The sequence below is a fragment of the Gallinula chloropus genome, assembly GCF_964237585.1.
Source record: "Gallinula chloropus genome assembly, chromosome: 12".
Lineage (NCBI taxonomy): Eukaryota > Metazoa > Chordata > Aves > Gruiformes > Rallidae > Gallinula > Gallinula chloropus.
Genome location: NC_140097.1, coordinates 12612697 through 12862947, shown reverse-complemented (window position 1 = coordinate 12862947; position 250251 = coordinate 12612697). Strand labels below are relative to the sequence as shown.

Here is a 250251-nt window from a genome sequence, read left to right as displayed (position 1 = left end):
CTTTCCATCTGTCTGATTAACTGGTGGCTCTCACGGGTCTTCTTTCACACTATTACGGTTTCATTTCCAGAGAAAACAAACTGATGGATGTTGAACTCCTGCATTGTGGCACCACTGCAAAAAATCCCAGAAAAATCAGGCTTCTGTTCATACCAAAGGGCTGGCAATACTCCCTTCATCACGTTGTGTAGTCATTGGAAATCAGCAGATATTTTGCCTAAAAGCATCCAGCAGTGCAGTACAACTCCCTCATCAGGGGAGCGGGGGGGAAACCTGCCTGTAGGTGCAGTGAGAAGCACTGGTGAGCAGTTGACTTTGGGGGCTTTCTTTTGCCCCTTTTATTGTTTTTTTTTTAAGGTTGCCCGAATTTGTTGGAGACTCTTTCATTTAAAAAGCCTACAAATTAAGCAACATCTAGCTCCTAATGTGTGAAACTGCAATTTGCATACATCATGGCAGCTGCTGAGTCGGTCCTTATTACCTCCACTGGAGTGTTAATTTAACCACAACTTCCTCATTTATTTAAATGAAAAAGCAGCGGGTGGCTGGCATGCCACATTATCTGTCAGGCAACCTGGGAATCAGGTTGACAGAGCCAGAGAGAGATTTCAATTCAGAGGGTCTGCAGGGGTGCTGCCCCCCTGGACCGGTGGTCACAGGCAAGCTCGGGATTGCCCTTGGTCTGCTCTAAAGGTCAGTACTTACCCTAAGGGGGGAAAAAATATAAAATCAATGTTGTGTTTGCATTGACATAAGAGAAAAGATAATAGGATTAAACTGGAAACCTTTTTCTGTTTTTTCTTTCCCTGTGTATCCAAACTGTCTCTGTATATATGGATATGATAACCAAAACATCGGTACTGGCTCTAACGATCCAAACAGAATCATCTCCATCATCTCCATCTAGTGTATAGAATTGTAGAATCATAGACTGGTCTGGGTTGGAAGGGACCCCAAGGATCACAGAGTTCCAACCCCCTGCTACTTGCAGGGTCACCAACCTCCAGGCCTGGAGCTACACAAGGTTGCCCAGGGCCCCAACCAAACCCGCCGTCAGTGCCTGAATGCTCTGCAGCTTGCTGCCCAAGCAGGAGGATACTGAAGCCACCCACGTGGGATGTGCCGGGCAGAGGGAGTAGCTGTGGCAGTGAGTGGCGCTGGTGCCATCGCCGCTGCAGCCAGCCTGGACATTTCTCTTCATTCCTCCCAGCTCAGCAATTCCCAGGCTCGTCAGTCTCTTTTCCTGGAGAGTGAGACAGCCCCGACGTGGGGACCAGCGCTTCACATTTGCACTACTTCCACTGGGGTGTCCATTCACCCACTTGGCCTTAGCCAGGAGTGGAAGCTAAGGCTGGTCCACACGTCGGGGCTGTCTCACTCTCCAGGAAAAGAGACTGACGAGCCTGGGAATTGCTGAGCCACCCCTGTGCATGGAGCCAAGCAGGAGACTCTCCTCTCCCAAGCTATGACGTTTTGTCACCATTTAATGACATGCCTGTGCAAAACTATGTCTTTGCCTTTGGAGAATGAGCCAGAGCAAAACTGCAGAACTGTGGTAAGAGTGGCAGAGCAGCTGAGTTCAGGGTGATGGCTGCAGTGCTGCAATGGCAGCCAAAAACCGCCATGTCCTGACACCAGGTGGAGTTTAACTGAGCTCAGCTCATGTAGGTCTCTCCTCAGGTTCGGCTCTAACTGACCATGGCATGTGGTTCCACTCGCAGGTTGTGGTGTAGCTTCACCTGTGGATGGTTCATATGCACCCGCCCAGAAAAACAGGATGAACTCTATGTAAAGAGAAAACTGCTCTTGGGAAGTGGCCAGCCCTTTGCCCACAAAGGGGGTGTTTTTCAAGCAGGTGAGATTTAGAGATTTCAAGCCATTGAGATTTAGACTTTCTTTGTTCACGCCACACCAGAAGGTACTATGTGATCTGTGCCATGCAAAAACTGTTCTGAAATGTTAAATTCAACACGTATTTCCTAAACGCTGATGCATTCACATCAAATGTGTCTCTTCTGTCTCCGACACCTACTTCTTACCATTGTTTTAAAACACATTGTGTTGAAAGATCACCCGTTTGTTGTATTACCACAAATACTCTTCCTGTTGCCATTAACTTAACGAAGTTCAGCGAAAACTTTTGTCTTCGCCCACTTCTCAGGCATTCATTTTTATAATTAAAATCACCATGACAACAGATAATGATATCAGAATGAAAGGATTACGATTTAATTACACAAAGAAGGTGAAAACAGGCTTGGCTTACAGCAGAGAAAGCTTTTAATTCTAGCAAAAATATCGGGGGCCTGATTCACCACCGTGTCACTCCGTTAGTGTAATTACAAAGCACCGCTGAGGGCTGCCCAGCGGTTGCTGTCCCACAAGATGGGGCGTCCTGGTTAACTCAGTGAAGTGCAAGGGCAATATTCAGAATTTCACAAGCAATTAAAAGAAGGAATTTGTCTTAAAAGCATTAGTTAGTGTTTTTGTGAAACAAGCTCATTAGAGATGAGCTGAAGAAACGCGCTCATAAAGGGAATGTGCCTGTTATGGTAGTGGAGTGGTTTCATAGAAATAAAATTAATTACATAAACACTGCATGTTAACCATCACCATGCTGTAAATTGTTCCACGTAGCAGAGGAATGAGGCTATTTAGGGGATGTGGCCTGTTTTTATCACAACTGTGGCATTTCCCCTGTTCACTGTTCCATCTTGGCCTCTGTCAAAGCCATGGGATCAGACTGGATATTTTTACTTCTGAGATAAAGCTGAACTTTTAATAAAAATAATCTGGGAGTTTAGACAATCTGTATCTTCATAATCTGAACTATCACATTTTCTGACGTAAGTAAACTTTAATCATTTTGATTTTTTTCCTAGTTTTGTTCACTAATGATATGAAATATGCTTTTTTAAAGCCATGTACATCTTAACTTCCTCCCTAAACCCAGCAAAACAGTTGAACATTCCTGAACACTCCTACTATGGCTTTTGGAAAAACTCTGTAATAAAATAATCAGACAAAAAATCTAAATAGGGCAATACATTTAATTTTCAATTTTCTAAGAAGCTATTACGATCAATCAACCAATTAGTAGAGCAAATAAATAAATTAATGCCATTTAAAAAAGAACATTCTGAAAATGTCTTTCTCAACTCAAAGTATAGGCTCAACATTAATCAATTTTATAACCCTAATTTTTGCTTAATCCTTTTTCCATCTTTGCTTAAACATACAGAGATATAAATAGTGTGTTATGGCCCCCTCTGTTCCCCTTTAATTTGCAGAGTGAAGGAGCTGCAACTGATGTAGATCAGTGCGGCCCTGCTGTTCTGGGCCAATTTAGTGGATCTGTTTCTGATTTACATCAACACAAACAAGAAGACAGTCGGGTCTTATATCTGATTAAAATATACAGATAACACTTATATTCAGTCAAGAATCAAGATTTTATAGACAACTTCAGCCCTTAGCAATCTAGCAAGGGCAGGAGGAATAGTTCAGCAAAATCCTTCTCAGTTGTAGAGACAGTGGCCTTGGTTTTGAGAGTGATTTGGACAGGATCAACAAGCAACAGCATCTCCTGGGGTTTGGTACCCAGATCTCAGTGGTAGGTGGGAGTCAGATGGATCATTGGCTACACTGGAACTGCTTCAGTCACTCAGAAACAACTGCGACACAGAGATGTGCCTGGTCTTGTGCCCATGGCAAGGTCCATGGGGAGGACATAGCTCTTTAGGTGGGGCGCCAGCACAAGTGGTGGCTGTGCCATGCCACGGAGGAGCCCACTGCTTTTTAGCACCAAGCAGTGCCAGCAGCAGGCCAGGCAGCATATGGGCAGGGGGGAGGAGAGCAGCACTAGTGCCAGTCGGCCGCGTCCTAATGTGCCCCTGAGCATGACATTAAAGCAGCAAATTGTCCCAGCCAGGAGCCCAGAAAGGACTATTTATAGCCCTGGCACCTCGCTGCTCACCAGAAGCTCCATGCTGCTGCATGAGATCTCTGTTTCCCTCTCCCACGCAGTCTTGCAGACACCTGCCGCTCCCAGCGTCGGAAAGGTACATTTAAATCCTTCCCCCCCCCCCTCAGAGCAGGAAAGAAAAGGGAGTTTGGTGCGGAGATGGTTGGGCAACATGGAAAAGCCAGGACCAGGCTGCTTTGGGTTTCTGGGTGCATGGGAATCTGGGAGCAGGGGTACTTCAATGTATATCTTGGGAATCCTTAAAGATGTACGCAGGGATGCAGGGTCCCTACAAAACAGCTACATGGGGACAGTGTAGAAGGACCCAATCTTGGTGTCAAAACTGAAGCCCTCTTAGTTCCTCTGTCCAGTTCATAAAGGAAACATAAAAGATTAATTACAAAGTTAGGGTCAGGAGCCCAAGTGATGACAAACTTGGGGTCTGTTTGCAGCTATATAGGATTTGCCAGCGGTGTGGAAATAGGATCAGTGTGTGATGCAGAAATTTCAGTGTCTGGGGTCTGTGCATGGCGAGGGCTTTGCATACTGCACAAGCCTGCAAACCTCTAGACTTGCTTCCAGTAAGGAAGCTCAGAGAAGCTTCTCCCATCAAGGTATCTAGGTGTGTCTGCGGCTGGTCCTCACCATCCAGGGGCTGAACATTTTGGTGGTTCAGTGGGGATGGCAGGTCTGATAGGTATCGAGCACATGTTGGTGCAGGGGCTGCTGCAGAGGTGGTGCTGTGTTGTTGCCACGGGTTGCTATGAAGTTTCTTTTCTGTGGGTATGGACGTACCCAGATATTTGCTTGATAGTGACTGAAATCAAAACTAGGGAAATATATGGGGAAGGCTGGATTTGAACAGTAACTAATGGAATGCTGACGTCAAGTTATAAGGGTTTACAACTTGCAATTTATTTTAATCTCCCTGCTAAGTGACAGGGATATTAAAGCTTTCACGTACTAGCATTTGCTCACCAGAGAGATACATACTTCAGATTTTTATGTAAATATTAGCAGTTAGAGTTCACAATCTTTTCTGTTGTAAAAATGCAAATAGAGCCTAGTTTGCAACAAATTATTGAATTACATTTCTTTTAATTGTGATACAATCCAATTTCCACTGTATGGTATAATTGTTCCAGCAGGTAAGCATGTCTTGTACTCGCCTGTATGTTTAGATGAATGCAAAAGGAGAAACCTCTAAGACCTTTGCTGCTTAAAGAGCTACTGAAATACATTTAGAAATGCATTTTCCTTCTGCTGGCATCTGTCATTGGATATATAAAAACCTTGTGCATCCTCCTTCTGTGAATGAGCACTGTACCATTTCAATTAGCTTTGATATGTAAGAAGAATGATCTGCACATGTGAACTGTAAAATAAATGGGCTCTGTATGTATATATTTAGCTTCTATTCTTCTCATGCAATTAATGCACATAATTGGCTCAGGCTGGGATTTGTTTATTGGCATTTGTTTGTGAACAGAGCCACATGCATTTTATACTTAAATCGTGGGATTCTTTTGACTGACTTCACTGAGCTTTGAATCAGAGTAAGATTAAGGTCAGGTGAAGGCATATTTGAAAAGATGGCCCACAGGGTCTTTCATTTTCAGCTGCTTTGATTTTTTTCATGAATCTATAACAGTTTAAAGAAAAGAAAAGCCTGGTATTTGCTGAGATAGGATCAATATTAATCCAATCCCACATCTAGGCCTCTGTCTTGGCAGTAAACGGAGCTCAAACTGTCAAATCTTTCCAGAATCATAAACTACCCAAAGGCTTTGAAAACTGATCAAAGCATCTTCAGGTCTCCGATGGTCAAATGTGCTCCCAAACACAGTTTCTGAAGCTTTGCAGACCGCTTAAAGATCTCACTGTTATGTGTGAACCTTCTACTAGCCTAAAGAGCATTGTTAACTCCCATTTTATTTCTATTTTCAATTAAGCACAACAGAATGAGTAAGAAAACAAATAAGCTACTGCAGAAAGGACAGGCTGACTGTAGCAGTCTGACTGGAGATTATTCCAGTCTCTGCTGGCAGTGGGATGCTTACAGCAGCAGGGATGCAGTGATGCACACAGGAGAACACACCACTGCCACAGCTGTCTACACCTATAGTAGCACCTCATAGGTCAGCAGCCTGTCTTTCTGCACAGAGAGCATCCTTTTACACCACTTGCAGACTGTAACCGATGAAGAAAGGTCCCCTGAGCATGCCTAGCAGCACAGGCCTCAGCAGGAGGTAGCCCATGCTTGGATCTCGTGAGACCTCAGACTGCCTTGACTTGGGTGCTGTCAGGTGGCCTGTGAAAATAAACAAGGTGCCACAGGGACTGATGGAGAACAACAGCTAAAAATCTGTCTCAGAAGGATTGTCATACTTTATCGTATATAGGCCAATGACATCATTTGATTTGGTATGTCCGTGGTTTCAGAACCTCAAGATTCCTCCTTCGCTGCCAGCAATAAATCAGTGCAGATCACCTGAAACATTCCTGCTCTGGGGCTGATCCAGAGAGATCAAGAGGTCTGAGGAGGAGAGTTCTGTCTCTGGCTTCAGTGGGAAGGAGATCACATCATCTGGCAAACCTATTGAAGCTGCCTAAGCAATTTAAGGATGAAGTTTTACCTTTAAAAGTAATGCAGAGCTTCAGTTCCTAAATTGCTCAGTGAGCTAAAGGGCTTGGACTTTTAATTAGATCCCTTTGAAAAACTGAAAATCCTAAATCTCTGAGTAACGAGCAGCTGACAAAAGGCAGAAAACTTTAGTAAAGGACCCCTGGCTGCTAGTAGTTATGGTGATACTTGAGACACATCCAAACACTAAATGTCTAATTATCACAGAACCATTTATTAGAGACACTTACCTGTATGCCCTCTCAAACTATATACACATAAATTTCGAAACTATATAGAAATAAATTTCATAAAAGCATTGGATGTTCTTCCACTTAATGCTCTGCCACAAGTTTGCATATTTTATTAGGACAGAATGGATGAAATTAATTCAATAAATAATATATAAGTGAAAGTAAAAAAGTAAGTGTTCCCTGAAACTGAGTGACCTTTTCAGCACAGATCTCTAGGCACAGAATAAAATGCTTCCCAGTCTGACCCCCCAGCCAACTGCTCTTTGAATCTCCTTTTCCAGCCAGTTGGGCATCTAAATTATGTTGATTTAGTCACTTGATTTCATCACAATTTGTTTCTAATGATATCATGTAGGACCATATCAGTAACTTCACTCAAGACAAAGTATCTAATTTATCCCCAATTATCTCTGAAAAAAGTGAAGAAAATTAGATTGGATTGACACAACTTGTTCCTGATAAATAGGTGCTATAGCTGCTTTTATCACCTTATTACCCTCTAACTTCTTATAATTCAATCATGTAATAATTTCTTCCAGCATCTTGCAGGTATCAGAATTAAGACCTATAAATACAGGAACATCTTTAATTCCCTGGAAGCTTCCTTTCTATATTTTATTCTTATTTTATCTTTTCCTTATATCAAGATTAACATTATTCTTTGCCCTTCTCGAGCACTGTGGGATCTTTTGTGCGGTTTAAAATCTTGATCTTAAATGCCAGCACAGCCTTCATAATTAAACCCCGAGATTATAACATTATTATCATCTGGGTACTGATTTCTGCCTCACTGTGGCTGTCAGCCAAATGTCATAATGCATACAATTAACAGATTTGCTTCTCAGCTTACTGATAACAAAGGGAGCACAAATAATTCATAGGCAGAGGCACCGGTTCTTTGATGTGACTGAACTCTGATCCTTTCAGCACCTGAAGGGAGGCAGGCTGAAGACAGAGCAGCCTCATTAAGGCAAAGAAAAAGAAGGGAAAAAAAAAAAAAACAGAGGAGGAAGAGGAGGACACAGGAGGTAGGAGCTGCCCCCTGCCCCATGCTGGGTGCTGTGACCTCTTCTGGGCCAGGTCCTGCTGCTCCCACACTCCCACTACGGTGTAGGAAAGAGGAGATTCCTTGGGACCAAAGGCTGGGGGTGGGGGGGCAGGGGGGAAAGACAAGAAAAAATCCATGTCCCAGACACAAATACAGACAAAATAATGTCTCTAATTACAAGGTAGATAGGGTTTTTTTTTCCCAGAGGTTAAGGGAAATTCCTGGTGAGATCCTTCCATCTGGTTTACAGTCCCTTTGCGCTGGGGCAGTTCAAAGAGGCTGCAGTGTAACTGAGAATTGAGGACAGCATTTATTTATAGTTTGATAGCCTCATAAAAGCTGTAGAGCTGAGCTCACAGCAGTGCACTTATTTATGTTTTGAACTGCTCATGCAGCACCCTACTGCCTTGCAAACTGTACGCTGTAGCTCCTGCATAAAATTACATGAGAGTCTTCATAAGGTTCATGGCACAAAGGGGGAAAGAAGTGGTGAAATTAGACTAACAAAACAGCTGATATAAAAATAAAAGTAGGAGTCAGAACAGGAGGAAAATTAACAGCATGGCTCTGAAATGAAGTAACATCAACTGAAGATTTGCACCTGAATCCATTTTTCACAATAGAAGAGAAAAAAAAATATCCAAAAACTCTGAATAAGGCGATAACTCTGATTTCAGCTCCTGGTGACATTACAAAGGATTTAAGCCTTGCACTGGAGGTTTTATAATGACAACCCAGCCTCTGGCACCATCTCAGCATAGTGTCTCACTGCAAATTATATTTGTATCACATTTATCCTTTCTTTTAATATCAATGTTCCATCTTTTTCCTCTGTAACCCAGAGGGGAAAGCAAAGCAGCACCATTTCATTATTACCCTTTAATAGTCTTTCCTGTGATATAAAGGGGAATATTAATATCCTTCCAATGACCTCACCTAAACACTGCTAAAAGCCAGGAGGGGAGTGACGAGTTTGTAGCTAATGCACAGGGATGAATTTCTGAAGTTAATGAAAGGATTTCACCCCTGGGTTTTAATCCTGTTTTCTTTTTAACCTTTTAGCTTCAGTTTCCTCAGCTGGATGAGATGGAGAAAGTAGACTTGCATGCATGCATGATTTTATTGAGTACTGTTCAGTCAGGAACTTGGTGAGCTATCAAAGTGAGGAGATGAAGGTGTGTTCTTATAAGGAAGGGCAGCTACTGTCTTCTTGAAAGCAGAAGCTAACCAAGCCCTGCCTGTAGCTCTGGCTGGGGAAGCACCGTTCCTCTCCAGACCTTGGAGTTGAAAGACTGCAGGCAACCCTGACTGCAAGGTGGGGACTCCTTGCACAACTCAGCCCTGGGATGAGGTGATGTTTGGGTATGGACCAGCTCCAAGAGAAGGCTGTGAGTATCTCTGCTGCTCCTCCCATGGAGAATGCCCTTAACCAACTCACCAGCTTTGTGGGCAGCAGAGGAGACCACCCCATGCTGGGTGCAGATGGACAGTGCCTTCTATCACCTGGGTGGTGGGTGTAGGATCTATCCATCAGATAATTTGTGCCTGAAGTAGTACATAAATGGCAAGAGTGACGTTGTGCTAGAAGATTCCTATTGCTAACGTCTTTATGATGAAAGAGAGGAGAACACGGCTGTGAACATGTTGTGCCAGACATCTTAATCACTGTTAAATGAAGAGATAAAATTCACAAGTCTGCTGAACAGTGCAATCAAAGACAAAGTGTTGCTCTTAAGAAAGCTAAATTAACAGTGAAAGAAAATTTAAAGGTGACCAGCAAAGGAAGTGAAATCATAATTGTTCTACACACTGCTTCTTCCTGATCTGTACAGAAGTATGGGAAGGATGATGATGTTTAATCATCTCACTTGTTCTTCACATTAGAAATGCACATTTTATTCATTATGGAAAAGCCAGAGGATGTGTGAAGCTCTGACATCACAAAAGAGAAAGGAGAGAAGTTGATCAATTTGGAGGAAACGCCCTGGTTAGTCAGAATGCTAAACAGCACTGGGGTCTTGTTGGTATCTGTAAACACTTTCATTAAGTTTGAGAGTGAACAACCTGGTTAAAGACACTACTGCTCAACTGCTTAAGCTATGTGTGTACTTATAATGCCTGATCTTTGAGATATGGTATGGGTCCTTCTCAAAATGCAGTGAAGATCAAATATTACAAGGTGATAAAATAGAAGGGAAAAACAATAACCCATCCATCCTATTATCATGTAGGATTAAAAAAGGAATAATTTGTCTCAAAAAAGGCTTCTACTGACTGTAAAAACTGCTCTAGAGGCAGATGATGTAGTTTTAAGACCTACACTTTCTCAAACGCAGTATTTCATTTTAATGTAGCCAGCAAAAAAAAATCATCTAGATTTTGGAAATACCATCGCTTTATTTCTTGTACTAAACTTACTGCCTTTGATTGATTTTTAAAAGCACCATAAGAAAAGCTCAGAGCTTGGCCCACATTCAGATTATGAAGTTAATGTTTTGTCTTCCAAATCCATTTTTAAAATCTGGTAATAACCCAGATTCATTTCTCAGATGTATTGCTTCTAGTTCCAGATTTGGAATATGGAAAGAATTGATAAAATCAAGGAAATGCTAGTCTTCAAGCATGCCTGGGTTTTTATTTAGCACTCAAAGTGAGGAATCTATATAATTTGCTAAAACAGAATGATGGCTACATCCAAAACCAACTGAACAGCTAGAAGAGTATGTCTGAGATTGATGGTACAGCTGTACATTTCCTTTTCACCTGGGAAATAACTATAATATTTTAAAAATTCCATATATCTAAATCTGTAGAGAAATCTGGACTGTTGTGAAAATGCCTCTAACAAATTTCATATTCTTATTTTTTTTTTTATTTGATGCATATCCCTTTATGAAACCAAGGCTACTCTTTCTGCTTCCAGGATTTGAGAAAACCAGTTCAATCTGTCCCACCAGTCCCTGATCCTGTGAATACTTAAGCTGGAGAGGAATGTTACTCATTTAAGAGTCCCACAGCAATTAAGCATGTTTGCAATGTGTTTCAAACATGGTTATACCAGGACTTTAGGACTTGCCTGTGTATTGATGGTTCATGACATGGGTCCTTAATTGATTTCCACAACAGAATTGTGTCATTACCACGCTGAAGACAAGCACTGTGTTAATCCCTTGAGTGACAGGTAAACATCATTCTCCCACTGACAGCTCTACCACTGTATCTCCGAGTGCAGCTTGCTGATCTGAAAGCCAGGGAAGTTCAGTAAAGTCTCCCCCCCACTCCCCACCAAAATGGAACCATGAAGTTCCTTCTGTTTTCCCCATAAATAAAACTAGAGGGAGCATGTGAATAATTATAATTTAATTAAAAATCCCACTTGAGTCTACAGTAAATAGATCCAAAGCTCTGAATCTGCAGCACTTAAACGTCCCGCTGAGGAGCGTGGCGACAGCCCCTATTTACTAATCCTTTATTTATCCCAAAGCAAACCAGTAACATCTCTGTAGAAACCAGTGACCTACACTTTGGTGTGAGCAGTAAAAAATCTGGCCAATTGGACCAAGTTGCTTCATGCCAATTCCACCACCGTACGTAAGGGGTGGGAGCTGTCTCTGCCCACAGCATTGTCTTGACACTTTCAGGCTGAAGCCTGGGGTGAAAACTACTGGTAAAGTGGGAAAACTACTGGTAAAGTGGGGTGTGATGGGGCAGGGAAAAACCCATCGGTAGAGTAGCAAGGCCGCAGTTCCCTAACTGCTTTGCAAGGCTGTAAGCACAGGGCTTTTGAATCAAAACTGTTCTGCAAGCTGGTAGCCAAGTCTGGTGGAAAGGCAGATGGTAAAACATCTACACATCTGCTTACACCTCTGTAAAACACCAGTGAGCTGGGTCTTACTAGTGGCTTTATTTCTCACCTGCTTTGCAGGGATGTAGATCACTATAAAAACTAATGCTGGGATGTAGATCACTGTCAAAACTAATGAGAGAACCAAGTCTAATGTTTCCCCCCCTTTTTTTTCTATTTTGGTAAAACCTTTTCTGTGTAGGCATAACTCATAGTTTGGGAGCAGCTGTGAGCACTGAAGAGGCACTGCTCTGTCTAACCTAAGGTGCTACTGAAAAGACAAGGTGCTTCCTCATCAGAGGAAGGACTAATGTCCTTCAGGTGCATGTGACAGACCAAACCTGAATAGCCAAGTAACTAAGGGCCTGACCTGGTGTTTATCAGCCAGTTGAAGTCTTTCCCTCAATTTTAATAGGCTCAGTATCATGGAAAGCAAGAAGGCTGCTGGAAAAGACTGTTCTGAAGGGAAGTCTGTAATTTTATTTAAATAATCACAAAACTTGGAGGGGTGCTGTTGGAGATAGTTTGAAGTATTGTGGAATTTTGTTAATTTTTGTTTGGTTTTCATTTTGTCCTTGAGATCTTGAGCCTGAGACCTCACCATAATTTTACATGGTTTTGTGCACTCCTGATTTATATCACATCCTATAGAATTAGTATCTTTAGATATTAACAGCAATACTAATTTGCCCAATAATTTATTCTTATTAGACAATGCTATGCTTCTACCTCCAGAAACATTCCCAATGAAGACCTTGAATTCTGAGAAGATTTAAAAACTGGAAGTTTGGGGATTGACCATGGCTCATAAGGCTGAGGAGAAAAGAAAGCAGCGCCACAGCTTGACTTTATTGGAACAAGTAAAGAGAATGAAAGAATCCACAGAGATAATTGATGTGGTCCTAGTTGCAGAAGGTGAGAAATTCCCCTGCCATAAGGTGGTGCTGGCTGCCTTCAGTCCCTATTTCAAAGCCATGTTTACTTGTGGCTTGGTTGAATGCACACAAAGAGAAGTGGTCCTGCATGACACCTCTGCAGAGAGCATCTCTGTAATACTCAGCTACATGTACAGTGCAGATTTGCACCTCACTACTCACAACGTGCAGACTGTTGCACTTGCTGCGTATTTCATGCAGATGGACGATGTTTTCAGTATGTGTCAGCAGTACATGATGGACCATATGGATGCTTCCAACTGTGTGGGCATCTACTACTTTGCAAAGCACATCGGGGCAGAAGATTTGTCTGATCAAGCGAGGAAATACCTATACCAGCATTTTGCTGAGGTGAGCCTACAGGAAGAAATATTAGAGGTTGAATTCCAGCAGCTGTTGACTCTCATAAAATCAGATGATCTGAATATTTCCAGAGAGGAGAGCATTCTAGACCTCGTCATCAGATGGGTCAAGCACAGCAGAAAGTCACGTGCAGAATACCTTACTGAGCTCCTGAAGCAAGTGAGACTGGTACTTGTCAGCCCTTCTTTTCTCATGGAAGCCCGGAAGAGGAACACAATGATCCTGTGCAGTTCAGAATGCAATGAAATGTTTGAGGAAGCACTGAAAACCATCAAGCTATCCAACCACCCTTCTCTTGGCTTGAGATACGGCATGGAGACTACCGATCTCTTACTCTGCATTGGCAACAATTCTCTTGGCATTCGGTCGAAACATGGTAGCTATGCAGATGCCAGTTTTTGTTTCGCTCCTGCAACAAGAAAGACTTACTTCATTTCCTCTCCAAAGTATGGAGAGGGCTTAGGATGTGTTTGCACTGGTGTTGTCACTGAGAAAAATGATATTATTGTGGCAGGCGAGGCAAGTGCTGTCAAAATGTCTAGACAAAAGACCAGGAACATCGAAATTTATAGGTATGTACCCTCTGGCAGAAAATCAGAAATGCACCCATGTTCAAGAAAACCAGCCATTTTCTGGGTTAAGGATGAAATTAAAAAGTGGTGGCAGAATTTTCAAATCCAGATGCCTAAATTTGAGGAAGTAAATCCATGCTGAGACAGACAAAGTGACCTTCTTTTAGGCAGTGTTGAGCTCTCCTCCTTTGCACAGTGGAAACTGTGATTGAGCAGCACATGCAGAAACAAAAGATTTCTTACCTTAATTGGGGTCACATATCTTTGAAAGCATTTCTAGGATTCCTCATACTAAAAATGCTTGATCTTGTAAACATTTGGCTGAGTTTTATAAGTTTAATGTGAAGGGGAAAGCTCCTCTTGTCATGGTACCACTGACTAAATAGACATTGATGGTGAAGGGGATAGCATTTCAAAACAAGCTGATGGGACCTCAATAAACCGGAGTATTTACAGCTTTGGATTTTTCTACAGGTACCACCAGCGAGGAAACCAGTTTTGGCACAGCCTGTGCACCACTGAGCTCCGTGAACTCTATGCATTGGGTACTATCCATAACGATCTCTACGTAATAGGAGGGCAAATGAAAGTGAAAAATCAGTACCTGGTCACAAACTGTGTGGAGAAGTATTCGATGGAGCAAGGCTCCTGGAGAACCACAGCACCTCTTCCAGTACCATTGGCCTGCCATGTGGTGGTAACGGTGAAGAATAAGCTCTACGTACTGGGTGGCTGGACACCTCAGGTTAAGAAATGTGCCAGCTATTTTGTTTGTTTTATTTACTAACAAGCAGAACTATGCTTGGCTTATGAGATCTTAAATTTTGTGGTGCTTCTCACAAAGGAAAAGTACATAAGTGATGGCAGAAGATTAAATTTCTCACATTGCTCTGATTAAGCATCTTTTGTAGGAAAACCAAAGAGGATGAAGAGAAATAATACCCATCTTAGGCCATGCTCACTGTAGATACCAGCTTCAGGAAGGGCAGATATTTCAGAGATGTGCACAGTGAGCAAGAGTTTAAAATACATTTTCAGTATCAAGCTGGTTTCCATTTTACATAGCTACTGGGTTAAACACCTTATTTTTGGGGGGAAAAAAAATGAAAAAAACCTCAACACCTGGAAATAACTAGGATAATACTTAGTAGTTATTTGGCACCTTTTGCCATAAGAGGCTGTGAAAAGTTAGATTGACTGCGGTCTCTCGTTATATACCACCCTCTTTATTTTCCTTGGTAACAGTTAAGTAATGGTATTTAAATCATTCAGGGTCCTTAACTGAGCCTTGTCTTCAAGAAGCGTGTACACAGGTAAATATCAGGGACAGATTTATATCTGAAATTTAAAGTTCATCTCAATTTCTCAGGAAACTGTCTTGGCTAGCTGAAGTTCATTTATTTGATTTTCATTATATTATATTTTAACAGAAAAGTCAAAGCATTCTCCGGAAAAGAGATTCCTTTAATCAATCCATTTATCTGTTTCAGTTGCATTGTTTGGCCATGTAAAGTTTTAATGGGAATTTTCAGCAGGGCCACAGATACCCTGTTCAATAGTACAGGGAACGCACAGAACTGTACCACAAAGAAGATGGATGTCAGGAGCAATGCTTGTTCTCTCCAGTTGCTCCCAGTGTGAAAGACCTTTTTTTTAAGAGCATAGCCCATTCTTATTTACTGCTCAGTGCAGTTTAAATTTGAGCATTCAAGATAAAACCCCACATTTACTTGACAACAAAGTAGAGCATCTGTAATCCTTATTGCCGACAGCGGTATGTTCAGCCTGTCATCACATCTCATTGGGTTGTGTTCTCGCGAAATAAATTGCTGTTTAAAGTATTTAAAAGTGAGATGCATTCAGCAAACAAGATTTACACCTCTTTGGATATTTTGAGTGCAGGAGTCCCCCAAAGGAGACTACAGAAAGATCAGAGAGTATTTCTGGTACAGAAACAACAGAGCACGGATACCTTCCTGCTTAGAGAACTAAAATATGAAAACACTTAATGTAGAAACAATCTGTCTGCAATAAACCTTGAACTGAAAGATATGAAGTCAGACAGCCAGTTTTGTCTCTCTCAATGGGTCTCCAGAACAGATTGTAAAGGGAAAAGGGGCTTCGAAGAACAAGTCAGGATTACAGAACCAAGAATGGTTGTAAAACAAAGGCACCCCGCAAACACCTGAAGTGGACACCTGCCAACCAGCACTGTCAGTAACAATGTGTGGGAGCTTATATACAAAGAGGGTTGAGATGAGCAGATTAACAGTAATTGATTAAAAAGGAGAGCTTTGCAAGATTGTAAGTACCTGAAGTGATAAAGACAAATTAGCTGAAGCTCTCAAAAAAGGTGCTTCAAGACCAGCACCACAGGGTGCTGAATTCTCCTGGTACCATATATGTCCCATGCTCCTGTCAGATGGGGCGACTGTGTATGTGGGGCTACTGCAGCTGCACTGTGAAAGCAAATTAGTTTGTCGAGCCAGGAGTTGTCCCTGTGCTTGAACAGCACTGAATGTTCTGTCAATCCTGAACAAACACTAACGATGCAGCATTGATAGAGTGCTGTAAATGCGTGTGTCCATTACAGGACAGAGATAAATACATGTTCCCTTCCCACTCAGGCTTTGCAGTTGAAACAAGAAAAGACAAAGTCAAGCCAGGACATAAAATGACAGCTTAGGAGGGCAAGCGCTCGACTCACTGCAGTGTTTCTCCAGCTCAGCATTGGTCTAGGCTCACTGATACCAGCAGAGTTAAAAACCCGAGCAACTCCAGCCGTATGCCTTTAAAATGGGGCTCTTAAAACAGAAGAGAGCGTTTGGTGAGGCCAAGAGGATGGCTTCAAACCCTTGTGACAGAGAGAAGGGCTGCTGGAGGTAGCAGTAGGCTTATATTCAAAGGTGTCATACCCAAAAGCCATAATCTGAGTTCCTTGTACCATAGGAGTCAGGCAGAGAAAGGGAAGAGGATTATAAAGAACAAGAGGAGTAGGAGTGAGTATAAAAAGAGTATTATGGCAGTAAAGATGCAGTGGGGGGTCAGGAGGTTATTATGAAAACTATTGAGGGAGAAGTTACAGCAGTTGATCAACATTAGTCTGTTTTGGCTGGGTAAATAAATGTGCAGGTGACTTGGGAATAAGTTATGTGTATATACACAGGGCCAGCAAAGTACCTCGCTGAGACACCAAGCACAGCCCAAGTAACAGTGGGAATAGATTCCAGCCTCTAGCAGGAAGACAAAGTGTCAGGTATGGTTCTCCCTCTATTATTATTAAGATTTTACAGCGGCCTTGTGTAAGAGGTACGTATTGTTATTACCCAAATCCTTAGCTCTATTGCTGCAGAATACCAATGCCTTCGTATTCGTTTGCCGTCCGCAGCGTACTCCCAGCCACAAGTCATGGGTACTGTTAGACCCTAGCGAGAGCGAAACACTTTGCAGCCATAATTGATGTGTTTATGCTATTTATCTGCTCAGCTGTCTGCTGTGATTAATTGCGTGCAGGCGTGTGCAGAGGGCTCCAAATGTTGTATTATTATATGGCTGTCATATTTCATACAGATGGATCTGCCTGACGATGAGCCGGATCGATTAAGTAACAGAACGTTTCGGTACGACCCGGGCCAAGACAAATGGACAGAAGGAGCGCCAATGAAGTACTCCAAATACCGCTTCAGCACAGCCGTAGTCAACAGCGAGATTTATGTCTTGGGTAAGAGGAAACAGATTTTTAACAGATAGCACCATGACTTTTTCTTCTTTCCAGCAATTTGCTTCTGGGAAGTGCAATATCTCACCCTTTGCTATAGACCGTAGACAAAGTATGTTGGACTGAATGGATAGCGTTTGTCTAGAGCTGGTTTTTCCACCCCACGTAATTTCTTCCTTAATTCATGTAGATTGAATTAAGTGGATGTGAAGTGCTCTGGATTAATGGAACAAAGATAGTTTGCTTTTTAAACTACTTTTCTTTAGAGTACCAGTGTGTGCTATATGCACTAATGAAATTTAAAAGATGGGTAGAGAAACCTTGTTAGCACCACTTTGCAGGTGAGCAGTGAAAAGCTAAAGGACATACCAAGTACCATGAAGAAATGGCACAAGAATCACATCTCCCAGTCAAAAACAGTATTATTTGTGGATTTTAATAGAATCAGACTCTTCCACTCACCTCAATAGGGTGCAGTTTTTATAAAATACAGTTATTTACTTTGTTGTCTTTTGATAGATTTTTTGGTCAACATACTGTTTTGCACAGAAAATAATAAAAAAACCCTATCAAACAAGGGAATTTTCTGAAGAGAGAATGATGAAGTAAGGCAGGGAAAGGCAGAAGAAGAAAGTAATTGGGGGCATTGGGTATGATATGGGGAAAAAAGCTGAAGGGCCATCTTGGAAGGAGAATTAGAGCCAGAAAGGTGACCGAAGGAAGTAGAGGAGGATTATAGATGGGTGCATAAGTGGAAAGTACTTGAAGACGTGGTGAAAAAATTTCATACAGTGAATTAATCCACAGGTGGGCTGTGGGTTATTCATGCACTTCCATGCTCTGATGGGCAGGGTCAGACATGAAGAAGGTAGCAATCACCTCAGGACCTTTCAGTCCCTTCTGCTTCAGACTACTCCTGCTTACAAGGTTATCAAAGTGAACACAGTAAATATGGTCTTATCAGCTAATACACCTCCCGATTACGGGGTGGTGTGGTTTTGTTTGGGTTGCTATATACCATGAATAAAGGAGAGTTTGTTCCTCACATATAATACAGAAAGAGTCTTGTGGGAGTTGTATCTAATACAGGGCTCTGAAGTGGAAGAGGAAAATGGCTTCAATGCTGCATTTGTTTTCTTTTAGAGAAACTTGCCTCTCTTAAGTGACTTGACACAAACCCATAGTCACAACCAGGAGAAAGGGTGAAAGAAACTCATATGGAAAAAGAGGGCTTTGCAAACAGAAAATTGTTTATTTATTGTCAAAGATTAGTGATAGAGCACGGGAGTGTTGGCTGCCCAGGTTCAAAGGTACGTCAAAAATGTGGAAACGCCATCCTCTGTAAAAGGTTAAATATATGTAATTATTTATGCTGACACTGATGCTGTAATAGGGCAGCAGAAGCAGCCATAATAGTTGGGAAGAGAAAGGCTGTATTCATGTGTTTCAGTAAGAAGTGCTCTGAGATCAAGACCACGAATGCTGTGATGACAGAAGGGAGTCAAGAAGGAAAAAAAAAATAAGCCGCCTTGGGATGTGATAAAACAAATTGACAGTATTCTTCACAGCAAGCCTGACACCAAGACAAGGAAAAGGAGTGGCTAATAAGGAAAACTGCATCCATTTCCTTCCCTCAAGATCTCACAAAGCAAGAAGCATATCTGAGTGATTACAGTAATGAAACGTACAGATTGAACACAAAGCACAATATTAAATCTGAAAAGAGCCTGTTTAAATGGCATTGAGGAAAGTTCATGGTCTCACAGACCTTTACAAGCATTTTGCTAGCATAAAAAAATAAAAAGCATCGTTTCATTATGTATAGCTGCCAGTGCTGCAGTATTCAGGGAGCTGAACATGGGCTTGAATTCTTTCTTGCATGCTAGCCAATACCAATAATCTTTTTTTTGTGAGAAAATCTTTGTTAACAATCAGATCGGGACGTGGGCCAGAACAGGCTCTTGTTCTGTCTCCACCACTTTGTTGGTTCACACACCTTCCCACGAGCAGGCCTTAGTCGAGCAGTCCTAAGGGAACCGACACATGTAATCCTGAGATTAACAATGTGCTGCACTGGACCCTTCGTTCTGGCACTAAATGTAACTAAAGGTACGTAAAGGTGGTGTTTGTGCTCAGTATTGATGGTGTAAATCTGGGGTAGTTTCACTGTAATGAACAAACTTGCTTGTGATTTATACCAACGGCAACCAAGCTCACACCCTGCTCCAGGCACCGGATTCTGGAGAAGGACTGTGCTGTATTCCTCACCATGTTTCTGAGCCTGCCTCTGTTCTGATGCTCTGTCCACTCAAGGTGTAACTGCAGCAAGCCTAGACATGACTGAGTTACCATCACATAGCATGAGTATCGATTGCAGGGAAGCCACTTTGACCTGGGTCTGGGGTGTTTTCACAATCTCCTGATTGCCTGTTTTCACAAACATCAAGAGGACTTTAATGTCCATAAATCTGTAAAACTTGGCTGAAAGAGGCCAGCAGGCACAAGAGCTATCAGAGGCAAACAAAATAATGTGAACACAGATACAGAACACACATGTAGTGAGGGTAATTGTGTAAGTCTTGTTTCCTTAGGAAATCAAATAACATTAGAACTAATTTTTTAATTGAGAGGCAAACCTGAGACTGAGCCAAAAATGGTTTGTCAACAAATTCTACCTTCGAATATGCTGGTTTAAAAGCACATTTGACAGTGTGTTTGGAAATGAAGATTTGTCTGTTAAACTGAGAAGACAGCATGGTTAGGAAATGTTAACCATTATGGTCTGAAAACTCTCTGGAAAAGATTAAAGCATTTTCCAAGACCTTTCAAATGATGAAGCAATTTCCAAACGAATTCTGTTTGGAAACAGTGATACAGTCACTGATATTGGCATCTTATTCTGCTGATATCACACATGGCCTCATCTCTGGCTGCAAACTCGCACTCAACAACTGTAAATTAAAACCTAACATAGAAAAGCTACACTCAATGGTTCTGTTTGGGGTGACAATTTCTTGTTACCTTGTGAGATCTCCAGCTGCTGGGCTGCAAGGTGGGTAGCTTTCCTTTGAAAACAAATGTGATGATAACCCCAGCCGGGTGAAGAGGTGATTCATGGCATTGAAAACAGTGAAAGTGTTCTTAATCTGGTTGATGTGGTACTTGGTCATGCAGATGACATTCAGGAGTGAAAGGGAATGGAAGGACCAGAGGTTGATGCTGACAGACCAAAGAATAGCAACTGTCATGGGGATGGTAAAACCACTGCAAGCGTTCAAAGCTGTGGATCCCTCAGACATCACCCTGCTTCACAAGGAATGGGAGCACTGTGGGAGTATAGAAGAATGCTGTCAAGGGTGATTTGTGCAAAAAGACATTCTGAAGAGTATTGCAGCTCATAGCATGTCTTCATGTCGTGACCTCAGAGATGTCCATGCCCAAGTGTAATCATTAAGCTTTTGTGCTATAGATGAGAGACACTTTTATAAAATCTCTGCCATTGCATTTGTATCCCTTTCCACTCCAAACAGGAGCTCCCTGTGGTGAAGTGTGAGTGTAGAGAGCATTAATGTCTAACAGGCTCCCATGGAGCCCGAGTCACAGGACAGTCAGGGAAGGGGCAATTCAGCAATGTGCTTGATATCAGTGCTTGGATTCCAGCAAGTCTCACCCACTTCTCAGATCATACTCATGCATTATGTGGTGCACTGTCTCCACAGGCTTCCTGCAGCCTGCGCCCATCTAAGATCCACTGGTGCCTGCTGGGCCAGAGAGGAAGGAGAAGAAGGGAGGAAAGGTAGAAGCAGGGAAATGCAAGATACCTTCTGTATGCTACAAGGGCCAAGCCCTGCTTCCCAGAAGTAAAGCATGAAATAGAGAAATATATAGCTCTGGCTGGGTGCATAAGGTAGTGTTGCAGAGAGATTAAAATTTCTCTCAACCAACTTTTGAAAACAAAATCCTTAGATGAAGTTTGTCAGCTGTTTCAGGCAGGGTCTCTGTCTTCCTGTATAGTTCATACAGGTGTCAGCACATTCAGGATTAGGTGGGACTCCAGGGCATAAGTAAATAATCACTGCACTAAAGTTCGATCCTCTCTAAAGTCTCCAATGTGTGAATGCAATTTCTGTCAGGTAAATGAAGCAAAAAGCATAGATGGAGCACTAGCTTTGAATAAGATGCAGTAGCACTCTTTGATATACAAGTCTAATTTTTGCTCTTATCCATGTAGGTGTAAATCTGTAGTAAGTAGTCTGCTGATCTCACTTGTGTTGTGTCAGACTGATTTTGTTCTAACCCCGATTGGAATCTGTCACTTTGCCTTTGAAGTGTTAATTTCTGGAAAGTCCTGTTGGCACAGAACAGAGAGTGCACAGTCACTGTCCAAAAACTCTTCCCAGCCTAACTGCCAGCTCCAGCGTGTCAAACCCTAATGACTTAAATGGAATTATTTTAGAGTCACACTGATGGAAGGAAAATGAGAAATAGATTAGAGTTTTTGGTCTGGGTAATAGCATTGTTCAGGAACCTGTGCCATGTGCCTTAATCAGCAATCCTGCAATATAATTGTCTGTTTGTTGTGTAATGTTCCTAGAGAATCCTACACTATTTATACAGTGTACATAATCCTCATAAGTAGATGAACAGCATTTACTAAGGCTCAAAATCCTTTCTCTTATTCATCCCATCTGACTGATCTTAGCTCTTTCTCTCCATATTTTCCCAGGAACATAACTATATTTGTTAGAAAGCCCAAGAAAGAGCAGTATTGTGTTCTTAATGACAGGGGCAATTGAGACACTTTTGGAAGAAAACCAGATGGGAGGGCTCTATTTAGGGTCATGCATTTTAATCTCTTGCTTAAAAAAATATCCTTTCCAGCTAAGTCTCTGCAAACTCATTACAGCCAACAGACAAATTAGGAAAATTGATCCCAATGAATCCATTTCAATACCATATTCATTAGCTTATGTTAAAATGCATTCAGAAGAACTATTGTCTCCAAAATACAGGTCACTGGTTAAAAAAGTTGTATCACCATGACAGCTTTAACCACGTGTTGCTTTTACGTTATGTAATTCCTGCTTTATAAATAAGAACATATAGAAGGACTTAAATGAGAAATCTTATTAGGGAAGATTTAAGAATCAAAGAATTTTTGTTTATCCTCCTTAGCTTGGCATTCCACCTCTTGCAACTTAGTTTTTTCCCCTGGATTCTTGCTGAAAGCTTCTTTCAAAAGTTTTAAGCAGTTAAATGAGGTGCAATTAAACACTGAATGTCTCCATCACAAAATACTTGAATATGTACTTTGGGGTCTCTCTCTGGAAAGGAAAACTTGTGTAGGAGGGGCTTGAAGGAGACATTTTTGCTTTCATGCTTGAGCAATAACTGTGCATTTGAAGAACACCTTCTAAAATAAACATGGCTATTTATAAATATGACTTGGACTTCTGACAAACAGCAGATTATGGGGCTGATTCTGCTCTGTTATACCTGTGTAGCACCCTACAGAGTGCCTGTATGCAGGGAGCAACAATAAAGGCCAAATTTGGTCTCATGGAATCAGAAATATTCCCTACTTGCTTAAAGATTATCAAATGAAATGAAAAAAAGCCATTACAGGAGAAAGAAGGATTGACCATGTTTAGGAAGACAATCACCTGTTTTTTCAGCCCTGCTTCTAATCAATCTTTTGCCCTCATATTTTCTACAAGCTGCATTACCTCATCTGTTATGCTCTGTGTTAGTAAAGAGTGACAGTGCTTCTCGGTTTCATCTTTGGAAGTGCCTGCCAGGGCTAGCTTTATTGCTCCCTTACTTCTCTGAGAAACCAGCTACACAGCCCTGCTTTGCAGAGAGCAAAGAGAGAGCAATGTAAGTGCTGAGACTCTCAGCTTGAGAGCTGTTAAAGAGTAATGAAGGCAAATGTTACATAAGAGATTAACTCTATTAAATCCATTGTGCATTCCAGAGATCAATTTAATAGTGAATTATTTTACGGGAAGCAAAGCTTAGGTTTCATTTGCTTATTGGAGAATTACTCCATTTCCCATGTTCCTTTAGATAAAAATTCAAAGAGGGACTAGTAAGAATACATGTTGCTCACTATTGTGATTTGAGGACTTAATTATATGATAAAGAATTCCAGGGTCAGTGTCGTGAGGGCACCAATAGGTCTTGATCATCCTGACCAGCATCACCTGGGGGCTTCACCCACCCCTCTGCTCATAAGCCCAGGAACATCATTTAAACAGAGGCCTGGGGGCTTAGCTCCTCCTTGTTACCTTGCCTTTGCACTGCAACTACTGGTAGGGACCCTCTGCAATCACCTGCCTTTGGCTCTGTGGAGCTGTGCCCTGATGGTAAGTTCACTATGGTTATCTTTCCTTTGGCAGTGGCTCTGCTCTTCTTGTCCCCTGAAATGCTGCCCTGGCTGAGGGAGTGTAGCTCATGTCTAATTTCACTTGTCTGTTAGTGGGGAACAAAATTCAATGCTATGAAGTCTGATGCTCAGCTGTCACCACCTCCCTGCCCCTCTCAAGGGAGTACATAAGCTGTTCTCAGTCCTTTCTGGAATACCAACTACTCTGTAGGTGTCATTTTGGTCAGCCATCCTGTCTGCAGTGAGCAGTCTAGGCTTGGATCTGTGTGTCTCCTGGGGGGGAGAAAATGTCTGTTGGATTCAGCTGCCTGGCAGATTTAGCTGTGCAAGAGCTTGGTGTGGATGAGACTTGGAAGTGCAATCGCTTTCCACCACTACCTGCTTTTATCAGAGATGTGGGTGAAGTCACTGGGTGCATGCAGGTAGGAATACTCTCCATCTCTTGAAACTCAACTCTCTGTCAGTCTCACTCCTATAGAAATATAAAGATAGACATAAGGTGCTTACTTCCTTTGCACCTGCTGAACTAATTAGCACCAGGTGCTCTGTAGCACTTTGCTGCCATTACAGACCATAGAATTGCTTAGGCTGGAAATGATGCTTAAGATCATGAAATCCAACCATTAACAGAGCACTGCCAAGTCCACTGCTAAACCATGTCCTCATGTGCTGCATCTGTGCATCTTTTAAATACGTCTAGGGATGGTTGCTCAGCCTGTTCCAATGACTGACAGCTCTTTCCATTTTTTACTGACAGTTTTTTACCCAGATGAGAGTACACCTATCCAAACTGAGCAGCCAGCTTCTCCAGGAGAATGCTGTGGGAAACAGTGTCACAGTGCTGGAAGGGTGCTCTGTTATTAGAGCTGATGTGGCTCAAATGGCAGTGGCCTCTCAGATGAGGATGGTATAAGGAGGAGGCAGTTGAGTTTGGCCAAAACAGTGTGTTTTGCCTTCAGCCAGCTACAAGCAGTGTGTGGGTATAGAGAGGTGCAGACCTGTGCCTCGTTGAAATTCTGAAGGTGTGCTAATCACATCACCTACCCTGCTTTGCTGTCTTGCATCAAAGCCTTGTCTTCTCTACCCTGATTTCTTAATAAAGATCATGTATTTTATTTATATATTTATTTTACTAATGGAGTTTCATGTTACATTTAAAGTCCATTAGAACCACTGCTTACAGGATGCCCTTGAAAGAATGTTTGATTGCAAAATCATCCAAGCGTGATACGGAAAGCTCTCAAGCATTAATGGGTTTGGGAACACAAAGGTGGCTTTGCTGGCTTTCTTAGTCCTTCAGTGGCATCTGAAATATCTCCTAGGGAAAGCACATAATGTAAAAAGCCTAATGTGTTGAAAGGGTGTATTTGTAAGGGGCGGGGGAAGACTGAGTTCTGGGATTAAATCCTCTTGTGTGATGAATGTGAAAATGACAGACATGCTCAGAGCTCCCAGTGAGAAATCCATCTCCCCTGCACAATGGACATATAATTGGGCTTTAAGCAGAGAACTAAACCAGGTGGTGTTGAATTCACCCTCTCTGTGATGAGATAGGTGAGTGTGGCTTAATGAAGGACGCTTCCCGGCATCCATTCCCATCCAGACATGGAAATCGTAATTGCCACCTTTCACACCTGTTGGGACTCCTGGGAGGCTGCAACTGCAGCATGTGTGTTTTAATGACCTCACCTATACTTCTGGATGGTTTAAGGTGCAATGGTGAGCACAGATGCATGCACTGCTGGCAGGTCACTTAGCACAAGACTTGCCTTCAAATGACCCTATGCCATCTTTACTTTACTGCGCTCTTTAAGGTTTATGTAGAGGCTTCTGTAGAAGCTGAGCATGAACTTGGTTGTTCAGGTAGTCTACCCAGAGGCCATGAAATAAAGACAAGCTTCACAGTCTTAACTGTAATTCCATGTGTCTCCACTTCCACTCCTAACGGTTTCATAAATCTGAATGAAGAAGGCAGTGGGGCAGGATCAATCTGGAGTCGTGAGTGATAGAGCACAAAGCAGCCTTGAATTGCCTGACACAGCAAGTTTCTTTCTTTTTTTCCTGACAATTTGAAGTTTGCATGGTATACACGTTGTAGATGATGGATAGCCTGATTAGAGGGATGCTTCCACTTGGTTGCAGATGTGATTTGATTTAAGTTTGAGAACTACTTCTGTTGATTTGTGTATTTGGCTCTTTGGGAAGAGGCCTGAGACCTCAGCCTCCACAGAAAAAAAAGAGTATTGTCTCACAGGAGTATTTGTCAAATACCACATCTGGAACGTGGCAAAACAGTGCTGGTAGAGTCAAATATCCTTCAGATTCCTTTGTTAGCAACATTTCAGTGTTAGCATTGCTTTAGAAGAGGAGATAGAAACTCTTGATTTCTTGTTTTCCAGAATACTGTTTTTCTAAGGTTGAAACTTAAAACTTTACTCCTCTCTGATTTTTTTTTTTCCCTTTTCATTTTCTATTTGCTGAGAACTTAGCTTTGCCTTTGCAAATTGAACATGAAATTGGGATTTACCCAAAAATGGCTGTGGAAGGTGTAAATAAAAAGGAGTTATTTTGTACCTTCAGGACTGTCTCTGGTAATGGCATGATTAAAGGATGTTAAACTTAAGTTGCTTAATCCAATGAATGTTTCATAAATGCTTGAAAATGCAGTAGCTCTTAAACTTTAAAAAAAAAAATCTCAGTAGGTCATTGAAGAGTACTTCCCTAATAAGTATACAGGAAAAATGTTTGGAGGTGGATCATCTGGGTTGATTCTGAATGTCTTCATTAGCTGAATGGTAATGGTGGTGATTTTTTTCACAAAGTCCCTGCCTGTGCTGTATCAGTGTTGTACCTGCTTATTTTGTTCTTTCTGAAGTTACTGTGCCCCACAGTTACTCAATTTAGAAAATTACAATAAAAACGCCCTGAGAATGAAACAGCAATTATGCTTCTAGAGGAGTTCGGGGGCACTTTGTCCACTGCCCCCCTTGAAATATTGAGGCAATCAGAAGAGCTATTGTTGTGTGACTGTGCCACGCGGCGTGCCCTCCCTCGCTGGTACCATTCATCCCTCCGACTGAACAAGATGCTCTTTCATTCTTTGTATGAAGGCTTTTCCTGGGGGTAGAGTGCGTGTTCTTCAGTGGGCTACAGTAACACCTGGGCTAATTTTATAAAAGCTGGTTTGATAACCAGCAGCAGTCTGTCTTTGGCACCACAAAGCTGTCTTTTGAACAGATCAAATGAAGCCATGGGGAATTTTAATGTTATTGGTTCCCTGTTAAAACTTCCTTGAGTCTCCCTTTCTAAGTTTCACTGCACTCTATAGACTGCATGTACCCAGGTAACAAATTGTCCTGCACACTATGCTCAGATTCTACTGAAGGATGCTACAGAATCAGGAAGACTGTGATAAGCTATCAGATAAATAGCCTTATTGGTGAAAAATGTGTTTGATTAGCCCTTAAAACTTCTCTTGATAAACGCAAGGAAACAGTGTCCTGTCCTTAGAGTGGCAATTCTCTTAGAAGCCATTAAGGAGTAGTGGAGAATGCCACACTGAAGAGCATAATGCTCCAGGCATAAAGAACAATACGATAAGTAGATGTTTGACTTCTGACGTTTATTCTTGTTTTCAAATAGTCCTAACGAATAGCTCAGTGAGGCTCCACTGTGAGGGAGGCTCAGCATGACGATGCACACAACTCCCTTTCTGGCATGGAAATGATTAGTAAAATTCCACTGCCGCAATCACTCCCTACCTCTGCTCTCCTAGGTGAATCAAACCTCAGAGGAGGAGCCCAGCAGAGCAAATGTTGCTTAGCTGAGGCTGCTAAGTGAGTAACGAAAGCATCTGGATGGTGGTCTTGTTTAAGCACGTGTCAAAGGGAACCTGATACAAACTGCTAGGACCTTGCTGGTCAGCATTAGGGCAAGTGAAGATTGGTTGTGCACAGAAAAGGAGCTGGGAGACAAACCCAGTGAATATTTTTTCTATTTCAAATGCTGAATTGAAACAAATGCTGGTAAGTTCAGCTGAAGGAAAAAATCCTGAGCTTGATAACAGATACTGAATTTGGTCCTAATTTTGCTGCTCTGATCCAGGTACAAATGGTACCTGATTCTAAAATACAGATTGGGAATACAGTGGTAGCAAAAAACATTACAGTCCCTGTTTACACACTGTTCTTTCTTGCAAATACCTTTGAGAATACACAAAAGGCTGAAAAAATAACACAGTCCATATTAAGAGGTGGATGGAAACCCCTATGCAAGTAAAACTGAGCACTAAGGGCTTGTTTCTCTGATGGACCAGCTTAACTCTGCTGGGGGCAATGGATTTTAAAAGCAGTCCCAACAACCTTGCACAGGTTGTACTTGCAGTCCTTTCCCTTGGCATATTCAAGGGCATCATTACATGCCATACAATGCATTTTGGAGTTGCACAATTGAGTAGTCCTACACGTGTATCTGGGAAGCTAGCCTTCATGTGGAAATTGCTTGCATATTGCAGTCATTTTATATTTAAAAGTGGCCACATCCACACACATGCACAAAAGAACTGCTTCAGCGTGCCATCAGCGCTCATTACAGCGTATTGTGTCCATTGGCACAGATGGAAAACCTGTGAGGGAACGTCAGCATATTAATTCTTGAGAACCAAAGGCTGTGAATTAAAAATCTGGGTTTGATCACTGGAAAGGATTTGGAAAGGCAGCATTTACACTGATTTCTGTGTACAGTGTTTGCAGCATGCACCAAGATCTCAGGAATGTCTGCAGCCTGTTGCAGTGTGTCCAAGCAAATGAAAACCAGGATCTGTTTCAATATGAAAACGTACTTCAGGCACCCTAATTAACCCTTCAGCAGTAGGGCTCACGAGCAGCTCTATTAGTATTTCTGAGTATTGGGCGGGTTTGTATCTGGAAGTTGGTTTTCCTGAAGAAACGGCCATAATCTTTTTATTGAAGATAACTAACCAGCAAATCCAAATACTTGTTGGCTGAGTGTGAGAGGGTTAAATCTGGTAGTGGTTATTGGAGGATAACTTTTGATCCATTGCACCTTAATGATAAAGTAATTTCTCATGTAATTACAGGACAAGTAATTATGACTATTTCTACTATACAGGCAGAAAACAAAACAAAATACCTTTGCGTTTTGGATACATGCTGCTTGTCCTTCCTTTGATCCAAGACTTCAGAAAGGATCTTGCTTCGATGTCTGTAGATAACGTGCAGCAACCTCTGCTTTGAGTTTACTTTCTAAAAAATTTCTGGAGCTGTAAAATTGAAAAGAAAGGGAGGATGTTGAGGACATGTAAAAAACCCAAAATTATTCAACCAGCAATATATTTTTCAGCAAAACCTGGGACTATGTTCACCTTGCATATCTTCTGCAGGAGGAATCGGGTGCCTTGGTCCAGACAGGGGACAGACACGGAAATGTCTTGATGCAGTGGAGATTTATAACCCTGATGGAGACTTCTGGAGGGATGGACCTCCTATGCCTTCTCCCCTCCTCTCCTTAAGAACAAACTCTACCAGCGCGGGCTCCGTGGAAGGGAAGCTGTACCTCTGTGGAGGGTTTCGCGGAGCAGGTAATGAAATGAGCCTGATTTTCTCTGCATAGTTGAAATAGGTTTCACTGTACACAGACTGACCTGGTGACCAATCAACCCTATTGGATGTTGCTGGCATGCCCTGGAACCACAGAGGTGATTCAGCCCTTTGGACTGTTAATGTCAATATGAATCGTGTTCTGTTTGCCCTCTGCTTTTTTTTGTTAACAAATCACGGAAAATTAAGGATGTTTCTGATCTGTGCTAAACCTGGTCAGAGCTGTTGAGCTCAGGAGCTTGGTGTGTTATGGATATTAAAGAACTTGGACATGTTTGTTGAAGATTAAGATACTGTCCATCTGTCCTTAGCCAAGCTATCTGGCTTTGCCCTATTTACTTACGTGCTTTGGGGGTTGGACTCGATCTCTTGAGGTCCCTTCCAACCCCTACAATTCTGTGAATCTGAACTTTTCATAATAAATGTTGAAAAAGGTTGTGTATTTAATGAGGTACAAAGACTCAAATTCCAATCTGATGATTTGAAATAATCCTAGCTCTGTGGCCACCTTTTTCCTTTTAAGTCATCTTCCTCCCAACTGTGCTTCACTCTAAATCTCCAGTACTGATGACCATTATTTTGTTCATTATAAATGCAAAGAGTCTCTCAAAACATGCACACTTAAACTCTCCTGCTCCATAGCAGCTGCTACCCCCATTTCTGTTCTAGGAGAAAGCAGTAATACAGTGCCTTATCTTCTGCTAATAGATGTGGCAGGCTCACTGTTGCCCAGGAACGGCCACGTGTACCACTGGGTGACATGTCCTTCACATTACACTGACTCCAGCTGCATCAACTTTTACTTGCGTAACAAACTCTAAACATAAAGCTGCTGTTATTTCAGAATTGTGATTTTCATCAGCTGGTTCACAACTTGCCTTCACCTCCCTTCATTTGATGCTGTTTGAGGAAGCTGCTTCTGACAACAGTTGTGTGGCAGCTCCCTTGCGGGCATGTTCGTGTCATCTCTGATGGTGACCTCAGAGCGATTATGGTTATGATACATCACTGTGTTTCCATAGCAAACATTGTGCCATCGTATTTGTCTTTTTCTCAGCAGCATTAGGAAAAAGTCTAAGGTTAGTGGGCACAAATCTCAAAAGGCCGATCATTTGCACTGTCAAATGAAGCAATTTCATTCAAGATGACTAACAGATTAGCATGAGATTTTTCTGAATAAGGTAGCTTCAGAGCCATAAAACTGCTCTCTCTACAATGCCACTGTGTTCTGTCACTGACTCATGTATGAAGAGTGGTGGTACTGGGAGAGGCTGAAAGTCTCCCTGTGGATTTCAAGACGGCCATCTTTTGTGTGTTTGTATAATGCCAGCTCAACGGGGGCCAGATTCCTGCCCATACTATTGCAATCTATATAATTATGTACAGGACTCCCCTGCACTGAAAGTGTTATTTAGATTGGAAAACAAGGAGTCAGAGTCAGAAAATGCCAGTTTTGCAGTTACCTGTGCAACTTGAATTCTGACCCCCTATGTGTGCGTTTTGTATACCAGCAAAGAAATAGTATGTGATTGTGGTGTCAGATGCTGTTATGATGTCTATTAACAAGGGAGCCAAAATAAGATTCTCAGTGCCAACTGTAAATCAGACATATCTAAATGTCTGGGGAGTTGAGAGGAAGCTGTGCCTAAAAGACAGCCTTCTTAATGTGGTATTAAAGGGAAAGAGCTTTCTCAGGCTTCATAACAGCAATGTGTAGTTACACCATCAAGGAAAAGATGGGTGGAATCCATAGGCTGAAGCTGAAGAGGTTATCTAGCTGTCTTCTCTCCCTGGCCCTGTCTCTGTGTGCTGGAAAGAGTTCTTGCCTGATCTGCTCTTTGGGGATGAAGGGTAGATGGAGTGAGATAGAGGGGTCTATTGCTATCAGATGGGAACTTGGAGAGGGTGGCTTGGCTCTGCTCTTTCACAATTACAGATGCTCAGCAGCTTCAAGACATTCCCAGAACAGTGTGTGCTGCTCCTGCTTTAGTAGCAGATCGGGTTATTTTAGAATGTGCTTGTTTGGTTTAAGTCTCTTGGTTTTCTTGGCATGTCACTTCAGTTTTTGTGAGGGATGCAACCAAGAGAGGATATTCCAGTTCTGAAAAACGTTGTAATTTAGTTCAACCGAGTGGAGTTGTTGGAACAGGCTGGAGACACAGCTGTAGTCTCTGGGTTTTCTGCCTGCTGAACACTAAAGGGCTGCTGTGAACATTCAAGAACGAGTGCTTCTTGAAAAACCAAAATAAGCCAAAAGCACTGCTGCGATGGAAAGTCTTAGCCATCGTACATAAGAGAACTGCAACCAGCTGCCTATATACTATAGATCTGTCCCAAACTCCCAGCTTTAAATCTTTGCTTAAACCCGCTCTCGATCCAGCAGTGTGAAAGTTGGCCTTCCAAGAACACTGCATTTTAATTTTACTCATGTGTCTGCCATGCTCTGTAGGCATTTCTGCATGGGCATTGACCTAAATGGATAATGAGAGACCAGAGATGCTGTACACAAACACAAAGCTGAAAAGCAGCTGTCAACTGCTCAAAGGGCAGTAAATTTGGATGAAAATAAAAGTACTGCTCAGCTACCATTGCTTTCAAGTGTCACATGTGACACTTGAAGTTTTGTGATGGCAGTATTCCCATCCCATATATATTGCCTCTCACAAAGTTTTGTCTGTTTTGAGGACAAGGGGAGCAGCACTAACAGCCTCCCCAGGAGCAGAGGAAGAGAAATTACAGCTAGTTAGTCTCCGTAGGGAAGTCAGCTTGGCCAGCTAAGAGCAGCATTTGAACAATGCAGAGCATGGTCTCTCTAAAGGAGAATTAGACTCCAAAGTTTGTCCAAGCTTCATCAAGAGTGAGCTTCCTCTGAAGTGCAAGGAACACTGTTTGGTGTTGACCTGTGTTGGTAAACATGGCTTCTAAGTCTTGCCCTGCTGAGGCTTCCTCACGTTAGGAGCTGATGTTTAGACACTTATCTGGAGTGCCTATGTTAGACCTTAGTGACCACAGGCTCCCCACAGCATGTGGAAAAGCACCGATGCTTCCAGAAGGCGACTCAGGTCCTTCATGCTTTCATCTGCTCTGGGTGACTGGGTGGCCACTCAGAACCCTGAGGACCTCTCCTGTCTCTTGATGCTCTGTGTTTTGGTCAGAATAGGAGGGAATCTCACCTGGTTTACCCAAGGTAAACACATTGGGAGCTTGATGTCTGGTGAGAGGGTACCAACCACTCACACCTCTGTGTTGTATTGCTAGCTGACAGATGTTCTAATGATCTTAAGTACCCTAAAAAAAAATCAGTTCTGCTGGATATGAATTGTTTCTTCCTTAGCAAGACTTGCAAGACTTCATCTGTTACTCAGTAGTTTATAAGAATTAACTTATTTTCTACTAATTTTTCTGTGGCAAAGGGGAACCATGAATCTGCCTGTCTGACAGCTGCAGCTCACACAGCCTGGTGCTGTGAATGTTGGTGTCATTTGTCAGCAATGTTATACCGTTCATCAAGATATTCAGAGATGTTTCAAATGGTTGGGTCTGTCCATCAGCTTCTACTTCTGTGCAGCATGAAGACAGTAGCCAAGGCTCAGGCTTGGCTGCGCAGGAGCCAGCCAGCTTTCTGCTAATTGTTACAGTATGTTGCTGCATTTACTGCTCCAACTCTGGATTTCAAACTAGCCTTTGCAGCCTGACTGTATGATGCTCCTGGAGACGTGTTTGATTTCCTCTGCCTCCTCACATTGCTCAGCCCTGCCACCTGCTCAGGCTGACAGCTATTAGCGTTAGCTCATTAGTGTGCCTGGCCTGAGGAGGTGGTGAGCAGCTCTGCAGGTATGCAGTGCTGCACATGTGGAAGATGCCTGCCAGATTGGGCTCCCTTGCTCTTTGACTGCTGCTGAGCATTAGAAGTGTTTCTTGCTGGTGGAAGTAATGAAGGCAAGGGTGCGTGCCTGCTTGCTGGGACTGTCCTCTGCTGTCCCTGCCAGCTTGCAGAAGCACATGTGTTGGCTTTGTGGTATTGCTGCACAAATACAGATCTTGTAGCCTGATTCTGGGGCCTTGGGTCTGGAGATCGAGTTTGAGATTACAGATGTTGGTCTGATTGTTTGTCTCAGACTTGAATTACTAAATTCAAACTTGGAGTTGATTTTTTTAAACTTGATTTTAATTAGAGTGCAGTCTTTGCTGTACACCCACGTGACATCAGCTGATGTGAAAAGCAAAGGGACAACCACATTGATGCAAATAATGCTAAACAGGTCTCCTATTAGTAACATGCATAACTCTGCCTCATGGTTTCATCAGCTAATGGCACTCGGTGTGGGATTCTTTCTCTGAACTGGTGGCTTTGCCATCTCCCTCTGAAGTAGTTTATAGCAGAGATGAGTGCACTGCTCCCATTACACACGCTGAAAAATTCTGTCATGTGTTTAGCACCATGTGTAGGACCAGAGCTGCTCAACTGAGTTTTTACTTACTGATATCAAGTAGAAATTATTTTTTCACTGAAGTGCTATTGCAGTCAAAGGAAGGGGAAGGGAAGAAATATCTATGAACTCAGCATGTCAGAATCTCTATCTTGGGTTTGCAACTGTTAGACAAGATAGGTGACATTGAGTCCTACCAGTGGGTAATTCTGATTTCTACCAAAAAAAAGCTTACCCTAGATTAATTTTCTGTCCTCTTCTTCCTCATTTACATAAATTGCAATCCATACATTGAAATAGAAGCAGCGCTGCTTGCAGCAGTGCAGGCCCATGTAGTAATTACTGTATTCCAGCTGAGCTAATGACTTTGTATCTCCACGCCATCCTCTCCTGACAGTGGACTAGCTTAATAGTTATTTATTTTGACTAATCTTCCATAAAGGCTGCTCCCCCTAGTCTCCTCCATTATGTGATTTAGATGGAGAATCATTCTAGTGCTTGGTTTTTATTATAGTGGTTATGGAACATTACTGGAATCAAATTAAATTTAGACATATTAAGGAGTCTGGCACAGTAAATACTGCACTTGTGAAGTTTGGGGGTTGAGGGATAGGAACAAAACCTGTTTCTCCAGCACCTTCCCATGTTCCCAGCTAAATTAAGCAGAGGGGCAAGCCCCGGGCTGCCTATCTGCAGCACTGTTTCCCTCTGTTAGAATTTACTGGGCAGCGATGAATAATTAAAGTTCTCCTGCCCACAGTTGTTACCATTTCAATAAATATTCCCACCAATGAAAGCGATTCAGGGTGCCTGTGTTTGACTCAGCATAGAAATCTGTTTGTGGCATCACCCCAGCTCTCCATCCTGCACGCTGAGTCCACCCTGAAAAACGCTGCTTGACCTTTTGCCTAAATCCCCCCCGGCCCAGGGGTGAGCTGCCAGGCTGCTGCGGGGAACCGGCCTGCGGGAGAGGGCTCTTCAGCCTGCTGCCTTCCCAGGGAGGGATGCTCGTTTACCCCCTGCTCATTAGCTGGAAACTCACTGCTGTAAATAAGGCCAGCCCAGGTCAGGGGAATTGCTGGGCAGCAGCACCTGCTCGTTTCAGATCTAAATTTGACCCAGTATCTCACAGCACAGCGTTAGTAATTCTGTTCTCCTTACTAAGACCCATCTATAGTTTGTAAAGTGTTAATGAATGATTAATAGGTATTTTAATGCTTTTTAATTAATTGCTGAAGAGGTCAATAGGTTGTTTAGAAACATGGCTTGTAGCCATGTATGACATCTTCTATTGTGTTCATAACTGCCTGTCATGCATACAGTCTAAACACGCTTTATATCCTCTATTAATAATGTATTAACCCATCGCAAGGCATTTAGAAAGCAGTAGGTGAGGATGGTCTGAGACCAGCAATTCTTATTCTGATCTTGCAGCTTTTAGCCATATGAATGGTGCAGTGACTCCAGGAGCACTGATCCTGCTGCTGTGGCAATCTGATCCTATTGCCTCCGGCACAAGCAGGACCAGTGCTTCTAAGATTATGTCTGGAGGAGGCCTTGCCTACAAACAACAGGCAAAATCTGGAAAGATTTTAAAAAACTGAATAAGCTGGAACAATCCCAAGAAAAACAGTTGAAGGTACTAGAAGCTCCTTCCTGTAGGCTATCCCATTCTTTATAATTTTTTTCAAAAATTTATAATATATACTGATTTGTGAATGGGTGGATCATGAAACTGTGGTCCTGAAGAATTATACACAGAACAAGAGGATATAGGTCCTGTCTATGAGAGTGAGTATCTTACCTTACTCCACGCAGGTGCTCTGGAAGCAGTAAGCTGCCACAGTTGCAAATTCATGCCTCAACCTGCCTCCCAGCAGTGCTGTGTCTGGTGGGATACAGGATGCTTAACATGGCGAAGGCTGGCCAGCATGTTAAACAGCCAAGCCAAGTTCCCTTTCCTGTGTATTCTCTGCTGGCTTCTGCCCACAGGCATAGATGATGGATGTACTTGACCCCACAAAGGATGTTTGTCGTGTTACGTGAGCAAGGCTGGTGGAGTTTGGGGGCAGCTCACATATGCAAATGGGATTGAAGCCACAGACCTGATGAACTTATTCTTTTGCCTACTGAAAATTAGGAGCCAGGACATCTGGTGGTAATGATCTAAATGTGCTTTTATCCCATTGCAACACAAACGTGAATTCCCAAGTCACCTAAACTCCACATCATGTAATTATGAAAGCAGCTATTAGTGGCGAGGAAGATAAGTAGCAGAGGCCAGTCCCATATGTTTAAAATCATTCTCTGGTACAGACCAGCAGTGGAGGCTGAAGTGCTTCAAGGCAGCTCCGGGGTGGCTGTTTGGTGACAGGAACTGGGGAAGCCAGTGAAACAAACACCTGAGTAAACATTTTGGAGACTGCTGGGGAACTGGCAGGCACCTTGTGATGTTCAAGTGCTTATTTTTCCATGGAAAGAGCAGAGCAGCCAGTTAAGAGTTTAACTGGTATGGCTCTGGTGTCTTTTATGAACTGATTTATGCTGATAAGCACATCAGCAAACTGGAAAGGAAAAGGTGCTGTGACAACCTGAGACATGAGATCAGCAGAAGCCAGTGTGAGTACGTACCAGGGCACGGAGCTCATGGGCAAGGTGAGGTGTGACACAGACTGCCCTCCACTGCATGACGTGGTTCTGTGCTGAGATACTTGGCCCTGCTCGGGCTAAACCTGCACAGGTACCACAGGGTGTATGATGTCACTGTAATGATCACAGAATGACTAGATTGGAAGTGACCTTTAAGATCATCAAGTCCAAACGATTCTACAGCTAGTAGGCAGGTGAGCTTATCCAAAACTACTTTGGATATCTCTGCCCTGTGCTGACACAGAGGCACCACGACTTGTGACTTGGCACATGCTCTCACTACCTCCCTACATCTGTTTCCTTGTTTGTGATGTAGAAGCAAATGTACAGGCTGATGTCCACGGGCTTCTGTAAGAAACAGTGAGGCATGGACCACACTTCTGCAAACTTGCCATAGATTCAACTCCAACTAAAAATCAGCATGGTTTTTCACTTCAAGGGTCTGGACCCTAAGCAGCCTATAGCAGAGTGAATTTATTTGTGTTGGCTTACAAACATAATAGCAGCATGGTTAATTGCCCTGGATGAACTATGGATTTTTGTACCTGTTAAGCGTGTTGCTTAATTCTTCTACATCTGCCTCCCTTTACCTCTCCCAACCCAAAACCTAATAATTGTATCTGAATGTTCAGTTTCAAATAGCAAAAAGAAAGTAAGGTCAAAAAATCCCCAAGTGGTAATAAATACTATATTCATGGGGAAAAAAGTTGTTCCTCCCCCCCAGCCCCCAAATCACAAATGGAATGCAGTTAAAAAAAGAAAAGGCAGATCAAATATTTATGTTGCCTGCAGTCATACTGGGGGTCTTTCCAAGAATGGTTCATCTTGATTTATGGTCAATCCTGATTCAAATGACGTGAGAAAACTTACAGCATAAAATGAAGTCTGGCCATATTTGGGGAATGAATCATACTTGAAAATAAATCCTCCAAAGTGAAAATGTGATTGTTTATATGGACTGTAGGCAATCACTTAGTGAAAATTAGTATTTTTGTTGTTTTTTCTGCACATTCAAAGAGAATTTTCATGTGAAAAAAATTGTGGGAAAGTGTTTTGTTTACAGACCAGAATATAAAAGAATTTAAAGGTCAGATTCCCTTTTGCTTTCGGGGGACTTTATTTGCTGATATAAAATACAATTTTTAACACTTATAAGTTAAACATTTTTAGGTATAGATCAAGTTCTTTCACTGGGAATAGATGGGTTTGTAGGCTCACTGTTAGCTTTCAGTCCGCACTTGTACATCAAAAAGATATAATTATACCAGAAGAGCTCTGACTTTCTTTTAACATACCACGATTTCTTGTGGAGTTAAATTTATGCTGGAATTAATGTGCCCTGTGCTGGTTTAGCCTTTTCCTTTCCTCAACAAGAATAAGCCATACAGCTATAAACAATGTTTTACTGCTTAAAAAGGCTCTGCATTAGGGTTAGGCTTGTACTACCTGAATAATCATAATATAAAGTGGTGTAACTCCTGTGCAGAAAAGTATAAAGAAAGTTTCTTAAAACTTCTCACAGTTAAATGAGAATGCACAGAAAAATGCTGCTTTGTTTGGAGGGGTGGGGGGAGCATTTGGAAAGGAGTGAAATCCTTTCGTTAGGTGAGGTGGTTGTCTGGTAAGTGATGCAGAACAATGACAGGGAGTTCTGAGGGGTGGCTTTTTAAGCAAGCCATCTGTGTAATACAGCCCATTCCTTTTTGTAGATGTCACATTGTTCTCCTGTAAGAAAAACTGGCTGCTAAGATATCCTTAAAAAAACAGTATGATTTCAATTAAATAAGGTGAGCCAATGAGGCAGAATCTGGAATTATTTGCTCCTCAGGCTTAAAACTGTTTACTGGGATTAAAGCCCAAATCCAGCGCTATCAGCCTGGAACGAAAGGTGCTATTCTTTGAAAAACATCACTTTCTCTATTCTCCTAACCAAGCTGGGGGAGGAGGGTAGTAAAAGGCTTAAGAAATGATATGTTTTAACTCTTTTTCTCTCATTAAACGAAAGGGGGGTGCGTTTTTTTTCCCAAGCATGACTGTATTTTGGAGCAGTGTTTTTCCTGAGCTGAACATCCAAAGGGTGCTGCTTCCTTTCACATTAAACAAGATAAGGCTAGAGAAATGATTGCTTCCTTTATTTCAATGACATGGATTCTTTGTCTCCCAAGGGTTAAGAGTTAACTAATACACCATGTGCTGGAAAACAGACTTTGAGTGGCACAGCACCAGTTACAACACCCCATGGAAAAGGGAAACAAGGGACACTGAAGGTTATGAGTCACCAGGGTCAGAAAAAGCACAGCAAGGCTTGTAAGGAAGGGGTGCTGAATCTGTCTTTGATGTTTTAATTATGATTTTTTTTTCCTGAAGTGCTGTGATGAGCCACAGAATGTCTCAGTTCCAGGGTCTGATTCTTTCCTGCGATTGTCTCATTTTTCTCATCATCCATGCCAAAGAAAATCCAGGCATAAAAATTTATTGCATAAAGGAGATGATCTAATAATAAACACAGTGACTGGAGCCTCCCATGTCACAGCTTAGGCCTGTTTGTGTCTCTGTACTTGCCTCTTAGGAAAAACCTGCTCACGCTTGCAGGGTCATACAGAAACAAGCTCTTTACTGGTACTGGCATGAGCTACTTGTGAGCAGTTTGTCAGTCATGTCTTCTCCTCACATGTCACTGGGATTTTTAGCAGTTTTCTGTCTTCTCTCTTGGGTGGATGCAGCTTTCCTACATATCATCATCGTTCTCCTTGAATATCCAGGTTCAATAAGCAAAACGTTGCTACTGTTTCACCTGCTGTGAGCAGCAGAAAGGAACAGAACAAGGACTAAATCTTGAAATCTTACTCCAATTTTACCCAAGCAAGCTCCTAGAGATCTGGGTTTGGACCAACAGAAAGTGTCCCAATTAATTAATTGTGTCAGAACTGAAGGGAAATGAGTACAGGCTGTGGGGCTGAAACACTGTGCTGCCTTCCTGCATCAGGTGAGAGGGGGGCAGAGATGGATAATGGTTTGCAAGTGGTTTCTTTAATAAACATGACAAAATTGTGTAGAAAACTTCAAAATGCCAAGACATCCACAACTCCTGTGCGTGGGCAGGACCTGCTGTGAACAGGACTGTCCCGAATCTGCTCAGCAAGGAAATGGATCCTGGGAGGGGAAAAGCTCTTGTTTCCATCTGACCTCCCCACATCCAGAAGTTACTTGCAGAGAAGCCCTAGAGGTATTTTAAATCCTGTGATGCTATGTCATCATACCACCACTGCCAACTTTGTGGAACACAAGCCACAACAGCACCATTGTGGGGGTACTAAACCCCCAGGGTTGCTGGCCTCTGGAGGAATATGTGGTCCGTCTTCCACAAATGAGAAGCAATATATGTCTCTGGATGATCTTCTGCATTTGACTCCTCACCTCTTCCCCCTGGCCCCAATCTTTTGCTGGCGATTCCATGGGGCAACATCCAAACAACGAGTTGCAGCCAGTAGATATCAAGGATAGGGTTGTTTGCTGTTGGTTTTGTTTTTTTAAATAAAAGTTTTCTAGAAAGGACAGCTGAATGGGAACCTCAGTCTGAGCCCTATAAAGTTTAGCCTGTCACCAGTCTTAAAACTCAATGAAACAGTGTTTGGTATACAATGTTTCTTGCTATGATGATTCTTACCCTCCTACCTGTGAAGTGTCTGTGACTGGAAATCTCTGAGGCCCAGCTTCTAATGCATCTATCCAGAAATTCATCAGAAGGAAGCTGACAGTAAAACACGTGTACATCCTTAGCTCAAAGTAAGAAAACTCCAGACTAAGGTTACCTGCTGTGAGAAAGCACCTTTAAGGTGAAAAGAAAAAGTGAGCAGAAATGAAAGATGCTTTTTATTTTTAGTAGAGAACTTGGCTTTGAGTAACAATTGCTGGAGCAGTCAGGACTTCTGTCAGCAAAGAATGTGTTTGTGTTCTTGTAAGAAGTTCAATACAGCACTGCTGGTTGACAGCTATGGTTCTCTGCAGCACGGTGATTTTTTTGTTACCCTCAGTAAAAAGCTTCTTGTCTTGAGACTGGCTGTGGTTTAATGGCATTCTTCTAACCTGACTGTTCACGACAAATTCCTCAGCACTTCAGAACAGCTGAAGTACATTTACAGCCCTGGAGGTTTCTTTCTGTCTTTTTATTTCTCCCCGAATCACAGGATGTCCAGGCTTCACACCCAAGAAAAGCCATAGTACTGGAGTGCTTCCAGGAGCCCGAGAGCCGTGTTTTAGTCGGGGCAAAGAATAGAGAGCACACGGCATGTAGGCACAGTGATTAACAACAGGCGATGCTCTGTCTATAAAAGACATGTGTTTGACAGTTGATTGCACAATGAAATGCCACCTGCATACTTGTACCAAGATGGAGCACTTGATGCTTTTGTCCCAGTGGCTGCACCTGGAGCCCAGAGTGTGAGGACTGAATGCACCGTGCAGGACTCCATCTGCACTGTTTGCTGTACGCTGACAGCTCGCACACTCCTCCAACAGCAAAGCTGTTAGTTCCACAAAGATTACCTTCTTATTGCCACGTTACAGAAGGGTCATAATAATAACTGCACAAACCTCTTTGGTCCTGTCTGACTGGACTCCTGATGCCTGCTGATGTTGCTTCTGTTTTTCAGCCCGTCACGAGGTTATCACCAAAGAGATCCTCGAGCTGGATACATGGGAGAACCAGTGGAACGTGGTGGCCATCAACGTCCTCATGCATGACAGCTATGATGTTTGCCTTGTTGCTAGGCTGAACCCACGGGATCTTATCCCTCCTCCTCCAGATCTAGTGGACCAATAGAAGTTCAGTGACTCTCTGCTTCCAGATTCTGCAGAAACTGAAGAATTTAGAGAAATGCTGCATTGGCTCTGGGTGACAGCTGAGTCCCACACATGCTTAAGGACAGAATTACCTTTGAACTGCGCTTCTCAGATGATGCTTAATTTGCTAGTGCTGTTACTCTGGACTTCTATGATTGAACATCGAGGTTGCCCAGCCTTTGTGTGTGGCTCTTCCCCTTCCATCAGGCTGTGCAAGCTCCAGTTGGGTGCAGCTTGGGCTTCAGGGCACAGTGGCAGCCCAGGGCACACTTCACAGCAGAGCACAATATGCAAAAGAAAACTCAGGCCAGGGAAATCCCTCCTTTGCTGTTCATCCCTCCTGGTTCTACTAAGACAGTGAGGAAGCTAAGAAATACAACTGGTCACAAGTGATTCTTCCAGCAGGGTGAGCAGGCAGCTGGCACTGAAGCCAAAAAGCATCCTAAATTTTCCTGTAGATCTTACCTGTTACAAGGTCTGGTGTCACCAGAACCCGCTTAGAAAACCCTCTTCCTTTGAAAGATGGAGAAGGGGATGTAAATTTAAAAGTGACAAATGAGATCAGTGTTATCAGCACATCAGCTCAGGGAAAGGATTGATGTGCTAAATAGCCTTTATATAAGGATAGCTGGATTTATAGAAGTAGCTTTAATGAAGTAGCATAAGGTAAATTCTATACCAACAGAATTGGATATAATTGCAGGGAAGAGGAATAATTCAAACTGTGTTTCTTAAGGCAGTGTCAGCCTTTATAGGCTAGAAAGAAAATTGTGACTAGTACCACTATCCCACTCGAATTACGAAGAATTATCCATCAGGTCTCTGGTGCCTGCTTTACAGTGTATCCGTCTGTCGCTGGGCAGCAGGGACGAGAGAACTGGGAATCTCAGTCATGCTCTTGGGCCAAAATTGCAGATGATAGTATGCTGCAATACTGTGTGAATGTCAGAGGTAAATTAAGAGTATAGGAGTAATCACTGTCAGCAAGAAGTTGCTTTTGTTGGCTACAACACCAGCAACAAAACTGGAAGGAAATAATTGGCCAAGAGATGAGAGAATCCATCAGGTAGTTAATCTGCAGTTATGTGCAGGATTTGTGCTGCAGAGCATCTTGATTTTCTTCTTCAATCACATCTTAGGCTGCAATAGTGCTAGCTGGTTTGTGTTGGGTTATTTTCTTGCCTGCAATGCTCACAGCAGAGGGAGATGGAGAGGATGACCCAAAAGCCCTTCCCCAATTTTGGCTTTTCTGATTCATGAGCTATTCTCTAAAATAGCCAGTGGGGATATTAAGCTGTGATATAAAATCAATTAGCAGGAAGGTCACTAAAGTTTACCTGATAACTGCAGTACCACACTGAGGACTGCTCAGACAATAAGGGACTTGGCAGGGACGAACTAAGTAAAACATGTAGAAAGGAATAAATCTGTGAGCCTTAGAGCTAATCTCTTGTCTCCCTTTATGCTTCCCAAGCAGAATGAGAATACCTTAAACATGTACCCTTGTGTTTGTATCATTTCTGTATCATCCAGTCATTCTTTTTCCTTTCCATTGTTCATATGTAGGTCATCTGTCTAGAACAGTTGTGACAAGCATGAACTTCAGGGGTACAAATCAGTTCTGGTTGCTAAATGTGGTTGTAGGTGTAAGACCGAGGAGGTATTAAAACTCTGCTTTAATATGTTGGGGTTTTTAAAGTAAGTAGAAAGTTCTTCCAATTAACTATACAATATTGGAAACTCTTTTAAACTTTTGTTGTTACTGCAAACTGAAGGTAATCTTGTTCTAATTTCTCTACAGAGCTCTTGAGTCAGCTGGAAGCAATGCTCTTGAGCATCAGTTAAGTGCTTCCTTGTGAGACTCCAAATTCTGCAATTATATCTACTGATTTTTGCCTTTTTTTACCTTTTTGTCTTAAGGAAGAATGTTTTAAAGGCTTTTGTGTGTTTGTTTTTTTCCCTTCCATCATCTGTGGTATATTTCTCACAATTCAAATCCTGCTGTGGTTTAAAACCTGCGTTAGTCTATTTGATTTCTCTCTGACAGTCCACTTGGGATATTTCAAGGGGAGAAAGGAGACTTTTGCAGGTTTTCATGTTATACCTGAACATACATGCAGAACACAGCTAAGACTCCTGTATTAAACTTCTATTCCAGTAGTAAGCTGGCTGCTTCTTTCCCATTTCATATACTTTGCTTTTTAGACTGATGCTGTGCTGGATGGAAAGACAGTATGTACTCTGAGGTCTGTTTTGATAACCAAGGAGAATAATTGCATAGGTTGTACATACTTGCTTGTACACCTTGTAGGAGTTGTGGTGGGCAGTTAACAAGTGTTTCTTTGTGTGCCTCTGGCAAGTGACCTGCTCTGGCATGCGCCAAGCATTGGGTGCTACCCACAGGGTCTGTTAGCCAGTATTTGTGTGCCCATGTCCCTCAATTTCTGCCCCAGTCTGAATATCTAGCCCTATATATCAAGCAGGGAATTGTTTTCCTCTGGATTAAATATCTAGAATGGAGACACTAACTTCTTAATTTTGTGTGGGCCCTGTGTAGTTAAGGGTTTGCCCTCGGGGCGACTACAATTTCTAAACCAATACTTGGAAATGAAAGCTTAGCTGAGAAAGGAAAGCAGAAAGCAAGCTTATTGAGAGGTATAGATCTCTGCCAAAACGCTTCTGAGAGTATGTGAATACTGCATGTCTGATATGTCCATGGGTAGTCTCACATTGCTAGGAAAGTCCTTAAGAATGTTTTTTCTTCTATTACAAAGCCTGCAAGAAATCCAGAAATGCAAGGAAAAAAGAGTTCACAGAATATGCATTCTCCAAGCTTCTGAGCTTCAGTGAAATGGTATTTTACTTCAAGCCCTTTCCATCCGAGCAGTAGTGAGCTGAGCGTTTAATCGAAGCTGTCTTGACATCATCCATAATTCTAAAATGCAAACAAAGCAGGGCTGGCAAGCTGCCAACTATTTAAATGAACAGGGGGCTTATTAAGCAAAGGCATACGCTTCAGTTTCACTTGAAATGCCAAAGTACATCACTGGTTGCCAAATATGAAGAAAAATGTAGGAGAGGTACCTGGTCACGTGGCACATGGGGGGAGTAAAGCAAAAAGATGAAATGCTGTGAGAGGCTCATGGAAACTCTCTGCTTTTATCCCCAGTGGATGTTTTAGTGTGGTATTGTCCATGTTTAACTGATTTCATAAGGGTTCCTGTAGAACTTTCATCTCTGTTTTCACATGTGTGCTCATAGGAACTGATCACACATGCAAACCATCAGGCATCTGCCTACCCACCCTCACGTGCCACCCCTGTGAGTGCCTGTGGCTCAGCCCCTGCCTGTGCCAGGCAGACACACGTGTATGCTTGGTATGTGTGAGATACTGACACTCATGGGGCAGTTTCTGTTGTGTCCCAGCTATACTGTGCCACTTGAGAAGCCTCAATTTGTCACCAGGAAATCACCTTGGTGCACACATAGCTGTCAGCTCCTCTCCCAGGGCTCCCAAATATGCCCCAGGTAAGAGGTGGTGGGAGCATCAAACCCAAGAAACAGGCAATGGAGAATAGAGGTGCTCCTACAACGTTACAACATGCTGCAGAGCTGGAGTGGGGTGGAATGATCCTCCTGCTCTCTTCCTAGGAAATGTTCATTTGTGAAGTTTTGGCCCTGGATCCTCATCTTGTACTTTTTCCTCTACTTGAAATGTGTAATGAGATCTTCGATCACCTGAAAAGCAATGAAAACAAATGCTAGAAAAATATATTTAACAAAAAATAAAGTAATGAAGATCTATATTGGTTTTCTGCTGATCAGGAAGACAATGACATTCTTTTAATAAGCTTTTTACCTAGTGATTGCTATCTTGGCTACAGTGACGGTCTGCTTCACAGGCTTTTCTCCTAATGGATTATGTAGCTCCTCTGACAATTTGCTTCATGAATCACAGTGCATTGAATCACTAGGTCAGAATTTCAGTTACTCGTCTGCAAATTTCCGTGGCTCTCCCTACAGCTTTTCAAGTGGACTCTAGCTTCAGCTTCAAAGAAAAGCTATTTCACCCCCAGTTGTGCTCAGCTGGAACTAGTACATTTGCAATTTACTATCATTTGACATGTAGAGGTTGAAAGCAAAGGGAATATTGGGGAATGGCTAAAATATACGTAGAACGTACGCCGAAAGCACGCTTCCCTTCTTTTCTTGGCAACTGCCTCCTCTGTGTTTACAGCCCTGCCTGGGTGTCTGACGGAATGATTTACTAATAGCCTATGATTGCAGCCACAGCGAAGGCCATGCTGGGGCTGCGTGTTTGTGCTGCCAGAGCAGAGAGAACCAGCGTGGTGCAGAGCTGTGGCTCCCGACAGGCTGGCCTGCCTCGCCCTAAGAAATTGCCTTCAAACGAAAACGCATTTGAATGCTCCAGGATGTGTACTCCTCTGTGGTTTGTATACATATGTATAACCTTATTTTTAGAAGTTCTTTACTGACAGCAGTAAGATGCTTTTTTAACACATACCTGGCAACTCTGTCTTCTGCATAACTCACCAAAGTACTTCAGAAGAAGTGCTGGTCTCTAGATACATAGAATTATTCCAGGCTTCAAGCCAAAAAGAACCTTAAATTCCTTACTGAACCGGTAAAACCCTTTAGTCCTCTCCCATGTCTCCTTTATTCTCCAATTTTTCACTGGCTGCAGTTCTCCCCTCAGCAGCTCAAGAGTCCCCTTGAAAGCTTTGTGCAAGCCTGTTCTGTTTCTCTCCCCCAAACCCTATTTCTGCCTCAGCCCACTTGCCTGACCAGCCCTTGAACTTCTCCTTTCCCCCCCTTCATTTCCCCAGGAGATGGGAACAGCCACTCATAGTGTTGACCAGGCTCGAGACTTCTCAGAAGCCTATCACTCCAACAACAAATTAGCTTTGAAGGATGGAAGGAAGACTCCTGGGTTGTGTGGATAGACGAGCTCCCTGGATTTGAAGACCCTCCTCTTTCAGCAGGTTCTAGCACCAACCCAAGGTCTGTCATTCAGTCTCACTGTCTGTAAAACCTGCCTGCTCCTCAGAGTCGCTGGCCCTCTGGCTATGGCTGGGTTGGAAGGCAGGTGACCTGCAGCCTACTTGGTCTTGCCGCTGTCTCGCTGCGTGACGCTGGTAAGTTTGACATTAAATGCCTTGCATACTGTGCATGCCATGGCTGTAATGATTGCAGGCAAAAGCCATTATCATTATTTCTGATTCCTGAGCACTAGTTGCTACAAAAGCTGTCTGAAGCACAGAGGGAGGCGTCTTCATTATTGCATTACAGCTCATGTCTTAAAGCCACATTTTCTCCTGCAGTGTCAGTCAGGCCAGGTTTTCACTAAAGAACCTGGTCTCTAATTTAACAGGTTTTAGGATTGGTATTTTTTTTCTTCTCCACTTTGCCCTTTTCTAGTCATTCTTTATAAGAAGGCAAGTGACTTCACCAGCTTTTCTACGAAATGCATTATCCAAACTGGCCTCCCGAGGCCGCCGGCTTTTCATTATCTGGGTCGAAGTACAGCCACTGAAGTGCCAGCCAGCCACACTACTTTATTTTCTCACTCAGCAACTTCATAGTAGAGGAAATGTATTTCATACATACATACATACAGTAATGTGAGAGGAAACCACTTCCCACATACACAAATTCCTGACTCATTCCTTTCAAATGTGGCTGAAACAACTGCTGAATCCTCACACAAAAAGCTATGATACCCATTCAATAGGCTTTTCCAGGCTTTCCAGCGTGAGGAGGAGGACCACAGGAAAACGTCTTGCAGCTAGAGCACAGATTGGAAAGTTGAACCTCTGGGGTTTGTTTCCAGTTCAGTTATTCTTTTTACTAGTCTTTGGCATCTGGTCTCTGTGTCTAGATTCACCCATGTAAAATAGTTTTAGTAATACATAATACTTATAAACTATTCATTTCGGGGCTCTGCCTTGCTGTGTGTTTAGAGGGGGTGTCTCTCAGATGTCTGTAATGTTATGTTGAGATCCAGAGATCAAAAAGTGTTATACAATGGTAGAACAATCGCAGTATTGCACTGTTGTCATCTCCCTGAGTCTTGGTAACACAGTTGTCCACAGCACTCAGAAACTGAGCCTGGAGAGGCTGGATGTTTGCAGCTAACAAGGGTGTTTTGCATACTCTTTCAAATAAAAGCAATGCAAGATATCTAGTTGTGTAATACATTAAGTAGAAGAAGAAATCTAAGGCTTATTTGCCTTCATAGCCAGTCACACTTCTACACAGGCAGAACTAATCTCAGCAAATTGAGAGGTCACTAATTGAGGCTAAATTTGAGCAGCAGTAATTAGAAGAATGAGTGAACTGTATTTTTTCTCAAAGCAGATTTGATTTAATAAATTATGCTGCTTAGATTGCCACAGTTGCTATGAAGCAAAAAAGAAAAAGTGCTTTACAGAAGTATAGTAGATTTACTGGGTAACTGAGACCTGAATTTAGATGATCTACTACAGATTTGATAGGAAAGCTTTAACTCTCCAGGGATTCTCATAATGAATCTGTGATGCATTTAACTAGCCACTAAAAGGCACTGTTGCATCCAAGGAATTACCTACAGAATATGCAAAAGAGGGATTTTAGGATATTGCTAAAGTGTAAACAGTGTGGCATCTACTTGCTGAATTACTGAATTGATAGTAGGGATTGTGTTGCCTTCCCCACCAGTGTGCATGAGTAAATAATCTTAGTTGAACTGACAAGTCACTTATAATACTTACTGACAGGTAATTTATAATACATTAGGTCTGAGATTCCAAAAATCTTAACCTAAAAGACAAGTTTTTCAGGGTAGAGCACAGTTGTTACTAAGCAGACACTGAGACACACTGGCATTTCCCTGCAGTTAAAAAGCTCCAACAAAAGAACAAAATAAATAACTGCAGTTATTTTGCAGGACAGCACTGAAGGAAAGCTGCCTAATTCCTTTGTTTCCTTTTAGTATGTCAGACTGGCAGCCTATGTGTGAGAGCTGGTTGGCAACCTTTAAAAAAGCTGTTTGGAGAGTGTTACATGACAAAAATAAAAAATAGGACAGATCCTTCTCTCACACACATCAGCATGAGTCAAATGTAACTATTTTCTTAAGTCAGTGATGAAGCAAAGGTGTGAGAACATGCTCAGGAGTAAGACCTACCTAAGAATCTCTCTCCACCCAGGGGAAGGCTCACAGTGTTAGGATTTCACCCTTCTGGTGAGATGAAAATGCAATGAAGTGAAAGATGAGATGTGAGACTGGTAATGGAGACCTAGACCCTCCTTTCTACCCATAAGGTCAGACATAGTGCAGGTCAAAAGCTGCTGAAAGTTGGTCCCTGTAGATGGCTGCCTGCAGACCACTGCTAAGCACGTCACTGCGGTTATCCCCTATCTAGAGGACAGAGAATCAAACTGCTGATAAACACCCCACCAAACACATGAACAGGAAAAAGAACCCATTATCATGGCTGGCCTCCCTCCTGGGATCCTGAATAGTAAGGTCAAGGTCTAAATAACCTGTAACATTCACCTTCCAGTCTCCATACGATTCCCGTTAGCACTGTTACAGATACCAGGCTAAGGAATTTGCACTAGTTTTGTCTATGGACATTAGAGGTAGAGATACCACAAAGAGATAAGGGAGGTGAAGTAGAGGCAGAGGTGAAGAGAAGGGGAACAACTCCCAAACTAGCCTCATCTTTAAAATCATTTCAGATGTGTCTGTTCTGTTTATTCTCTGTTCTGCCCCTACTCCCAGTTAATTCACTGTAGCAATACCTCATCAAAACCAAAGGGAGCAGTTCCTTATTTAAGGTCAGTTCTAACCCCACAGGAAGAAAGCCCATATTTAACCTAGGTCCCAAGTGTCCTATCATCTGTGTATATTTTTCTACACTCCCCCAAGAAGACTGACTAGATGCTCAGGCTGCTCTCTCTAAATCTCTGAGAACAAAGCATTTGAATTCTACTTGATTGTGATGGAAGTCACCCAGAATAGGACAGCATCTCCCTAACCACATTCCCACCCCCCCACCCCCCCCCCCCCAAAAAAAAACCTGTATGTGGGGGGTTTTTTTCTTATTTCCTAGAAGGGAAGCCAATGAGAGGACTGATCTTGCTAAGTATTATATGTAGATATGGCTGACTACTCTAGTGCACACCGAAATAACAACATGCTTACATCCATAGTCCTCTTAAAACCACAGTGGTGAATATTATGCTCCATGACAGCTGGTGGGATGGGCTCTGTCTTCCTTTTTGCCTTTGAGAAGGATCAGTGGAAAGGACTCCACATGGATCTTGTCCCACAGATTGTGTGCTATTCACAGGGCAGGTCTTTCCAGCTTGCAGCGAAGTCTTAAATTCTGGCTTGAATTCGGAAGATACAAAGGCTAAAGGGTTCTTAACAGGCTTATTCCTCACAGCATCCATCAGTAATGATGACTTTTAAGGTTGTGTTGCCCAATTTAACTCCTTAGTCTACAACACCACAAAGTGCACAGGGAAAGGAAAGAAGACAAAGTAAGAAGTGGCCTTTTAAGGTATCTGGTAGATTCCAGCTCTTCTGTCATCCAAGACACACCTGGACATAGGTGCATGTTGATAGCACAGCTATAACCATATTGCAGTTGAGATGTTACTTCAGACCGAATAGACGAATCCAAGCCAGATCTAATGATTAGCAATGAAGATTCAATGGTCCAGGTGTCAGCTGCCCTAGCAATTCAGTGTGATCTCTAGCTGGCTTGGACAGCCCATGCTGAAGCCCAAGCTGTTACGTGCTCACTGCTCTCATTAATTACCTGTCTCAGCTAAAGCTAAGTCAGGTATTCCATCAGGTTGCAGTCAGAACTCCTAAGCCAGTATGAAAAAAAGACTAAACCAGCTGCAGAACTTGGGAAGGTCTTTTGCAGCCAGATTGTTTTGTAGTGCATGTTGCCATGAAGCTACAGACTCGCCTGTACTGGCACAGCACAGCGAGAGGCATAGAGACGAGAACAAGTGCTGGCTGATGGGTGAGTGGTGTGGCAGCTGCTTGTGCCAGCACTGCCACTTGAAAATTCATTCATCAAACGGTGCCTTAGTGTGCCAGCCTTCACCTCAGCTCTGGAGCTAGCCCCCTGCGAAGCCTGCTCTCTGGACTGCTTTAAGGGGACAAACAGAGACTGAGACTTGCTGCAAAGCCTCGCCGTGACTCACGTGTTAATAGCTTGCTGCTTGGTGGCTTCTCATGCTCTCATACAAAGATGCCCAAAAGCACATGAGCAAAGCCATAGGATAGGAAGTTCCCCCTCTTTCCGGTATTCATCACTGATAGAACCTTCCTAAAGGTTTTTGTTGAGTACTTTTCAAAACGGATTAAGAATCCGCCCCTGCTCAGCACTGTGACATGGAACAGTCACCTGATGCACAAAATAACAGTTACCTTGCCAGGAAATGTGCTGTACTAATGCTGCTGTCCTAAGCAGCTCAATCTTTAATCTGATTTCTTTGTTTCTTATTTCAGGCAAGCTGCTGTAACAGAAATGTTCAGCAAAGGCTGCTAAGCCACTTGGCACGTCTGCAAAACTCAGGCGTGGTAACTATTCTCTTGCTCTTTCCAGTTGGCTGGGATCCTGCTTGCCTTGTATTTAAGAAGGACTTTAATGTGCTTGTACTTCTATGATATTGCACAGATCAGCTTGTAGTTACTGTTTTATTTTCCTAGCTGAGCTAGGTAAATATTGGTAAAGACTTATATGGGTTAGTTTTATAAGGAAAGTAAATCTTTATAAGCAAAAATCCAGAGTAGCTTGCTTTTTTGGAACCATCTGCTCACCGTGATTTTAATCATATTTCTGTTGTTATTGGATTTACTGGATACATTTTATGAAGTGCATTAGGAGATCCACAGGGATGTGGTCCACTCAGAGGATGTGACCCAGCAGGATTTTTGGCCAATGATTGTAAGAGGAGTGGGATCAAACCAAGCCTGTCACCCTGTTAGCATTTCCAAAAGCCTTCCCTGAGACTGAGAGATGAACAGTAATCAAAAGATGATTAAAAAGTGATATTTTGTCAGTAACTTATATCCAGTTTAGATTTAAACAGCAATTTTTAGAAGGAATGTCATCAAGAGCACTTTGTATGTCTGACCCAAATACAAACCTGAAGTTACCCAGCTGCTCAAAGTCACCGTTGTTCCACTGAAAAATACAGGTGGATCAATTCTAGAGCAGGAACCAAGTACTAGGAATGCCAGTACAGAAATCACAACATAAACCCTGCTACTGAAACACCCGCAAAGATCATCTGCTCTATTTAAATTAGTGTAGGGTTTTGAGGGACACTTGTTAAAAAATCTACAACAAATGTCATGTCAGTAATACAGCTGAGATGAAGCTGGAGTCAAAGCAGAGTGGAAATACAGCTGCTGGGGGACTGCCCCCAGTCAGGCTGCAGAAGTGCTGGTCACTGGGTTAATGACAGGCTGAAACCCTTCTGTAGTACTGGAGAAGAAAATCCATTAGAAAAACCTACAGAGACATCTAGCTCTGTTACCTAACATCTGCAGTTGTCTGCCATACAGCGGTGAGCTGGAGATAAGCAAGCAGGATAAAAATGTTACAATAACCTTTAAAAATGGGAGACTGGAAATACAATGCTGTTTTTACTCACAAAGTGTTTCTCATGCAAGTGTCCCTGGGAGATGTTTTATAATAAGGTTTGAATGAAATACAATAAGAATCAAATCAAAGCTCATTCACTATATACCGAACAGAACAGCTCAAGTTTCAGCTGTGGTTTTAAAGCCAGGAGGAGAATTTACTTGATGAATTTCTACTGCTGCTCAGAATTTAAAAAAAAAAAAAAAGGGCAATAGCTCAGAAGGTAACTTGGAAAGAGTTTGGATTTAAAAGCTGATGTCAAAAGATCAGAAAGGAAAGACTTGAAGAATTATTCAGCAAGCTGCAAATATCCATAAAATAAACAGAATTCAGGTCTATTCCAGGATCGAAAGAATAATTTTACATGTATGGCATTTTCTTTCCAGGTGTGTGTATGACAATTATCACATGCAAAAATATTAATGTTTACCCTGTTTTCTTCACATGAAAAATGTATGGAACTGCCAGCAAAGCTCAGTGCCCGCTGCGTGTGCACCCCAGCAGTCTGTGCTCCTGTGCAAATGGAGAGTGTAACCCGATGTCATTGCGTGCATGAGGTTATCCAAATTAAATATCCAAACATTGATTTGAAAAGAACCAGCCCGTGCAGACGCAGAAGTCCAGTGTCCCTGTTGTTCTTTATCTGACCACTGTCAGAAGATTCCGGCTGGACTAAAGGAATCCAGCATCATTTACGATTTGATGACTTGAAAACCAGCCAGCCTCCTCTTATTGGTACTTTTCCATTCCCAAATATAGGTCCAATGTGTTTTTAGCACAAAAGGTATTTTTGCTAATGCCTCATAAAATTCTCAATGAAATGAATGTTCCGTGCCAAAAGCCGGAGCCACGAAGGTGTAAAGGCTCTCTCAGCAGGTTGATAGCGACGAATTCTAGTCCTGGCCAACTTCCACATGGTGACCATTGCAATCAAGCTGGCAGTGATTTTTATGTCAATGAGTCCATTATCAAAGCTATCTGTATCTGGTTGCTGGACTATAGGCACTTAGAGGAAACTGGTATCTGTGTTTCCAAGGCAAGCACTTTTTTTTTCCTTTATGGTCCAAATGCTGCTGTTTTGGGGTTGGTTTTTTTTTCCCCTCTGAACACTGGTTCCAGGTCAATAGTTTGATGATGAAAAAAAACAGATCATCTAAGCAAAAGCTAGTTCTTAGTCCCTAGAAATAAGGACATCTTTGGGTTGGTTAGCTCTATTAGACTGTTTTACAGCCACAGTAAAACAAGTAGGGCATGAAAAATAACCATTCGGTGGGGGGGGAGGGTTATGTGAAAAGTATGTTAGAGACTTCAAAACCCCTTAAAAAGGCAGTAAGAGAACATGTGGGAAATATTTAGATGTTAAAGAGACTTTAACCTTGTATTAGCTGTGGGCTTTTTAGTCTTGCTGAAATATTCACCTGTTGTTTCACCGTGTACTGGTATAATTTGTAGGCTGTCAGCTGAGTAGGAGCCATTATCCATCAGGTCTGGAGTCCTGTGGCCAGCAGTAGCCAACACCGCACCCCTCAGGGCAGGATTTAAACCCTCTTCATTCTCTTTGCATGTATTTCAACTACCCATAGCACATGTACTGGCAGGGGCAAGTATCTCCCTGACCTTGTTTGCTGCTCTGCATAATTTTACCATAATTTGCCATAATCCATCCCCTTTGTGGCCCGTTTTAGCAAACAGAAGGTTTATTACAGAGCTTTTTGTGAATCAGTGGCACCGCTCTCATTGCAAAACAGCACGATACGTTTTGTTTCTGCTTGAAATATTGAGGCTTCACTTGAAGATGTGGGGTGAAATGCTGGTCCTGTTGAAGTTTTGTTGTTCTCTGAGAAGATCAGAGTTCAGCTGCTGGGTCTGTGCGTTACACAAGTGTGTGTTATTTAGCAGGGCTGCCTCATCAGAGCGAGAAATCAGGAGCCTAGTTACTGAGAAAGCACTGCTGTAATACAGCCAGCTAAGAGCAGGGCTGATTAAAGTTACAGCATTATAAAGTGGTTTAGATACCTTATTAAGTACTGCCATAAATGCACGGAATAAAGTGATGTTCTAGGAGCGCCTGGGTGAGCAAATTGGAGAAACGGGGGTGTGAGTCATAACAGGAGTTTGGGATTCAAAACATTCCATGCAAAGCAGTACAGAGACATTCAGTTAACCTCTCGTGTCCTGATAATGATGTTGGAAAGTCTTTTGTGCATTAGCAATATTGGACTTATGCCCGGTGGGGAAGCTAAGCTTACTTCTTTTGATGTATCTAGGGCAATTCTATTTAATCAGTGGTTTGGGTATCTCAGTTTAGATATCTAAATTGGAAATTTTTTGCAAAAACCCAGAGTTATGAAACACCCTATGATCTTCAGGAGAGGATAAAATTTTGCATTTCCTACCCATCTGGACTTAGGAGAGATGAATTTCATGCCTTATAGAAATTGCAGGTTTCATCTTTTAGAGGTATTTCTTCAACTACAAATCAGCTAGGCTAGAAGGAATTCACATTTTTTTTTAAGCCCCTTCTGTTATAGAACCAGAGGGTTTGATTGGCTAAATAAAAACTCATTCACTCATTTCTTTGTTCCAATTAGACAGAAAGACCTTTTCACATGGCATCTCCTGTTGCCCTGTAATTAAGTTCAAACCTATGTGAGAAAATGTTACTCCATGATCCTTCAACTAGAAATGAGGCTCTCAGCATCTCCCCAGTACAGAAGATTCCTGCCTGGCTTTTTGCAAGCTGTTTCAGGTTTCTCAGGCAAACAGAGATTATCTCCTGGCACAGACTACAAGGGAAGCTCTAGCTCTGTTGAAATCAATGGAGTTTGGCTGTTGGCCTTAAAGGAGCCAGCAGGTAAATCTCTTTTAAGTTAGTAGCATAGTAAACAATTTGTTTTGGAAATGCTGTCTACTCGGGGTTCCCTGAAGGTCATCCTTATGTCCATGCTCACCTGCCATTCAGTTCATGAGCTTCCAGTTGTGATCTGAATTGTTTCATGCATGCTACGGGCTCTTGAGCCCATCAACCTGCATGGAAAAATCATTAAGGACATCTGACAAGCAGCCACCAAACAGCTGGAAAGACAGCATGGGGGTAGCAGGCAAAGGGGAGGTAAAGTATGTCATGGTTGTGGTTGCTCCCTGCAACGCTCTGTCAGAGGGCTGGAGATACAGCTGCTACATCGGAAGGCGTCTGCATGGAGCTCCCCACGTGCCCATCTCTTCAGGGAGCCTCTCTGAAGTGAAGGGATCTCTGGCAGTATAGCTCTCTGTGCAGAGGAGGAGATCAGCGCGATTTCCTGAAGAGCACTGGGATCTACCTGCAGGAAAGGAAGCTCCTGTATCTATGGCACGCTGGGCACAAGGACTTCTGGTCCTGAACGGGACCCTTGGGCACTGATGCACTGTGACAATTCAGCAATGATAGCGACAAACCTCGCCTGTGCAGCCGTGTGTGTTTCAGGCAAGCCCAGATGGCATCATAGGTAAGGCACTTCTTCCACCTGGTGGTCAGACAGACAGACCAGCACCCGCAGAGTTTGTACATCAAGGATCACAGATGCTGCTGTGACACAGACCCTGCGCACCAAGGTCTGTTGCTCTCACAGAGCCCCTCTTGCAGACCAATGCTATAAATATTAACCAGCTCTATTTTGTAAGGTTGAATGATCCTCTGTGTGTGTACCAGCATAGGGTGGGGACTGGGCTGTTGGACAGCAGCGTAGGTGAGAGGGACATGGGGGTCCTGGTGGACAGCAGGATGACTGTGAGCCAGCAACGTGTCCTCATGGCTAAGAAGGCCAATGGCATCCTGGGGTGTGTTAGAAGGGGGATGGTGAGTAGGTCAAGAGAAGTCCTTCTGCCCCTCTACTCTGCCCTGGTGAGACCACACCTGGAATATTGTGTCCAGTTCTGGGCCCCTCAGTTCCAGAAGGACACAGAACCCCTTGAAAGAGCCCAGCACAGGGTGACCAAGATGGTTAAGGGAATGGTTAAGGAATAAACCTTCCTTATGGGGAAAGGCTGAGGGAGCTGGGCCTCTTTAGCTTGGAGGAGACTGAGGGGTGACCTTATTAATGTTTATAAATATGTAAAGGACGAGAGTCAGGAGGACAGAGCCAGGCTCTTCTCAGTGATGGCCAGCGATAGGACAAGGGGCAACGAGTGTGAGCTGGAGCATGGGAAGTTCCATGTGAATAGAAGGAGGAACTTTTTCCATGTGAGGGTCACAGAGCCCTGGGACAGGCTGCCCAGAGAGGCTGTGGAGTCTCCTTCTCTGGAGACATTCAAACCCGCCTGGATGTGTTCCTGTGTGATTTAGTCTGGGTGATCCTGCTCTGGCAGGGGGGCTGGACTTGGTGATCTTTCGAGGTCCCTTCCAACTCCTAACGTTCTGTGGTTCTGTGTGTGTACCTGCACAAGTGTGTAAAGAGGGATAGATTTGTAATGCCCTCTAGCGATCGCAGATGCTACGAGACCTGGTGTCACAACAGCTAGAGGGGCTTCTTTATCCTCCTCGGTAAAATAAATTCAGTGCAACACGCAGGCTTTAACACACTGATAACACATGCTGGTGTGGGAACAGGGTGTGAGGAAGCTGTGAGCTTTTCAAACAGAGAGTGTAGCTGGTTTCTGCGAGCAATGCCACCAGAAATGAAAGGAACCATTTGGAGGCAGTGAAAAAATCATTTATGCTTCTCTCCCCATTTCTGCTCTCCGTTCTTATTTTCTGCTTTTTGCCTCTGGCTGATGGAGCAGCCATATAGCCTTTGTTTGCATCAGAGTACAAGCCAGCATGATTGGGTCCAGCGTCTGTAGTCAGTCGCCACAAAGTGATTTCAAAAGCAGTAATTAAATGTCAATTTTTTACTAGTGCAACAGAGGTATATTGAGATATATAATTTTGCTGTAAATGCTGAAGATTTGCACTGTGTGAAATAGTGGAATACATTGGCTAACAAACTTCAGAGCCAGTAAGTGAATATTAATGTTTTTAATGGTCCTAAATTACACTATTTCTGAAGCAGGATTATATAAGAGGGAGTGATTTGGTCCAAAGAACAGCGAAGCATGAAAAGAACAAGCTGTTTAAAATTACTCCTGTTTCTCTGATGTTGCTGTTTCTCTAAAGAGCAGTTTATTAATTACTTGCTATCCTCCTCCTCACCGTCATCATTCCAGTTGTACCAGCTGGCACCACTCTGCTCTGACTCCTCTTGCAGTACTAGGTACTCCCCAAACACAGTGTAACAATCAGCCCTGGTGAACTCAATCCATTCTTTTGCCACTCTCAGTCTGGAGCTGCCAGAATAGTTCCCGAGATAAACTGTCAGTTACATCAGGCCAGTATTTGACCCAGTGTCTCACAGGGCTTTCCTGTGATAATTCCCCAATAACACTCTCATCAGTTTCTTTCGCTCTTCTGCCCTGCTGAGTGACAGCTGATCATACAAAAGAAATTAACTTGGCTCCTCTCTGCATGTTTTTTTATTTCTGTTGGTAAAATAGGGTGGGTTTTTTTCCTAAGTTCCTAGGAAAGCTACCTTTCATCACTCATTTTTTCTACCCAGAATTTAACTTGGGCAGCAGGTTTCAGCTGTAGCCCGTACCCAAATTGGGACTGGCCCCAAATGTGAAGTTGTTCAGACCCAGAACAGACAAAATAGAGGTATAACCAAAAAACTAACAGTTTTCAGCCTCCCTGCCTAAGTGTACAGCTCTATGTAATTATCTTTCATTTTTATCCCGAGTGCCGCTGCAACATATCGATGTACCCCGGCTTCTCTGACACGCGGCACAATGTTCCACGTTTCCATTCTTTACCAGAGCCCAGCTCGGTCCAGCTCTGGGCCTCAAACGCGGCCTCGGGCGCTGCCTGACACCACCAACTGCCGCTGGAGGGGGCCGCGCCGGGAGTTTCTTCCTGAAAGAAAGGCCGACAAGCATCCCACGATAAAAGCACAAGGGCAGGAAACAAATTTTCAGTGTTGACTTATGTATTTACCAGCCGGAATCCAGCAGCTGAACCGCGCGTCCCGCACACCCACCCGCGGCCTCGACACCGCCCTTCTCAGGGGCCAGCCCGGCACCTCGCTAAGATGGCGGCCGGAGACTACAACTCCCGGCAAGCCGCGCGCCACCTCGTCATCTGATTGGCTGCATGAACCCGCGGGGAGCCAATAGGCAACAGGGGTCCTCTGCCCGCTTGGGAGGGGGCGGTTTACCTTGGTCGTAGTGCATGATGGGAGTTGTAGGCGCTTTGCCGCCGTGGGGTGGTGCGGGCGGCAGCGCCTGCGCGGTGGCGGTGGCGGCGTCCGGCGAACCCGGCGCGTGGCAGGAAGCGGAAGGGGGCGGCCGGAGCGAGCCCTGACGTGTCTCTCCGAGGCAGCCGCCGCCGCCGCTCGCTCTTTGCTCTCGTCCGGCGGCCGCCATGGGCAGTGAGTACCGGGCCGCTTCGGCAGGGCGGCGGCGGGCCGCGGGGAGGGGGGAGGATGGGGTCTCCGCGGCGTGCGTGACGGCCCAGGGACCGCGGCTCGAACACCGGCTCCCTTTCCGCAGGCACCGAGGGACGGGCCTTCCCCTGGGGCGGCGCGGCGGCCCGTTCCCCTCCGGGCCGGCGGGCGGTCCCTCTGAGGGGCCGCCGCTCTGCTGTGGCCCTCCCCGGGGGCCCCCAGTCGGGGCCCACTCCCTCCGCGGCCAGCCCTCCCCCGGTACCCCTCCCTCTGGTTTAGAGGCTCCCTCTGGCTGTTCCTTCCTTCTTATTTTCCCCTTTCCCGGCGAAAGGGCCGTTTCCTGCTCGGGGCAGGCCTTCCTCGGGAGGCAGCTGGCTCTCAGGTCCCGCTGACCGGGCCGCTCAGCCTGGCGGGCGCTCTGGAGCCCGGTCATCGCAGGCTGGAGTGTGCCGGCTGCGGTAGGGAGCTGGGGGAGACGAGCGAGGGGGCTGTGACTGGCCGTAACGCCTTCACTGGCGTCGCCGGAGTAAGCTATAAAGGGCGATCTGCGGTCTAGAAGTAATCTGAGTGAGTGGAAGTCTTCCGAGTCTGCCACCCGAAGGGAGAGCTGCTTGGAAAGCATCTTAGTTCCTTGCTGTATTGCTGCAGGTGTAGGGAAGAATCATGATTTGCTTTAAAATGGAAGCTGCAGCCCAGTGTAACTTTCTGGGCAGTTAATTGTTTGAAATAAATAATTCATATGGGCTGGTCTTAAAGCATTAAAAAAATGACACTGAGGTTGCTGCCTTCCACAGCAGGAAGCCCCTGATATTTTCAGTTCTTCTGTGCCATCTTGCACTTTTTAATTCAAATCAGTGCAAAGTATGTGTGCAGTCTTAGGTTTGTCTCAAGAGGTTTAGCACTAATCCTGTTCAAAATAGGATCCTTCTTCACGTAGGAGAATTTGCAACTTTGCAGGTATCTTTTTTGTATGTTTATTCATAGACTGCTACTCTGCTGATCTAAGGATAAATCCATCTGGTTAGGAGAAGGTCATTGCATGAGATGCTCTGTAAAGTAACTTGAACTGTTGTGTGTGAACAGTGTGTAAGAATCCTTATATTGTGTAGCCCTGTCTTGGGTATTGTGTTTCTCAAATATCAGGCTAGGGGAGAAGCTGTTGCAAAATAAGAATCAGGGATATTGATAATCTCATGCAAAACAGTGGCAGGGGTGGGTGTTTTGCTCTGTCAACCTACTCAGTAACACAGAAAAACTCTTGACTAGTTTTGTTGCTCCTGTTTCCAGTCCATACTCTACTTAGGTTATACTAATTGAATCTCTGTGTATTTAGAACAGAGAACAATTTAATTTCAACAAAACCAACTAAACTTTGTCCTTAACAGGAATGCTGAATAGTTAAAGTACATGTCCAAACTAAATTCTACTTGAGTTTTTTTCCTGTTTTATGTATCTGTGTATTCACTTTGGTTTTTAACTAATTTCCTTACAGTAAAATTTCTTGAAGTAATCAAGCCCTTCTGTGTGATCTTGCCTGAAATCCAAAAGCCTGAACGGAAGGTAAGTGAAGGGAATTATCTTCATAGATTTGTGTTTCTGTAACATAAAATGCTCACAGCTTGCTTTGTATTTGTGGGATTTGGGTTTATTTCCCTGCTGGGGGAGTGGCAGGTTCAGGCCTGGTCAGTTTCAGTGGAGTGCTTTATTGTCTGATAAATCCTGTGCCCTGGCTACGGTTGTACAAGTACCTGTTTGCTGGTAAGTGCCATGGTGCAGGTACAGCTGTGCCCTGTCAGTGAGTGGTGAGAGGTGAAAGCAGTACATATTGGAGTGTAATCTGGAGTAGTTTAAAATAGCACCTTGAAGGGCTCTGCTGCTTAAGTTCTAATCTATGGCTATTTGCTAAAATAAGCTGCTTTGTATTGGTTTTTTTTTCCTCCCTAGAAGCTCTTTCTTCTGAAAATGTCAGAGTAATTTCTGTGGAAGCACTAGAATTATCTTCCATTGGTGTAAGCTTGTTTATGTGGATTAAAGTTTCAATAAAGCTTTGTCATTTCCCTTGTCCTTAGATAGTAGAGAAGGAATGAACACTGAGTTATTTTCTTTAGGATGTCCTGTACTTTGTCCCTCCATGGAAAATTAAGTGTGCTTTAGCTACTATGAAAGTTTGCCTGACTAGATCTTGTTATCTTGACAGCTTTATCATCTTTGGTTATTTGGCTTTGGGTTTGTTTTTTTCCTTTAGATTCAGTTTAAGGAAAAGGTACTATGGACAGCTATCACACTCTTCATCTTCTTAGTATGCTGCCAGGTATGTTTCTTTCCCTTGTTTTTAAAGGAGGGCTGAAATGTTTAAAGGATGATTGAAGTCTAATTTAATCTTGTTCTCCTCTGTTGGTTGGAAATGCAGATTCCTTTGTTTGGTATCATGTCATCAGACTCAGCAGATCCTTTCTATTGGATGAGAGTGATTTTGGCATCAAATAGAGGTATGGTCAGTCTTTCAGGACTTTTTTTTTTAGCTTGAGTCAAAACATTTTTTGGACTTCTCATATTGTGCTCTATTTTAATGAAAATGAAAACTAAAGTAGAGAGGGAAAAGTAATTTTGTGCATTGTGTAAAATCATAAACCACTGTGGCATTAGGAAAGGTGCACTTTTGTGGACAATATTGTTGGCAGTGGGCAATCTAATATATGTATGAAAAATAAGGATCATTTTAGAGGGAAAATGTATAAGGAAGAGACAGCTCTTAATTACCTGCATCACTGCTCTTGCAATCTTCTGTGTATATTTAAAGCTTTTTGATTTGTATTTCAAACCATACTACCTGTGTCCCTGCTTTTATGGGTAACATCTTTGTCTCACAGAAGATTAAAATTCATGATGGTTTGTATGAATTTCAGTTTCTTGTAGAGATTTTCTAATGCAGGTATGAGTTAAGAATGCCAACACTTCCCTGAATTCATGTTATCATTATATCATTTGGCCTATCTGTCAGTTTATATCACCATGGCATGTGTGTAGGTGCATACGTGCAACTTGATGCACTCCTGAAAAAGTGGTGTTGCCTGTTTAAAATGAAGAATAACAAATTGACTGATTGTTGAAGGCAGAAAGCAAATTCCTACTTTATTTTATATGGAGTTAATCTGGTCCTGACAGCAAAAGTCCTTTTCAGCAAATGTTGGTTTTAAAGTGCTGAGAGTTCTGCATTACTTATCCCACTGACTTTTAACAAGCTTCTGATACCACTGAAACATTATGTGTTCATGGGGATTTTGAATTTTGTATCTTCTCCATCATGATGTAAAGGGTGGAAAAAACAAAACTTTGAACATCAAAGGTGCCAGGGTATGGGATAGCCCATTATTTTAATTCCTTGTTTTTCCTGTGTCTGACAGGTACATTGATGGAGCTGGGCATTTCACCTATTGTCACCTCTGGGCTCATCATGCAGCTCTTGGCAGGTGCGAAGATAATTGAAGTTGGTGACACCCCAAAGGACAGAGCTCTCTTCAACGGAGCACAGAAATGTGAGTAACAGCTGATATTTTGATATAAAAAGGTTGATATTTTAGAGCATCCAGTGCTATCAACAGAAAGTGTAAACTCACCATGTGATGAATGTTGGAGTTGGGTAACTGGGTTTCTGTCATGATACGTGTTCTTGTTATGCCACAGATCCGTATTCTTGTTATGCCACAGATCTGTATTCCATCGGTCTCTTAGAGGCTGCTGGCTGGCTTCTCAACTGCTAAGCTTCAGAAAAGTTTGGAAAGGAAAAGTATCTGTGCAATTGGCATTGCTGCTGTAGTCTCACCAGATAAACTACAAATACATAGAAAGACTCTGGGGACCCAGCCTTTGAACTGCATTGGTCAGTGTTAACCCAAAGAAGTAAAGGTGTTGCAGCTGTTGTTACCTTGCAGTTTCAGGCATGGCTCTTTCTTAGCAATAACAGATCTCTGGTCAGTTGATAAAGTTATTAGAAAAATCTGAGTATTCTTTAGCTGTTTCATGCTGCACCACAGTACTTCCCAATCTGCTTACTGAAAAAAAAAATAATCCTGAGCTGCTAAGGTAATATCTTAAGACTTTCACAGTTTTCACTATTTAAACCCATCTTTGATAACCAAACCCACTTGTCCAAGTGTATCTGTTTCCAAAGTGGCTCTGTGTGTGTGTTGTATTTTCAGTTCCAGTTTTCAAACAACAGACTTGCTCTTGAATTTAAACGTCCTGTGACTTATGTATTCCTTCCCAATTTTCTCTAAAAAGGAATTTATATTTCTCTAGTTCCCCATTGACAAATATCCAAAATAAATGCATACTTTTTTCTTTTTATTCTGCAGTGTTTGGAATGATTATTACCATTGGGCAGTCTATTGTCTATGTAATGACTGGAATGTATGGTGACCCATCAGAGATGGGTGCTGGTATCTGCCTGCTTATCACAATCCAGGTAATTTCTGGTCTTTTCTACTTTCTCCCTCTGATATGTTCAGAAAGTCAGCCTGAAGGACTTCCTGTCCCACCTGCAGAGAAAAAAGGTCAAAATTTGCCTGCTGCTTCCTATTTCTTTAATTTTTTCAGTTTCTCCTGGCCTCTTAATGCAAGTTATTTTTAAATAAAATTAAAAAGGTGATTGGACTAATGCTGGGATCTTTTTGTGGTTTTGTTTGTGTTTTTTACTGTAGCTTTTTGTTGCTGGATTGATAGTTCTGCTCTTGGATGAGCTCCTACAGAAAGGATACGGTCTTGGTTCTGGCATCTCTCTCTTCATTGCTACCAACATCTGTGAGACTATTGTGTGGAAAGCATTCAGCCCCACCACAGTGAACACAGGACGAGGTAATATGGCAGCCTGGGGGGGTTGTACTAAAAAGCAAAATACTTCTCTTTCCAGTGTGTGAACTTAAAAGGCAAATTCTGTTACTAGCATCTTAGCTGGGTAGTTGCCATGTAGTGAATCCTGTTAATACAGCAAGTGTTCCTATGCAAGGTGCAAGTACAAAGACGTTTCTTTTTAATTTTATACTATCTCACAGGATTGTTTCCTGCACTTCAATTTCTTACAGTGCCCCCATTAAAACTCAGTAGTGATAGATTGCCATTATATTGCAGGTGCTGCCCAATTTACTGAACAAGTGTCATCCATTTCTCATCCTTGCATTTTTCACTCTTCCCCCTGAAGACCTTAATCTCTAAACCTGATGGGAGGTGGTTTTTGTTTGGTACTGTATAATGGAAAAATCAGTGAGGTTTCACTTTTGCTGTGTCTCACCAGGAATTACCCTAGGAGGCATGCTGCCTCAATTATTTTCTTTGTGGGGAGGAGGAAAGGGGGAAAGAATATCAAATGTTTCTAGTTACCCCATTTGATCATTGGGTTATGATTTAGTTTCTAGGCCACTACTGGGAGATTAAAAAAAGACATTTTGGAAATAACAGCTGATAGGAAGGGTGACAGTAGTAAAAGTCTGAGAGTGTGCTCAAGGTGCAAGTTTGGATATAGTCATAGCACACCTAACTTGTTTTTTCTTTTCCTTTCTAAGGCATGGAGTTTGAGGGAGCCATCATTGCTCTCTTCCATCTCCTGGCTACCCGTACAGACAAAGTCAGAGCTCTTCGTGAGGCCTTTTACCGCCAGAATCTTCCCAACCTTATGAATCTGATTGCCACCATCTTTGTCTTTGCCATTGTAATTTATTTCCAGGTCAGTTGGAATAGAGGACTGTGAAACTGTTTGTGTGGAAGTAGATCTGTAATCTGTTTCCTTCTACAGGAAATGATATTTTCACTTTCTAGTGCCCCCAGAAGACCTCTTTTTGCACCTGCACCATCTGGATGTTCATTAAACAGCTTCTCTTCCAGGCTTACTGTAGCCACACAAAGGATTTGAGACTTAATTTGGTCTCTGGAAAAAAAAAAAAACAGAACAAGCAGATGAATGTATACATGTAATATTGCCTAACCTAAATGCTTCAGATTTTTCCTGGGGAAAAAAAATTAAATTTTTAAGTCCATGTGTCTCTTACTGTTTGCTGCAGCAAACTTCTGGAGAACATGGAAAGTTTTAATGTTCCTTCTACTGGATGCCACGTTCAGTCTCATTGAAACTTTGGATTTCTTCTGATGTCTGTGTTACACCTTCCTATATGTGTGTATTTAGACAACCCAGCAGTATTCCAGGCCCTTTGTGTAAATGTTTGCATGTGTAGCCCTCTGGGTAGTGTATGTATATGTGCACAAAATGTTTTCAGGTTTTTCCTGTAGCTGTCAAGTCCTTGCCCTTTATGACCTGTGGTGCAGAGTTGTGCTCAGATATAATGGGGGACTTTATTCTGAAAACTTTTCAGGGCTTCAGAGTGGATCTTCCTATCAAATCTGCTCGCTACCGTGGCCAGTACAACACCTACCCTATCAAGCTGTTCTACACTTCCAACATTCCCATCATTCTGCAGTCTGCCCTGGTGTCAAACTTGTACGTCATCTCCCAGATGCTTTCTGCTCGCTTCAGTGGCAACTTACTGGTTAGCCTGCTGGGAACATGGTCTGTGAGTATCTGGTCTAGTCTTGCATACAGCTTTTGTAAGAGCAGTGTAAGTGAGCACATGGTTTTAAAGGCACACTTCCCCAGACTGTCATGTGCACTAAGTTAGGAATTTGTTTAAATTAATGGTTGAGTATGGCATCTGTTGCATTGTAATGTAGCTGTTAGATCTCCTTTTACCTTGGGCTGTTGTTAGCCCTCCTAGGTATTTTTACTCTTCTTTATTGGATTCCCTTTCTCCTTCAAAACATCTTGTGGTAGTAAAGTTGAATCTTTGTGTGCTGCTCTAGTGGTAATGATACATGGTGACATGAAGGTGGTGTAAACCCAGGCTTTGCTTAATGGCTAAAAGAGTGAGGAAGTCCTGACTGTCTGCTTCCTTCTTCTAGGACACATCATCTGGAGGCCCTGCTCGTGCTTATCCAGTTGGTGGACTTTGTTACTACCTGTCACCACCAGAGTCCTTTTCTTCAGTGCTAGAAGACCCCGTACACGCCGTTGTTTATATTGTATTTATGTTGGGCTCCTGTGCTTTCTTCTCCAAGACATGGATTGAAGTCTCTGGCTCCTCTGCCAAAGATGTAAGTTTAAAATGATAAATTACATAAGCTTACGTGATGAAAACAGATGGGCTGTTGTAAGAATAAGAGTGACTTTCTGCTGAAATAGCTATTATGTGAATAGTCTTCTTGGTAATGTTTATTGTTTGTATAAACAGTGACTGGTGGAGGTTTTTGTAAGCAGGGAGGATGAGGGCAAAATGGGGGTCATTTTTTTGCCCCCTGTTTTCATTGGTGCTTTTTCAAAAACAACAACGAAACTCAAATAATTTCTCTCATGGGCATTAGGAAACTTTGAGTATTGCTGTGTAACATCTGGTGAGTGTGAGGGCAGGCAAGGTAACAGGAAAGGTGTAAAAGTCTTTCAGTGCCAAATGACAAATGCACCATGTGCAAGCCAGTTGCCACCTAAGAACTGGAAGAAGCTTGAATACCCATGCCTGGTGCTCTTAGCTTCTTAAGATTAACTGGAAGTTATTTTTAACTTGAGAGCACTGAAAAAGATAATACAGTGCAGTGTATTAGTGTACCTGAGCACAGCTTCTCAAGTCTTCATTTGCTACAGGAGATTTGATTTCAACAGCTATATCATTCTGAAATTGGAATTGGAAAACAAGATGGAAAATAGTTGTCATCGTGGTATGTTTGTATTGTGTGGTTTTGGGTAGGAAATCGAGTTTGGCAGCCATATGGAATGGTTTAATCCATTCTTTAACAAGTATGTAATAGTTGCACAGTTCCCTAACAGCATGAACACTCTCTTGTTTTGGACTTGCATCTAACTGCTGCTTGTCAGGCACGCAGGGAGGCACTCACAGCCCTGTGCAGCCAGACTTCTATTTCAGTATCAACCAATGTACAGCTTTAAACACTTCCATATGGCTTCCTGGTAACAAATAAAATGATTTTTCATCCATGTAAGTAAGGTCAAAAATAACAATTGATAAATCATTACTTAAGTGTTCACTGTGTAGTGGAAAACTGGAGGTTTCATCATTTGAAAGTGTTCTCTCAGTACATTTCTCTGTGACAAGCTCCTGCAGAAGTTCCCTTGCTAGAGCTGAAGCTCCCCGTAGTTGTTAGGGAAATGTTTGCAAGGGCTCTATTGTAACCCTGTACAATGCAGAAACACAATTTAAGAATAATGTTCCAAGAAGGGATTCTTTCTAGGTCATGTAGTTTCTAATATGGCCCCACAAAATAGCTACTAACTGAATGGGGGAAGCTGAAATGGGGCACTTCATAGGATGGTTTTGCTAACATCCACTAAACCTTAACCAGGAGAGGGGCAGGTGGCAAAACCTTGGAATTGAGTTTCCAGATGTTCCTTTCCTCAAAAGGACTAGAGTTACCTGCAGAGTTTCACGTAATTGACAGTGTGGGAAGGTGCCTGTGACTGCAATCTGTCTGAAGTGGAAATACTGGATATTTTAAACTCAGATGAATCATATAAAAAACACCTCAAATTAATAAACCACTCCAAACCCAGCACCATTTACTGAATTGTCTTGCTTCTGTTTTCCCATAGGACTAAGTTCTGTGGCCTTGGCAAATGACTAAACTTACATGCTCTGTGCCTTCATTCAATGCAGGTTGCCAAACAGTTGAAAGAGCAGCAAATGGTAATGCGAGGACACAGAGAAACTTCAATGGTACATGAACTGAACAGGTGAGCTACTTGTGCAGGTGTTATGGAGAGACACATCACAAATCCTGCTTTAGCTTCTGTTTTCCAGATCCTAGAACACAGATGCTCTTTCAGCTTCAATGTTTTATGTGTGAAGCATGTAATATTGTCTTATTAATGGAAGATTTCTACATTCTCACCTTACAAATAGAGAATGTGCCTAAAATTCTACAGCTTGTGTTTTCCTGGTGTATTTGTTCATTTTTATACTTACAGAAGAGCAAATAATGAGCACTTGAAGTGTACTTTACTATAGCAAACTGATGCACAAGTACTTCTTACTGAAACATTTGATGTTGTTATGTCGTGAGTACTGATCTTACGCAGACCTTGCTTCTAAGACAAGTAGTTCCTTCAGTCTACCAGGGCAGAGGTCAGCAAGGGTTGGTATCTCTAGGTTTTCCAGTTGCAGTGTAGGACCATGTTACAGAAATGTTACCCTAACTTTAGACTTTAGTCATCTGCAAATGACTGGAAGAGCTCAATAGCCATAAGCTTAATCTTTCTTCTTAATTGCATGGAGGACTGTAATACCTTCTCCTCTTAGCTTAGCACTTTTTCTCTCTCCAGTCAGGCTGAGCTTTTTGTTTCCTTACCTAGTATGCTGGCAGTATTGCACATTCTTGATCTTGGGTTATAGACCTGAGAGAAGAGGGTGTTCTGCCGTTGGCTTTTTTCCATTCATGTAGTTTTTGTGGTTAGATTATCTTTGTAGTGTTCTTTCTGTTCTCAGGGGGTTAGTTTCCCATCTGATTTAATTACTTTCCATATCCCACTAACCTTGGTATATTTGTTAGTACCCTGAGCAAACTCTAACAGCCCCTTTTCCCTCCTCACTTTGTGTTTTACAGGTACATCCCAACAGCTGCAGCGTTTGGTGGTCTCTGTATTGGTGCTCTGTCTGTGCTGGCAGACTTCCTTGGGGCCATTGGGTCTGGAACTGGAATTCTGCTCGCTGTCACTATCATTTATCAGTACTTTGAGATTTTTGTAAAGGAGCAGAGTGAAGTTGGCAGTATGGGAGCTCTTCTGTTCTAAACCTAGCTTCTCATGGACCCAGGGAAGAGGGGAGCAGCATTCCCAAAATATAGCTGGTCAGGTGAAAAGGAGTAATGTAAACTTGATAATGTCATCCTACAGGAACACGTATTTTAATAATGTTTCCAAAGCGCATTCCCTTACGTTCAAACTTTTCTAGCCTCCTGTTTGCATTTTATAAATTGATGAGGAAAAATGTGCAAAAAAGGGTTTTTTTACAAAAAAATTGTTTTTTAATTACGTGTCAGAAGAATCAGCTTTCTGAATTGGGTTTAGTTCAATGACTTGAAATTTTTTTGAGCCCCTTTCAAATTTCATATGCCTAAAACCTTTACAGGTTTTAATAAATGTTTGTTAAATGAATGTTTGGAAGGGATTTTTTTTTCCATTTAACTTGTTTTTGCAGCTCCTTTGCATTAGTGGTGAGAACAGTCTCTCCCTCTGATGCTCAAGTTCTATAATTACGGTTGTAAGCACAAACAGTGCTTAATATGTTTGGGTTTGTGTTTGGGTTTTTTCAGTATGGCAGATTTGGAAGGCAGTTGTTTCTTTTTACTAAATGATATATCTAATTCCAAATGTTTTGTCCTGTGATTACTATGCTAGACCTTGTCAGATATTGAATATTGGCTTGAGACTGTTGTCAAGTTTCTGTCTAAGGTAGCAATGTGTTCTTTTCCACCACCTCTCCTCCATAAGCAGAAAACTCAGGTCAATCTAGATTCTGCCAGAGTCTGTGCCTAAGACTTGCGACTTTGAAACTTGGTCACGTCGTCAGCTTTGTAAAACCTTCTAATTAGTTTTCATTGCCACTAGCAGTAGTACTTCTAGTTCTGATGCTGGCTGAAAGAAATGAATGTCATGGCTGCTTAGATGCAAATCTCCTTGTGCTCTTTGCTAAAGCTGAGTTTCTCTCATTGGTAACAATTCCTGGTCTTGTAGCAATCAGTTGTTATCTGACCACTCGTATCTAGTGAATTTTGAGTCTTGTTACCACAAAGGAGTGGGAAAAGAATGTATGTTACTTTTCCATAGATTTAGACATGAGACCCTTGTCAGATAACTCTTGGAAGCTGTTTATGTAGAAGGCTTTTCCATCCTTTAATCTCATGGACTTGAGTGGTGCATAGAAAAGCACCTTTCCGGAAGTTACTGGAACAACTGCTTTATTTTGAAGATCGCACCTTCGCATTGGAGAAGCTGCTGTGGAAAACTTTGATGGACCAGAATAATACTTAATTTTCCATTTTGACTTAGATTGTCAGTACTAAGCAGCTTCCTAGGACCAAATGCAAATTACTGTGTACGAGTCTTGTAAATACGGTTTTCCTTAGTCAGTGTTGGACTGTGTGGAAACCAGAAGGAGGAGTTACAATGTTGGAATGATTCCCTACGCTGCATCAGGACACCTTCTGTCCATTCCTCATGCTGGGCTTGACAGTATATGAATTACTGGTTTTGCTTGGAGTGATGGGACTCTTGTTATGTACCCACGGAGCACAGATGGCATCCACAAGCTCTTGTTAATGCACTGAGCTCTAACACCAAATGCGTGAGGAATCTGCAAATTTGGAATGAGATACCCCTGTCAACATGAAACTCCTGGGGTGATGATCACAATCAGAAAAGAAACAGAAGTGTTGGGATAAAGTCTCTGTGAAACGCTTGCTGCCAACTTCACTATTACCTCACACTGTTCAGTAGTTTTTCTGTCCTTCATTAAGTACTAGTGTGCCACAGCGCAATCCTGACGTGAAATAAGGACAGTGAAGAAGTGAGAGGGAAGGAGCATGGTGTGGTGGTTCTGCCTTGGGGATTTCTTTTCTTATTGTTTTTCCAGGAAGCCCGATACAAGTTTTACTTAGAAATAAAAAGGACTCCACTTTGGGGCACGCAGCTCTGGCTGGGCTGGAGCTGTGCTCGTGTTGTTCGTCATATCACCTGTTTGAACTGGTGGCGGTTCAGACGTTTGGCTCTTCCCTGTATGAGCAGCACGTTGTTCTCTGCATCCCCCTTTCTCTTGTCTAGTGGTGAAACCTTTGTCAGTTGTCAGGCGGGTGTGTCCTCACAGAAGGACCCGCTGATCACATGGTGGGTGTTCACAAAAAGAAATAATGCCTAAACAATCTGCTTTATAATGAAATAAAAGTACATCTTTGGAGCTAATGCTTGGCTTCTGGTGTTTTTGAGTGCTGCTACGGGTCTGACACACGCAGAGTAGTGTTACCTGTGAGGAGACTGAAAGTCATCCCTCTCAGAACAGCTGTTCAGTGTCCTCCACGTGAAGACAAATTGTGCTCACTCTAAGGTCGTCTCTCAACAAGACCAGAACTGTAACCATTCCTCAGGGCTTTCCTGGCCCAGAGGACTCCAACTCAAAAGGTGCCTCACGATTTAATAGTGGGAGAGGGAGGTAGTGATGCATCAGTTCTTGGCAAAGTCTGTGTTTCTATATGAAAGACAGGGCCTGCCGCTTTGTAGCATGGTAGGGGTAACAGGATATTCATTGGAACAACCCCAACCTGATGATATTCCTAATAACTGTTTTGCTCTCAAAAGTTTTTAAACTTAGGTAAGGAAAAATTTTATCCTCCTCTTAAACAGAGGTGTACTTAAAAGCAAATTGAAAATGCTTGTGCCAAATTTAAAATACTTGCACCAGGTACAAGAAATTTGGCCAATATTTTGGTAATGTATGAAGTAGCTTTTAACAACAGCTTGATGTATCTCTTGCTGTTGTGTTTCTCCCCAGGAACTGTGCATTAATAACTGGAGTTGCTGTGGGAATGTTAAGTCATCACGTGATCATAGAAGTGTTTGAGGTCACTGTAGTTAGGAGCTACCACCCAGGCACTGAGCTGAAATACTAACACCAAGGCAAAGCCTGAGCTCTCTCTGCTGGTTGTACTTTGTTAGCTCTTTGCAGGGCCTTTTCTTCTGTGGTGTAGAGTCCACATGAAGGCTTCTGCTGCAGCACCTCAGTTTGATTAATGTTTGATTTTTGTCCCTGCTGCCACTAGTGAGGAAACCTTAACCACTTGGGTTATTCTAGTTCACTTACTAGAGATAGCAGAGAGGGGAACATTTATTCTTCATTCCTTGAACACTTTGTTGTTGGGTTGGGTTTTTTTTTTTTTATATAAAAAAGATTTGGCTGCAACTATAACGGTCGTTGCTTTGCTCTGAAACATTTCATGGCTGTGCTTGCTTGATTTCATCTGGGAATGACCCCGTCCCTGTCCCAGAAGCAGGCTCTGATGTGTAAAATAGATTTCTCAGCCAGCTTTTGACAGAGGAGGAAGCTGAGTGGCCCAGTAGCTGCTTTTCTTAATTGTTCTCTTGCAGAGAGGAGTAACAAGCTTTAGTTGGCCTTCAGTCTTACCACAGCTTTGGGGAGTTTCGTGCCGGTTTTTGTAAGCTGCTGTTTGCCTCCCCATGTGGTGTGACACAACTGACAGGTCCTCAATCAGCCCTGGCTGCCTGGAATACTAAATCCCCGTGTACGGCCGGGTGCTGGCTGAGCAGCACAGCCTTCCCCACAGCCGGTGCCCGTCTGTCCCAAGGCGTGATGGCTGCAGGGTGTTATCTCCAGTCCCGAGCGCGTCCGGGAAGAGCGTGCAGGGGAGGGAGACCAGTGACATTTCTGAAGCTCCGCTTTGCTTGGTAGGCGGCTTGGCCGGCCCGCCGCCTCCCCGTCCTCCCGCCGCTGCCTCCTGCCAGCTTTCTGACATGAAACCCCAGAGCCTTTCCCGGCTTCCTGCCTAAAAAAGGTCACGGTTTGAACCGCGGCCAGCGGCGAGCGGCACCACTGGCACCCTCCCAGCTGTACGAATGGGGGGAGTGGGGGTTGGGGGAGATGTGCAGGTGTTCAAACAATGCCTGCTTGTTTAGGGGGGTCTGGCTCTGCGGAACACGGGCCCCTCCAGCCTCGCCAAACCTCCCCGAGGCCGGGCCGAGGGCAGCGCTTGCCCGCCTGGTGGCAATGTTACACCGCGAGTCACGGCTCCGCGCCGGGCTCAGCGCGGCGCCGGTTAAAGCGCTTCCCTCCCAGCGGGGATGCTCTGCGGCCGCTGCGCTGGTGGCTGTCCTGCCAGGTGAGCAGTTAGGAGCGGAGTTCACCGGCGTTCCTTTGCGCTTCCTGGAATGGGGGCCAGGGGGTTGTTAAACTGAAATGCTGAAAATCATCTTCTTTTAGGGAGTTTCTAATATTTATAACGTTTTCTGGTATTTTTCAAGCGCACCAGGTGCCAGGGGCAGTTCCAGCTCCTCAGCCGGCTGAACGTTGCTACCCGATGTAAGCCTGGGCACGGCAAAGCAGGCGAGGAAAGCAGCTTTTAGAACCAAAATCCATATTCTAAGCTGGGGACCTAATTAGTCAGCGAGACTTTAAGCTGCTGCTTTATAATGTGCTGCTGGATGGATCCGCTAAAATGGAAACTCTTCGGCGGGCCAGGTCCCAGCAATCCTCTGGCTGCTGCCGATGTGCCGCCAGCCAAGCTGGCAGCGCCTGGCAGAGAGGAAATACCCTGGCAATGGCACCTCCGCTGGCAGTTGTATCGAAGGGGCTGTAGGCTGGATGAGCACAGACATGATATACTTTGTCATCGCAGTGGGCTGTCAAGGTCAGAGATGGGATGCCTGCTCTGAGATAATTCTTGTGGGAGAACTAGAAGACTTGGGCCAGTCAATTTTCCAGCAAAATTAATAACCGAGAACTTAAAATACAACAAATAAACCAGAGAACAATTAGTATATACATTTTTTAAAAGCTGTTCCAGATATTTTTGTATTGACTCAGAGAAAATCAGGGTACATGGCATGTATAAAACCCCAGATTCCCCTTCTTGTATATCCAGGCAAAACTGGATGGTTCCAAAATCAGTGTGAGCACTGTTGGGGAATATTAGCTACCTGAGATGAGTATTATCCACATTAGCCTTCTGCATGTCTTCAGCCATTTGATGTTCTACCTGTGGTGTGAAGCTTTATAAAAGAAACAGGCAGCTCCAGATACATGGGAGCGGGAAACAGTGCACAGAACATTTTGCATGATTAACTTCACTATGTAAGTGTGAATTTTTTTAATTATTCTTTTTAATTGTTTTATCTTTTGGTGTTTCAAGAGCAAGGAATCGCTGCTGCTGCTGCTGCTGGATTCCCAAGGGCTGCAGAACTCCACCTAAATGCATCTGGAGTGAGGGCTCCCTGTGAGCACAGATGTAATCACTTACACCGTGACTGGGAGCTGCAGAGCCCAGCTGTGGGAACTAACTGGTGGGTGGATGGTGAGAAGCCATAGCTCCTCAAAGGCATTGTGGGAAAAGGTGATACAGAAGTTGAGGCTGTGGGGAGATGTGTCCTTGTGGAGTCAGGCTGCAGTGGTGTGATATTCTTATGCTTAGGAGGTGTGTGCATCTAAGGATGCTCTTGAGCTCCAGGATCTTGAGGACTGCTGACAACAAATCGTGAGTGTATTGTCTGATGGGGATGGTGATTAAAAGTGCAAAGGGGTGGCTGCCTATTAGATGTCCTCAGTAAGAGAAAGCCCAGAATACTTGTGTGCTATAGAAATTGATGTTTTGTTTAACCTCAGTATCCCAGCCTGACCTGATGTGCCCTTTCCACTGTAAGAAGTTTTCTTCCTGTTCTGCAGACGTTGAATTTTGTAAGATTGGGAGGTGTGTGTGCTAAATTAATTACTTGTCTGAGGACTTTTATCTCAGATGTTTGAGGATAGAGCTTGAAATGGTGATGTTTAAGTTGCAAAAAGAGTGTTTAATGAACCTGGCCCTTCTTGCATTGAGTAATTCTTGAAAGGAGGTGAGATTTACAGGCCAGGGATGGTGTGTATTTAACTTCTTTAGGTAGGTAGAAAAGTGCTGCCTCTTATCTTAGTGCCTCCCATTCCTTAAGCAGTACAGGCTAGTGGAAACAAGCCAACATTTGGGACAGGGCTTATCTAGTTTAATGATGGAACACAGCAGTGCAAGCCAGGGGGGTCTAACACAGCTTTCTGCAATTGAGGCACACTGCTGTCATTTTTATTTTGCTTTAAACACTTGTATCTACCTTTTTATATTGGGCAGCTGGAAGCTTGCCTGATCCTTTAAACTGGAATGGTGATGGGGTGTTTCACATGTGAGAAGAGCAGAGCCCTAGTTGTAGAGCAAATAAACCAGAAGCGTGTCCATCATTATGAAGTGGATTCCCAGTGGTTACTTGTCTCACAGGAGTTTCTTGTTTGGCATGAGGGTGCCTGTTTTGGTGGGTACTGGCTGTAACTGCCACCTGAGAGGGTTTTTTTTTTTTGGCTTTAAAGAATTTATGGTCAGAATAAATAAACACCCTCTACAGCCATTTAAAAAACAAACAAATAAAAAACCCACAAGCAACGCTGTAAAGAAGGACAGGACTCATCCCTGGTTGTACAACTGGTCTCAGCAAGGGTCCTGGCTCAGATACAGAAGCATCAGAAAAAAATGCTAACTCTGGAGAGATTGAAACACAGGTCCACATTGCACACGTGCATGTACATAAAGTACACGCATTTAAAACCTGAGTATGAGGAGTTGCTTAATGAAGAAGCATCCTTCATTCTGCCCTTAATCCCAAAACTCAGGGTGTCAGCAGTGAGCTTGTGCCTGTGGGAAAAAGAGGGTCAGAGGATCGAGTGGTCCATGTGCCAGTGTGGTCATGTTTCTCTTTGCTCATGCAGAATTGCTGAGAGATCACAGCCCTGATATTATTTCATCCTTGTAGAATATCTCTGCTTCTCCAGAGACTGTTTCCTTTATGCAGAGTCCATTAAGTGATGGTCAGAGCTTTGAGTGCCTGCAATTCATCAAATTTAACACTTTCTGTTTACTGTAGGAGGAGAGAGACCCATTTCTCTGTGGTTTAAGTTGTTAAAAATAATTGCTATGAAGTCAACTCAAATCTGGATCATGTCCCTCAGCAGAGCTGATGGACTGATGCTATCAGGGTTCTAGAAGGTGTACCTGGGGACACGATGAAATTGCCTGAAGGCTGTTACACTTGGGCTGTTCAGCCTGGAGAAGAGGAGGCTGAGGGTATAGCTACCTGAAAGGAGGTGGTAGTGAGGCAGGTGTTGGCCCTTCTCCCTAGTAACTAGCAATAGGACAAGAGGAAATGATCTCAAGTTACACCAGGGTTCAGATTGGACATTATGAAAAATTTCTTCCTATTTCATGTATCAGGTTCTGTTAAGTGCTCTGAAGCTTTGGTGTGGGCAGAGTGGTGCAGTCTATAATGGATCCCTCCTATGGATTTTGCACCTCCTTCCACTGAGTGTTTCTATTACTAATAACACTCCATGAGTTACCTGCTACCCTGAATAGTGGACAGCGTCCTGCTGCCCCATGGCTTTCCTGTGTGATCTCTCACATGGAGAAGACCTGACCAGATAAAACCACCTGTGCTAAGTGCAGCCCTGCAGCACACACAGGAAACTAAGCTACAGCCTGCAGCCCACCCTCCCTTTTCAGCAAGTCTGGGGGTGCTGCACAGCCTGTAAGTTTGTAGGAGCTGAGCACCAGCTCCCAAAAAGTCAGCTCCTCTCCCTGCCCACCAGCGTTCACCCACGATGTCAGAGCTTTCTTGCACATGTGGGTGCTCCAAGTCGGCATCCCCCAGCCCGGAGCCCTTCCCACAGGTACCTCCATCATTCCGGAGGGATGCTGCTTCGTTCCATTACGGGCAGAGCTGTTACTGCAGCAATAAAGCGCAGATCTGACTGGGCAGCTTTGCCTTTCTCCTGTAAATCCTCTGGCAGGAGCCTGGCATGATTCTTGCCAAATACCTCTGTAAGTGTTAGGAAGACCCGAGGGGTTTCAGGAGCAGGATGAATGCCCAGAGAGGTGGGCAGCAGAGGTCAGAGAGGGCCTTTCTTCACTCTGTGTCAGAGCTTTGTGCTCACAGATGTCTGCTGGAAGGCACAAGACCTGATGCCCTTGGCTCCCAAGTCAGATGGAGCACAGGAGCTTTGTAAGCTTGTCCAATGTGACATTTTAAAGGGCGTGAGATGAGTTCGTACGATTTGTTTTCATCTTACCACAACAGCAAGAGCACTTGACTTGATGTAGAAGTGTGTTGCTTTATTTCTGTCTAAAAGGCTTAAGAATTCCTGTGTGTATGTTGTTCATTTTCTTGTGTTCTCCTATTTATGTGTTCCATGGGTCTTTAACTGCCACGTGATATCCACTCACCTCCTGTCCCAGCCTGCGTGGGGTGGGGTTGCCCTGCTCTGATAAGGTTGGTGAGGACGGGTGGCTGGTGTTTCTGAAGACAAGTGATGACGTGTGGATGCTCCTGGCAAGATCCTGCCTTCTGGATTGGACAACACAAATTCATCCTCTGAAAAAATCTATCCAGAAGGACAGGACCCTTTAGGAACATATAGTTATCAGTCTCTCTAATCTTAGGTGCCTATCACCTGTATCCAAGTGGTATAATATAGATGTCCAGAGGGGCCAGAGCCGCTCAATAAAGCTGCTGCTATAGTTCTTTACATTAATACTGAGTTTAAGCGCATCGCTCCTGTGGTCAGTGGCCTGGCAAGCTGCGTCAGCTCCCTGACCTGGAGAGCATTCGGGATAGTAAAAGAAGGGACAGGCTGAAGCAGGGCTGGGGTCCCAACAGCTACTGCTGGGACCCCAGGAAAAATGTTTCCCTGGTGCTGGGGGATGGTCTTTGGCGTCTGTGGCAGCAGTTGGCTGGTGAGTTCCAAGTATTTACCGAAATATATTTCGGATTGTTGCAGCTCCTATTGTTTGTGATAAAGGGCTGGACAAAAGGTCCATTGATCAGGCAGGTCCTGCCATCCGTCTCTGTCTGCCTCTCCAGACAGCCAGTTTGCGGCTGCAGTGAGACGGCAAAGCCGCTGCGCTGCCCCGGGCTGGCACAGCCGCGCTCGCTGGGAGGGAGAGAAGGTGCCAGAGCTTGCAGGTCCTCTTGCTCTTCTCCCGGGTGAATACGCGAATCATTGTGTGGTTGTGGTGTGAGGTGACACGGGCTCTGCTCCAAATTCAGCACCAGCAGTGAACTTTTACTCCCATGTTTGAGTCTCCCACGCAGGGCTTGGATGCCACGTGCACTCAGGGTTGGCAGCCTGTTCCCTGCGAAGCTACTGTAAACAAAGATGCTCAATATTATAAAAGTTTATAAAGTAAAAAAAGAAATTGAAGGTAATTAAAGAGTGGAGAGAATCACATTTCTGGAAAAAAGCCACAGAGTTTCTTAGGAAAAGTGAGTCATAGACAATACTGAGTTGGAAGGGACCTGTAAGGATCACTGGAGCTGTTGCTTGAGCTAAACTTTGCTTTTCCAGTGATGAAAGATGGTGGTTGGTACAATTAGACAGGGTATGGAAATAGTCATATTTATGAAATATTTTTTATTTCTTTTACTGTGTCATATTCAAAACACAGCATTGGAATTGAAATTGCATCACACACAAAGATTTTTTTTGTGCTGACAGAGAAATGAAATACTTTTATCCCTAAAATAAGAGGGAATAAGATATTGAAAATAAAAAGCATCAATATTGCTAACGTGCATACCGTAAAGCAGTTTATATCTTGTGATGCTGAAGTAGAATTTAAATCCAGGCACGATGAGGCAGATTCACAAGAAACTTCTGTTTCGGAGAACTAGCTGGGGGCAAAAGAACGTGAGGTTGCAGTATAGATTCATTATAAAGTAGTTAACAAGAGTGTGGTATTAAGGACTGACAGTAAAACTGGCCAGAAATAACACACTGAAATGATTATTCATTTTATAGAAAGGTGGGTTTAAAATATAATGGAGTACAGAAGTAACATTATAATATTAAAAATTAATGTGTGTAGAAGTATGTTGTTATATTTCCCTAGTTATTTTATAAATTGTGCCTTCCCTCTTTCTGACACCTCCCATTCCTGATCCTGCCACGGAGGTCATACAGCCGGACCTGGGGGCTCAGCCCCACACTTAGTGCTGAAACACCAGCTGTGTTGGGTCTGGGAAGATGTGAGTGGAATCCACTGAGCGTGGGCAGGCAGGGCCTGTGGGAGCCAAGGCAGAGCTCCCAACCGGGCACCTGGAAAAGCTGCCGCCTGGGTGCAGCCCTGTGTCTGGTTACAGGTAGGGCTGGAGCAGGGAGGGGAGCCCATGCCTCCTGGTGACCTCTATACAGTTTGGATGTGTCCACTGAAGCTCCTCTCATCAGCTCGCCTGTTAAGTGTGGAAGCTGTTAACTTCACCCAGATGGAAAATTCGTCTTGTTCTCCTGCTCTTGGCGGGAGCCTGCGATGGCTTCCTCTGCGCGACGAGCGCGCAGTGGTGGCCCTACCCACTGCCCCTCACCGACCTTCTGGCTCCTTCCTCCCGTCCCTGCTCTGCTCTACTCCTCTGGTCTCTTCTGTCATCTCTCGTTTGCGATCCCTCACATCTGCGCTGCGCGGGGTCGGGCGCAGGCCCTGCTGACGGCTCTTGCCAAGGCTCTCTCATCGTTGATACGCGCAACGGGAAGATCAAGGGGCGCTCTGACAATGGGGACATTGTGCCCGGGTTTCTGCACCCTGCCTGGGGAACGAGCCTGCCTCCCCATAGCGAGAGACACGCTACCTGGCTGCCCGTAGGCCGGATGACATGGTCTGATGTCGCAGGCGTGTGGATGGGGTGGTGTAGAGAGGCTTTGGTGGGGGTGAATTGTGACGGCTTTTGGTAGTGAGATAATTGAGGGGAACAAAGCTGTGTGAGCAAACAGTGCAATAGAAGGGGGGGAGCAGGATTCGAGGTCCCCTGTGCGCCCTGATTTGGAAAGCGTGTAGCATGGAGGTCTCTCTAATGCAAATTGAATGCATGATTTAATTCGTCACTTGAAGTAAAACCCCTGCCTGGGGTTTTGGTGGATTTCCTTCTATACTCAACACTCTTTAATTCTTTTTTAATTCTTTCTTTTCTTTTCCTGGCATCAGCTTCCTGGGAAGAATGTTGCCAGGGAGCCTGCTGCATCTTCTCAGGGGTCTGCTTCATTTTATGCCTTCTCTGTTTCCCCTTTCTACTCTGACTCTTTCCCGTCTCTGCTCTCTTGCAATGCACAGCTTTCTGTCAAACGCCCCAGCTCTCTTCTGCTTCTCCTATTGCTTTCTCTGGGCTTGCACTCACTATGCAGAGGGTTTATTCCTCCCCTCTGCTTGTGCTTTCTCTTGCATTTTGCTAGCATATTCCCACCTTTCCCTTTTTCTTCCACATTCTCTAGATTTTTCTCTTCTTCCTCACACTCTCTTCACCTAGTTTTGGGAGTTTTCTTTTCCATGCTCTTCTTCCTCTTACCTCACTGTCTTTCCATCCTCCCTTGCGACATCTGCTCCTTGCTTACCAGCCCCTTTCCTTCAGTCCCTTCTGCCATCTCCGTATCCCCGAAGTGAGATAATCCAGCTCAGGGGACAGCAAGCTGCAAACAGACTTGCTGTGTTGCTCCATTGTAGACTTCCTCTGCTTGGGCTCCTCCTGGGCAGCAGCAGGGCACCAGGCTCTCTGTTTGATGGCTCAGTGACCCACCCTCACCATGGAGCACTGGTCCCTTGTGCAGTCCTTAAGGGGGGCAGGGGAAGTTGGGTGCTGGTTCCTCTGCAGGGCAAATATCTGCTCACAGACACCCAGGCAGGGTGATAGTGAAGAAAGAAGGTGGGACACAGGGAGATCCCTCCTTTATTCATTTCAATAGCATCATCCTGCTGAGCTCATCCAGCTGAGGCGTGAGATAAGGTTTTGGCTGCTGCTCCTCTCCTGTGAGGTACTGGGGGAGTGGATTGTGTATATGGATTGAAGGATTCATACAGTTCTCAAACAAGTCCACATGGCTGGGCTCCCAATAGGCAACAGAGGTGAACTCAAGTACCACAGCCAGGTTGGAGGTGCTGCCCAGCCTGACAGGCAAATTGTGTGGTACCTGGTGCTGAGACCCAGGTTGGCAACTTTGTGTGCCACGAATGGCCAAATGTGACATGTTGGTGTTTGCACTGTCCTGCCAATGAAGTTATCAGCCTGAGGTCACTCAGAATTATGTCTACTGTGGGGGCTTTCTTCTAGCACTGGTGGAGGTAAGATGGAATCTGCCGGTTAGCCTGACTTCCCAGTCTGGAAGAAGCAATGTTGACCCTGCCCACACCAGTGTGGTGGAAGTTGGGACAGGGTTGTATTTTTTTTTTTAGGCAGTCTGTTCCCTCTCCAGTCATCCAGTCAGACCTCATCACCCAAGAGATGTTGGGATTCGTCAGCTCAGACAGGACACTTGCTGCAGGCGGAGAGATGGTGCAGTGAGTGGTTGAGCTGAGGGACATCTTTGTTCTTGTCAGAAGTGTGTGATGCTCCCATACAGCCATGAGGCTCCTGTGCTGCAAGAGGTGCCATGAGTCACTTGGGTCCAACATCATGGCGCTCACAGCCCCACGCATCCTGGTGTTGCTTGTTGTAGTCTGGTGAAACCCTGTTCCTGAGTGTTCAAGCCCAGTCTTGATGTTTCAGGAATATTCCCTACTTTCTTTGTCGGGCTGTATATTTTTCCAGAGTTTTCCAGAGCGTGCAGCATTTGTCTGCTCCATCAGACAGTCACATCTCACCCTGGAGATGGCTGTCTCTCCGTGACAGAGCGGTCCAAGTGCTGCTGAATCTGGGCCACTCATTGAAGAGGGGTGTTGTGAAGAGTACTGTAGTTCTTTTGACCCCCTTCCTTTTTTTTTTTTTTCTTCCCTCTTTCTTCTAGGAATATTTCTGCTCTTTAATTAATTTTAAGTATCGCTCTTCCCAGAGTTTTTATTCCAGCCCCACCGCCTGCGATGCCTGTGGGGTGAGGGGAGGCTGGCTGAGTGACAGGCTAATAACCTGCTCCGGCTCTCGCTCCGAGCCCAGTGGCAGGTGTCCCAGCGCCCCTATTGAATGCCACCATCCAAAAAAAAAAAATTATCAACAATCTTCCTTCAACAATGATTTATTATTGCCATAATTTGCCTTGGTACAATGAGCTGCGGAGCCTATTTCTGCACCCGGCTGACAGGGATTTGATGGCTCCAGGTTTCTGTTTTATTTAGTCTCGAGCCTAATATGATTTGGTTACCCTCGCCCCCTCCTTCCCGTCCCTCTCCTCCCTCCCCACCCAACCTTTTCTCATTTTGTTTTGTTTTCTATGAGTGTGTGTTTCGCATAACCCTGGGCCGGCTGACAGCGCTTGTAAAAACCAGAAGTCGATCTTGCAGTGGCTTTTCACCATTAATCAAGCTGCCTGGAATTGGAAAGTAACACTGACAGGCTTTTATCTTGGAGAGAAGGAGGATGGCAGATGTATTTTATGGTGGATGAGCCTTCACGGCTTCTATTAGACTGGGACTTCAGTGGTACAAGGTGGTGGTTTGGGGGAGGAGGGGAGCGAGGGGGAGGAGAAGCCGGGGAGCAGCCTATAGATAAATAGATCCGTCAGTCAGGCGATGTGGAGGTCTCCAGGCGGCCAGCCATTGTAGGTGACAGAAAAGGCAATCAAAGACAAAACAAATCAAAAGGTACATCTTATCAGCAGCAGGCCAGCTGGACTTCCACCGCACTCGGAGGCCCCGCCGAGGGCAGGAGAAATTAATCGTGCTGTCGAGGCCAGAGAAATTGTCGCCGCTGAAGGTCCAAGTTCAGGCGAGCGGAGGTGGCCAACATTAAAGGAGAGGGAGAGCGGGGGGCGGGAGGAGAGGAGCGAGGAAGCGAGTGCCGCCGTCCCACCACCTCTCTCCCTCCCTTTCTCCCCCGGCCGCCGCGGGCTCCTGACAAGTGCATTCATCGTGCGATGATAGCTCGGCACCTATGATTGGTACCTTTAATAATATAGCCCTCGCTCAGCTGTCACCCTGAAAGAACAATTTTTCCTCCCGCTTTCCTCGATGCAAAGATACATCTGTAATGAGAAGGGTGACAGAAAGTGGGAGCGCGGGGAGCCAAGGAAAGTTTGGAAGAACATTAATCAAAAAGTGAAGCTGGAGGTGATGCCGGCGGCTCAACGTGCCCGTGCCTCCGGCGAGGAGCTGGCGTTGGGTTTGAAGCTCCGGTTGTGTTCCCTGGCCCACAGTGCTTCAGGGTGCCCTGGACAGGGGGAGAGGGATCCTTCACCCACTGTCAAAGAGAAGCAGCTCTGGAAGCCTCCATCCATCTGCATGGTGGAGCTGGTTATGATGGGAAGGACTGAGGAGTAGCCCCATGTGCAGGGAGTCCTTGGTGTGGACCAGCACAGCTCAGTTGCATGCAATGGATTTACAATTAGATCTCTCTCCACCCCTGCAGCCTGGAGAAAGAAGTAGGTGGTTACAAGTCCTGTGAGTTCTCCGGCAGCAGTGACTACTTGTGTGCTGCTCTGGGTACCTGGGACTCGCCTTTCGGATCCAGCTGGGCTCCATCCCCAAAACCCCCTTAGCAGCACTGTGCAGAAACTGCCTTGTTTCCCCCAAAGGAGCTCTGTCTTCCAGGGTGTTGTGCCCTCATCTTGGGGCTGTAGATGGTTGGCCCCCAGCCCATCGTGCTCTTATGGCTCCCTGTGCGTGGAGGAGGATAGGTGTGTGTTAGCCCAAAGCCCTGAGTTACGGACCAAGTCGCAGTGTTGTGTTGTTTGCAGCTGCTGCCCAGGTGCACATCAGCACCCAGCCCTGTGTCATTGTGCCCGGCGGCTCCTGTTGCAGCCACCCAGCTTCACGTGCACCCAACAGCCCCTCCGAGCAATCGTGTGTCTGGGGGTCAGCTGGGGAAGCTTCTGGGGGTGTATATCCCTCCCCTGGCATAAAAGAGAGGCCGGCGGCCCCGTGCCGGCGGGCTGGAGAGAGCAGCAGGCGCGTACATCTGCGGGAGGCGTGGAGGGGGCTCGGGTTTGTTGTATTTAAGGAACATGTCTATTTTAATTTTATGGATAAGAAGCAAGGTCCTCAAATGCGGTTATCTCCTGTGGTTTTTAGCAGCTTTCCAGGCTGCCTGGCTCTGCTCTGCGGTTGTCAGTCCCTCCCTGGGTTGAAGCCCTTGGGCTAGAATTCTTTAGCATTAGCATTTGGCAGTGGGTTCCCTTCATTCTGCCTATTTGCGCTCTCGTACCTACAACCGATTTGCTAATCTGCATCTGTTTTTGTTTTTATCCTAATAAAAGCAGGGATTATATGCGGATCTGGATCAAACAGGTTTGTCTATAAAAGCTGGGGGTGCTGGTCTCTGCGGTCCACCATCTTGAATCCCAGAGGATCAGAAGGAAAGCAGAGAGGGTTAGGCAGCATCTCCAAAAGTAGTTTGTTCTATATGGTTTCCAAAACTCCAGCAGTGATTACTTTCTGCCTTCGCCGTGAAAGCCAATAACTTCTGCAGACAGTAGTTGGCGGGTGTGTGACCCATATGGCTGGGATAAATGTTGGTAATAAGTGGTGGTGAAAACAATCCTTGAGGAACATTTCCTTCATCCATACAGAGAAGATGAACCCAGAATGCAGCTCAGGAAGGGCAGTGGAGCTCTGGTGTTGGTACAGACCTCCTTAGCAAAAACACCCCGAGAGGAAATGAGTCCTGGACAGTTGACTTGATCTGTCTGCCCAGGAGCTTCAGAGGATGCATAAAGAATGAACCCTTCACTTATCCTTCACTTTGCTATTATTAGCAAAGGTGGCACAGGTGCAGTTTGCTGGTGCTAAAATGAGGAAAGAATGTTTTTGCCTGGTAACACATTCTGCAGTCTGTAGGCTGACCTGGAGCTGTAAGAACAGGCACATTTAACTGAAATTCCTGAGGTTGTTTTAAGCCCCAGCTTCACTGAGACTTGGGCTGCTTCTAGGTACTGAGGTGTTCTAGGAAAACACAAACCCAACATCTACATCCCTGGATTTTTGCTAATGCTATCAGCCTTAGCATCAGAGCATGTGTAGATCTGAAGCTTGGGGCTTGCAGAGGTACTGCACATTTTTAACTCTTGTGTGCTATGATCTCTAAAAGATCCAAGGCAATGGGTGCTGGGAAGCTGTTACCTAAGAGAATGACTCGTTGAAGACTGCAGTGTAAATCAGGAATAGAATTGGGTCTTGAGATACCAGGACAAGCCTCCCAACTGCATTTCAGCTGTTACTTCTCCAGTGGAAGGATGTGCTGTCTGCATGACTTTGGGCTTGGCTTCGTGTTTTCAGAGCTTCTCATCAAGGACTGGCTGTATGTCTAGCATCACCATGTTTACTGGGGTTTGCAACCTGGCAACAACTCTCTGCCTGGTGTCTGCATCCAAATCTGGGAACTTGAGAAGCAAGTCCTTTTCTGGTGCACACAGTCATCAGGCTGACGTTAATTTTTAGCCTTGGCCTGAACACCAGGGGTTTGGGGCTAAAACCCCAGGTCTGTTGGGGAATCCTGCACAAACACCCTACGTGCTGCCAGGGGAAGCAGCATCCTGTCCTATTTATGGACAAGCATCAAAACTATAGTCCTGGGAGGATGTTGCTGACATGCAACTGCAATGCAACCTTCGTGCTGCTTCATGCTGTACTGTGCTGCTTAGGCAGGTGCAGAGTGTGGGGGGCCAGCTGCTTCAGCTGAAAATGGCCAAAATGATGGTGCACAAAGTCCATCCTCACTGTCTAGATCCCCAGTAGCCTCACGGCAATCAGTAGGGGTTTGTAATGAAATAAGTGGAACCAGGGCTCCATTCATGGTGTAAATCTGGTGAATTACAAAACAAAGCAGGTTTCAAAGTGCTTTCTTGGTGTGTGGCTAATCTGTCGCTAACTGGAACTCTGAAGTATCACACCAAAGAATACTTCACTCTATGGAGTCTAACCAGAGAGGCTGTCACCTAAGGCAAGACGTATTTAAACACAAGATGAGGTCATTTTTGCATCATACTTATGGTTATAGCAGTGTGCAGATACGTGGCAGCATTCTGATTGCTTCTGTAGCTGGGATAAAATTGTCCCTTAATCATGTTACAGAAATCAGGTTAGGAGCTGGCTGCTCTAGCACCATTCCACTAAGATGATTATGAACAATTTGGTCCTGTCTGCAAACATCTTAATGAAATGGGGAAACTACTCAACGTAGTTGAATTTGCAGTGTAAAAATGACTCAGTCTTTGGGCTCCTGCCCTCACCACTCCACAGTGCTGATCTGCTGGTTCTTATTCCTGAAAGCAGAAAGTCACAAGGGAGCAATTCCCCTTTCACCTTCGCTGTGTGATGATTACTGTTCTTGAATCCTGGTGTTAGTAGGGCTGAGAGACCCCAAAGTGATCGTCTGCTCTCTTCTGGCTCTCAACATGGCAGGAGCTGAACTGTGCGCAGGGAGTTGCTATGTTCAGTTTCCCCATGGTGTGTTCTTCATCCCGCTTTTGCTCTGTCCTTGCTGGAAAGGGGCTGTAATTCCCTGTGATATGGTGGGAAATAGTGTCACTATGGCAGTGTGTTTGAATTTTGGGGTTTTTTGCGGTTTTTTTCTTACCCTGGCCCAACCTGAAACACTTCAGCTGGCCTGAGCTCTCACCTACTTTCCCTCCCCAGCAAAGCTCAGCACAGACCCTTCCCAGCTTTTGCTGGGAGTGCCTCAGCTGCACCTCCCACACATCCTTGTGGTCCACATGGGGTGGTTGGTGGTCAGGACTAGGAACCTGTTGCAAAAGTCAGCATGACACCAGACCATGGAAACCACAGGGTTTTTTTAACAATATATTTCAGCCCACGAGATTTTGTTTGGGTTTTTTCCTTCTTCTGAAGAGAGCAATGCATTTTCTAGTCTCAGAAGGTACATTTCAGGAGCTGGTATAGCCAGTCCCCAGGATTATCCCTGCTAAGAGCTGCATTGGAGACCAATACACTGCCTATCTTCACTGTAAAGATCAGAAGCTCTCCAGGACAGAAATCATCCCTGGATGTGTGGGCACATGGCATCACTGCCAATGGAGCCATGGCCCCAACTGGGACCTCTAGCCACAACCAGGAAACAAATCAAGGAAATAGTATGTGCTTGGCAGATGTCTGATTTGGGACAGACACAAGGTTACTAGAGAGTTTTAAAAATCTTTTCTCGTGTGTTTCACCTCTGTTGTGATTCTCTGGGGCTCAGTTAAGTTGCCTGAACACAGGCCTTGAGGTGAGGCACGTGCTGCTGGGCCTCCACGGCAGCGCCTGTGGCACATGGAGCAGCATCTGCAGCCCCGTCACTACCCGCTGTGGCTTCATAGGCAGCTGCTGCCCTCCTTGGGCAATGTCTTTGCTCTTGCAAGCTGGAGTGCCCTGTGACCTGGGCGTGCTGCTTGTGCTGTTCTTGACTGAAGCGGTGGGTTCAGTTGGGTCTGTGGGAAGTCACAGGTTTTCCTGGAAGCAAAATCCATTTTGTCATTGGGATGGCAACACACTCTATGCCTGCCAGTTGCTGCTGTTGTTTCTGAGGGGTTTTTACAGTCATGAGTGTGTTGAGCACCTGGTCAGGCAGAGCTTGTTGTGGCTGGGGGAGTTCAGTGCCACGGGGGATTGCCAGCTGTGGGGATGGAGGAGGGGGTCAGGCATGCATTAGGAATGCTGCTTTTGTCCCTGCCGATGCTGGCTCTACAAAGGTCCTTCATGAGCAAATGGACCTTGGTAAGGAGAGGGCAGAGCCAATCCCCTTCCTGCTTAGCCAGCAGCAGCCCCTGCCAGGAGCTCAGCCCCCAGTCAGCCTGGAGAGCAGCAGCCCGCAGCCAGGGACCTTGGTCTGGAAGTTGGTTGGGGCACTAACATGTTTTTGCCACAAGTGCTTTCAACAGCTGCCATGGCTTCCACCTTCCCATGAGAGAGGGAATCCCCATGAGCCCATGGGATCAGGGGCTGTGGTGAGCAGGCAGTAAAATCTCAGGTTGTGCCATTTCCTGTTTTTCACTGGAGACTCAGGAACGTGAGTTTTCCTTCTTTGGAAAAGAAAAAGAAAGCATCAGCTGCAGATGTTGAGAGGCAGATGTGAGCGTGCTCTTTGCTTCCTTGCCCCTTCCTATGCCTGGTTTCCGATGCGAAATGTGCTCAAGTCTCTCCTCTTTCTTCTTTGCCTGGTTTTACACCAGCAAACCACCAAACACTCCTCCAGCTGCTGGCAGAGTTGCAGGGCTGTCGGCCAGCAGAGAGGGGCAGTGGCAGAGCCGGGGGCTGGCGCCTGGTTTGGAAATCAGAGCAGGGACCCCATCAGAGCCATGCAGGCTGCACAGTTACAAGATCAAGTGAGCAGCACTAGGTCCTCTCCTCTTTGGAAGCCTTTCATCAGCATCCCAAAAATCTACCAAGTGAGGGTTATTGAAAATACTGTTTGCAATAAAAATAAATTGCTGCTTAATTTTTATTGTTTAGAGTAAAAAAGTTTGTTCTTTCCCTGTCCTGCTCACTTGATCAAAACATTCCCACTAAATGAATTCTGCCACTGTAACCTCGTCTGCTCCCAGGATATTGGTGCTGTCTCTTTGCCTGGTGTTAATGACTCATTTGTACCTGCACAATTAAAATCTGTACACTGAGGCACAGACTCCAAAGCTATGTCAGCAGTGGAGGTGTGGATGAGGAATGGAGAGCCCCAAGTGTGTTTATACTGACACAGAGCTGGGCACTTACATGTCCTCCTTGTAAAGGTATGGAAACATTAGGTGGGAAAAGCTCATGTTTGCTTCTGGGAGCTCTGAGGCTGGATGAGAACAGTGGAGTTTAAAATAAATTCCTGCTAGTAATGGCCCTGGGTTACCGGGGTATCCCCTGCCAAAACAAGGATAAGGCATCATTGCCTTCCCCTCTCTGGGGCATATCCTGCCCTGAGGAACACTGCTGTAGCTCCCGCTCCGAGTGCATGCACAGGCATCAGCAGAAGAAGGGTTCCCCAACCAAGCATTTTGCTGGCCCTGCCATGGCGCAGGGTCAGAAACAGGTCGCTGTTGTAACATTGGCACATCCCTTGGCTCTCCCATACCCCTGAAGCCAGGTTACCACTTGTCTCCTGCCTGCTGGCCCTCCACAAACTGCCCACCCTGCCGTGAGCTTCTTGGGGACACCCTGGTGCTGGTCCCTGTTGGTGCCCCAGTTTCTAGCAGTGAAGGCCAGTGCAGGAAAGGAATCGTGAAGCTTTTTCACTGAGGGCACCTGGGCCACTTTTTCAGATAGAAAGATTTTAGGATGTGGGTGGTTCTTGAGTTTTCTTGACATCACTGATCTCCTAGCTCAGGAGGTCACTCAGTTTTTAGAGCATCTCCCATTTTTCTCCATAAAGGTTAATTGTGTTTTAGCTGCTTCTGGCCATACGAGAACTAAAGACGTGGCAATTTCTCACCTCGGTGCTTATAAAGAGGGGGAATCAACTTTCAGTCGCTACCACCCTGTGGCATCTGCATAGGAGGCACGTACGCTGGATTTATGTGCATCCACTGTCTCGGAGCAAGATCCGAGTGTGGCACCGCTCCACACTGAAAGGAAATCACAGCTTATAATATTCAACTGGTTACTATAACCCCCACCCACCCCGGGTTTAATATTAGAACTATTTTTCACGTTGAAACCGAAATAGTACAAAATATGGGCTTGCTGTAATTGTTGTTAGATTATGTGTCAGCCTGATAAGATGTAACAAATATTTTCCTACACAGCAGGGCCCGTTTCCCTGCGAGTAATGGATGGAGAAACTTCTCATAGTGTGCAGGCAATCGGTCGTAAAAACTTCGCTGAGAAGATTAATGCATGAAGTGCAACCTTTGTGGAAAATAGGAAGAAAAGAATTAAAATAATAGTTTGCTCTTTCATGTTTAATATTAATAACCAAACTTATTTTGTGGGAATGTTCCTTGCTGCGTGTGCTTTCCCCACTTCAAGGAGCAGCTTTGTGCCAAATAAGTGTTTCTGGTTTTCTCTTCTAAAGATCCCTCATCAGTAGCTGCTGTATACAGCGCGGTGATTCTTTCAACAGAACTATTTTTATCAGTAATATGAAAGACTATTTTCATGGGCAAAGCTTTGACACCAATAAGTCTGCCGGACGTCACTTAATAGGCCAGATAAACATTCGCTCACCATTTAGCACAGAAGGATTTTCCCTTTGTATCGCAGCTTTACGTCTTTCACAGGCCCTTAATGGCCGTGAGAGAGATGGCACCCTTGGGAGAGCTCTCCAGAGCCGCTGCGCAGTGGGAGATGAGGCAGGGGCTTGTTTGCTGATGTAGAACTGGTGTGCAGAACGAAGTGAGGCCCTTCTCAATGAGCTGCTTCTGTCGGGTCCTTCAGCAACAGAGCAGCAGGTTTAGGAGCACATGGGCGGGTAACCGCAGCCCCTCCTGAGCACACCTTGCTCCTGCCGCTGCCTGTCGGAAAGGCTGTGGCTCCTTTCTGGGGATGGTTCGGTACCAGCCACGTGCGGTGGCTGCGCTAACTTGGGAGATGTAGGGATGGTCTTATGTGAGGAACCAGTGAGGGTTTTGGTTTAACTGGTCAAGGTTTGGGAAAAATGCCGATTTAGATTGAGTGTGGCTGCTTTGTGTCGTGTGTCCCTCCCCCCCATGTGTATTTTGAGATCTTGTTTTCTTCCTAAAGCACGTGTCTGTACCCATGGTCAGTCTCCACTGACAGGCACCACCAGTCACAAAGCCAGCTGTGAGGCGCACAGTTCGCCTCTGGCAGGCCTGTATTGCTCCCTGAGGCCTGTTTGGCTTAGGTCTGGCTTTACTGCTTGTGAGAACAGGTATTCCTTCCCAGTTTTACAGAACTTGAGTTTTCTACAAGGAACACCTCATAAACAAAGAGGTGATTGGCTTGCTGAAGGAGAAGCAGGCGTTCCTGCCCTCTCCTGATGACCAGCAGTGGGAACACTGGTCTTAGGACTTCAGCACCCTTCTCTGCCCCAGCAGGTGTTCTGCTGCTCTGCCAGCAGAGCCAAATCTGCCACTAAAAAGCCAATTTCATCTGATGTTGGTTGGGATGTGAAACTGCTCTGGCATTCAGAACGATTCGGGGCTTATTTCAGCTTTCTGAATTGGTTAGGTATTTCAGAAGACTCAAAGAAAGATGGCACTCATATGGTTAATTAGCTGCACTCATCATTGCCAAGAGGGATTTTCAAACTGCATCAGGATAAAGCTTTGGCCACTGGGTCTCTCCATTGTTTCATCCCACTAGAACAGAATTTTCCATCCTGCTGCTGTAAAAAGATGTTTTAGAAGCGCTGTGAAAATGAGCCTGATGGAGTAGTTGTAATCTTTATTCACTTGGAGTCAGTAAGAGGGAGGGGGTTTAGGTTTGAGAGCAGCATTGCTCCTTGGTCAGAAATATTCACTGATAAACCAAAAATCACTCATTAAATATCTCTGTCACTGCTGTTTAGTTTCAGATGTAGAGAAAGGAGTAGATAAATTATTTAAAGTACAAAAGCTAATTAGGGGTGGCTGACAGAGTGCTGAATTTTCCTTTGAAGAATGGGACAGGTTTTTACATGGCTGAGATGGTAGAATGTGATCAAAACATGAGTAAATCCAAAGCACCCAGCTTCCAGCCCCGCTTTCTCCCTGTGCTCCCTGCTCCCCCCAGCAGTCTCTGCTGCTCAGTCCACAGGTTTTTGGAGATGAAAAATGATCCATTTCCACAAACAGGACTTCTACACAAGGGAGACAAACCTCTAGAGCGTATGGGGGTAAGGACAGTGGTGTTTAGCAGCTGGATTCTTTCCCCAGAAAGAGGATTGCTGAGCTTACATGTTAATTGTCATGGCAGAATTCTGCAGTTTAACGAGGAAGCTTTGCTGCGTTTCCTACAACGCAATTAAGCGGTGAGAATGTACGTGCATGCTCTGGCTCTTGCAGACCTATCAGGAAAGCAACATGAATAACAGAGATGCTTTTTAACTTTTTAAAGAAAAAAAAAGTTAAAAAAGCAATTGCCAGTGTCTGCCTCATAATGCCAGGTTGATTCTCCCCTGTGAGGGATCCAGGACTTTCCTGTGCAGGTTTCTTGGAAGGCAGAGTAGTTTTGTGTCTGGCGCTGGTCAGAAAGCACGTGGATTAAAATTTTTGAGCTAAAAGTATTAATTGAAAACTTATCTTCTCCCCTTTGCAGCTGCTAAAAAGGGTACTTAAAATGGTTTTCTGTGACAAGTTATTATTTTTTTCCTTCCAACCCTACCCAAAGAACTACACTTATGTGAGTGTACACAGTGTCTCAAATCACTACAGGTTCCAATAAAGACTGTGAGGTTAGTCACTTTATGAAGGGTCTATATTTTTTTCCTAGTCCATCCATTTACATGGTTACATAGATTGGTATTTCAGTGTTACAAGGATCTCAATCTTTAAATCATTTATCCTCAGAGTGCTGTGAAGCAATCACGTATCCTTGTTTTTCAAACCAAGGAAGTGTACTTTGTGAACAAGAGACTAGGGCTGAGTTCATACAATGTCTGTGCAGAGCAGGATTTCAGGCTTTAATTACTGGGTTATTCTTTTCACTATCGTTCTGCTTTAATTTTTATGTATGAATATTCATTCATTTTTACTTTGGAATTTTTTTTCCTACCATGGGTGATTAAGAAAGTGGGAACAGAACATGGTGGAAAAAACAGCTAACCAGGATGGAAAGCAATTTTTATTTAATCTGCTTCAAGAAAATGTAAGGAAAGGGTAAGTTAGTTTGGAAGAAAGTCTTTCAGTAGGGCCAAGATAATCACTATCATGTATTTCTGCATTCTCTAAAGAAGTCTTCTGAAAATGAAAAGCAAGACCTACAAAAGAGTAAACACTTTAAAAAGGCCCTGTTACTATTTCTTTCCTTTGCTGTACATCCAAGTTTGTGTTGCAAATCCATTTTATTCATACTTGGCTTTAACTGCAACTGATTTTGACTGTTTCTTTAGGCAAGTCAACACTCGGGCCAAACACACACAAGTTTCCAATATTCTTGAAATATTTTATTATAAAGCACTTCAGACCAACTCTGATTGAAAAAAAAAAGTTCTCATCTGTAAAAGGAAACTATTTTAACAACATCCATAAAGAAAATAGACTGTTCTTAAGCATCAACTTCAGTTAGGGCTCTTCTGTAATGAAATCTAAAGGCAAAACCGATGGGTCAAAAGCTATTCATTTCTTATATACTTGTAAAAGGGAGACTAAGATGTTAAACAGACATCATAGAGCATCTTATTGTTGCTAATGAAATAGGAACACGCGATAGGTAATTCTGGCCTGACAAAGCAGTCCAACTTTTAAATATTTTCCAGTCCCAAAAGAGACAAACCATTAACATTTCTCATTCAACTATTAAGCCAGCCCTAGGTAAGGGAGGGGTAAAGCCACTTCAAACACTTAACACAATAAGCTCTTCATTTCATATACTTGTCCTGTTGGTCAGCCAAGATTTTTGCTGAGGATTTGGCATCATAGAAAAGTTCATTTATTTCTTCAATATGCTCCTTCTCGATGCTGTCTTTCCCATTAATCTTGGCAAGCAGGTTAGCTGGGGTCAGTAACTGCACAGCATACCTGGGATCAAACAGAGGTGGATGAATAATTATAATTCAGTGCATCCCAGTGAAATGAATGCACGTGGGGTGGAGATCTGCTAGGAAACACACAGCTCTATCAGCAGGGTAAAGTTTGAAAGACACTCCAGCATATACAATCCTTAAAGAGGAAAGAGTAGGACTATCATGCTATTTTACTGCCAGCACTGTTCTTAATGTGGCTTTATTGTATGGGAGAGGTTTATCTCGCTTCCAAGTATGAGTTATCCTACAGTGTTTTTAGACCCAATCACACTTAAGAGAGAATCCAACTGTGCTCAACTTACCTTAAGGTTGTCTTGGTACCAATTTCCCCTAAATGGTTCAGAGCTTCTTCGCTGATATTAATCCCTTCTGTCTGAGCACGAAGTTTTATGATCTGTTGGGATGAATGAGTAAGTGAGGTACAAGCCCAAACAATTAGCCAGCTATACTACTTAGCTTAGTGCCTGGAAACTCTGTCAGCTCACGGTTGAGACATGCTATAAAACAGGATGGTGTGGAGAGTTTTCCTAGGGTTTCTTACCAATAGACGAGACAGAACTTGTAGAAAGATTTGTCAAGTGTTTGAATAGGCAAATGCAGCACTGACAAACTGATTATCACAAAAGACCAGTAAAGTAACTTCCGTCCTAATAACTTGATGGTTACCAAAGTTGTCTACTAATAATGAGCAGAGTACAGGAATTTATACAAGAAAATTGCAGAAGTATGCAGGAAGTGACAGCTGGAGTCCTGTGGACAGTTAGTTACTACATTTTGCAGTGTGTTGTTGCCACTGTACAGAAGAGCCCTCCAAAAAGCTACACCCTTTCCATAGCCGCTCACAACACACTTTTTATTCAACTGACAAGAAGATAGTAAAATAAATCAAAAAGTTACTTTCTATGATTCACCTATTCCTGCAAGAAGAAAAAAATCACTAAGAAGAATCTAATCTTTCAAGAACAGTCTCAGGCTTGTACCAGTTTGAAGATCCTTACAAAGTTGGAGAGCAAGATATCACCAATAAGCCTGAGCATATAAAGCTGTAACAAAAGTGGCACAAGTCTCTCGGTAGTCCGTATTACCAGCTGAGTGATAAGGGGCAGACTGGATAATGATGTTGTGTTGTAGTGCTGAGATAACTCTGGAACTGCAAGCCTCATATAATACAGGTATTTTTCACTTTGGCAGCTTTGTAAACAAGATATCAAGAAGCACTCGTTTAAATTAAAGCCATAAAAATGCACTCGGGGAGGCAGGGTAGGGAGCAGAGTGGAAGAGAGGGGCTTGAAATGGCAGGAAGTTGTGCTACAATATTAATAGCAAATATTGAAAATGCTGCTGTAAATTGCAATTTCAGATTGAAGATTTTTTTTCTATCTTTTAGATAGCCTAAACATCACCTTCCCTTCATTCACATACTGCTACTCCACGATTCTCCTGCTAGAAACAGGGCATCTTGAAGGCCACCTCTTTAACAACCTTTTTTTAAATAACTCTGATAGATAGTATCATCTTGACAGAGCATTCCTGAAGGATCGGGTCCCAAGCCATTAACCCAGGAAATACATAGGTAAGCAAGCTGCAATGAAACTGGAAAACAAGGGTTTATCAGCTAAAATACACTAGGAACAAAAAGTTCCAGTTACAACCTCTAATATCTAACAGCAGGCAGGCATGTATGTAAAAAAAGTTTGATTACAAAAATACCTAACTAGAAAATCCATAAAAGTGAATTTTCTCTCTGTTTTGGTCACACTAAGGTAACTGTGGGTCTTAGTCTTGGAGCAGCACTACGCCAGGGGATTTCTGATTTATCAACACAAGGAGAATTATTTTGAACTGGTTATGAAAAGAGTCGCAGTAGATAAATGGACAATTCTTGTGCTGATAAACAAATGAAGTGTGAAGTGCCAAGGCAAAGTGTCTCACACAGAAACATTAGTAGAAAACTCCTTCCTAGTGTGAAAAGGAAAATGGGACAAAACTAGAGAAATAAACTTATGAATGTCTCATTTTTACACCCCCCCTCAATTGTTTTTAATTAGAAACCGAAGTTAAAGAGTAACAGCTTCCCCTCCCAAGAAAAGCTGTCATTCAAAACCCTTAATTTAAGTGAAGATGAGATGTGACTATGGGAACATGTATATCTGGCCTCTATTTTTAGCTTTAGGAATTGCTACTGTAAACAATTCTTTTCCCTCACCCCTGGGGAGAGTGGAAACCGCAGCACTTACCCAGCTCTTCTGAAAACCAGCAGTTCAGAAACTAGCTCTTTAACAGCGTATTATCTACGTGATAATGCAGCACACCAGGCAGGTATTATATACAGTAATGCCAACAAAAAGGAACTGAGAGGACACGGTGGCATTCCCCAAAGTACACAAAATTCACACACGGCATGAGGAAGTCCAGCCAACAGTCTTTATCATCTCCAGACTGAGTAAAAGTCACACTTTAAAATTCATTTTGTATACAGACAAAACACATAATCGTATTATGAAATTACTGGGTGCTTCTACTATAATCTATACCTCAATGCTTTTAGGTAGGAAAAAGTCATCCTGAGAATGGCTCACAACAGCCCTGTGTGAAAAGCTCCTCAAACCAAGTGAAAGGAAGCTTTGCCTCCACGTTTATATTCGATAAATGCCTCAGCTTCACCTTGGCACTTATCCAGCAGCAGGAGACTATTATCTCATGACAACGCTCTCCTCCATTGACACTATCTCTTAAATAATACAAAGAATTGACATGATAAACCGTAATGTCTTCTGCATTGTGTCACATCACAGCATTGAGACGCTAATGAGGGGGATCTTTGACACGATGCATCATAATGGCACCCAAGCATTATAATCGATACACAATACGCTGTGATGGCCCCACAGGAAAAGTTTCAGGCATTCAGAAACATATCTCTGCAACACTTACTGTGCTTACATTTCCAAACTTGACTTGGAGGTGAAAATCCTCCCAGTTCCAGGAGACAAGCCTAGCAGGTTACAGCTATAGTACAGGGCATAGAGGCAAAACCAGTGCGTGAAGCTGCATTCCTCAATCCCTCCCATCTCTTATGTGGAGGAACAAAGGTCCCAAAATGTGACACTTCATTTTGTACCAACTGGAAAAGCACTACAGTGTGGAACCTGCAAACTCTATGGGAAAGCACATCAGTGCAAGAGATAAGGTCAGCTAATGGTTCGTGCTATTTCATGCAAGGCAGAGGTCAGCTCTAGAGATGGTTATTAATACAACCCATCAGCAGGTGGAAATCAACAGAGAAACTGCGTGCACTATTTTAACCTGCTTACTGAAGCAGCCTGTGTTTCAGAAGCAGTAAGTTTTCTGGCACAAACCCTGGTGACAAGGTGTCAAAACAGCTCTATAGGAACAGAATATAGAGATATAGCAGTCATGCCCCTAGACTAGAACTCCAGGGATGGTTTCGAATTGATTTTAAAATGCTGTGCATACCTGCTTCATTTCTTGGGGTGTATACAGCATGGTTCGGATAATCATCACTCTATCCAGCAGGTCCAGTGGTATTCCATGAGGAGACACTACATCCTCTGTGCCTCTAAAGGAGAAACCAAACCATAAAGAGATCACATGCCATCCTAAGTTCAGTGCATTGATTTTACGTAAATCAATTGCAAGTGACTACACATCTACTAGTTCACAACTCTTGTGTCTTCCCACAGAGACACACTGCCCAGACAGACAGGAAACATTCTAGTCTGAAGTTCATACTGGTCAGTCCAAGGGAAACAAGTACTATTTCTGGAGCTCTTAACCATGCCACTCAAAAATACTTGGACGTGGTGCTTTCCTTCATGTTTCCCTGCATTGTATCTTACAATACTGTCTTATCTAACATTCCAAAATATCTTCCAGCAAGGAACAAATCACTCTAAGTTGTTCAGCAGTATGAGTGGAAATAATATACACTATCATCCATTTGGAGAATATCTCCCCCTGCTGAGTAAGCCATTACTCTGTCTGATCCTTCCCCCAGCCCTGCCAGCGTGTACTGCAGCGGTTCACATACCATGCTTGCAGTCCAGCAAATTCCAAAGTGGAGGTCTGTGCAGGAAGGGTAGAGTAGGATCTAGACCCCCCAACCATTTTATCTGTTTGACATGCCACACCCAACAACAAAGGCTGTAAACATCTACTCTTGATTATCCAAGACCACCATGATTTGCTGAGGAGTCAAGAGCAAAAGATAGCCAGGCTTCATGAGACCTATAGAGACTACAGGTAAAAACACTGAAGGGGCGGCAGAGAACTACAGTTTTGAGTTCAGTGTGGTCTTCAGGCACTGCAGCTTTAGCCATGATCCTCCTGCAAGCAAAATTCCCTGCAATCATCTGCTGTACTCTTAAGCACTCTCTTTTCTGAAGTTGATTCCTTCTCTTATGAGGCTGCAGAGTAAACTATATATGCACTTAATTTTTCCCCAACCCTTTTAAGAACCATCAGCAGGTAAATCAGAACATTGCCACTTCCGATAGTATTCAATTAAAAGTTTGCTTTTAAGGACTTAATTTAGCAACATTAAATACAACTATTCTACAGAAATCTTCCTTTCTTAAATCACAGTTTTTTCATAACAAGACCTGTAGCGAGTTCACGCTGACAGATCTCTCTTTGCTCTACTTTTACAAGACAGCCTTTTATCCCTCTGCAAAGAGCACCGCAATGTCCGCCTCAAACACTTCTGAGGGGCTTATCACCTTAACTCTAAGCAATGCCAGCACACAAAGATTAATACCAGATGAGCCACTAAGAGGGAAAGGAATAGCTGGTTATACAGCTGAATTAAGACAGTTTAAACAGTAGTAATCATTGCTAATGACAGCTTGTTTAGACATAATTAGATCTCAACCACAAATTGCCAGTGAAACTTAAGGAAGGATCTGAAAGAGGAGAGCACTTCTACTGAACATGCAAAGAATGCGTTGTGTGGGTGCAAAGTATCCAAGTGGAGGCACGAACTGGAGCGGAGATGAGACATAAATTAGTTGGCAAGACCAACACAGTAGGAAATGACAACGGGCAGGGAGAGGCTGAACTGTGCCATGCTTGAACAGTAGTAACAGAAAGCTTAAATCCGATGCAATTGAGGACAGCAAACAGCAAAATGATCCAGGAGCAGCTGGAAACTATGATACTAAAGGTTTGTAGCCCTGGTGCTCTTGATGCCTGTTATGTGGAAGCAACAGATGTGCTGAGGCATCCAGTGAGAAAGGTAATTGTTACAGATCACCCAGGAAATAAGACAATTCAGAAGCTGGTAGGGAAAGAGGAATGTGTCAGTGGAAACGAAAAGGGGAATTCCATTCCACTTTAACTCAGCCTGGCATTAAATACCTGTCCCATCATTAAGCTCAGAAGCAGTTCTTGAGCACTGATGCAGCTTGTAACCCAGAGATTACTCTATCCGTCAGTATCAGAAACAAAAGCCTTCAAAGACAACAACTCTGCTGATACAGCTAATTTCAAGTTTTGTGGACTAATGCGAACTGGAAAATTCAACTTGAAACATCATACCTGATAACACAGTTTCCTCGATTGGAAGCAAAGATGACAATGGGGGAAATAGAAGATTCTAGGGCTCGGTGCAGGTATGTGAAACATTCAATATCCAGCATATGAACTTCATCTACAAAGAGTACACCTGGGACCAGCTCTGCGATGCCTTGATCAATGTATTTATTTACCACTTTATTTATCTCTCCTCGAAGTTTGTCTGAGAACAAAAAGAAACTGTTAGCTGTCCTGTTAAAGAACTATAGGTCTGTAAGAAAAACTTAAAGCAAATGAAATTCTCACCTGAATTTTTTCATGGTTTGGTATCTTACTGCCATAGGGAAAAAAATAACAAACCTCTGTGACACTAAAATTCTGTGGCTTTTACTATTGTAAAAATCTGTGTAACAAAGTATTTCTCAACTGAACTTCTAGGACTTAACTGGAGTAGTCTGTCCCCTCACATGGTGTGGGAAATTCTTGTGGCTTTGGAGAGTTTAGTGGGTGGGGGGGAAAATCAGTAAAAGCTCAGTTTAAAACCTGAAACTTGACAAAGTTTCCAAGCACAGCTGAAAAGAACATCACTGAAAGGGTAAAATATTGCTGCTGTAAAGAAGTTGTGTTTAACAAAAAAAAAATAGGGCCATATAAATTTCTGTGAACATACGGATCTCAAAGCTACACAAGACGTTGCATCAATAAATCTGACATTTGAATAAGCAAAGTGACCTCTGGAACAGTCAAAATACTTCAAAAGACCACCGTTCAAGTTCAGTATTGGAACAGACTTTGATCTAAACTTAGATAGTCACTTACTGCATCATCTTTTCTTTCAAAGCAAAAAGGAGAATAGATCTTTATGTAGATTAATTTTTTTCCCCTCCAATGTTCTGTAGGTAGGAAGAGCAGCAGTGCACTTAGAGCATCAAGACAGCTGCTATGGACTGGTCTAAACCAAACCAAAGTTAAGAGTCTTTTCAAGCTATCTTTCTACTCCACAGAAGTTCAGTATGGTTACTTCACATAAGCTGCATCCTAATAACGTTGTTTTGATTTTGTTGTTGCTGTTGTTCAGTTTGGCTTTTTGTCGAAGTGTGAATCCCACACTCTCTGGTAGAAGTGTTTTGAGAAACAGGGACAGCACTAGTGTTCTAACCTCCTTCTCCCCAGGAAAACAGGTGCAGAGCAGAGTATATATTTTATCATTCTATGTGTGAACCAGTAACACGTTGTGCTGTTTCCAGCCATTGCAATTCTAGCAGAGGTATTTTTGAAAACTTAGTATTTATGAATAAATATTATGTAGGCACTCATTTAGAGATGGTGCATGCATAACCTTGGAATTAATCCTTCTCTAACTGGCAAGCATACAGGTTATATTGGTCTAGAAATATCATGCAGGATTCATACCAGTAATTTCAGTTTTCTTAGGCTTCATCAACTGTCCCATCATAGAAAGGATGTCTTGCCCACCCTAGGAAAAAAAAAATTACAGATCAGCTATGAGGTCTCACAGAGAACACATTACCACAGGAGTTTTACACATCAGGAATTGTTTAAAGAAGTTGTTTCTTGCAGTTGATACTTTGTATCAGCAGTGGCTGATCATCTGTCAAAGGTTAGGTCACTTCACTGCAGCAGTATTCTGAACACAATCATTTAGCTAGCTCCTCACCCTTTCTTTAGCTTCATTCATTTGGATAATAGAAAAACCCCAAATGAGGTATCCTCTTTAAAAACAAAACAAAAAAATTGTCCTAGAGACCCCAATAAGGACTAAAACTGAGGGGACACAGAGGCTTGGACTGCCTGCATGCACAGTAGGTGTTAAGCCTGTAATCACAGGAACAGCTATGCTGCTTTAAGTGTTTTGAACACCTTGATAGTTATAATGTAAATGGCTTTGTTGGACAAAGGCTGTTTATTTTGAAATGGAGCAGGTTAAGGGCTTGTAATATCATGCTGTGGGGGTGCCAGCTTTTTAAAGATACTGTATTGTTAGTGGCTTTCATTTATGACATAGATGGAATTCCCTCAATACTAGGTTTATGTTAAGATACAGCCAGGAGTAATTCTCCTATTTTAAATTATGTGCAGCAGTATGTTGAGAGCTCCACTGAAACTTCCAAGGAAATTTAACAGGAGGTTATGAAACATTTTTGAAGGAGGCAGGGACATCCAAAGAATCCACAGCAATCAAAAATATAGTGCATGCTTTTTTCATTTCATGGCCACAAAACCATAAACACAGAGAAGATTAATTTGTATTCAGAACTTCTGATAGATAAAATGACACAGATCTGGCTGCTGCTCATAGCTGTAGGCATCTTTCCTTCTCTCTACAAAGTAATAATCTTTTCCTGGTCAAGAGGAGCAGCCCACACTTTTTCTGCAGAGCACAGTGGTGGAGGGAAGGGGAGAGCAAAGTCTAGATTATGCATTAATTGAGGAGGCAGTGGATCCCACATACCCATATGAAAGCTCTGGTGCGGCTATAAGGCTGTTGTCTGTAGTGTTAGGAAACGAACTCTGATAAATATTCCATGACCAGGTGCATGAATCCTAACCTAGCAACTGCAGGGCCACTAAGGTAGCCAACTGCAACATGATCTCCCTCCAGAGAGGAGAGAGAGACTGGCCTTCACGATGTAACACCTTCTGCTTTTCCTGTAGCGGAATCTTTGAGAGCAATTTAGGGCAGCTCAACTTTCTCCATCTCCCTGATGATTCTAGTAACCATCACATCTCTGTCAAATCATTATTCTGTAAAGACTCCATCTGTGGAGTCAGGTACCTGAGGTCGAGCGTTGGCCACATCCAAGTCATGCAGGGTGACATCCTGAATAATTTCCTTTTTCTTGTGCACGTCACCCTTTGGCAAGGGAACATACTCTTCAGCTTCAAGGTCAAATTCCGTAGCGTAGATATCACACCTGCCTTGCCTCTGAAAAAAGGCAAAGCAGAGAAACCCAGGTATAGAATTAGTTTCAGCGCCAAAACCTTGAGTGACGCAAAGTTGATAAAGATAAAGGATTTGTGGCTCACAATGCCAGTCCTGACAAGCTTCAGCTGACAATTCAGACATCCCACTCCCTGCTTAGCAACAAGCATATGCTATCTCCTGATCAAAGCTCAAAAACTCTGTTGAAAAACACCTGATATTTTCAGTGGTAAGAATATTCCACTCCTCTCTCCCCTTCTTTTAACCGTATGCAATTCTTGCTAAAGGACAAATCCAGCAGATTAACTAGAGATTGGAAGAACTGTTCAAGACTCCTTTGTAGGTGGGTGATTTATTATATGATACAAAATATTATGCTCATCCATTAAATAGCAAGTATCTCTGTACACTACTTTCTGAATCAGATATAAAAAGAATGCTAACTAATGCAGTATTCCCTTCTACATGTATATATCTTGTGGAGAAAATACCAGAGCGATAAAAGAAAGATTAAATACACTGCACATGTCAGCCTGAAAATGACTAAAGTTGCTTGGTTTTTTCCCCTCTTCCCTTAAAGATGTCTTGATCTTACAGAAACGAAAACTCATCCAGACAGAATCAGTGATAGCTTCCTTGCCAGATGACCTTAATTGTGAACCAGATGACCATGTTCTTTCAGTGCAAGAGAGAATTTTCTCTCCAGATAAGGAAAACACTGGGCTCTTTTTAAAACTTCCATGTAACCATCTCATGTCAGTTAAGGTTAATAAATCAGAGAGCCTTCTGACAGGCAGAGAAAGGTCTGCAAGGATACATACACCTGCATAAAAGTGCAGAACTTTTCTTTTACCTTGACGGCTCCGCTGTTTGCTTCAATGTATATAACGTCACCAGTCTCCACCCGCTCCTTCTGCAAGCTTTCAAATATGCTTGGGTCCAGCTGCAGACAAACAAACACCACAGCTGGTCAAAACAGTTCCATGGTGTCATGGTACATCAAGGAAGAGAAACTTACTCTAAAACTCACTTCCACCAGAAAAAATGAAACTGCAACTCCCCCCAGCAATACCTCTAGGATTTTATAAAGCTCTAACCTTTAGAGTGATAGAGAATAGGTCTGGAAGATGCACAGAACTTATTTTCTTACCAAAGAAATATCCCATGTCTGAAGGAAGTGACAGTAAGTGCCAGAACATGATACCTTTTACTAGGACGAAGTATGTCTCTGTAATGTGACAATGTATTTACACCTAGGATGCAGTACTTCTCTTGCTTTCTAGCAGTTGTGTGGGGTGCAGCTGCTGGATGGGGTTAAACCATGACAGAAAGAGGGAATGTGGAATACATTAGATGCTTTTATTTCTATCAGTACATGTTTATTCACTTTTGCTCTGCATTTTCTTCTTTTCAGAGTGAACAAGTTCAAGATTATAGTTAACAACAGAGACAGCTTTCAGTTGTCTTGTGCTCTAACTGGCAAGGAAATTGAACAACATGGACAGAGACTTGTACAGGGAAACAAAGGGAAACTGGGTCTGAGCTGGCAACATACCAGCTCAATTTCCAGTTCAAATCAAATACAAACTAGAGCATATCCTCCCATATAGAAAGAAGGGATATAACGTAAAGAACAATTTATACCAAAGCAGGCAAGATTTCCCCAAGTCATCCTCAAAATTTCAGTGGAGAATGAAGAAAACAAAACCAAGCAAGACCTTTCTTGTGTGTTTCTATCATGGACATGAATTTATAGGCAGGGTCTGTGTGAGTGTAATACAGACTGAGACACATCACAGTTCAGATTCAAAACTCAGCTTATTTCTCTGTGGTACCAGCAGTGCTGAAGAACTGCATCAGGATCTCTCCCTGCTTAAACTCTCTTTAAACACACTGAAAACATGTAAGTGTGTGGTGTCAAACAGAAAAATAACAGGGGCTGATAACTGAGCAATGGGTTTATCCCCAGTTTCAATTAGTAGGAGGTAAGACTAACAACTAAATATTCTACACACAGCAGATAAACATACGTGTTCGAGGAGTAGAATAAAGATGTTCAGCAAAAGAAAACAGCCTCCTGCTATCCCCACTCTACTGAGATGGGGATCAAGAGCTTGGAATGGAAATAAGAAGTGCAAAAAATAGAAGATGCAGACCTGAAATACTTAAAGGAATTTCTGAGATTCTACCACACATACCTTCAGCTGTTTGGTTCCCTTTGCAGTTTTGAGTCCTATGATTACGTGGCTGATGGTCTTGCCATACCCCCCCATTGGATTTTCGGTCTCGCACGGAGTTAGTTCTGTGACTTCTCCCTCATAAACCTCCTTGGTCTCTTTAATCCTCAACCCTGCAAGGAATTGTTTGAAATAGTTTCAGTAGACAAATCAGTGGCTGTGTACACTCAGGAGTGCTGCGTTACTGCCAACAGAATGCAACGTTATTAAGCTGCATCACCATGTTTAAGAGTATTTTTTTTTTACTTTCAAAAGTAGAAAGATCAAATTTTGTTCTCTTCCTCAACATTAAGTGAGAATGTTCATCCTGTGCCACCACAGCAAAAGTTAAGCCCAAGTTCTAACCTGCAGAGCAGTTTATTTAACCCCAAAAGTTATTTTCTTTCTGAATGTTATTAGTAATTCTTGATGCAAATATCAGTATTGTCTCTCTATTCCCTCCCCCAAAAATGGGATTTACTTGATTTGGTCCATGCTGCTAGCCTGAGAAACACTTCATCTTTTGAAACAAAAGATCAGTGAGACTAACATAACTGAGTTTTACACAATTTTGGTACCTCCAGAAAAGCCATGCAAAGTGAGAAAAAAAAGAGATAAGATAAAAAGTAACTTCGTAAAAAACTTTACATTTTAGCAACTGAGTTAAAAATAACATAAATTAAGAGGTACTGTGTTAGAACCTCGTAAAATTTAGAAGAGCTTTATGTATAATTTAAAATATTTTTCAAGTTAATAGGAGAATGTGAGAGGCAGAAAATTTAGCAAAATCTGCTGTAATGCAAATTTAAAACTACTTCAAAATAGCTGATAAGGACACCCTTCCTTTGTTGGTCTTCAGAGCAATCATTACAGTACCTGAGTATCTTCTATCCTAGTCACAACTATTGTAATTAACTAAGTTACTTTAAATTGATGAATAATAGAGCTGAAGAGTTTTACGGTTAGACTGTTCCAAAGAAAAAACACTATCATCACCACCACCACTACAATTATGCAGACATTCTAACTACATAAAAGTTCAAAGAACCCACATCTGAAGAGACTCTATAAAGTATTTTATGAGACACACATGCCATACCAAAAATAATGAATGGGCTGTAACAAGATATAAGGAAGTCATCCTGCCTGGGCTGAGGCTCTTAGGACTTTATAAAACTTTCCTTGTTCCATAACTTTTCATTTTGCTTTGAAATAGATCAGACACTTCACCAGTAATCTTGAGTTGCTGATAGGGAAATATAAAGAACTGACAAACGTGAGTCTGTCTCCCTCTACTGGACCCAAATTAAGGGCAGGATTTGAAATGTGAGAAATAGGTTAATTGTGGGTAACGTGGTAATTTCTTGGTAAGAAATGTTTGCTTTCACTTATTTATCACTACATAAAAAGTTCTATCTGAAAAGTTAATTTCAGCATCTGTTAAAATGTTTTCCAGGTGTGCCAAAACATCAGACAAAAACATTAACTAACCTTGGAGTTACAAGAATGACCTAGATGAGGCTGCACCACATAACCTACATACCCAAGGAACGTGAAGAAATACGGGAATCTGTGCAGTAACGCTGGTGCTGAGCACTGCACATTCACAGGTTTGGTTCTCCTTTTTGTTTTGTTTTAAAACTTTCAGCACAAGTTCTGTTCTGCTCTGAAAAACTGGAAGGTCACTTGTGTTTGGGGGCTATTTTCTGTGTCACTAAAGCACATCTCCCAGTTTCAACTCCTCTGAAAAGAAGCCAGTTTGCATGCTCTGAGTCTGCTCCACAACACAAACCAAAGCCAAGTCAGCAAGGACAACATAGAGATCTGCTGCAAAAGCATGCCTCTAATCTCAACTGATGTGCTTGTATATGTGTCTGTAGAAAACATTTACAGATAAACATGATGTGGACAAAGGCAATGGCTTAGGAGTTGCTGCTGATTATCCTTTGTTTTGAAATGAATCTGCATGTATCAACTACAGACTTCATCCTCCAGGGAGTCAGACACATCTCCTACTTATAAATCAGACACACGAGTCTAAGGCAGCAATTGTGGGCTATTTGATGTGCTGGTTCAACAGCACTGTACGGAGTTAAACAGCGCTCGTTTGATTTACTGGCAGTTACAGTTTGGAGACACAGGGAACAGATACGCTATTTAACTGGCTATTCCAGCAGTTATTTTTTACTGCAACTGAGCTCTAACATTAGCTACTGTCATCATCCTTGCCAGCTGCTAATAAGCTCTATAAAGGATTAATCTTTCCTGGCTGAAGTTTTTTTAACCCATACAACAATTCTGTCTTCTCATTTCCCACTCTGTCCTTTTATATTTCTTACATATTATAAATGCTCTGTTATGGCCCAAATAGTGTTTGGCTGTAAGGTCACATCAAGTCTCTCATTAAAACTCTGAAAACTCAGAGTCACTCCTGTCTCCTTATATAGTGAGGCCAGTCAGACTCTGTTGTTTTCATGAAAAAAAAAAAGTTAAAAATTGATGGTAACATCCCTGATCATTTTTATAAATTGAGATAGCTAAACTCTCTGAAATAAAATGTACAACAGAAGCAACAGATGATGTGTACAGAACCTGTTATTAAAAAATCATACCCCCAAAAAAACCCCAAACCCAAAAAACAAACCAAAGATTAAATAAGTACTTTAGGTACTGGTTAACATGTGAGCTGAAGCTTCTACTGCATCCAGTCACAGCTGACACTACACTGTGCATGCAAAGCATTTTTTTTAAAAAACCCACACCTTTGTAAATTATTTATTTACCAGGCAGGGCAGCTAAAACATAACTGAGATTTAAACATGATTGGAAACTCTTCCATCGTGAGAAATGGTAGCTATTAGTCTTTTAAAATATGTCAGAATTGTTTTGGATTTTCTTTAAGGCTCATAAAAATATTCAATAAAGGTTGTGTTATGAAAATGTGACATAGAATTCAACAGAAAGGAATAAAAGAAGTTCCATCTTTCATTAACACCAATATTTGTTTAGAAATGTCTCTCTATTGACATTCAGGGAATGCAGGGAACTAACAATGTAGCTGGCTGTTAAACCTTAAGAGTTAAAATACTGCTATCTCTAGAAATGACAACATGGATGGCCTAAGTTTCATCTGTTGGTTCAGGTTTCCAAATCTCTGACAGGGAACTTCATCACATCAAGGAAATATTGCAGACTACTCAGTCTCTGGCTTCCCTCCCCCAGGACGTGCCAGATTCATGGTAACTAGAAGACCAGAGACTACTGAGAGTTGCTTTCTTACAAAAGTCAATGGAATACTTTTGTTTCATTGCAGAACTGAGACACTTCTTCACCTTAATGTCACCGAACGTGCAGATAAAGTCCAACGGGAAACATGGCAGAGAGAACAGGAAAATTAACTGTTAATGTGTTCAGCACTAAGCTCAGGTAGGCTATCTTTAGCCAATCCTGATACAAACAAGGGCCACTTCTAACTTCATTTATCAGCTGTCAGCAGCAATCATATAAGAGATTTTAGGTTGTGCTGCAAATTTAACCAATTTACATCAAGCTTGTAAAAGCACTCTAGAATTGAGGAAGACATCAAGTTATTTATTTTGTTTGTATGGAACCTTCTATTTGCTCACTGGAACACTAAGTACTTAGTAGGGCAAAATCACCAAAATAAAAAAGGAGAGAGCATTTTTCTGTTTACAAGTATTTCTGCTAATGTACAAAATTAAAACCAGTGTTTCTTTCAGCTTTATCCAGTCACAGGTAAAACCAGGAGATGAACCTGGGAGAGGACAATCTGGGGAAGTAGAATAAACAGTGATACAACAGTTAAATTGTGGTTTAAAACAGAAAACCAGACTCCAGTAAATGTGGAAGAGATTAATTAAGATCAGCACTACAAAACAAACATACAATTACCTGAAAGCCACTGTGGCCACTTACAGTTTTTCCTGTTTAGATGACTGGCAAAAAGCAAAGTAAGTATCATCCAAACACTTAATTCTTCTGGTTTTCTGAAACTTACCAATCGCACGTCGGAAGTTTTCCATTAGAACTTCTGTTTTCTTGATCTCAGTGGAATAGACCTCACTTCCAACCATTGGACAAAAAGGAACTTTACTTCCCAGTTCCTGAGCAATAGCTAAAGCCAAAGCAGTCTTTAAAAAAAAACCAAAACAAATAACACACACATTAATTTTTATGAGAATTAACAAAGGATTATTTCTGCACAAAGTTGAATTTCCTTATCACCTTTCATATATCAACTATTGGTTTAATACTAAGACTATTCTGTCTGACATACTTCTTACACACAACAATCCTCCTGCCCTCCAAGCAAATTAAAACACATATAAAGTGACTTTTATCAAATACTTATAAAATCTATTAAAGAAACAATACTGGGCTTTTGAACTGGAGATCTGATACAACTGTAAAAAGCCTTAAATAGCACGGAGAAAAAAATGAACAAAGCAAAACCTATTTAGGTTTTTCATATTAAATTAACTTCTGAAGACAGCTGTTCAGACACCGCATCACCTATGTGCTGGTAACCTGCAGGGAGTAGTTTCAAACTAATGATGCCCACTGGATGGTGCCAATGTTGATGACATGGCAAATCAAAAAAATCAAAATATAAAGCCAGAAAATGTGTCAATACACTGATTAAAAAATAAATAAATCCAGTAGATGAAAACATTATGTAACTGCTACCCGAAAAATTATTTTGACAACAAATTAAAGTAAAATATTTTTATTTTATATTGAAAAAGAAAAATACCTTGCCAGTTCCAGGAGGTCCTGCCAACAGCACAGCTCTGCCAGCCATTTTCTTGCTTTTTATTAGTTCCACTATAACCCCACAAGCCTGTAAATTAAATAGTCAACAAAAGTATTGCTATAGTATCTTTCACTCTGATATTGCTAGAAGTGTTTAGAAATATTAGCTCTTGTGAGCCCACTACAAATAAAAGGGATTTCCATTTTATACAAAAAGGAAAGATCATAAAAAAAATCAGCTTCCTACAATCATTTTTTATCCAACAGAGACACTAAAAATCACAGACAAAAAAACTCAAGCCTAAGAGCACAGAGTCCTTTCCCCTGTCGGGGCTGCACCCACATATCAAGATGTGCATATATATATATATATACACACACATACATATATGTCCATGTATATATATATACACACACATATAGATACATTTTAAAGCAGGAAACGTACTTTGGGGCTTCAGCATAACGGATTAGCTTAAGCACCAGCCCAGGGCCTGACATCAGACCGAAACAGAAGCTCCGCTCGCCGCTTGCACCGTATCCCTGTCTCCCGGTGGGTTTCACTGCCCTTGGTACCCCAATCCCCACTCTGAGGCCCGGGAGACAGTCCCCCGTCCCTGCCACCCCCCAAGGCAAAACAGCAGCGGCGCAAGGCAGAGCCTGGCTTGCCCCATCGCTCCTCGCACTGCAGCGGGGCACACGGAGGAGCACGAGCAGAGACTTTCGCTTCCTAACGGGTTAGGGGCCTGTGAGGCATCCGCCTCAACCGGGGCGGAGGCTGCAGAGCCCCGGGGAAGCCTCGGCCAGGCCCCGCCGCTCCCCTCGCTCACCTCCCGCGCGTTCTCCTGCCCCACCAGCCCGGCCCCCGCCGGCTTGGCGGTGCCGCTCTCGTCCAGCCCCAGCCCCTTGACATGGCTGTGGGCGGCGATGCGCTGCGTCTTCGAGGTGCTCTTCACCTCCTCGATCTTCATGACGGGGCAGAACCGTCCCCAAGCGCCCGCACTCGCCACACGCGGCCCGCGCGTTACCAAGGCTCCCGGCGCGCGGCCACCTCGGCCCGCCCCGCCGCGACATTGGCCCTTCTGGAGGCGCTCTCCATTCTTATTGGACACGGCGTACGCCTGTCACCGGCAGGGGGTAGACTTCTTTAGGGTCCGCCGACTCGCTTCCGCGTGCGTCGTTTACAGAGGGCTCGGTCGAGTGCGGGTGCTGCGAAGGAGCCGGGCCGGGGGACAGGAGCCGGGCCGGGGGACAGGAGCCGGGCCGGGGGACAGGAGAGCCCAGGCCCTCCTGGAGGGGGAAGGCAGCTTTTCCTTGCTCGGCAAGTGCCTTAGTCCGACACCGACACCTTCTGCCTCCGCTACATCTGCTCCGGGCTTGGAGCCGGTGCTTCTCCCCGCTGCCGGGCCGGAGGGAGCCCGGAGTGTCCCCTGGCTCGCCCTGGCGCTGGGTGCCCGGGCCGGCTGGCCTGGGCCTGGGAACCACGAGCAGTGCTTTCTGAAAGGCTCTGCTGGGCTTTGCTTGCTAAATTAAGCTGAGGTTTTGCAGGGGCATACGGGCAGCCTCTGACCTGCTCAGTGTTGCTCGCTGGCTTCCAGCTTTCTGTGTGACTGTAGAATACTTCTGTATGTCCGAAGCCTTTACATAAGCATCTAAGGCTTTAACAAGCATGTACCTCATAAGCCTTGACCTACTGAAATGAGTAGCAATGCTGTACCTTCTCAGCAGGTAGTTTGGTGGCCTTGCAGACCGTTCCCTTGTTTCCTCAGGTCTGTGGCACTGCAGCTGTTGGGATTTTATGGCTCTTGACTGTGGTTCAGCTGTAGCTGTGCTGCATCTCTTACGTAGCGCTCAAATGCCTGAGAGGGAAATTTTAGATGGGTTTTGGGAACGTGCAGTTCCTGTGACTTTTCTTTGTAGATCACAGAATCACTAGGTTGGAAAATAGCTTTGAGATGGAGTCCTACCATACCCGTCCTCTACTAAACCATATCCCTGAGCACCTCATCTACCCATCTGTTAAATACATCCAGGGGCAGGGACTCAACTTTCTCCTTGGGCAGCCTGTTCCAGTGCCCAGTAACGCTTTCAGTGAAGAACTTTTTCCAAATGTCTGATCTGAACCTGCCCTGGTGCCGCTTCAACCCATTCTTCTTTGTCCTATCACCTGTAGCTTGGCTGAAGAGACCAACCCGCACCTCTCTACAACCTCTTGTCAGGTAACTTTAGGCAGTGATAAGGTCTCCCCCTCAGCCTCCTCTTCTCCAGGCTAAACACCCCAGCTCCCTCAGCCACCCCCTGTAATAGTTGCTCTCCAGCCCCATCCCCAGCCTGGCTGCCCTTCTCTGGACACACTCCAGGAACTCAATATCTTTCTTGTAGTGAGGAGCCCAAAGCTGAACACAGTACTCTAGGTGAGGCATCACCATAGGGGGAGATACTGGGATAGTTTCGAGATATTGGGACCTTTCACACACACACAAAAAAAAAAAAAAAAAAAAAAAAAAAAGAGATAGAAAAGAGAAGAGGTGACTCTTCCCATGAATAACAGTGTTTTCTGTGTTCGATTATAAAACTACGGCTGCACCATTCAAGGCCAATGGATTGGCATGGTGTGATGCAGAACTGCTCTCTGTGCAAAAGGATGTGCCATCTCCCGTGTGCTGCCAGGGAGAATTGCAAAAGCAGCCCTGGGATGGTGCGAGCGTGGAGAGTGGCTTTTAGAAAGGATGGGGGTTATGGTTCAATTTGCAGAAGCCCAGTGGACAATATATATATGCTATTCATTCCCTTTTTTGTTTAAGAGCTTCCATTAGTTTTGTTATAAGTGTCATTTAGCAGAGGAAAGACTCCACTCTTCATTGCTTTCTTTTTCTGTTAATTGTTCTGTCAGTTTATATTTACATAATCTAGTTTAAAATTGTAATTACAACGTAATTGCACACATATGTAGTTCAACACCTTTGTAAGCATATCCTGTTATACAACTGTTTAGCTAAGAATTTTTGAATCTAACCAATATAAGCTATCCTTTAAATAATTAAGAAAGCATGTCTACTATTGGATTCTATACATCCTCTCAGGGTCATATTAGTCACAGAGTATAAATGCCTAATACGTACTGAACTCAAGGCTCTTTTCTTTGTAAAAGAGCAAATATACAACTTTGATTTCTCTAGTGCATTAAACTGCCGCAAGTCTTGTGGGTAAGTCTGGTCAGAGTTCAAGTTTCTGCCAGTTCTGGAAGAATAATTAGCAAGTCTTCTACGAGCTCTGAAGGCATGATGCTGTTAATAAGAGGTCTGGGCCAGGCATGGCCCTCTTTTTAAGAAGGGCTAGCAATGGGTGAAATACATAGTCTTTTGTTAAAGTCTGACCATATGCTCCATGTGATCTTTGATGTTGCAGTCCTATTTTTGAGATTATGGCATTTCAAAGACTATTTAATAATATTTTCTTATTCCTTCTTAGTGAAAATCAGTGTATAGGCATGATATACACTGCCTATATTTTTGTGTGAGCAGTGGAATTCCTGGATGACAGGAATAGACAATTGCTGTTAATTTTCATTATGACTTAGAAGGAGAATAGAAATGTTCCATGTATTTAAAAATCCAATATGCAACGTAAGGTTCTTTAATTCAATTAGAGATTTTCCTGATAAAAGTGAGTAGCAAAAAGAAGTTGTAATTGTTTTTCTACAGCAATATGAATTGGAGCAGAGCTCAAAACTTCAGTCTGCTAGTGACCATTGGTAAGTAAAATCCACTGCCATGATAAAGGTACAATTTTACTGCTGACCTGCAGATATTGTTATGAAACTGGTTTGGGTTTGTATTTGCAGTAGAAGATGATATTTCAGTATTTAAAAAACCCCAAAACCCAATCAATTTGCTCAAGTTAATAACAGCGTTTACAATCATCCATAAGCTATGAGTGGTTTGGCACATCATCTATTGATTGTTTTACTCATTCCATATGTTCTTTGACCATTGTACTGAAACTGCAATTAAGGAGGCAGAGAAGAGTATGTTTGGGTGAGGAGAAAATAAACAATAATCCTTTAGACCACACAGAATTAGTTGTTTATTCCCCAGGAAGAGCAGACTACAAGTGGAACTACTGGAAAGTTTAGAATTGAACTCAAGTAGTTTAAATGGTCTTTTATAATTGATATCTGATGTGTTATGATGCATCAGCAGTATAGGGAAATACTGAACCTCAACCTTAACATATTCTTCGTGATTTTTTTGAATAGCTACCACATTGGGGGGGGGGGGGGGGGTAAGAAAATGTGTGGCAAAGCATGAGTCATCTTTCTCCTTCACCCATGCCACTGGATGGAACACAAGTAGGTTGTTCGACTGGTCTGTCCATCTCATGTTATAGAGGCTTTGAGTATAATTTAATATTTTACTAACCAGAAAAAATAACACCTGTCACTAACAGTCTGAACTGTTATTCCCCAGGTTTAATCAACTCATTTTACCAACGTTTCTTTTGCCCCCCTGTCTGAGGTCTCCTATTTGGCACAGACGTCATGCGATACCCGATGTGGGAGCTGGAGACTTGAGAGCTGTTTTCCTAGACTAAATGTTTGAGGTTACAGGACGTGGCCTAGTTTCACATAAGCTTTCAAATTTCAGTGGGACATGCTGAATCCTGAAACTGTCAAATAGTGTATTATTTTTGGAGAGAGAGAGAGTATGTGTGTGTGAGTGTGTGAATGACCTTTACATTTTTACCCTATCCCAAACGTCTGACTTCCTGCCCTTTCTCCCATGAGTCCATAAACTTTAGCAATTAAAGGGAACACTTTTTAAGAAGAAATTCAGTATAGGAGATAACAACTGGGAAGGAGAATAGCATATTAGGGAGAAAACAAGGAAAACAGCTCAATCCTATAAACTGCTTCATGAGGGACACAGAACAATCTGGAGAAATTGAGGGTTTTAAATTTTGCCAAGTTCCCCTCTCCATCTCACTAATATCAAGATGTGTGTGCATGTGTGTTGTGTTCTGTTTTATTTCCTGCAAAAAGAAGCAGAAGGGTTTTTTCTACTCTTCACCACAGCAGTAGGAGTGACTGAATCTTACCAATACCATTCTTAACTTCCAAATCTGTAATTGATTCTAAAACTTGGTAAGCTAACAGAATGGATCTCTCTAAGCACTGAATAAAAGCACTTCTATATCTCTATTAAATTTCTCCTCCTTGATATCGGTGATGTAAGTGTATTCATTTCACAGATGCCATGTGCACACTGATCTTGCAAACAGCTGTGGCTTTAAGTGATATGTTGCAAAGCCAGATCTATGCACTCTAATATCCTGGAGACGAGTATGTTCTGAGTGGTAACAACAAAACTGTAGGCATTACAGCAAATTTACCTCTGTGTTGGATTTTTTTCCTTCCCACTGCACAAGGACAACTGCCTTCCCTCTCTAGAGAGCTGCAAGTCTTTTTCTGTATCTAAAGGAAGACAACTAAGAACAAACCCACATTTCTAGCTGGTACCCCTCCTCCTTGCAGGTCACTCATGAGTATAAAGTTATAAAAGAAATGCCTCTATTTTTGTGTGAGCAGTGGAATTAAGTCCATTTTCCTATGGATTTTTATTTCTCTTCCTTACTTCTCCCTGCCAAAAAGAATTCTATTTTTGGTCCCATGAGTTCTATCTGGTATCCCTCTAGTTACTGTCTGAGCAAAATGCAGCTCTTTGTTTCATTGGTAAACTGGTAGCCCAAGCACAATGGATCACACCTGAGCTCTTGCTGTAGCCTCTTAAGCTGTGGGCTGCTGACATGGGCACCTCCTCTACCTCAGTGCCAGTTTTCTCAAGAGTTGTAGGAACTTTTAGACCTCTAGACTTTTGTCAAAGCTTGTTGAAAATTGCAAGCTTTCAAATGCTTTGGGAGGGCTTCTGGATAACGCTTCTTCTGGTTGGGAATCAGACCTTGTCTCACATCTTCTTTCTGAACTCATCTAGTAATTAATGCTAAAATAATGTGAGTGGTCGGTAATGTGATACAGGGATTTCTGTGTGGATTATAACTGCATAGGGCCTTTCCTTATGGGAATAGATGTGCACTTTCCCTTCACTTTGCAAGTATGCATTGATATAACAGATTGAGACGTTCAGGGCAATGAAGTGTACATGAGCCTTATGATTTAACAGGAAACTATTCAAAGCCTGGGAACTTTGTCTGAAAAGTGACATTATATGCTTAATTTGGCTCCCATGACAGAGCTCCCATCAAGCTGAGCTATTCTGCTCAAGAAGCTGATTAACCAGGCTAGTTTGGTGCATTGGCAGTACTCCTCATGAGTTCATTACTTCCTTTAGGGAGCCAGTTGTCTCTCAAATACCACTGAGTGGTTTTTTTGTTTGGGTTTTTCCCCCTCCCATCACTGATTCATTGATTCTGTCACTCTGACTTCTGCATGTTTGGGAAGAAGGGGTAATTTGTACCCAGCTTTAAAGCTCTGCAAACTCTTTCATATTATAACTGTTGTTATATGAAGCAACTTTTTTTTCGTAAGAAACCCCCTGGAATTTGGAGTCAAAGCCTAAAAACTAAATCCATGGTGGTGACAGTAACCTTAGGTGAGTCATAGAATGGTCTGGGTTGGAAGGGACTCCAAGGCTCACAGAGTTCCAACCCCCTGCCACAGGCAGGGCCACCAGCCTCCATGCCTGAATCTACACAAGTCATCTTACATCTCATTCCTCAGTTATTCAGGTTTGAATGCTAAATACTATTAGCAATATATATTACTGCATAGGGGGAGGAGGGAAAAAAGCAACAACACTGCTCTATAAGAAAAACATCCATAGAATATAGCACAAGTCTGGTCTGCTTGTGGGCACCCATGGGTGGTGAGTAAACAGTGTGTTATCATTTCAAGTGGTACTTAGCTACTTGGTAGTCACTTAAAAGTGCAGAGCACATGTGTTAAGCTTTATGGTGTAACGCCCTTGGCCCTGTGTGCCACCTGGGCTGGTGGTGAAGCCAAGTGACTTACACTTGTGAAACGTGCTCCTGCCCTCGGCCTCTCCAAGGCCAATCCACCTGTTGGGCTCTGGAGTTTTGTTTTTAGTTGGCTTGCAGGAAGGCTGTACATCACTGTGGGCTTTTTACAGAGGCATCCTACCCAACATAAATACACTTTTACAGGAAAATTAATTATGCAAACCCAGGAATTGGCGATTAACTGTAAGGGGAGAGAGTGGTCCAAATCTTGACCTGCTCTTCCACGTGAATTGGCGATGTCCCTGTGAGTGGAATCAAATCTCAGCAGCAGCAGCAGCAGCAGGGCGGGGCTATCCTCGCAGGGGGGATGGAGGTGTGCTGTGGCTGCCAGGGCTGAGCAGCCCCACAGCGGCTAATTAGCGAGGGCAAGACGAGGGCAAAGCGTGATGCCCAGGGACGGTTACAGTAACACCCCCCCCCCGGGGCTCTCCGCAGCCATCGGCCCTGCCCCCTCCTCCTCCCGCAATTCAGCCTGGCCCCGAGCAGCACCTGGGCAGGAGGCACCGGCTGCAGGTGTGTGGCCATGGCTGGAACCCGCTTTAATTGCCGCTCCTCAAGGGGCAGCCTCAGATACTGGGGCAAACCTGTGCGGGGGTGCTGGGCCGGGCTGCTGCTCCGCGGCGCGGGGACACCCCTCTTTCCCTGTCCGGGCCGCCCTTCGGGGTGCGTGCCGCTCTCCGGGCGTGCCTTAGCGCACTTGGTGTCGTGGCCGTGGAGCCTCTCTGCGTGCAGGGGAGCGGTGTCACTCCCGGCCCCGGCGTCCATCCTGACGGTGACCCTGACGGTGCCGGGCCGGGCTTTCCGCCGGCCGAGGCCGCGGCGCGCGGAACGGCGGCGACGGGGCCCGCGTTGCCGCAGGAGCGCTGTTGGGACGGACCTGCCGGGTGCAGCGCCGTCATGGCCGCCGGGTCCGCGGAGCCCCGTGTCCTCAACGTGAATGTGGGCGTCCTGGGCCACATCGATAGCGGGAAGACGGCGCTGGCGCGGGCGCTGAGCACCACCGGCTCCACCGCCGCCTTCGACCGGGCGCCGCAGAGCCGGGCGCGGGGCATCACGCTGGACCTGGGCTTCTCCTGCCTGCGCACCTCCCTGCCGCCGCAGCTGGGCCCGGGGCCCGGCGAGCTGCAGTTCACGCTGGTCGACTGCCCGGGGCACGCCTCCCTCATCCGCACCATCATCGGCGGTAAGAGGAGGTGGGGGGGGAACGGGGTGGCCGCCCCTGCCCGCCCCGGCGGCGGAGGGGGCCCTGCCGGGGAGCTGCCGCGCCGTGACGGGACTCGTCGCGGTGCCTCGGGTCCCCCCAGCCCTCGGCGAGGTGCCGGCTCCCCGCGGTAAGGCGAGCGGGGCTGTGCCCGGCCGCCTACGGCTGTCCGCGCTGGGAGCTGCGCTGCGGGCAGGCGGGCTCCGCTGCTCTGGCCGCCCGGCCGTGCCCCCGGCTGGAAGGCGGCGTGGGTGCCGGGTCTTTCCCGGGCCTGGTGCCCCTGTTACACGTCTTCGCTCCCGTCCCTTAAATAAAAGACCGGTACTCGCTGAGCAGCGGTTGGTAACGCGAGTTCCTTGGCTGCTCTTTGGACAGTGAGGCCCGTGCGGTTTTCTTAGGCTTGCTTAGAAAAAAGCTTTCTTTATTGAGCGTGCAGCCCTTGCTCGTGATATTAAAGGTCAACATTGATTTCTACTTTCACTTGTGAAGCTGCTGGAGTTTGATATTCCCCGAGTTTGAGAGCTGTGGTGTACTTGCTGGACGTGTTTGTACCCAACTTGTCTTGGGAGAGACTGGGGAGTTCCAACATGATAATCGTGTTAAGGAAGAGCGGTGTGAATTCTGCTAGTTTTCCCCTTTAGGGGTGATATTGGAAGGGTAATCTGATTTGTGTTAGAGCTCACTGTAAGTAAGTTCACCTTGTTCTATGAGGAATAACATGCCCCCCTCCATCTCTTGCAGAAAGAGCTGTGAGGTGGTTGGTGCTTGAGCAGGGGTGGCTGCAGCTGCAAGCTGTTCAGAGTGATTTGCAGGCTGATGAACTACAAATACAGCGACCTCTGAAAATTCAGTCCCTGGGCGTTCCCTCTGCTAGTGTCTCTAATGTCAGGTGGTAGTTCTGCAAGGTGATAAGCGTTTCTTCTCACCTAGACTGAGGTTCAGCCACAGTTGTTTCCTGATGTATGAATTAACCTCCTTTTGAACAGATATATTACTTGTAACTGGTGTTAGCAGTAACTGTGCTGTATTGCTGGTATTCCTTTTAGATAGGTTAATAACCTTTTACTTATTTCTCAGTTTCACCAGCAGTGAAGTGCTCTGCAGGTGCAAGGGAGTAGGGTCTGTGTACTGAATTCCAGAAACCTGTGGTCTTTTAGTCCTCTTCTGCAGGTTACAGTCAGCTGTGACTCTGAAGTAATTGTAAGCACCTGACTAGTTTCTAAAGAACAAAGTTTACTGTGGCAAACAGTAACTTTCCATGGATGTACTGAAGAGTCAGTTGTAGCTAAACATTCATTTCTGTCAGAAACAGCTCATATGGGGTAAACTTAATGAAGGAGACATGGGAAAACTTGGAAAACCAGCTTTTTTATCACTTTAACACTTACCTGAGTGGATTATTTAATACATAGACACCTTGTTGCTTCATTTCTTTGTTGTGAAGAACTTCAAAGCATTTAGTCACAGCTGTCCACGTTGGTTGAATAAGTTATTCAGTTCCCCTTATTGCTGGGGAGAAGAAAAGATGTGGACAGGGGACTAGGTGGTAAGAAGGAGTTTTCTTCCCAGCAAAAATGGTTCTTTACAGGTGGCAATTCAGACACATAAGCACATCAAACTCACTTAGTTCCAGTTATATCTGATTATGTATCTTAGTGAAAACATTTGATTGGCGTGACTTACTGCAAGTCTGTGCATTAAGGAAGAGTTGTGGAGCAAATGCAGTATTGTGTTAATACATAAAGAGTCAGTGTCAGTTTTCTGCTTGATAAAACGTGTATATTGAGAGTGGATGCTTTCCTTTTTTTTTTTTTACTACCAGGTTTAAAAGGTGAAACCTTGATGATAAAACCTGACCTCTGTCTGTGGGACTGTTTGGGTATTTACAGTTTTACTGTGTTTTGGTGAAACTCAAACTGAAGTATAGCATATCTTCTGAAACAGGATACATCCTTCAGTATTTAAGTGTCAGTATTTCAGTATTGACAACTGTTCCAGCTCTTTGGGAAATGCCAGGCCTCCCAGATAATGATACTTCCAAAAATTAGACTGTTTTCATCGACTTCCTAAGCATGTGTTTGGGGTTCACTAGTCCAGTTGTTTTCTTTGCAGCCAGGAGTGCTGCTTTTTTCTATTCTTTTTGATGGAATCTGTGGTCTCTCTGTTGCTGCAGATTTCATATACGCTGTTTTTAATCAAAATGTAAGTGCAAAGTACTTTCTCTGCCTGTGTTTGTTCTGCACCTCACATTTCCCACAAGTCTTTAAAATACTGCTCTTCAGAAACTAACTCCTGGGATAGCTGTAGATGTGAGTTAATCTGCAGAAAAACTGGAGGTGGGAAGGCTGTGGGAAAAGTAGCTGGATGTGAGAAGTCAGAGGGTGGAAAGACAGCCAAGGACCCTGAAGCATCCCTGATACGTTAGTCATGTGCATGCAGCCTTTGCAAGAGAAGCTACAGGTTTAAACTTGCTGTTCATTGAAGGTAGTGTAAACTCCCTGGCTCCCTCTCGAGTGATAATGCACCAGCATTATTCAGTCGTGTCTCCCATGCAGTGATTAGCTCATGGGCTCCTTCTGAGGAGCTACTGGCTGCACCAGGGAAGATGGTACCGTGGTTGGTACCATTTGTTGGCTTTTATTTTAAAACCTCAGTTCTTCTTTTCCCAGGTGCCATTTCCATCACTGGTGTCCCAGGCTGCTGCCTACTCCAATTCTGTCTTCCCCATTATCTTTTCTCTGCTTCCTGAGTGCTCTAAGGGTTTATTCCTTTGCTGTACAAAGCTGTGATAAATCTGCTCACAGATTAAATGATCCTATTTACCATTCTTTAACATATTTCTGTATCTAATTCTTGAAGTGGATTTTTTCATGAGCGAATCCAGTACTGTGTTTTTGTCATGCTGTGACAGTACTTGACCTTGCAAGTACTTCTCACAGTCACTCACAAGATGCTTATTTAGAAACAAAACCTTAGGATTAAATGAATGCAGAATATTTGAGCAGTAACCAAATGGAATGGAAAATGGAAGTCATATTTCATTCTGGGTGGCTGCATTTTTCTTGCAAACTTGTCCTTGAAAGCAAAACATATCAAATGTTAAATCAAAAGTTTGGGTTTTTTACCTGCATGCTTGGAATTGGAAATGCTGCAGACAGTGCTTTCCACCTAGGATGCTTTCCTAAAGTTTTAGCTGGAAGGTGATAGTCAAGGTTGGAATGGAATAAATGATGGGTACTTGACTTACTGCATCATGGCTTTCACTTGTATTTAAACCATGCTGGCTTATTCTTCAAAGACAGGCTCCTGTGTGTCCTCTGTGGCAGGGAGGTATTAAGTTATTGTGGATAGCTGTACAGCTTGGACTGCTTTACAGTAATTTCAAGACTTTTTCTGTGCTCTATTATAATCTTGTCTGTGCAGCACACATGTTGTATTTACAGCCATTCCTAGTTGACTTGCTAAGCAGAGAGAACAAACCTGTGTAACTGAATTTAAGGGCCAATTCTTTAGTTTGTTACAAGCGGTGAGAAGCACCCACACCAGCTGTACACCTGCTTTCCTCACTGGAGGAATGAGCACGAAACGCAATAGTGTTATCACGACTGCTTTCTTCTGTGCTGTAGAGGTGGGGTTTTGTTAGATTTTCACACTGAGACAGGGTAGTTTGTCACAGTCCTATGTGGGGATTTTAAAGCTTCTGCTCTTTCATTAAATTCCAGCTCTCTGATTATCCAAAGAGCTGATGTTAACGTGATCAGAGTAAAATAAGAGTTGTTTTTACATTTGCTTGTTGCAGACCTGAGTGTGCAGTAGAGTCTGGAATAGTCAAATGAGTTCAGCAGTAAGGGATGCCTGCAGAGGGGTTATGTGAGTTAATCTGCCAGAAGAAATTCAATCCCCATATTTCATTTTAAGACCACTTTGCGTAGCAAAGTAGTTTAACCAGTAGCAGATTTTTTACTTGCTGATGGTTAATTTCATGCCCTACAAAGGGTCAGCACACTAATACAGAAGAACATGATTACCTCACCCTGACTTCCCCCTCCTGCACGTGGTGAAGGGATGCCGTGGGGTTTGCTTTGGGTGAGCTGTTGTCAGATGCCCTTTATCTGTTTGGGTTTGAGATGGGTCCTCAAAAGAACTTCTGAAAAAAAGTTATCTCTTTTTTTTCTCCCCTTATGAAGTTCAAAGGATGGAGTAGCCTTACTGGGCTTTAATTGGAAAACTACTGCTTGACCCTGGTTGTCTAAACTCAGGGAAGGGAGGGTGGATTCTGACAAACTTGTAGTTTTGTAATCCTCATGCCTGTCTGAACCCTTGACCTTTTTACTTTATAACTAGAGCTTCATTGTCACCATTTGTCCCCACAGTTCTTTTCAAAGCAAAGTCCCTTCCAAGTGTCTGTTTCCACTTTGCTGCTGTGTTCTGTTAAGGAAGGGTATTAATTCATACCTGATACATTGGAGGGGCCAGGACTTTTGAACTTGCACAAGAGCTTGGGGAGGGGGAAATGAGCATAGCGAAAGCATGTCTTGCTGATGCAAATGAGTACAATGAAAACAGTCTTGGGAGATCAAGGGAAACGTGGTCTTGCTACGTGGTCAGATGCAGATTGCATAGTGCACAAAAAGAAGTGTTTTTATCACTGATTAGTTGTTTTGCTGAGTTTGTTGTAAGCTTTTAAGAGGATTTGTAAACTCAGGGTTACCTTTGCATTACTGTCATGAGAATACACTGCTGGTGGTGTGAGCTTTAGTTTGTTGACATCGTTGTGAAGATATGAGAGCTCTTGTTTTTTCCAGGTGAGTGAACAAGTGGAGCTCTATAGTTGTAGAGTTTATATGTGGATGACTTAAGTTTATGGGGAAGCCTCTTGCCCTTGAGTTGAAGGGAAACCTGCTCCCCTCTGGAGGGAAGAGTGCCATGTGCTGTGAAGCGGGTACCGGACTTTGGGTCAGAGAGAAGTCACTGGAGAGTCTTGAGGGCTTTGGCTGCCAGCTTGAAGTGGGAATAATGTAGTAATCAAACTTACTCTGGTTAAAAAAAGAATTATATATATAATCTTATTCTGGTAAAAAAAAAATCTTCCACATAAAGCCCCCTGAACATGAATGCCTTTGTATGGTGACTGATGGCGTGGAGTTACCTGTGGGCCAAGAGTTCGACAAACACGAACGTGGGAGTTCTCTGCACCCTGTTAAGGTGTGTGGGGCTGGCGGTGCCTGTGGTGCTTGGGAGCTGCCCCGTGGGCTCGTGTTCCGATGCCCGGGAAGAAACTTTGTTTCTGCGAAGGAAAACATTTATCCCGGCATCGAAACAGTGTATCCTTTTAACCCAAACAAAGTCATCTGCCGGGCCGGAGTGTTTCTATTGGCGTTTTAAGGCGCAAGCCGCTGATTTCAGTCGCGGAGCTGGGAAAGGACGCTGGTGTGGAGGCACCGCGCTCCGGCCCGGCCGGGCGCCGCGGGGCACCAGAGGGCAGTGTTCGCTCGCCGTGCGGGGGGCGGCGCGCACGGACGGACCCCGCTTCGAGCGGGGACAGAGGCAGGGAGGGGATTTGGAACACAGCTGCCGCGTGGGTTTTTCCCATTCCCAAGGAAATGACCCTCTGCTTGTCGTCTTCCGCCTCCCGCTCGGGTAGCGCTTTCCATCCCCGCTGCGATAAAAACCTGTGGGGTGCCGTGTGAGGTGCCAGTACCGCAGGTGAGGTGGAACGACCGGCGCCCTGCGGAGCTGGGTGTGAGCAGCATGACCCTCCTTCCCCGTTAAAAGGGTTGTCGGGGTGTTTTTTCTTGTTATTTATCTAGTTTAACCCGTGAAGCCACTGATGCTGTGGGATCCGTGGGATTCAGGGCACACAGTTGTGTTAGTTCTTTCCCTGTTTCCCCTTGTAGTTTACTAACTGGGCAGAAGCAAGGCAGGTGTGCTAAACCTACTTTGGTCCACTTTTGGCCTGTGTAGGGTTTGTTGTGTAAGATTGAGTAGAATGAAACTTGGGTTTCTGTGTATGTACCAGAGGACTTCAAAATAGAGATTTTTCAGGTGGGATGTTTATCTGTATCCTGTCTTTATTGGTTCCACCTCCCATGTATTGTGTATCACTCTGCACTTCTGTGCACTAATGTCTTTTGAGTGATGATGGGACTGGGCTACTTAGCTCCTGTGATTTCTATTCCATGCTCTCTTCTATCTTTTTTTTTTTAACTTGAAGCTGATTTCCCTATTAAAGTTACAAGAGGCTCACAAGCTCCTAAGCTATACATCAACTCTTAAGTAACATTAGAGACCAAACCAGAAAGTCTTCCTTTCCTTACGGGTTGAAAAGTTTACAAGGAGCAAGAAAGCCATTGTCTTCTGATCTAAAAGTCTCAGTGAATAATCCCATTTTCTTTTTTTTGTTAGACTCCTGCCAGAAATGTACCATTTCCCAAGCTTAGTTTAAAAAAATTAAAATGTGTATCTTGTTTCTGAATATGTAACTTATAATTGAATTCTCAATCTTAAAAGTAGTTTGTAAACAGGAGTTGCTTTATTGAACCTTGTGACTGCTAAGTTGTCTGTCTAGTATGGGATAGTTTTTCTACAAAGTTTTTGAGGGGTTGTGTGTGTGCATACTTGCTTGTATACAACAACATTGTGCTAATTCCCACTTCGTTATTTGACACAAGCTTGACAGCTGCTCAGGAAGACATAATAACCAAGTGCTGTAATGGTGCTCACTGAGTCTGTTTGATCACTCTTTCTATTGATTTAAAAACAGAATTTCTTTGTTCCATCACACTGTGTTCAAGCATTCATCAAATAACCATGTGCCCTTACATTTTGCTTTTGCTTCGTGTTTCTCCTTGCTTGTAATTAATTTGTAAGCTGTTTGGGAGAGTGGTTAAGCTTTATTAATCCATTTCTAGGTATTTTTGTAAGACTTCCCTACATTAGCCAATATTTAAATATCTGCATAAAAATCAGAATAGCTTACTATAAAATATGAAGCATGTTTATAATTAAAATTACCCTTGTCAAATTTAAAGCACGTATTTCAAAGTAGGGGTTTTACTGATGTGTATGTTTGCTTCCTAAATGGTCCAGTTTAGCAATTCAGTGGTCTATTAATCAACAAACTGGATGAATAAGTTTCTACTGTACTTGTTCTATGGCTTGATTTAGAAGCTATCTTCAATTAGTAGATGCTGGATCTAAGTTGAATGATGCATTGCTTATGTACAGAACCCACTTAATAGCTAGTTCAGCTTGATGGAGCCAGGGACTTGGCTCCCTTAAGAGATTTCTCTGGGTGTTTTTTGTTTGTACTAGAAGTCATAAAGTATGTTCTTGGATGACTGTTGTAGAGTACTGTTTATCAAAACCCCTGGAAAAACAAAATGCAGCTGGAAAAATCTGGGTTATAATTGTAAAGCAGACACACGACAGAGCTTCTAAGCGAGCAAACCAAACCAAACCCCACACTGTCACTGTTAAGTCTGTTAAGAGGAATAAAACGTTGTTTCTCTGTGGCAGCTAGCAGTTTTCTGTCTGGGAACCCTGAAGTTGGCCTGGCAAGCTGAAGAGCAAGGGCAGACATTCTGTGGTGGTCGTGTCCAGCTGGCTTCTTGAACATGTTGTGTTCTGCGGGTCACTGCTTGTAACGGAGCAGAACTGAGTGAGAGCTCCAGCAAAGAAAGGCTGGAGCAGCTCGTATGATAGCTGTGATAGCACAGATACCACGCGTTCTGTAAGGAAATATTCTCTGTGCTCTCTGTAAAATTCAGATTAAATAGCCATTCTGAAGTGCTTCCTTTAAACTTTTTGCTTCCAAAAAGCATTGTGGGCTAAGTAAATACCAATAATTCTTATTTCTCATCTCCTTATCAGTTATTCTACCAAAATGTTCTTGCACAGACTATCTTATCTCTTCAAGTGAACATGAAATGGTTAGTGTTGACTTCCAATTTGAATTACCATCTCTGTTTCAAACTTAAGCTGATTAATTCTACCTTAGATTGTAATTATCAGCATTACCAGTGCTAGGGGAGGTTGTGACCAGACAAATATATATATTGAATGTTGGTGAATAGTGGAAGAAGAAATATAACAGAGAGCATAGCTTGAACAAAAATTAATAAATTATATTTGGGAGCATTGTGGGAGTAAAGGATGGTAAAGGGGAATAAAAATCAAAGTTTGAATTTTGAGATTTTGGAAAAAGTTGACCTGAGTAAGATTCCAGGTTCCAGAGAAGAGATGATTCATTTGGGCTTGTGTTTTATGTTTAAAAACTTTATCTCTTTTTTTTGTTGTTGTTGTTTTGCTTCATGCCATAAAAGGGTTGTGCAGGCTGTTACATCCACGGTAGATCTGCTTTTCCTGCAGTGCCAGAAAAGCCAATGTAATCCTGTCTGACATAGCACCTTCTTGTATTCTGTGCAAAAGTTTTCCTTTGTGTCTTATTTGGGATGCAACAGGTGTTTGGCATGGGAAGTTAGCTGGTGCTCTCAGGTCTTAGGCAACCTTTTCAGTTATGGAATTTTGCCTTTATTTGTTTGGCAAAGTTTCACCTGTCTTTTATGTCCATTCAGGGTATCATAGAGCTGCTGAGCATGTTTTAGAGAGAGTTTCTGTATATGTACAACTTAAAACAGTCTTAGAGAGCCTGTTGGGTAAGGAAAAGCTAAAGAAATGTTTGAGAATTGTTGATAGAACTGTTCAGTTATATCAAACAGCTTAGGCAAGAGGAACTGTCTTTTGTCATAGATGTTTGTTCATGCTTAAATCTACTTTTCTTGTATTAAAGACTTCCCTTCCCGCAGTGTTGCTTTGGAGCAGAAAGTTTCCAAAGCATGTGAAAACTGCGTTTGGGAGAAAGAAACAAAATTATTGTAGCTTTCTTTTTTAGGATCAGAAGAGGGGGAGGGAAAATGGTTTCCTTGTATTTGACTCTGCTGTTGGATGGAAGACAAAGCTCAGTCTCTCTTGCTGACTAATGTCATCATCGAGGCATTTTTTTTCTCCCACAGAGCAATTCTGTCTCCATTGAGACCCCCACAGCCATTGGCAAGACCATGGCCTGAGATTAAATCTCATGCTTGGGTGAAATTCTAATGACTGTAATTGTTTCCTCTTTTTAAGTCTGTGGTCCCCTCATCAAAGGCTGGTGCGGAAATTATGCATTTATGTTGTAAAAAGGGAGGTCATGATTACCTGAACCTGTGGTTGACTTTGGGGGATTCTGTGTCGGGTTCTGGCAGTGGTTATCCATGCTGACATTCTAATACGTGGAATGATTTAAAGCGTGGCTTGGAGTATGTATGTAGTAGTGACGTGCCTCAGTTGTCCCTGGGGTCTGGCTGTCCCCCACCCTTGGCTGACCCGTACCACTCAGCCTGGGATTGGGTTATCTGTTGGAATGGGAGAGAAGGAAAAGCGGTTAAGTGTGGGGTGAGGCAGGTTTCTGGGAATGATTTGTTTCAAGGCTAAGCTCCTAACCTAGTGCAACTGTGAAATAGTGCTGTGTTTGTGTCTCCCCCAGCAAAGGGCTCAGGACCGATCAGCAAGTGTCACTGTTAACTCACACTTCAGTGTTTGGTGTTTATGGGAGGTGTTCAGCATCTTGAAGTACTGCACAGCATGGGAATGCTGGTCATGGAGGAACCAAACATCAGTGTGTCTGAATGTGGATATGAAGGAATTACACACCACTTTACAGAGCTGGCTTGTCTGATCCTGCAAAATTGGAATATATGTGTCTATTGGTGTTGCTGTGTGATGGAAAAATTCAGGTTTCTTGTGATGTTTGACTTTAGTGTGCAGTTCTCTGTGTGGGCAACTTGGGACTGTACCCCTCCCTGACTGCTTTGTATGAAAAAGCCTGTATTGTGTGTAAAGTACAGAATTTCTGGAGTTTGTACTCTTGTTAATGAAGTCTCCTTTAAAGACATCAGAAAAATTGACCACGAGGCAGCTCATCAGAGAATAAGGAGAATTATTCCAATAGTACTTAATTTTAAATGTATGGGCTATCTTTAGAGACTAAAGAACCCCCCAAATGTTGTCATTCTTGAAACCACTCAGCCTCAGAATCCTTCCCTGATCTCAGAGGGATGATGGCTGTTCTGTTTAGAGTATTGAAAAATACAACAAGAAAAAAATTCACTTGTCAACAGTGGTGTTCACCCAAGGGACCAGCCCGGCTTTGGGCATGTAACACTGATGCTTTGGCTGCTGTCTGGCAATGTTATAACTTTAAAATAATATAATGCAATCTAGCATATTTTTTTAGAATTCCTTATGGCCTGCAAGGCAGGTTTTTACACCAAAACTATATGCATGTGTTTATGTATAAATAAAATTCATAATAAATACCCTTGAAATAATTCTTGATAGTATTTTTCCTTGTATATGGCGTGGTAACAGTATTGCTAAACACTGAATAGTCACAAGTCAGGCATCCCTGAGGAAGTTGTTTGGAGAAATACTTGGTTCTTTTGGTTTGCTTGCTGTGTGGTAGGTTTCCACCCTGGGGTGGGGCCCAACCTGTGTGTTTCTTTCCCTGAGTAGACTTTCCAAAGATCGTCCCGTTGTTTGAAGTGCTGTGATAAAGCTGTTGTGGCTGGCAATGCCTGCTCATGTGTCTGTAGTTGAGCTCTCCCCTCTCTGGTGTGTATTAGCGTGTTGAGTAACACAGTTTCTGTCCAAAACTGCTATTTAACTAGGATCTCATGTAGGAAGAAATTCACTTGTCTGGGGTGCTGTGCAGGGCATCTGGGGGCACTACATGGGAAAAAAAAAAAGCCTATTTGATTAAATCGAATGGTACCAAACTCTGCATGGAGCAAATACTGTTTTGGTTAAGGGAAGAGTTTTGAACTGAAGTTTTTATAAAAAACTAAACCAAAAAAAAAAACCCTCACCATGAAACAGTGGCTGAAAATCCTGTCTGCAGTGAGTTCATCTCCAGATGTGTTTTCATTACTGAACTGTATTCTCTAGCAAATTGTGTGTGGGTGGGTTTTTTCATTATGTGTCCTGAAATGTGTTTTCTTTCTTGTTTTGAAGCTTTATTTACTGTATGAAATAGTTGATTATTCTAGTAATAGCTGGCACTGCTTTTGTGGGGTTTAATGTTTTCTTTGTTACAATTTAAAGCCAAACAAATCAAATGTGAAGGTAAACTTAACTTTTGATTTTTGTTAAACACCAGCCCCACTGTCTGTTTCCCTATGGGCCCTTAACTTTAAAAGAAAACTTTTTTTAGAAACCTCCTGAAATTGATGTGGGAGTTAAAAGCTATTTTGGTTACTGTACTCATTTCTTCCCCTTTGAATTTTAAAGAACTTTATTTTTGTCCCATTAAGAACATGGTAGACCAGAGCTAGGAAAACTGTGGAACACACACAAAGTGATGTCAGGCTTATGGATTATTTTTTTGTGGGTGTGCTCTTGCCTGAATTGAGTCAGTCTTAGGTAAAACCAGAATTGACTAGTGTGAGGTCTGTATTCGTTGACAGGATCCTTTCCAAAGCTGATGCATGCTGTTTTAAAGCTTGTTGTGTAACTGAGGGACTAGTATAAGAGTAGTTTGAGCAAAATAGCTACAAGAATGTTTGAGGCTAAGCTAACTTATTTTAGCAGCATTTTCACTTTGCATTGGAGAGCTAACAATGTCAGAGCATCTCATGCAGCTGTACCCACTGCTTTCACTAGGCACTGAAAATTTTTGGAGGACCAGTATGAAATCATCAAAACACACGTTCTGAGTCTGCAGTTCCTCTGTTTGAAGCTGTTATGCTTTCTCTGAAAGACTTGTATTTTTGTCCCTGTTCGTGTAATTTTCCCCTCTGTGCTCTGTTTACAAGTGGAATAAGTTCTGTGAAGAAATATGGTTTTGCTAAGAGGATGCTAAAGACAACAACAAACAAACCCCACCCACTAAAAAACCACCATAATTTTAGGTGCCCGAAGCACAGCAGGGTGTAGATGCAATCAAAGCAGCTGGGATCAGCTCTGTTGAAACAGTACAAAGAGAACTTCTCATGAGAAGCAGAGTTGTGCAGTCGACAGTTATGACTGAGGTACAGGATACTCAGGTCCTAGCTGGAGCAAACTTGACTTTGTAATAACTCAGCAAAAGAGAGTTTTTCAAACAGCAAAAGAGGTTTTTCAACATGAAATGTATTCTGGAAAATACAGCTTGCTGCTGAGAGGTAACGATCACTGCAAAATACTTTAAAAGCCCGAGTTGTAATTGCTTGCCCTACTTGTTAGCTCAGAGAAACAAAAAAAAAAATAGAGCTTTAATCACCAAAACTATTCTTTCCTGGTGATTTCAGTGTTTCATTAAGTAGTGATTAGTACTCTTCAATTATGTGTTCATTTGTCTTATCGATGCATTCATGGCTAGAGATAGTGTTGGCTGATTGAATTTGGCTGATGCCAGGCAGTTTCAGCTGACTGGGGTTTTTTCTTGCAATGTGAGGACATGGAGGAAAGCAGTGGGAAGGGATTTATCACCTTGGCATTGTTTTTAATTATAATCTTACCTGATTTTTTTTTTTTCCTGAAGAAAAATAAAACAACATTTCTCCTCCCACTTAGAACTTTTAAAGATTAGGTTCTGAAGTCCATCTTCAGGCTTCGACTGCCAGGCATCAGCTGTTCATGGTGCAGGGGAGTAAGCAGTGTAGCAGGCTGATCTTGAAGGTTGTAGTTGGAGTGGATAATTCTCCGCGTTCAACAAATTAACTAAAAGATAACTTTTTTCTTAATGGGGCAGATAGAGAAGGACAAGAGGAGGGACAATGCAGTGGGAAATGGAATTGAACAATTTCTTGATTACCTAGATTCTGTCCTCTTCAGTGTACGTAAGAGGGAGGAGAGAAGGATCTCAGTACTGTTAAAAGCTGCCCTTGTTTATTCTTTGTCATAAGAGTTAAATTTAGGTGGGCTGTGAGGTAGAACAGTTTGGGGGGTGGGGGTGCTGATAATCCACCTTTGCTTCACTTGTGTCTTGGGTTTTGTTTGTATATTTAAAATTGTATATCCAGTTTGTTCCCAGATTTAAGAGTGTGCAGACTTGAGTTCTAGGTTGTTCACAGAACTGAACTGAAATAGGTTTGTTTCTCTGCCTGCCCAGTACTCGTGCAGAGGGAATTTATTTTCAGTACCAAGAAGTGGCAGCAACAACTTCAAAGATTTCATTTTGCTGGTAAAACCCTTCCTAAAACTTGTATTCTCAGAGATGTTGTGATTTAATTTTCCTTGGACCAACAGAATCTAGCTCTTTGAGAGAGGCAAATCTTTTCATTGTATGCTCTTATTTTTCTGAGTAACAAAGGATTTTAAGCATGTTGAAAACATGGGAACTACTATGAGCAAATGTCTTTAAATATGATTTCCCCTTCTGGTCTTTCATGTGCCCCCTGCTCCTGATGTGTACCTTGCTTAACAGGGTGCTCTAGAGGTAAACCCACTAACATCTGTTTACATGATTACCTCATTGAGGGAGGGATAAAATTAAATACTTATTTATGTGATTTTTCTTTATTTTTTTTTACTACCATGTATACCAGTCATTAAAGACTATTTCATTTTCTGTACCTGTGTTACTTACCTCTTTTCCTCCTCTTACCTTCTATTTACTTTTACCAAATGGCAAGATAACTTTTTCCTCAAAGGCACATTAACTGTGATGTTTTAAGCATAATAAAGAATAATTTATTGAAGTACTTAAAGGAATTCTTCTAACAAAATTAAATTTAAGTCCATAGTAAATTGTCAGTAAGAATATACTTAATAAAGTTCCTTTTGTATTTCTCTTCCGTTACTATTGTATGGTTCTTCAACAGCAGTTGTCCCCATCGTTTGATGGGAAGACTGAATTGGCTAGATAAAAGATGAAACATATTTACCTAAGCTCATTTGAAATGAAATTCTCATTCTGAGTTCTCCATTCCTTGTTCTGTGATTCTCGTTCTTACTGTCAGAAAACTTAATTTAGAAACTATTGTTCTCTCAGAGTGTAGATGATGTGAATGGGAAACAAGACCTAACAAAACATGAAAAGTAATAGTTAAGAATATAAAAAAAACCCCTCACATGAGGCAAAAGCACCCAAGAATGGGTTTCTGTGAGGAGGGAAGTATGTGATCTGTGGGTATTCTTCACATACTTCTGACACTGTTTTGTTTTCTGGCTTAGGAGTTTCTTCTCTTGGTGGCCTGAGCAATTAGATCAAGGCAGTTGGATGTGCAAGTGCAGATGATTTTGCTGGACTTCTGGGTGTTCGTTTCTAGAATTCTGGCCAAGCCAGGTGGTGATGGCTCATGCCTGTGGCTGCTGCTCTCTGGGTTTCTGCTGTGACTAGCAGGCTCTTGAAACGTGTTTGTTGCATTGTTCTAAGTGGTGAACTGTGAATTTACAGGTACCATGTGCTTGAGTGGAAGCGTTGCTGCTTTGCACTCCATATTATTTTCTTGTTTATTTGGGTTTCTTTGTCTGTTGTGTATTTCTACTGAACAACTTGAGCAGCACATTCCGCTGGGCTGCTCACATGAGCCTGGCAGAGTGCTCTGCCTTCTGAGCAGACTTTGTTTTCTCTAGGCTTTCTTCCCACTTCCCTGGGGATGTTGTCAGCTTCTGGTTTAGCCTGAAAATTTAAACTTAGATTTGGGAGAGGGGTGGTTCTTAATTCTCAAATGAAACACAGGAGGGTGAGCATGGGATGCAGAGCTAGGAGACCTGTTGTACTTGGTCTTCTAATGACCCTTCTTGGTCACAGAAGCACAGATCTGGTCTTGATGACAGTTTTGATCTTGAGTGATGTTTTATTCAACTGCTCACAAACTTAGCTTACACAAGCTGCCACTGCTACTTGTAATTGTACCTTTGAGTCAACCTGTATATTTTATTCAGCTGTTCATCCTAGAGAAAATGCCAGAGGACTTGCTCTGAAATATCTATAGTAATCTAAGCATGTTCTGGTTTATATGGCATTTGAGCTGTCCTATGAAAGTACTGTGCAGCGTTGTATTAAATAACACCTTTTGAGACTTTTCAAAATGCCTGACAGAAGTCTTTTCTCAATTATGAGGGGTTTCAGAGATAAAAGGACTGGTTTTGTATGTTGATGGTTTCTATGCTTTTCTAAGTGTTAAACGTAAATCAATAAAATAACCTGGCTGTGTCTGAGATGAAAATGCTTTTGTTATTCTAGGGAGCAACCAGTCTAAATTGAGCCCGTGAGCTTTCTAAGGCTGGGTCCTTGTTTTGTGTTTGTCTGTGAAGTGTGGTGCACGTGTGTGGCTCTGTAGAAGTAACGATTCGGAGCTCAGCCAGGTGATCTGCATCCATGTAGCCTCCTAGGAATGAACAATGTAAAGGGGGAACTCAGGGGAGGTCTCTATTTTTAGTCCTTAGTTGGCCGCAAAGCCTCATTCACATGGGTATCACTCTTAAAGTCGTCATAATGCTTTGAATTACTTATTTTTTTACAAAAACTCTATCAGTGGAATTTGAAATCTTTTTATGGCATTTATTCCGCTGTCAGTTTTTTGGAAAGCCATCTGCTTATAAATCACGATGCCATGGCTTTTTCACCTTCCATCTTATTAGTACTGTTAAAAACATTTACCTAAGCATTGCTACTGTCTCTTACCTCTGGGTGGCTATAGATGTTAAATTCCAACCCATCTTAATACAGTATAAATTCTAATCTTGTCAGGTATTGTGTTGAGTTTTATTTAGTAATTAAACTCTGTACTGCTTTCCTCCTTTACAGTGAGCATCATCATTTAGATTACAGTGGACTTGTACTAATTATGTGGAGAATGTATTCACATGAAACAAAAATACCACACAGCCTGTGATATCTGGAGTGCTTTGTAGCATTGGCAATTTAGATAGACCATATCATGCTGGACACAGTTTTGTCCTGAAGTACTGGGATGAAATTTACATGGCTGTTGACCCCTCAGGACTGCTCTGAAATGAGGTGTGTACCTTGTGCAATCCTAGTCAGCAAACATTTAAATAAAAATAAGCTGTCAAAAGCCCTTCTGTTGGCCTGGCAGGAAGTATGAAATAGTATTGTGTGCTCCATAATGGCTTCCTTGGAGAAGATTCTCTGGCACAATGTGATGTGATTTAGTAGAACAACAAGCTATGAAGAATGCTTGGTATTGTCATGATTTGATATTTGAATTGTTAGGCATGGCTTGATGTCTGCCATGGACTGAGGGCCAGGGAGCTGAGCACAAAATAAATCTCTTGTGGAATTTGAGTGATGAGTCAAATGTCTCTTGTTAAAAACAAACAGAAGTTACAGCCTTTGTGAATGTTGAAAATTCTGTTAAGGGGAACTGAGAATAAGCCAATAGATCACTGCTTGATTTCAAGTGATAAGTTTGCAGTAGTTTTACATATTATACTTTTCTTGGCAGTATTAGGTCTTGAAACATTATTGAGAACAATTTAATGACAGTAACTCTTCAATTACTCATCTCTTCATCTGAAATTTGTAAGTTAACAAAGCACCTCATATTCAGCACTGCAGCAAGGTGGGCTAATTGACTGCTGGCTAAACTGCATCCAGAAAAAAAGTCTTCCAAAATATTGTTTACTTTGGCTCTGATTGTGCATGTTGCAGAGAATGAAACCCTCCTATTTCCTAGAGGTGGCATCCCTAATTAATTGAGACTGATTAGTTTCCTTTCATGTGCCACACAGCTATAGCTGTGTTGTAATGTGGGCATTTGAAATAAAGCAAGGTATAAAACCAGATTGTTTGCAGGGTGTCTTTCTTGAGGACAACCTTATATTTTTTTATATGGATTTTTTTTATCCTTGATCCAACGCTGCTGTTCTTGTAAGGGTCATAAATCTTGTTGGCTTTTAGAGATGGTGAAGATTTGAAAGTTAAGAGTGTTGATGTTAGTCTTGTAGAATTGCATATCATGAAGTAGAATGAATCGCCCATGTTGCATATGGATGGAGTTGTATGTTGAAGTACATGACTCAAGGAGTAATATGCTGTTCTACTAGCTTTTATTTTTCCATTTAGTTACATGGTGCAGCAGGAATTTTCTGCAGTACAAGAAACTTGCATTGAAATGGGGGTTCACCATGCTCCAAAGTACAGAAGCCTCTGAAGGTTGAATGTAGTTGTAGTCTTGGTAACCTGAGGTAGCTGTCCTCCTAACTTCCTGTCAGGTATTGGTAGCTCTGCCAGTCGTTCGAGATTGGACTGCTTGACAGAGAAGCAAAGCTCTAGTTTAACGTATGGTATGTGCGGATCTCATGTGAAATAAGCGTGTTCATTACTGTCAGTTGCAGTGGGTATCCTCTTAATTTCTTGTTTTCCTTTTCCATTTGATTCTTAATTATAGTGAGATTTGCCCTTCCTTGATTGGTGTTACTTTCAAAATGCATCTGTAGCATTCTGGCGATGAAGGTGATGCTCAGGTGCTACTTAGCTCTACAGTCTCAATGTTATTCCATGACCGGGCACTGTGTTCATCTTTTGGGCAAACTGTCCTGGCTCTTGGTCCAAGACAGGGTTCCCTTTGAGGAAAAGCTCCTTGACCCTTTGTACTCTGTACAGTATCCGCCTCGCGGGCGGACTCTGGAGCCGTTGTCTGGAATGCGTGTCTAATGCGTTCCACTCGGACCCTCAGTCCCATTCCATAATGTTAGCTTTAATTGGCTGGTTTTAAACTTTCATGTACAATTTGGTTGTACACGGTAAATTACCACCCTCTTCGCCTTTTCCTAAGAGCAAGAAACTAGAATCCAGACTGTGCTTTCCCTTGCTGCCTCTTGCTATTTCCCTTGCTGCCTTTTACTACTGCCCTTGAGCTCTTTTAGGGGCAGCACTCGTGGGTAGTGTTTCTGTCAGAGGACAGACTTCTTTTTAACTAGTGTCTTTCCTCTAATCTCCCAAATACTGTACTTCTTAAACACTGTGTTGTTTTTTTAGCCTGACTTCTTTAAAAAGTTGAAAAAGAATTAATACTTTTTCAAAAAATATCTAAAACATAATAGCTGTCACCGAACTCTTCACATGGGTAGATATTCAGTGAGTCCTGCAAGTGACTGACTTTTTTTTTAGTAAATTTTCACATATTTTAATTTACTACTTTGTGCATACGAACTTCAGGACAGTCAGTTGTATAACTAAACTTTGTCTTTAGTATGTAAGAATGGTTTTGTGCTTCTGAAGTGTCGAAATTTCTATTGTGGGTGGAACAACTGTCTCTGCTACTATACTGATGTCATCTAGGCTTAAATACTTGACTCAAGCATCAGCAGAAGGCCTTTTTGAGAAAGAGGGGTAGTTTAGTTATATGAGGGGAAAAAAGTTGGCAGTACTGCATACAAAACAAATTTTGCAGTTCAGGCTCAAAACAGCGATGAGTGTCTTGTTCGTACTTGGTAGGAATAAAGTGAAACAAAGCCTGCCTTCATCCTCCATAACAGCCTCATGAGCTCATGTTTCGGCTTTTCCTTTCCCTTCCTCTCCTGACATGGACTCTTGTTTTTTTCTTTCTTTCTTTTTTTATCCTTTGCTAAACAGACAGTAACTCTCCATAGTGTTTTTGGTCTCAACAAGATGACCAGTGGCTGATGATGCAGAAGTGTTGCATCAACAAAGAGGGGATGATAGTTGGAGCATTTCAGGTCTGACGTTTTTGGCCAAGGAGCTGAGTATTGTGGCTGCTGATTCCTCTCTGCACAGCAGGCTTGCTTGGGGCAGGAGACTACATTTCACTGACTCCTGTTGTGTGCCTCCCTGCTCCTTATTTGAGGCTTCCCCAAGAAGTTATGACTGGGAGTCTCATGGTTTTAGATGAAAGAGCCTGTTGTCTTGCTGAATTATCTCCTTTCTGTCTATGTTTAAAGCAAAGCTGGCAGGTAAAAAAAATCCGTATAGTGAAACAAAAGCTCTGTTATAGTAACATCTGAGGCAAGAATGGAATAAAACTGAAAGAACAAGCTAATGTTTTTTTCATTTTTGTTTGTTTTGCTTGTGTATTTACCTGTAGCCCTTTGGCACCTGGGAGTGGAACTGGACTCCTTGTGTTTTAACCCAGAAAAGCCTAGTCACGGAAATAAAACATCAGTATATTTCCCCTTTTGAATTAAAAATTGTTCTCATATTGTGTAATGTGGAATTTTAAAATACTGTGCACATGTAATTATGGATATGGCAGGGCTGCAAGCATGTCTTAGAGATTTTTGAGGGAATAATTGTGTTTAAACTATACTTTTTCAGATTTCAAGTACTCTAGTGCAACACTTCAGTTGCTAAAAGAAGTCATTAGCTCAAGTGAACATGACTTGTCAAACACTTCATTCATTAGAAGTACAATTGATACTTTAGTGGAATTAAGAACTTCCTCGTGACAGCTGAGCTTCTTGAATGTGTATAAAGGGCTGTGTAGATCACACAGCTTAGCCTGGGAGCACTGGTTTTAGTGTGCAAATAAACTATTAGAAATTTATTTATAAACTAGTTGTTTCATAGACGTGCCTGTTTGCTATGTATGACTGTTACTGTCGAGGTCTGTATCCCTTCACAGCATAAAGCCTTTGGACATCTCACTTGTGTCACTTGTGGCTGTTTGGCTGTTGCAGTCAGGGACCTCTAGTCATGACATTTTCCCAAATTTAATAAAGGTAAGGTGGGATAACTTGATTTCTACCTGAATGCATCGTTAACCATTACAAGAGGGGAAATTAGGGCATCGGTTTGGTGTGTCTTTGTTTCCCCCCCCCTTTGGTAAATCTTATTTTTGATGCAAAGGCAGTTCTGTCGCCAGCCAGTCCAGCGTGCGCAGACTCTCCCCCCGCCATAAAACAATGAGCACATTCAGGCACAAGTCGTGTTTTCAGTTATTAAAAAACGGAGCCGTCTGTCTCTGCCTGTGACTTTAATCTTTAAGCCTTTATTCCCTGTACCCCACCCCCTCTTTCTTTCCCCAACCTTTTGTTTGTGAAGTGCAGAGCTACAGGATATGTGGGCCTGGAGTTTCTGCATGTATTGTACATTCCCCTGGCAATTACAGATGTTTATAACCCTGACTGATGTTATTTCAGTATTGTGGATGGTGAAGAGAAAATTAAAGAATGCTTTTTTCTTTGCCTCTAGCAGTCCTTAATTATTTAATTTTTTTGGGGGGAGGGGAAGTAAACTTAACTTTTTTTCTTTTTAAAAAAAAGTCTTGTTCAGTGTGAGATGGGACATCTCTGAAAGCTGTGCATGAATCTTCCCATGGCCTACCATAACTTTGCTCAAGAGCTTGCGGTGCGTGCAGTGTTGCTAAAAGCATAACAGTACTGGATTTTTGTACAAAACAAGCTCCTTGGTGTGGGGTCTGTGACCCTTGGATACATTATTTTAAAGACCAAGACAAGGTAGTTCAGGGCTTGAAATGCTTTGAGTAGGATTGCATGAATTGATTTCCAGCTTCACATAGAACTTGGGTTTTCATTTTTTTTTTTTGTAGGAGAGTGATTTAGAATCTGATGAAATGGATGTTTACTTTTGGACTAGTGGCTTGCAGAATTGTTCAAGAAAATTTATTTTTTTTAGTCTCAGAAATAAGCTCTTCATCTGCATGAGGTTTAAAATCCATTTCTTAGTGGTGTTTCTTAAGCTATCTGGAGCTGCAGGTGCACTCAAACATCCTTGAATTGACAGAGTGAGGAGAGAAGAGAATCTAGTAGCACATCTGTGATCAAGGTGGTAATTTAGTGTTTCTTGGGGATCCCTGTGGACTTCATGATCTTCAGGGTAGTTTGTGTAAGGCGTTGAATTTCAGTAGAGAAAAGTTTAATGGAATCGTGCATTCCAAAGTGGTTTGGCAACACCTCTAAGTACGATTTTTCATACCTATACCTGTTTTCTAACTGTGTGTAAGCTGCTGTTTATAGCTTGTGCAAGTTTTGGAGTTGCACATCTAAGTATATAGTCAGTTTTGTCTAGCTACACCTGGTATGGTGATGGCAGTCCTTATTTCTGATGGCCACTGCATGAAACTCCTTAAGCTAATCTTTCAAAGGTATGGCAGAAGAGTGGACAAGGATCTGTAGTGAGATATCCCTTGGCTAGGCAGGACTCCAAGAAGCTAACGCAAAAGATAACATAAAAGTCTTATCCTCTGATATTAAACCGATGAAAATACACTTGAAGAAATTCTAGCAGATGTTTTAAGATCTTCATAATTCAGTAGTTCTCCTAAGCACCCAGAGGGAGGCAATAGATACTTTGTAGTAATGGTTCTTCAGTCCTTTGGGAGGAAAAAACCCCAATGACTAGTTGGTCATTAAGTGCAGCACATTCTTTCTATCCTGAGATAATCAAGTACTCCCGTTGTGTGTTGCTTGCGTAAGGATTGCTGAAATGTGCTGTTTCTTTTTGTGTTACAACACTGGGCCTGGATGTGATCGAATCCCAGATATGCTAATGTAATGACATCATCTGGTGAGAATGCTGAAAGAACGTGAAAAGATGAAGAACTGTGCAGTAACGCTGGTATAGGGCAGAACTTCAGTGCAGGGCCTGTATGTAACACTATATTCAAATACATGCAGAAATAGGAATGCACAGTGTCAGTTGTGCTGCTTTGGGGAAAAAGCATGTAATGCTTTCTGAAAAGTTAGAGCAGAAGTTCTCTGCCCAAAGCAGTAACTGGTTTCAAGGAAAAGGTGTAGGTGCTGCTTGCTGCTTATGTGCTCCCTGAAACAACCTTGGAAACTATATGAAGTTATTCCAGTCATCTTTCATGTACTGTTTTTATCTCTCCAGCTGTTCGTGACTGCTGTAATTCATAAGGATAGGCATGCTGGTGTATTGTACATATTCCTAGGCTGAAGCCTTGGGATCCTGTAGTATTGGGGTGGTAGCAGGCATTGCCCTGACTGCAGCTACTGCAGAGCCTTTCAGTCATCTTTGTCTCCACACTCCAGTGTTTATCATCAGTGGAAAAACCTGAGGGACAACATTCCTGAAGCTGGGAATGGTATGCCCATTTCTGTCTGGTGGGAACTGAGCCTTTAGAGATGAGATGAAACAGAAGCTTCCAGATGTGTAGAAGCCTGGCAGACCTGAGGATGGGCTTGCCTTCATGCAGGTTCAGCATCTTCCTAAACTCACTGGTGCTTGATTCCTTTTGTACTGTTTAGCCACTGTTTTCTCTTTCTGGTCTTGGAAATAGCTTCAAAGATGATGTCTGTCTGTCTAAACTTTGAGAGATGGGGTGGGCAGAAATGTCATACTTTGTAGTCATATTTTCACAACATAATTTAGTATTATCATGTGCAAATATGTTGGGTTTTACACCACCACCACCACACGCCTTCCCCCCCCCCCCCGTCCCCCCCCAGCAAAACTTGGTGGGAGATCATGTAGAGAGCAAATGTGAAGCTGATATGAGTCAAGATTATTAAAAAAAAAGTCTTCTTTAAGCTTTGTTTCTCTTTACCTGTTTGTTTTTGCAAGGTTGACTGTAAAGACTTGGACCTTCAGGGACCAATTATAGTCATTGCTTAAGACTGATGTGTAACATTACACTTACAGCTCTTTAGAACAGTGCAGAAGCATACATGGCCTTGATACCACAGCAAAATAGCTCAGTAGAAGTTTAAAACTTGAGCTGATCACTCATGAGGCCTGGGGAAAGCTTACTGGGACCTGGAGCACACAATACAGTCTGAGGTCACAGTGGTGTTTTACAAGTGTCCGTTTTTTATTTTGCACCTATTTCTGAAGCATGAACATACAGTGTTGATTTACTGTACAACTTACTGCCATGTTTCAGAAACCTGTTTTATGAACTCAACCTCTCTAGAGAGAAGGAACAGGGCACTTCTTGTGAACCTCTAAGGTTGAGCCTGATATCAATCAGTGGAATTACAGGTGATGCTTTTGTCTGTTGGTTGGAAACCTGGCAATTTGATGTGACTTCCTTGATGAGATGTCTTACAGTTTGGATGCCTACTTATGGTACTGACCATTTTTGTGCTAGGTGTAATGCAGACAGGTAGGGCAAAGAAAGTTACAACCCAATTACTTCGGGTGCTTTGCTTTCACATTTTTCCTATTATATGTCATGTATTATACTCTAGGGATGATGAACTGTATAATGATGTTCAATCTACGGTTAGGTAACTTTAGCTTAGTATAGTCTCCTAAACATTTAACTTTCCAGCTTTACTGGTATCTGTGCATATATATATATATATATGAGTGACACTTTAAAAAAGTTAATGCTTGCTAACTAATTCACAATTTATGCACTTTTGTCTTTAAGCCAAGAAAGAAATTAAGGCAGCTGAAATACCAGTGTTTTTAATTCAGCAAATGCTTCTTTAGTCGCCTGTGTCTGCTCAGAATGACTGTTACTTTTTCAAAATACAGGCTTTTTTTAAAGCCTCTTACAGTTAATGTTTTCAGCCTTAAAATAGATAGAGGTGTCATCTTGGACTCAGTGCACTTTGTACCTTGTCAATATAGAAATCCGTATCTAGTAATAGGTAATATTACAGAAAAAGACTTTGCTACATAAGGAAAAAGGATAATGTTTTCTCTCATGTTTTACTTCCATTTTCACACATGCTACATATTACATGGCATGTCTTGTTACAAGGCAAGGATTGTTTGCTTTCCTGTAGACAATGAGGGGAGAGCATTCCCGTTTGTGGCAACTCTTCTGGCTTTCTGCAGAAATATTTTGAAGAACAGGAATTGAAATGCCAGACCCTATTAGTTACTTGTCTAACTTGCTACATACTTTTTTCTTAAACTGCACTGAGGATTTCCTGTACTTGCTGCCTTTTGGAGTGGTCTTTATAGTGGTGGAAACTGCAGTGCTCAGCCGCTTCGCAGCCTGGGGCTTTTGATGTCCCTCAGCCAAAGAAGAGTACAGACTTCAGAATAGGTCTTCTCTATAACCAACACTGCTGACTGAGCAGTGTGGACCCTTACTGTTCTCCAAATAAGTAAATCAGGGGGTCATTGGAAAATGATACATTGAGAGATGTCAAGTCAAGAGCTCAGTGCTAAATTTTTTACTCTGTCACACGATCAAGTATATCCTCTTTTCCCTCAGAGTATTCCATCTAACTCCCAGGCTTCCTGTGCTTCCCTGTTGTGGGCTGGAATGCCCTGCTGCTCCACTCACACTGCAGCTCCTGACCCAGATGTCTGATGGTTCAAATGGGTTGCAGAGAGTATGACCAGAAGAATCCAGTGAGAAAACTTATTCAAAGTAATACTTAATTTGTAGTAAAAAGTAAAAATGTGGAAAGGGTGAAAACCCGACTTTAAATAATTGGTCTGTAAGCATAGTTGCTCTGCCTGAGGCTTACCTTTCCATAATAATGAATTACTTGTGTTTTAGGTCTCCAGTTGTCCCTCAGATGCATAGGGCAAGTCTGTTTGGTTTAAGTAGTTTCCCTATTACAGCACTGTCTTATAGTTCAGGTTGGAAGGGACCTTTGGAGGTCATCTTGTTCCAACCCTAAATGGTGGGCCAGCCACATCGAAATAGGTAACTAGATCAGTGTTGGAGTTTTACTAAAGATCATTTAGGTCTTCATGGATTGTCCAGTCTACAACACTTCTCCAAGGTGGGACTTCTTAGTCTGTGATGTCTTGCAAACCATCTCCTGATGACCTTCTTTCTCCCTGTGCTGTAGTTCCTTTCTTTGCAGGAGTTTTTGCTTTCAGCTTTCACTCAGTTTTGTTTATTTGTCTCTATCAATAAGTCTTCTGTTTAATATAAGCTTATTTGTATGCACAATATTGCAGTAGCTGGATCAGCATATAATCATAAATTATGGGAAGATGTGCCTCAGTCTTATAATCATGGAACAGTTGAAGATCATCTAGTTCCAGCCCCCTTGCCCCCCCTCCCTTTCTTACTGTAACCTTCATTGGAGGCCTTATCAGCTTTGTTTGTGCTACTTCAGCATGGCCAATCAAGCTTATTGACATACTGTAATCGTTACAGGCATTTCCTCCCTCTGAAGAACACAGGCTTGTTTCTGACACGTAGTTAGAATGTATTCAAATAAGATCCTCGGGTGACTTGACAGAGGAGAGGGTAGAGGCTCTCATTGCCTTTACCCTCTTCAGGACAGTTTTGCTTACTGGCACACCTGGGAGATGAAGAATAAAGTGCGTTTCAGGTGGATTCTTATGTGAGGTCTTTTGCAAAATAACCCTTTTATTTCTTCTACATAAGAGATGAGCAATTATCTCTTATAATTGCTTACTAATAAATAGTTGAGTTGAACTCAGAATTGCCAAGCAGTAACTGTAAAAGCCGGGTTATTTGTTGTACAAGAAATGGACTGCTAAGAAATATGTTGTTATGGTCATCCTACTTTCTCTTTAGAGCTCTCGGTTCAGGAAAGGCCTTAGTGGCTGGTTTTCATTTAAAGGGAATTTGTGCAGCCAGTGATTTGTTTATTGTTCAAAAAATCAAATAGAATGCATATAATTCTGAGAATTATTGTGCATTGAGAAAGAAAGCTGGTGGGTTGCCAGTCTTGTATCAGAGATATTCTGAGCTATCCTGAGGTTTGAAGCTGCACAGCTCCCTGTTTGTGCTTCCAGCTGCTGAAACCTTTAGGAACGGCATAGCTGGGAAACGGTGGTGGGACTCTTGAACTCCACGAGTTCCTGTTCCTTTCAAAGTGTTTCCTAATGAAAGTTGTGGTATGTGTTTTGATCCGTGATTTGCATTGCTTTGCAGAGGGTTTTGTCATGTGTAATTCATGAGCTCCGGTTGTGTGCACATCTCTGCCCCCCTTCACACCTCCTCTTTCTGTTTAAATTTGTGGAGATTTCCTATCCCATGAAACATCTTCCTTATTCATCACAATGCCTCCCCTAAGGTACCCAGCAAAATCCTGTGCAACCTGTGGCATCTCCCAAGGTGTTACTGTATACGAAAGCAGAGAATAATTTAGTTGCTTCTGAATAAAGATTCTTAACAAAAAAGGGGTGGGGAGCCTGGGAAGGGGGAAGTTCCATACTCTCTGCATGATATAGACAATATTTCCTGAGACAGGAGATACTAACCTCAAAGAATTTAAAATAAAACATTGATTTTATTATTTTTTTTGAAAGGGGAATAGGGGAAGCAAAAATGGTAGAATAGTCAGTCTTTTTATCCGATGTGCAGATGAAATTGATTAAACCTTAAAAACTCGCCTCAGTCCACCCGGTTTATTAATTGAAGAATTTCCTCTTCCCCAGAATGGGAAGTGCACATTAAAACAGAGCTTTGCCCCTGAGTAGCAATGATACTTGAGAACGGTACATTTTCTGCAATCCTATTTTCTCTTCTGCTTTAGAGGAAATCCTAACATGGTAAAAAGCATATTTCTTAAAAAAAAAAAAGTATGTTTAAGGAAGTCCTCTTTCATTTCCTTGTAAAGCATGAAATCAAATTATAGCCCATGGCCCGCAATTATTTTATTTTTACATTTCAAATTCCATTTTCTGCTTCCTTTCGGTGCCTGTGAACAGGAGTTATACTGTTTGTGCAAAGTCAGCTAAAAAGATTACCATGGACAGGACAGGACACAGTAGCTTAAAGAAGCCACGAGTTAGGCTCTGTGCTCCCGTGGCAATGCAGAAACCATTCACATGGGGTTTCGATCTGGCTTTCCTCCTCTGACCCAGCTTCGATTGATTGATTGATTGGTGCTAAGTCAGCACTACATTGATGGGGAATCTAATGTGATAATAAACTTATGTTTACAAAACCAGGTTGTAGTTGTAAATGTTCTAATATAGTTAATCTACTTCTGTTGAGAACAGTTAAGATTCTGCCTACTTATCGAAAAGGTCTTTCAGTTCTGCTTTTCAGTAAGGCTGGAATTGCTGGCTAGCTCAGTGCTTGGAGCTTTTAACCAAACAGTCCTCAAGGTGGGCACAGCACACACATAGCAATAAACTTTTGAAACTGATGAAATAGAAGCTGAGATGTTTTGTTGTTTGTGTAGGTTGACTATTTTTTTTCTTCTAGACCTAATAACGCCCTCTCATTTACTGTAAACATCACACTTTGCACTGCTCCATCTACACACAGCTCACTCATGGATTTGGATATGTAATTTCCAAGCATGCTGCAGGTTGCATGAACAGGGGGCTCTGAGTTCACATCTGCGCGGAGCTGCAGCAACTTCTGTGATGAGGTTGAAGCAGTCTTGTTCTGTTCCAAAAGAAACACAGCAATTGTAGTGCTTTACAGTGTTTAAAAACGCAGCTGGCAGGCTGGGAACCCACAGAGTGTTTCCTTGGGTTTTACTAACTGTATACTTTAGTGTGAGGATGAGAGGCAGTAGCATATAAACACTGTGGAGTTTGGACAGAAGTGTCTACTTCAGCTTCAGTGAGCAAAATGAAGTGTGCTTTATTTATATAAGCTGGGTGAAACCAGAGGTGGGGGTGATGCTACTGTACACGTTTGAGAAGTGGATCTGCTGCAGGAGATGGTCTGCAGTGTTGCTGCCCAGAACTCTGGGTAGGTCTGTCATCCTATGTCAGGAATCAGTATTGTTCCCTTGGAGATCTGGAGCCAAAGGCCACTTTAGGGAAACTGAGTTGCTGCCTTCTGCACTCCTGCACTGTGCCATAGTCTATAGCATCTCTGATTCAACTCCCTAATGAGTAGGGAGCAGCAAGTTACTTCCCTGATGACTGTTCGTAATCAAATATTGCCCAAAATTCAGAAGCCAGAGTGGTTTGGATGTGGTGGTTCAAAGTAAGGTAGAGATTTTCTTTCCCTTCTCAGAGAAGGCATTTTTGTTAATACCTACGAGTTCTGTGTTGCTCAGCTGGTGCTTCTTGCAGTCCCTTCTCTGTGCTGCTGGGCTTGTGTTTTTCCCATATCTGGCTGTCATCCAGATTCCTTCAGTTCACGTGTTATCTTTCTTGTTTGTTTTTCTTCACTTAGACTATCTGCTTTAGTTTTGTGCTGTGGTTTAGCTGCTTATCTTGCAATATAATTCCCACTTTTCCCCACCCTTCTGTGTTTTCTGATGACAACTAGTTTGCTTCATTTACTTTCTACAGGGCTACAGCTGAGCTGTGTGTCATCACACAAAGGACAATGATTGTTCATCTTTCATTTCGAAGGAAAGTGAGAAATCACACTTCAGGAGACTCTTTTTGAATGTTCTTGAGCACCTCATTCAGAGGTGAAACAGCAAATGAAAGGCTGCATCCCTGTTTTTTTTTTCTGTAGGAGAAGTAATTTGAATACCCTAATTTTACTTTATCATTGATTCTGTATGTCCTGCTTTGATGCAGGTAAAATATTTTTCTGGATTTCCTTGAAGCTTCCTTATATGCAGACCTGCCCTTCACATGTCTCTCTGCTTTGTTCAGAATAATGTCAGGTGTTTGCCTGCTTTGACAGCTTGAGGAATACTGGTGTTCCACACCACTCTGAACGGTGTGGGACCATATCCTATCACCTTTTTTGAGTGAAAGTGGCGGGTGTTCTGTGGTCAGATAGTGTGGGTTTATTGAGTGATACTGTCACCACCTTTATTCTTGTTGCTTTTGATGTTTCTGCTTGTTACAGTCATAATATTTTTACACTTAATATTTTTCCAAGTGAGATTATATACATGAGAATTCCTTTACATAATCCATCCTTCATCTTCCTCGGTTAAATCTTGTTCTGTGGTAATCAATTCTGCAGGACCAGTGTTCTTTTTCAGGAGCATGCAATGTGGTAATGAATTGATTGATTAATAGTGTGGTAGAGATTAATTATATTGGAAATACGAAGTTAGAGAATAGTAGCTCTGCTGTTACATGATTTGAGGAAAAAGTGGCAGTGATATGTTCTGCATTCTTTGGTTAATGGTTTTTCATCTTGTTACAAGTGACCTGCTAACTTTCATGACTAGATATGTTACGTTTGTGAATCCCTGTGCACTTTGGTTTGATTTCCCTAGATCACTTTAGTATTGAATGAGCTATTATGTATAAATAAAGGCAACTAAGGAAACGGGCTGTAACATGTCAAACAGGCTAGGAGAAGGTCGAGGGGTTGGGAAGAAGGTGAGTTATCAAGGATGGCTTATTAAATAGCTCAAAGGAAAGTTGAGAATATCAGTGCTATTTTTCTTGTTGCACAGGGGTTCTGTAAACTTGAGGATTTACATCTTGCTGTGCGTGACTAGTGTCCTGCTTTCAGCAGAGAAAATGTTAAGTTTCTTTCTAGTATCTGGTACACTGCTGTGGTTTGGATTTAGTATGAGACTAATGTTGATAACACACCAGTGTTTTTAGCTGTTACTAAGTTAGCTATGGTGCTTACTCTAAGTCAGAGACTTCTCAGCTTCCTAGGCTGCCCTGCCAGGAAGCTGGGAGAGCGTGGCCAGGACAGCTGACCCAACCTAGCCAAAGAAAGACTTCCCTACCATGTAGTCTCATGCTCCCTATAGAACTGGGGACGCTAGCTGGGAGGTGCGATCACTGCTCAGAAACAGGTCAGGCACTGTGTTTTATTGCGTGTGTGGTGACAAATTGCATTTGTATATCAATTGCTTATATTTAATGTTATCTCTTTTTTACTGTATTAAACTGTCATTATTTCAACCAATGAGTTTTCTTCAGTTCTCCCTATCCCACTGGGGGAAAGGGGTGAGTGAGTGGCTGTGTGGTGCTCCGTTACTGGCTGGGGCTGAGCCATGACAGCAGACGTACAAAACACCCTCTGCCTCGGGGAGAATGTGATTAAAGTATTTCTGTTAGTGCTATCCTCATCTTTCCCTTGGTTCCACCGCTGTTGAAGGGCAGCAGCTTCCCACCCTGTTTGGGTGCTAGGTCTCCCCCTGCCATGCCTTCTGTTCCATCTCGCAACATCTCTTGTGAGCTGTGGCCAGTTAACATTATGGACTTGGAGGAGATACAATAGTTGTACTGAGGCATGTATTTACTAACTTGAGGAGGCTTGACTATAATATATTTGTCTGGTGTATTATGATACTTTTTCTGGGGTTTCTGGAGTTCTTCCATAGACTGTGAAGTTGTTTTTTCCTTTGTTCATCTTCTCTTTGCTATGAATTGCCCTGAGGTAAACATTCTTGACCTTCTAGCAACTGGACTGATGTTTTTTATGGCTCTTTTAAAGTGTTGCTAATAGATTCATAAATACAGCAATTACAAGTATTTGCTTTATAACAAATGTATTCAAAGCAGTTGATTTAGTGTTTCAAGATAAAGTGGCCCTTATACTGAAACCGTGCATAGCAGTTGTCCCCTGTTGGAGAGAAGAGATGCCACACCATATATAACACATCTTACCAGCCACCCTTTCAAGGCTGGGTTCACATGCTCCTTTGGCATAATTCTGGAGCTTAAGGATACCCATGCTCTAGTAGTCCTAACAGAGTTAGCTAAAGCTTAAGCTGTAGCATTGTTATTCTACTAGATGTGCTTTTTACAGTTCTAATCAATTGCATTTGATAGTCCAGTTGTAATGATTAATTTCTATTCATTTTGAGGGTTTCACCTGAGTAGGAAGAATTAGTGTGGCATAGTTTTTTAAGAAATACACTTTGTATCCTCAGATGTGCACACATTCTGGTTGTTCAGTGTTTTGTCCCTCTTGAACTATTTTCATGCTGTTCATTCATTGTGTCCTGTCCTTCAGGTCTGAGCTTTTTGGTGTATGAGGTCTGAACCTTCTGTACAGCTTTGATATTTGTGTTATAATTCAAGCAAGTTTTAAGCTAATACAGTTCTTGAAACAATAAGAAGGAAAAATACTTCTCAAGACTTCAAGCCTGTCTTCCACTTCTTGTGGAGGGGTATTTGAAATGACTGCTGAAAATTCTGCAGGAGCTTTGGAAATGTCATAATTATCCAACTAGCACTCAGAAGGGTTTGACATTCATTATCACAAGATGAAAGCTTGGGAGGTTGAAAATAGTCATTTGTAACCATAATTTTTTTCCCCTTGTATCTCCCACCCACTCATTCCCCCATGCACTTCAACCTCAGAATGATTTCCTATCCTGAGTTCGTGGGAATTATGAACAAGGGTAGCTGTTGTCATAGCTATTGTAAAAGCTTTTTTAAAAAAAAGGGAGGGGGAGAGGTTGGGGAGGGCAAAGGAACAAGGAACTGTTGTATTGATTTCTTGTTCTTCTGATCAAAAGTTTAAGACGCATATTAAAAATACTTAAATTCTGATTGCTGCAATTTCTAGCTTCTATCATCTTTCAAAATGTGTTTTTTGACACATGACTCTGGTAGTTAAATGATAAATCCAAACTTTTTATGTTTAAACTTTTTCAACAGTAGAGTCTGCTGCACTTTTCTGGTATTCAGAATAGTTCAGTTACCTGGAACAAGATAGGGGAAAATTCTGAATGTAATTAGTGGAAGGCACTACAGTCATCAAAAGCTTCCTTGAAAATTGATTTAAGCCCATGAAATTCAGGTTGCTTCAATCAAAGGATTAAGGGTTCCTGACAACAGTGCATTGAAAAATAAAATAATCCATAGGCATGATAAGTAAATTCAGCCTAAAACTTAAGAACTTTTTCTTGAAGAAATCTAAGAATCAGATCTGTTTGTGGCTGTGAGTGATGTACATATTCAAGTTCTGTAAGACCTGAATTGGGAGTAAATGACAGTACATTGCAGGGTTTAAATTGCCTTTTCCTCACATTGAGGGGCTGTAGGAATTTATTTTCACTTTTATCAAATTTTGGACTGTAAAAGAAGAGGGGACTGATGGCTGCAGGTGTAGTTTATGCAGTGAGTTGTTGGCTCTTCAAGGGGTTGCTCTGAGTATACCGCTCTGTGCAATGTTGTGTGTTACTTTGGCTCTGCCAGATTCTTGGCTGCTTAGATGATCTTTTTGAATTGAGGCAAACGTCCTTGTGTTGCTGCAAGGGTAACTTTCTTTAATTTTTTTCTAAATACAGGGATAACATCTTTAAACTGGAACTGTTATATGGAGGAATGTGTGAACTATCACATGGTTCTATTTTCTTTATGATCCAGTGGTAGCACAGAATAACTTCAGATGCCAAAGGGTTATTTTGAAACCCAGCCCTGCCTTCAGTGCTTACTCTGACCTGTGTTTGTATTTCTGTACCTTTGTACATATACTGACAGCTTTTATGGAAACTATTTGAGAAAACGAACCTTAATCTTTTTATGCTGCTGCAATACTGACACTGAATTCTCCTCCAGGTGCCCAGATCATTGATTTGATGATGCTTGTAATAGATGTGACAAAAGGGATGCAGACGCAGTCAGCAGAATGCTTGGTAATTGGGCAGATCGCCTGCCAGAAGATGGTGGTGGTTCTGAACAAAATAGATCTACTTCCAGAGGGGAAGCGACAAAGTGCCATTGAGAAGATGACTAAGAAAATGCAGAAGACCTTGGAAAACACTAAGTAAGTCAACGGTGCTATTAACAGCTAACTTGTAACAAAGTGTTTAACAAAAATACTTCACTCAGGTTTTCCTTCCCGTGGGCTTCTGAACGCACTGGGATGTCTGGCAAAGGTGGCAGGAGTGGGAAGATTGCCAGAAACTCAAATGCAGCCCTGAACTTTTATCTGAAAGTGCCATGTGTAAAGAAATATTTTCCTATAACAATGCTTTTCGGTTTAAAGGGCTGCTTGGAGTTCAGACTGGGTAAAACAAACCCAGAATATCCAGGTGAAGAACTGTTTTGTTTGGGGGGGTGTTTGTTTTGTAGTTTGTGGGTTTGCAACTTTTGTTGTGTCTGCAAGTCTCTTTCTTTCACTCGGGCTTTTCCTGAAGTGAGGATGAAAGATGTGGTTGCCTTCACTAGGGAGAGCAGAGTGATGGAAGCTTTTATAAGGTAACGTGACTAGCTGGGATGGTGTTTGTCCTGTTGAGGTAAACTGGGGTATAACACAAGTGAAGTGCAGCAAGGTTTGTGAGGGGAAATGTGGCTGTTGTGAAGTGGGAAGGTACAGTACAGACACAGTATTTACTTAGTAGTTACACAAACTGAAACCCAGCTTGCTTTGCCTGGGGTGCCAAAAGGATGCTGACTCCCACTCTTATAGCTGTTAGCTCAGGCTTTGATTTGAAGAATGAAAGGAGTAGGTTTAGGCATACAGAGGGCAAGATCTCACCAGGACCAGAAAACCCCAAAGTTTGGTTGGACGTGGCCTTGCCTGCCTTGCTTATTTGTGACTGGAGGTCAGTGTCCCTTTTCAACTCTGCAGTTGCCACGCTAGCGACTACGAAGATCTTGGTGTCTTTCCAGCTCCTGTGTTCTTGGTCCCATTGATTTTGCTGGGAAAGGTACAGAGGTCACAGAAATGAAATTTGCTCTTGTGAACTTAGACTCCTACAACTTCAAGTTCTCTCTGACAGCTCTTGATGTAAGGGCAAATAAATACAGGGTGGCTTTCTGTGGAGTATGTTGCCCCTTGTTTTAGTGGAGATAGAGAAAGGATACACCTGCAATATCTTAAAACATTTTGGGTCAACAATTTTTTTTTTATCCCATTGGGATAGCACTGAGATGATAAAGTTAGGAAAACTGTAGAGATAATTATCTAATAGTAATCTTACAATTTTGTTTGATTGTTTAGAAGTTTAATTGTATAGAATGTGAATTATGTAGGATTAAAATTAATAGTTATTTTCTGTTTTTCATCTATGCCAAGATTTTTATGAGTTTTTAAGTGTTTATCTTAAACTGTTCAGTTTTTTATTTTGTCCTGCTTTTAATACTCACTTATTCTTGAATGGCAGTAACTGCTACTAAAGGTAGTACTTCATTCTTGGTTTACTCCAAGATCATACTGTGAATGATTAGAAAAACAGACCTTGGTAGTTGCATGCTCATAAAAAGAGGACAAATTTTTATAAGTAAATTAGTGTTCAGAAAGGCTTTTCATGTACACTGTTTGAATTAAATCTTCTCTTTGATCCTGGAGTACAGATGGGTCTTTACAGAATGTCTTGAAAATTAATGGACTTTGGCAAAACTGAAGGGGCAGTGAGTTTATGAAACAGCTGATGTGCTCACTGTGAGGTCTGTACCTCTAACTCCCTTTCAAAACAAGGATGTGTATCACAACAGCTCTCATTCCACCTGGAGAGAAATGGTCCTGTCATAATGTGTTAATTGTCCATTTGAACTCTGGATCCTAGAAATGCGCTTTTACTGGATGTGTTGGTGTATTGTTTTTGTAGCAGAAATTCAGGTTTTGCATGTGCAGTCTTTGCTTTCTGGTGCTTTGAAAGCATTGCTGACCAAGGCTTGATTGAATAGTGTCCTGTGTATGAGGCACATGTTGATTCATGACAACAGCATGTTTCCCACTCAAATTTGAATTTCCAAATGTATGCATTAACTGGGTTTGTATCTCTAAACTACTCTTATTAGCAGACCATGTGCTGAGAGCATTTGACAAATGCCTCTGACCCTGCTGCCTCCCCTGATGTGACTCGAACACTTGGCAATGAATTTTTCTCCAGAAATGGTTTACTTGTTGACTGTTACTTCTCCACAAGCTTGGGCACCCAGTTCCATAGTGGCAAACAAGTCAAATCCTTTGCAGCTACAGAGTAGGTTTTGCCATTGATGCTGGGGAAACCCTTGTAGCACTGTCAGGGCATTCCATGGAAGGTGGGGAAAAATAGAGGGGAGTAATGTTGTATATTTCAATATGTAAATCAGTTGTATATTCAATATGTATATTTCACTTGTAAATGTAACCTAATTGAAGCTTGCTTGTTCCATGGATTGATACCAAAAGTGAAAAGAAACTGTCCCTATGAATGGAACTTCTATTATTTTCATATACTTTTGCACATGCCAACTTTTATCTTTGCCCAGGGGCTAAACTCTGCTGACAAACTGGGTAAGGGTTTCAGTAGGGTTTGGTCATGTTTGGAAGTGTTGCCAAAGGCAGTACGTGATTATTCCATTTTGTTCTGGTATATGGGGAAAGGAATAAAGCATCTGATTCAGTGTAAACTTCTATTTCTTGCAATATACTGCCCAAAGTATTTATATGAAAATAAATTTCCAACTTTTTTGTGGTCAATCGTGGGCATTTCCAGTATGTTTTATTATCCCTTTTCCCAAAGTGCCTCAGACTTATGGCATTTAAACAGAGAAAGCGCCTTATGTGCTTCATCCCTGCTTGGCCACTAAATGGGGTCCCTCTACAGAGCTTAGTGTGATTTCTTTATCAAGGCACCATCATCTTCCAGTGTACTCCTTTTTTAAGATAAAATCTGTGGGAAGTAGGTGTCAAAAGGATGACCACAATTACTTTTGGCTTGAATCTGTTGCATAAGAATCAAGTATCTGTATGAAAGCCAAACACTTTTGCTTATTTTATTATTTTAATATATACGTGGTATTTTTTTAGATGATTAATCCTGTCTTCTGAAAAAATGCAGCAATAATTCAATAGTCAAGCTTCCCTTTCCCATATGTAAGCAAAATGAGCCTTTGGGTGACTCAAATACTGGGTTTCATTTTAGGGAACAAAACTTATAAATTCAGTCAGACTTTAAAAAGCTGCTGAATATTAATAACTTGAAGAGTAAATCTTTTTAAAAAGAAAAGCTAAAGTAAGATCAACAGTGAAAGTACAGATTTTCTCTGAACCTTTCCATCATTGTAGTTTGAATGAACTTTGATTTCAGGAGATGTAGATCTTTCCTGTCTACAAGTCTTGCAGTTTGCCTGCAGGCTCAGGTAGACATCATGTGCCTTCTTGCATTTGGCTTCTGTTTTGAAGGTTATGACTCTACAGCTAGGATTATAATTGCTTTAATGAAAGTTGAAAGCAGTGCTTAAGTGCAAGGTCACTGCAGTAAGCCTGGATAACGGACCCTTGCTTCTGAAACAAACTCTGAAGCCTCTTGGTTGCCAGCTAATAGTAACCAGGGTTGCTTAGTGAAGTCCAGTAGTGCAGATGCTAGTAGTTATGAGAGGAAAAAAAAGTCAGTTACACACTATGGGGTAAGAGCAGGTAAACTGGAATTTGAGGGAGTTTCCTCACCTTCATTGAGCCTGGGACTGCTTTGTGTGGATGCTTGCAGGAGATCTGTGGTCTAATGGTGGGAGTCTTTCTCTCTTTCAGGTTCTGTGGGTGCCCTATTGTTGCTGTTGCAGCAAAGCCCGGTGGACCAGAAGCCCCAGAGTCTCAGAATCCACTAGGTGTTTCTGAACTAATTGAGGTACCTTCTGAAGAACATAACAATAACAGCATAAAATGTGCTTGGACTTTGCCTAAGTGTTTTGGATTCAACTGTATTAGTATCTAGAGCTGAGGAGCTCCTGCATTAATGTCAGTTGTAAGGAACTAGATTCTTTAGGTTTCCTTCCAGTGAATGGAGAAGTTGAGGTTGTACACATCAAAAGTGGATCTTTTTCAGCTACTAGGGTTCAATGGCTTTGAATAGACATGTCTTATGAAGCAGGTATCACCATATGGTGAAATTGGTTGTAAAGAATTGCCAAGTATAATGAATAAGAATAGCTTTAAAGTTCTGCCACATCCTTGCTAGGTGTTTTATAATTGTACCACGGTCAGGAAAATAGTGAAGTTGTGAAGCCAGGCACTCAGAAGCTGTGTGTTGGGAATTGTCTCCTTCCTTCATGTGTGTTATGATCCAGTGTTGAAGTCCATGATTCTTTATTATAAACAACCCTTAACTTGCCTTGTTCCTTGAACAGAATGGACAGGGCTCAGCTGATGAACAGGTAGTCTGTATTTTGTTTTAATTCTCATTACTCACTGTGTGGCCTCATGACTCTATTCAAATACTGCTCTGCATTCAGAATGATTAATTTCCCCCTGGACTTTTCTTTGGCACACATCACTGGTCTTGAGCACTTGGAAACAGTTAATTACTTCCAAAAGACCTACAGGAAGCATAGAGGTGACTTCAACCCATATTTAGATTGGGAAGCTGAGGTACAGAGGAGTTAACTCCACTGAATTTACTAATTTTTGGTGCCAAATTTAAGGAAAGTAGGAAATCTTTTGGGATGTGTTTGTGTTCAGATCATAGTACCTGCCAATTTTGATTGCAATTGTGAGTGATTAGCACTTCTTTTAATCTCTAGGGTTTCTGTTTGGACAGTCTGAGGTGTGTAGTGAGGGATTGATTACCTGTGGAAAGTTTCATTTTTAAGAGAATGACAATACATGGGAGTTCTGGCATTAACAAGTGTAGAATCTTCTCTAGAGGGGTACCAGCTGCCTTTATGATGAAACCATCTCTCTCTGTGATACTCAGCCTTGTCCACTGCATGCCTTGCACATCTGCAAAAGGCAAAAAAGCTTGGCCTGGGTTTACCCTGTGCCCTGAATGAGGCAGGGCCTGGAAAAGCTGTGTGATTGACTGATGTGATACCAGCCCACATGAACGAGAGAGGACTTTAAGCAAACTGGTGTTTTACACCTTAGTTCCAGTAATGTGAGTTTGTTTGGGGTTGATTTTATTTGTGTGCAAGAATAAGCTCTCAGTTTTAGAAAAAACTGCTAAGTAAGTTGTGTTTAGGAAGCTTATTCTGTGAAGGGCAGGACACTTAAAATTGCTGCTTGAGAGCTGTCTGAAGCTTGTACTAGACTTGGCACCCTTTCTGTCAGTAAGATTTAGGAAAAGGGAGCATCTTTGTCCTGGAGGGATGCCACTGGTATTTGCAGACAACAGAAAATAGCCCTAAAGCATCATTCTTTGCAGGCTTTTCAAGGTCTTATTTGGATGCTTTGTATGATGTGAAGTCTAAAATACTTGTAAATTGCTGAGGTTAGGGTGCAGCAGCAGTCATTAAAAATCTAGGTATGTCTGGCCCAGGGCAGCCTGGCTTGTCCAAAGACAGGATGTTCCTCATGGCTGCAGGGCAACAAGAAGAGTAACTTCTTCCAGGCTTGTGGGAGATGTGCCTGTGGCCGTAGAACAGACTTGGCAAGAACAATGCTGCCTGCAGCAATGTCTCCAGAGCTGGAGATAGGCAAGTCCTTAGTTCTGCCTTCACCTGTTTCCAGGTATATTGGGATGTTCCCCAGACAAAACCTTTGAAGGAAATACCCGTGTTGCAGCTGTTAGTCAACTCTGAGACTTCAGTATTAGAAGAGCTGGGAAATGCTGCGTGAGCCCTGCCACTAAGCTTCAAGTACTGTCTTTCCTGTCCTTAATAAGAAACTCTTGTCCTGGTTCTGACATTACAACGTGGGCTTAACCTGTGGTTTCTGACCTTAGAAGTGGACAAGAAAGGCAATGCCAAGTTAATATGCTGACGTTGTAAGAGAGGCAGAGATCAAAGCGATTTGAACCAGTTCCACTGAAGAACTGTTGGGGTACATGACTGCATTTCTATCATTCCTGTAATAGGTCTATGATGATATGTTTTAAGAAACATAGTATTTGTCAACAAAACAGAAATCCTAAACCTGGAGAACTTCTCTAAAAAGTGGTACTTGCATAGCTATTTTTTAGTGGTTTGGCTCTTCAAGAAGTGTTAAGAGAAATCTGAAGGGGAAGTTGACTTTGAAAACTTATGCCAGTATGAGTTTTTCTGAGAGGGAGAGAGGGAGGGAAGGACTTTATGGGACACTAATATCTGTGTGTAAGTTCATTTTCACAAAATCCGAAAAAGCTGAAGTAGCAAAATACACTGTAAAATTGTACTGGGGGGGATAGGGACAGACACGTGCAGGATTTTTTCTTTGCTTTGCTGCAGTGTTTATATTGAGTTTGGCAGCAACTTTATCACCAGTGTGGTTTTGCTAACCAAGCTAAATGTGCAGCACCAAATCTTTCTAAGGCAGAAAATCGAACTATTCGTGCTGCGGAGCGCGAGTCTCCCCTGGCACGTGGTTGATGTGACATTGGTGTGTTCTAAGCTCATTGGGAGATGCCTGAAATGAGTAAAACTGCAAGCTTGTTCAATCAATCATCCACTTGCCTGCCTTTTGCTTTATGGCTGTCATGACTTTTCACCTGGGCATGGTGCTGCTTTTTATCTTCTCTTTTTAGGTCCTGAAGTCTCAGGCTTACCTGCCATCGAGAGACCCCTCGGGACACTTCCTTATGGCAGTCGACCACTGTTTCTCTATCAAGGGTCAAGGCACTGTGATGACAGGGACTATTCTTTCTGGCTCCGTTAGCCTTGGTGACAATGTGGAGATTCCTGCCCTGAAGGTGAGTCTCTCATTTTCACTCCCCCTGTTTTCCTGATGGAGACACCCAACAAAGAGGAGTGTGTTCTCTTCCAATCTGAAATTATTCAATTATTTTCAATGCCTGTTTTTTGGTGGGGTGGAGGCAGTTTTTTTTGGTACTATACTGTAAGCAAGTTCATAATAGGAAGAGGCATAAAGATTTTTTGAAATAAGGCAGCCAGTACAGTTGCCTGCTGCTTAGATTTGGAGAGTAGGCAGCTTTTGGCTGAACAAGCTTGGGTAGGACCCTTTTGGTGCTGTCAGTATCCACAAGTCATGTTACTGTAAGGACCTTATTCTTTCATTTGAGTGAATATGCAGCTTTCCTATTTTTGCCTGTACTTTGTGGGCAAGTGAAGGACTGAGGCGTTGTGGTTTCACCTGAACTATTTTGCTGGTCAGCCTCTTCTGTGATACCTATGAACACCTAGCTTATAGCATGTTGTCCTTCCCCTAAAAGTGATTTGCATAATACTCACCCCATCTTGTCTGCTTCCCCAGTGGTGTTTCTCACCATCTGTATTCTCATTTGCAACATGCGGCTCATTCTGGGAGCCAAGCTCACTATTCCCCTAGGGAATGTTGTATGCTGGGATTGTAGCTGTGGTTTCAACCTCTCCTGCTTCTCACTTGCCAAAGTTCCTTTCCTTTTCTGTTGTGTCCTACTTGTTGTCCTGGGCCTGCTAGCACAAAGGGGTCCAAAGACACAAGTAGTTAGGAGTTCAAGGCTAATGAGCACCAAGTGATGGCTCCTGCCCAAGGGGGAGGGGGCCCTTGCATAGCAAAGTTAGCTGCTTTCCTTTTGGCATAGCACTAGCCAAACTTCCTGTCGCTTTGTGCTTTGGGAGATGGGGGTGAGACAGAGCAGAGTAATTTTTTCTTGTGAAGAAAGAATGCGTAACTAGATTATATCTGGACATGACTGTTTAGCTCTTCATGTATAGTCCAAGAATGTTTTGGAGATGTAAGTTTCAGAATTTGCTCTTTGTAAATCTGTATGAAGTGGAAAATGACAAAAATATAGTGAATAACTTCCATATTTCAAAAGCGTGTTTAAAATGACAGTAAGACAGGTGTTAAGTGGGACTTTAAAAGATGCTTTCCTCCCACTGGAGGAGCAGTGAAGTGAAAGACAAGGTAGCAAATAAATAGGTCATTGACAAAGAGAAGCCAGACCAGTTGGCTCTTATGGCGTGAACAACTTCTCTCAAAGTTTTAGTTATCTTCAGTTGCTGTTAGTGAATCAATCCTTTTGCTGCCTGTGTGAAATAGATGTGTCTGTCCCTCTGAGTGGTAACAGTGATGGGGGAAGAGTTTTGCATTTTGGTTTTTGCTACCAGTAGCTTGTGAATATCCATGTTCATGTGGTAAAAGTATGGAAACCAAGGCACAGTGAAAGGAAGCAACTTTTGTAAGTTTGAGTTGTGTGTTGTACTTACCCCTGCTAGCATCATGCAGAGCTGGGGTAGGGTACCTATAAAAGGTCAAACCTTTCTCAGGCCTACGAGGTAACAGAGGAAGCACATTTCACAACACACTGTGGTTTATGACTCTCTCTAACCTTTTTTTGCCCTGACCCTGTGGTAACTGAGATTGACAGCTGGTGCCCACTGGGCATTTAAGGACGTTACAAACCAGCTGCTTTTTAAATTTGAGGAACCCTCTCACCAAATGAAGTGGCATCACCTTCCAGTTGTACTAATGGACTTCGACATCTTTGACCGCTTGAACCTGCGCAAAGGAGGGACACAGCAATTAAAAATAAACAGTGACATTCTCAAACGCCTGTTCTCGCTCTGATTGAGGCTGAGAGCACCAGTGGTGCATGGATTCCTTTATGCTGTTGCCTATGTAAATTGCCATCTGGGGTTGATTATTCATATAGCAAGAAAAAATTACATATATGAGTTTGGCAAAAGGCTTTGACGCAGCAAACAGTTGACTATCCAATTGAGTTAGTGCTGTTTGTTCACTTGCACTTGAAATCCACCTTGAAGAGCATGAACCTAGGATTTCTGCAGCAAAAACACAGTGTTGGCAGAATTCTGCATGTCCTTTAAGATTATTTCAGTGGTCTTTCAATCTCTACAGCTTCCAGTTTATATACTGTAACAACTTGTGACACATTTATTTCTGCTTTGTAAAAGTTCCTGGAGTTTGGATAGTAAGGATTTTTCAATAACAATTAATTTTATTTTACTGATAGGTTTGGCCATAATCACTTCAAAATATTGATGTGAACATGAATGCCAAATTCTAGCACTGCTGTGTCTCTCTATAGCGTGCTTTAATTGAAATAGGAAAGTAGTGTGGTTTTTAGTGGGGGAGAAGTACCTTTGCTTGCCTTATCCAGGTGAGAAAGAAAAGTCATAGTGTCTTAAGAGCTACTTAGAAGGCTGATGCACAGTAGGTAAAAAATGGGACTTTTATCATTGGTTGTCTCCAAAACCAAAACAATCATTGTGTGGAAAAAGTGAGGTATGGTTTGTGGTCTTTCTTCTGCCCAGTGTTAGTGGTTCTAGCTTTGGATTTCACAGTTGCAAGCATGTTAGAAACAGTTGAAGTTTGGGTAAAACACATAACATGGTCATAGTCCTTTATAGGTGATGTAGGGCATGGAAAGCATTTCAAGTTGGTTCATAGGAATCATTCACTCTGTCTTGAGCCATGAAAGATGATAGAGGTCAAGTCTGAATTGAGTGAGGAGGCAAAATAGATGTACACAGATAATAGATATAACGCCAGTCATCCTGCAGGTGTTGACTCACCATTACCTTACCTGTGATGAAGCGCGGCGGGCACATGGCAGCCGAGTACAAACACCACTGTTGTTTTTTTAAGGACTCGTTAAGGAGTAGAAACTTTTCTTGCTTTATGTTTAAGTTCTTGTCTGTTCTGTTTAATGTAATTATTGACAAACGTTAGAGCAAGTTGATGGGAGCTGAATGGCTGGTGGATGTTAACAGCTTCTTTGGAACACATACAAAAATACTGCTGTCACTTTGTGCTGCAGTTAGTTCACAAGTGCCTTGAAGGCTGAGTAGCTGTGGTACTGGTAAACAGTTACCTTGATGTTTACCTGTAGGGGACCATGTGGGGATTTTTGCTGTGTGCTGAAGCTGAATAATGTATCTGCTGTAATACAGTAAAAAGTTATTTCTTATGTAATAAATCTTGTGGATACCCAGTTGTTGAACTGACCTTGGGAGATGTTTCTTCAGACATTGTCAGATTTTATCTGCTAGGTGTGGTTGAGCTGTTATCATTAAAGAGGAAGAAGAATGTTCATACCAGGTCCAACCTTCAACATCCCTGAGGTTTGCAGTAGACAGTTGCTGTTATTCAGGTTGAGCATTTCAACCTCAAAAGCTCTGAGTATGTTTATGTAGTGCTTCTTTTCTAGTTGAAGAGTGTCATCCAGGCGTTTCAGTGCTCTGATAGTTTGAAAACATAAGAAACTTGCCTCTGTTTACCTAGTCAAGTCTCCTAGTGTGAATTAGAGTATCTGTTTAAACCAGTAGGGAATTCTCTTTTGGCAAGAGTGTTTGCTGTCAGATTGTATTGACTTTATGAACTTGGAAGAAGCATAATTTTTAAGTGTGATGCTAAGAAGCTTCAAGTACTTCTATCATATGAAAAGTGGGGATTTTTTGAGCTTCTCTGTTGGCTAGATAACCCTGGTCTGGTTTTTGGTAAACATTCCATAGTTTTTATGACTTTCACAGTGAAATCTTGAATGCTTCTTTACCAATTTTATATTACATTCTTTGGTCTTCTGTAATATACCCCTTCCAAATGTCAGGATATCTTGGTTGGTTTTTTCATGGCAAATAGTAAGGGTTATATCTAAATTTTCTTGGCGATATGAATGCTGTTTCAAGATTTGGGGTTTTTTTCCCAATGTTTTTTTGGTTTTTCTTGCCCAGTACTGTTAGAAATGCCTTTAAAAAGATACAGTTCATCTGCTGTGGAAGAGGTCTAGCTTGCCTTGAACATTTTCTTTTCATTTAAGTGCTGTGAAGGGCAGTCCAGAAAATCAGGGCGTGGGGGAGAATCAATTAAATGTAACTGGTAAAATTGTGAAAAGGCAGTTCATAGCACACAGTAAAATAAGTGGATGATAAAGTACAAGAATCTTAAATCCTAAATCAATAAATTAAACATATACACATAATATTATGCACGTGGTTTAATTCAGTGTGAGTATTGAACTGGTTCTTTAATTGTGTGCCACTTCTAAGGCATGGCTTGTGTTTTTTGGAGATTTTCTCCTTTCCTAGAAAACATTGGTGTGAATCCTACTGGTTTTGCATCTGCTGTGGCATTTCTTAAAAGCAAAACATGCAGGATTTGGCTTACACTGCAAAGTACTCCGCTTTCAACGTTTGGGATATTATCAGTTGTTTTGGAAGAATTAAACTCCTCAGCACAGCTCTTTGTGGTTAAGTAAAGGATTAAAGACCTGATCCAGTGCCTGTGGAATGAAATTTAGATCTGGCAAATAAAAACTTCTCAAATCTTTTTGGCTCTATCTCTTGAGAGAATAGGAGTAGCAGATGCTGAGCTCTTTTTAAAGATAGTTCCCTCATTTTCAGTGTATGGTTTTGTAACTTTTTACTGTGTGGTTTTTTTGGTTTGCTTTTTATTTCTGTTTTAGTTTGCACTTAAACCCAACCAACAGCACCCCCTCAAAAACAAAACCCAAGACCCCAGAGAACAGAATCCATTTTAATTTTATATTTAAAAAAAAAATCTTTAACTTCAGCTTTAAAGGCTGTGACAGGAATATTGTGGAATAGATTTCCATGTTGCTATTCTTTCTTTACCTGTTACTGAAGTGCAACAGTTCAGTTCATGCTGCTTTCAATTTTTTATTAAGTATCAGGTAGATAGAGTAAAAAGAGAGAGTGAGATCAGGGATTTGTGTACTAAGGTTTGTTTTAGTCAGGACCAGGGATAAGACATAATAATGAGGGAGCTGGCTATGTATCATGGGGGTTTTTATTTTAGTTTTTCTACTTGGTCAGAGCAGAAGGAAGGAAGCCAGAGGGAGAGCAGCCAACCTGAGCAGTGCTAATCCAAACCATATACTGTATTTTTGGAGCTTGTGTGTCTAATGTGATCTCTGTAGGCAGAAAAGTGGCCTAGGCAGTGCTGGCCAATTAACTCTTCAAATACAAACGTTTATCTGCAGCTTTTTTTGGATGTCTAGCTACACTCTCTGCTCCCTGCCAGCTAGAGACAGTTGAGATACAGATTGCTTTCTAATGGATTAGAGAAATTACCCAAAGTACACACTTCCACCTACAGCGGATCTGAAAAGGAAGAGATTTGTCTGCAATTTCTGTATTGCTTCTATCCACTTCAACCATCTTTAAATGACTGCTTGGGATCCAGGCTCCACACGGGAGGTGCAGCATTGCTGGGAACAGTGCTGTTCTCCAAAGCAGGCTTCAACTTGCGCAGTATTTCTGCGATACCAACTGCTTGTTCAGGACTGTTTGCAGTGCTGACTGGCTGTGGTTAACACAGGAGGTAATTTGAAGTGCATATTTTGTGTTATGGCTGTAGAGATAATTTTGCCTTAATAGAAAGTGCAGAGACTCATTAGTAAGAGCTGGTACCTGGTTCCCGGGGGTTCAAAATGCAGAAGAAATATAGGATCCTCTAAACTCTGAGTAGATAAAAACTATAGGAGATGAGCATCATATTTTTATTTGCTACAATGAATGATTTTTTTGTTTGATAAATCCAATTAAATTCCTTCTGCCTGGATTTCAGTAAATAACTTCTCATGAGAACTGTTAGAAAAGCTGAAGAAAGTTGTTACAGAAATACAAGGTGGGAAAGAAACTGAACTGAAGAGGGAACCAGTGGACTAACATGAAAATGCTGCAGGTAGAGTTGTTCTGAGGTTGATTTTGGCACTGAAGTATGCAATAGCTTCACTAGTGACCGTTGCGTGCACTAGTGACTGTGCCACATCAGTGTGCTCTCCTGACTAGCATAGGCTACTGGCAGATGTTACTTCTGTGAGTCATCTATGATGCTGAATATTCTGTAGCTCTCTGGGAATTCCTAGTGTACTGGCAATTGGTACTTGTTGCTGGGTCTGTGGGAGAAGTTTGGTATCCCGGTGCAAGAGTGCCACAGCTGGAGAAATGGAATATGCTCTTGTCTGCTGTACTAGTGAGCAGTTTGGCTTCAGTAGGGCAACATATTTAAGCATAAAAGTTTTCAACACCAAAATTAAGTTCTAAAGAAAACTAAACATCCAGTAAGCTATTTAGATGACACCTGGCATTTAGATTTCTCTTTTGCTTTAACTTCCCTCCTCTGCTCATCCTTTCTCCTGCTTATTTCCATCTTTCACAATCTGTCCCTTTTTTTCAGTCTCAGTTTGCTCTTCAGAGTAACTCATCTTTTCTACTTACACCACAGATCAAAGAAACTTTCCTCAGATGCTGTTGCAATCTTGAGTAACGATCCAGTTGTGTATACTACTTTCCCTTTCCCCTCGAGTGCATCTTGGCTTGAAACCTCTGGTGCCTGAAACCACCATCAGTCAGGGTCAGACTAGAAACTTTGGGATGGTAGTTTTGAACTTGTTTTTACAGGCTGAAGCTGGAATAGGTCTGGTGATAGAAACAACAAGACCTGATAAGCATTGAGTGCTGTTATCCTCTCAAGGCCTGTTTCTGAGGATGAATGAACAGGTTCTGATACCTCATCTACAGGATATGCCAGTTACTGATTTTTTTTTTAGGGCTATGTGTCTTGCATTTCTGGCTTGAAAAGGAGTGCTGGAGCCATCTAAAGTAGATTCTCTAAGCAATGGTTGTGTCAACTATCTGTAGGAGGTAAATGTCTTAAGGATGATTCGAGCCACAACTAGGATGCAACTGAACAAACCCATGCATGTTATCCTGGGTCTTAGCAGGTAACACTTCCTGTTGAACAGCTGCTGTTCTGATGATCAAGTGTTGTGTTCTTGGGTTTGTGTACCTTGGGGTTCAAGGTTAGTTTGAAACTAAGCTAATGGGCATTGCTATAGTGATCACAAACGTTCATCCAAATGCCTTTTTGTTGAAACTTTACGGTAACTTTTGAAAGCAAAGGATGGCTGGTTTGTGTTTGCATAACTTGTTTGTTTAAGCATTGCTGCTACCAGGTCATTAACTTTATTTTTATTTCTTTTAATTTATCAGGTAGAATTGTTTTCTGTCCAATTCAATTGAAAACAGACCCACATGCACATACATACCGTTTGAGCAGGAATCTTAGTGGAACGCTTGAATAGTAATTGGAAAGGTAACCTCCTATACAGTAAACATAGCTTTCACATTGCATTCCTGCTGTGAATGTAACTTTAGAATGAGTAGGCTTAGTTAAGGAAGTGAGTAACTATCATGTTTTAAATGTTTAAGTGCTCGAGGCTTTGGCGAAGTTTCAGTAACCAGAACAAAGGAAGGGAATGTCACTTTTTGTTCTTCCTTGGTCATCCATACACAGCGCAATTCCTCATTTCATCAGGCTTTTAATGCAGCGCTTGCTCAATTGTTCTGCTTAACTGAGCTGCAGTCTGCACGTTACAAAGTTCTGCTTAAATCTGGGCACCAGCAAAAAATGAATCTGCAAAACTGAAAACATTATTTAACCAAGACTGTCAAAGATAAACATTTCAACTTGACCAAGAGCCAGAAGAGTGTGTTGACTAGTGTGTAAGTGCCCAGGAATCCATAATCAGTCTGTCACCAACATACTTTCTCAAAGGGTTGCTATAACACTGTAGGAAGCCCTCTGGATTTCATCCCTTGCACTGTGCATTCCTGACGTGACCACATTTATACATTTTATTCTTTGTTGCTATGAAAATTATGTGAGAATTTACTTTTGGTTTTTAGCTGTTTAGCTCATCACCTGAATCTGTTGTCATGTGCCTGTGACAATTACATGTATTGTTGAAACTGAGTGTAAGATACATCACTAGAGTATTCACGTAACTTCATATTGCAATAGCTGATGCAGTTTGAAATGAAAGAATAAGTAATACTAGAGAGTGCCAATATTTACTATATCAGCTGGAATAATATAATTATGTAAGCTGCCTAGAGTTCTGTGATGAACACGATATGAATGCCTAGATACAGATTTTCATTTGCAGCTGTCTGAAATGGAAACTACAAACTCTCAGGCTCTTCCTGGTTGTAAAGATTAGCTTGAAAGCATATCCCATAAAGAGCAGTTGGCTTCTCTTTCTTTCTCCTCTAATGAGTAAATAATCAAGAATAAACATTTCACACTTTAGAAATCACAATGAAAAGGTCAGATAGCCTTTCTAAAGAGTCCCTATGGCTAGTACACCTTCAAGTGTTTAAATTGTGCACTTCACTATCAGGCTTTGTGTAAATTAGATTTAGTAGTTGACCAGTCTTCTGTCTAGTCAACCTCGGTTTTTAAGATCTATTCCCTACATGGGGTGTGTAATAGACTCTGTAAAAGAATCGCAGGGATGGCTTTACTTGTCCAGTTTAAGTGGCAGGAATCAGCCATGAGAACAGATGAACTCACTGGAGCCAATAACTATTATTTAAGTAGCTGTATTTTTCTTTGGTGGCAAAGAGGTAGAGATACTTACTGAAAATTATTCAGAAGACTTTCATTTAAGTTTTGCATGAGGCTTCAGAACCTCTTGAAGTTTTTCTGTCCTTTCTCAGTATTCACCTAACCACTTTTTCTTCATTTCAATTGCTACATTGTAGTTGGTTTTCTTATGTTATATTCATTGTGTAATGAATTTCAGTTGCCTTTTATGTTAGACATCCCTGGCAGAGGTTTTTGTGTGATGTGCAACAAGTTAAACGGTGGCTTAGGGAAAAAATATATGCTATTATAAATCTGTTCAGTTTTGAAATGTGGCTATTAATGTGGTGTTTTCTTTGCTTAGTTGAAGACGTTGATCCTGCTTGTGGAGATTTTAGTTGACAATAATTTGAAGTCTTTGGGGAGTGAGGAATGTGCAGGTATACCACTAACACTCAAAGCAAAACCACAGAGAAGAGGATTGTGAAGGGAAACTTGAAAATGCATATTTTTAATAAAGGATTGAAACAAATGCCCACTAAGACTAAAATAAATGCCCAATTTGGACTTTGAATCAACACAAAGTAACACCAGTTAGTTTAGTCTAATGCAAAGTATACAAATCTTTGTGAAAAGTAAAACTCAAATCCCACCCTGGCTTATTTTTGCCTCAGGTTTTAGGAGAGAATTCGAGTCAGGAGGTGATTGAATAACGTTTTGCATGACTTCATTTTATTTCAAATGTTCCTTCTTTCTTGTTGATGTGAGACATTTGTTGTCTCCTCTGAGATCACAGCCCCATTTTTAAAGAGAATTTGAAAAGATTTTAAAAATCTGTGGGGAAAATATGTCTTTTCAAATTTCAGGTTTACTGTTGGGAATAGGTGTGATAGAGGTGGTAAGAGTAAGAAGAATATGTTTAGGGATGCCAATTTTTGGCTTTGATAGTCTCTGCCTCTTTAAAACATATATATGCTGAGCTGATGTGGTGGAATACCAAAAACATTGAGGATACCTTCTTTTTACAGGATGGTTTTGGAAGGAAGCTAAGTATTTTAAAAGTACCCTGATTATCTAGTCGAACCACACCAGTATGAAGGTAATGGTTCTAGTCACTTTATTTTCAAAGGCGTGGGGGCTCTTTTGGTTTTGGTTTGGGATTTTTTACACAAGCTTCCTGTTTTTAATTTTGATAAAAAGAAAAAGCATGAGAAACTGGTGTGGTTTTGTTTGGCTTTTTTGGTGTTGCTTGAAATAAGAATGACTCTAATTCTTGTCTTAAGGATTGCATGAAGCTAATACTGGTGTGATATCTTAAAGGTTCGTATGTGGGAATAGAGGTGGGCAAAGCAGTTTTTGCATCAGATTTAAGTAGGGGAAGAATGAATAGTTAACATTCAGGCATGATTTTGTGGTTATGGTGTGACTCACAAGAAAGACTTAGGCCATCTGACATGTACATTACAAACAGTTGTAAAAACATACCATTAGATATCCACAATGTGTAGTGGGCTGAGTTAATGTTATTTTGGATCCATAATGTTAAAGTTATCTGGCACAGTGAGTGTACCTCCACAAATCAAACATTGTATTAATGCTTTTTGTTTTATATTACATCGTTGTCCCTGATGGACAAGGTCCTTGCTGATCAACTCAGCAGTTAAATTTTAATCCTGCTTTTCATTTGTTCAGTGTTGTCTAGCTATGCTGACACCAACTAGGGCACTTTACTTGGGTCAGGATAGACTTCAACTGTGAAAATGCAGTGGCATAATTAGAAATCTTATAGCAATGCCCAGTCCTTCACAATCTGCATGCTTGTTCTCTTGGTGTGTTCCTGTAGATGAAGAATCAGACTTACAGAAGGTTAGGTTTATGTTTGTGACTTAAAATTGGAAGTTTTCCTTAATGTCTGTCTTAGTCTGTGCGATGATAGTTTTCCCCTACAGGAACCTCTGCATAGGTATAGTTTTGAACCCATTGGGGCCAATATGTGAGCATGACAGTGCAGAAAATGAATCCTGTATCTTCATAACATTTCGTATACTGTTAAAGTTTCTTGGGAACCTTTGTGCTGAATTTGAATTAATGTTTTTGGTTTCCATTTTTAAAAGTAATGGCTCTTGTAATGGATTCCTTAGCTTCATTCTCAGCTCTGAAGGAGTATTATAAACAGTTAATAGCTACACCACCTGTGGCATATAGCATATCTAAGAGGGTTGTTTATATTTTCTTTTGGTATTCATGTTTTTCCTACAACTCTATAAAGATAGCCAAGAAGGCTAATGGTATCTTGGCTTGTATCAGAAACAGCATGGCCAGCATCCAGGGAAGTGGTGGTGTAGCTGTACTCAGCATTGGTGAGGCTGTACCCCAAGTGCCATGTTCAGTTTTGGGCCTCTCACTATAAGAAAGATATCAAGGTCCTGGAGTGTGTCCAGAGAAGGGCAGGCAGGAGCCAGGCTGGGGAAGGGGCTGGAGAACAAACCTTACAAAGGGTGGCTGAGGGAACTGGGAGTGTTCAGTCTGGAGAAGAGGAGGCTGAGAGGGGACCTTATCACTGCCTACAGTTACCTGACAGGAGGGTGTAGAGAGGTGAAGGTTGGTCTCTTCACCCAAGTGACAGGACGAGGGGGAATGGCCTCAAGCTGTGCCAGGGCAGGGTCAGGTCAGACATCAGGGAAAAATCCTTCACCACAAGGGTTATTGGTCACTGAGACAGACTGCCCAGGGAGGGGGTTGAGCTACTGACCCTGGATGTATTTAAAAGATGGGTAGATGAGGTGCTCAGGGATATGATATAGTAAAGGACAGGTACAGCTGGACTAGATAACCTCAGGTCTTTTCCAACGTAGTGATGCTGTGATTATTTTTTTTTTCTCACCTTGATGATATTGAGCTTTAGGGTCTGTTTCAGAATCTGTTTAATCTTAACTTTGACACAGTTAAGGCTTCATTCTGTCTTTAAATCCCCTTTCAAAAATAATGGATTTCATCTATATTTTTTTTTACCTGTGTTTGTAAGTCAAATACTGAGACTTGGGTAGGTTGATATAGAAGGGACAAATGGCATGTTAGGAAAAAGAATCTTCCCCATGTCTAGCAATTGTAACAGGTGTGTTTTGAGAAGATCCTCTTGTCTCTTACACTGATGATAAGAGGAAAGTACTTTTCAGAGTGTGCAGAGATGGCACAGGATGTCAGGGAAAGCCAGGTGTGTTGGGTCTTTTCTGTGTGATGGTTTTTTATTTGCTTTGTCAGATTTTTCTAATATGGGCATTGAAAGTTAGTGTTATACAGAAAAGCAGACTCAGAGATGCCAGTTATACCAGTTAACCTCTGAAATAACTTGCAGCTCAGTGCTCATCTAAATCAGGCTACTTTTGTTTAAGGATAGATTTAGTTGTTGAATGCTAAAAAATGGCCAATGAAATACTGTAATTGTTTTCTATTTGTACCATTAAAATGGTGCTCCAGCCACTTGAAACTTGTGGCAGTTATCCCCTTGTGCCATCCCCAAAAAATTTTGGGTCTAAGGCTCTTATGCTGGGTCTAAGACTCCCCTCTTATGTTGAAGGAGCACATTAGATGTTTCTCATGTGTGTGTTTTTGTGTGGAAATTCTATCTAGTTTGAGTTCGTAGCACTCTGATAATGATCAGAATCCTGCAATAATGAAAAATAAATCAGTGCTGGAACAGGCAAATACTGGGGCTTTTGAACTTCCAGAGTAATCTTTTATCATGTTTTTGTTCATAAATGCAACAAGCTTTAGTTTCTGCAGAGCAGACGGTTCGGTGAGAATGGGAGAAGCTGAAACCAGCTCAGGCAGGTGTTGAGCAAATGTCTCCGAGTTCTCACAGGGGTTGTGTTATGGATCTTCCATTGGCTTTATTAATCTGCTCAGAATATCAGTTCTCAGCTTTGGACTTAATCAGTGAAATAAACATACCTCTTGTTTAAACCTGATTCTAGCCAGTCTTCCAAGTGAGATGCGTTTACCTCTTGTGCATCCCAGGTTCACTCCAGGTACCTTCTCTGCAAAGCTGATATACTGATGCTTTTAACTGATAATTTTAACTGACAAAATTACTAGACCACACACTTGAGGTACTTAGTTTTACCTTTTGAACCACGTTTGCAAAAATGTAGAGGACTCAGACGTTCCAAAAGCATAAATGTTTTCAGCCTCATCAATTATTTTTAATATTAAAAGTCAGCAGATGGAGCCAAAGGCTTGTAGAAAAATTACTTGTGCTGGATGTATATTAAACCACAAAGCCCACTAAGTTTAACCAATAATGTTTCTACTGAAATTTATAACAGCAAGGCTATTTACTTGCTGCTAAACCTCATACTAGCATCCCTTTTTCATTCCCTTCTCTCTGCGCAGAGAGCGCAATCACCCCTTTGTATCTTGGGGAGTCTAACAACACTAAAAGGAGCCAAGTTTGGGTGGGAACCTGATTTTTCTTTATAGACTTACATCTGCAGGAGAATTTCTGCAGCATTGTTCCCCACTTTTTCTGGAGAGGGGGAAATGGTGTTCTGTTTTGTCAATATTTTTACTTCTCTTACGAGTACAGTAATTGGAATCTGCTATTGAGGGTTAGATCGGAATTCATTACAAGCTCATTTTCATTATTGCACAGTTGGTAAGGTACTGGGGTTTCATGTTTTTCTTCTGAAGCAACTGAAATAAGCCTTTTCCTTAGATAACATGTCGGACCTGATATTCTAATAGGCTAACCCTATGCTTTGCTTAAATATTAACATCCTTTTGGGATTTTAAATAATATCTTTAGAAAAATAAGGAGGTGAAATGTTTTCCAAACAGTGTGCAATTTATCCCACTTTGGGTTTTTTATTTTATTAAAGGTAGTACGTGGGACCTACCTTTTGCAGGAAAATGGAGAAAAAACCTGTCAGTTATAAAATACGATATCCAAAGGGGATGTAAAAATGATGATGCTGACTGAACAGAGAATATTCCAGTGGTACAGTATTGTTTTGCCTTGTAGTAAAGAGAGAAATAAAAATGTCAAGTGATTAATGGCAGCTGTTTTGTCAATTTTTGTAATTTAAAAAATTTTCTCCTCTAAATCCAATCTTCTGAAGGCTTATGAAATGTGTATATTCTACACATAGGATACAAGTAAGTGGAATATAAATGTATACTTAAGTATTGCATGTACAGTTTTTCCTCTCATCTTACTGATTGCTGAAGCTAGGTGTCTTTAGTTTGGAGCAAGCATTTACTTAGAGTGTCTTTGGAAACTTGGCTTTCTGGCCAAGTTAAAGCTTTTCTTATTTTTCTGTTTATCTTGAGCCTCATCTAGGTTTAAACTATCTTTCCCCCACTCCTTCTGTTGAGAGACAGTGATAAAACTTCAGCCAGTTGTACCAGCTTGCTGACTTAATTTCCTCTAATCAACATTGGCTGTAATAGCAAGAGTTTCTAACACTGACGTTTTTCTTTTGAATGATACAATCGGTTCTTAGTTTCAGATTCACTCCTGATTTACTAAAGGCTTTTCTAGTTACCCATTTTTTCCTAAATAAAGATAACCAATCATTTCCAGTAAAATTATATTTTCTTTTCAAGTTCTTTGAATTGTGCCAAAACCCTTACAAAATGCAAGACTTGGAGGGTCCATCCTTAATCATATCTTAGTCCAGTCTCCTAAAATTTCCAGCACCAAATCTCTCAGGCTCCCTGTAACAAGTGCCTTCTCTATCTGTATCTACTATAGAAGAATTTTAGTGTGTTTTAGACTAAGGAGAATATAAACTTGACGCAGTGTTTTTTGCTATATTTAAGAGACTGATGGAAAAGCAGTCCAAGTTCAGCATTGATGTGCACAGAGATAAATGCTGATACCCTCTGTGTAATGTTGCCCTTAAAGATGAGATCTAATGCTGGTTTGGTTTTTGAGAATGTTTTTGCTAATGAATAACAGTCAGATGTGGTGGCTGGTGCAGAGAGCAGGGTCCCCTTAGCAGACACTGTACAGAAAGCAGCTGTAACTTCCAAATGTTACAGTGGTACCTGTTTTCTGTGCAAGCTACTTCCTCTGTCTCCCTTTAAAATGCTCTTCTGATATTAGCACTCTCTTCTAGATTTTAGTAATGAGCAAACCTGACTGGGTGGGTTTAATTTTGTATTCTTTTTCCCAGGGATGTCCACTTCCATACTGTGTGTGGGTTGTCTTGCTTGTTTGTTAATCACTTTAGACTGAGATGGTGCATACAATTAAAACAAATAGAATGGCTCAAGAGAGTCAGGATGCAGCTTTGCGCTGTTGAGGAAGTAGGTAATCCCCTAATGTTTTGGGGGAATGGGAACCAGGAGAGCTAATGACTAGAGTGAAAAACCTGAAAATGAGGAAACCCAATCATGAAGAACAACTTCTAAAAAGAATCTGATGGAATTTTTAAAAGTGTACTTTGGGGAGGGGAAAAACCTCAAAAAAACCTAAATAATGAATAAGGAAAAAATTGCATTGGTGGATAGGCTAGATAAGCTTCCTTTGGACAAGATCCAGTCATCTGAAAGAATTTCTTGTGGCCTGCATGCTTTGGATTACACGTAATTTCAACTTTAAATTAAAAAGAAAAGGTTCTAGCTTTCAAGACTGTGAGGGAGTGACAGTTGCAGTTTTCCAGTCCTGACTGTGGACAGAGCAGAGACATGTGAAATCTTCTTCCAGTCTTGGAATGTTAATTTTGAAGCCTAATTGTGGTACTTGGAAATGTCATTGGCTGTTTCAGTGAAGGTTGTCTGGGCAGGCAACAGCCATCAGACCCAAAGGATAGGAAGTGGAAGATTCTGCAGGGAAAGCTATCTAGCAGAAGAGAGATATGTAGGTAGGGAAAAAAGAGGAAAAGGGGGGAAAAAGAGAAACAAAGGGCAAGAAAAGCTGGCTGGGGTGTGCTGCAATCCTGTGTAAAGTATTCAAAGATTGTTCTTTGCTATGTGAGATGTCTTTTTTGCTATATTTTTTTTGTTATAGTTTGACAGCATTAACAGTCCACTCCTTGATAGGTTTCTGATAGCAGGTAATTTGGTGATAATTCGGGGATCTGCTATCAGGTATTTTTGTGTGATGGCTGTAGTGCTGTCTACAGTTAGCCATGCATGTTACAGCCTCAGTGAGCCTATTTAAGTTCCCTTCCTGGACCACGCTTACCTTCCCTTTAGAAGTCCCACAATGGATGAGAATGATTTATGAATTGACAGCTCTTTTCCATCTCTTCCTCCTGACTGATGATCATTTCCTTATTGTTGATAAATTCCCAGAGCAGATCTTCCTCAAATCTTTTAGAAAATATTATGAAAGAATGAATTCTAAAACAAATCAATAAATAAAAGCACCAAGAAAAGCAAAATGGCATTTTACTTATAATTTATCCTGAATATTTTGAGAAATGTCACATTAGCCAAGAGAATCCTGTTGAGCACTTGCCGTGCCTCAGTGGTACTTGCACACCTCTGCATGATGGGCTTGTTCCCTTCCTTGAGCTGCAGTTGATTTCCCACGTTCTGTGTTTCTCTTACCAGTGTCTGTTATACCTGACACTGGAAAATGAGGCAGTTCATTTTAAGGAACAAATGGATTTGCACAGGTACTCAGAAACACTGAGATGTTGGTGATAGTCGTAATTTCTTTGGATCTTGATGAAGGTTTGAAAAAATCATGTCAGCAGCACTGCCATTAAAAGGGGTGAGTGTGTGTGTGTGTAATGTAGAAATATTTAGTCACCTGATGACAGCTGAGGGGTTTAGGCAAATAGAAAGTGTGTTTAGAAGATAATAGTTTGGAGCTCTATCCTTGCAATACAGCTCCTGGCTGTCATTGTTGAAATACACTGGGTGTGTTTGCAGCGTGTGTCGGGAAGTAATGCTGCTTTTATAATCAAACCTGGGGCTTCTTCCAAATTGGACAGCTCTTCCATAGCAAGTTAACAAATCCTTGGGAGGCAAAGAAGTCACAACTCTACGTCTATGGTAAATGCTTGTTGTATCAGAGGTGAGGGACCCCTTTCATGAGTTAATCAAAAAGACCTATGCAAACAAGCAAGAGGATTTTTTTCCCCTCAGTCAGTCACTACAGTTACAGAGCCTGACATTGTTAGGTGAACCTTCGTGATCTCATAGGCTACCGCATACTCTTGTGCGCCAGACCCCTCTTAATAAAAGTGTGGGGCACTAGATACACAAATTCATAGCAGCTGTCACAGCTGGGCTGTGGTGAAGTTTGGTCAAGACCCTTTGAACTTTTTATTTCACACTAATCCCATTTAGTGTGATCAATATATGGACCTCCAGCTCCTAGGTCCGTTAATTAGGTGTCAAGTGTTGGGTTGGCCGGTGTCAGGCTGTAAAATACAAACACAGAAGAGACTATCAGTAGGGAAGTGAAGTGTTTATTGTCTGAATGTATAAGAGCCATGGTTCTGAAAAGTTGCCTTCCTAGCCTGAGATGTCCTTAGGGATTTTGAGAGTCTTTTGTTTCTCTCACTAAGGTAAATGTATCATTAAAATGATGCATACCAAAAATATTGGTGCGGTTGAGGGCTGCAGAATAAGGTAAAAGATCTAAATGTATTAGTAATTTGATGTTGGAATAGCTCTTTGCTTACCTTCTCCTCCGCCTCCTTTTTTTTTTCTGTTGATAAAAATGCTTAATTATTGCTCTGGTAACTGTTTGCATTGGGTTAAGATGGGAATCCTTTCTTGTTTTATGTAGGTACATCTAAAATGAAGCTTCTCCTAAGACGTCACCAATAATTATTTTAACTTGTACTTTGTAGCATTCAGGGAATAGTCAGGATAGCTTAGATCTTCATTTCCACATCTCAAAGAATCTGGGGAGTATTTTTGAACTCCCCCATCTTTAGTTCTCTATCATTTGGGGAAAGGTAAATATGTAGAATAATATTTCAGCTTTCATACATTTTTGGGTTCCTTTATTTCAGTCTTCCAGTGACAGAAAGGAGTGGGGAGTTGTGAGTAGTTTGTTTCATCTCCTTTGAAGAAAACCTTAAATTTATAATCCTGGATCAGACCTTTCCTATAACTCACACAACTCATCCTGTTAACTGTTTTAATATATGGCACCGCTATTTCATTAAACAACATCCAGGAATAATTAGTTCAGCAACGATGCCTCGGAACAAAAGCCCTTGATTTCGTTTAACTTTATAAGTTGGTCTCTTTTGATCTGCAAGAACACATCTGGGGCCTTTAAGAAAGCAGAAAGAAAAATATTAAATGTTTTGTAAGGCCATTGGTGAAGTTTTCAAAGCACAGTAACCCTTTGGTATCGGGATGTAGCTTGGAGGCAAAAAGTGTGAATTTCTTATTTCATAAGCTATCACAGGGCACCTCTATATGGTAAGTCTGGTTTTGCTAGCTGATGACCACTACACCTTGTCTTTTATTTCCAGTTTCACAGGATACAGCCTCTTCAGTCTTTCCCAATTTTTCACCTCTGCTTTTCAGACCTTCCATCCCCTTTCTTCCCCCAGCCACATGTGATGGGTTAATCAAAATAATTCTTATAAACATGACTTTTTTAACCATGTATCTGTGCATTAGAATTAGTTTTTGCTATATCAAACTTTGCACTTGAATAGGTTAGTATTCTTTGCCAAGGTGGTACAGATAAATCTGTTTGTTACTCTAGACTTAACTGCTTAGATGACGAAAATATACAGTGCAGAGGATATAAATTTACTCGTCCAATCTTAATTGTTGTTACTGGTTTACATTAGAAATTGCCAGTTGAACTCTTTAAAATTTGCCACTAAAAATTCCTACCTCAATGAAATGCTATAAAGAAATGTGTAAGCCAATTGTTTTTTTCATGAATGAAAAAGAAATATTGCAAAAAATCTTGTCTATTAATAAATTTAATTTTCTCCTCATAAGAGAAGTAGCCCTTGTTTTGATTGTAATTAGTACAAGGGATTCACTAGGAGCAGTACTGTATCATTGGATTTGTGCTGATGTGCTTGCTTGTGTTAGTTTATTTGCTGCATTGCACTAGAGAGCTGTTGTATTTAAAGTATTTCCTAGAAAATGTACAAATCATCAGGGCTAATGTTAATTTTTGCTACAGTTAATGAAGCCTATGAGATCTCTCAGTAATTATTCATTACCTTTGTTTTATTTTGTATAAATCACAGCTTCTGCTAATAGCTTATTTTAGAGAAGGGACAGGAGAATTTTGTTCCTGAGAAAGAAGTGAGCAAAAGAAGTTTGTTCTTATTTTTTTCTCATTGACTTGTCAAAATAGATGTGAAAAGAGCTGAAAACATTTTTCATTATAGGTTTTATTTTTAAATGCAGCTTTATGTTCACTCAGTGTTTGTTTTCCTTAGTGAGCCTTTAACTCCAAGGTTGTGACCCAATACTGACCTCCTCTTTCCACTCTCAATTGCTTTTGACCTACTCCATTAAGTAAAAAGAAATAACCTAACAGAAGGGTAACCAGATCACTGCTACCACACCAAGGAAACAGGCAGGCTTTGGGATGCTCTTCTTTAATCTCTCTATCCGCAGAGCCTTCATTTTAATTTGCAAAATTGAACCCAGATCGAGAGCAGTAAAGCCTGAATACGGTAAATATTCATGCCTCAGTGATCTAGAGTGGCTCCATTACATTTCAGAGATTGGGAGAATTACCTTTTGGATTATGTATATTCATGGGCTGATTTTTATTTGAGATATAATATTACTCACATTGGTCTACATGTCGCACATTCTACCAAAACCAGCCTTCTCACAAAGCTCCAAATGTTCCTTACACGTAAAAGTTTTACTTCTCTACCCAATAGTTTCCTCCCTTTTATGCTTTTCAAAGACTGGTAGTAAACAAATTTCTTTTAAAGAAGGGGAAAAAAATCCCAGTAGAAGTTCTTCTATAAAACCTTCAACCCTGTGTTTACTGTGATATATTCTTTTGCATGTGACTTTGAAGTCTTCAGATAAAAGTATTATTATTGTTCTAAACCTAAATCTATTTGGAAAAAAGAATTCAGCTCATTCTGTTGGAAGAAGAAAATTCCAGGCAGCCTTTCTTTAACCTATCGTTTTGCATTGGGTTTGACTTCTTTTTGGATTTTTCTTTGAAATTTTTTTTAAAAGTTAAAGAAGTTTTAATTGGTATGTAAATGTTAAGCTTATTCTGTGTCATGATTCTCAGCATGGGTCTGACACTCTCTGCTGAGGTTCTTGGTGGCTAAACTCATTGATGTTGTGTTGCACTTTAAGATGCATACTTTGTTACCTGTAGTGCTAGATGGCCCAAGCAGTGCCACTTAATTCAAGATCCTTGACATTCTTAAGATTTCCTTTTTGGCTACAAAGAAAGATGAGGGATTTTAAAAGGATATATAGTAGGCTTCTGGCTGCTGCTTCCTTCCACACTACTGTGACTACCTGCAGCCCCAGCGCTCAATGTTTATGGCTGTTAAGCTCTTTTGGCCAAAGGACTAAAAGAGGATGAGTGGACCTCCCTCTCCCCTCTGCTAGAGTAAATATATGAGTAGAGTCACCTAATCTAGAAGAGGCATTGCAGAGAGATAATAAAGGTGCAGTGGGGCTTGGTGGTCTTGGTGTTGCCTTTGTGAATCCCAGGTAGAGGAAGAGATGTAAGGGCTGGAAGCTGAAGAGCGTATGAAGAACATGTAATTGCTGGGAAATACTGCAATGGTAAATCGTGCTTGACCAGCCTGATCGCCTTGTGTGGCAAAATGTAGAGACAGGACGAGTCATGACTTGTCTTGGGTAACATATCTCACAGCATTCTTGTGTGGAAGCTGGGAAGGTCTGGGTTGGATTCGGGGGTTTTAGTAAGAGTTGAAAATTGGTCAGAGCGGTTGAGGATATTGGAGTCTTTGCTGTGGATGAGAAAACTTGCTACGAAACTATAAATGTTCTGAAAAAGCACTCTTTTGATTGCAAAAACTGGACACTTTTTTTTTTGCAAATGTGAGTTGTGACAGATTATGCTGCTGAGCTTCCGGCCCTCAGCGATGCGTAATGCCGTATTCTATCACAGGGGAGACAAGATTACTGAAGTTTACCAAATAAATACCCCAGTAAGATAGCACATGTGCAATACAGTGTGAATGTGATGGTTTACAGTAAATAATGAATTCAGGGCAGTTCAGTCACAAGAAAAAAAATAAACAGAGGATAGTTTCCTTATTCAGTGAGCTTTGTCCAGCCTGTGCATGGGATGGATTAGCTTCTGTTGAAAACACTTCAGATTACATACTTAACGGCTACAGGATAATGTATAGGCACAGGAGATCACTTAACTCTATGTGCAAAATCTTAACATTTGCTAATTTTTGATTTGTGATTGTGTTTATGAATATAGCATGAATGTAATTTAAATTAAAATTACAGTATTAATGCAGAGCAGCACGAGTAAGGTCATTGACCTGCGTCTTTATTTACTGGGTGCATAGCCTTATTTTAGGTGCTGTGAAAGGAAATAAGCTAAAGGGATATTGGTATCCTCTTTCATATTGTTTTAGTCCTGTGTTGCATTCTAGGCTCTTCAGGCTGTGGTGTTATTTTTATCAGGAGGAGGAGTATATTAAATAAAATCCAATAGCATGTGCATGGCATTACATAAGCAGCACAGAGGTCATTTGGTGAATGTCCTTATAAACTTTGCTTTAAAGTTAAAAGAATTATTGTATGGAAAATAATGTAGACTCCAGAGGAAAAACGCCTTTCTCATCTGAAGGTAAAGTGAGGCAATGGGCAAATTATAGGCTCTAGAAATATCCAAGATCTTTCAGAAAATTGTTACCAAGCCACATGATCTTGGGGGGACACACAAACTTGGAATTATTTCTGAGACTTCTATTCTTTGTAGTTGGTCTTAGCAGCCATTGTGATGTTGACTCAGAAGATGTTGCTTTTCGCCACCTGAGCAGTGGTCTAAGTTTGCTCCGTGACTTCTGTTCAACAGTGTACTATTGACAGCTCTTGTTTTATCTCCATTTTATGTCAATCTGAAGTTTTGGTTGAAGATTTGGAACTAATGTTTCTGTGTTCATTGTGACATGACAAGAACTGCAAAGGCTTTTCAGAGAATTAAGAATTAAGATTATATTATAATTGTTAATTTTGTTTTTTTTCAATTTGCATGGAGTAGGACAGAGGCCTTGACTCATGATTCCTGAATCATTATTGCTATCTACTGCCTTTATGTTGTTGTGCCTAGGTGTTCTTTTTACACTTGCAAGCAGGAGTTGTTTCTCACCTTCACTAAATGCATTTGTGCTTACTCATCTGTAGGGCTCAGTTTTTCTTGTTGAATGGTCATCCCTTATCAAGTCAGCATGTTTTATCTTTAGGAGAGAGTTTATGAAAAGATCTGCTTACATGTAAGAGCAATGTTAGGTCCTTGCTTAGTTTCAGTATATATGCTTATACAAGAGTTGGATGAAAAACTAATTGTGGCAGTCTTTCAGACAAGTTGGCTGGGTTGGGTTTTTTTGACAGTGTAGCTTGATATCCTTTGACCACCAAGAGATGATACTGGAAGCAGGAAGATAAGATGCCTTATTCTTTATTTGGATTTGAAGCAGAGCCATAACAAAGGCAGTCCTTGCTTTCAACAGCAGCAGATAGGGAATGCGTTTTGGTCATGCAGTTGGGCCTTAGTTTGCTGCTCCCCTTCAGCTGTAAAGAGCTGCTTCTACTGGATTATATTAAGGTGGCGTTTCTTGTGTTTGGTACTCTGCTGCAATGTGTGGTTGATTTATGTGTCTTAAAGGTGGGGGTTTTTCTTCTTGTTTGGGTGCTGATTCAGGTAGGCTGGCTCTTGATGCATTTCAAAACTTTGGGGCTGAAATGATGCTTTTGTCACTTATCAGTTCCTCTTCCTCCTTGGATGTGAGTTTAAAGATGCAGCTCTTTCCAGCTGGACTACAAGATATGAGCTTTATTTTAAACTGGTTGGAGTCCTCTGTATTTGAAGTAGGGTATCTTTCTGTAATGCATATGACATACTCCTTTTATAAATAGTGTGTTTATAATCACTATTTTCTGTAATAGATTATTAAGACTAATTATTTTAACTTTGCAGTTTCTTGTCTGTAATACAGGGAAGTATGGTTGCTGTATCTTTCATATCAGAAAGATGCACTCGCAGCTTTGGGAGACAGCAGGATGGCTAGGTTCTTATCTAAAGAAGCTATGAGCAATGGCATATGGCTGATGATAACTTAATGGAAGTTGGATAAATAAAGGAAAAGCTCTGACATATCAGGGGAAAAGTCATTAGTGGACTTTTTCTGTATCCTGTTTTCTATTAGTCTGCACTAAACTGCTTTGAAAATCCTAGTGGGCTTTTCCTTTGGTCTTCAAATAACGGGTTCTCTCCTTATATTGAACACACTTGTTTATCTCAAGGGCTGAACTGTTTAGGTGCTTTTGATTTCTGTTTTGCATTTTTTTAATCTGCATTGGAATACAAACTTTTCTCACACTTTCCATAGACGTTTACATAATACTTTAGGAACATTAATGTGATTAAACAAAATTGAAAAGTGAAGCAAATTCCTTTATAAATGACACAAGATTTCAATACATGAATCTTTACATGGATATTTATGTATATGATGAGATATGATCAATACCCTTGTGCCATCATTAGAAAACAAATTGTGGGAGAGATTGTAGCGAGTTTTATAATGGTATCCAAGCTTTCCATATCTATCAACATTGTTTGCATGCAATTAAATCTGTCTCATTAAAGTTGCGTTTAATGCTTTTTACTTTCTTTCTGTGTTTAAATGCTTAAATCTCCAAAAGAAGAGGAAAATGTCTCTAGTGGATTGGTAAAATGGGCCTTGGACTATTTTCATGAACAAGATGAGATAGAAGTTGTTTTACAGACAGTATGTTGAGGACAAAAATTGGGGACTTGCAATAAATGCAAAGAAAGAAATGCCAAAGGTATTGGTCATAGCTGGTCTCAGCTGTGAGTTCCTGTTGCTCGGGGCAGAATGCTCTTAAGTATTTAACATTGTCTTGTTGGTAGGTGTGTGGAGTTCAAGTGATCCAGCCCAACTCCCTATGTGAAACTACTATTGCTTTAAAGCTAAAGAAAATATGTGAAAGTTTAGAATTGTGCTATAACTTGGGGGGATCCCTTACAGAGGGAAATGGGATATGCATAAGGGAAACAAATCTAATACTGAGGGCGAGTTGCATCCATTTCAGTGCTGCTGGGTTGGTATCGTAAAGGCCAGGCAAAACAAAAGTGAATTTTTAGTTATGTACTTCAGTCTTTTGAAATAAACCTTACATTTGGAGTGTTTTAAACCATGGATGAATGTCTCTGTCAGGGTCAGAGTGAAAGGGGATGAAATATCGCGCTGATGTTCACGGTCTGCTCGGAAAACAGGAAGTTAGTGATTTAAAGCTACTCTGGCTCCTGTTATTTGATCCAGTGGGTGCAGATCAGCTCGCTGATTCACTTCTCCACTGGCTTCATGTCTGACCTTTTGAAGGAGATGCAATTCCAACTCAGTTCTTGGGTGATCTAATCCACCTCCCCCAATCGCCGAAGCACAGTCTAGAGTTGTTCTGCTCAGATTCTAATCCCTGCACACATTGTGATCTTGGAACAGAGTTTATAGAAAGTTTAGATACTGTGCTGTAAACTCCTCTTACAGTTGTTTCTGCTACTGAGAACATGCAGGGAAAAAAGGAACTGCCATCAGTGTATTCTTCCAATGTACTTTTCTGTCCTTTGATAGATGTGAGAACTATTGATGCCATAATTATAAGGGGAAAAGCTATTTGCACTTAAAACAAGCGTGGATGGGCTAATTAAATTATCTGCAAGGTATTGGGTAGGTCAGCATGAAGTGCTGATTTTCAGTAGGTTGAGTAATGCTGTGTCTTTCCATTTGCATCCTGGAGGACAAGTGGATCTATCTAAAAGCTGGATCCAGCTGCAAGGAAATCAGGTGATTCTTCAAGCTCTGTGAGCGCAGGCAGCATGTGGAGCTTGGGGACTGCACAGATAATGTGCTTTGGGGGTGTGGGCAGAAGCTTTACTTCATATGATTCTGCAGACTATTTTTTTTTAATTGGAATGCTCTTTTCTTAGAGATTTAGTCAGGGTTCAAGATTTTTCTTGGATTGAAAACTGAGGGCCATCATAGCTATGAACAGGAGCCATCATCCTGTCAAAGCCTCATGTAATGCTGGAAAATACTCCTGTATCAATACTCCACTGCAGTTTCTCCTGCACATAGGCATTACTGCAAGCTGTTGTAATGGAAAGCAATGCTTTAGGACTGTGTGCTCTTTTTAATGTAGTTTAACTCTGACAAGTGTGGAAGAACACAGCTGGTATTGTGATAGAAGCCAGCCTGGTATGTTGTGGTTGAGAGCTGAAAATCTCATTGAAAAAAGTTCAGTCACACAAAGTGGAAATTTTAAATGTACTTGTTAAATAACGATCAGAAGAAGAATTATGGGCTTTTTAGAAACTGGAATTGTTAATGATAAAGTCTTTGGTTTGTGGCTCTAAGTTGGAACCTTTGGTGCATCTTCCAGTTCTGTGTAAGGAATCTTCCATCCCTGTGGCTCCCCAGTTCTTGTCACTTTATTCACCCTGTGACTATTGTTATTCTGAATAGGGAATTTTATTAACATTTCATTAGCACCAACATGTGGAAGAACTTTTTCACAGTGAGGGTGACAGAGCCCTGGGACAGGCTGCCCAGGAAGGTTGTGGAGTCTCCATCTCCGGAGATATTCAAGACCCATCTGGACGCCTATCTGTGCAATATGAGCTAGGGACCCTGCTTTGGCAGGGGGGCTGGACCCAATGATCTCTCCAGGTCCCTTCCAACCCCCTATGATTCTGTGAACATTCTAAAACCTGGAAGATGGAAGACTTGCTGCCAGTATTATTACATATGAAATCACAGAAGTCTTTCAAACCCCCATGGTTTGGGCTGCTACTTTTCATGTGACAATTTCAGTCCTGCAGTGCTTTGTTTATTTCTTTGAACACTTACATTTAAAAAACCTTCTTTGTTTAAGTTCTTAAACCTTATTTGTATCACAACTGTTGCAACTACAGCAGTGATTGAAGCTGGAGAGGGAGGGCTAGGTTATAGTAGATGAAAGTGAAAAGGGTTTGATTCCAGCCTTCAAAGGTATAATGTTGGAAGGGAATAGGCAGGTAACGCTGAGTGGCTTCTCTTCAATCCATCCAGGTATGTTGTACTGTCTAGGAGATGTGGCTAATGGGATCGTGAGTATATATCTGAGTACAAAAACGCTTGAAACTGAAATCCTGGGGAGTATTTAGAGTGGCTATTTAATGGTTAAAATCATACCAAGCTCTTTTGGTCCAGGCTTTTTAGTGAGGGGTTTTCCTCTTACATGAACATACCTCTTGATCTCCTTTCTCATAATATTCCATGGTTCTCCAAGAATCCACAAGCATTGATATAGCATTTAATTTAAAAAAAATATTGCAGTAATATCTTTGTGTCATCTGAAGGAGGCAATTTCTTTTGTTTTTTGTTAGTAGCCAGAGATTCAGGGTATCCAAACAATGTTTGTAGGCTACTGTTACTTGTGCCTTTATGATTCAAAGAGTACAGGGTTTTGTTTTCTGGAAGCCTTGCAGCTGCAACATTTTTTCCCATTTTTCAGTCAGCTTTCTATATATTGCCTGCAATCATTTTTTGCTGACTTATTTGGAGAGGTCTTTATATCCCAGTTAGTGAAGGTTTTAGTTCAGCCAGTGGACTTTTCATCATCTTCTCTATTTTGATCTAAGTTTTAGCAATTTGTTCCACTGAGTTTTTCTTTAGCCATCTTAGAATTGCATAGCTTGGTGATGTTGGGAATAGGCATGCAAAGTCTTGTCTGAAGCCAACCCTTGTAGCCTTTGAATAGGGCAGCAGCCTTTGTGGAAAAGGAAAAGGTGAATACCATAGTTCTGTTCCTGCTTAATGCATTGCATTCAGGGTGCAGGGAGAAAGCTGATGTTTTCAGTATTTACTTTTGTGAGTAAATAATTCTGTGCTTAAAACTAATAAAGCTATCTTCTCTAAAGTGTCATCTGACCTAAACAGGGGCTGTAGGCTGTGGCATATACTGAGGATGAAGCCCCTGGCTGCTGAGGCCAGTCCTTTGGTTTGGGATTCTCTACATAAGTGCTTTTGTGTGTTTTTGTTTCTTTTGGGAGGTAGAATATAAATGGGGTAGCCCAGGGTTAGCAGATAGGCTACGAAGGGGCATGCAGTGGTTGAACATTGATTTGAGAACAGTTCCAGCTGAGGAGGATGCTAATGGCTTGATTGAGCATTGCACAGTAGTATTGGTCCTGAACCTTTTGGATAGCAGAGGAATTGGGGCTAAGGAAAAGGAGAAGAAGAGATTTTGCTGAGAGTTGTGATCTATTCTAGCAGCATTGTTCTCTATGTATTCATGTATAGTACAGTCTATTTTATATTGATAAACACTAAAGAAATGACCTCTGGATTGGGGCATTCCCATGGGGAGTTCAGATCATGGATCTGAATTTTGAGGTTTCAGTCCTTCAAAAATGTTGTGTGTAACTTTTTTCTGCACTGAGGACTCTTGACCAGAGTTTATTTATTTTTTTATTTTATTTATTTATTAATATTTATTTAGGAGTTAAATAGGTTTTTATTGCCAAAAATATTATTTCAAAGGGACTTCAGGCAGAGTGTGGTTACTTGTGTCCAAGCTGCACTTTTTCTTTGATAGTCCTAGCAGGTGGAACACCGTATTTTTGTGCCAGTAATGCTAGCCATAGATTTATGAACATTCAAATTTTTGCAGGATAGCTTTGATGACTTATTAAAATGTGGTATGTCAGACCAGGAGATGGTAGATTTTTGTATTACTAATTATTTTGCAGTGATAGTTTACAAGATTTCATGTGCTCTGTGAGCAAATAGGAAAGGGTTTTGGTCTGAATATTTGACACTTGAATTCAACCAAGCCAAAGTGTATGGAATGGTTTTCATAGGACAGGGAGAACAGTCATGTAAGTGCATGGATGGGTGTCAGTGCTGCACTTCTGATGGCGAGCAAGGTGATTTGTGGTTTGGTGTTTGATATACTTGTGTGCAATTAACTGCCACTTTTTTCCTGTTTCATCACTAGGTGACAAAGAAAGTCAAGTCCATGCAGATGTTCCATACTCCTGTGACTTACGCTATGCAGGGCGACAGAGTAGGTATCTGTGTAACCCAGTTTGATCCCAAACTGCTGGAACGAGGGCTGATTTGCACCCCAGAATCACTTCACACCATCCATGCTGCAATCATCTCCCTGAAGAAAATCCAGTATTTTCGAGGAGCTCTTCAGACCAAGGCCAAGTTTCATATCACTGTTGGTCACGAAACAGTTATGGGAAGAGTGATGTTCTTCAGTCCAGCTCCTGCTGACTTCAATGAAGACATTAAAGAAAATGCTTTTGATTTTGATAAAGATTATCTTTATCAAGAGGAATATTTGTCCAAGGACTCAAATTCTTCAGAGGAAAACAAAGAAAATGACCAGGCAGAAGTCCAGATACCAAGACAACAGTGGGCTCTGCTGGAGTTTGAAAAACCAGTCACTTGTCCTAAACTGTGCCTCGTGATCGGCTCCAAGCTGGACACAGATATTCACACGAATACCTGCAGGCTGGCGTTCCACGGGGTGCTGCTCCAAGGCATGGAAGACAAGAACTACATGGAGACTTTCCTTCCAAAGCTGAAAGTGTACAAACTGAAGCATAAAGAAGGACAAGTGGAAAGGGTAAGCTGTCTCTAATTCTATGTGTGGGAAGGGGAAACGTTTGTTCTGTGTGTGACTAGGTGTATCAGTGAGCCACAGACCTTTCACTGTTATGTTCCTGAGTCCTTATACATGTTTTTAGTGTGTGTACCTAGTGTTACATCTTGCCTGCTTGCAAACAGTCAGAAATTACTGCTTAGAAGTGACTAGTTTGAGTTCAATGTGGTGTTGAGTAATTTCATGCAGATTTTTTGATTGATCCTTTTGATGTCTATCTGTGCTCTGTTCTTCCTGCAAGCTTGCTTTGTGTGCCTTCCAAAGTGGCCTCTGTTCCCTCCCTGGCTGACACAACTTCCACCTTTCCATTGATGCACTCCACACAAATATTCTGCAGTACGCTGAAAATACAAAGACAGTGTGAAACAAATAGAAAGTAACATTAGTTTAAATAACAAAAACCTATTAATTCTTCTATGTGTCCTCACATTTTCTTAAATAAGAACCTTAATTATTAATGTTATTTTTGGTAGGCAAAAAGAATCGCATATACAATGCCTTAGGGAGTGATAGCATGCTGAAGTTGGGATCAAGCTCATTACATGGGGAACTGGGAGCCTTGATTAATGCACGGTATTCCCATGTTGCACAGGTGCCAATCTGCAGTAGAGTTTATACTTGACTGAGTTTATACTTGAGTTTATACCTTACTGCTGTAGAAAACAGATGTGTTCTGGAGGAGTTAGCATCTAGAGTAAACCCTGGAGTTTTTACGGATCTTGGTGGTGGTTACCTTTCACTGAGCAGTGGAGAACCATTTGTTTATACATTCCATAGTAGAATTTTCCATAATGAATGGTTTAGGTGGGGATGTGTAATATAGAAATAACTTGTTTACCCTGAGGTGAACAGAGCTGATGCTTCAGCAAATGTTTACTTGATGTATCAGTGCAATGGGGATTTTATTAACTTTTGGGTAAAAAACCCCATTAATTTTTATTTTCCTAATGCAGAAGCTGATTGTTTGAAGAAACCCTTTAGTGTTCTTAGTTCTTTCCAAAATTCCACAAAGCTTTGTCAAGTACTACATAATACCTCTCCTTATGTTACTGTAAGACACTAAACACTTAGCATACCTTACTGTGTTTGCAATTTATAATGCAGACTTCTTGAATAACTTTTGGGTTATTTGCTTTACTAATTTAAATAGTGTAGAAAAACAACAAACAAACAAATAAGAAAGATCCCTCTCAGGGCATTGCTTTGAGTTAGTGAGATGTTTTCCTTAAATTCATCATAACAAATGGGAATTTCATCATAACAAATGGGAAATTCATATTTTCCCCTTTTCTGTGAAGTTTTTGTGTTGCTGTTTTAGCTTGAATTTTTAAAAAATAAATCAAAACTCTGCTTTGAATTTCTCCTGCTGGCTCTGGAGAACGCCTTTTTGAAAGGATTGTGGACCTGTTGATGGTTTGGATGCTGGTTTTGTCAATAGGATGGCAGGCAGGTAGGAGGAGATCTGTAGCTTGCTGAAAAGATTGTCTCTATTAATACAGGTTATATGGGGCACACAAACTCAGCAGTTGCTCTTCAAAATTCGGGTAGCAGGTGTATTTTCCTTCGTTTGAAATGGCCGGGTCTCTCTCTTCCTGGCTGATGGTGATGCTGAACTAGGACAATAGATCTGAAGTGTTCCACCCTCTAAAGCTGCTGAGAAGCTTAGACCAAATGTATGTGTCTGGATACCAGTTCTTGGGATGCTCTAGGGCTATCAGAACTGAGGAAACTTCTGCCTTTATATTTGCTGAAAATGTACTTGCTTGTGCATGGCCTGTGCTGCTACTATCCAGTGAGAGCTGGCTTACCAACTCCTCCTGTTCTCCTATTCCAACAGCTACAGAGAAACCAAAGTTTGTGTGACCCATGGAGACATGTGCTGCTGGTGTTTTGTTCAGCTGAAATGAGCTGCTCTCAGATCCTTCCTATTTCTGCTCCCCATGCGTGGCACTAGTGTGCAGGAGTGCAAAGCTTGCAGGTGCCAGTGGTATGGGTGCAGGTCGGGTGAACAGTTTGCTGTTTGCCTCTGTCGTGTGTTGCTTTTAGTGTTGTTTTCAAATCCTTCACCACTTTACATAGTCTGCTATTGATTTTTACTGTGTGAATAATGTTAGCCATATTATACATATTTTCTTTCCTGGACCAGAAAATAACCAGTGAGAGTTACTGAACATTTGACCAGTAGAGTCATTTTTAGGCTGATATTAGTGAACTGTTTCAATGCCTTGTGATGCTTTTTAGCATATAATGCTGTGAGTTTTATTATTTTACCCTGCCTTCAGCTGTCACTCGCTATGCCCTATGTATGGGCACTTGCTGTACCAACTCTAATTGGCCCTGTAAAGCAGCAGTTGCCATTGGCTATCCTGCCTGCAGGTTAAGGTTGTTCTCAGTCTGCCTCCTGTTGTACTGTGGATATTTGGCTTTTTCCCTGGTGTGTGCCAAAGGGATGGAGTAAACGTTGTAAGAAAAGCTCATGATGTAAAGTCACAGGGACTTGGGAGAGCTGGTGGGAAGAGGATTGTGCTGGTCACAAAGGACCTGCTGGGGAAGCACTGGCTGAGGTGGGTGCTGTTAAGTCTGTGCTGTCGCAGAGCAGAGTGTGGCAGGAACAATGGGTGGTACAGGCGCTTATTTTAGTACACAGAGTCGCTAGCTCATAGAAAGTCTGATTCAGCTGGTCCCACCCTGCTGCTGATGGATGGCTGGAGATTAGGATCACTGAATTCAGGGTGTCTATTCTTGGCACTGATACAGGAAAGTTTCTTTCTCTGTTGAGCAAGGAAGCTCCCCCCTCTTCACCTTCCCTGGGGAGGCATAACAAAATAATAATAATTAAAAAATACACATTACCTTCATGAGAAGTGAACTTTTCCTCCAGGGAATGCTGCTGGGGAAAATTAGCTTCATAGCTTCCTGAAAGGCTGGGCGAGTGGGAGGCAGGGGCACGTAACTCCTTCCCAGGTTGAGCACGGAGTGGGAACACGCTCTCAGAACCAGGCTGTAGGAGGAATTCAGTCGTACCCGTCTGTAAAGCGCTACAGCTAATCTGATGTGGGCTCTCCCAAGACCCCCCACTTGCTGCTAGAATTAAAATAAATTCCCTGCAGTTTAACTAAGAGTTTACCCAGGAGAAATCAGGCATTTATGGTTTGGCTTTTTGTTCCTGTTTTGATTAATTTCAGAGCACTGATGGAATAGTAAGAATTGTAAATTCATTTAAGTTTCAGCATCACAGCACTTTCTTTTGTGCCTCCAGTGCATGGCACCCTCTGGATTTTTAAGTTTATTCTTTTTAATAAAAGAAGAACATTTATTCTTAAAGATTTTTTTGGCATTCTAAGAGCAAGTGTGACACTTTTCCTGTTTCAGATAGAAATCAAATCTATGAACTGGATGACCAGTGTATTTTAACAAGGCAAAAATAAATCATCCTCAAACTAGCAAATGGTCTTGAATTAGTACATTATTGAAAAGTCACACTGGAGCTCCCTGCTTTTCTCATCTGCTCAGGTGATGGTAAACATTCTACAAAAATTCAAGTACCTTTGCACTTCTCTTGTAGTGCTCACTGTTTACTCTTGGTATGTTGCCTCTCTATTGCAAAGACTTGATTGGAGCACTGGGAGAGAAAGAACCAAAGTCTTACTAATCTTATTCACCAGGATCTTTGAATTTACTTGTCTGCAGCGTATCTTTGAGCCTCTTTTAACCTTGTTACTTACCTGCTGATTTCTTTTTTTCAGTATGTATTAGTGTGGTATCTGAGAAATTTGGCTTGAAAACATTTACCATCTGCTGCCTTGGTTTAGTTTCATCTTGGATGCTGCATAGTGCAGCAAACTTGCTTCTAACAAGGATGGAGCTTTTGGGGGGTCTACACTTGTATCTTGGTTACAAAAAAGTTGGCATGATTTGCACTGGAGTTAGAATTTTATCTGATGTTTTTGAATTTGAAAGTGTGCTGATGCTCCTGTTTTGCTTTAGACCAGATTTTGTTTGGGGTTAGAGTAAGTCTTCAGGGGTTAGTTTTAAGGAAAATCAAAATCTCCCATTCTGTCAGAATGAAGAGGACACTGGCAAAGGTTCATATTTGCTTAACGGGATGATTTACAGTTGATGTGAAAAACTAGACTGGCTCTTTATTACAGAGAGGACTTGAGATGGGAGAAGGTCTAGTGGAAGGAAGTTCCTGTCAAGAGCATCTTTCTGGCATGGTTATGTGGAGGCAGAGCCTATTGCCCTCTGGATACTTTATTTTTTGTAAAGCCTTGTTTGCCTGACAAAAGCCCTTTGGACAGGAGAAACAGGTAGGCTGGCAACAAGTGGCTTGCACTGATAAAAAGGTAAAAGCCCTGCTGAGATTGCCATTGTGAACCCCAGTGCTGCTTGAAGGGCTATGATGTGAGGATCTTGGTGAAAAGGAAAATGAAATGCTGTGAAGAAAGTTTATCCTTCTGAATTGATGTACAGTGGTAGCTGTGTAGCAGGTCAGCAGCCCCTAGAGTCAGACACAAGCAAATTATGAAGATAAACAGTAAGTGGTGACCGTGGTCTTGTGCTGCTGGAGACCAGCTGCTCATCAGTCAGCTCTTTGCAGTTTTGGGGACACACAGACTTGTATTAATTCTAACATCATCTCTGAAATACCTGCCTTGCCGAATTTCACCTCTATGCAGCATTGCAGGTGAAGTCCAGTCTGACTCATGAAGCAGTTCCTTGGTTCTTGGGATAAATCCTTTATATTTGTCACCCTATTTGCTCTTTGGCTTTCCTGGACATACAGGTTGAGTGCAATGAGTTTCAACTGAAAGGTGAACTGTAGAAGTGCATCATGCTTTCCTGCATGACTCAGATACTCTTCCCGTTTGGGAAGTGTTTGCACAAGCAGGATTTCTCTTAGGATGGTTACCACAGGGCCCTATTGTCAAGGATGCTCGTAAATCAGTAGCTCTGTGGCAGAAACAAAAGGAGAAGGAAAACTCTGCCTCACATAGTGCAAGCTGGGCCTTCTGCAGTTGCAAACTTGTGTAGTAAATATATTTGCCTCAGCTGTGATTGTTTCCCGTGTTAAGCATAGAACTCTTTCCTATTAGAATGGGCTGTCCTTGCTAAAGGTGCTTTCTCTGTGTTCCCCTGACAAAGAATTATTTCTCTGCATGTTTCAAAACTTGTAATGTCTTTTTCTCATTATTTGCCTTGCTCTTAGGCTTTGCTTACATGAGGGTAATCACGTTGCACATTTCTTCAGCAGTTTCATGTGCCATGGGATGTCCCAGTTTTATTCATGGCCACTCTGGTCCCAAGTGTTGTGGGTGGCTGTTGCTGGATAGGGAGTTTTCTTATTGAACTTGTTCTGGTGGGGACATCGTGTGGTTAGATGGCTAGGTTCTGAAAGATGGAAGAATTGCTTATTGCTTAATCACAACATGTTACCAATTGTTTGAATATTGGTGTTGTCTAACTATCCCCAAGGAGAAAAGTATTGTTGCAGGAGTACGATGTGAAAGCAGGGTAAGTGATCAAGATTTTAATCAGAGCATCTCTTCTGAAGCTTGAATGGAAGAGACAAAGCTTATCTTTCAGCATCTTTTAAATGTGTTGGGTGTTTTCTCTGTTACAGTAGGATAACAAGAGCTGTGTCAGAGTAAATGCATTACCTGAGTGGTCAAATAGAAGGTCCTTGTCACCAAATGGAAGGTCTTTGTCACCACTGCCTGACAGATCTTTCTGGCTTTTCAGAAGAAGGGATATTGTGGGGTTGAGGACTAGTAATATAACTGTGGGAAGTTTGAGAGAAAAGTCTTTAAATTTGTTGATGACCCAGACTATACTTAGTGGAGCGAGATGCTTATGAAAAGCAGCAGTTGTGAAAATAATGTTTTTAAGTCATCAGCTGTATTTTTCCAATTCCTTATGGCTTTTTAAGGGTGAAAACACAACAATGAGTTTACAGAGTGTGTCTAGCTCAGCCACACTGGGCCCTCAGACAAACTGCTGGAAGAGGGTACAAAGGAAGAAAACTGAATTCATCCATGAGTGGACAGGAACATCCAGTGTGGGCCAATGAGGGGATGAGACTGGACCCCTGGGAAGGTTGTCTTTGATTGGAGGGGCAGTAAGTTAGTATGGGAGTGTCAGTGTATTCCTGTCTAGAAAGATTCCTGAGAGGAAAAAAAAGGGTCATCCAGAGTAAAGGATCCTGTATGAACAACACTGGTACACTTTTCACAGAATCCTTTCCAGGTATCAGTAACACCAGAACTTGTTTTGTGGAGTTGTGCCCATGCACTGGGTTTAAATTACTTGCCACAGAAATATTGTTCCTTGAATTTTCTGTTGCATGGTTGCAGTGCTGCTGAAGGAAGAGAAGTACACTTTACCTGCTCAGATTCTTCCCTTTAGCTAGTTTTTAGATGATAAAGGATGTTCCATTTGCTTACTTAGGGCTAGTGTTTCATCTGGTATTTTCTTACAGTGGCAGTGCAGTTCCAACATGATAGCAAGTACATCATCCAGGCAGTGAGACTGAGTGACATGGGTGATGCAAGCACAAGATGAGTACCAAGACCAAACTGTGCTGTGAGAAGTGATTGAGCACTGTGCACAGGCAGTGACCTGGGCTGCCTGCAGAACCTGCTGTGGCAATAGCTGGAAGAAGTGGTGGATGTCACTCCATCTACTCTAAACATGTAGACGCCACGATTAATATTTTTCCTGCTTTGAAGTCTGCACATGAGTTTGTTTGGTTCTGCTTGGCTGCTGATGGTATGCTAAATACAGTAATAATACAGAGATGAAGGCAATCAGGTGAATAAAAGTGCACAGCACGCTCGGTAGTTAAAATGCACAGTAAAATAAGAATACAAAAGATACATACATTTATTGGCTCTTGTTTAGTTTTTGAGCAAAAGGGTTTTGAGTGGGGCAAGGGGAAAGGGAGAGCTGTGTGCTTGTTAAACAGAAATACCTTTTCTGTTAACCAGTACTGAGAAAACAGTGGAGATGTTGACTGACTGGCACCAGGTATGGATTAACGCAGTGGAATGAATTTGTCATAGAAGTGAACCAGCAAAGTCACAGAATCTGCCTGCTTACTCATATGAGAAGATTGGTATTTTGTTTGCTTGCTAAGAAAAGAATGGCTTGCTCACATGACTGGGTAGGAGAATTTTGCAAGGTTTGAGTAACACCTACGGTTATTATTTATTTTATTAAATTTAAAATGCAGACATGCTTTTGGGTCACACAAGTGTATGGACAGCTGGTCTTGATTTTTCTGAGGTTGTGTAAGAGTCACCTGTGGGGGAATCGGTTTGTCAGCAAGGCAACCAATACACCACTTTATTTATTGGATACAAAAATAAATTAAGAATGTTACTTAGGTTGCAAAAATCAAGCACTTGAAAGTTAGGAAATACCAGATTTACAGTTGCCTATGCAACATTAATTCTGTTCCCCTGTGCCCTTAATAAGGCAGCGTTCCTGTGAAAGTTTTTTGGATGTGGTCATTTAAAGGCTATATCATGGGGCATATCAAAGAGGGACAGGAATAAGGTTGTATGGACATCTGGCATTTCTTAACTTCTTAAGTGCCCGATTCTGCAACTTAAATAACTTAGGTTTTATATAAATGTAATTTCCTAGGTATTTTTAAAGCAAAAAGGTAAAGTGAAACTACACCTACATGTTATTGAAGTGTAACCATCTCTCTGCCCTGTACCTTCACTAAGATTTGAGTTACAATACTCATCAGTTCAGCACAGGCTTCTCTTGCTTGATACCACAAACCTTGTTAACCAAATAGCAGAAGGAAGCTGTTATCCAGGAGAGGTGATGGGCTGCTGGGCCTTGAGCAGAGGAGCCATGCGCTGAAGCTGGAAACCATTAGGGAGAGGACATACTGGGGGGTGTTTGTATATCCATGTGGTGCCTTGAGAAGGGGATGTGAGTCCAAGTCAAGAGTCAGTTTGCTTTTTCTTTGCATCAGTTGCATCAGGAGGCTTTCTGCAAGCCTGTCCTTGTTGCTTGCTTTACTTTCAGTGAGGCTTTTGTAAGCCTGCCTTCTCTGTGCCCCTCTGCCCTCCAAGGTATTTGTGGGCAGTTTCCTTTTGAAATAAACACTTGAGTTCCTGTCACTGGACTTGATGCAGTTATGTACCAGGTCTGTGTCCCGTTCCAAATAAAACGTGCCAAATCTCACTGATGTTTTCCTTTGGTTGAAGATCTCAGAACCTGAGACTGCCATAATTTAAAACACTTTCAAATGGCTGAACAAAGTGCCTGAGTGTCATGGAGATACCACCAGAGTCCTTCTGGCTGCCCAGAACTACAGCTGGGTGGGAGCCCACTCAACCGTGGCATCCTTCCTCTCCTCTCTGCATCCTTCTCACAAGCCCAGGTCAGGACTCCTGCATCTACAGCACTTCTGCCCTGCAGAACAGCCTTTTTTGTTTGTTTGTTTGTGCTTGGATAGTAAGCATTACAAAGCTTTTAAGCCTAATAGCATCTCAAGCCAGGGCCAACTGGTGTCGAGATGGAGGTCCTGGGCTGTACAGTATATAGTAACAGCTTGCAGCCTCCTCTCTTCCCTTTCTCCTAAACTTTATATAGAAGAGAAGAAAACTTGCACCATAAAGGTATATAATGAAGTTACAGTGCCCAGAGACCACAGATTGGGATGTATAGAGCTTTTAGAGTCTAAACTGGTCTGGTTATACAGTTCATACTCATTGTTCTGAGGTGATACTAATGGTTCCTTTTCCACTCCTGTACTCACTTTAACCGGATCATAGTGATGGCAAAATGCTCAGTAAAGGGAAGGGCGTTTATTGCTTGTTAGCAATTCTCAAATGTGCCTTTATTGAGAAGGGAAGAGAAAGGAAGATGGTTTTGGATACAAGAAACATATGCTGGGAGAGATGGGACAAACATCTGAAAACCAAGTCTAACGGGTATGCGGAGATGTCTGTGTGGTGGCGGCTTGCTCTCTGAAAACAGCAGTAATGAGACATGAAGTACTGATGGAGATAGGCTTTCTGTGTCTCTTCCTTGCTTCAGGATGGGAATTCAGAGAGATTTAGTTTGTTCTCTTGGAAGATGGTGAGAAGGTCCTTAGAGCCCAGCACACAACTGAAGGCTGCTGGTGCCAGAGGGAATTGCAGGAAGAAAAGCCTTCAGTACTTTTATGCTGATGCAAGGTCTTGGGGCAATGGCATGGCTGACCAGATAGTTCTTTCTTGGTACCAATTTGATTACCTGGATCTTAGTAACAAGCTGAAAGCTAGAACAGTCCCTGGAGAATTAAAAAAAAAAAGCTGGAAACCAAATGCTCTTGGCTCCTTTCTCCTTCACCCTTTTTGTGGCCTCATGCACCATCGTTTTCTCAGTGCTTCAAGCCACACTTTAAGAAAGAACAGGAATTTGCAGCCTCCAAAATATTCCCAGTTCTGACACAGAAATGGAAAGTGCTCACAACTCTTTTCTAGAAACGAATGAGCTGTCACTGATCATGATGAAGATGTCTCAAGTGTACTTTTTATAAAGCACAAAAAAGTAATAAAAATACTTTGTATTTTCAGCATTAGTCATAAGTTCTTTTTTGTTCTTTTTCCCCTCTTGTTTTGTCCTTTGGTTTCAATGGGCCATTTTTCAGAATGAGAGTAATCTTCAGTCCTGTTTTCATCATTTTTTGAAAAACACTTTATTTCTGTTTAAAACCATTTAATGTAAAATTATATGAGGAAAGGTTATTCTTTTTCTAATATTTAATATTCAGTGCTTTTACTTTCCATCTCAAAACTTTATTTCCTGACTCATTCCAGCACTGCTTTGTTTCCTCCTGCATGTTTCTGTTCTGATCCCCTTAGATGATGTTGTTTTCCTGCAGATACGCTAAGAATATTTGCTCTCCATGTGCGAGATGGATTGTTTGAGAGGGTGTTCAGATGACAGTAACTTCTGAGTTACCTTAAAAATGAGTGGTTTAGCAGGCTGGACCCTGCAGCTTGCTATCCCTGCTCAAAGGGAAATGGCAAGAGTTATTTTCCTTGGAATTGTGCTATGTTTTGCACAGAATGCCAACATGTGGAACACTACTGTGGCTTTGCAAACAATATATGGTAACGTCAGTACTGCTTAGCTGGTGACCGTGGGGTGGTTAATTTTTCCTGTGAACTTCTTGGTATTAGCAGAAGTGCTCCGTGCCAGAGATGCACATAGTTCACCTATGGCTATAAAGTGCTGTTTACTTTTCTCCCGCAAACACAAAAGCCAAGTGGAAGGGATATTTCATAAACTCACTGCTATTGTGTCCTCCAGTCTAAGCCATAAAACAAGAGTAACAGAGACGTTCCCTTTGAACTTGAAATCCCTTTCTAAGCTGCTGATCTAACCTAAGTGAGAGGGGGAGACTACACCAGCCAGAAATTTTTTTCTCTTCTGGGTATTTCTCCCCCCTCCACCCCTTTTCCTTTTTTTTTTTTTTTAAAATCCTTAAGTGAGTTTGATGCTGCACCTCTGCCCATAAATTTAAAAAAATATTATCGTAATGTAGGTCAGTGAACTGAAACGCCACTGTACACCATGGGGGATTAAAGTCGGAGAGGCAGCCCTCTCCCACTCCCACTAGGTCATATGACAATATAAACAAGAAATGCAAGGAGCCTTCAGCTTTTTCTTGCCCTAATCCTTTGTTTATGCAGCACTTAAACTGACTTTTGGGGTCGTCTCTGTCTGGCATTAAAGCCCTAAAGCTTTTTGAAGTTTCCCTGAAGTTAATAAAATTAGTCTGCCCTCATTGCTAGGCCCCTTGCTGCTGCTTCAGAGCAGACTGCGTATCCCTTACTGTCTTTGCGGCATTTGGCTTTTTAAGTTGTTAATATTTTATAACAAAAAAAAAGAGAGAGCTTGAGAGAAAAGTAGAAAGATCTCCCAAAAGGCTGTTCATCTAATAGGCAAAGTGATTGCCATTGTAGATGTTCTGAGAACTCAAAGGGGATTAACTTAAAATCCAGCGATTGGAGGTAAATTGCTGGTAAAGTAATTGGAAGTGTTGCGTTTCAGCTGGAAGGAACAACACGCGTTTCTGTGGCTCTTTACCAAGCAAGACTAAAACAAAAATTGAATTTTTCCTTTCTTTTTATAAAACGGTCTTAAAGTTGAGAAAATGAGGTTTGCTTTGTAGCAATTATCTCTCCTTCACCCGTTTATTTTACTGCAAAGGCTGCTTAGTTATCTTAGTTCTGTCAGGCGTTCTCATAGTTTTTCGTCATCCTCGAGGATGAATTGGTGACAGGCTAACTGGGGGGAACAGTCATGTATAGTGTTTAGTGTAGGGGTCTGAGACTTCAGGTCATAAAGGCTTTATTCTGAACAGTGACTCAGGCAAGTCGCTGATCACTTATTTCAGCTTCACTAGAGCAGTTGTTTTTCTGATGGCTTAGAGAGATGCCCAAGGAATAATGGTGATATGGACAGAACATGTAAGTTGGCTAAAAGAGGGATTTTTTTTTTAACAAGGTGACCACTGCAGTGAAAGGAACTGTACAGCAGGATCCCTCTGTTGCTTTCCTAATCTCTGTGTGCCAGGGCAAGACCCCAAAAAGCACATTTACTTATAAAACATGAAGGGCTTTAAAAATCAAAAGGTATTGAGTATGTCATACCAAAATAGTGATAGTTTTGTTGCTGTTGTAACCATCAACATAGGTTATCATCACCAGTTTACTCAAAGGTACCTGATGCCCCTAATGCTTGTTCACAGAAATCATTCTGGATTTTCTCTGACAGCGTTGCTGGAGAGGTGCAAAACTGTGCCATGCTAGCCTAGTATGATTGCTCACCTTGTAATTACAGTTTTAATTAAGTTAAAGATAATTCTGAAGTGCCCTTGGAAAAATAAAATGTTTATGTTGTCGTTAAAGTTGGTTTTCTGTGCCCTTTTGAGGGGGTAACTAGGAAAACAATAGGTGGATGGAAGATCCTGGCTGAAATCAGAGACAGCCTGAACGCTGGGGTAACAAACATGTACCAGCAGTGGTGGAGAGGGATGCTCAGTTTGGAAAATCTTGCTTTAGGGATAAAAGATTTAGAGGAAGAAGTAATATTTTTATTTTACCAGCTGATGCAACTGGAAAAATGAAGAAGTTTTGAGATGGTAGAAGTCCTTCTTCAGGTTTGAATTAACAAGAGCTGTTCCTGCTAGTCTTCTGTTTCAGACCTGAGGACAGGCCAGCAGGCCTGAAAGCTTATCTTTGCCCAACCACCACCTATTGACAGTGGCTTTAGTAAAAGTCACTGTTCAGCTTTAGATTTAAACTGGAGGCTGCCAAGCAATGATACTGCCATTAATGGTTTAGAGGCTGTTCTGCAGTAGTGTTTCTTGGAGGAGTAGGAGAGGACAGGCACACCAAAGCAACCCAGAAACGTGGCATTTTGGGGCAAGAGGAGGAGTGGATGTTTGGGCAGCAGATGTGGTTGAGACATCTGAGTGCTGCTCCTCCAGCCTTGAGCCTGCGCTCAGCTGGGAGTGGAGCTGCCTGTGCTCTTGTCACTTCCATGTGAAGAAAGGAAGAAGATCTATAGACACTTCTCATTCTGCAGGTGATCCAGGACAGGGTGATGTCCTGCCAGTGCTTGCTAGTATAGCACAACCCTTTCAAGGCTGTTCATAGCTGAGCAAGTAAACCCTATTTAAAAAAAAAATCACACTTCTGATGCTGCATTTACTATCATACAGAGATTGGCTTTGGAACAGAAGCATAACTTATGCACCAAATCAGTAACCAAATTGCCAGGGGCTTGAGTCTGTGCATGAACTGCTGCTTGTGCTTTGGGTGAGGAGAGTAACTTCATAAACCAGCAATACTTTGAGTCACCATTTGAACTGAATAATGGGGAGGGTTCAGAATTGGTCAGAATTCTTTGCTGTTCTCTACCAGTGCTTTGGTCTTTTGAAATTCTTGTGTTTGCTTAAAAATTGCTCTGAAGGTACAAAGAAGAGCTGAAACTTTTCCTAGCAAAAAAAAATAATCTTGAAAAGAGTTAAGTAATACCCCTTATTTCTTCTGATAAGTAAATAAATGTTCTTGCCATGTCTACGAGGTAGAGTAACTCCAGGCGTTAGGTATACAAGGATATTCACACCTACAGGATTAGGCTCACTTGACTGCACCTTATACTTTGTAATGCCTTAAGGGAGGGTTGTTTATCTTGCCTTACCCACCAACCTTGCTGCCTCTTGTTCCTGATAGCTTAATTAAGAATTCAGCTTGGAATGGTTCTTCCCACTGGGTTACAAACCTTGAAATTAAAATTGGATACAATGGTCACAAGGCTTTTAATTTAACAAATCTATGTGTATGTAAAAGTGAATAGTTAAAAGGCTCTATTTAGAAACTCTGAGTAGTTCTGTCATTTCTTTGGAAGTGTAGCTGTTGGAGTGCAGGTCTGGAGCTGAGAGTGTTTATGTAGGTGATAATGTGCTTAGCTGTAGGATAAGTAATGGAATAAACTTTTTGGGAGGATAGGTACTTAAGTGACTTTCATGGAGAGGTGACAAAGTAGAAAATGTTTCAATTATTTGATCTTTACAGTGTGATCTGATGCAGATTTTGTTGTTCTTATATTAGAAGAAAGAAGTGAAAGCAGAACTGTATTAATTCACATAGTCTTCTCCAGTTTTAGATGCAATTTACCTTAAATTGCAGTTGTATAAATAACTCATCTAGAATTTTGTTAATTTAGGGGTAAATGGTTTTCCAACAGTGGGGTGGTAGAAATCACCAAACTTAGTGTATCTCATAGATATTTTTTTTTCTTGTCACTTAAGATTGCAGGCTCACAAAACTGTATTTCTGTTGCAGGTGATGGATGATTACAGTGTGATTGGTCGTTCGTTGTTCAAAAAGGAAACAAACATCCAGATCTTTGTGGGTCTAAAAGTCAAACTATCAACAGGAGAAGATGGAATAATAGATGGTGGTTTTGGACAGAGTGGCAAGTTTAAAATCCGAATTCCAGGTAAGTGCAGCCACTAACCATAGCAGAGGTTTGGGTTGTAAGGGACCTTTCAAGGTCACTTAGTCCAACCTCTCTGTGATGAACAGGGACATCTTCAACTAATTAGGTTGCTCAGAGTCCCATCCAGCCTTACCTTGCCTGTTTGCAGAGATGAGGCAGCTACCACCTCCCAGGGCAATCTGTGCCAGTGTTTCACCACCCTCATCTTAAAAAAAAAATAAATTATTCCTCTCATCTAGTGTGAATCTGCCCTCTTTTAACCATGTCAGGTGTAGAGGATCATCCCACATTGCAGGTCTGAACGTTTACCAGTGGTCTCCTGAAGTTTTGAGATAAGCTCATACCCAGTTGGATTGCTGATGGTTTGGTGGGTTGTACTGCTTCTAATTAAATGATTGTGATTTGCACATGAGACTGAATGGCCTGCAGCCATATCTCCTGTGTCAGCAAACTCCAGTTTCAGAATGACTTCTTGTTAAGTGCCAGCAACATTGAAGTCATGTTCTGCCCAGAAAGGTTTGTGGAAATCTCTCCGCTCTGAATATACATAGGATTCACACCAGAGCCTTTCTGAACAATTAAAGGAAAATAAACCCATCACTTTTACCTGTAGCTACTTATTTAATATATACTGTAGTGGATGCAAGTTCTTTAAATCGGCTCTACTGCACGTGTTATTACCTAGCTTGCCTTCAAGCAAAGGCTACTTGATAAATGAGTTTTTGGAGATCTTGAGAGGTTTTTATTGCTTGTCTCTTCTGGTTTTATGATATTATATGTTACTGTATTTTTCACCCTTGGTGAATTTCAGCATGGATTTATGCCTCCTATGGTCAGAGCATGGAGAGGCATGGGTGCTAGGCTTTCTAAGTGTCATTGCTCCTTTAAGGTAGGAAAGTTGTTCCTTTTCAAAAGGCAGTAATAGGTGCTGCATTTAACTCAGATTATAGGATAAGATTTTAAGATACTGGGAGTGCTTTGTACTTCTGTAGTGTCCTCAACCCGTTTGTCACTTGTTAATCCTGCACCCTCTTTAGGGGGATGAGCGAAATTACTTCTGTGTACAAGTGGAGAAGAGAAATCATGATGTTCTATGACAGCAAACAATCACATGGTGATAGATCCACAAAGAAAACTGAAGCTTCCTGATTTCCTGCTGAAGATGGGATCTTTTCCATTTAACTTAAGGCTTGATGCAAGTGCACTAATTTTGACCTTCAGCAACATCCTTTTTTTTTCTTCCTATGACAGGATAAGAATTTCTGACTAGACAAACCCCCTCCTGTATCTTATCCTAGCTCTAATTGCAGTTTTGCTACTGAATGCTTAATTTTGCAAATAGGTCCAAGGGGTCAATTACCAAGCACCGTGCATATTTAATGAGAGAAGTTGCACCAGGTACATGTATGTTTTGCATCTTCTATTATGGAAAAGCTTTTAAGCTCTTGCAGAGATACCCACCTGTAGGTAGGTGGTGAAATGACGTGTACATGGCCTCAACGCTGACAGGTTTTCAAGCTGAAAATCAAGATGATATCTTGCTTTAAAAACAATTAGTGTTCTTAGTAGCTTTTATTGCCCTGAGGCAAAAATAGGGTGAAAGAGAACAACAGGAGAGTGGCGTTTATATTTGCTATTTTCATGTTCTGGATGGAGGAAATGGTTCTTCACAGGACTGGGAGAGGCCTAATAAGGAGTCTTTGTCACTGTTGTGGATGTAAGCAGGAGCTATAATTGTGAACCAGCAATCACATTAGGAAAATCGTACACAGATTTAGAAAATTGCTTTTTGCTCTGTATATTGAGTTAGTGGGAAGAAATGATACGTTTCACCAAGGTGTTCATTATCTAATCTTGGCTATGCTCTTCTAATGTTTAACAGCAGACCATGAAACAGAGAACCCTTTATGGTTTGTTCTTTCAGTGAGAAGAATATGTAGCACAATACTAGAATTCAATACCTCTCTAAGGTAGGCAGAATAATACAACTTAGTTTTCTTTTAGTCTGGGTTAAATTTGGGTGCTTTTGCTATCTGGAAAGCAGAGGTAATAACCTAAATCAGTGCAAGCTAAGAGTATCAAACAAAGTGAGGCTAGTGGGGCAAAACCCCACAGAATTTGGAAGGGTCTAAAAACCTGTGTCTTTAAAAGCTGCAGAGGTTTGTGTGTAGGGGGAGGGTTATTGCTGTGATGCCGTTTAAGTCAACTGCAGTTCACATTCCTTTGTTAGGTCAGTGTTGCTTTTTTAATGTCTGCATCCTGTTTGTGGGTTTTTAGCTATTTTTTTTTATTAAATTTAACTGATCAGACTCTTCTCTGCCTCTCCCCCTTTCCCCCCCTCCATTCTTCAGCCTTGCCTCCCTTCAAATAGTCTCTTACAGATTTCTTGTTTGAAGAGCTTCTCTAATTTCTCTGAAGTTCATTTCCCTGCAGTTCCTTCATGTGTGTATCGATGAGTGGGAGGGAAGGGAAGGAAGCATGCAGGTTGAAATCTGCCTTGGGTTAACTTAGCCTGGTAGTCATTCTTCTCACATTTAAAACCTCTCTTAACTTCTGGATCAGAATCTCGTGTTCAGGTGGGTACCCTGGTGATAGCCTAGGGCTGGGTTTGGAAACAAACCTTTACATAGCAATGAAAACCAGGCAGATGTACTGGAGACTTGTGTCCTGACAGCTTAAGGTCATAGCAGACCATGGCACACTGCAGGGTCTTCCATGGTCCTGCTGGTGCCAGCAGCCTCCAGCATCATGCCCACTAGTGCCAGCAAGCATTGGTTGGGGTCCCCAAGTGTGGTTCCATAGTGAGTTGGAAATGGCTTGTGTTTACCTATGGATCACAGCCTGGGAACTCTGTCTTACGTTCTCTGTGGGCTGAAACTTGGCAGACCTCATGACTGCGAATGGCAGAACACAGATCTGTTTCTTATTCTGGCACTGCTTGTGCACAGCAATAATTCAGATGCTTCTCCCTGCTCTTCTGCTCTCTGAAATGGGGATAATTGCTATCTATTCTGGAAAAAAAAATAATCTCTGATTTAGATTTATTCCAGGCTTGGAGCATTAATATTTCTTGAAAAGGCTTAATTATCTTTCTTTAGAGTACAAAACATACATCTAGAGTACAGCATACAATTGGAAGTTCCTCAGTTGCTGAAAGATGTCAGCAATTTGGAAGAAATTCAGGGAAGAGCAGCAAGAATTCTGGAGAGGCTGGAGGGATTGATTTATGAAGGAAAGAAGATGAAAAGAAATGCATGAAACTTGGCTAAATGATGTCTAAGTGGGAGATATGATTATCTGCAAGTATTTGAAGAAGATAATGGAGAAGAATCCCATAGGGTGGTCCAAGGAGGTAGAAGTAAAGCTAATAATATGGAATAAAGCAATGTGTAACTTGGCTATTGAGCGATGTTATTTAGCAGAGATTTCTTGCACTGCCAGAGCTTCTATGCAGGAGGAGATGTCGTTCCATTTTGGGACTACTAGTGTGTAGTTTGCCTGGATGTCTGCTAGTGCCTGTGCCAGGGTAAAATGGACAGGTGGCAGGGTGGTGGAAAGTAGGACAATGGCTTTTTTGGTCTCATTTCTGGTTCTGTATTCAGACACACTTTCATGGCTTGAATGATGAGGTGTATAACCTACTTTGTGCAGCAGCATCTGTGTTTAAAAAAAAAAAGGTATTTGCTGGCAGATGTGTTTTTTTCTGTAGGGGTAAGTTGTGGAGCTGTTCGTGCTCTAACTGAGGAAGAAGTTTCAAGGCAGGTTGAACCGACAGGGTGATGCTTGCTTTCCAGCCTGGGTTGCATGATCAGATACACAAAAAGAGTTTTGCTCAGCTTAAGCAGCTTCAGAAAGAACCAGGAGTTGAAAGGTGATTCAAACTGCAGTGCTTTGTAAGTTCTGTCAGTGTGACTATGAGGGAGCAAGATGCTGCCGCTCCAGGGATTCGTGCTGAGGTGGGCAATGTGTGGCAGCCCTTTGATTGTAAGGGGAGCCCCGTGTTACATGGTTAAGGTAAATGAGTGAGAAGTGTTGTTCACCTTAGAAACCGTGCACAGGTTTGGGGACGCAGGAACTGCGTATTTAAGTGCCTTAGTTGGAAGAAGACAAAAGCTGACAGTGACAGTCTTTGGGGAATGCTTAATTCAACACAAGTTGCACCTGGGAATGTCATGACAGTTGATAAGAAATTCAGAGGAAAGTTCAGTGACTCGTTTGAATAACTTAGAGCTAATTGTGGATTTCGTTTACCTGCCTCTCACCCAAGAACTGACCCTGTAAAACTCAGCTTGGTTTGCAAAATCGTCATCTGTTGATGTATCTCATGACATCTTTTAAAGGATTGGCTCTAGATATGCCAATTTCCTTGGTTTTGGCATGTTGTGTTTGTCTTGTGCTTAATTACTGTAAAATGCAGCAACTTTTTAAATCCAGTTGGAACATACTGAGTGGTATCTCAGCCATTGTTCCCTTTCCTGTCTGTCTCCCTCTTTACTATCTAGTTGCTAGTAAAGAGTTCGTCCTTCCAGAGGCACTGTGGTGTGTTTGACTGCAATTCTTTTTCTTCTCTGACTCGACAGCATAAAAATTGCTATACATGAGTGGAAAGCCTCCCTTATTTCTTAATGGGAAGGAAGCAGTGCGTAGCTAACACTCCTGACAGCTGAACACATTTCTGAATTGAGCAAATTTAAATGTAATAAAAGGCACACTTTTCCTAAGGAGGGATACAAAGGAGAATGTTAGAACATGAGCTCTCTTGCTTTGCTGTTCTTACCCATACAGGATAACCCAGAGTTTAGTTTCCTAAAATGGGTAAAGACAAACTTGTTTGTGACCTGGTTGCTCGCTCCCAGTAACTTTTTGCCTTGTATTTGTAAGTGTTCTTACTTATGAAAGAGCAAGTCTGTTTTCATTGTGTCCACTGCTTGTCGCTGTAGAAGGGCTGAACGTGCCACAAAAATGTGTTCTGCAGTAACAGCATGGGTGTGCTGCCTGGTTTGGGGTGACAGTGCCTCTGGGATCCTGCGGCGGTGGTGTAAGATGACATAAAGTGGTTGGAATTAACTCGTGCTTTTTATTTTTGAGAATCCCTTGTACCCTTATGCATCAAAGGGTAGAACTGTCTGAGTTTCCCCTTAGTGTGCTGTGGAGATGGTGTCTTTGTGGTTTGGTGGTTTGGATTTTGACATGGGGGATCTCAGGCTGCCTTGCAAGGTGGTTATAACCTAGTGGGAAAGCTTTGATTTGTGAACTGGAGGTGAACTACTGTAAATTAACTTCTATTCCAGTTACAAATGTTGGGTTTAAAAGCGGGATTCAAATAAGTTACATTTTAGCACTCCACTTCTGTAAAGAAATTGAATTGAGGTTAAATAGCACGAGGGAGGGAAATTAGAGTTTATGTGAAGATGGAAAAATGCAACAGTAAACTGATGTGCATATCACATTGCTTTCTTTAACTTCCCTGTCAGAAATATCTTGGATTTGTTCTTTTTTTGATAACTTTATTATTAAAGTAGCTTTTCACTTTCTTCAGGTAGCTTTCAACACAACAACATAGCTGGCACTGGTGGAATACTAGTTATGGAGGGTTTTTTTCAGCAAATGTAGAAGACAAGCTTTAAATAGTTGACTGCAGATAAATGTCATATTCCCAACTTTGTAATTTGGAGGGCAGTCCTTACTAACATCAGCCGGAATAGGGCAGTCTAGACCTTTTCATTGCACTGAGAATAATTAAACAACCTGTCACTGAGCAGCACACTTTTTTTGTGGAAGATCTTGACATTTGGAATTCTTTGCTTGTGTTGCATTAAAATAGGATAATCTTCTTCTCTTAGGCCAAATGAAATTTAGGCACATTTAATGTCCATGTTTGCCCAGCCTGGCTCTTCTTTTAATAAAAGAAAATAAGAAATTGTTGGCTGCAAGGGTCTGGTGGGTTGCCATCCCTGTCAGTATCAGGTGAGGCTGAGCAGGATTTCAGTCAAGAGGAAAAGCAAAAGCCCAAGGGCAAAGAAATCTGTGTAGCTGTGTTTTATTTAAAAGCTGGAGATTAGCTCTGCTTGTTCTTCCACAGTCTCTCTTCCCCCTACCCTCTAAAACAAACAAAACCTGAAATCCTTAAGGGGTACTTCAAGCATAAATCTCCTTCTCTCCTTTTTGTGAAAGTTGGCTGGTGTCATATGGACAGAGGCTGGGAGAGGATTGTTGCCAGGGAAGCATCGCTTCCCTGTATGATCCCCTCTTGAGCGGATTAAACTGTAGCAGCGTGGAAGTCCTGGTGACCACATAGGAGCTAGGAGCTTGTGGTGCCAACCTACCTTTTAAGTGGTGACATCCTGTAAGCCCATATTGACCTTTGGAGCTGAATACCCAGATTTATGGTCCTTAGGGTGGTGTTCTTGTGGAATGGAGATTTGTGCACCTTCCTTCTGAATTAAGACAGGAGTCAAGGAAACGTTAACTTCCTTAGAAAGTGGCTGGTTCATTCATGTACCAGGAGATCCTGGTCTTCACTGAAATGACAGCATTGCAGGACTAGGTTTCTAAACTTAGAGCGTTGAAGGGTAATGTGTTGACTCTAAGATGGGTTTCAGAGGCAGCTGGTCATTGCGCACTAGAGTAGCTGCTGTGCCTGTGGTGAGGTTAAGACTCTTCTCTGGTTATCAAGTTGCCATTGGGGTGTCTGTTCAGCAATATCTACTGAACCCTGAAGAGCAAAGTGTCTTATGCTTGCCCTAGCATGACCTTAGTCTCAAAGCAAACCCAGTCCTAACTCTGGGCTTTGCTGGCTTTTCTGTTTGTGCTTAGGGGGCTGTTCCTGTTACTTCTCTGAAAAGCATGATGTTGTAATCTTTTGTTTGTATTTTGAAAGCAGTAAAGATACAGGTATTGCCTAAAGAAAATGACTTGGAAAAGAGTGTTAAGGTGGTAAAGTTAAGCGTTTAAAACTTTGGAATATAAAAAAAGAATATCTTAATTAGCTCTTCATTGTGCAGTTGCATTCTGGTACCAGAATCCAGTTCCAGTTATGTAACTGCATTCCCAACACTGATGCACATGGGGAGAACACTGCAGGTTTTGGGTGATGCTTCATAGTTTTGTCCTATTGTCCCATACTATTTTTTTCTTCAGTGAGTAATCAACTCCTTTTTTTTTTGCCCTTCTTTGAATCCCTCTGTAAATATGAAAAATTTTTGTGGAATTTAAGGGGGGCAGGGGAGGAGGGACAGACCTATTAAGAAAAAATAGTTATTTCAGCAGATGGGATTTGCTTGCCTGTAGCATTGCTATCTTCTACAGCACCTCTACATGTTGGCGGGCGACGATGATGGCACCCAACAACCCACAAACACCCCCGCACACCCTCAGATCACTTAAATACTTTTCCTTCTCATAATATTAGCTTCCATCTCCATCCAGTCCACCTTCACCTTGACTAGTTTCTACAAATCTCTTCCTCTCCCATCTGCTTCTGTTCTTTATTCCTGCTGTCCCCCCTACTCATCTTTTTGGTCTCTGTCTTATGACATAAACAGTTTATTTTGCCCTCAGATGTTTCTGCCAGCAGTTTCAGGCTGCTGCAGGGGTGCGCAGGGCAGAGGGGATTTGTTTCTGACCTGAGGATGCACCAGTGGTGTTATATTGTGAGCTCTTGGAAGGGAGGACAGAGGGGAAAATCCAGTCCAGCTCTGGGCTTGAGGTTGCCCTCTGTGGATGGAGGCTGTAGAGAATTTAGCTGCCAAAATTGTTTTCCAAGTGTGTGCTAATTGACAGCTTCCTTTTTACTTCAAGAACAGGAACATCTCAGCTAGTATCCTAAAGTCAGGTTCCAGACCCCTGTTGCAAAACAGAAAGACACTATAGTTAGAATTTGTCTATCTCAATTGGAGGATAAAATGTGTAAATAGTGTGGGGAGAGCTTGGGAGGTTTTTGTAGGATTTTACAAGTATTTTGAAACTGAACAGTTATTTCAGTTGGCAGTGACATTGGTAATCAGCTGTTCAAAGTACTCACGATGGTAAGCCCCCAAAGAATGATTTTTCTTTTATTTAAAAATAAATAAATAAATAATGGCAAAGATTGTTCTTTTTCTTAGATAAACTCAGGTCTCATATATAAGATCCTCCTAAGCCACAGAAGTTTGATATATAAATTAAACTGAGATTTGCACTCAGTTGCATGTTTGTATGATCTGGGTTTTCAAAAGATGTGCACTTATCTTGAGATTTGTGGTAAAACTCGGAGCTGGTGGTGCTGCTGTGTGTTATAACCTTACCTCTGTGCAGGGTCTCTTGTGGTCATAAGTCTTTCCAGTTAATCCGGGCTTTGTTATTTTGGGAGAATGTGGTTGCTGTGGAAAGTTCCCTGGGAGAAAGGAAGAGTGGTGCATATTTAGGGCTGCTGCTTTGCTGATCTTTGAATAATTACAACAGTAACTGTGAGGTGCTTGGACCCTATTGTGTAGCTCAGGTGCCTGGCAGGACGTGTCTGCAATTGGTGTAGCTGAGCAGGCTGCTGTGCTCTGAGCTTGTATTTGCCATCCCATCACCACTAACTTATCTGGTGACCTTTTCCAAATTATCTAATATCTTCCAGCTTCGTACTGCTGTTGTGTAAACTGTCTGTCAGGCTGTCATGAACCTTGCCAAGCGTGTGTAGGAAATCCTTTGTTAGATGGCCACCTCTTACTGCAGGTTACCTTTCTGAAGGAAAAAGGGGAAAGAACAAGCCATGTTAGTGGGTGGCAAAATTAAATTATTTTTCCTCAAAAAGTGACCCTGGCCCACTGCACATGTGGTAGTTGTGCAGTTCCACAAATGTACGACCGCAGAGTAGAATTATGTTCAGGTTTGAAAACTTTTGCTGCGTTGTCATTTAGGATATTTTTTACTTTTAAGTGGAGACACCTTGCTACAGTCACCCCAGACCAAATATCCTGTTCCTTACAGACCAAATTCTGTATTTAATTTTGACTTCACTGGATTTATGCTGCTGGGATCACAAAGAGTTTGGGTTAGAACATGGCGTGGAGCAGCACGATGGCTTTTACATTCACAGAGTGCTACAGCAGTTCACTGTACTACACATCCCACACACGAGTGGGATGCACGTGCTACCTTCTGTTTATTTTTTTGTTGTCCTTTTTTAGGTGTTTCATTTTGCAAACTCAATACACTCTGCTGTAATTTGAAGTGTGAAAAGATTTTGGTTTTTTCCTTGAGAGAGAATATAGCTAGCAGTGTGTTTTATTATGTGTCTATACAGTTTCACTGAGCAACCTTAGAGCACCAAAAAAATAATAATCCAGTAATACCTTTTATCTCCTGGAGCAAACGGGAATATCCAGGTTTGGTTCAATTCTCACCTAGTTGAATGTAAGAACCCTTAGACTTCCTGCTACCTTGAAAAAAAAATACTGAAGGGATCAAGTATGGTTTCTTCCCAAGAGTAACAAAATACATGTGGCTAATGGAAGTAAAATTAGTGTTCCTGTCAGTTTTGGTGAAGTTTGCTGCTGCTCGCTTGAGTGCTGTCTGTCTGGGAAGAAGGAGAGTTCCCTTTCCTTCCGAAGGACTTAGTTGATGTACAGGAATACTGTAACCAGCGTGAGTAGGGAAGTGATAGTTCCATTATGCTCAGCTCTGGTGAGGCCACATCTTGAGTACTGTGTTCAGTTTTGGGCCCCTGACTACAGGAAAAATATTGAGATACTGAAGCATGTCCAGGGGAGAGCGATGAAGCTGTTGAAGGGTCTTGAGCACAAGTCCTATGAGGACTGGGCTGAGGGAGCTGGGGCTTTTTAGCCCTGAGAAAAGGAGGCTGATGGGAGACCTCATCGCTCTCTACAACTACTGCAAGGTGGTTGCAGGGAAGTTGGGGTTGGTATTGGGTGACAAGCGATAGGACAAGAGGGAATGACTTGAAATGGCACCAGGGAAGACTTAGGGTAGATATCAGGAAGAATTTCTTTATTGAAAAGGTGGTCAAGTATTGGAATAGGCTGCCCAGGAAGGTGGTGGAGTCACCATCACTGGAGGTGTTTTTTAAAAAAAAAAAAAGTAGAAAAAAGTAGACCTTAGGGCACGGCTTAGTTGACATGATGGTTTTGGGGTGACAGTCAGACTTAATGATCTTGGAGGTATCTTCCAGCCTTAAAGTTTTTGTGCTTCTGTGACTTTTAGAGCAAGCTGTTCATGAACAACTCTGTCTTGCTTTCTCCAAGTCCTCTCTAAGTTTTTACATAGAACAAAAGGTGGAAGTCGTGAGATATATAAACAAATTACAGACTATAATACCAGAGAAGAAATTATGTTCTTTATTTCTGCTTTCCTGTGTGCAAAATGGGATGCTGCTGCCTTTGGCTGTTACAGTCCTCACTCGTGGCTTTGCAATATTGGGGTGGAAAACACTTATGTTCCAAGCCCTTACATAATTAACTTTGATCTTATGAAATGCCCCCACAAGGGGAGCTCACACGTTCGGGTTGGCCTCTTGCAAAGGAATTTCCCCCCTTCTCTGTAAACTGCTTGTGCTTATTTACTCGATTTTGATCGTTCATCCCTTTGCTCTTTCACCTTCCCTTTCCACCAGTGTTCCTTGTAATATCTTTTTGAAGTCTGAGTAAAAACACATACACCGTGGGGGCTTCCTGGAGGCTTAGAGCTTTGTGGTTTGCAAATTGTAGGCTATTTGAAGTATTGACTCACAACAGTGACCAGTACTTAGTGGGTATGAGAACTGTTGTGTGACAAGGATGTTAACCTTGAGAGGCTGATCTGTGTTTGGAGTTTTGGGACCAAAAAAATGGTTGTTCTTAATGGTATGCATTGATTTCAAGGAAGTCTGTGTAAAGCAGTCTTTAGTTTGTGTTTTCACAATGGGATTTCAGTGTTTAATAAGAAATAGGAAATAACTGAAGCTTCAGTAGACCTGTTTTGATAGGGAGGGAGTCTGCTGTAATGGTTGTGTATAATATACACATAAGCAACAAAAGCATTTCCTGCCTGTAACTGCAACAAAAAAACCCTGCAAAAGATACTTCAAAAGTACTTAATGCGTAGAATAAAAATTATACATAGAGAAAGGCATCATCCTGCTTAGAAACATCTTCTTGTCTAATGTCTGAGACTGTAAATTCAATCACAAGAGTACTGTAGCCTGTACTTTTGTGCTGTGGGTTTTACTATAAAGTTGTTTTTTAAACCTCTGAGCCCTCAATTCCCACCACCCCTTTCCCTTTCACCCCTCCTCCACAACTATTCCAGATTAGGAAACTGAGAAAATTTGGGAATTTGGAGAACCTGTTCTTCCCTGTTACACTGGTGAGCTACCCAGGTTTGTTTTTTGATGTCTTACCCTAATCTCTCTCTGCTCTCCCCTGCCCGTAAATTTTGTCTCTGGCCATTTACGTTTCCTTACTCCTACAGCCTCTTCCTCTGCCATCCATCCTGAGAGCATCCAACCCTGAGAGCAGCCTCAAGCTGCGGGGTTTTTTTTTTTATAAAGTAAATATATTAACAATTACAAAACCTTGAGCCAAGAAGATGGACTTGTGCCATCCCTTCAATTACTTTGTTGTTTCATCCTAAACTGTCTCTGTATACAAATGAAGAACATTGTTGGCTTGGTACAGCCTTTTGCTGTGCACCTGAGGAGTTTTAATTCAGTAGGTGGCTTTGCTGCCAGGTATGTATTTACTTCTGAATGCATTTGTTTACATTCTCAGCTTTCTGTTTGTGAAGGAAGAAAAACATCTCCTCATTCTAATTTGACCAGTTAATGTATAGAAGTGTTCAGCAAGGAACTGTTTGCCTGCCTGTTCCTAAAGCATCAGCTCATCAGGGTTGGTATTATAATATGAATACACCACAAAGAATATGTGTTTGTTTTCTCTATGATTGCAATGAATTATCTTCTCAAGCTAGCACAATGGTAACATGGGCTGTGCCAAGCAGCCTGTGCCAGGTAACACTACAGGCAGGGAGAAAGAAGACATTTTCAAGGACTGAAAATGCACTGAAGAATGCAAGTTGGTGCTGACAGGAGCAGGCTGTGCATCACGAACCGAGGATTTTCTTTTCATGGCTCATTACAGTCGACTGTTCTCACAAGTACATCCTCAGAAGATGTATGAAGATTACAGTCCCTCTGGAGCTCATGTGGAAATTGATGCCTGGTTCCCCAATCCCTGACTCTCTTCCCCTAGTTTTATTTTGTGTTTTCCTTGTTATGCTCTGGGGAGTTTGAGGACGTAATGTAAATGGGTTTAATTGTGGGGTTTTTTAGTATTGAAATTGTGCACATTTAGAGCAAGGTGGACTTATTCAGCGAATTATCAGCATTCTTATTTTTTACTTTAAGTGAAACTTAAGCTTGGGTTCAATGACCCAGGCTTTGTCTTGAGTCACTCTTCCTTTTAGAAGAAGATGAATATTTTAAGAACCAATTTTTTCCATCGACTAAGCCATATGAAGGCCAGATAGAAATGAAAGTTTTTGGAGAGAATCCTAATATATATATATCTTTTAATATTTGCCAATTCCTATGAAAAATCAAATTAATTTCTCACACCTGTGAAAATAGAATAACGTGAGTATTTCTGTCCAGTTGACAGAATCATCGTGCATTTATTTCACTTGTGTTTACTCTTAAATAAATACACGATTAGGTTTCAGAATAAACGTGTGCTGGAGCAAGAGCAGGAGTGATTCTCATTTAGAACTTGTTTCTTATAAGCACAGGGAAAAAAAATCAATTTTATTTGGCGTTTGGAAAAAATTATAGGTAGATTAACAACAGATTTTAAACATCTTTATTAAAGCTCAATCTGACAGGAAAAAATACTGATACTTGTAAGGAGACAGGGCTGTAGAGTTACGAATGGGCTTGGTTGAATAACCTTACTTTCTCTAACTTTCCTAAAGGATGAATTTGCAATATACAGAACTGATTGCTTTTAGAATGGTTAAGGAAAGAAAAATCCCTCAAACATGGGGGAAGGTCTGTGTTATTCAGGATCTGAAGCTTCCTGGTTTTGCTTACTGATGGTCAGGAGTCTCCTGTTAGAGACCTGTTGATTCTCTCTGGACTTAAAGCTTTTACTCTTATATGAGATGTGGTTTTGATTTCAGGATGTGCATACATATGGATTACACATATAATAAGTGGAAGCATGTTGTGGATTCTGTGCTGCTTTCAGTGAACCAGGTAGTTAGACTTGGTTTGGGATGGAAGTGAAGGGAAAGACCAGCTGTAAGCAAATTGATGGAGAGTATTTCAGTCCACCCCTGCCGATTTATTTCTAATTGAAGCTGTCTGAGCCAGTCTTAATACAATTTAGTTATCGCCAGCCAGAAGGATTTTATTTATGGAACGGGGCCTGTTGGAACTTCCTCCGACCCCGGAGAAGCTGTGAACGGGAGAGAGCTGATCAAGCAGGCATGCCTGGCTGGCGTATGCATTTCTTTAATAAGGCAGGGATTGATGTCTTTTGCAGTTCAGGGGTTAGGTAAACAGCAGTCCCTCGGTTCAAGGCTCTCCATGTTCAGTTGTTTGTTTATAGGGATCTCAGAAGGTTAGGTTAGCCTTCTTGACATCCCAGGGGAGCTTTCCTGACCATGGTATAACCTCATCTGCTCCAAAGCTGCTCAGGAGGTGTTGCATCCCTTTTTAGAAAAGGTGCCGGCTGAGCTGAGTGTCTGCAGCTCATACCTATTCTCTGGGAAGGGTTTGTGTAGTCAGAGTGGTTGAGACACTGGGTCTGTGTCTTCAGTAACTCATAAGTAACTTGCACTTTATGTAAAACTAATTACTGTGCTTCCAGTCTCAGACCTGACACTTGCACACAAAGATGACTACTGGTACGTGTAACTGGGGGCTTTTACTGAATCGAGGTTTTGAAAAATCTCTGATATACGTGGCTGATCTCACCAGAACTTTGAGGTTAAGCTTCAAGTAATTTGTGCTTCTTGGGAGTGGTGGTTCATTAAACTGAATAAATAAGTAGCCATGTTAATTTTTATTTTTTAAATTAGCGATGGCTGCATGTTAAACCACACTGTGGGTTAGAACATGTCCGATGAAACCCATTGCCATGGCTGACACATCACAGCCTTCCTTCTCCACAGAGGCTGGTGATGGTTGCATGAGAAATGAGAAGGGAATGGCACAGATTCATCTGGGTCTTGTTGCAATATACTTCTGATGAGTGGAGGAGTTCTGGAATTGGAGGACAACTTTGCTCAGGGTTACAAGTCGCTTTATCATGCGTGCGACTGGCTGCTTTTAAAATGTGACATGTTATGAAGTTGGCGTAAATCCCAGAGTCTGCTGAATTACTTTTTGGTGATTTGATGTCTGGCAATTTGTACTTGGTTTTTCTGCAGCACCTCCAAGTCTGTAGCAGTACAGACCCAAGCAGACATTAATAAAGTAGCCTCACCTCACACCTACATCACAGCTTGTGAAGTATCCTTGCACAGAGACAGAGAAAACCCCGGGCACAAATGTGGGCTGTGAATTGCTGCTGGACACTTCTGAGAGCTCTAAGATCTGTTCTGACCCTTCAGCGTCATCCTGCTTGACCTGTGATGTCGTAGTTTTCTCAGGAGGGGTTTGTACCAGTCCTAGAGCTTTTCAGCAAACCTGAACTTTGTCTGGTGGCCTCAAAGATGATGATGCTATTGAAGTATCCTGTCCTGTAAAAATCCATATGGGTGGCATCCCGTTTGAAAGGTGAGGTCTTCAGAGTGGGAGGGGGAGCCCGCTTCCATGCTGAGGTTTCACAGTGCCAAAATATGAACATCTTGTCGCTTTTAAATAATGTGTGGGGTCTGACTGAAATATTGGGTTTCGTGTTTAATCAGTATTAATATGATAACAGGAATGTGACAACTGAAGCGAACACAAAGAGATTATCTTCTTAGCCAAATGCATCCATTAGCTAGGAAATATAGGTTTCTATTAAATGAAGCAGACAGATGGGCTATCGGAGGTGACTGAGAACAGGAGGGGGAGGAGGCAAAGAGGTGAAAGTTGAGGTTTAGAAAATCTCTGTAAAAATAAAAACAAACCATCCGTCTTGGCGGTTGGCGGTTTACCCTCCCGTTGCACTTTAGGGATGGTGCTCCGATTCCTATCGAGAACATTATGCTGAAACTTAATCTAACAGAGCACTTACTCCTGCCAAACTCCAGCTCAGCAACGACTCCGCTCCCTCGGGCAGAAGCAGCCAACAGGGCTTCAAACACGGGACAGTGTTGTGCCATCTTCAGGGAAATCGCTCCTAGATCCCAAGGGAAGGCAGAGGGACAGAGCCTGTCCCTGTAATTGGTTTCTTTTTTCCCTTTTTGGTAGAGTGTTGGGGGAACAAAATCATGTTCCAGCATTTCAGGGCAGTTGTCAAAGTAAATTATTCGTCTGTGTGTCTGCCGGTATGTTAGTCTCCATCTAATAACTGATGATGTTTATAACCAGTGTTTGAAACCAAGATTATAACAGTATAAATAATTTTAGATAATGCAGATAACAAGAAGAAAATAACATAATTAAAAGAATTTTACAAGATGGGCAATTCACTAAGATGGAGTAACACAATACATTAAAAAAATAATAATCTGTAGCAATGCAAACATGACACTGGTGACAGGAAACATCTGTCTTGCCATCCATCCCCTGGACTGGCTACAGCCTCACATCTCCACTGCCAGCCCCAGGAGCTGTGTGTGTTCTGTTGCATGAGTAAGTGTCAGACCCTCAGCATTAAGAGCAGTGGGGCTCTGTCCTGAGGTTGGGTGTCCTTGTTTGGGAGTTTGGTTTTGTTTTTGTATCTATATATGTTTTACTTGGGAGGGGAAAGGACAAACCTTGAAGGAACCATGTAGGATGGTGTTGCCTAGGAAGAGTGGAATGTCTGTGAGCAGACTGAAGTTCAGCTTTTAAAAGTTGTTCCTAATAATCGTAATAGTTGTTCTAATTACTGTGGAAGCAATTCTGCATGTGAGCACTCAGAGTCTGTTTGGCTGCAAACAGTTTTTCGTTTGTCACTGGCTCTTATCTTCCATCCCATTTTGATTTTGCTGCCTGTGATTATTCCCCCCGTGGATTTTGAAGAAGATGCCAAACTTCCTTTGGCCAGGCTTTGTTTGGAGTTTTGGATTTGATGATGGTGGGGAGATAGGAAAGGAAAAAACATGTGGCAGGAGAGAGAAGCAGCATCCCTCTCTGGGTGGAAGTTCCAGGCTTCATGCAGAGATTCATAAACGAATTTTACATTCTTTTGCTTAAACTCACTGTCTTTGCCTGCATTATTTCAGCTTGATCTTCCTCTTGGGCCTCAAGTGTTAACAAAAATGTGACATGTGGAAGTCTGAGGGGGACTCTTCTTGCCCCTTTACACTTGGCCCACTGTCCATCTCTGTAAGCCAGTGCCAAGTTAACAGTGACCATTCACTTGAGCACAAACTGTATGTTCTTATGGTATCTGGATCCAAGATGCTTTTAGAAATAGAGACTTTTAATGCAGATTGGTTTTGTATTTCCCCACAATGTCCCTTATTGATGTGCATTGATTGATTTATTTTTTCCCCTTCCCCAACAGGTGGTAGCTAAAGAGGAGGAGATGATGATCTTGAAGGAAATGTGTAGAGGCAGGGGGTGGATGCTGGTCTCCTGTGGTAGCAGAGGGAGGGCTGTGGCAAGGCCCTGTTCCCAGCAAGAAATGGGGAGCTGTCTGTGCCTTCATGGGGGGTGTGCAGGAGTCGCGGAGCCATTTTTCAGACCTCTCTGTCATTCCTGCTTGGGAACCTGACACATGGGCTCTCTTTCTTGTGTGTGTTGTTTTTTAGGAGGGAGGGAGGTGACTGAACGGCTAGCCCCTTGACAGGGCAGTTTTAAAACATTCATAAAACTTTTATTGGGCTGCCACCCCTCCAGATAAATATTTTCTGAGTTTATGGGCTTATTTTAAGGATTGAAGCTTAATAGCAGCTTTGTAGCCTTATCCGTCCCCGAAATAGCCTTTTGGCAAACCCCATCTCTGGAGGCTGCCATGCTTTTCTAGGTCTTTGGAGTTTCTTCATTGCTGAATTATTACCCTTTTGCCTCCTTCCAGCTTTGTATGACTAAATGGGACCAACTGTTAAACGAGGCTTTCCCCTTCCCCCAGCCTTGCTGAGAGCTGAAAGCTGATCCAGTGTACCGTATTTGGTCATCATGAAAGGAGGAAGATTGCAGTAGTTATAAATTTATTTCCTTGATTAAATTGACTTTTAGACCTGTTTTATTCACTTTTGTTATCAATCTTTTCTTAATGTTGTGTGTGACTTTTAAGACGGTTCCAGGCTGGTGGCATTTCAGAGATGCAGTGGTGTTTTTCAGGCACTTTCTTGATGTGCCTCCACAAATATAAAAGCTTTACAGCACGTCTCAGCATTCAGTGGTGAAACCAGTGGGCTTGCAGCCAAGGCTGTACAAAGGAATGCAGTGTGCACTGCTCAGAGGAAGATGGAGCTGCAGTTTGAACATCCGTGCCGTTCGATTTTGCTGTGTTGTGTCCAAAGAGGCTTCATGGATTTCAGCACGGGCTTTTCCTCAACATTGACCCAAGACACCACGTGCATTTTGGCTGCTTGTGGGAGAGCAGGATATGATTGTGTTCCAGGTCCTGGAAAGCGAATGTTTTTCGCACCTGGACCAGTAATTTATCTTACTGGCTCTTTGGAGCTCCCCCGTTTTCTTACCAGACAGAGTTGTAACATCTAGAAGAAACCCAAACTATTTGTTTTTTCATTTGCTCAGTTGCATATAATATTATGACTCTGCTTTCTTTCAATCACCGGCTTCCTGACCAGCAAACTTCTGGCATAAGGGATTGTATGTGAAATCCTTTGTCTTGTCCCAAGTTTTTCGGGGAGGTGAAGCTTTTCTGTGCAGTGCAGAGTAGAGTGCAGGAACCCCCTTTCTGGTATGTGTGAGTGCCAGTCCCTCAGACACACTCAGAGAAGACCATGGGGTAGGAAGTGACCTAAAAGTTGGATTCAAAGGTTTTTGTGTAAAACTAGACTATAGAAGTGGCTAAGATAAAATAGGTGCTTCAAGACAACAGAAGAGACTATAATAAACTTCAACTCCCTTAAGAGGCTTGCTTGGTCCTAACAGATTTTGAAAAACAATTAGCCCTGTTTGCTGTATTTTGGGTGAGGTTGACAAATCTTACATAGTCGGGGAACTCCCTTTTCCAGGCCAGTCACAGTTCAGCAATGCATTTGCTGGCTTGTTTGGTTTTTCCCCCTAAAAATAGAAATATCTATTTTGGTACAAAACAATACCCTGAGAGTTTTGTTTCTATATTTCCATGCCTTCTGGTTTTGATGTCAGCACATCTTGGGGCTTGTTCTAAAAATGGATAATAATCATGGCTTTCTGGGCATCTAGATCCTCACTCCTCACAGCCACCTAATTTGTTGCTTAGTTGAAGAAGGATTGTTTTTCTGTAAACATTACACTGATAATTAAAGAATGGGGAAAAAGGAGTGAAAAAGTATTATATTTGATGTTAAAACTCAAACAGTTTAGATGCTTGAGCAACTCATGGTACTCTGTGCCTGTCTTGGTACAAGGCAAGGAGGTTTTGCAGAAGACTCTTGAGCTCTGGCAACGTACGTGTTGTGTGCAGAGTTCTAGTTGGGCATAATTCTGCCCAGAGCTGGACAGTTTGAATTTTGGTAAGTTCAGATGTGAATTATATGGCTGTATTTGTTATGTAAGGATGAGTGTAATGGAGAGGAACTGGTCTTTCACTGATATTTTGTAGTGGCAGTCCTCCTGCTAATGCCTCAATGTTTTGCAAGCAGATGGAGTGTATCCTTTTCTACCCCAGTGCACGTAGGTACCACTTGTGTTCCAAAGCCATGGAGCAGAGCCCTAGAGAGATCCAGTAAACTGCCAGCATGTTTATGGACGTGCAGTGAAGAGAGCTCTCAAGTTTTTCTTTACCACTCCTGGAGCACTTTTGCAGTGTGTTTTGATATTTAGTTATCAGGTCAGCCAGCAGCATGTTGGTTTTGACTGTTGATGAATTATTTTTGGTTTAATTGTTTGTCGTAATGGAGTGTTTTGATCCACTGTGTTCGTTCTCAGATGGGGATTGTTCTTCAGAAGAAAGCTGGTGGCCTAATTTGAGACTTGCATAACAGTTTGGGAAGGTAACTGAAAATGTACTTTCAGAAAAGATCTTGGATTGAGATGTTCATTGGAGGATCTAATAATTCTCCTTAACTTCTAAAGTTTTATAGCTGGAAGACGTAAAAAGATAATGTTTTTAGCAAATATATTTTTTCATTTTTCATTCTCTCCTCCTGGTACCTCCTGAACTTGTTGTTGGGACAAGACTTTCCCATTTCAAAGCACTTGATACATATCAATGTTCCTTGATTCTGCCACGGTTGCACAAGCTGTTCTCCTTTACCATTAGTGACAGTCGATCTTTGGCTGTATATGGTGAGTGTACCTTACAGAACTGTGGGAAGGAAGATGCTCTGTGGGCTGTGTCCTTTATGACTTTTGATGTAATGGCAGTAGCAGCTGTTGGCTTATGTCACTTGCTATTTTGTTATTCCTTTTTTCAGCTCAGGTTTAGAGGAAACAGAAAAGGCAGTGGCAAGGTTTCATCTTCCTTGTGAACAATTTTCAAGAAAGATATTGGAATTGTGAATGCACACATCCCAGAGATTCTTCCAGACTCTTTCCCAAAATAACAGATAAAAGATAGAAAACTTCTCTTTCAGTGTAAATTACAGGAAAAAATGGATACAGATAGCTGTGAATTACTCTATCAAGCTACTGTGGGCCAAAACCACTTATGAGGTTGCTGGTACAGAAATTGGTGGTAAACAATATTCTTAATTTTCTAGGAAATGCAAAGGAGTGAGAACTGGGTGTTTTACCAGTAACCATGGAGACCCACAGCCTAGGCAAGTTGAGAGATACTTCTGATAGTTACTTGACTTTTGAACTCTGTATCTACGTTTTCTTTTGATGTGGTTTAAATTTTACGTTGATGAATAGTTAATGCTTAAGGATGTCATTCACCTTCAACATGACTCTCTTTGCTGGTGTATGGATGGATCAAGCACTGTAGTTCTGCTGGGAAAATATGAACTGCAAACATGAATTCATGCTCTGGAAGCAGAAATAATGAAACAATGAACAAATACGGCTTTAGAGGCAAAAATACAAGTCTCAAGTTCTGTTGTAAAATAATTAGCCTTCTGTGGTAGGCATGGAGACCATAGAAAAAGGACAGGAGCTGCTCAGTTGCCTGTGATTTGACTTAAAGTTTATGACCTTGAGTAATGTGCCTGCTCGACCGCACTTAACAAAAGCATATTTGATGAAATGTTGAACTCATGAATTACATCTCCAAGAAAAGCCTTTTTTTAACATTTGTAAAATCAGAAATAAATCAAGATCTTCAGACCTCAGCAGAGTTGGTTAAATGTGAAATTAAAAGGAACAGGTTGTTTCATCAACAATGACACTTTGTAAAGTTAAGTCATACGTAGCTTTTCTTCAGTTTAAAAAAAAAGGCTGTGTGTCACAAGGTATTGTATAAAGAATTGTGACATTATTAACCCTGTTTCGTGAGGAACCTGAGACAGATTAAATAATGCAAGGAACTGATGGAAGGCAAACAAGCAGAGCTGCCCAGGCCTGGCTTTCTTTATCTCCTACCCAGTGTCTATCCATTTGGGCTGTAATAGCTTGTGAGCAAGTTGTGTTGCAGCTTTGGAGCTTCTGTAAGGCAGGGCTTGTTCTGCTGTCTTTCTTGGTATGAGCAACAGTTATTGGTTCAATTGTATTCTCATTTCAACCATGGAGTATCTGGAGTTACTCCCAATTTACGCTTACAAAACAGGTCGAGTCCAGTTTACATACGAGGGAATGAGTGTGCTGTCCCTGCTGTGCACAGCAGCAAGCACTGGTGTCCCTTGCAGGGGCTTGCATGGCATCAGAAAGGCTGGTCTTCTCTCTTCTACTGCCTGGTGAGTTTTATCTGTCTGCTCCAGTAGTACATCAGAATTATTTGCTGTTTTGTGGGGTTGTTTCAGGAGTTGGGTGCTACTGCACTGAAACAACAGTAGGAAGTGTTTCCGTTGTTGCACTAGGTGTTGTGGTCACTGTATAACAATGAAAGTACAATTTTTGTTTTCTTGGAGGTCTTTTACCTTTATTTTCCCCCTTTTAGAGGATCAGATGCTAATGCAATGTGTAAAACGTTTCTGTTGAAAACCTGACATTTCTCTGGAAAGCTGGATAGGCTTTTAGGTCACAAGTTTGAAACGCACAATGACTCTGAACATTAGCTTTTTGCTTTATGTCCCTGGAACTTCTGAAGAGAGACTTGCATTTCTTGGCATTGGTCAAGTAGTCTGGTCTTCATAGACTTGCCATCTGTAGTGGCTTTGTGCTAAGTGTTCCCCCAGGGCACCATCTTATGTTTTAATTCGCAGTTTCGGTTGCTGATGTATGGGCTCTTCTGTTAAATAACTTGTGTTTTCTCTGCCATTAATGCCTACATACTTTACTTGATTTGTCTTGCATACAAAGTGTTTTCCCCCTGTTGTGCTTGGAACTGGTTTGTAATAGTGTTACTGTTGCACAATTCTGACTGGAAGTTACAACTTTATCAACAAACACAAAGTGCTTGTTCTGTTTGAAAACTTGTGTTTTCCACTCATCACAAACTATTTATCTGTGACATGTGCTGGGTTTGTCTTTTAAATAAAACAAACCTCTATTTCATACATGCTGTGTGCTAGGAATTACTGAAGATTCACTGGTACGTGGAGCACTTACTGCTGTGAACACAAGTGAAGAGCTTCTGTAAACAATTGATTCAAGATTTCAAAATAACACAAGTGCTGAGAAAACTATTGCACTCAACTCTACTGTCACATTTCCATGGATTAATGAATCGCTGTTTGTTATCTCGGTGATAGTAACTGTCTGAATGCTCAAACCCATCACAAATGTGCTCTAAATTCATAACCTTAGATCTCTCTTTAAATCCCAGTGAAGATGTTCTGTCGCGCATGATGTGCCGAGGAGTGTATTTGCGGTTACCGAAGCTCAGCAATAGGCACTAACTTGCCTCTGTGTCTGAGCTCTAAAATGACAAATGGCTGAAAAATACATCCTTTGTGCCAAGATCAGGGATTTCTGCCTGTGATCATAGAGTTGTTTAAAGCAATTCAAGGAAATATTCAGATGTTGGCTGGAGAATACGTTAATTCTTCTCAGTGCTGACTATTCCGCCAGTCTGTGACTCTGCTTTTGTCACTGTGCTTGGAGGTTCCCAGTCTCCTTGTGCTTTCTGGTCTTCCTGCATCTCTTACTTCACCCCTGCTTCACTTGCTCACTGCTTCTTTGGTGAAAACCCCTATAAAACCAAAGATAATTCTCTGGCTGTTGTATCCTTTCCTTAGGCGTACCTGCTAGTGACACTGATACAGTTGAACTTGTGGATTTGGTGGTTGTACTTTCTATGAAGCACATTGAACCTATTCTATTTAAATAGGTAGTCTTGAAATTAATGAATTCTTTCATTAATGTGTCCTTGTGAAGTTATAGCCCCAAAATTGCAGAAGCTTACTGAGTTCTGAAATGCAATCTGGCCAGGTCTGGCTTGGGAAGGCTGGATGCTCATGCAGTGTACATGGCACTGATGTATACTGGATACTGTTAGGGGTTTTTAAAAATTCGTGGTGCATTCTGCGTGCAAAACCATACCCATAAACACTCACACACTGTGTATATTGCGGCTGCACATCTTCAGCTTGTGTGGTATGATGTACACACTCATGTGCACGCCCACACACTAAACCTTTGCAGGTCAAAAAGTGAGGATAAACTTTTGAACCCAGCTGCTTCCAAATTAAGTACATGTGCAGGGACCACCAGAGCTGGGGTAACTGTATTCCAGAAAAGCGCCGGACACTGACACCCACGTATTGTACTGCAGGAGACTTCTTGTTCTTCCTTCAGCGCCTGAAGGATGATGCCTTGAAAACACGCTGTCCTCTTTGCCCTTTCCTTGTCACCAGAAAGGACAGGGAGCAGTTTGGTGACTTCTCCCTTCGTTATGGAAATGGGACTGATACAGTAATCAGGATGCTACATATGGAGCTTTTTAAATTACTGCTCTTCAGTCTTTTGTTAGCCTTCATTATTCCTGAAGGTTTTTTTCCAGTCATAAAAATGACATTTTTAATATGCAGAATTAAAAAAAGGCAATATGAAGAACACGTTTTTGTCAATAAGCTTTTACCTTTTAAACCAGTTATCTTAGTTTTCTGCTCTAGGTATTTTAATTGAAGATTAACTACTGTTAAAGAGTATACAAATTTAGGTAGTATATATTTGGAGTAGTAAAATAGGAATGAATAAAAGGGGGAATAGAGTGGCCTGTCCATTATAATTTTAGATTGCAGAGCACAAACTAACCTTCATTAGAAGTCAGCACAGCCGCCTGCGAGGTGGTTCTGATGTTAAGGGTTTTTTTGTCTTTTTTGCCCTTTTTTTTTTGTTCCAATGAAATGCACTAAAAGTGTACTTTGGTGTTACAAGTTGAGCAGGCCTCACCCAGGCGTTTGTTTTATTTCTGCTGCCTTTTTTTTAATAAAACATCGCCAGGCTGAAGCTGATGTGTGTGTATATGAAACAAAATCCTGAGAGGAATTGCTATGTCCTTTGTAATGGTGACTTACAGCAGAAATGATTGTGTGCTCCTTGCTCGGGATCTCATCCCGCTTCAGGAAATAAAACTGGTTTGTTCCTTCTTGCAAACCAATCATTTATCCTTGTACCTGGAGCAGAATTTGGGTGCCACAGGGGCTGTCTGCAGTGCGTGTGCTTATGACACAGAGGTTGACTTTTTCTTGTTTGCTTCAGAGGGAGTTGAAGATGCTGCTTGATTCTAATCACCTGCATGTCTCTTGGGTCAAGGGCAAACTACCTGGTTTCCTTCCAAAGAGTTAGGCTCTTATCTTCCCCATAGTATCCCATAGTTCTTCCAAAGGGTAAAAGGATAGCTCGAAGGGAGTGTATCTGGTGGACTGTGTAAAGATTCATATTGTTTTTTCTCCTCAAGACTTCAGTTTTAGCAGCACAAATATTAATATAAACTCACTGTAGATCCAGAGCCTTGATGAACTGTGTGTAAAACACACTTTAGAGTTCCTTCGTCATCAACATGCAGGCTGAGGGAGTGCTGCTGCTTCCATTTTGATCTGTGAAGACTGAAACAGCTCAATGAATTAGGGCAGTGGGATTGGCATGTTAACCTGTGTGGAGATGTGTTTCCTGGCTGGACAACTTCCTTCTTCCTTGTGTGCTACCTGAGCTAGTTCTACTCCATGCTGCTGTCTTTCAAAGGAGATCATGACCTGATATTGTGGTGCACTGCAGACTTCCTTCTCCAGTGTCTGCTGGTAAGGAAGGAAACTGGCTAAGAGAGGACCTCAGGCTTGACTTAAGGTGGGATAATAGTCTCTGTGTTGTGAGCTTTGTGTAGGCAAAATGGTCATCATCTAGGGCTGGGCCCTTCATCTGTGATATTTTCCCAGTCCTCCTCTTTTCTTGGGTTGGTGTGGTTTTTATTGCTCCTGTTGTTTTCTCCCTCCTTGTAAGGAAAGAGGGTTTGAACCACAGATTTACCATGATTCTGCTGCAAAATCAGTAACAGCTGTTGGAATTGTAAATGGCTTCTTGGTTGCCGTCACAGAACCTGCAGTTGATCAGCTCTGCTGTGAGCAATAAGTGGAGACATCAGGACCACGGAGGCTAACTAGAGAGTAAGGGTGGAGGGAATTAAAACCCTGAGGCAGGGGTCTAAGTGGAGAACACAGGCACAGATGGGTATTGGAAGGGACACTGTTTCCTTTTATTCAATGTCTTTTTGGATGCTGTGAAGTGCAAAGGTGACTGGAGCAGTATCATAATGGGAGGTAGGAGGAAGATGTAGAAGTTTCAGGAAAAATGTAATTTGAATGTGAATTTGTTTTATTTCTTATTCTCTCCACCCTCTCCTGCAAAAATCTGGTGTTCTAGTGAAACTCGGTGTGCCAGAAATATTCCATGCTTTGATATAGTCGCTCACAAGTCATTTAGGTTGGTAGGGTAAACTATATTCCTGTGCTGTCTTTGAGTAAGTTAGGATACCATAAACACTGATATGTTAGTATAAAGCCAATGTTTAACAATTATTTGTCAAGAAAAGTAAAACTTGTGATGTAAGAACTTCTGCTCCTAAGACTGTACGAGAACCCAAACTTAATGAAATCAACAGTCGTCACACAAGATGCTGCCTTTTTGGTTTTGGTAATTGGGCCAATTTATTTTTAACTTGCTTGTGTGTTTTGGCTGGTTGTGCTACATCTTCTGTAATCTAATTTTTTTCTCCTTCAGTTCTGCCTTCTGCTGCAGTCCCCAGAAACACCAACTTCATTTGGGAGGGTAGGATTTTTTTTGCAATGCAAGTCAAAGTGAGTTGGTGTGTTGGAAATGTGTAGTGACTCTTTAATCGAGGTCATCAGCCCACAGAGCAGGGTTGGCTGTCATAACACCCTGAAATGCTAGTAGTGAACACTCTCCCTATCTCTGCTGGATTCAGACCCAGACACTCAAACCAATTGGCAGTGGGAATCCTATGAGTTAGCTTGCTGTAATTCATTCTCTGCCAGGCAGTCTCCTGGTATCAGGGCACTTGTTATTTCTGCTTCTGAGCCTTGTGAATTGCCTGCATCTTATTTCTGAACAATATCAGCACCTGGAAACTTCAGAAAGGTGCAAAAAGGCTTTTTTGGGGATGGCTCAGGAAAGCTAATCGCCTTCAACCTTGAATATTATCTGCTGCCCGTGGACTCGGACAGAGGCTGTACCTGTATTGTCTGATGTTTTACTTGACTAGGTTTTAGAACAACCTGTGCCCCAGGAATAGTGCAATGAGGAAGGAAACCCAGCCCTTGGGTGCTTGCCTAGAAAAATGGAAGTATTGCTGTGGCACGGAGAGGTATTAAGTTCTTAATACGTGCTGGGTCTGTGTCAGTGTATCTCTGCAGCTTGTGCTATCTCATTTAAAGACTGACAGTGTGCTGGCCTCTTTAGTAACATGTTGCTGTTTGACTTTGTCAGTGTTGCTGTTATTTGGAGCCTGAGTACTGTAAAGTAATTGTTAGAAAACATTAACTTTGGATTCAGAGGTTGATTTCTGATCTCTGTGATTACTGGGAAAAAACAGGAAAAGATTGAAGCCTTGATTTTGGGAAGGGGAATATAGATAAGCTATGCCTTTTAAAATAATTCTTATGTTCATTTAAAATGCTTTTATTTAGAGGGTGGGCTAATGACTTTTCATTCTTGACACCAACGATACTGAAGCAGCTTACATTCTGCAGATCTTCCTTTCCCACTTTCCAAAATCAGTGGCTAACTTATTTTTATTAGAATGTTTTAAAATAGTAGTAGCTAAATAACACAAAGAGAATCAATTATGGCTCAGTGTTCAACCAGCATGGGCTGAATGGGGAAAAGCAGAGTGTCTTAATTAAAGGTAATGCGGGAAACTCCGTTTTCACTGCTAGAGGATTGGTGGGTGACTAAGAAATGTATAGACTTGAGGGGGTTTTATTTTTTAAATAAAAAACAGATACATGTCTTCATCCTTTGCTGGCTTGTTGACTCAATTTACTTGGATGGAATTTTTCAGCATTTAAAACAAATTAAAATTCATGAAATCATTTCTGCTTAAAGGCACAAGCTCTCATAGATAGAACAGTTAAGACTTCTAACTGGTTACATATGCAAATACTGGTTTGGATATGTAAATTTTGTACTCCTTTAAAAAAAACATACAGATGAAAAGTTTGAATAGTTGGGATACAGTAGGTGTTACCTGTGACAAGGCAAATACTGTGCTTGAATAGCTATCTGCTTTAGGATTGCTCTGCCTCTCTGTACTGCTCCCTGCAAAAGCAGCACTTTGTAGGGCAGATGTGAAGAAAACATGATGGCAGGGGGCAGCGAGGTGGTTTGTAAAGCTGATAGTGTGCTGCCTTGGACAGCATCCGTGACTTCTTGGTGCTTGTGGAGAGACTTTCTCAGCTTTGCTGTAGTGATCCACCTGTGTTCTTAAACTCTCGGGGTTTGATGTTTCTGCGCTTGTTCGGTGTGACCCTGTTTGGGAGGGGGAGGTGTCGTTTTGTCCAGGGTGCGTGTGTACTAGATTAAGATCAGCATTGTTTTACTCTATGGGTAAACTCAGCATGTGAAGTTTTTTAATTGTTTTCATAATTGTGGCCAGTTGCTCTGGTGCAGCAGTGTGAGCTCTTTCAGGGGCGTTTCGTCGCTGTGGCAGGCTTTACCACGAGGCTTCAATTTCTGCTTTCCTGGAATTTCCTTTAAAATGTGGCTTTGGGAAGGTAGGTGAGCAGTCAGTGGGTGTCAACAGAAAACAACAACCATTTCAGGTGAAAGGGCATGTTCTTGTTCAAATACATTGTTTCAAGGATATTCCAGATGATGTCATGTAGCTCAGGATTTGTTTAGGAAGCTCGTTTCTCCATTGCTGTAGTACTGTGCTGCATTGGTGGTCAGAGACATGCCAGCTCTGGCTGGCTTCTTTTCCCTCTGCAAGGAAAGTCCAGAAAGGAGGAACAGGGTGAGGTGTCTGTAGCTGTACCTGTCCATATGTGTGTGTGTCACAGAGAACTAAATCTCTGCTGGAAGGTAAAATGGTTCAGTTTAAAAAAAAAAAAAGTAAAATAGGCAAATTGGGAAGCAAAACAGGAATATGTTCCTCTCAATGGTCCTTGCTCAAGGCTTATTTGTACCATGATGGACTTCCAGTGAAAGCTGTGTTCATATCTTGCAGAAGGGAGTTTTAAGAATTCTGGAATAGCTGAGAATGAGTTTTGTCACGTGGACCAGAAAATTAGTGTTGAAAGTTTAACCAGACTCTGAGTGTCCCGTAACTTTAACTGGAGAACATACAGTGCCTGCAAAGCCAAACCCAGCCAGTCTTGTCCCTCAGGTGGCCTCTTCTGTACTTTCTATTCCATGACCCTTGCTTTTCTCATGCAGCCTGCCTCCCATTTGACTGATATACACCTGTGAACAGCATTTCAATCTGGGAACCTCACCAGGGGGAACATGTGTCCCATGAAGCTGCTGCATCTGTGGGTGTTTGCATGCTCCACTACACTCCTCACCAGTTCATGTGTGCTGTTGTTCTTGGCAGGCTGGGAAGGACATTGGGTGGGAAATACTCTGTGGAACTGTGCTAACCTGAAGAGCCATTTTAGGGAAGAAGTATATGAATAATAAAGGAGGAAGAACTGGCAAACATTTGGTAAAACAAAATCATACAAGTTTCTAGCATCTTTTTTCTGTGTAAAGACACAGAGAAGGAATTTATAGGTTATTAAAAGACTCAAAACTTCGTAGTGACCTAACATTCTCATACTGTTTCTTCTTCTCCACCTCCTACAACATTTTATTTCCCTTGTAATAATTAGTTTGAACTTTCATCTGTTTCTGTGGATCAAGTAATTTCTCATACAACTTCAGGATTTTTTTATATGCTTTAAATCTTTCTTCTAAATAATGTTTTTTTCATAACAAAAAAAAGCCATGAATACATTATAATTTCAATTTTCATGGTGTGTGAAAGATTTGTGCACTAGGTCTTTATTGTTTTTGAAGAATTCATCACCCTAGTTAAGAAGCTTAATATAAATTAAAGAAGGTATTAAGGAACATTAAGACATCAAAATGTGGAGCGTTCTTTTCCTTTCGATTGCTCCAAATGCAAACAAGTTGAATAAAATGCAATCAAAGGGCCTGTTTGGAGAACATTGAGTGGCTTTACAGCTGTGCTGTAGAGAACCTCTGGTAAGAGCATAATTCAAATAAAAAGGCCTTTCTTTCCTCCTCCTAATTCTCTTTGTTGTGGTGACAACAGAGTACAAGCCCGATAAAAATTTAATCACCTTATCTTTTTAAAGCAAATTGCATATTTGTTTACACACAATATACATAACATAAAAAAGAGAAAGCTGCTATCCAATCCCCCTCCCCCTTCTAATCGCATTAAAGGCCCTTGCCTAGAAGTTTTAAGGAAAAAAAAAATAAAAATTAAATGTTTTATTCTTTATTCTGAAGTCCCATTGTTCAGGATTGCTTTATAAAGGCAGCCCAGGGGAAGATGAATATCGCCAAACTTAAACTCTGGACCAGTGCTGAGCAGCAGATGCCTGGGATACGTCAGCGGAGTTGGTCCGGCTTAACTGGCTTCTGTGGTGCCTACTCCACATCAAGAGTTGCAGGCGAGATGGGAGGATTACAGCCAGGCCTGTGGATCGAGCACTTTGATTTGAAGCTGCTTTGTAATGAATTGCCTTTGATTCTGTGTCAGATCCACCAACCTGAACTTTTTCCGCAGGGTATGTGTTTCTGAAAGGCTGCTGGAGGAGAGATTGTCTCCTGGTACCGTTTCTGCTCTTCTCTCTTCACCAGGCTGATGAAATTTTAGTCCCTTAAATTGAATTCAAAACATTTTCAGGGGTTTCCACTCACCTTAGCACACAGAGCCTGAGGGTTGTTTGTTTTGTCTATTTGCCATTTTCTAGGTACTGGGATACTGCCAGTAGTTCAGAAGTAGCTTCTGGGGTGTAGCTGAGCAGCTCTGGCCTGGGAACACCCTCGGTGGACAGGAATTTAGTCCCAGCCTGATATGCTCTGGGTTTAAAGTTATGAAAGGTCCTATGCTTAGTGCTCAACATGAGCTGTTTTTACATACATAGCAGTACTCTTTGGGATGTCTTCATGAATTTTTGCCCCTCATGATTTGCAGATCTAATCGGTGAGTATTGCCACCGTAGTAAAATGTGTGCAAGTCTGTCCAATGCAACAGTCTTCATGGACTCTCCCAAACTGTATTCATCATGTTGATGTCTGTGCATTTCTTTCCATCTCTCCCCTTCTGGGAGAGTGCTGCTCATAGGTCCAGTGACAGTAATTGCGATTTTAAGACCCTGTTCTGTCTTTGACTGTTTTGAATAGTCTTGGGTATTTCATGTTGACCTGCCTGTATTTTTTTTCTATTGTTGAATTGTAACAAGAGCCTGTCTACATCCCCAGGCTTCCAACTACATTGTGTATATTTGTATTAATTATTTGATGCCCTTATTAGTTTCATTGTTTTTTCACAGTTACTCCTGTTGTGCTGGGTATTTCCCATGCACTCAGCTTTTGCTTCACAAAGCTTGAAGAAGAATATGGAGACTAAAAGCATCAGTAGGTTAAGTATAACCAGCTTTTGCATTTCTTCTTCCCAGGAGAGTTTCCTCTCCCTGCTGATATGCTGGGAGGATGAACGTAGTGCTTAGACATCAGTTCCTTGACTGCATAGACCTTGAGTGTCCACCAAGTGAAAAAGGGTTTATGAATAATAACTGGTAGGATACATCAGCAGCCATAATTTCAGCCTCGTTAAAGTACTGTAAGTGCAGGTATAGCTTGTGCAGATATTACTTTGAAAATCCTTTCTTTTAGGCTAATGTTGAATTTGAGGACAAAAAGATTACCTTAGTGGTTCTTGCAGCTCTACAAGTTGATCCATTGTAATGTGTGTACACTTAATTTGTGTAGCCTAGGCAGTGGTGCCCTGGAGTGCCCCATGTAACTTGTAATGAAGTCTCTGGATACAGAAACAAAAAGTTGTATAGAGCGTAAAAATCATAGTTATATTGTGGGACTGCAAAATATAAACTCATCTTTTCTAGGAACTGTCCCAGGGCAGCTTAGCCAACGAACTGTTGTGGCACACAGCCTGATGGCAGCTGGAATCTATGTTGGCTGGTAAAACGAGGTCAGGTTTGGTACTTTCAACCTATTTCTATGACAGCGTGGCCAACTACCCAAGAAGTTAAGATCTCAACTGTGTGACTTCAGTTTAGAGCTGTTATTTGGGGATGAAAGGTATGTTGGGTAAGGGTGCGTTTTTTGGGAAAGTGTCAAGTGCAGAAGTCTATCCTATTGCATGGCTTCAGATGACAGGTTCCATTTGTATGCAGTGTTCCTGTTACTGCATTTTATTTTTGGAAAGAAGAATAAAGGTTAAAGTGTGGTTATGTAACATAAACTTGCTAAATGGGATAATATATCCTGATCATCTTGCTGGAAATTGGGAACTACAGAACTGAAGGAATGGTGTGCTCTCAATGCAGTGTGGTATGGTGGGTGTCCTTGGTGTACCTGGTAAGTTCAGGACTAGGAGGTGAGGAAGGGGACAGGCAAGGTGTGTATAGGGAAGTGTGTATATATATAGATAGATATAGATATATATATGTATAGGCATCGGTAGGTACAGTGTGGTCCGGGAGTCTGTGTTCCATTTAGCAATATGAAAAATCAGACTGAAAATCAAGACGCTGACTTCATGCAGAGGGTATGGCAGACTAATTAAAGGGAAAAAAAGTGCGTACTGACTGAACCTATAAAACTCTTCCTGACCTTGAGAAAACTCCCAGAGAGCTGTGGGAAACTCCGGTCTGTCCCCTCTGAACTTTTTTGTGTTGTTGTTTAAATATAGTAACTGCTTTTTTCTTAATTAAAAAGAAAAATTAGATGGCATTTCAAATTGTGTCCGTGGTGCCTTGGGGACCTATTACAGTACAAATTACCCTATAGTATTTATCGAGGTCTTGTTTACTATTGTGTGAAGTGAGGGTTACCAGTGTAAGGATGTAGGACAAGAAGGACCCTTCTTTGAAAGTCTGGCTCTGCACATGAAAGTGACGCCAGCAATTGGAAGCAATTTGTGGAATTGTTTGATTATATTAATTATGGCACCAGCAAACAGTGCTTGGGAAACAGTTTTGTTTTCTTGCATTCTTTCTTGATTGCTTGCAGCAAAAGCCAAGATACAGAATGTGCCTTTAAGGGCTGCCGGAGAGTGCAGTTCAAGCCATTGTGTAGAATTGGCAATGAGCTTGAAAGGGTTGTGTCCGGCTGGATGTGAGAGTTTTCCAAAAACAGCTTCAGCCTGAACTTCACCTAGGTCAGCTCTTGAATTAAAACAGCTTCTGTCTTCCTCATCAAGGAAGATTAGCTCTTTCCCTGCAAAGTGGGAGCCTGTAATGAAATCCACGTTATTTCCAGTAGTACCGCCTCTTATAATTACGTCTTTCAGTCCAAAAGCCTGTATAAACTTCACAAATTGATACACAAGACTCAATTCAGTTCACCACTGAACTGCAGGCTTCTCTGATGCGGTATGGGGCAGCTGTTCCCCAATTTATGGGAAAATGTTTTAGTAGTAAGGGTTTCCAAACAGAGTCTACCAAGCTGAGACTGTGGGAATGGCTCTGCTGAGGCAGGCTGGCTGTCACAGCGTTTGGTCAGGACATGGGGCAGTCTAGTTATGCTCAAAGTGGCTGGAAGATGATTGTTTTCTGGTGTCTGTCATCAAGTCATGAGTTAAGGATATTTTGTGTAGATCCCAAGTACTATGCTGAGGCATCGGTGTAATTCTTACTTGGAAAGAAGGAGTTTGCTTTTGTGTTTATCAGTTGTGTAAAAATTAGGGTTGGTCTACAAGGAGATACTAGATTATCTTGCTTTTCATTTGCAGTGTCTAGCATACAGTCTTTAAAATCACAACGTTTCATTAGCTTTTAAGGAGAAAGGACTATTTCTAAATATTGAAGAGATCGGTGGAGATGGATACGTGGAGGGAGGAAATCTGAAAAATAAAGTTGGAAAAGGAAATGGAGAGAAAACTCAATGGCAGAATAGCAGGTGGAATTGGGAGTCAGGGAACAAGGAGCTGGGCTTTAGGAGAGAGAGCAGAGACCACCCATGGAGAGCTTTTGAAAGAGCAGGGGAGCAGAAGACTACTAGGCAAAAATAACCCCCCAAAAAAGCAACAAAGCTGACAGAGGATGTTGATAAGGAATGCCAACGTACAGTGAAGGAGGATGTGAAGTGGGGAAGTTATGCTGAAGGTAAAGTAGGATCCAAGCTTGCAGGTGTAACATTTGAAATAAAAATGTGAATGGGTAAGAATCACAGCAGAGCTCTGTCACCCTGCTGCGGGAGCAGCCAGAGGAGAGCCCGTACTGTATCAGCTCTCCTCTTCCACCTGAAGCAGGAGGAGGGAAAACAAAGCAGAAGTGAAGCATGATGGTTAGGGACAGCTATGTGGTTTCTGTGTGTGCTGTGATCTGTGGATGGGTGCTTGTCACAAGGCTCTGCTGAGCCCTGTCCCAGGGAGGTCTGAGTAACAGCGGGAAGAAAGGAAACTAGAGAGACCTTAAAACTTGTACAGATGTGAGGATCTTTATGGGGCGGGGGGATTGATTTCTTATATTTAGATGCAAGAAGAGGTCCAGAATTTACAATCTGACCTTTCTGTAAGAAGATACTGAAATCTGCATGTTTCTTTGCAAACCTCTTATATGAGTGAAGGTAAAACTCAAGGCTGCAATGTGCTTAACAATATAAGGTACTACAGAACACTAAGCAGCTAGATTTTATTTGGGAAAATTGTGTCAAATACTGCATTTATCCTTTATTTTGTGCAAGTGAAACTTCTTAGTCTTGGAAAATATTTTTCCTCATGAGGTATTGCTTCTGATCTGAATTTGAAAATTCACTTTATTTTACTTTTATAAATGGCTCTGTCTGGATTAAATCTTTTAGACCATTCTGAGACAAAGGATATAATGTTAAGAATTTGTGTTCTTATTTCTTAATAATTAAGAATAGTTGAAACTAAAAGAATGATGTGGATTAAACTGGTTTGCAACTGTTGGGGTGTTTTTTCCCCCATCTAACCTGGGTTAGTGGATGCTACAAATACATTTTATGTAAGACCTGTCTGGGTGCTGCTTCTTACAGGTGTGGTTACGATGGCTGGGAATGAATTTGCTAAGCTTTCAGATATCTTATGCACCTCTGAGGGCTGCCCATTATATATTAATGTATAGGTTTTTCCCACTGTTGTATGCAAGGCATTTCTTAGAACTTTGAAGCTAAAGTGTTTTTTTAATACACGGACCTTTTCAATTTAATCCATTAACAACTTGGCAAAATAAAGTAATTGTCCAACAGAGGAAGAAAAAAAAATCTATTAACATTTGCTACAAATCCAAGTAGTGCAGGCAGCTCTTAATTAATGGAACAGATTTCTCACTATGTATTCAAGCTAACATAGCTATTGTTCAGGAGAGATTAGACCCTTAATGTAAGTAAGTTAAACTAGACCTCCATCTAAAAATATCCGTCATTTCAGCTATTAAAGGTCTGATGTCTTCTTCGGTGACAGATATATTTCCCTTCATTTCCTTGGGTTTGTAAAATGTGAAGTATGCCTTGTGTGTAACGCGAGAAATCCGCCGCGGTAGATGAAACCCCGATTGTGCCTCCCCGCCTGTCTGTCCCTCCCTGCCCGCTCCTTTGTGCTGCTCCCCGTCGCGGAGCTCTTCAGCCCTTAGACCTCCTGGCACCAGAGCAGAAAACCCCCAGATGCCGTTTGTGAGGGGACGATGCCAGCCACCTAATCTGTTTGCAGAGCGAGGGCCATGGGGTCCGATTGGGTAATTTAGATACCTTGTGAATTTCATAATACCTGAGCAGCCGCTGGCTGTCGGCCCGTCACTTCGCGGGTAGGAACTGCCACGTTCTTCCTGTTCTCCTGTAAACTTCTTACCTGCGATGCTGGATTTGCATCCAGGTGGGTGTTAGGGGCTGCAGGTGAGGTCTGTGCTCCCCTGTATGTGGCAGTCTGTGGTAGGGTGGAGGAGGTGAGGTTGCTCAGCTTTACATGCATTCTCCTCAGTACAGTTCCATGTACAGCGTATCCTCCTTTTTTTTTTTCCCTAAAAACAAAGCTTTTCCAAGGTGGGATTGCTTGTTTAAACACCTGAGATGATGCACCAGGTTTCAGATGAGTTGGGCAGTCCGAGTGCTGACTGGTGTCACCAGCAGGTTTTGAAGGTCACTTTATCCCTAGCAGTTGGTATTGCATCCTCTGGGCTGGGGGTCCCCCTGCTTTGCTGCTGCAGCTGGGCGTTGGTCTGGGATGAGAGACTGACCTGCCCAGGGGCATCCTAAATGATGAGGCTTTGTGGTACCAGCAGGGTACCTCACTCCACATACCCACACAGCAAAAATTTGGCTGCAATTTTAATGCCACATTTCCTCCCTTCCTTTCTCCTTTCTGCCAGTTAGCATTTTTTGGGAACTTAGAGTCTCACAAAGCCTACTAATGTAAATAGAAATGTTTTAGGGTTTGTTTGCTTTAATTAATTTAAAGCGTGTCTTTCTGAGAGGACTTAGTTAAACATCTTCCTTAAACAGTAATGTGCCAGTAGCAGCAATATTAGTAATAGTGATAAGACACAGAAAGGGAAACCAAACTAGAAAGCAAAATGAAAGGTTTCTTTGCCCAAAAAATAAGTAGTCTTCCTAGAAAAGAGAAGGGAACCCTGTTCAGGGACACTTAACAGTTAGGTTGGTCAAAATAGCAGAAAACACAAAATGTGAAATAAATCCTGCAAAGGTAGAGAGCAGAACTGCAGGAGATCACTCTTTCTGCTGTTTTTATTTTTTTCCTCTTCTTTGATCATTGCTTTTTTTGCTAGCAGCACCCAAGATCTTCTCAGAACTTTCTAAATGGAAAATAACTTGCTTTTTGTGTAATGATAAATTACTTCTGGTAATGAGGGTGGAGTGATTGTAAGGCTAATGATAGTAATGGGATTTATATGGAAGCATCCAATTAAAAAAAATCAAAACATCTGCATCAAACATGACTGTACAGTGTAATAAAACTGTATAATAATGGTATGGTCAGCACACACCATGGTATCTAGCTTGATTAATTGAACCTTATATGTGCAAAGATTGTCATTATCACACTTCTCACTCATTGAGGAAAAAATGTCTTGATTATTTTCACAATGAAACAATCATTCCTTTTTTTATTATTATTCTGCCAATGAAAAAGGAAAATAGTTTCTGCCTTGACTGTGAATACAAAATCTTGAACTATGCAAAATTGGTTCTGCTTGATGCTGGACTTCTGCAGCCTTGGTGTAAATTGTGGTTGCTGTACAGAATGTCTAGTTTGTCTCCTCTTGGTTTGTGGGGGTTTTTTTTAAAGAAAAAAGCAAGACACCTCTGTCCAAAAGCTTCCCCATGGCTGTGCTCTGGGATGTTATGGATGGTATACAACCTCTGGTTATGAAACAGTAGATCGGGGGTTTCCTGGGTTTGCTTCCATGCTTCCTGCCTTCCCTCTGCCGCACGGTGGGGATGCTGCTTGGAACAGATCGCTACCTGACACAGCAAGATGAGAAGGTGGGCTCTGGTGCCATGTCCCCCTGCAATCAGCTGTAAGTGCCCCTGGATGTGTCTGTGCTGGAGCAAAGCACCTGTGGCTGTAGACCTCCTGTCTCCAGTAAATCATAAGCATCTCAATCTTTTTGTCAGGCCGTGATATGAGAATCCACATCTGAATTTCAGTATGAGGGGAGAGAAGCTGATTAAGTGTTTGAGATAAGGTTATGTGACACCACAGGTTAAAAATACCTGAACTGAATTTGGCCAAGCGCCTGAGAACCACATTGCAGCACGTTCAGGTGGTGCTGAATGAGCTTCTGAGGGGTTTGCTGCCTTCTGCTTTAAGAAAGCAATTCTTCAGGAGCGGTGTTTTAGCAGCCACATATCTCTGGTTTTAAAAGGTTTCTTTGGACTTTAATCTCTTGCATTTCTTATTTAAAATGTAGCCAACACCTCAAGTTAAAAGAAAATGTAAAAGTGTAATAAACCCTTAGGAATAATAGTCCTTAGGAAGAAAAGGACAAAGATTTTTGTTTGGCACAAATGTCTGGAGAAAGACGAAAGTTAGATCCCCACTCAGGTTAATTCTACTTGCAGTGGCAGGTGTAACCTGTAATGAATATTGTGGTTTACCCAAAAAAAACTCCAAACAAATACAAAACTGGATTATTTGTTAAAATGCAGCAGTGTGCCTCTGGTGGGTCTGGGAAACAAGACATTTGAGAACCTTCTGACTCTGAGGACTCTGTGCAATTGTGGTAATGTACTGGTTGCTATTTTTCATTCACAGCTTATATATTTATAAATATTCTTCTTACCGATGAAAAGAAACTTCAGGAGATGAATGTAAATAGTAGGTGAGGTCTGCTGAATGAAAGGCCTGGACCAGGCAAGTTGGGCTGGCTTGTTTAGATTTTATTTTTTTTTGTCTGTATTTAATACTCTAAAAGGATGGGAAGGATACAGCCAGGATACTGCACTGTGTTTGGGGTATCACTTTTCTGAACTATGTTTGAAGGCTTCTCTTTTTCATGTGAGTTACCATATTCCAGAAACGTGACTTTCCTGATTCTGTCTTTGGTTGATTTCAGAAGTAAACTTGCCTATTCATTTTTTCCAGCTCTACTGAAATGTGATGTTGAGCATGTTTGTCATGTCTGGTGTTGTGTTTTGTTTTCTTTTTTTACAGATGGGCTGAAGCCAGACACCAAGGTGCTTCTCACCGTTGCCTCCAAGAAGAAATCTAAGGCAGGGAAGGGGGATACAACTAAAGAGGATGAAAGCAGCAAGAATGATTCTGCCCAACCTGTTACCATCTCTCTTCTCTTTAAAAGATACGTCTTTGACACACAGAAGAAAATGATCCAGTCCTGAGAAAGGGAGAGGCCTCTGATCCCACCTGAAAAGATGGGACTCTGAAATGAATTCAGGTGGAACCTGTTTCTTGTCTGAATGCATTAGACCTCTTCCTTCCTCCCAGACAGAGCCTGGAAGCTCCTGCTGACTGTGTGCCCCCTTCCCAAACCTCTGCCACCTGGCTTGTTCTATTACAATGTGCTTCTTACACAGTCTTTGTGGTGTGAATCCCTGCAGCATCTCAGAGAATGGGTGTGTTCAGTTGTGCATTCTCACAGCTGTGTTCTCCTGGAGAATTGTTTACAATTTTCTGTTGATTGAAAAGTTTGCCACTATTACTAATCTAAATCTAGTCAAGATGTGAATTTCATGCGACCCACACAGGGAAGCTGATTAGTCTAGCTTTACTACCCCGAGCAGAGTGGGGCACACAAAGCACATGATATAGTAGGTGAAACCTAAAATGGATGTTTCGCATTCCTTCAGCTGCAGCTGTGTAAGATGCTATCTGAGAGATGGTATGGATCTTTTTTATAAATACCATTTATATCTAGAAATGTTTTTCATATTAAACATAATGATGCGTGTAACTGAGAGTCTTAATTATTCTGTGTGCTGTTCCAAAGGTTCAGAACTGATCTTCAGTGACACTTTATGTAGCTTTTCTGAATTTCCTGCCCTTTCTGCAGTGAATCCTACTCTGGAATTGTTTTCTTTCTTTTGTAACCAAAATGGCTTTTGTGTGTGAAAGAAAAAGTTGCCTCTGGAAATAGTCAAGGGCTTTATTTCATTAAAATAACGACAGAAGATTGCAGCATAAGCCTTGGAAAATGAGTATCTCCAAGATGCTTTAGAAACCATTAGTTGTTTAATAGGGATTTCATGGCTGCTTTAGTTCTTCCTTTCAATTTCACGTCCTAGGCTGATAAAAAGGAGACTACTGGTAATATCCCTTTTTTCTTATTTACAAAGCATAGGACACCTTGACGTGCAAACTAGCGTTAATTCCACAGGTACAGAACCTGCAGTCTGCACCAGAAAGTGGACTCGGGCTTGGCAGCATGGAAAATGTTTGGTTCCTGATTTCCAGACAAGATACCTCTGCTTGTTGATGTTAAATAGCCTGTGACACAATCACCGAGGCCAGCCATAAGAGATGGCCACATGTGTAACATGTGCTAGTTGCACGTGGAAGTAAGTAACTGTAGTAGATTGCTACGCTCGTTAATCATATTATGAATAGCATTCAAAGTGTTATTAATCAAATAGCCATTAATGTCTGGGAATCCATGATGCTATTGTGATCCTGGGTTTGTGTGTCTTTTTAATTTCCAGGTAACCAAAGTGGACACAAATGGCAAAGCCAGATGCTACGTGGGGGATATTTACAGCTGGATAGTCGTGAGACAGGGCAAGTCTGGTGTCTAAACTTGGTGATGGTGCCCCTTTAAATCAGAACAGAATTAGTGCTTTGTGAAATAATCCCAAACAGTTTCTGCTGAGTGAGTCCCAGCAAAGCTTTAGCACATCCCTTAAGATTATGGGGTATGCTTTCAGTGTGATCCCAGAGGAATTAGGCAGGCAACTTCAGCTATGGCTTAATGTGGCTTGTGCTGCCAGCCTTGCTGGAAAATGTATCCTTCTGTAATGAAAAAAATGCATTTCACACCCCTGTCACCTCTCCTTCCCCATTTCTCTCCTCTTTCCAGACACCCCCAAAGGCAGTCTTTGGAAAGAATATTTATTATGTTATCTTTCTTTTAAGCCTTTATCAAATCCTGTTTTGTACCCTGCACTGTTACCTCTGCTTAAGATACTGCACTGATGGAAGCTAGAGAAACAGATGACATGGAAGGAATGCCATTATTACTATTCCATGTTAGTCTAAGAATTATTGGTATAAAAATCCTTCGTGTTTAAAAAGAAAAAAGTGAATTCTGTGTTTTATCTGTATAGTTGTAATGTCCTTGCCAAATTTTAAATGGGTCACTAAATTCTGCCAACTCTGCTTGGAGTTTTGGAAAGAAAAAGGCAGTCATCAGAATTGTCCTGCTGTTGGATATTCTTGGCTGCTCCAGAATTGTTAGCCTTGCTCTTACAGGTTTTGTCTTTCTCATTTCTGAGGCACTTTGAATAGCTGTGGAGAGGAGGCTGTCAGTGTAAATGTATTTTAGCAAAGCCCGATCTGATTAATGTTTTCCCCTCTGCGCTGTGGATTGCCCATAGCAGGATCAGTGAGTCTGTTGTTAAGGAGCTTGATTGATTTGAAGCATCACTAGTCCCAAATACTTAGTTTTGCAGTCCTCTGCTTGGCTGAAAGGTCTTCTACTGCTGGGGCTCCCATGGTCTATTTTCTTGGGGTACTCGATGCGAGGGACCAGCAACAACTTCCAGACTTGAACCTCCATCCTCCATCCATTCACTGTCCTGTAATATTTTTTCAAATCTTTACCCCACCTTCCATCTCATTTCCAGACTAGTGTACTAATGCAGCATCCTCCTTCCACCCTCTCAGTCCAAGACCTCGTCTCCTCAGCGCTTCTGTTTCCCATCTTTGCTCATTGTCCCTTGTTCTGTCTCTGCTCTTGCCCCAGGGGAAGGAGTTTCTCTCCTCAAGGACAGCTACTGTGGGTGGTGTAGGAGCAGGACATGCTGAAGCACATGTGCTGTGCCTCCTGCCAGTGCCTTTACCAGCACCATATCTTGTCTTTGGGCTTTGTACTGCTCTACGTAAGGCCCTGTCCTTTCATTTTGCTCCTTGAGCAGAGCTGTGTATAGGACAGGACGGCTGGGGAGGTATCTGTTGAAGACAGGGATTTGGTTTTGTCTTTTTCCCAATTTTTAATTCCCAAAGAACAACTTCAGCATGCCCAAGAACTTCGATTATAATGTGCTATTACTGCAGATCTCTGGCTGCTGTCCTGAGGCTGTTGGATACACATTTGAAAAAGGGTGAAATGGTGGAACAAAATGATTATGGGAAAATCAAAGCTTTTAAAGACATTTGTAGGATGAACAGATGTTCAAACATTCTTTTATTTGGTTTCCAGACAGACGTAGAGACTTTCCTTTCATCCTCGTAATCAGTGCATTATGCTGTAATTTGTAAAAATGGCATTAAAAATATATTAAGGGGGTCATATTGTGATCTACTGACTCTGTGTCATTAAGCCGTGAAGTTAAGAAGGGCGACTGGGAACAGGGGTTAAATGTTGCAGAACGTACAGCACCAGTGTATATTCTCAGCCCCTATTGTAACGAATCCGAAATGGGATAAAGATGTAAGGAGGGTTTTTAGCACTGCTGAGGCTGTCAGCGTTGCAAAACTAGAAATTCTTCTGGCTCTGCAGATGTTCAGTGGGTAATAACATCTCTGGGCTGAGGGGAGAGTCGCAGTGAGAAAAGCTTTGTTTTTCCAAGCCTGGCTTTGGGCTTTTATGTTTGGTTGGTTTGGGGTTTTTTTGCTTTTCCTTTGAATTTATTTTGGGACTGCAGTCTGGCTTGTGATCCTGCCAGAGGTCCTGAGCCGCGAGGGTCAAAGTGTGCAGTCGTGGTGGAAGGATTCAGTAGGTGGCATCCTTTACTTGAAATCAGAACTAAATCTCCCCACCTAAAAACGTGGCATGTGCCAGCATCGATAAGGAAGATTTTGAATCAAGCGTGCAGCCCATCTCAAAGAGGGGTTTCTGTTAAGAGCTGCAGCGTGCTTAGTGCCTGGGGCAGAGCCATTAACTCCAACCTGTTGACCAAACCCTGACGTACCAGCATCCTTCCTGCCTCAGTTGAAAACGGCTCCTTTACTCCAGTCCTACCGATTGTCTTAACTTGTGGCGGATGGGGACAAAATGAGCCGCCCGTGCTGGCAGAGCTCTTGGCGTGTAGGAGAGCTCTCTCTTTCTAGGCAGTTGGCACTTCACCTGCTGCTTGGAGATGTGCAGCCACGGGGTGGCAGAGCAGGGTGAGGAGCAGTGGTGATGCAGTCCTGTCCCAGCGTGGCCGCGTTCCACCCCAGGACCGTCTGCACCTCACTGCTGGTAGAGCAGCTCTGTATTTACGTCTGCAGAGTGCTCTGGGACCTTATGAAATGATGGATGAAAGGCAGCAGAGGGGCACTTGTTACTAAGAGTTTTAAAAGCTCTTTCTATTTTAATAGCCAGGGTGAGCTGGAAGGCTTTTTGTTTACAAACATGAGTTTTCAATGAACTTAGCTGACTATGTCAATAGAGTAACTTTAAGATAAAGCTTAGCACAGGGAGCCAAACCTGCTGAGCCTGGGAGAGGGAGCACAACAGTGTGACTGCAGTGAGGTCAGTCTTGCTGGATGATGGGCATCCAGAGGAATTCTGGGGTTTGGGGAGGTTTTGTTTAAGTAAGATATTGGAGAAAGGGGAATAGTCTTCTGGGATTCCCCATGTACTCTCCTACTGTTCTGTATAAGAATAGGTTAAAAGCATAATTTTATAGGCCTTAGACACTATGTAAGAGGGCAAAGTGTATGATGGGTCTGATACCAGAATATAGAGTCTTTCCCACATCTGCTGCTGCACGTGCAGCGCTGCTTTTAGTGCCAGTTGTTAGTGGACTTTAAGATGGAATGGGCTTTGCGTTTCTCAGCAAGCCTTAACAGTTCTTTGCTTATCTTTGTGTGTCTGGTGTGGGTGCTTTACTGGGATGGCATAATTGGTCTGCAAGACTGAAATCTTCTTTTTCCTCCCCTTCAAGGTGACTGCTGCTTATCAAAGGTTGAATGCTGTAAGGGGACCTCTTCATCTCGGAGAACCACAGGTTTCTGGTACAAGTTATTCCTGTCCTAACAAATGGCAGGAGAGGGAATCCCGTCTCATTTTCTTTTTGGAACTCATGCTCAGGATCAGCTGTGAAAGGAGCTGGTCAAACAGAATCAGAAAAACCCTGTCAGAGAGTAAATCTTTGGAAAATCTGAGCCCTGACCCATGATCCAAGGCTTCCTCTTAAAAGCACGACCACTGTTTTGACTACTGAGTCCTTGCTAGTCCTGCCCGTTCTAGTTCATATTTCTTAACCAAAAGGTAATCTGAGGCCTGGATCAGGAGCTCCTAAACTAAACAACCCTGGTAGTGACTGAGGTGCCTGATAGCACTGTTATGTGCCCTATCCCCAGGGCTGTTCAAGGCCAGGTTGGATGGGGTCCTGGGCAACCTTGTCTAGGTCATGCCTGGAGGTTGGTGGCCCTGCCTTTGGCAGGGGATTGGAACTGTGTGATCCTTGGGCTCTCTTCCAACCCAGACCATTCTATGATTCTATGTTGGCATTTTGGCTAAATTTATCTTACTATTTATGATACTTTAAGAAATCTAGACTGTTCAGTGACTGTAGAAGGATCTCTTTAGATAGAAGGCTCTCCTTAGATCAGTCTCTTCTCCTTTTCTTTGATTGGAAGTCATGCAGTCACAAAATTGCTTTTATTAGGCTGTATATGGCTGCCCTCCAGTCATGCAGAAACTGACAGATTTCAGTTGTTAATGTAGAAGGGAACAGGAAGGGATGATATTACATCATTTTGCCTTTTTTAAAATGTAGCTTGGGAGCTCTGGCAAGAGAAACTTTGAGAGAAATCCAAATCACTTTAAACCTCAGTATGGGGTTTCTTGTTTTGTTTTTACCTCCAAAGATTGATGTGTGTTTACAGCCCCACTGAGTAAGTGGACAATTTGGTAAATCTCCTTTGCTGTTCAGCTAAGCCTGGTGCAATTGGGTAGTTTGAGGGAGACATCTAGGTTTAGAACAGTAGAAAAGCAAAAGAGGTTTTACAGTTTGGAATGAAAACAGAGCTGTCAAGAATATGCTGCTGGACCAAAGGCATGGGAATAGGCTGAAGTGCACTTGTAGAGCCTAGAACTTCTGTAATAACAATATCTAAGTACACATGTATTTAATTTAGTTCTGCTGTTATATCAGGTATATGAATGCTCAAACATCACAGGTTTTTAACATCATTTATTGTAAAGTCTAAGTTGTTGCAAAAGCAGTATTGGGAAGAGCTCTCTGCAAAGCATTTTGATTTATCAGTTCCAGTGCTGACAGCGTTTGACAATTTCTGCCCTTAGTATCCGAGGTGTTTCAAACCATTTTGTACAATTCACTCTGAGGTGCTGGCAGTAAATCCCTGCCCAGCTGATGGGTACAGAAGCAGAAGAATGAGTTTAGCGAGTTGTCTGCTGTTACATGGGATGTTGCAGCAGTGGACCTGAGTATTCATACTGTAGCTTCTGCTGATTGACTTCCCATGTTTCACCCTGTGAAGGCCACTTCTGAGTGTGCCGAGACGTGAGGGTGGTTAGTCTGGGCTCTTCAGAACGTTTCATTTCTTCCCTGGAACAAAAGTAAGAGAAAGTGTGAGAGAACCTCATGTTTCACTGAGGCAACGTGGGTAGAATTTGCCTGTTCCCTGGGTCCTTTTTGATTCGGTCTGTTTTCCAAAGGCAGATAAGATAGATTTGGTGCCGTATACCCTAACAAAGGAGGCTTGTCTAGGAAACATGACTTGTCTCCCACTACCAAAATGGGCACAAGTGAATTCATGCTAACTTTGTTGGGAATGATTTGCTTAAAATACTACCATGAATGTGATCTATGGAAGAGCAACAAAGACCACCTTCAATTTGTGCACCAGGCTTGCTAATTTGCAACATTAGTTTTGCTGGTTAGAGGTTTGTTGGTTGTTTTTTTTTTTCCCCCTTAATTAGAAATTTTAATTAGAGCATGCTGTGTATTAAGATGTTAAAGCTTTGACTGGCAGTTTGGAATTGCAGAAGGATCAGCTGTCTCTGTAGGGCTGTAGCACAACAGGGATTAGCTCGCACCCTTCTGCCTGCAGGTGTATTTTGCTGCTTGAGTCGGATCATCAGAAAACGTTCTTCAAGGTGGCATTTGTCTTCCTGATCAGACCTCATCTGTTCCATGGGACCTGAGTTTAGAGGAGATCTACATGTTCCCTGATCATAGATAGGATAAAAAGACAAAGTCCCAAAGCTGATTTGACAATAGGTGACTTGTTGGACCATTTTGCTATGGCATTGGATCAGCCTTGCCCCTTTGCTTAACCCAGTTGTGATGCTGCCAGTGCAGGGAGGGTTCCCTGTCTTCGGAGGTGGGTTATGAGGTTGGCACTCTGCAGTTCCTATTTTCAGTCCTGCGTGCTGCTCGTATAGATGAGAGCTTCCTGAAGAGTTTCCACTGTCTTTGATCACCTCATGCCAGCTGTGTGTAGCACACCATGCACAGCAAGTTGCTGAGCGTGAGGAAGGCTTGAAGGTGTTATTGAGTTGCTCATTTTTCTTCTCTCCTGCTCTGAAGCAGATTTGTGGGAAGATAGGGACAGATTCTGGAAGACCAGTGTTTAATGTTTCCAGTATCGTGCTCTTGGAAAGTACAAAAAAATCTGCCATGGATAATTACAGCAAAACCTACTTGTAAGGGAATTGTTTCCCCAGACTCCTCACACTTTGTGGGTATCTTGTGTCCTTTGAGCCTGAAGATGTGTATTTTTGTTCTGTCTAGCGTAAGTGTGGGTTTTTCTGTTATCCAGACAAATACCCAATCATTTAAAAATTGCTGAAATGCATTTTCCAAGATATCTTATGGCTCTCTAACCCACAAGCTAATTATGAAGCTGCAATTTTAATTTGCTATTTTCAGTGGATTTCATGTTCTGCTGGAGCAGAAGTCATGATTTCCCTTCCTTGCTGTTTGTTTACCATTATCAGATGTCATCTGTCTTCAGGAGTGCAAATCTTTGCAATCTCTGTTGGTATAGAAAACTATCCATGCTTCTAATGGTTTTATTAAATCAATGTGCTCTTCAAAATGAAAATCAATCAGTGGCATTTTAATAATTTCAGTAATATCTGTCGCTTCTCCTCAGCATCCATAGCCCAGAGTCCTGCTGTGCAGGGTCTGTGTTCCAGTGACCTGGTCAATGATGTCCAAATCTTCCATCTTTGATGCTTCATTGTAGTTCAATTTATACATTCCTTATGGTTAGCTTTCACTTGTCAATACCCACTTTCAGCCCAACTTTAGTGGTACTTAAGTTCCTCCTCCTCATCCTGCCAGCTAAATTAACTCTTGAGTTATTTACGAATCTCACCCAGTTACAGTTCTCCCCTTCCTGGAAGGTCAGTGGAAGTTAAACACTGGGGTTAGAGTCAAGTGTTTGAGCACTCATTTAATCTTCCATTTGGCTAAGGCCAGACACTAATTTTTCTTCCATCATTTTCTCTTTGCCTTTTTTTTTTTGTAAGGCCTTTGCTGAGCTGGTGGTTCATGAATGTGTGTGGCTAATTCTGGTAGGGGGGAGATGCCCAATTTTCCTTTGCTTTTTGGTGCTTAATGAATCGCATTTATCAGGATGATCAGCCAGCCTGGTTTTGATTGCTGCCTGATGCTTTTACCCAGCATTGAAGTAAGCTCACACTGGTTTCTAATTCCCAGGAGATTTTTGTTAACTTCTGTTTCAAAACCAGTGAGAACACTGGTAGTTCTCTGCACTTAAGATGTGAATTTCTGTTAGTGTGTGAATCATTCCGTAACACTGTCAGTAAGGCAGTGAACAGTCGCTGTCTGATTGTCCACTTTGTGGACTCAACTGGATTAATGCCAATCAATAGAAATGAGCACGAGCACCCAGTCTACTTTAAAACAAAAAAATAAGAGGGAAAGTGTCTTAATGTGTTTCAGAAGCATCTTCCTGGTTGGTGGGGTTTTTTTGTTATTCTTTTTCTCTCTACAGGAACAGAATAAACCTGAATCAATAGTTGATAATTACTGAACGTTATTGACCTTCTCCCCTTCTTGCTGAGCAGTTCTGGTTCAGAGTTGGTCACAAAATTGGCTCAGGCATCAACACAAGTTGTTGTGTTCTTCACCTGACTGTGAAAGCAACTTCTGTTTTAAATTATCGAACACTGAAGATTTCATCGTCCAGCTGAAGGTAACACTCTCAGAAAGCACTGTGGGATGAGGTTGTGATGGAAGGACTTTTGCAGGTATCTTGCATCCTGAGCTAAGCAACCCTCGAGGGAGGGGTTGAGCAAACCCAGCGTTGCCATTCTGCACTTAGCTGCTCCCAACTCCTGCCTGTTGCAGTGACACCCCAGTGTAGCCTTGCAGCGCCTTAAAGAAAAGCAACATCAGGCTTTGCAACAAGTCGAAAGTGAGCAGCGATGTAGAAAATATGCCATGATTGAAAAAAGGCTGATTTAATTAAATGTTTATGGCTGGGACACTCTGGTGTAAACAGCCTGTGGCTCCTGGTTTGCAAATGAGGTGTCTCTCTTTGTGGCTAATCTAGCTGTTCGTGCTTGCTGTACCGGAGCTTCTGTCACTCTCGGCTCAAGATATCAAACCCAGGTAGGTGGCTGTGCACTAAATGAGGCAGGAGAATCTCTTCACTTATCCACAGCCTTTCTTGGAGGGATGGATGCTCAGCAACAGCACGAGTTCCAGCGCAGCAGTGCTGCATCCATTCCAGCTTGTGGCATTTGTGTGTTATATGTGTGATTTGAAGGACAATAGTGTCTCATTCTAAGGTTGCACCCAATCGGATGGAAAGTAGTATTTTTTTAGGCTTTCAGTTGGTTTCTGACATCTCAATTTTTTTCCTTGTAATCCTGTGGCTTGCTTTATCATGTGAACTTAGTCGTGATGCTCAGAAGAGAAGCAGTTGTTTGGAAAATTCTCAGTGAGCCTAGGAGCGCCTGTGTCCAATTTAGGATCACTATAAAGATATTAAGACAGCAAACTCTCTTTTGTCCTATCCATTAGCAAGATCTTTTCTGAAGCTGTCCTTGGCAACCCTTCCTTTGTGCCTTTAGAGGAAGAAGCTGTTGTCTGTTAGGTGGATATAGGATGACAGGGGCTATATCACTTCTTGAAGAGAATCCTAAGGTCATATTGTCCCTCTCCCTACCCACAGGAACGATCAGCTATATGTATTTTATTCTCTTCAGGTGTCCAGCTAACTTGTTTTCAGAGATTTTGTCATTAGCTGTCACAGGACTTCGCTGTCATCAGGGTTGTAAATCTGGGAGGGAGAAGGGGGGCAGGTTTGTTCTTTCCACTATCTTACTGGAATCTTCCATGTTGGAGTGTAAGCCTATTTATTTTTTTTATCCTTATCCACCGTGGCACAGAGAACAGACTATTCCTTTTCTCTTTGCAACACGCTTTTATGTGCTTGAAGACTGATCACATCCATGCTCAATCTCCTTTCCACTGGACTGAATGTTCTAAGGTGGAACAGTTGCTCCCTGTGGGGCCATGTTTCCTCGACCTGGAGTTGTTTCTGTCTTCCAGAGTTTCTCCAAATGGTCAGTGCTGGTCCTTAAGTGTTTCTTTCTGGAGCACTGCCTGAATAAAGCAGGATTTGAACTCTGGGTGTGTCTCAGGCCATCTTCCTCTTTATGATTCCCCATTGGCAGGTTTGGCAGAACCGGTATTTTCTTGCCTTAAGTTTGATGTGGGAGCCCCGTACCGTGCTGCCTCTGTGGGCCTGGTACACAGCCTTTCATTCTCTGTTCGGTACTTAGATGTCTCAGCATCCCCTCTTAAATAGCTTCCTGTGTTGCCAGACTACTTCCCCAATTTGCCAGGATCAAATCATGTCCTTCCCTCCAGCATACACATTGTCATCCTCCATCCCCCCTGCCCCGATCTATCCAGCGATCATTAATGAAAATACTGAATGAATTCAGGTTGAGGACAGGCCTCTCTGAACCATGCTTAATATACCCCCAAAGAGCACACCCCTGATAACTGCTCCCTTAATGCTCACCAAACAGCTCAGCCTCTAATGAGTTTCTCTAGGTGACTTCTCCCCAGCCTGTTTATGTGGATGTCTTTGTGGAAAACCAGCAGCAGGTTTTGGGTTTTTGTCTAAACCAAGTTACACACAGCTACATTCTAGGTGACTTTTCCAGTTTTTCCTCCTTCAGCTGCAAACCCAGACCCATGTGGAACCCACTGTCTGCAAAGCCTGTGTTAATGTGGGGGTTTTATTAGAATCCATTTTTTTTTAGAGAAAAGTCAATTTCTTTAATGTGAGAGAGGTTGTGGGTGACAATGTGCACGACACAGTGTGAACTGCTTTGGCACAAGGCACACTACAACCAGGTGATACACAAGTTCTTCTGGTTCCATAGGGCTGTTTTAGTGTCGGCCTGCAAGACTTGGTCTTCACAGCCTTGACCTTCTCCTTAAAGCACGCCGTAGCCACAGCCCTCCATCAGAGCTGTTGACAAATGCTCAAACCTGGATTGGATCCCATTTCAGTGCTGCTGCCTTTCTCTCTCATGGTCCATGTCTGAATCCCAGCACATATGTCTTGGGGCTAAGAAGTGGTAAATTTTGCAGCTGAATTGAAAAACAGTTTATTGCCAAGGATGTGTCCCAAAAAGAGTCAGAGGAGACATTTAGGCTCATTTTCATGCATGAAGTAAGCGGGGATTTGGACTGCAGGTGAGTATTCTGGTCCACTTGGGTAACACGATGCTTTCAGGTGTGGCTACAATGTTGTTCTGTTAATATTTAAAAATCAAATAAGACATTTGCTGATAATTCCTTCTCCTTTCTTGGCCTTGTAATAAGCACATAATAAATTCAACAGCTGATGTCATGAGGAGCTATTGGATTTAAGCCCCTCTGAACATGCAGATATTAGGATGCTTTCTGCACCTTTGCATGTAACAAATGGGTCTTAGTTATTATGAAGTGCTGCACAATTTCACCTCTGTGCAGGGTGTTAGGCAACCAATCCCCAGCAGAAAGTGCTTGCTACTGCCTAAGCCATGGGAAATGCTCTCTTCCTTCATTAGCCCTGCTGCACTTGCTCTTCCCCCCCCCCACGAACTGCGAAGAGGAGGGAAACGTATCTTTGCAACCGCGTGAGCAGGAATTAGCTCAACTGTATTTTACAGGTAAACTAACAAATAAGAGGAGAATCTGAGCAGCCCCCAGGGATCTGAATTTGTTTGCTGCTGGGCCGTTCTATCTGCAGCTGGCATCGGTGGAAACCTGAGTGCTCCATTAAAAGTCGACAACCCCTGTTCGCTGGGGCACGGGGCAAACAGAGCCAGCCTGTTCTGCAGACAGACTGACGGCCTTTATCTCTCCCCACCCAGCTCACGATAGGAAATGATGAGACTCTGAAACAAAAAGCTTGAAACTGGGACTCGGTACTCTTACCCTGCAGCTGTTGTACCCAGGAGGAGTAGCAGCACAAGGTTGCCTTTCAGGGGCCCAGTGGGAAATGCCCTGAGTGCCACACATTAAATGAGGACTGGGGCTCATCTGGGGTGCTGACAGGATTGGGGAATAATGCATGGTGTGGGCCTCAGGTTGTGACCAGAGTGGGCACATCTGAACATCTTCTTTCCCAAACCATGGAGATTGCCTGGGCAGGTCACTGCTCTCAGTGACCATGGTGACAATAATCTGTGGTGGTGTCTGCCCTTCCAGCTGTGCCCATGCCTTAAGCAACAGTTTGCTACCATCTCACCTGCCCCAAGGATGCTCCAACCCCCACTGCCCTATGGTGTTATCTCACAGCAAATGTGACTGCTCAAACGATGCCTCGATGCAGAGCTGAAAGAAGGGGTGTGCGTGTCATTGTCCCCATGGTGCAACAGCACTGCACTGCACCTCAAGTACATGGGGCAAGGGATGAGTCATGTGAAAACACATAAAATCAGATATTTTGTCTCTTTAAAGACAACACTTCAGTCAAGGGACAGTGTGCTACACAGGAAGCACACTGGGCTTTGATGGTATCGTGGTCTGAAGGAAGTGCATGACACTACTCCAGATGCAAGGGAAGTCAGCTTTCCACTCTGGGTTTGTGGATACTTGAGTGGTAGATTCATCAGTTCTTCTATACAGAAGAACTTACCTGTACCCATTGCCACTCCTCTGTCCCACCTACTGCTTTCATCAGTGGAGTGCCTTGGTACCACCAGCAAGTTGTTTAGCACAGGCTTAAAGGCTGTTTTGTTACTAAGTGCTGCCGTTCTGGTACTTGCTGTTTTCTTCTGGAGCCTGGGCATGCAAGCAATTTAATAGTAACACTGTATTGGGGTTGTTGGGGGTTTGTGTGTAGTTCTGCTATCCTTTTGCTTTTTATAACACTCATCAAAATAACATGTGTGAAGGGATAGTTCCCCCTTTTGTTCCTCTTAATCTCTACTTGGTGTGACTGGCCTTCTGATAACAGTCAAGATAGTAGTTTGTGCTCTAAAAGCTTAAACATAAAAATGAACGCTGCAGATACTCTTTTGCCTTTAGCTTTCCATCAAAGTACATGTAGGTTGAACTATTATTCTAATTACTTATTGAAGGTAGAGGTGGTATCCCACAAATAGGATGTTGATGGATGATGTTTGATTATCATGGTTGGGGAAAACTGAGGACAACCCCCTGCAAAAACAAGGCAAGGATGGCTCCACAAAAAAATACTTCTGGCTTAGAGCTTGTGACCCTGTTTTATGTCAATCTGACCATGGTGATGTGCTGTGTCAGAGGATAATCTGAAGCAGTTGCCTGTTGAACGAAGCAGTACAGGATCTTGCGAAGAAGGGCTCTCTGGATGTGCTTTACTGGTACATATCACAGTGGAGAAGTCTTGCAGATTTCAGAGTCCTCCCTGGGCGCCCCGGATAGTCAGAAGCAGCACTGGGTCCTTACGGTCTCACTCTCTGTATGAAGTATCTAAGTGAGGGTGTTTAGAGAAGAGAGTGGTAGAAATGAGGGCCAGCAAAACTATACAGATACTTTTGGTTGATTTGTGACTAACTTTAGTTTTTAAGCCCCTCTCCCTGCACCATGTAGGTCCAAATCTACTACTTGTCTTCGTGGCTTCTGAGACTTCAGAGGTGCCACAGAGTGGGGAGAAAGCGCAATCATCTGAACGTCAGCAAGGATTTGGCAGTCCTGCAGCCCTTAGCAAGTCTCACTGGCATGCACATTGAATGTTGCCTGCCAGGTAAGTGGATCATATGTCTTTTTGGTCTTAGTTTCAGCTACTTTGTGTCTGTCGCTTTCAGACTCCAGAAAAATTGCCCCGGGTGTCTCATGGTCTTAGGACCGCCCATCTCTAAGCATTTCGGGGGATGCCTTTGGTTTGCGCTGTTCTCTGCCTCCTGGCTTGTGACCAATTCTTTTTCTCCCTTCCCTGTTTTTTCTGACATTCTTCTGGTCAAGAGGTTTTGTTTCTTAGAGCACCAAGAGCAGAGTTAGAGGCGGAAGCAATGCAGAACTCGGATATGTCCCCATCTCTCTTCAATCTGTTTATCTTCCGCAGAGGCCTGATAATGAATGACATTCAT

At 42.2% G+C, this 250251-nt stretch overlaps 4 protein-coding genes across 4 annotated transcripts; 3 read left to right on the top strand and 1 right to left on the bottom strand.

Moving 5' to 3' along the window:
- Window positions 1-12533: 12533 nt before the first annotated feature.
- Window positions 12534-41230, top strand: KBTBD12 (kelch repeat and BTB domain containing 12; the record flags this gene model as incomplete). The annotated part of the gene is made up of 5 exons (XM_084269701.1): window positions 12534-13603; window positions 14078-14348; window positions 17174-17324; window positions 29108-29305; window positions 41056-41230. 5 exons carry the CDS (start codon window positions 12534-12536, stop codon window positions 41223-41225), a joined length of 1860 nt encoding a protein of 619 aa, XP_084125827.1. The 3' UTR covers window positions 41226-41230.
- A 19571-nt stretch (window positions 41231-60801) lies between these two features.
- Window positions 60802-68531, top strand: SEC61A1 (SEC61 translocon subunit alpha 1; the record flags this gene model as incomplete). The annotated part of the gene is made up of 9 exons (XM_084269594.1): window positions 60802-60862; window positions 61778-61909; window positions 62729-62838; window positions 63074-63227; window positions 63932-64092; window positions 64736-64933; window positions 65319-65510; window positions 67082-67158; window positions 68028-68531. The coding sequence occupies 9 exons, from the start codon at window positions 60802-60804 to the stop codon at window positions 68212-68214; spliced, it is 1272 nt and encodes a 423-aa protein (XP_084125720.1). The 3' UTR covers window positions 68215-68531.
- A 23598-nt stretch (window positions 68532-92129) lies between these two features.
- Window positions 92130-109217, bottom strand: RUVBL1 (RuvB like AAA ATPase 1). The gene is made up of 11 exons (XM_084269660.1): window positions 109020-109217; window positions 108191-108277; window positions 107435-107567; window positions 103399-103550; window positions 102054-102143; window positions 101054-101203; window positions 99670-99733; window positions 98281-98479; window positions 96202-96304; window positions 93027-93118; window positions 92130-92719 (listed from the first exon to the last, which is right to left on the bottom strand). The coding sequence occupies exons 1-11, from the start codon at window positions 109158-109160 to the stop codon at window positions 92560-92562; spliced, it is 1371 nt and encodes a 456-aa protein (XP_084125786.1). The 5' UTR covers window positions 109161-109217; the 3' UTR covers window positions 92130-92559.
- Window positions 109218-116121: 6904 nt separating this feature from the next.
- On the top strand, window positions 116122-236667 carry EEFSEC (eukaryotic elongation factor, selenocysteine-tRNA specific; the record flags this gene model as incomplete). Its single annotated transcript, XM_084269498.1, has 7 exons — window positions 116122-116407; window positions 148656-148863; window positions 152557-152653; window positions 155462-155626; window positions 183430-184068; window positions 197970-198126; window positions 235728-236667. The coding sequence occupies 7 exons, from the start codon at window positions 116122-116124 to the stop codon at window positions 235910-235912; spliced, it is 1737 nt and encodes a 578-aa protein (XP_084125624.1). The 3' UTR covers window positions 235913-236667.
- Between the last annotated feature and the right edge of the window lie 13584 nt (window positions 236668-250251).

What these genes read in the sequence shown, in the direction of transcription:
- RUVBL1 (XM_084269660.1), bottom strand. Translation starts at nt 109,160, where the DNA reads ATGAAGATCGAGGAGGTGAAGAGCACCTCGAAGACGCAGCGCATCGCC. An exon ending in GGCAGGAGAACGCGCGGGAG is followed by an intron (nt 108,278 to 109,019) that starts GTGAGCGAGGGG and finishes TTTAATTTACAG; the next exon opens with GCTTGTGGGGTTATAGTGGA. An exon ending in GACCTCCTGGAACTGGCAAG is followed by an intron (nt 107,568 to 108,190) that starts GTATTTTTCTTT and finishes TTTTTTTTAAAG; the next exon opens with ACTGCTTTGGCTTTAGCTAT.